This window comes from Telopea speciosissima, chromosome 3 (assembly GCF_018873765.1).
Source record: "Telopea speciosissima isolate NSW1024214 ecotype Mountain lineage chromosome 3, Tspe_v1, whole genome shotgun sequence".
Lineage (NCBI taxonomy): Eukaryota > Viridiplantae > Streptophyta > Magnoliopsida > Proteales > Proteaceae > Telopea > Telopea speciosissima.
In genome coordinates, this window is record NC_057918.1 from 7,739,647 (window position 1) to 8,007,899 (window position 268,253).

The following is a 268,253-nucleotide window of genomic DNA, read 5'->3' on the forward strand; positions in this document are numbered from 1 at the left end:
GTGAAATGACAGGATTTATCCTCGTTGAAAAAAATTGTGTAATACTAAGCGGACAAAAAAGTAAAGTTGCGACTTTTTTTTTTCACCAACTTTGGTTACAACAAGATTTTTCCTAGTTTATTTTTGTTGATACTCACTTCTATATTGGTTTTACAGTACCCTCTGTTATATCAAGAAGGTTTACAGAACATCCTCTTCAGCTGGGCTCGTATACTTGGTTGGATGTTTAATGGGGTTATCAGTTCTGGTATCATCTACTTCTTCATCACTAGTTCGGTCATTCACCAGGCCTTTCGGAGAGATGGACGAGTGGCAGAGTATGAAGTCCTCGGGGTCACATTGTATACTTGTGTTGTGTGGACTGTAAACTGCCAGATGGCTCTGACCATCAACTACTTCACATGGATCCAACACTTCTTCATCTGGGGCTGCATCATCTTCTGGTACATATTCTTGGTTATTTATGGGTTGCTTCCACCAACATTATCTACAACAGCATACCAGGTTCTTGTGGAAGCATGTGCATCAAGTCCTCTTTACTGGTTGTCCACCTTCTTTGTTGTTATATCTGCATTAATACCTTATTTTTCCTATAAGGCTTTTCAAATCCGATTCTGTCCTATGTACCATAACAAAATTCAGATAGCACGATTAAAAGGCTGACGCTCAAAATTCTGTTGGGTTCTATGCCCGGAATTGAGGACATTGTTCAACATTTGAAGGAGACACTTTGGCAGAGAACTTGTGAAACATGGTCAGTGTCAGAATTTTGAGTTCAACCCTGGGAATGGTTTCCAGGATCTCAATAGTATCTTCAGAATGTATATTGTCAATTGCAAGTGGAAATGAAGCTTTGATATGTAGTGAACTGTATATAACTATATATTCTCTTCTGTATGTTCAGCATTTAAATTGCAAGCTGCAATTGCAATGAAGCTTGATAGGTAGTGCATTGTATACATTCTCTTCAGCTTCTTGTGATGCTGATAGGGGGATTGGGTCCCTGTCCTAGTGGGGGGCCTGGAGATGTGGACTTCCCTCAGCTATGGATTAGAAGTTTTCACTGCATCCAATGCACACCCCGCTTGAGATGGAAGAATTCCCAAATGCTGAATGCTGTTTTCGACATTCCTTAATCCACATTGATTTGGGATATTTTCAGGGTTGGAGTGTTACCATCACGGTGTTGATCTGAAACAGTGATCCAGGTCCCTTTCCTACAGGAGAAAGTGTTTTTGTTCTCTCTGAATTTTAAGCGATATACTAATGGGCCTTGGCGGCTAGGCCCAATACAGCGGAGGGCTATTGGTTGCCCATGGTATTCACTGCTGCACTGCATGTGAACTTTTACCCCCAAAATAGTGATGCAGGTTGATTGATCAGTGAAGAAATCTCCCATGTGAATCGGGCATCCGAGCGATAATTTGAATTGGCTCCCAATTATGCTGCATATTATCCGATCGAGCGATAATCGAGCAAATGCAAGTATTTATGTTTCTTCATAACAACTCCGTGCTACACATTTGTTTCTTCATAATACAACTCCATGATACAAATTTGTTTGATAACAGTGATAGAAAACTAACCAATAGAAGATTGTTCCAAAATATTTCGAAAATTTTGTTGAGATTTCAATTACTGATTTGAACTAAAAAAGTTGCACAAGAAACACATTAATATATTAATTTTTTTTGGGGATAACTTACACGGACCTCCCCTTACCGCATGGTTTAAGTACATTTATCCCTCTTTATTTATAAAAAATACAAAGACGTCCCCTACATCTCAAATTATTTTACACTTAAACTTAAGGGTGTCAACTGGTTCGGTTTCGGGTATTCGGTTCGGTTCCATGCATTGTAGGTGTGACCCGAAACAGAACCGATACCCGACTCGGTTTTGGTAGTTACAACCGAATCCGAACCCCCTCGGTTCGGTTCGGTCTCGGTTCTAAATCGGTTTCACAAAATGGTTATAATTCGGGTCTAATTCGATTTTTAATGTAATATAATTCGGTTCTTGAATACGGTTCCATTTTTTTATAGGAGAAAATGGAGGTTGCACGTTTGAATTTGAAAGAATTGTAAGACTTCAAAATAAAAGAATAAGATTAAAAATCTAAAATTAAAATAAAAACAATAAAATAGAAAAGGGAATATAAATAGCCATTCGGTTAGAGAATTAGAGTTATAGTGTTAAACAATTACCAAAAAAACAAAGAAGATAAATATGGTTTTTGATTTGGGTGTATACGGTTTTGGTTACTTTAATTACTTAATTACTTTATTAAATATCATTTTCCCAATTAAAAGATATAGGGTTTGGGAATTAAATGGGTATTCGGTTCGATTTCAGTTCGAACCGACGGGTTTGGACATGAAATCGAAACTGAATCGAACCGAATTAACTTATCCTATATTTGAATCGAAACCAAACCGAATTAATTTGGTTCGACTCGGTTCGATTAATTCGGCTAGATTTTGAGTTCGATTTTCGATTTCGATTTGGTTTTGATACCCTTACTTAAACTTAGCCATTACTGAATTCTGTTAGTTGCTAACGGTAAGAGTTTTGAATGATTTTTATGATCATTCTACTCCTTGAGAGAGTAGAAATACATATTTGTCATATGAGAACGAATTCAGAAAAAATATTTCGTTTCAGTTGTTTGTGATATTAGTCAATGACCAAAAAAAATAATAATAATAAAAACAACAAAATGAGATAAAGTTGCTAACTTCTCGCCGTGGAAGTTGGTTTTTGGTAGAAGAAGCCCTCAACCACCGTATGACCCGTCTGTCCAGGATAATTATCGTGGACATATTTCTCTCTCCTGTTTCCTGTCTTTGTTATCAAACCAATTAAAACCCTACTAATTCTTTAATTAATTCTCTCCTGTTTTACATACTTTTCAGTTCCCCTATCATTCTAGTAGCATTATGGGTTTCAGAAGGGCTTTACGTATAGTTTTACGCTGAAAAATAGGTGGTGTGTGTGGAATTGTCAGAATCTTAGGGGTGCATGAGGAATATTGGGTCCATTTAAGGGAATGCGTATTTAACCCTAATAAATATGGGCTTTGTTAAGTGGGTTTGGGTTATGTAAAGATATAAATATGGGCTTTGTTAAGTGGGCTTGGGCTATGTTAATATATAAATATGGGTTTTGTTAAGTGGGCTGTGATGGGCTGCTCATTATTCAGGGCCAATCAGGACTGGGCCAGACTTGGGAAAACCCTGCCAGAGTCGGTCTGGGTTTGGGTTTAGGTTAAGGCTGTCAGGATTGGGCTAGGGTTAAAGCCAAGTCCAGCCCAGGGTCGGACACCCCTACATTTTATACTTGTTTTCTTATCTTCCCCCAAATCCGAAAGTGTTTCGTTAATTTGATCCTCACGGGACATACTTGCGTGCGGGAATTGGGGATGCAATTGATTATTCACAATTTCAAACAGAATCAGATCGGAATCATCGGAGCTCAAAAACTGTAGAATCGATCCTCAATCACATCCAGAAATAAGGAACTAATCTGCAGGTAAAAACTAATAATAGGAAATTTGAATTTAAAAAAAACAGAAGATGAAGTGAAGGGTGTAAATAAAGAGGAAAAGCTATCAGATCCCATATACAGTCGAATCGCCAAGAACCCTAAAAATAGGGAATTTCTAGGGTTTTTTTTGGGTGTTGAATCAGTCATGTCCGATCGTTGGAAAGTTGGATAGTCATGTAATTATTTATTATCAAACATACAATACACGGACCCATATTGGAAATTTCATCGACGGGTCGGATCGATCGTAATCAGAATCGGTCATGGCAGACCGATCCTCTCAACTAAGTCACCTGGAAACCCAAGAATTGGTCCACAGTTAAATTAGGACAAAAGAAAATGGGGGAGAGAGGGTCAAGGGGCCAGTTTAGTTTTCTCCAGTATCTCAAACTTAAATATGTTCCTAGAGCTACTTGACATGAAATCAAAAGCATTGGCAGCTCCAACGGAATATATTATTCAAAGGTTCTCATTAGCATGGATCTTATAGTGGATGAAATGCCTTTTATATGCGATGGAGATCGCTTCTAATGTTTTTCCTACTAATTAGATCTTTCTCTCTCCTAATGTCTCTTCATGTCTTCACAAATCTCTTGCCTCCAACTCTCGAAGGTGTGCTCATCATGAGACTTGTTAGGTATAATTAAGAGTGTTAATTCAGTATGGTATCGAAGTCTAACATCTCATAACGATATCGTACCGTACCAAGTATAGTATCATTTTTTCATATCGATATTGTATCTCGAATACGATTCCATTTTTCCATATCAATACCGCATCGAATTGACACCCTTAGTATATATCTAAATTATATACCCAAACCCATCTTGTTAAGACAAAAAATTTTGGCAAATAATTTCTGATCTAGAGTATGATTTAAGATTGTGGAATGTTATATTCCATAAGTGAAAAAATAGTATTTATTCTAGAAACAATTGATGAATTAGTAGTCAACATTGATTATCGTTATGATGATCCGGAACTTTCTAAAGACATGTTCAGGCACTGTAAAGAATATGAGTTACTACTTATTTTCTTTTTCTCTCTCAATGGTTATAATTTTATTATTAATATTTATCACTTATTAATATATTTTATTTGACCCTGAGTCGTTGGATGTTTCATTGGGCACTCATGGGCATTCTCTTCACCAGAGAAAATCCCGAGAGGGTTCCAAAGAATAAAAGCATCGATATACGTGAAGCACTGATTAATTGGAATGTGTTGGAATGCCACATCAGCCTTATGCTAATAGAAATTGATATTTCAATCTAGGGAAAAAGAACTCTGTCCGGGAGTGTGGCTTACACCAGTATAATCATGAGTCTATCTCTCTCCTTCCCATATGAAAAGATACCTCTGCCCCCGGACATCCATTTCATTAGCGGTATAATAAAAAACCCGACCATCTTGACCTGGTCCTAATCCGTCCTCAGCCTGGCCTGTATGCACTTAATAACCCACTAGTTTTTTTTTTTTTTTTTGAAAATAACCCACTGGCAAATGCACTTAATAAATAAGGGCTTTATTAAGTGGGTTTGGGCTATCTGAATACATAAATTTGGGTTTTTTTTAATATATATATATATTAAGTGGGCTCACTCTTTATTTCTCGGATTTTAATCTCCCTTCTTCCCCATGTAAATGACAAAAATAGGATAGGTGGTTGACTCTCACAGTCTCACATGTACGTTTACTTGTTGGTATGTGCAGATGAATCGAACTCAAATTTTTTTCCTGTCAAGTTTCCTGCTCGGTATGGTTTTCTGGTTCCTCTCATAAGGGCAAAAATAACGACTTAACCATACCCAGAAAGTGTATTCGAAAAATGGGTTAGATCGTCATTTTCACCCCCTATGAGAGAAACCGGACAACGTACTGTACTGGACAGGGAACCTAAGAGGATAATGATCCACCGAACTCTGACTTTCTTGTGGGGGCATAAGCGCAACTAAAGTAAACAAGGGTTAAATATTTAACCTAACTTCCTTTTCCCACATGAATCCATAACCATAAGCACCTCAACCTCGATTTATACGGATCTTTATCCCTTCAATTTCTTCCATTCCATCTAATAGGGAGGTGGAAATGACCACCCTATCCCCTGCCCAAACACACTACTCGAGTGGGGTCCACCTCCCTCTATTAGAGGGAATTGAGGAAATTGACGTACAGTCAAATTAAGATGATAATTTTTCCGATATATATACCATACCTTTAACCTAGCTAACTTCCTTTCCCCACATCGATCCGTAACCGTAAGCACCTCAACCTCGATTTATACGGATATTTATCCCCTCAATTTCCTCCAATATTCCATCTAATAGGGAGGTGGAAATGAGCACCCTATCCTATACTCAAACACACTACTCGGGTGGGGTCCACCTCCCTCTCTCTATCAGAGGAAATTGAGGAAATTGACGGACGGTTAAATTAAGGTGATAATTTTTCCGATATATACCATACCTAACTTCCTTTCCCCACATGGCCACATGGATCCGTAACCGTAAGCAGCTCAACCTTTTCTGAAATGTTGCTGGCAGTGGCTATATATGGTGGTTTGGGAAAGGCGAGAGAGAATTGAACGATATATAGAGATAGACCTCCTTAGGAGTGAGGAACTACTCACGTGTTCTGTTATAAAGGTCTTCAGTCAGTTATGCCATGTGGCATTGTATGTATGCTGTGCTCTCTCTCTCTCTCTATATATATATGTAATTGGTTACATTTGGTTAATTAATGAAAACCATTCTTATCATCAAGAGCGACGACGTGCAGAGGCAAATGCAAGTATTTATGTTTCTTCATAACACAACTCCATGATACACATTTGTTTGATAGAATGATTTTTTATGATCATTAATTAATCTACTCCTTGAGAGAGAGAGTAGAAATACATATTTGTCATATGAGGACGAATTTTATGTCTGAATGAAGAGATATTTATGAATAATTAATATACTATATATTAGTTCTTCTATCATCTTGACTTATATATATTATTCCATCACTTTGCCCACATGCAGCTGGTTGATTGATCATCAGCAAACAAATCTTCCATGTACGTGAATCGACATCCCGGCCAGCAATAATTTGGAATTCCAATTTCGGCAAAATTTTTGTTGAGATTTCAATTACTGAAGAAGGAAGAGTAAGAGATCGATGTAAGTAAATCCAATTTCTCTGTTAATAAAAAAAAGAAGAGTAATTTAGGTATTTTAAAATACTAGGTTAGACTTGAGAGGAGTAATATAATTCATTTTTAGATACCATAATAATTTTCATTTTTCTTTCCCAACCTTTACTTTTTTCATACAATCCCAATTTCTCTTCGATCATGACCTAAAAAAACAGTGGTGGAATGTGATGATCGATGTCAAAACTGACATCCAACCACCACCGGTTGAACTAGGGTTGCAATAGGGTTGGGTTTTATAGAACCCTAGCCCAACCCTATATATGGGAAACTGTTCTCGATCTGTATCGGGGCATAGGCTGCGCTAGACACATGGGGGTGGACTGATCTTTTTGTAAGGCTTAACCATATATACCAGTAGGCTTAACAATTAATGGAAACCTGCAGCTTATTTCATTCCCTGCATGACCTAGCTTTATTCTACCTGTATCCATCTTTCCTCATATGTATATATTTTGTCGTTGTTTCCTTTCCAGTGATATATATATCTACCAGCCCAGTGTCATCATAGCTCTAGCAACAGGAGAGGACATATCTGAAGTTATGGGATACCCACTTGATCCATTCGAAGAAAGATCGCTACTTTGGTTACTTCCAGCAGGTATTTTACATCAGTATTTCTTCTGTCTTTTTTTTTTAAATATGTTTACGGGAAAAGGAACGCTAACCGCGCATGAAATGACCGGTACACCTTTGATCCTTTCCGCTTTTCTAAGGGGTGTGTCAGTCATTTCGCACGTGCCGCTGTGCTGAATGATTCACTAATTAAATTATTTTTGGTGTGAAAGATATTCATGCAGAAATATGGCAACCAGCTGATATAGAGTTGTTCTCGGACATGCAGAAAACTTCATCTTGTAAACAGGTATGGTTTGGCTTTATTTTCACAAAATTCAATTCTAATAATATTTGGTAATAACCTGATAATTTTATTTTTAAATTTTTATTTTTGATGTTTAAAAGAAAAGTATAATTTTATTATATTTTAATTTTTACAGTTCTTGGCGATGGAAAATAATGATGAAGCTGTGAATATTGATTATCATTATGATGATCCAGAACTTGCTGAAGACATTTACAAGCACTGGAAAGAATATGAGGTACCATTTATTTATTTATTTTTCTCATTCAATGGTTAGTGAGAAACCCTTTCACATACACGGTTTATACGACCGTAATTGAAAACTTTCCTCTAATTTTATTAATTAATACTTCTCATTGAATATTTTATTTGGCTAAATAGGGCAATAATTTACCTAATATGGAGAGGGTTCAAAAGAATATAAACACTGATATGCGAGAAGTGCTAATCGATTGGATCGTGGTGGTATGCGATATCAGCCTTTATATATACTAAGATCGATATTGTTGTTTCAATCTATTAAAATGTTTTTTAGTCTAATTAATTTTACTTCTTCATAATATTTAGGCTTGTGAAATATGTAATCTGTCACCGGAGACCTTCTATTTAACTATCAATTGTATTGATCGCTACATTTCCAACACTGTGATACAAATGAGTCAGTTACAATTAGTTGGAATTGGTTGCTTAATGATAGCAATGTGAGTTCATGTTCTATATATTATTTTTTATTAAAACAAAATTATGTCTCAGAGATATGAATAATAATAGTTCTTCAATTCCTTTGTTTTTTTTTTCTTCTAGTAAGTATGAGGAGGAATGTCATGGGTCAGCAATGGAATTGGTTCTCTATCTAACCAAGTATACATACTCCAAAGAACAGGTACAGGTTTCTCTCACATTTTCACTAAACCTTACAAATTTTAATTTTGTAGATCATGTGATATATCTTTCAAAATGTTATTTGCAGATAATAAAAATGGAAGAAACTATTCTTAGTTGCTTGCAATTTGAACTAGCAGCCCCAACAGCTCAATGTTTTCTAAGGTGACAATGAATTACTTTTATATATTTTTTCCTTAATGTTATACTAGGCTTTAATTTATAATCCCAAATTATATAATAATTTGTTTTAATAAAATGAATAGGCGATTCTTGTTTGCTGCTCAAGTAACTGAGGAGGTATGCATTCTTTATACAACTCTTAGTGGTTTTGTATTTATTCTCTCTCTCTCTCTCTCTCTCTCTCTCGCTCTCTCCATCTATATTATTAAAAAAAATATTGATTTCACCTATTGTTTTTCTTCAGATGCTATCTTGGGGAGTGCTTTTTGAGTACTTAGCTAGCTTTCTTATGGAGCTATCCCTTTATGACTGCAACATGCTCTTTTATCCACCATCAGTGATAGCTGCTTCTGCAATCTTCTTGGCAAAATATATACTATATCCCAACACACCTCCATGGGTAAGTAACATATGTTAATTACATTTTGAAATGTGAATTATCTATCAACATTTTCATTCCTATCACACATTGAATTAGAGGAGCTAAACTAAGGACATCGGTTTTAAGATGGAGAGATTAATTCATCCAAAAAAAAAAAAGGACATCGGTTTTGGATTGATGGTTAAGATCGACCACTGGTCGTAGCGGTGTTTGGGGTATGTTGGTCACATGTTTGAGATCCCTCCTCCCCTATCACTTGCAATAAGTCATGTCTTTTCTGGAATAAGTGTTGGTCCTTCGTGGCCCCTCCTAGCCCCTTGTGGGTTGTTGTTCTGGACCCTTCATGGGTCTGTCCCTAGTGGCCCCCTTGTGGGTCACCCCTAGTTGGTTAAAATCTAGAGAAAAAAAAAAAAAAAATAGAAGGGCTAACCAAAGATGATTTTTGTTTGTTACAGACGACCACTTTGAAATATTATACAGAGTATGAATCATTTGAGCTACAACATTGTGTTGGGCATCTCTTTTGTCTCTTCAACTGGAACAAATTTGACATAATCGCACCTGCAGTCAAGGAGAAGTATAGTCAAAGAAATGTAATTAATGACCTCTCTCTCTTTCTCAAATTGGAGAAACATATATAGTTGAATTGTGTGTAAACTCTATACTAACATGTTTTCATTTTTTTTCCACTTGTAGTATGATTTCGTAGCCATGATGGACTTCCCCCCACCGATACCGATCGAGTATTTTTCATGATTGAAGCATCATTTACTGGATTTTCAAGTGCTGAAGACCGACGATTTGTTAGCGAGATATCAAGTGCTTTGATTCATTCTTCAGTTTCTAGCTCTTGCACCACACTAGCTCACGTTTAACTCTTTGGATTTTGATATTCTGTTTTTATTTTTTTTCCTCAGATTTTTTATTTTTACTTGAACATTGATTTGTATTATATTTTTATAATTAATAAAATTTCGGTGGTACCGTCCACCTTTTCCAGTTCTATATTTCCATCGCAGATGAATTCCTTCTCTACTCTAAAAACCAATCTTAGCTTGTATTTAGTTCACTCTTAGTGACAAGCCATAGTCTCACAAACTGTTTGGTATATATCAATGTCGGAATAAATTATGGGTTTAGTACGTTTCCTTATAAAGTGAGAAAATAAAGAAGAATCGTACCATTCAAATAGTTCCACAAAAAATTTGACTGTTCAAACAAATTTTACATCGATTCTGTTGATCATGAGGTCCAAAATTTTACATAGATTTTGAGTGCTTTCAAAGTTGTCATGTGATAATTGTTGGTGGTTGTATTGGGTGGATGGGAAATGGTTCCTACAATGAGCGTGCAGGGATCAAGGTTTTAGTACACGGTATTGGAACGGGTATTGATAATTTGTAAAATCGATATAATACCATTACGGTATCGGTTTGTATCGGCTGTATCAGACAAAATTACCTCTGAATCTCCTTAAAAATGAGTTTTCTGACCATTTTACTCCTTGTCTGTAATGTGCTACCAATAAGGTATCGGCACGGTTTTGATATTGATGACTAACAAAACCGGTATGTATCGCCCGATACGGGTGATACAATACCGATAGTTAGAACCATGGCAGGAACTTTACCCAAAATAGGATATGTTGAAAATTTCAATGTATTAGATGAGGGTGCATCTTGTTGTCACCAAATAAGTGAACCAAGAAGTTGTCAATAAGTAACCCATTCACCGAGGGGCGAGAGAGGGTGGGAATCGGTCTAAGAAAGGTACTTTGGAACAGACTAAAACCTTAAAAGGGGTTTATGAACCCTATGATGGTGGGTGAAGTGTCCTCTATGGGTGGAGGAAAGTTTTATCCTTTTGTAAAAGAGTGTACCTTTTTTTTAACTTATATAATTATCCAAAAATTATTTAATGCAAGGGTAATCTTGTCATTTCACATGGACAGTGACAATTTCACAAAATAATATAACATAATCATAAATCACTTTCAACTTATTTTCAAAATCATTTTTCTCCTATGATTAAAATCACTTTTGAGAATAAGACAAGCAAAAAAAATTGTTACAATCTTGTTATTAGTACAAGAAGATTGTACCTTGGTTACAATTAGATTGTAACTTTTTTTTTTGGGGTCTTATTAGCAAAAATTATTTTAATATTAGTTACAACAAGATTATAATCTTTTTATTTATTTATTTATTTTTACTTGTCTTATTCTCAAAAAGTCATTTAGTCATGTTAGTTATAACAAGAGTTTTTTTTTTAAATAATCATTAGATGATATGGTAAAGGTATGCAAGTGATATTATCCATCCTAAATAAGTTTAACAAGCAAAAATATATATATAAAAAAAAAATGTTACAATTAGATTGTAACTTTCTTTTTTTTTTGGCCTTATTATAAAAAATTATTTTAATATTAATTACAACAAGATTATAACCTTTCGATTTTTTATTTTTTTTTTCTTGTCTTATTCTCAAAAATTATTTTAGTCATATTAAATTTTTTTTTATTTTTATGAAATTTTAATCATATTAGTTAAACAAGATTTTTTCCATTAGATAATCATCCGGATAATATGGCAAAGGTATCAAAGTGATACTATCCATCGTAAATAAGTTTGTTGTTGAAAAAAAAAAATGCAAAATATCTTCAATTTTAATAACGAAAAGTTTGACATGTTTGTTAGTTCTCAAATTTTTGTGACCATATTGACACATCACCCATGACCCATGTGGCATGTTTCGGCCCAAAGGACATGCATAATGTGGCACAATCAATAGAGATGAATCTTGACCAAAATTTTAGCCAATCCACGTGTTTCACTGTCAATAATGAGTAGAATTGTCACACATCAGTCATTTTCTTAAGCCTTATAACTCGAGGACCTTAGATACCTTATCAAATTTTATTAATTAAAAAATAAATCATTTCAAATCGTATGGAATGAACCATAAACAAAAGGTAATTCCCTACCCCAAATATAAATATAAATTAGGGAAAATGATGTACACACCAATGGAGTGTAATCGAATCTTATATGTTAATATCATATTGATCATTGGATGAAATGAAATACATTGCAAATTTTCGTAATTATTATCGATACAACATTCATGATTTTTCCATCATTACTATGAGGACAAATGGCTGTCAGACCCATTACGAAAAGAGGTTTAAAGTCTTAATGACAATGAATCGCCACCTAGAAGCATGCTCCAATTCATGTCATTTCACCAATACCCCAATGTACCCTCAATATACGTTGGAATAGGCTAGGCTCAGGTTTAGAGGGCCTAAAGTCTAAATGACCGCAAGGGACTTGCAAAAAAGATGAGACTCATTCTCTATCTTTCTTAGGGACTTTTAGTAGGGACTAGAGATATTCGAAGAACCTCTACAACCCCCAAGGGGTTTCTTATTTACAACTTAGAAGGTTACCCATGTCTAAGGCAGTGAGGTGCAGTCGGGGTGGCCAGCGGAGGCAGGGATGGCTGGCATGGAGGGAGGGGCAGGGCAAAGGCAAGGAGGGGCTGGGTAGGGGCAAGGGATGGGGTGGCTTGGGATCATGGGAGACAGAAATTATTTAGTGCTATTGGTTGCAATGGAGAATGGGAGAAAGAGGGGGAAATGTAATGGCACTAGTTGCAATGGTGGTAGAGGGAGAGAAATACATCAAGCAGATGGATTGAACGATTGAAATGTTTCCCATCCCATCCAATGATCAATAAAGATGGTAATGTGTTAAAATTCCATTATACACCCGGCTAATGTTTAAATCCCTCTCTCTATAAATCATTTCAAATTGATATAGTGTAAACTTAATCTGTCAGATGAACAAAGCATGCTTCACCTTAAGGGGAATGAGGTTCTTATGGACATACAAATTGAAAATCAAAGAAGAAGGTGGGAATGGGTATCGGAAAGGTATTTTAGAACATACTAAAACCTTAGGAGGGATTTGTGAACCCTAGGATGGTGGGTGAAGTGCCCGCTATGGGTGAAGGAAAACTTTATCCTTTCGTAAAAGATTGTACCAGCCTTTTTTTTAACTTATATAATTATTCAAAAGTTATTAATGCAAGGGTAATTTTATCGTTTCATATGGACAATGACAATTTTACAAAATAACATAATCATCGGTCACTTTCCACTTATTTTCAAAATCTTTTTTCACCTATGATTAAAATCATTTTGAGAATAAGACAAGCTAAAAAAAAAAAAAGAAAAAGATGTTACAATCTTGTTGTAACTAAGGGTTCTTAGTACAACAAGATTGTACCTTGGTTACAATTAGATTGTAACTTTGTATTTTTTGGGGGGTTCTTATTATAAAAAATTATTTTAATATTAGTTGCAATAAGATTATAACATTTTTATTTGTCTTATTCTTAAAAGTTATTTTAGACATATTAGTCATAACAAGATTTTTTTTTTCCATTAGATAATCTCATAATCATCAGATAATATGGCAAAGGTATGCAAGTGATATTATATTATTATCTATCGTAAATAAGTTTGTTGTTAGAAAAAAAAAATGCAAAATATCTTCAATTTTAATAACGAAAAATTTACTAAGACTTTAAATATTCCCCATTTGAGATGTTAGGTGGTTCTCAAATTTTTGTGGCCATATTGGCACATCACGCTTGACCCATGTGGCATGTTTCGGCCCAAAAGACATACATAATGTGCCACAATCAATAGAGATCAATCTTGATCAAAATTTTAGCCAATCCATGTGTTCACTGGTAATAATGAGTAGAATTGTCACACATTAGTCATTTTCTTAAACCTTATAACTCGAGGACCTTAGATACCTTATCAAATCTTATTCATTAAAAAATAAATCATGAACCATAAACCAAAGGTAACTCTACCCCAAAAAAAAAATCCAAATATAAATATAAATTAGGGAAAATGATATACATACCAACGGAGTGTAATCGAATCTTATATGTTAGTATCATATTGACTATTGGATGAAATGGAATACATTGCAAACTTTCGTAATTATTGTCGATACAACATTCATGATTTTTCCACCACTACTATGAGGATAAACGACGGTTAGACCCATTACGAAAAGAGGTTTAAGATCTTAATGACAAAGAATCGCCACCTAGAAACATGTCTCAATTCACGTCACATCGCCACTACCCCTTTAATGGGTAAGAACAATGTACCCTCAATATACGTTGGGATAGGCTAGGCTCAGGTTTAGAGAGCCTAAAGTCTAAATGATTGCAAGGGACTTGCAAAAAAGATGAGACTCATTATCTATCTTTCTTAGGCGAAGAGCCTCTACAACGCTCAAGGGGTTTCTTATTTACAACTTAGAAGGTTACCCATGTCCAAGGCAATGAGGTGCAGTTGGGGTGGCCAGCGGAGGCAGGGATGGCTGGCATGGAGGGAGGGGCAAGGGGTGGGGTGGCTTGGGATCATGGGAGAGAGAAATTTAGTGCGATTGGTTGCAATGGAGAATGGGAGAAAGAGGGGGAAATGTAATGGCACTAGGTGCAATGGTGGTAGAGGGAGAGAGATACATCGGCGGATGGATTGAACGTTTGAGATGTTTCCCATCCCATCCAACGATCAATAAAGATGGTAATATGTTAAAATTCCAATACAGCTGATCTATGTCAATACCATATCAATATCATATCGATTTGAAAATGACCAATATTCGATCCAATACCGTACACTAAACTCATGGATGAAACAAAACAATACAATCTATAGTGGATCCCACAACAACCCACGAACCCTGCTTTTATGTATATCAATGATATCTCTACAGTGACAGGAGTGGTCGTGGACCATACCGCGGATCTGAAAGGTTGACTTATGTCAATAATTAAGTCTTTCTATGGCCCTTAAAATTAAATTAATGTAATATAATTGGTACTTGCGAAATAAGGGAATATGATTAGGAGTATGGAATGGAGATGATTACATTAATACATAATTACATGATTCAGGGCAAGCCAAGGGGTTAATCATCATTAAGTCATATATCTTACGCTTCCTAACGTCCGCTTACGTGGTTTCTCTTTGAGAGAGAAAACACAAAAAAGAAAAAAAAGAAAAAAAAGAAAAAGGCCCAAAGCTGTCCAGTGTCAACGCTTGAAGTGAGGGAGGTGGGTTGCTTCCGTTTTCGGAGGTTAATAGGCAAATAGGGGCTTTAGGTGAACAACGTAACGTCACGTCGTGTCAGGCATGTACACAAAATTCCCCTTTCTTCTCCAACTAAGAAGCCCCATTGTCCCTCGCCCGTCGGACTCGGAACTCTTAACTCGGGTTTTTACTTCTCAACAACAAGATTCATGAAATATTCCCTACTTTTAATACGAAATAGAATCTACAACGGACAATCCCTCCTACCTAACCGAATGATTTTTAAATCTTCACTTTAATCTCAGCCGTCCGCCTTAAATTATTGTAGGCAGGGTTGATTCTTATGGAGTCCTGCAAGAAGGATGCTTATTTGGATCCGGTGGAAAAAGATCCTCTCCATCCAACTTCAACTCTTTTTCAACTACCCATCTAATAGTGGGAGGATTTAGACATGCATCCCTAGGTATTGATAGATGTTGAGTTGTGTGTTCAATCCTTATAACCGTTGGATGGGTGGTTGGAGAGGAGTTGGACGACCAAGTAGTTGAAGATGATCCAAATCTGGCTCCTCTTCAGGAGCATCATTGAGATGTATGCAGCATAGCACAATTGTTGGATGCCCCCTAGGAACTCCTTGGGTGCTGAGCTTCTTGGAGAGGAATTCAATTATCAACTCAGGTGGCAAAAGGGATTGGACTCCTCTCCTACGCGACACGGTATGTAACGCACATCGTGTGATTGGAGAGGCCTCTATCCACACGCCAGCACGTCAAGATGTTTGGAAACGAGCCGGATCCAAACAAAAGACAGTTAAATTTAGGGATGTAAAAAATTGGCCCGCATTGATAGATCGGATCTGAACCAACCCGTTAGTAAAGATGAGGAATGATTAAATTCTATGAAAACCGACCAAGACCAACCGGTTAATGGAATGGAACCTTCTTGCAATTAGGTTGGCCGAAACATCTTCACATTCACAATTCACAAATCACAATGCACACGCACGTGTTTTGTTTTTTAAAGTAAACACGCGTGTTAGAATGTCTCACGTGAGAATACAATTACCAACCTTCCACCCCGCGTATCTAGGACTCGTTCTTGACTTGTCTCGTGTACTGTAAGATGTTTCGGCCAACCTAATTGCATCCAACGTTCCGTATTCTCAAAAAATAATAATAATAAATAAATGAGATTTAACCCTATATATACGATTAGAATATTAATATCGTCAACGGCCATGATTCGCTTTCAAATTTCAGATAAATTAACTTAAATACAAAAAAGAAAATGAAAAATGGGCCTCCACGGTTACAGACTTACAGTGCTGGCCCACCACTTACCCCTCGTACCAAACTTTCTCTCTCGTCTTCCTACGGCCCTTCCTGAACTTGAGATTGTCTTTGTCCATTTGTATTCTTTAAACGCGCGAGGGGGACATACCCCTCTGTGTCTCTCTCTCATAGTCTCATGTGTTGATATAAATAAAGGAAAGTTCTCATTCCAGTTCCTCTCTCTCTCTCACACTCGACCGTGAAAAAGCAGGAAACAACAAAAATCAAATCGAAGAAGAAGAAGAGAGAAGGCTTTAGAGATTCTGTGCGAGAAGAACATAGGGAGGTGTCGAGAAGAAATTAAATTTGACTAAAAATGCAGGCTATGGTGGAGACTTCGCTTCCCTTCGATTCTCCGAGCTTCAACAGCTACTCTAATAACAGGCTTGCAGAGATCGCAGCCAAAGTCACCGAAGAGTTCATCCATGAGTCCTCCCAAGAAGACGAAGAAGATTATGAAGTAGAAGAGGAAGGATACGAAGAGGAAGATGAAGATGAAGAAGAAGAGCTTCACCCTACTCCTACGCTCTCGCAGAGCTTAATCGATGAACTTCCTCTTCCTCCTCAAGAGCAGAAACAAGAAGAGAACGAGGACGATGGCGATGACTTCGAATTCCCTGTTTTCGGCAGAGATCCTGATTTGTCACCGAAAACTGCCGATGAGATTTTCTATAACGGCCAGATTCGGCCGATCTTCCCTATTTTCAACCGGAAACCTCTCATCGCCGACGGTCACGACTATGATTCCAAGCCTCCGAAAAATCGCTCGTCTCATCGTCACCCTCTCAGAAAACTCATGATCGAGGAGCGCAACAACGATGACCCTCCGTCTTCCTCTTCCTCTGAAGCCGACGAACTCGAAAGTGTTCCTGACGGAACTTACTGCGTTTGGACTCCGAAACCTGTCGAACCATCTCCAGAGACATGTAAGAAGAGCAACTCCACCGGATTCTCAAAGCGAACCTGGAAGATCAGAGATCTCCTCTACCGTAGCAACAGCGAGGGTATGGATACCTACGTTTTCCTGTCTCCTTCAAAGACTTTGATGATGAAGAGGAATGACAAAACTGAAAAAGCGGCTGACAGGGTGGAGAACGACAAATCTTCTCACCACCACCACCACCACCAACAACAACAACAACCAAAGGAGAGGAGCAACTCTGTTCCCGGCCAAGTTAAAGTCGCCGCTGCGAAGGGGAAAGTGAAGAGCAAGGGAGGATCCAGCGAAGCAGTATCGGCTCACGAGATTCATTACGTTCGTTACAGAGCTCTAAAGGTGGAAGATCGTCGACGGTCATATCTTCCTTACAGACAAGAACTGGTTGGTTTATTCGCGAACGGGAATGGTGCGAGCAGCAGGAGTCTCCATCCATTTTAGAGCATACGGGTGTGTCTTAATTTGTTCTTTCATATTTTTTTTGTAAGCAATTTATTATTTACGATTTTCACAGGAGTTGGGTGTGGAAACTCCGATCAATCATCACTGATCAAAACTGTTCTTTTCATTATAAGAGTCTTGATATCCATGGATTCCAGAAATTCAAGTCGGTTCTTGGATTTAATAAAAATTTGGGGAGGGGTGATTGGTTTGGAAGAGATTTTCTCTGTATCGGTACAAAAAACACAAAATTTGAAATACCAAATTACTATTTGTTGTAATTGCAGAATTCATATTATGAATGAAGAATTTAAGTTGAAAATTATATGCAGAGTGTATGATTTGTGTATAGTTATTAGTTAGTGGAAAACACAATGAGGATTCAGATTGAGATTGATATTCTTTCCCTTTCTCAAATTAATTTTTTCTTCTTTAAGGGAAGAAGGGTGGCATGGTTCTCTCCGTTTACATTTGTTTTGCTTTTGGGGATGGATTTCCTTTCTTTCTCATTTGTTTCTTCTGGATTGTAGGACCTTGGGATTGGATAATTTGGGGGTTAGAAACTTTTAGAAGGTGGCAAGAAAAACTCAGGGTTAGAGTTGTGAGGTGTGAAAATGAAAATATGGGGAGCATCAGCACAGATGATGAAGGATTACATCCAAAGGCCTAATAGTTTAATAATTTTCTTCTGTAATTTGATGAGAAACTTGGAATCTGGGATTCCCCTGTTATTCTTATTCTTATATGCGGTATACATCATGGATTAAAATTATTTTAAACAATTGAGTTTGTCTCTAATCTAGTTGAATTTGACAGTTAATTAAGGTTGAGATTTTTTTTTTTTCTTTATTGAAAAAATAAATGAATATCCGTCATGTTATGTGGAGTTGATAAGATTAAGGTGACAATTTGGGACCGAAATTGGAAACTGTCTAACCCATTTGTTAAAACTCGGAACCCTTTTGGACTTGATAAGATTAAGGGTGTCAATTTGGCAGCATGCGGTGTGCGGAAGCCCATTGCTACTAGGAGGTATTGGGTTCAAGTGTCTTAGTTCACATCTCCCATCTCCCATAGAATAGGATAAAGTAGAAACCATCAAAAAATTGATGAAATGATTACCCTACCCCCGTTGAATACCCATCCCATGTGTCTGGGCACAAGCTGCGTTGTGGCACAAAGAACATCAGCCCGAAATTCAAACTAACTTTTCTCATTGTTGAATGGGAAGTTTATGAGAGTGGTTCCAATGGTTCAAGTATCAAAAGCCTAATAAAGAACTAGTTAAAATTGGAACCACCAAGACCCTTTAAGATACATATTTAATTTTAGGTAATACTTAATTATTGTAATGGGAGAAAGAACGCTAACTAATTGTGTGTGGCGCATGGCCCGTGTGCCTAGACACTAGGCCACATGAAAATTATTGTCGCGCCCTATGAAAAGGTTGAAAAGCCTAAGGGTGCGACGATCATTTCACGTGGCCCTGTGTCTAGGTGCAGGGGTGTGCGACCTAATAGTGTTTTTTTTTTCACTTATGATTTGTAAGGGTTATCTGGTAATTATTAAGAAAAAGTAAGTTGTTGATGTTTGATTATTTGTATAGTTGGGAAGTTATTTGTATATTTAGGAATTGTGAATTTATTTGAGTGTTTAAGCATGGTTTGAAGTATCGGTATTGGATCAGCCACATCAGATGATCTATACCTGTATCGGCTTAGGTCGATCTCAATACTTGGTTGATCTCGTTTGGAGGAACAATATGGATTGGGGGGGGTTTAAAACTATCAAAAAACCTAGTTTTTAGGAAAACCAAGGGCAAAACTGTTTGGTAATTTGTATCGATAACGTATCAGTTTCTGAGATGGTTAATACAAAATCTGATATCATGCACTAAATCCATGTGTTTAAATGCCCATAACCGTCAAGGAACCGAAATTAGACTGTCTAATTATTAAACATGATTAGATCCTAGTTTGGAATTGGGACGATTCTCGGATTGGCCCTTTGGAACTCGAGACTTTCTAAATGACACTTCTATATGTGTATTTAAAATTTGACACTTCTTTAAATTAAAATTTTTAAATAAAAAATGTAAAAGTATTTTTTTTAAAATAATTTAAAAATAACATATTATGTCATTATAAAAAGTTATCATTGCCATACATATTTTTTAAGTATATATGTGAAATGACAATATATATCCCATTGAAAAAAATTATGTGTTACTTTTAAAAAAATAAAAAAAAAAAAATTATAAATTATTTTTTTAGTAAACAAGATTTTAAATTATTTGACACTTTGAGATATGTAACTAGAGAGAAAATCTCATCACAATATGATGTCATTGAACTAAAAGGCAATTATGTCTCATTGTAACCAGCCGTGGTTACACAGCAAAACCTTTCCAATAAAAAACAAATAAAAAGAGTTTACTTTTCTTGTTATGTGGCCTTTACTGCTGCAGAGAGTCATCATAGAAGGTAACCTAAATCTGTAAGTATGTAATAGCCAAATTAAAAAAGTTAAATCATTCTTGAAGGCTAAACATCAATCCTTCTGTGGTTAGTGTGAAGTGTAAATCAAGAAGAGATTTGTCATTTTATGGGTTAGCTTTAGCTAAGGTGTCACGTAATTATCATTATCTTTGGATTTTAATTAATAATAAGCATAAAATGGATTGACTTAGGTGGGTGGAGTGTTTGACTTCTGGAATGAAATTGGTATTTTATTTTTGATATTAATGAATAATTTAGGTTTAAAAACTTAAAAAAAAAAAAAACTCATCAACTGGCCAACCTAAGGAGAAGACTTATCCAATAATTTAATTTAATTCAATTCTTACTAGAAACTTCTATAGAAAAAGAGTTGTATTGGCTTGAAAGTTCTTTTTCTCAAAAGTTCAGATTGTATGCGGGGCCTACAATTACCCAATTAGACTTGGGATTGTGCGCCCTTTTTCTCTTTGGTTCAACTGGTCTGAGCCAGTCAACTTAGGTTGGGAGTTGGGACCACCCAACTTTCTAGACACTTTTAATGGGTTTTAGGTCACCTAGTATTTGGAAGATCTGACCTTTAAAACAAGTAAGAGAACCTGGTTTGGGTCTCATTCAACTTATTCGGCAGGCAAAGTTATCGTCAAGGCCCTATTGAGAGAAGCTTATATTAAAGTTTTCCACATCATCCTCTCTCTAAGGGACACTCAAATTTTAAGGTCAATTATTCATTATTGATCTAATAAAATTTCATTTCAATCCAATATGAAGATATTAAAAGTTCTAATTTTTTTTAAAAAAATTAAATTATACAAGTGTAATTTGACCATTGAAAATATAGGTGAGATGGAATCCTAAACTGGACACATGGCTAATCCATGTGTAAACTAGCCCTCTATATGGCACTATGAATTCTTTTCCTCTGTCTTTCTACGTGTACAGGGATGGCATAGTCATCACATGGGTTATTCAAGTTCTTAATGCCTTCATATATATGAAGAATTCTCTTCACAAAATGCCTTTTAAGGTTTTGGGTTGAACCCTCCAACATTGTGAAATGATTTTATGATATTTAATATGGGAAAAAGAATGCTACCTGATCGCGTGGATCTTGTACCACAAGAATATGCGAAAGTACCACCCTCCTCCCCATGAAATAAAAAACTACATGTAAGTTGGTGCTCCTATGTGGGTTCTCATTGGCCCATGTTGGTGCAGGCACTACACAACCAAACAACGACCTCTTGCCTTTAATATATTATTTGTTAGAGTAACATTTGAAGCAATTGGACCAGTTTTTCATCTATTCAATATTTGTTCCTGCCGATTGAACCCAGGTCGTTCATGATGAAGTAACAAGAGATTGATCAATAATATAGAGCTTTAAAGTGGAAAAAAAATCCTCTCCAATTCCTCAATAGTGCACTGCGGTGCAGTTTGGGGCGGAGAGATCAACACTTGTTAGGCACGACATCTAATGATGCTGAGTTTGTAAAAAAAACTGGAACAATAAGCTCACCAAGGGTCAACCTCATTGCACCATTGAGGAATTGAAGAAGATAATAATTAGTTTCAAACTGTGGTTAAAAGTCCAAAATTTTTATTTTTGAGGAGGAGGGTAAAATAATTATCTTGTCGTATGCGGTACGGTGCGCAAGAGTCCATGATGAAGAATAGGATTTATAGCAAGAAGCATGAAGAGCGCAATCATTAATCATGTGAAAGAGAGAAAAAAGTGATTTTAACCAAAAAAAAAAAATAGGGATGAGCATCTATTTCAGTGGTCAGTGCTTAGGAGTCAGATAACTCTTGCCTCATAGCCCTTCCGAATGACTCCTCTCTGCACCCCCCCCCCTAGCAGCGGCAAACATAATGCTGGATATTTGGCCATTTGGGACCTTATTCCCCGTGTTGGGGCTATTTCCTTTAAGTGGGTTTTTAGAAAAACGAACCATGTCGCTGACGTCCTAATTAGAAAGGCTCTATCTTTGATAAGTAAAATAGATTGGTCTATTTTCACCTTTTGGCTCTTGGATTTGTGTAATAGGTGTCCTTGTAATTGCTTGTCTAGTTCTTTAATAAAATTTTTCTTTATCAAAAAAAAATAAACAATTGCTTTGATAGTTGGGTCTAGAGTAAACTTAAGGAAAGTGAAGAGCTTGACCCACTTACCCCACCTTAGGTTATGTTTGGCCGACAAAAAATGGATAGAAAAAAATGAACATGACTAATATAAGGAAGATTCCTCCCATAAGGCAAAAATCACACAATTGATTTATTATTAATTTTTTTTATGAAAAGCAAAATATTATAACTGGGAAGAAGAAACAAACAATGATTTGATTGATTTATGTATTTCTCTACCCTTCGAATTATTTCTCTACCCTTCGAATTAAAATTTTTTGATTTTTTTTTTTTTCAATTCATTTCTTGCAAACAGAAATCAGTGTCCGGTGGGTCCTTGTCAGCCCCCGGACCTAGCACCCCAAAAAAAGGGATTTAAATCATTTGATCTGCTGGTGGATTTTCAAGTACAAAATCCGAGTACAAGTTACAAAATAAGCCTTGGAAAATGTGTAAAATGAAACTGACTCGAGTTTTGAGCATGGTTTGAGATAAGGGTGTTAAAATCAAATCGAAATCGAATTTAACTTTTAAGTTAAAACATGAAATTGTTTAATAAATGGTTTGATTACGAATTTTTAAATTGAGATTATCTAGTTAAATGATTTAAATTAAACTATCTAATCGAATAAACTGTTTAACACTCTTAAATGTACATAAATGTGCAAAAACCAAATAAAAGCCATTTAAAACCAAAATCGTGAAACAATTTAACAAATGGTTCGGTTATGATTGCAAATCTGAGATCGTTTAATTAAATGGTTTGAACCAAACCAAATCGATTACACCGAAAATCGAATCGATTAATACCCTTAGTTTGAGGTATCGTGTTGGATTTCAAATACGAATATCGCTAGCCATTGATCTCGAAACCATGCCAATATTGTATCAATAAAATAATATAGATCAAGGGTAAAACAGTCAAAATATTTGATTTTTCAGAACATTTGGGGAGAGCAAACTTGTCTAATACGGGCCAATCTATACCGATTCATATTGATATCGTATTAGTTTTGAAGATGACCGATACCTGATTCAATACTATGCACTAAAATCATGCTCCTTTGAGTCTTGAGAGTCTCATTGTGTTGTCATGAGAGTGCATCCCTATTTAAGTATGAGATCATTATCATGTTTTAGGTATTGGATATCAGCGGATGAGTAGCGATATATGGGGATGGTATTAGTTGATATCGGTCGTATCAAACAGTTTTGCCTTCAATGATACCATTATCATGGGGTATTTTGAGAATTATACCTCCATGTCCATACCGTACATCGATCCAGTATCAGCTTAGGTATTAGTATCAGTATTGGGAATCCGATACATAAGAACATGATTGTTATCAATATCCAATATAAGGATCAGTTGTATCGGCCAAAGGATAGTCGATCGCTTGATATGGCTTAATCAATCCCCACCACTTTAAGACCTAGGACTGTGACCTTGTTTAACTAATCGATCCTTATAGACATGACAAACGCCATGAAAATCCCAAAAATTACAGATTTCTTTGATGCAAAGGCCAAAAAGTCTCCGAAAGAGACTGATATTCTTAGTTACAAAATCAAATCAACATTGGGGCCATTGGGGATTTCTCGGCCTCAGATTTCACCCTTATTCTTGTCATGTCACTTTTAGAAGTCAACCGTTAAGGAGAGAGTGTCCAAGTTCTTATATGTATTAAGACTGTTCAATAATTTTGCACCAATTGAGGGAGAATTCTTCCTTCTCTAACTGTGAAGGAAAACTTTGGCCAGTAATAAATATCGGCTTGGGAGAGATGGGTGCACACTCTTCAATTTGATAGATTTATTTCTAATGTGTGACACAAAAACTCTCATGACTATAGCTGTCTCCAAGACTCTGATGGGTATACCATAATCCAATAATGTAGATGACTATTGGGAAACGTTTCACTCATGGTCTGAGGAATTGGAATCGGATTGTGTGAATTGACGACACCAATCCCGGTTTTTGTCAATTCTGTGAACCCTTTTTTGAATCTATTGGTTTCATATGGTTTCAACCAATTCCACTGACTTCTTGACCGATTCCAATCAGTTAAGAATCAGAATCGATGGAAATCGATCCCATCCCTGATTCTGTTATCTTAAACCTTAGCTTCACTTCAGCAGGAATTAGTTTAGGTGATATGTAACACCGTTTCTATGCACTTAAACTTAGCCAACATAAAGGAGAATCCAATAAAAACTGAAAAGAAGAGGAAAGAGATGTGCTTCCTGAAAATAAATGCACCATTTTTTTTCCCTCTTTCAATTTCCCTTATTCTATTGCCATAAAATGGCTGTTCTGTTTGCAAACAAGAAATTATATGCATGCAATCATACATTTACAGACGCTCTTCTGGTCATGTAGAGTTCACTGTAAATCATGCAGGGACAGGGCTTAACTTAGATGATGGTTGTACACTTGCAGCAAAGTTCCGAGCCCACAGATCATAGTGTATGATCTCCTCAAGAGATGGGTTCGTCACTAACTCTGACTGGTGCTTATTGCAGGTTAGCTCCACAACTTTGAAAATATCCAGGTAGCTGATTCTGAAAAGTTCATGGCACATGCTTATCAGGAGATGAATCCAATAGTCTTAAGAAAATCAGCAGCATAGCTCATTGTGTTATTTTAGTTATTCCAGCATATCTGATCCAAGAATTAGTAATGTTGGAAAAGCAACAAGCTATAACAAATCAAACTGAGGGTCAATGATATGAACAATCACCCTACAGAATATAGAGTGGACATAGAGGTTTCAGAAAACATAATCTGTTTTATTCTTTCAAGAGGCATTCACACCCCTCTTGAGATCATGTTAGGTTAATCAACACTCTTTTCCTCTGTGTTGATCTTCTTTTCTTCTTTTTAACAAAATAATATAACATTGCATATAGCACCTAATGCAAAACCAAAAACTTTTACTGGCACCATTAACACTATCCAAACTAGAACGAAATAATGGAGACTACTTGATTAAATAAATAACTTCAGTGACAACACTCGCTTTTTCAACAGCATTGTTCTTTTCAATCAGATAGTTAATGGAAACTTTCGGCCAAGAAGGAACCATTAGTTTCTACTATTATTAAGTACAGCATAGCTTCACCTACGAGAACATAATTTTTTTTTTCAACGAATCATGCTTCTAAGAAACTTTATCATAGGATATTATGATCCTCTGATATAGTTTGACCTTGTCATTTGAAGTCAAAGAAAACTAACCAGGAAAGAAGCTAGCAGTTTTGCAGTTAATTTCACACTCTTTAAAGCATTTGTTCGAAAATTTAATTTTCAGTAACAGGCTGCTAGATTATTTCCATGGCAAAAAGAGAAACAGTTCCATACATTCTTAGTACATAAATGTGACTTCAAATTCTATAGATCCTCTGTAGAAGATGTAAGCCTCTTGACAAGGAGGAGTACCAAAAAAGAAAATACTTGATAAGAATGGACAAGCAACAAAAGAAAATAAGTCACTTAACTGTATAAGGGTTAAAAAAATAAGAAACAAAAGTACTTACTTCTCATCAATAAACATCTCCACAGCTTTCTCATTTGCTGCACTCAAAACTCCAGTCATTGTGCCTCCAGCCCGTCCAGCAGCATAGGCAAGATTCATGGATGGGTATTTCTCATTGTCAGGCGCTTTAAATGTTAGGGAACCAAGCCTGCATAATATCATGAAAATTAGATAAAAATTGTCCTTTCTCACTATATTCTAGAATTATCGGCACATGCCTGTACTTTGATTGACAGATGCACCGTTAATGTTTTCAAGTTATGAATAACACCAGAAATACCAGAAAAACCACCTCAAATAATAAATTTGAAGAAGTAAACAGAATGGATGACCAAACTAATGGGTGAGAACATAATAGGAAGGTAGTGCCAAAGAATTAGAGAAGTTTCACCATACTTTTGTGATTTAATCTATATTCTTACCTTTCTTTTTTCTTTGCATTGAGAAGTAATATAACCCATTAAACAATAATGTACTTACTGCACTGCTATATTGAGAGTAAGAGTATAGTGCTATGAAAAAGAAAAGAGGTCCCTACTTGCAAAGATCAAGACGAGGCCAAGTTATCTCAGAGCAGTAAACTCTGTCTGGCCATGACAGTGTGTAAAGAATTGGCAGACGCATGTCAGGCCATCCTAACTGGGCCAATACAGATGAATCCTGGGAAAAACAGGAAAAAGAAATCCCGAACTATCAGTGCATATAATCTGGTGTAACATCAAATTTTCAGTTTCTTGTAACTTCAATCCAATGCTCCACAGAATACCTCCCCCCCCCGCCCCCCTTAAAAAAAAAGAGACTGACTAAAAATTAAGGTTATCCTTTTAGAATTCTATAACACAAGGAAAACCACAGAGAAATAAATTATCAAAGAAATAACTGTGATGGTGGAAAAAGGCAAGAAATGAACCTGGGTCTCAACCATTGAGTGTATAATTGACTGTGGATGAATCACAATCTCAATATCATCATATTCAGCCCCAAATAGATAGTGAGCTTCAATGACTTCTAGGCCCTGTTAAGAGGGGGAAAGTTGGAGTGCAGGAAGGAAAAGGAAGCTGGGTTTTAGCATTTTAGGTTCTCAGATGATGCATGATTTAGCAGATAACATAATAAAACATGAAAAGAAAAAGAGGGGGACAAAAACTAAAAAGCAATTAGACAACTACGAAAAAAGCAAACCTTGTTGAAAAGGGTAGCAGAATCCACTGTTATCTTCTTTCCCATAGTCCAGTTAGGGTGTTTTAAAGCATCAGCAACTTTCACTTCTTTCAATTTTTCAACAGGCCAATCCCTGTCAGGGAACCACAAGTACCTGGTTAACCCTAGGTTCCAAATGCTGGATCTATAATTAAAGGAAGAGTGTAAAAGATATGAGCTTTTTAAATCTATGTGAAATAACTAAATAATCTATCATGAATAGATTGACATCTGATTTTTTTACTCATTTCACTTTCCTCTAATCAAGAGAAGAGGTCATATTGAGAACGATAAATACCAGATTTCACGTACGGATTTAGGTCACATGCAATGGTGGAATTATTGAGTGCTTAGAACTATAATCTTAATTCATAAATAGAATAAACATGTGCACATCTTACTTTTGCAGAGGCAATTGAGTGCAGCAGTAAGGATGAGTGATATGATACCAATTAGAGTCAGAACACTGAGTGGTAGACAAAAAGTGGGGGGAAAAATTAGTGAAAAAGGATATGAAGAGCCTATGCTTGACAACTAAACCTTAAACATAGTCAAATGATGAAGCAGAGTCCATGTAGCTGACATCAGTTAGTTAGGAAAAGGGCTTACTTAAGTGTACATTTAATTATAATTCAAGTAATATCACTTTTCAAAGAGAAATAACCAGAAATCATCTTCCATGCTTCTTGTTTCCCTCTAATAGTGGCATGCCTTGTGGGGTTTGAAACACTTGAGTGGAGTTACAAGTCGTATGAATTCACACCTGAAAGCTCCTCCTGAAGCAGTCAAAATTATGCGTCTAAGTGCACCCTCCGGCAAACCCTGGATACACTGGAGACAAGAAGATCTCTCTCAGCTTCTCTAATCAGCATTGATAAAAGATGGAATCAAAAGGATGCATCTAACATGAACATGAAATCGTTAAACAAGTAAATACCAAAACACATGTTTTTCGTGTTATTGCAAACAATTAAGTCCACAATAAGATGGAAGAATCTCAAACATATATCCATAATTTATAGGGCGGATAGATACTCGAGGAGGGGGAGAAGGGAGATACCAGTAAGATAACATGTTCAGAGTTCAGACCTGAAAAATTGCAGAATGTTCAGAATCAGCAGGAAGTATTTTCACTTTATGCTTTTGAGCAAGTGGAAGCACAAAAGGACCCCCAGCAATCAAAGTCTCTTTATTTGCCAATGCTATATCTTTTCCTGCTTCTATTGCAGCCACTGTGGGCTACAAAAACAATAAAGAAAGAGCAACGATCAGCCTAATGTCTTATTGGTTCCCTTTTTAACTCATTGTAGTTATGATTGCTTATAAGTAATGCATAATTTATTCAGGACATTGTTTCTTCTCCTTTTGTTAATCACAAAGGAAAGATAATTAAAAAAGCATTGCAAGATAAATCATGGTTATCGATGCGATCAAAGTTATTTTTCAGATAGCAAGTACCTAGGTTTTCACAAGTACAGTGTAAAATCAATCATGCAGTGAAGTAGAAGTACTGAGGCTTTTACCTGTACCACCAGGCCAAAAAGGAGCCAGATTGCACATGATTATGCCAACAGTTTTTTTTTTGTTAGCAACAGCAAAATAATTTTGTAGGAAAAAGAAGGAAAAAACAAAGGAACAGGGCATAAAAGCATCAAATTAATCCCACAACCTTACAAACTATGATCACTTTTAGAAGAACTCTTTTCCTTCCATAACAAATCTGGGTCTACCACCATCTTCCTCCTACCATCTTCTGGAGCTGCTACATCAGAACCCTCTAGGTGGTTCAGCGAACTCCCACCATCAACTTGGCAGTCACATACCAACCCAGATAGCACTATAGCAGTGTTGTTGGTTTTGGCCTCAAAACACTCAGATCGGTGAGGCCCTATCACTCCCCAGATTCCATATGCATGTTTTAAGGACCAAGACCAGCCACTAAATGAAATCCTAGCATTGAAAATATCCACATGTTCAAGGTGTGCCCAAATTATCTTTTGGGACCTACCTTTTCCAATCACTCTAATGAATACAACAAAAATTACATGGACGAGAGTCTAATCGATTAGGAAAAGTAAAACAACAACAACTCAGCCTAATCCCAACTAAATGGGTTGGCTGATTAGGAAAAGTAAAATTTGAGATATATTTTTGTCATTATGAAATTTTGTTTAGACACTAGATAATCCTAAAGAACATTTTAAAACAAAATGGGAATTGATTTAAATATTCATTTTCTGTGAGCTTAGTTAGCCAACTCCTCACAAGTGAGGTACATATTGTCAGAATCAAAGGATGGCTTCTCTACTTGTTAGGGCATAAAGCATACATTTTACCATATTGGACAGAGTTACTCGGTGCTTTCTTATGCTTTTCAGGTTTTAGGTGAATTCTTGAGAAAATGGAGGAGATGATGCTAAGGAAGTGTTTTTAAGGTGTTTAAAGGTGTTAATGGCTTGGATGCGTAGCCCATCGAGTCAGCTTCAGAATGGTTTAAACGGCACATGATTCCGAGTTGAAACGAAGAAGTTACGGCCGTTTCCGTAACGAAGCACGAAAATGGTCTATAGGGGTTTATTTGTAATTATTGACAGTCGGCTGGGGACAAAGTGAAGCAAAAGTTCAGATTGCAGGGGCCTTAACAGAATTATTAGAAGTTACATTTCTTGTACCCGAAAGATTCCATTTGGAGGGCTCTGGACAGTCCAACTTCAACTTGAGATATCTTGGGCTCCCGATCTCCAAATTGGACGAAATTTGGGTCTATTTTGGGTGATTTTTCGCAAGGAACACAATGGTGAGGCCTATATAAGCACCCCATGCTCCACGTTTCCTGAAGAACAGAATGGGTATTTTATTTATTTTTGAAAGAATCCTAGTCATCACCCTTACTCTCTCTCTCCTCCAACTTCTCAAGGGCACTTCTGGAATTCTACTTGGGATAGACTTATTTTGAAAGATATTCTCACCTATGGAAAGTTGAAAAATCAAAGATGCTTTGATTTTATTGCTTGGAAACGATATCTACAAAGAAAAGGAAGCACTTGTTAGAATTGGAAGTTTACTTTTCTAGAAATAGAAGGTCTATGTAAACAATCTTCTCTTCTTCTTCTTTCTATTTTTTTTCTTTTTTCTTAGGATTCAAGGCATTGTAAAAGAGGAAGGAGAAGAGAATATTCTCTTTTCTTAGGGAATATTTCTCCTACACTTCCCTCTTCTCCCTTCTCTTCTCTTCCCCCTATAAATACCCCTTGCCCTTTGGGTTGTAAGAAGTTAGTTTTTAGTTAGTTTCTAGTTAATTTTAATTCAGTTTTTTAGTGTAATTTTTACTTCATTCACTTAGTGAAATTTTTCTCTTTCTTTTCTAGTTCTAGTTTTGGCTTAAGTTCTTAGTTTTGATTTCATAAGTCTAGTTTAATGGTTGTAATAGTTTTAGTTTAAAGCTTCTTAGTCTAAGTTCCTATGTTGATGACAAGACATGGAGATTTAGAAGAGGAAGCCATGGTGAGTTTATTCAAGTATTCAAGCACATCAAGGTATCTCATTCTCTAAACCCTTAATCTCATTCTCCCTTTCCTCTATCTCTCTCTATCTTCTTCTTCTTCTCCCTCTATTTCTTTTATTTTTTTTATATGGTTGTGGTATGTGGATGCACTTTTATTCCCTTATTTCTTTTTATGTGATTATGAAGTGTGACTGCGTTTTTATTATTCCTTTCAATTCGCTTTAGTTTGATAGGTTAGATGCTCATGCGTTATGACGCCAATTTAATCCCTTAATTTTGTTAGATGCTTATGAGTTAGGATGCATTAATTTTCATTATTTTAATTTAACACTTTAATTTGGTCCACTTTGCATTACTTTTAAGTTAATTAAATAGAGTGGCGTATATCTCCTTGTGTTCGACCCGTAGCTACGATTGACCCATACGCTTGCGGTTTTATTTTAACTCAAACAAGCTTAGTTAGCCAACTCCTCACAAGTGAGGTACATATTGTCAGAATCAAAGGATGGCTTCTCTACTTGTTGGGAATGTCATGGGCCGTAAGTGTAAAACCTATCCTTTATTTAATTAGTTGGATATTATTGATTTTTTTTTCTATTTTTTATCATCAATACATTGTTATTTTACCGAAGTTAAATGTATTTAAAAATAATGTGAACTCATGTGAGCATTGAAGGGCTCTTTTGTCCAGCTTATTCTAGTATCTAAACATCCAATTTTAATATGTTAGATCAGTTGTAATGAATCATTCTGTTTTTAAGAAGGGTAGGGAGGTGGGAAGGCAACTTGCATTGGTCATTTTTTAACCTTCTGGAATACAATTTGATAAAATTTATGAAAAAAAATTCAGAAGATTCCCAGCTCTTGTTAGCTTAGACCTCCCTTCCATTTAGTAAGGGATGGGACAGCCCACAAGCAATCCTGACAAAAATTTAAGAGGAGGGGTCCATGTAATGCATGCCAACAATAAAAAACTCATGATGATCAAACTAAAGGATTTCAGTCTTTACCTTCAAACCCGCACAACCTACTATTCCCGTTACTACAGTAACAGCATCCAGGTGACGAGCAACCTGAGGATGAATGAAAACAATGCACTTTAATGGATGATTTTGTCTACCATCCAAGAAGCAAGAGAAGTGTAACATAGCAGCCAACCTCTACAACACCTTGCTCTCCAGGAATGATCTCAGGCTTGTGCTCAGCATCAGCCAAAGCCTCCTTGAGTTCATCGAGTAATGATTCGTTTCTAACAGCAACCAACTGAGGCTTGCATCTCTTCACCTGTTATGGTTTTTATTTTTAATGCAGAAAAGAGGAAAAGGAAACTATTCAGCATCCAAAAGAAACTTGATTTAGGGGCTTCTAAGAATTTAAATACCCCAAACTTCACCAGAAATTTAACATTAGACATGTGATCACCTGATCAGCAAGAAGAGTCACATTGGAACCAGCTGCCAGTGCCACAACCCTGAACTTATCAGGGTTCTCAGCAACAATGTCCAAAGTCTGAAAGCAGCAAATTACAGGAATGCAAATGGTATACATTTAGGCAACTAATACCCAAAATTATTAATATAGGAAAAAAAACTTAAGTCAACTACAAGGAAGACCAAACAAAATTAAGTCAAACACGGACTGAAAAAAAAAAAACTAATGTAGTAAAGGAGGAATAGCTCATCAAATTGCATGGAAGACCCAGATGTAAACTTAGTAAGTTCTAAAGGAAGGCGCATATAAGTGCGAAAGAAAATAAGAAAATTGTTAACTTATTTATTTATGGCAAAATATTAATGTCACAAGGGTATGTTACTTTGCAAAACCTCACAAGGCATCTATTTTGCCACATGGGCAGATGATGTATCCATTCTGACTGTTGGACAGCTCAGATCTGACTTGTAACTTCCGGGAACGTCACAAAGGTTGTCACACACTCACACCAACCCTTAATTTATTCATTTGGAGATATAGTACCTGAGTTCCAATAGAACCAGTGGACCCAACAATGGAAATAGGCTTTGGACCATCTGAAACCTTACATCTCAGCTCTGGAACAGCTCGCCCTGGCCAGGCTGGAGGAGGTGGCTGTGCTGAACAACAAACTCTTCCACCAAATATTGTTCCTTTTTCGTTTCTCTTCAAAGAAAATCCTCCTGTAAAGTGTAAACCTCAAATAAGACCAAAATTTCAAGTCCGTCGCCTGACAACTAAACAAAATGATATAGCAAACAGATCAATTCTCCCAACCTGCCAATAAGAAGCAAAAATGCATGCGACAATAAATTGTTGAAACATGAAAAAACTATATTGCTTCTGAGCCCATAATCGGTTGAGTACTGCATCACAACTGCAAGATCATGCATTTGAGTCCAGCCTACAATCTCTCTACGAAAAAACAGCAAGGGGAGAAACATACACAAACATCTCTCTCTCTCTCTCTCTCTCTCTCTCTCTCTAAAGCCATAAAATAAAGTAGTAATTCAATATGTTCATGAATTCATATCCCAACCCAAACAACAAGATCTATACTGTTACACTTCAAAACTCCCCAAATTCATGAATTCTCAATTTATTTTTCAAAGAGCAAAATCCATTGTTTTTGGACATAAGTAGAAGCCATGGAAAAGAGAAATCGAATAACCAAACACAATGCAAGCAGCTAAGAAAAGAGAAATCGAATTACCAAACCCAATGCAAGCAGCTAAGTGTTCTTCTGATCAAATTTACATAATTAAAAAAAAAAAATCAACAACCCAGCAGAGTAATGTACTCAACTACCCGAAAGATCCCATATAACACTGAAACACTGAAATACGCTGAAACAAATCTTTGCAGAAGCCAGTCAACAAAGTCCAGATAAGGGCAACAAACCGAAACAAGCTCAACTCATGATCTGAGTCAATTAATTAAAATCACACATGTAAGCAGCTAAGCAGCTAAGAAAGAGCGATAGAGAGACAGAACAAGCCCTTTGATACTAAAGAAGAAGCGAAAGAGAGAGAAGAACAAGGAGTAAAGATCATACCAGTAAGCTTGAGAAGGTTGGTTTACTAGAATCCAGGAAGGAAACACCCCTTATTTCCGGAGGAGAAGAGAATTTCAGAGCCATCACCACTGGAAGAACGAAGATCAGAATTTGTAAACGAACAAGACTAATAGCAATCCAATATATATTTGATTAAATATTCATACAAAATCAAATTAAGCTCGTGGGGACTCACTGTGTGTCTCCATGTTTTATAACTCTCGGGACGGGCATTACAGGTGGCCCCCATTACCCATTATCGTTACAGTTACAGTTGGCCCCTCTCATTACGAAAGGTCCAAAAGTAAATAAATACCGCCCACCATGGGCAGAAGATCTCTGCCACGCTGCGCGGCCCCTGCAAAACCGCGGGGCCGGAGCCAATACGAGAGGGTAGGCCGGCGAGGGATTGGCCCCGTTGTAGACGTGCCTTGGTATCTACATGCGCCACTTGTTGGGGGGCATGAGAGAGTTCGTCAAATAAGGGGTGGAGTTTATCAAAAAAAACAAAAAAAAATAAGGGGTGGAGAGAACAAGTGAGGAGTGTGTGAAAGAGGGAAGGGAAGGAGAGAAACTCTCAGAAGGTTGAACACCTTGACAGAGTCTACAATCTTTTCCCTGATATTAAATATAAAAGGGGTTTAGTTATAAGAGAAGAAAATAAAAGAAAAAGCATAAAGACATAAAAATCATGATGATGTAATGATTGATTTATGTATCTATTGAATCTATCTTGGCGGTCACCTCCACCAGGTTTCGTTAAGCTGAATACTGATGCCTCCTTTCCAATAGCTGCATCTAAGGGGGGTATTGGTTTTTGACAAAAGATGACTGGGGTATTCCGCTATTGGCAGCATTCGGTAGTGTTTATTTTAATACTTCTTATATCGGGGAGGCAATTGGTATCCGTACAGACTTGTCCCAAGCCTTATCAGCAGATTACAGAAGAATTCAAGTTGAATCAGATAGTGTGAAGGTTATAAAATGCATTCAAGATCCTGCTCATCTCACACCATTGCTTGCGGTGCCAATTATAGAAGATACCAAAAAGATCATCGGTCTCTTTTTTGATGAATGTAATCTTGTATTCCAAGGCATATCATCTCTATAGCTGATACCTTGGCCAGAAAGACTCTGTCAATTACATGTCTTACTATATAGTATATGTCCACTCCATGGTTGCTTCTCCTTTGTGAGGGAGAAGCACTAGATGGCTCATGCTCCTATCCTCAATAAATTAATTATTCACCAAAAAAAAAAAATTTTAATCTTTTCTTGGCATCCATTTTTATTTATCATTATTATCTTATTAATATAAAAGCAAAATTTGGATAGATGCATGGTAACAACATGGACATATTGCCAAGCTAAACAACACTTCTCAATTGATATTTGTCACGTCGTATTCCATGTAACCATAAAATTTGATATATTAATAGTCATTATCATTCTTAATCTATCTATAAAATTACATCTTAATCTTAATTTGTAAATAATAAAAATACATATCCATCGAATGGAAGCATGGGAAGGATGTTGCATGATTCATACATGAATCAGCACGTACAAGTCACATGTTAATGGAATCCTTTAAAAAAAAACATTAAAAAAAATAAAATAAAATATGTGAGCAGACGGACCAGGATCCTCAGTAATACTGTCGGGTGTACGATGCACATCCTACGACACAGCAAAAGATTTTTATCCTGGGCGGACCATGCAAACTGGCGGTGTATACAACTCCTTTTTTGGGTTTTCCCCCACTTCAAATTTTACTATCGGAACTGTCCACATCGGTGCCAAGGTGCAAGTCATTTAGTGCTTTCGTGAATGATTCACAGTCTTCTGTTTTTATTGTCTGGCAATTGACGAATATGCCTAGGAAAGATGTCTTTTCCATCAATGGCTGATGCATGAGTGTCACGTTTTTCTCTCTCTCTCTCTCTCTCTCTTTTAGGGCATAAGTGGTGAAATGTGTGTCACGTTTATGTACAATAGGTAAGAAAATGTGTGTCACGATAAGTGCAATAACTGGAAAATTATTCACCTTCCAGTTTGCTGGCCGGTCCAGTTCCACAGTTCCTCAAAAATAGGGATTGGTGGACCCCACCGGGCAAAGGGCTTGGGCATGAGTAGAGAGGTCATTTAAATTTCTTTGTTACCACCGCCCAGTGCGCAATAACTCCATCCATTTTCCTCTCTCATAGCTAGGTGTGGCCACCTTGTTGAATTTCGAAATCAATCTTACCAAATAAAAAGGTCATCTATCCTGGATCATTCCAAAAATTTCAGTTTAAAATGGGAAAAAGTTTTCATGTTGCCATAGTGCAATTTCATTTTCACTGCCTAATCACGTGGCCCTTTACCAGTGCGGGGCCAATGAGAACGCATATAAGGGCATTAACATGGATGTAACTTTTTATGATTTTAAAATATATATATATATATATATATATATATATGAAAACTGTCATATACATAAACTTATAATCACTTAATTCATATCATATACATACACGTCAGATATGTATTTGATATATATTTATTCCTCTAATTTTCCCATACATAAACGAGGTATGTATGGGTTCTTATTGAGGGGTGTCAATAATAATACCTAATTTATGTTTGAGATTTTTAATTTGTAATATTACTTTTTTTTCCCCTTTTAGTATAATCGACAATTTTTTTTTCTTTCTATTGGGAGTAACAGTGACATTTTACACGCATATTCGAAAAATGTGCATGACAATGACGTTTTTTGATAATGACATAAATAATAGGGGAAGGGTTACTGTTCTGCTCGGTCACGTGGCTACTACACCAGTGTAGGGTCAATGAGAGAACACACAAGAGCGTCCAATAGGAGGATAAGGGGGTCATTTCACCCCTTTGTTAGTGGGCACAAAGGAACACGATCAAGTACTGTTATTTTTTCCTATTAATGATATGTCACTTTTAAATTATTTTTGAAAACCTTTTTAAACTATTTATTTTAAAGAACTTCGGAGAATAAGAAGAAAGGACAATTAAAAGAAAATGCCGAGTTCTCACCCCCAATAGAGATTGTAAGCTTAATGCATGAATTTCAAATGCCCAATGCACGTTTCCAAAACCCTAAGGCCTCGTTTGTTTAGAGGGGAAGGTGGGGGTGGGATTGTTGGAAAAATGGAACGCACATGTTGTTGGGGGTTTTGTTGAGGTGGGAATGTTGAAGTAAAGCTATTTTTCCCTTAATAGTGGCCAAAGTCCCACCAATTTAATGGTGTTTTGGTGGGACTTTGAATAGATTGCGGGTAGGATTTTGAAGTGACATATCAACAGACAAAGCATTTAATGGTGTTTCCTGAGTTTTGTAAGTTCACCACCCTAGTATAACCAAACAAGATTGGAGTGGGATTTTAAAAGGGATTATTATCATCTCCAATTCCTGAAGCTTGTCAGTGCGACAGTGCTAGGTGGAGATGCTGACACATGGTAGCTCAGACATTCAACGGTCCAAGTTCAACACAATCAATGAGCTTGGACCGTTGGATGTCAGAGCTGGCACATATCGGCATCTCCACCTAGCACTGCTGCATTACCGAACTTTAGGAAATTGGAGAGGATAATTTTCTATTTTGAAATACCAGATCAGCATTTTCTCATCCCAATTCTCCTATCCCATTTTAATCCCCTCTAAAGAAACGGGCCTAAACCTACATGATCCCAAATCACAATAAAGAGTAGACAAACAAAAGAAACGGCTCCAATACAATATCTGAAGGAAGCAGACAAATTACAATTGTCCCCATTTGATTCTCTGATTCGATTCGAATCGAATCGAGCCGAGAAGGCGGATGGTGGCCAACGTAGGCAACCAATAAGAAACTTCCTTTCCTCTGGTTGTAAAGCAAGGAGAAAGGCCCCTGTGGAGCAAACAACAGGTTTTAGAGAGGATTATGCCACGCGGCAGCATCATAGGGGTTTTATCACGTGATCGGTGATTTCTCTTCCCCAACACCCAAGAAGAAGCGCGAACCTCACTCTCAAGTCTCTCTACTCTCTAGTCTCTCTGACTCTATCGCAAATCAAAAAACACATAAAGACCAGTAGACCACAGCAGAACTAGATCCGTACACTTCGTTTTCTTGATTTATCAAAGAAAACCTACTGAATTCTTCTTGAATTCACTCGCCATGTCTTCTCTGCAACTCTCCAGTTGCATGTTTTCCAATGAATCGTCATTTCCCTGCAATTTCTATGACACGGGGAAGATTGCTCAACCTGCATTGGATTCTTCTTTTTGGGGTAGAAATTTGTGTTTGGCTAAGCAAGGTTTTGGAATTACTATGAGAGAGAATCTCCATCTCGGTAGAAGAATCACAAAGGTTTATGCAACGGTGGATCTCCCCCCGTTTAACTTGAATCTTAATGAGTATATGGTCACACTTGAGAAGCCACTGGGAATACGCTTCGCGCTTTCCGTCGACGGGAGGATCTTCGTTCATGCTCTCAAGAAAGGGGTCCGTTCTTTCTACTGCATCTTGATTCTTTGAATCCAGAGTTTCTGGTTTTGTTGAAAATGCCTCTTTCTGGTGTCAATTGAATTGGATTCATTAACTTGTCTTGACGAATAGCTTCCTGTTCAATTGTAATTTTGGATGGCTTATACTGCTCTTGTGTCACTGATTTTTGGCATTCTAAATCCTGTTTCGTAGGGCAATGCCGAGAAATCAAGAATAATTATGGTAGGTGACACCTTGAAACGGGCAAGTAATGCGCCAGATGGCAAGCTCCCTAAGATCAAAGACTTCGGGGATACACTGTATGATTTTAATTGCTATTGATTTCTATTTAGTGCTAAAGCCAAGCTAGCATGAATTCTTATGGATTAAATACTGATTTATCATACCACGTACTTCATAAATGTCTAGTTCCTTGTTAAGGTTTGACATGGAAAGCTATGGAAAAACAATATATATATATATATATATATTCTTATTCTTAATGGATTACTAAATATCTACGGCCTTTGAAGCAAAAATAGGTTGGGAATATCTGATTAGTTCCTTAACTAGGAATGCATACTGCATACAGAACAATGGTGCTAATGTTGACAGTAGCTATGAGAAAGAAGATAATAGATGTTCCAAGATTTGTATGATGGATAATGTAAGTAATCCTGCTTGAAGCCTAATGTGTAGTTGCAATCTTCCACTCATTGTAGCTCCTAGTTTGTATTCCTGCTATTACTATACACATCGAGTCATGTGAAAACTTGTCTTTGAATTTTTCTTTTCTTCATCTCCCATGTGCACTCCTGCATATGCATTCTCTTGAGGATCTGTTTACAGTTCATTTGAAGTGAATCTTGAATTGGAAAACATCTTTTGTATACTCCCCTCCAAGAAAGCTGATACGTTTGGTTGGCAAACTATGTTGTGTATATATGTAATTTTTGTTTTAATGAAATCATCTACGATTTTTCTCCACACTGGCTAGAGTGCCACATTTGTTGACTCATAGCCCTAATAAATGGCTATTCAGGCTGTGTTTGGTAGTGTTCCAGCGAAGTATTTCTGCTGTTCTTTTGTTCAGCGGGAACAATAATAGAACAGAAACACGTTTGCTAATGCCAGATCATTTTTCGCTTTTTCTGTTCTTAACTAACAAACCAGCCAATTGGAACACAAATTTTGAGAAACAGAAACAAAAATGAAATTGTTTCTCTGTTCCAGAATCACTTCGAATGGGGCACACAAACACACACAGAAACCGTCCTTTCCGTCCTCTCTCATCTTGCCCCCTCTCCCCCATCCCTGCCACTGCTACCGCCCTCTGCAATTCGCACTCCCACTCCCATGCCCTCTCTCACTCCCACCCCACGCCCTCTCCCTGCATGAGTTGATGATGGAGTCAAGGACACCCCCTACCGGAATCTGGCTATGACGTCTTCAGGAGAAAGATCCGGTTTGAAGAACCTTTTCTTGATGAAGGAGTGTATCCCCCACTTTTGGGCAGATTAAATGAGGAAATGAAAATTCAGTTATTTTCAATACCTCCAAAACTGTTGGCGTTTGAGCTAACAGACGAGGTGTTTCCACAGCACCGTAAACGTGTTGGTAGCTGGGTCCCTTTAATAGTCCCCAAAGCATGATATAGGACACTGGACGTGATACAATCCAAATAATTTGTACGTTCCATGGTATAAGCAATGGAGGACTGATAGGCAACCTGACATTAGTGATCCGAGATTGAATTCTGAGCTTCTGCAATGTATGAAGATCATAGATCTAGGGTTTTATGAAAACACAGAATCAGAACTGTAAATTGGATCTCACAGATTGACTGGCACCAAGTTTGAGTGAGCTCCCAGGCCCCAGCCCACATTTGATAAGTAACCGATGAGATACCGTTCAAAGCGATTGTCGCACCAGAGATTTAAATGGTGTGAGGAAGAAAGGGGTGAGTATGATTAAGAGTGTAGCAGCTGATAAGAACATCCCATGATGCTGGTCTCTGCCAAGAGGAACTGAAGAAGACAAGAAATGGCTCAGTCAAATGCTGGTCTCTGCCACATTTGTCTTTGGTCCCTCATTGGTGCCCTCACAGGTTCTGGGCCCGACTGGTTTGCCTAGGTTGAATTTGGCAAGAGAGAATGTCTGAGCTTTCTTCTTTTTGGACTTGGGGGTGGTGCGGTAGCGGCTGTGAGGGATGGGAAATTGTGGTTGCCAGAAGGAATCGAAGGTAAGATCAGAGGGCAAAACAGAAATACTTCTTACTCAGTGTTCCCAAAAGTGTTTCTTCCTCACAGAAGTATTCCTTAAGAATAGAGGAAAAAATTCTGTCTCAAAAACATTCCTGTGGAACAGAAACGTTATCATATGGACTCTTATTCATTATGAATAATGCTTGAGGAGACCCTTTGTTTTTAATGAATAACAAAAATTTTATCCTCAGTGTCTGAAAATAGGGTGACAGTGTAAAATGCTTACAGAAAGACATTAAAAAGGATAGGTTACAAACTGACTGCATCCATATCTGCTTACCCAGCTTGAGGAGACATTATTTTATACTGCTCAGACCTATAACAGAATCTTGTTCACGCTTCTCCTGTCCATATGGTCAACTAATTGGTCAATAATATCTTTGATTAGCCACACCCTAAGATCACATTGATGAAGTTATTGTAATTATCAACTACAGCGCTCTTTCCTGGACTGTCCCATCAATGTTCAAAAGATATGTTATTCAAACCATCCATTGGCCTCCATTTTTTATTAGAAGTATCCTTGGTTTGAGACTGGTAACCTGTCTATGCAAGCAGCAAATATATTATATTAGGATACCTAGAATCACCTTGATTTAACTATAACGATCATCCACTACACGGCCTTTTCCTAGGCTGCCAATAAATGTTCAAAAGGTACCTATTTGATGATCAGAACCATCCAATTAACCTACTCTCAGGGTATCAAATATCCTTGAAGTGTCCACAGGTGGGACTTGAAACCTGTTTCTGCAACCACAACTATGCTTGGTTGGCTGGTGAAAATACCCCCATTGCATTTTATTTTGGTACTCTCTAAATTAGTACTATTTTTTTTTGTTTGAAATATCTTAGTTCAGTTGGTTACTTCACAATCGTTGATGTCTCTGCAGGAAGCTGCTGGATGAGAAAGGAGGATCTTTTAGCCTGGTCCTTGAGAGGCCCTTCTCTCCTTTTCCAATTCAACAGCTGCTTCTTATGAGTGACACCGATGTTTTGTTCAATAGAGGTCGTCTTCCTATGGCTACTTGGAATAGAACTATTTTGGCTTCCCATTTGCAGCCATCATCTGAGCACAGTGGCAATTCTGGGTTTATTACATTTTCCTCAAAGTTTCTAAGCTCACAAGGATGGAAGCTTTTAAACGATCAAAAGCAATATCTCGACTTGCAAAAGCAGAATAGCTTTCTTACTGCACCAATTAACCAACTTGTTTGCATTTTCTCTGAGGAAGAGTCTGGTGATGTTGAATGGGCTCACGGGAGTTTCCCTTTGGCAGAATATATTAAAGCACTTGATCGATCTAAAGGAGAGCTTTATTATAATCACTTGCTTGGTATGCAATATGGCAAGGTGCGTGGATCCGCTTGTTTTATGCATTATACTTGCTCCAATAAGAGTTGTACTACTTTTTAATGTGACAAGAAGTTATCATTTCACACCTGTTCATTAGCTCCTCATTCTCTTGAGGAATTCATTGCATTATGTGATTGTTTTTTGGTTCAAATATAGATCACTTGTTGGGATTCAATTGAGGATCCTCTTTTCAAGTGAATTACTTCCCACTGTTGTGCGTGTGTATGATTGTAACTGTCTTATTTCTTAGTGTGTGTGTATGATTGTAATTGTCTTATTTCTTAGTCTTTCTATTGGAAGGGAAGGAAAGAAGTTCTCTGTAAATTCAAAAGTATGTCAAAGGCATCTTTTGCTTGATGGCTGCTAATCAGTGATTGTGTATGTCAGAAATATGCATTTTTGTTGTCTTCAACCCAGAAGTAAGATCTTAGAGGTAGTGATTCCAAATGACTTTTGGATGCTGTGATGGTGTAACTGGAATAGCAATGGAACTTTTAGAAGTGCTGATAAATTAAGAAAAGGTTGGGAGCACTACAAACAGTGAATATGGTAGTGCATACTAAAACAATTGGGAACACCTGGAGAAAAAGAAAATTAGGTAGAGATAAAATAACAGGTAAATTCAGGTTAATTATATTTGTATGTTGGCTTCTTAGTCCATGGCAATTTTTCAAAAGCTGCGCTGAACTGGATGGTTGGACTGCCAAACCATGAACTAGTCTTAACTGTGGGTGTTCTAACAACTTGAACTGCCATTTTGCTGGAAACAGTTTACTTGTTCAAAGTCAGTCCAGTCCTGGTGGTTGAACTGTGAGGCTATCTCATAATAAGAGAATAAAAAACTGAAACTAAGTTACTGACCAAAAGTTGAACTGTAAACTTCTCTGTGCGTCAAATCAACATTACCATTAGCCCACAAACCCACTTGCTTTTAAGAAACATATTTCTAATTATCCGATTTTTATTGTTTTCTGGTCAGACCACCGAACTGGATGGTTGGACTGTTGAAGTGTCCAACTGATGGTCAAGATGGTCTGACTCGCGTTTTGTTTTCCTGAACTGTTCCATGGTATTGATAGCCCCCTTTTGTCTGGTAGCTGTTAATTTTCTTGGCTTCTTATTCCTCACTGATGAAGGAAGGAATATACTTTCTTATTTAGATCATTTCATTGCTTCTGTTGCCTACTTGAATTGGCATAAAACTAATGAAAAGGACAACCGGTTGACAACATCAACGGAAGGGCAAAAGTTATTTATTCCTGAACTAAAAAATATAAGCTTCCGTACTTGATGGTGATCATAGAAAATATGTTAATGATATGAAGTCTCTGCAGCATCTAATGCATCGGCAATGTGGGCCAGGATGGATCCTCTATCGTTGCATTGAATCATTGGGTTTAGACATTACTTCGGCGATTCTTAATCATTTCAAAATTGAAGCAACATACCTTTGGTGATTTCTTTCTATCCAAGAATCAGAGGAACGACTGATTCATGCGTGACATTTTTGGTCAAAAAAAACAACAGCAACAAACTCAGCCTTATCCCAACGTAATGGGGTTGGCTACATGGATCCAAACAAGATTTTTGGTCGAAAAGCTTTTACCAACTTCGACAAATTTTCCTTTTGGATTTTAACTGTGTAAAATGGATGTTATCTGAACATTAAATTTTCAAATTATTCTAATTTATTATTTGAACATGATGCCTTTTATCTTGATGCTGTTAGTATCTCATTTTCTATTGCTTTTGATTTGTCTACAGATTACTGAGCAAATATACATGGGATCATGCATACAAACAAAAGCAGATGTGGAGACTTTGTCTAGCGTTGCGGTATATGCTATGAACCTTTTTGTGTAAAACACATCACTCCTTCCATTCCAATTTTTTCTGTTCAAACCTCTGCTACAGAGTACACACAATAGATTATGCTTTGAATGCTTTGTATCATTTCGCTAGTTTTGACTTCAAAGAGGGAAACTTCTTAGAAGACCTCAGTTTTTGTGAATTTTAGCCAAACAACTCCCATGTCTTTGTCATGAACCATGAATAACATTTGATAATTATGAAATGGTTTCTAATTTTATGTTTATTTATTCCTAAAGCATATTTTAGTTGTTTTAATTGAATTATGTGTTTTCTAGTACTAAATTTTGTGTATACAACATCATACAATGTACCGTGTACACTACCAACATAGTGTCCAAAGGCAAACTACCATTTTGTATGTGTTATTTTACAATATAAGGGTTCCACTTATGTTTAAAGGGCAATATAAGGGTTCCACTATGTTTAAAGGGCCTAAAATAGGGTTTTCTATAAGTTTTGAGAACTAATTTGTCCATTTGGGCCTCAAAATTGAAACCAGCAACCAAAACCTTCCAGGTTTCGACCGAAATTTCGCGAAATATTTCCGTTTCAAGCTTGGTTGAAACAAGGCTTGAAACCGAAACCTTGAACCTTGAACTAGAAGCCACATAAGCAATTGAACCCCCCCCCCCCTCTCTCGCGGCGTGAGATTGCCTATTGTGAATCAGTAATGAGGGATTGGGAGATCACCTTTTTAAAGCAATAGCTGATCTTCTGCTTGCATGAGGTCAGGGAAAAAATTACCATTATTAGAACCTAGGAACATAGTTTCTCTCATGAGTCATGACACGTGGATTTGACATTTGGGTGGTAAAGTGTCTTTGCTACTACCATTGGTTTGCCCCCCCCCCCCAAATCTTTATAGTGTGAAGTGACAAACAATAGCTTCCTCACCTTGTTCCAAGCTTTTGACTCTTCATAGTCCTTTGAGAATTGCACATATCATTGGAGAAACTTATTCTTTTTCTACCAAGATTGAAGATCCTGCTCAATAGTTTCCCACGTTCAGCCAACTCCTTTGCAGGTACTAGCACAGAGGTGTATTATTAAGATGTATGTTGGGGCTTTGAGAATATGTGGCCATTTGCCAGTAGTCAATTCTTTGCCAAGGTCACTTGGATGGAAGATTGCTTTAAAGTTATAAAATCTTGTTTTAGCATCTCTCTCTTTATTTGTGTGTGTGCTGTTGATCTTCTGCGATTGACAAGCTCCGCTGCATACTTTCTTAGTATTATCTTGTCGTCTTTGACTCTTTGTTTTTCCTTGTTTTTCTGCCGTTAGTATATCGCTGCATGTGTTTGTTCACCTTATTTTAGTGATCTTCTCTTTCACTGCTGTTGATCTAGATCTACTGCACTTGATGAGCTCTGCTGCATACTTAGCATTGTGTTGTCTTCTCTGTTTTTCTTTTTTCATTTTTTTCCCTCCCATTGGTACATCGCTGCATGTGTGTGTGCGCATGTGTTTGTTCACCTTGTTAGGTGATCTTTCTCTTTCACTGCTTAAGTTTTAACAGTTACATCACATTGCATCAGGGAGTCACTGCTGTACTGAATTTCCAGAGTGAAATTGAGGCCACAAATTGGGGAATCAATTCTGAATCAATCAATCACGCCTGCCGCCAATTTAATATCCTTATGATCAATTATCCTATAAGGTAATTCATAATTTTTTTTTATAAAGTTTTGTTATGCCACATTTTGATAATTAATTGAAGTAATGCTCACACTAGTGGTGCATGTCTTGTCTCTTGATTGAGATATATGTATTAATAATTCTTCAATTGAGGAAGGAATAATCAATCTAATGGAATATGGAATTGTTGGAAGTCCTATACTTCTTTTATCATCATATGGTTGTCCATGATCAATGGATTTTGTAGTCTTTTTTTGTATTGCAATCTGTTTTCAGCTTCTTACTTGTGATTGACTGACTATATGCCCTTGTGATTCTGTAAAAGAGCCCCCCCCCCCCTTCTTTTGAGTGTGCGATTTTTCCTCTGAAAGGTTTCAATCTTATCTTTGATATTTTCTGTTCATTATAAGTGCTTAAAATTTACTGCTATATTCATGCAGCACTTTTCTTGGTTTGTGCCACAGTTGTTGGTAATAATAGGTTGAAGGTAAAATTCCTTGATTTTATTTCTTTTGCAGGGAGGTGGATTCCTTTGACTTGAGGAAGAAACTTCCATTTTCTGTGGGGCTCCTATTACGGCTGTTGAAAAAGAACCTTCGTGTTTTTGTGACTTGTACGTCTGGGTTTGATAGATCCCCAGCTTGTGTGATTGCATACTTGCACTGGATGACAGACACTTCGCTTCATGCCGCTTACAATTTTGTCACTGGGCTGCACTCCTGCAGGCCTGACAGGTTCTGTCCTCAAACCTGACTCTCTCCCTTAAATGTGATTGTTGTGGAAATGAAATTCTAGTATCGATGCAGAAAACACAAAAAAAACAGAAAGAAGAAACAATCACACAACCACAACGCAAGGATTTACGTGGTCCAGCAAGGTGCCAATCAGGGTCAGCCAGGCCCGACCCTGAGGGCGGGTCAGGGTTGGATTTTTCTGGCCTCAGGTCAGGGCTGGGTCGGGTTTGGGTCCAGCTAAGGGGACTTAGGGTTGGGCTGGGGTTTTAAAAGGCCCGGCCCAACCTGACCCTGTTGCAGCCCTAGTTCCTGAATTACCCCTATCTTTTGGAATCGATTCCCAGCGTATCCACCCTTTCAATTGCTTTACTCTTAAGGGTCTTACTTGCTTTGGAAATTACAGATGTGCCATTATTCTTTATATTTGAATTGTTTTTTAGTGTTTGAGTGGGCCCATAGTGAGCCATCAGTGTGGTTATTGAACCTGAGGTCGCACGATGTGGTCTAGGTCAGCTGTATATGCATGGGATGGTTCATAGTATCCTGATAGAGCTTTGACATGATTCTCCAAATGTAGAAACTGGGAGGGAGCTGTTGCACCATATATCCTATCATTTTGGCAGTTTGTAGATAGGAATATGTTCTTTATTTATAATTTTTTTTTCTTTTAGTGTTGATATGCCAAGCCACTATTTAGGAGAATGCACTTTTTACTCTGATGTATGGGCAAACTCAAATAATATTTAAATAAATGTGTATGGATGATGGAGAAAACAAACTAGGAATAAGATCAAATATAAAGAAAATGGATTATGGTTTCAGGTCACTCTCACTGTGGTATCGGTGTATAGATTTAGAGATTTAAAGGTTGGGAAACTCTTGATATTGCATCTTCAAGGTGAAGGTTTGAAAGGTTTATTGTTACAAGTCTCTCTGGTGTGGGTGCACAACCCCTTTTCTTCTTTACAATGGCTTGCATGTTTCTGATAGAAGGTGTAATCAGATCTGATTAAAGAAACTTTTTGAAGACAGCTGGTAAAAACATTCGCATTTAATACGCGTTTGTCTGTTTAGTTACACAGCCTTATAATGGATTTTTGAATGCAGACCAGCAATTGCCTGGGCAACATGGGATCTTATTGCCATGGTAGAAAATGGAAGGCATGATGGACCTGCAACCCATGCTGTGACCTTTGTTTGGAATGGCCAAGAGGTGGAGCTTCATTTCAACTTTGCTGGAGACTGAACTTGGAGGGGTTAAAGCATGTTGAGCTTCATATAATCTTTCAAAGAATTGTAATACATTTTTCATATCAATTGCTGTATGTGTTGTTATATAGGGGGAGGATGTGCGTTTGGTTGGAGATTTTACTGGAAATTGGAAAGAATCAATTGAAGTAGTCCACAAGGGTGGATCTAAATATGAAGCTGAAGTTAGACTTCCACATGGGAAGTAAGTTTAACCTTACCCTTTTTTCTCCTTTGAAGGAATCTGAAGTTTTAAGCTTCTATAATGATCCATTTCCATTAACTTCCACTAGTTAACAACTTATCCTAGTTCATGCAGTTAAAAGGTTCATTATGTGCTGATATTAGTGATTATGTATAGAAAATGAAGGCTGAATTTTAAATATTATTTTCATCTTTCTTGTGAGTCATTACAGTCCAAAAATTTGTTTTTCCATTTCAAGGTGTGGAGTTTTGCTACATGAAGATTCCAAACTTTTCTCTTTACATATCGATTGTGTGGTGAATTACCGTTAAATGTGATGACAATGCTTGCTGGTAACTTCTTGGTACGCTTTAGATTTTCTTTGTTTTAGCCATGGGAAACCTGAAAGCTCAAGTATCGACATGTCAAACATCAATTTTAGAGAAAAGAAATCCATGTTGCATTTTATTGGGATTGGAGTACCTCAAATTATAATCCATTCTATTCATTTATTGAACTATATCTCACAATAATGGCCTGTGTAGAGTGCATCGAGTTATTACCAGAGTTGTCAAGGCATCGCCTAGACATTGCCTAGGCACCGCCTCGGCGTCCAGGCTCTTTCTTGGGTCCAATATGATGGCACACCTTGTTCACACTTACACGAGTTTACGTTGATTTTGTTTATTGCTTTGTTTTTCAATGAATATGCTTATATTATATCATATACTTTGTTTGTTGATTTTATCATTCGGTCATTACTAGCATAATTATATCATATTGCATTGATGTGGCTTCTATGTGGCGTTTAAGCATAAAAAGGGCGTACCCAGTGCATGAGGCTCTCGCCACTGCGGGGTTTGGGGAGGGTCATAACTCATAATGTAAGCAACCTTACCCTCGCTTCACGGAGAGGCTGTTTCCCGACTTGAACCTGCAATCACTAGGTCCCAATGGAGCAACCTAGGATGCCTTGTTGCCTAGTGCCCCTCCAATGCCTTGGGTTGTCTAGTTGCCTTGACAACTATAGTTATTACTTTAGTCATGCACACAGTGAATGGTTTTATAACCTAGAGTTGGAAACTAGATGCAGATGACGTGCATACAAAATTGGGCATGACATTTGGTGTGTGCCATACAGCATATGTTCAGCAATAATTGACCTGCATTTTAATTCCTTCCCTTGGAGTGGAGATGATGCCAATTTTTACCCTAATAAGATTCAGACCATCACTAAGCGGTTCTATGTGTGGTAAGCATAATCTGATCAATGTTACTGCTGACCTGGCTCTGCTTTAGCTTTGAACTTCAAGTAATTGTAATGGTCTTTAGGGCAAAAGATTGCTGTCTGGTTGTGTAGTGCCTGCACCAGCACGGGGGCCAATAAGAGCGCGTGCAGGAGCATCTGACTGCATGGGATTTTTTGTTCACTGGGGGCAGGCTGAGCTGTAATTTCACGTGGTCCTGTGTCTGGGTGCAGGAAGCACACGACCAGTTAGCGTTCTTTGTCCCTAGACCTTATTAAAGATATTTGATTACGTGAGTGCTCTCCTATGCTAGGGTTCATTGTGATTAAATATATATGATGTGGAATATTGTATTTAACTCAGGCACATTCACACACAAAAGCAAACTAACTGAAAAAGGTTCATTGAGATGTGATTATGTAGGCTACTGTAAATGAGTATATACTTTATGGATGTGTCAGGTCCTTTATTTATCATAAAGGGAAATTCCTGGTGGAAAATGTTTGTAGGTAGATTTAAGCAAGGAAAGTCTAGCTTTAGCTCAAATCTACCATTACCTTTAGCTTGAGGTAATGTTGTGGTAACCTTTTTCTGTTCTAGGCCACAAGCTGTCTTTAAAACATAAAATTATTACTGTATTATAGTTGTCCAGGTTATGTGATATGTAGTGCTTTCTGCCTAATCGCAGTTGAAGTCTAACCACAGTTAAATTTCATTTCATCCTTCTTGGAGGATTCAGTCCCAAATATCGCTTAATATCATTTAGCAATAAATATGTAGGCACCTTAAACTTCAGCACAGCGTTTTATCAATCAGTGCATTATGGAACATTTTGATTCATTGGCTAATTTCTAGAAATAAATTGCGTTCATTACCTTCAGGTACTACTATAAGTTCATTATCAATGGGAATTGGAGGAACTCATCGGATTCACCAACAGAAAGTGATGAACGCGGAAACCTAAACAATGTAATTATAGTGGGGGATATTGCCAGTGTGAGGCCTAAGGTTCTGCAACAGAAGAAGGTAAGTGTTCTTATAATGTAGGATTGCCTGAAATCATGAAAGGGATACTTCAGAAGGGCAAAATAAACCAATCTTTCTGAAAAGAAAACACGAGATTCCCAGGAGGAACATGAATATGCCATTTTTAAACATCCAGTTTCTGCTGCCGATGATGTACTTATTGTGCCTGGTTAATTTGCAGGACGCCATGGTTGTAAAGGTGATCGAGAGACCACTGACAGAAACCGAACGTTTTATGTTGGCAAAAGCAGCTCGATGTATGGCATTCTCTATCTGTCCGATCACGCTAGCTCCCAAATGAGTTCACTATATGTCCATCCACTGAATGAATGAATGTTGTATATGGTAGTGTGTCTCTCCTGTACATATCAAACTCGTAATGGCTGAGGTCACAGCTTTGCATAGCAACCATAGCAGGCTGTCACAATGACAGGGAGCCAATTCTTTCACATAATACCCAGATGGCCTGCTACAGATTCCCAAGGAGGTGCATGTAGTGTCAATCTACAGATTGAGGTCGAAGAACTTGTATAAAAATGATTGCATATTACTATTGAATGCATCTTCCATAAAAGTTGTCATTTTTGAGGTTCTTATTTTGTCTCATTGTTTGCTCTTAATTTTGTGTGTAACCATCAGTACCTCCAAATTTTTTCTGACCCAAAGCAGGTGATAATCATTGACCTGTTCATTTTACTCAAAACCGTTGACATGGTTTCAATGGTTGGCCAGGGAAGTTGGATTGCAATTTGCAATTATAAAGAAGCTCTCTTTGCCATAACAACCAGTGGACTTCTAATAAAAATTGCAATTCACAATCCCAGGTTGTTGCTTCCGCAGTTCAGTGTAGGATAAAACAGAATTTCAACTTCTTTGCAAGCCAATTAAAGTGTGTAAAACTCTAAAGTGAGTGTTTTCGTGCCCAATAGATGAGTACATCACCAATTAAATTTGTAAATTTAGTTGGTTTATCTTGAATTTTTGATTGGGTGGAATATAGAAAAAATAAAAAAAAGTTCATACAATTTCATTCCTTACATATACCTATGTTATTGTAAACAGAGTTGGCTGATACAGATAGTTTGACTATGTGAAGTAACTGAAACTTCTAGCCGAGCCACTCACAAAGCACTTGAAGTCGTATATTAATGCTTTTGAACGACCATAAGCATCTACCAATCAGCAGCGTAAATCAAAGATTTCAAACCTCAAGTTTTGATTTATATAAACATTAGAGCAGTGCTCATAAAGTGAGCTCCCATCAGGTGGTTCCTGGTGAGAGTGAAATCCCCTCTCCTGGCAATCTTTCAGGACAGACATACCACCTTGGTCAGTCAAACGAAATATTCCATAGCTCCTGTTGAAAGAGCAGGATATGAGCTTCAGAAAGTGGTCTGCAATAATAAATTAATAAAACAGTAACAACTTTTTTCTGAGGTTATTGCACAAGATTGTGTCAAGTCATTCATCACAGAATTAACAAAACTGCTCCATTTGAAAGAAGGTGTCAATGTGCGTTTTGACCTAGATATGATATATAAAAACACAAAAGCGAGCACGCACACGGGCACTCGCACACACACACACACACAACATATGATAGGAGTAACAGAAAAAAGAGATGCAGGGGACATTCAGAAATTAAAAAAAGAAACAAACCTAGAAGTCAACCACCAAGCATAGAACAAGTCCAAATTCTATGCAATGAATCAATAATATCGACTGTTGCAGGACATCAAACTCAAACTAACTTTTGTTCACAAGAGATTCCGAGTTTATGGTACACTCGTACTACTACAATTACAATGCCTTATCTGTATAACATTTCTGACTCTACATCTATTCAGTCAGAGAAGAGCGCATGATATTCGATAATAGTTTCTATCACAGTAATTAATTCAGATCAGACATTTCGTGTATTCACTATTAAGGGGCTTCAAGAATCAAAACACTTGATGCATCCAAAAGTTGTGCACTATTCTGGGGCTTCAAGATTCAAAATACTTAAACACATCCAAAGTTGTGATGTTCATGGACCATAATAGTGTTCAACTATCAAGGATCTCTCTTCTCAGGGTCATTAATATAAATCTGAAAAATATGAATAATTCTGTACCCTTCAATCCATTTATATTTGTGAACATACCTGTTGACAGTAAATACAAAGACATCATATCCTGCTAAGTTTCCCAATTAACAATGTCCAAGTCACACACTTATTGGGAAAAAAAAAAGTTGTTTGGTGTCATGCTATCAATCTACAGCATTCAGGTGAAGAGAGTGCACCTTGAGGTATCAGTTGGAGCCATGACAATGGCAAAAGCCTCGGGCAACATTACCTGCAGAGGAGATAAGACTTAACTTTAGATAGCTCTTTGATCTCAAAACAAAAGCTGCAGAATGTTCAAATTCTGACTCTATTTTGAACAATTCACAAAATTGAATTTAGTCTGACGAAATACAGTTGAAAATTAACTTTTACTACATAATAGTAGCAGTGTAAATGAATAAACATTCATCAACTGGTCACAAGTTGTAACTCCAAAACACATTCCGCACATGAATCAAATCAAATAGTCTGTGCTAGGTCCAAAATTTATTGATCTATATAGAGAGCAGTCTGATCAAAGTTGACAATATAGTGTATACTCACAAGAAACACACCTCAAATGATTGCAAGGTCATGAGAGAGAGAGAGAGAGAGAGAGGTAAATACAGTCAAAGGTTACCTGATAAGAGTAATGAGTGTGCAAATCTATGGATGACATGAAACAAGTCTGAGAAGGATGCGTCTGAAAACAAAAATGAAGGAATTGAGTAAAGAGTTTTAACAGAGCCACTAAAGTTTCATTGACAACATTTACCCAATGCTCTATATTACAGGAAGTGGAGAAAAGGTAGTTATTTACAAAAAGGGAAGACATTTAGTCAGTGCAATAAACTATGACAAACATTTTTGGCTTCATAGCAAGAGATACAACGTAGCCTCACAAAGAATGTGGGAAAATTCAGAAACACTAGTACACTGGTTTCTTTTCCTTTATTTCTCTAGGGTGGTGGTGGTTGAGTGGTTCAGATCCTTTTGAATTGTATCAATCTCTTAGGCTTGTTTGAGTTTAACATAAGTATTGCCAGTGAAAAAAGAAGAAAAGGAATCAACCTCCAACCTATATTCCAACAAGACAAATTTTAAGGAGGTTCCAAGACAAAAATAAAAGCCTTAAGACTTGGATTAGTGCTCATAACAGGAGGTTTTTTTTTTATTATTATCAAGACTACATGTCTCCAGTGGTTTTCTTGTTAAACAATTCTTTAAAAAAATTATTTATGACCAAGCTCAGTTTCTTATACTTTTGACAATTACTATATATAATGCATAAGCATGATCAATTACTGGACTTCATCTCAAGAAGTGCATTTTCAAAAATTACAGCTATATGAGAAAATGGGATCTTGATGTAGTAACCACAAAGTTAAATAATTGGTGCCAACATTTTAAATGCATAAAGAGTCCCATGTAATGACATCAATTCATATATGACCCATGCATTGAAGTCCCAAATAGATAAAGTTTGACTTTGAACCACTTACTGTGTGCTAATAGGCATTTGAAACCCTTCTTTATAATCTCCAAAGATCACATTGTTGATCTTGACTAGTCATTCCAATTTTCATTGAAATCAGAAACATTTTTCCCCCGTAGGGAGGCACATCTGAGGTGTACTACTCTTTTTTCAATTCATTTTTCAATAAGTTCTAGACATAGATAAAGTCAATAATTTTTAGTTGATATTGCTCAGAAGATTCCTTCTAGTTTTGGCATGAAATATGTCAGAGTAATAAACTCATAAAGAGGGAGTCAGGCATTCTGCGAAATCAAATTTGTCCAAGTTTTTTCATCTTAAATTTAGTTTTCACAGCCAAATATATGCCCTGTAAATCATATATTTATATCGCATTTGATAGTTCAGATCTGCAAAAATATCTACAAAGAACATAAAAGGAAAATAATAAGATGTGGTTGGGTGTGAATGTTTTCCCTCTATTTTATTTATTTAGCTGTGCCCTTATTGTAATTTAATTTGATAGTTAATAAGGATTGATAATCCTCTGTTTCTAAAGGTGGTGTTACATTTGTTAATGCAAATGCCTAATCAAAAGATGCTAATTGTTCATCTATGACCTCAAATTGCATAATTCTGTAATCTGTATTGATGTCAAAGCCAGAGATGTTTTAGAAGATCCCTTTTCCCCCAAAGCCACAATGATATAACACAAGACACAAGGAAGAAAAAAGTGCCGAACATAGCATCAGGACAAGCATTAAAACAGAACAAGGAAGCGTCAAATCCCAACAAGCAGCAGATAAACTTCACAAATTTGAAAGCATGCTTAAAACTAGAATGGAAAATCCTACAGGGAAAAATAGATATAACAGAAATGACACATACATGGATCCAGCCAATGGGAAAGAGTGACTGCTCATTTTGTACAGCGTAAATCTCCTCCTCATTTAGTGCTTGACACTGCCATCCGCAAGAGAGGTTACTTGGCGTAAATCTATGGCAGCTATGCTGTACCAAATACTGGTCAACTGTGCTATAACCTTTGCACCAAAGCAAGTTAGTAAGGAAGTTCTCAAGGACTTACAGAACTGGAAGTAGATTCCTGATTAGGAACTATCAAAGTGGTTACATAAAAGGTCCCCTCCTTCTGCATACAGGAAACAAGGAAGTAAAGTAGTTTCAGAATGATGATTAATGCCTTTTCACCCAGCCGCAATCCCTACCCCATGGAAAAAGAAAAAGGTGGTAGTAAATTGAAACAATTTTATCATATTCCCATTCATGCTGACAGTGTTGTAGGCTCCAACTAATAGAATAATATACCTGTAAACTAAATGAATGCAATGAGGAGCCTACAAAAATAAATGAGCAATGCTGTCAAAAGAATTGCAGAGTGTGTGGCCCTCGAAAAGAATGAAATGGCCAGATAATAATCATCGCATCTGAGGTGATTTTGGTTGATGTTGATACCTTAAACAGGGCTCATCACTTAGTCAGAACATAGGAATGAGGGGGGAGTAATTAAGAAAATACAAGGTAGAACAACTTGCTTCTATAATAACACAAAACATGTCATTTACAAGTTCCTGGATCTTACAAGAAAAGCACCAAGAATCCCACATGTCTCCAGATCCTTGTCCGTGTTATCTCTAGCAAGTTCAAGAAAATCTTCCATCAACCTCGCTGACTGATTGGTAAAAATTATTGAACGGTTAGTGGTCTGTTTCTTGAGGGAAAAAAGATGGATCTGTACTTTAAATATATATTTTTTGCAATATAGAGTAAAATTATTTTATTTTTATTGGGGTGGGGGTGATGGTGGTTGGCAATTGCACACGCGCGCACACACACACAAGAAAGTATTTGAGCTCTTACAATATGTACATCTTGAAGGACCCTGGATTCTGAGGTCCCATTTGGTGAAGAGTTTGAGTCCCCATATTTTGAATCATCAACAGTGAGATGTGCAACATGGCCAGCGTAAGGCATGCTATGAATGCAAGAAAGACTAGGAGAAGGAGAGGACTTAACTTTATGCAGATTAATATTCCAATCCTTGGCAGTGGTTGTATCCACTTTTAAAACAGATGCCAACCCAGTTTTTTCCTCATAAACTCTGGTGAAACTGTCATATAGAACAGACAATATACGATGAAAAGAAGTCATATGTAAAATCAAAAGACCCAGCCTTGCATGAGAGTCCAGTGTCTGCAATAATGCTCTGTATGCACCTTTTTACCTGTTCACCTAAGTTTCGTGAAGAGAACATTTCCTGAGCAAGAAAGATAGTGTTACCTCATACTCTTTGTTCCTACTGTACAGCAATGTGCAACCTGCAGAACAATTTATAGTTCATAAGAAAGAGTTCCTTCACAAATTAAATGGTTCCATGTAATTATGCCAATTAAGCCCTTAACAAACAAATCCTACCAATAACCATTCAATGCTAAAGTTATAAGTAGATAGTTGAAACTTAAAGAAGACAAAGAAGAGTAAACCATGGGCAACCAGGTAATCACTTGTGATATTTTTATAGTATATGACAAGATCAAAACTTGACATTGCATTTCATTTGTTCAGGCAAAACAATGAATTCCCTGTTTATACCTTCCTCTCAGTAATGCTTGAAAGGGAATTATTCTTTTGAGGCCATGAATCACGGGCAATCACTTGCTTCAAAATTTCTAGCTCTTGGATTGAGTCCTGATATATCTGATCCAACATAACATGAGCAATCACAAAAAGGATTGTGACTCAGAGAAGAACTAATCTTTCGGTCTTATGAATTACTGTATTCGCAGCTTATGTAGTTTAAAATAAATTTATCTGACAAAGAAATGAACATATACCTTGTTGTGATGAAGCTTTTCTTTTGAAGAGTAGGTCATATAACTCTTATGTTGAGGTAATACTTCAGCAAGTCTGTGAACACAGATTAGAATGATTTTAGCTTGTATATGTTCTTAGGAATGGTTGACATGCGTACCACAATGACTTCATTGGTAGTATGTTCTGCTAAAAAAAAAGTACTGTAATTCAAATAAAACTAGACAGCCTTACTTAATGGAAGACATCAATCAATAAATAGCTAATCCCCTTGCTAACCACAGTTTCATGGACAAGATACAAAGCATGCGGCTATTTCAACAATTTATATTACCAAAATTTATCCCCATCGAAAAAAGAAAAAAAAACCACATTCCAGGAGTAGGGTGGCGGAATTCAGGGGTCAGTAAGATAAAAATGTGTGTCCTGCACCAGAATAGAACTCAGCTATCCATAAAAACCCAAATTCAATCTCAGGAATTTATGTTCCATTCATCAAGATAAGGAAATCAAAAGGTTGAGAGAGAGAGATTTTTTTTTTTGGGGGGGGGTTGGGGGGGTGGCTTAGGAGACATGCCTGCAATATCTGCTGAGAGTTGTATAAAGATCATGTGTTCTCTGTTCATCCCTATAGGTCTTTGCCTAAATTGAACAATAAAACAGTGAAAATATCAGTTAGAAGGAGTGAGAGACAAAGAAACTAAGGTTTAAATGAAGAAGAAGAAGAACACCACCTGGTCCACAAGTTGATCAGAAATACTGTAATGGAAAGTTAGTGGCAATCGATCGTCAGGTGATGCTTTCTTTGGTAGAAATGAAAATTCCATCTAAGAAGAAGAACACTTGCTTCTCTCTCTCTCTCTCTCTCTCTCCGATAATTTCTTCTAAGTCTTTTGGGTTCACTTTCCTATGACGTTTCTGGTTCACGAAGAGCGGGAGGCATGACGTTGGTTGCCGCAGAGGAGTTTCTAGCTTTCACGTAACACGATGGTTTTGGGATAGGCCACGTTCTGAAGGGTTTGCACCCTTAGATGAGAATCTTTTGTCTCATTTCAGAATCTTTACATATAGACGGCTGCATTATCCACACTGTTGATCGGTTTTAGTTAATTTCAACCATCAGATTGGTATCACATGAGGTATATTGAAAAATGGATCTTCTCTTGTCTCTGATCCTCTAATGACGAATAATCGTGCTTTTCTGTCACAAAATTTCATGCACAGAAGAAATGTTTCCCACTCACTCTTATTCATGAATCATGCGTTCATCTTTTCTTATGTCCAAAATAAGATAAGGACACAAATTAAGGATTAAAGTTTTCCTTCACCCAACCAACGGTGATGTGACTAGTGGTGTCAACGTTTCGATCGATCCGATTTTGGTCAAACTGAATTGGTTTTGAATTTTTGATGTGAGAATAGATGAATCCAAAAAAAAAATCAATGAGAAAGGTTTGATTTCAGTCTGGTTTGGATTTGATTTATTTTGATTTTCTCTTATCAAGCTGTTATCGAGTTGATCCGACATGGGTTCTCAATTTACCATGCATATATATATATATATATCTCATTCTGGCAAGAGATCTTTACTTGGTCGCATGGTCTTTACATAAGTGTCTGGATCAATGGGTGAGCACAGCTGAGTATCATCCAAGGGCAGAGGCGTCATCTCACAGTGCCCTGTGAGAGGGAGAGGGTGTAAGAAACACCACCAAGTAGAGATCTTTTTTTCCTATTTATAATAGTTTTTGGGTTGATATCAATTGCGCTTGGATTTTAGGTGCGATTTACGATTGGTCTGATGCGATCTTATTTTCAGTCGGTTCCACAATACCACAAACCGAAACCGACCCTATAAAGAATCGGTTTGGTTTGAACACTTCGGTTTAGGGTTTGACAACCCTAGATATGATCAGTGTTTTATAACTCTAGATTAGCTAGATTGGTCAATTTGGATCGTTCGATTTTGGCCGAAATAAATTCTAGATTGGCCTATCAAAATTTAGGATTAGGGCAACTTTTACCTGATTCTACCGATTCCGATCTACATCAGATTCAATTAGAACCGATTTTGGGTTTTTTAAAACATTGGATGTGACCAAATGGTTGGAATTAGGGTTCATCTTTCATTCCAACATCTATTAATCATGGGCTGAAATAACCTTTGCTAGTCCAATCAGATGATCAGAAGGGAATGAAGAGCTTTTCAATTAAAGTAAAGAGAAAACATTTCCATCATCACAGGTCTTTGTTTATAATTATTTATTTTTAAAAAAATTGTTTCAGCATGCATTGCAGGCAATAGGGATTTTCTTATTAACATTCCATCGTCAAATTATTGTTTTTTACTCTATTATTATAATACAATTTTTTTTTCTTTTCCATTTTCCATTTATATTTGAAAAACATGTCAACTTACTTTTAAATAGTTTTGCAAACCTGTTTTATAATTATTTTAAAACTAATTAATATATGGCCTATTAGCTCAGTTGGTTAGAGCGTCGTGCTAATAACGCGAAGGTTGCAGGTTCGAGACCTGCATGGGCCATAATAATATTATAAATTTTTTCCTTTAATCCCTAACTTCATTGTTTTTCACTAAAAAAACTTTTGAGAATAAAATAAAAAATTATTTCGCCCACCTATCTGTTTGGGCATAGAGGCAGCGTACCACACTTGCCCATGTAGTGTTTTCTTTTATTTTAATTTTTTATTCAAATAAATGTAAAAAACAACATTGATTGACTTGGTTATTGTTATATGTTTTCTTATTTTATTTGTAAGGTTATAATTGTTTATATGTTTTAACTTTTTTTATTCAAAAGGTTTTAAATGTCTCCTAATTTTTTAGTGGGATTTGTTTTTTTCTCGCCATAGTTATTTATTTTAACAATGAATTGACTTAAGTCTGATTTGTATGATTTTTATTTCACTTTCAGGGGGTGATAAGGTCGCAGGTTCGAGATCTGCATGGGCCTATATATGTATATATTAATCGATTTTAAATGGTTTACCATTGGATTAAACCGTTTAATTAATCGGTCTTAAATTTGAAATCAAAATCAAACATTTTTTAAAACAGTTCGATTCAATTTCGGTTTGGTTAAGTGTCATTTACACAATCTGCAAACAACAACATTGGCGGTTATTGTTTTCATTTATCAACCGTTGATCTTCTCTTCTATATATCCAATGAGATAGGGCACAGAATTAATGGAAAAGAGAGAATATTTCCATTAGACTGAATTTTTCTTTTTTTTTCTTCTTTTTTTTGGGTGGGGGGTGGAGGAATAATTATCACCTCCAATTCCTCTAATAGGGGGGAGTGGACCCCACCTTAGACACTGTTTTCGGGCAAAGGGTAGGATGATAATTTCTGCCCTCATGTAAGGAATTGGAGGAAGTGGAGGGGCAGCGAATTGGAGGAGATAACCCCCCCCCCCCCCAATGTGTGTAAATGGAAACATTTAGCTTCTTTGCTTAAAGATGGGATTAAATCCCAAGTCTGTTTGTTTTTTGGGTAGGAATCCCAAATCTGTTACCAATCACCATCCCATAAAGAAGCAAGTTTGACGTGTAACACATTAGTCCATTTTAAAATTAGATTAGCCTACAATGTGAGAGGGTGAGGGGGAGGAATGGTAGAATAGGTTAATTAAACATAATGATGCCTATTTGTATATGACTAAAGTCAAAACAGATTTGTAGCACAAGAAAAGAATTCACCCAGACAAAAAAGAGTCAAAACAAAACCAAGGTTGAGACTGCAAAAGATTCGCATAGTTTTACACAAGGTTGGAACCAGGAGTTGCGAGTTTAGTTGACTCCATAACAAAAATAGGAAAAGCGATTGCTGCCTAGGCCCCTAGATCCTGCATGCGGGTTGGCCACGGGAGCACACATGCAAGCATCACCCTAGGCAGGATTGTTGGGGGCAACGCTGTACTTTCAAACACTTCTGTGTCTAGGCACAGGAGTCACACGGGCCACGTGACTAGGTAACATTCTTTTCCCCCTAAAATATATATCCGCACACCAGTCAATCTCTTTATTATAAACATCAACCTGAAGGATAACTGAAGCAATGCCCTTGGAGTGTCAATCCTCTTATTAAACTATTCACAACAGCCATCCCCACCAAGCTTATTTCACAGAGTTCACAAAGACTCATCTCATGCATCCATCGGTGTAAAATCTCTCTCTCTCTCTCTCTTTCTTTCTTGTAGAATCAAAATTATTATGCACCACGGCCATCACTCTGATAAGCATGAAAGTTTCTGCTGATTACTCTCTCTAAATGGGTAATACCAGAGGCTGATTGTAAGTCTGATCCCACATTAGTTTCTTTCATTACTTATTTCCTGCTCCCGTATCTCATTGGATTCCAGGCTTGGACTCTCATTGTTGATTTCCAGTTGACCACCTGATTCCGATACTTTTGTGACCCTCTGCAATTCATCATCAATGTCATCTGAAGGGCCTGCACTTATCTGATCATTGCTAGTTTGTCCTCTTGGAATCAAGGGTTTTGGCTGTCGTATTGCAGCAGCAGCTTCAGGCATGGCAACAGGTGGTGCTCGGGGTGGAACCCACACACGCTGAGGAACCTGCTGATTGGTCACCCCAAATGCACCATTTGAGGTTGTCTGCGGTTCATTCTCAGATTCAATTTCTGTGATCCTCATATTTTTCTGTTGCCACCAAGGTTCTGAACCGTAACCATTCAACTGAGATGTAGGCCAGCTATCTTGTTCCTTGGAGTTTGAGCCTTCATCATTCGTATGGGACTGAAGACCATAGCTGGAGTTATTTTGAGCCTGACTGACCACCTCCCATGGCTGTTCAGAAGGTAATGAAAAAAAAGATGAAATTAATAAAGTAGATGGGTATGAACCACAAATCCCCTAAATTCCTTGGCTACTGATTTTCCTATCAATATTCACATTCCAGAATGTTGCAACGATGAAATCATCCAAATAGTAGATTAAAATTTGTTTTGAGCCTGACTCATTTATCATGATATTTGCCACTGTTGTTTATAGCCAACTCATTCCACCGAGTTGAATATCATAAACATCAGATTCAAATCTCTTGCAGGTTTGAGAAGAGTCAAAACAGAAAAATATGCCCCTATCCTTACTAACTGCAAGAAGAGACCAGATTATCTGATGGTCAGGAATATATATATATTATTTTTTTTTTTTTTTATGGGGGGGGGGAGGGGGTATAGCATATCCAAGAGGTGGGACTCATGGTTGGATGGCTTGAGTCAATAATATGGCCTCCACTACGACAGCAGATAGAATACAGCCCATGCTGCTATGGTTCTTTGGGAATGATGGTACACATCGATGATAATAAATCATCACTATAAACGTGACTTTATCATTTATTCCTTCAGCTACTTATATAACAAGAATAAAGGCACAAAGGCACTCTGTATTTAGTTATATGAAGATAAAATAAAATGGTTAAGCTCTTGAGGCAAACCTTTACTCTAGGTGCTAATGGAGGATTTGACAGTAGCTGATTAGGGTTGGGAGGCAGATCGTTGATCTCCTGAAAACAGAGCAGAATTAGAGAAGAGTAGAATTGAAATCCAATCAAACCAAACAAATTGAATGTAGGGGGGAGGGGGGAAAATTACTCTGATCCCGGGAGGTTTCTCTCCTCGATGAACCCTAGCCGTCATCTGCAAAGAGAGTTTCAGAACTCAAACATTTGCATTGCCAAATTTTGAATTTAAAAACATGGAAGGAAACATATGATGTAGTTGTATTAGACATTAAACCCATATGGAGGCCTATGTGCAATTTTGGGAGGCTCATAAGGTGTTGGTGGCAATGCCTTTGGGTAGTTATATTATAGGTTGGGGGCCTTTTTTCTTTTTTTTTTTGAGTTTCATTGTAATGGGCCTAATTTATAAGCCCATAAAAGTAGGGTAAGTTAGTACACGGGGTTAGTAGTTAAGTGTTTGAGTTAAATAAGAATATTTAATAGTAAAATAGAGTTCTGTTTTGAGTTTATTTGTTTAATTAAGTATGTTAGAGCGATTAGGAGTCCTTTTATGAGTCAATTTACGAATTTTAGGTGGTCTTAATATATATAGTACACCCCCATATAGGATTAATGTCTAAGGCAACTGCATCACCATATATGATAAAACAGATATTACAGGTGTAGAGAATTGCCTATACTATTCATGATTATGCTCACATTGACCACGTGTCAGATCCATAACTACCGACATACCCAACATCATGTTTTGATTGTTAGGTATCACACAAATGGTCACTAGAAGAAGGCTCAACATAGAAATTTTATCTAATCATATGGTATTTACTCTCAAGGCTTCAAAGATCCAATTTCCTTCATAATTAAAATAATATATTTATGCTCCAGAACAGTATCCATCGTGTTATACCCTACTGAATAATGCTGTTGTGGACAGATCTCTGAACCCATATCCATGTTGATTTGCGCTAGTGTCAAAGGTTACCTGAATGGTCCAACATTCTTGACCAGATGAACAAGTCATATTTGGATTGCTTTTGAGCAACCACATCTATACAATTATATGAATTTGAGAAACTGTTATGGGCAAAATGATCTCATCTGTTGATACTTTACTTTTGCTCACTTATGGTTGATTGTCAAATAAAATTAATAAAAATAAAAAGCTTCATTAGTCAACTATTTCAAAAATCATTATTAGATTTCATACGCAATTCCAACCCACTTTATGCAACATCACAAATGTGGATGTGGGATTTATTTTTTTTGGGGGGTGGGGGGATGAATTGGATGTGGGAAAAGTACCCCCAAAAAACAAAAGAGGAAAAAAGAAAAAAAAATGAAATTAATCAATGATATGAAGAAAAGAATCACGCCACTCTTAATAAAAATGGAAACATATACATAAGAAGCCTAGCCGCAAGCACAAAACATGCCTTTTGCTGAGCTATTAAATATTAGATCTAGGCTTTCGAATTACAGAGAAGAATGCTTCCTGTGAAAAGATTAGACAGAACAATATAAAAGGGATCACTCTTCAGATTAGAATAAGCCTACTTGTCTAAGGTGGAAAGACCAGGGAATGTGTTGTTAAATACATGTCTTGTGTTCAAATTCCCTTTGCATCCTGAGTTACTGACCTCATTGGAAACAGGCTTACTTGCTAGAAATACCAAAGTAACTTTATTTTCCACTTTTCATTTATCTTTAATTTTACTTATTTATTTTTAATAATTTTATTCTATAAAAAAGGTATGAGAGGGCGGGCCTTGGTGCAACGGTAAAGGTTGCTCCATTGTGACCAAGTGGTCACGGGTTCGAGTATGGAAACAGCCTCTCTATTAAAGCAGGGCTAAGGCTGTGTACATTATGAACCTCCCCAGACCCCGCAGTGGCGGGAGACTCATGCACTGGGTACGCCCTTTTTTTAATTTATAAAAAAAGTATGAACCCCAAGCATAACATAGCACAGAAGAAACACAACATATTGGAATGATACATTAAGACCAAAAGGAGACACATATCCCAGTATAGATTTGATGTTTCAAGGATCCTCTGTTAATTGTCAAGTTTATCAACTAAATCATTTCCGTATTAAAGGGCATACCCAGTGCAACCAATCCATTCTTACATTAAGATTTCTAAATTCTTTTTCTAAATGGTAGGATATGCTGAAAGTACCACTTCAATCATGTATGAACAAGAAACAGAAAGCTCAGGCATGTTAAATACCTCCATATATGATTTTGGATGAGGTGTGACTGAGGGCTCCATAGATGCAGGTGCTGATGGAGGCCTCACTGCACAAAACACTCCAATCATAAGAATAAAGATACAATATTAGAACAAAATTATATGGAAATGAAAGATTTAAAAGCAAATAATATGGAGGAAACAGGAAAATAGCTTAGCTTACCATTCCATGATAGCGTTTGAGTATGTTCATCTGTCTGCTTGTTTGATGAAAGAGCAATGTCTCTTGTAGCTTCCAATTTCCGAATAGCATTACACATAGACCTCATTTCCTCTACCTGGACATCCAACAAACTCCTAAAAGCCTCAAAGTACTTCTTCTCTGAAAAAGATACACAAATGTCAGGATTCATTTTAATGAAGTCATAAAGAAAGGAGAGTATGCACATATGTATGTATATAATCCCCACCTTCACTTTTGGAGTTCAACATTTCCTGACTGACTTTGGCCACATCTGCTGCTGCAGCGGCAGCTGCCTTTGCAGCTGCTGCAGCTTCTTCATTCAGACTTGGTTTTGAATTACTTTTCTTGTCACCTTCTTCTTCTTCTTCTTCAGAAACCACCTTTCTAATCCAAGACTTCAACCTAGGGACAACAGCATGCTACACAGGAATATGTCATCAGATTGGCAGCCACATGTGAACCAGTTTGAAATGGTAAAACATCTAGGATATCAAGAACCTTCTATACATTCTCCTGGCTGGAAAAACCACAGTAAAATACCTATCAGGTAGCTGGCAATGTAATATAACCATGAATTGTATCATGCTCTCAGTTTTGACATTCTTAAGACTCAACTGCTGATACTTTTGATTAATGTCCAAACTTAAGATTTCAGAAATATGAAAAACAAATATAATATTCCCCAGTAATTTAGTGGTAAAGATCATTTTCGGAGACAAAAACCAACATCAGATGTATGCCCATTCTCATTGGTTTACCTACAGCTGTCACGGCGTCTACGAGACCCAAGGCATTGGAAGGGGCATGGACACAAGGTGACCAACAAGGAGCCTGGCGCCCAGGTGACGCTTTGACAACTATGGGTTACCAACATTAAACTTCTTATATTGCAGCTATAGGTTTGTCGCACAAGATTATAGTAATAAAACTTAGGTTTCTAGATTCCAGATGTCATTTACAATTTATCGCACATATGGTTGTCAACTTTAGGCAAATACACACACCTAATTTCTTGGTTCAACCAATTACCTAATGTAAGAAGGGGAGTCCAAATTAGTAAGTTTCAAATCTCGGAGCGATATTTGTTCCATTACAAATGGAAAGAATGATTCTTTCACAATGCCACTTAAAATAACTTTCTCCCATAATTATTTGAAAAATTACAGTTGGCATGTTCGGAGGATTCCTATTTCAAAGTTTTCATATCTTGAAGGATTTGATGAATTAATCTATTGGAAGTTCAAACTAAATAATTATTTCACATTGTTACTCAAAATAACTGATTTCCCACCTCCACCCCCTTTTTGGTTATCTGTAGCCGTTCCCGTATTTACTATCAAGCTGGGTGAGTGGGAACTTTAGCTAACCTTATAGCTCACTGAGTCAACAGTAGCACCCTACGTAATCAGTTTGATGGTTAAATGGTGTTCTAATACCTTAACAAACAAGGCAGATCCAGCTCCAGAAGCAGCAAGCAACCCTACAGCAAGAAAAGCATGAGACCAATGAAACTGGTACTTCGATAATGTAGCCACTGTAGAAACAACAGCAGTAGGAGCAGCTGCTGCGGGTTGTGGACTTTGCGTTTGTGTGTGCATATTTGCAGATGAATTCAACTGGCCATCTGTGATCAATGACACAACGAGACAATAACATATCAGCTGAAATGTGAAAATTATGATAAAAGAGTCCCAATATACAGTCCAAATGCTGTTCCCTTTTTACCTTGATTTTTCATAGTTGGCTGCGCACTTGTAACAGTTGGAGGCGTGTCCTAGGATTTATATAAAATATTACACATGAAGCATGAGTATAAGAGAATCAGAGGACCATTACAATTTGTCCTCATGAATTTAAAGGGTATATCGAGAATAAGGCACAGACTAAAACAAGGTTTTTGCTTACAGGGACACGGCGGAAGGCTTCATCTATCTCCTCCTTCGTGAGGCCCTTTTTCTCGAGGAAAGAACGCCTGTAGATGACTGGGGAACCACTAACTTTAGGATGTGATAGAAACTTTACAGCATTTTGCACTTGCTCCTCTCTTATTGGTTCAGAGTTCACAAACACTGATTTTGATGAAGTTTCTTTCAGAGTTTCTCCATTGGGATCTTGCCCATTCCCCTCCATTGGTTTCACAAGCTCTGACTCTGACATAAAGAAAATTATCCATTGAAGGGTGCTCATAAAATAGCACAAATGGTGTTTGATCTACAAAGATTGATTAGAGTATCTATATAAGTGCATATTTCTGCATCTTCAGCCATCCTAGATGATCATGAATGCAAACAAGAAAAGCATATTGACCTTGAGAAGAAAGTCCAATGTGTACAAACTTCGATAAAGCTAATTGAAAACTGTAATAAAATAAAACACATGAACTTATTCATCCATCTATTACACTTACGAGATAAAATAACTCAAAGACTAACTTCCCATTTACGTTTTACATGACAGGATGAAAGGGGAAAAGCTCAGTGAAGCTTTTGATGACATGAAAATGAGTAAGCTGTCAACCACAGTCATGAGATGCCAGTGACCTCTAGCAAGTGTCCTGGCATTGTCATCCCTTTGCTGAAATTGGGTGGTAGGAAAATAAAATGGTGTCCACACACACATACACAAACACAGAGGGAGAGAGTGATATTGTCCTCAAGTCAAGGTACTAAACAACTTCAATGGAGGTAGTAGTAGTATAAGATATACAGAATTCCCATTACTGTCAGTGTGGGACTAACATAAGAATGCAGCTGCATGAGCTTTGGCACTCACACTCCTCTGCCATGGGCTAATTGACGGATGGCCGGGAAGTATATAGCTCCCTAAGGGTTACCAGTACCCAAGCAAATGATTTTTTTTTTTTTTTTTGGCAATGCACGAAAATCCAATTACAGCCTTCACCATCTTGAAGATGCTATACTGTCAAAGAAGCTAAAGTGAAGTAAATCGATTGGAATTACTTAAAACTTCTTGGCCACCAAAAGATAAACGATGTCCTAATCGCCTATAGAGTTTGAAACAAAGAGCCCTTGCACAACAACATGGTCCAAGAATCTGAAATGCCACGACCTTAGTATATATTCGACACTAGCTGGTTCATTAAAAAAAGTGAGATGAACCAGCTGAATCATTGACCTCTACGAGAATAAAAGTATCAAAACCATGGGAAACAAAGATAGCAAAGACAGAATGCAATTTACTCCCATACTACCTAAACTAGAAAAAGACGATATAAAAAAAAATGCTAGAGAGGGATTGAAACAGAAAGAAAGAAATTGAATAACAGCTTTTTAACTAATCTGTAAGTTTTCTAGAACAATCATAAGGTTCAGTTTTGCGTCTCATCACGTGTTCCCTCCGACAGCAAGAAGTTGAAAACAAATTCAAACACGCATTAGAATTCGATATCATTCAGAATTGTCATGAGCACTCAATTCTCAGGGACAAATCCTATTAGTAAATTGAAAAACAAGTAAATAGAGACTTTTATGTTGGACTTCTAGAATATAACTATAATTCGTAGTTGCAATTGCAAAAATTGAAAAACCATAGCCTCACACAGAATTCAGCACTGAAACAACAACGAAATTCATTTCAGAAACCAAAGAATCTAACGAAATAAAGGGAAGGAAGGGGAGTGTGAAGAACAGAGAAGAAGCTCGAAGTTAATGATGAAGAGATAAAACTAAAAATATCACCAGGGTTTTGAGGTTTCGCGTCCGAAACAGTCGAGGGAATGGTAGATTCAGAACCCATACTCACTCCCGTAAAAGAACTGATGATCTCGGCCTAAATCAAATCACGCACGAAGTGAATGATCAGGTTAGAAGTTCTGAATCTAATCCACGAGGAATGGAAATTGAAGAAGAAGCAGAAAAACTTGAATTGAAGGAATTGATAAATAAATACTACCTGTGATGACGAATTGGAGTATAGAAGATTGGGGCATGGGACTTCAGAGAAGTTTGCTCATATCGAAGCGTAGCAGAAAGCGCCAAAAACAAACAGAGCAGATGATTCCCTTTTAGGCGTTTTAGCCACTCGTCCGTATCACTATAATCCGGTGGGAGCGGCTAGGCAACGTGGGTTCAGGTGGGACCGGGTTCTACGTATGGATTATTAACCTGCGGCAGTGGTTGGTGGAGATGTTGACACATGATCGCTTGGATATCCAACAAACTCTATAGTCAATGAATTCGGATCATTAGATGTTCGAGCTGCTACATGTCTACATGTCAATATCTCCACCTACCACTGCCGCACTGCCACGTTTTAGAGAATTGAAGAGGATAATTTTTCTCTGGATATTGGTATCTTATATGCCGTATAGGCCGATATGTATCCAATATAATTGATATCGTGGGAGACTGACACCGATATAGTTATCAATACAGAATCGGCTGTGTCAGCCAAAAAGTGGTTGTTGTTTTGGCGAAAAAATCGCCACGACACTTGTCAGAGTGTAGAGGAACACACGCCCTCTAACATCACACTTGTGGATCCCACTCTCTCTCCCTCTGTGTTGGATGATTTTTAATTTCTGGCTCCTTCATTGGTAGGAACTTGTAGAGTTGTACTGCATCGTAGTAGATCCTCTTCCTTATTTTTAATGAAAAAGGGAATTTTCGATTCTCTTTTTTCCTTTGGGGAAAGAACGCCACCTGGTCACATAGGCACACCATCCCTGCGCCCAGCCAGAGGGGTGCTACTAATGATCGCCGCACCCCCTAGAAACATGAAAATGATCAGAGATGCGACAATCATTTTACACACCCTTGTGTCAAGCTGCGTGACTAAGTGGCTTTCTATTTCCCATATATTTTTGTTAATCTCCTATGGAGGGTCCGGCCAATAGGGGTTGGCATCCCAACTCAAAGAAGGCCAACCAAGACGTTGGCCGGTAGGGGATGGGGGTGTGGGAAAAGAGAGAATAACTGGATGTACACATCCCAATTAAGTAAGGTGATAATGGGTTGAAATATAACTGCAATGTATTTGTAATATTGTATATATGACACGAATCATGAGGAAAAGAAACATTGGTAATCTGATGATCACTATAATTAATCTTTTTTTATTTTTTTTGGGTGAAATGATCACTATAATTAATCATGAAACACTGAAATGAGTTCATCTCCTGTCTACATGCAAAAAGGACATTATTAAATGCAAAGGGTGTGTTTCTCTTGCTTTTACAGAGTACAAAATTAACTATTAATTAAATGAATTTACAAATTAGTTGTTATTTAATTATTTTTAAATTTACATCCAACCTGTAAGGCCCCAGGGCATCAACAATCGAAATAATCAGTCTCAGTTGTTGAAACACACAAAGATCAACACAATGCAAGGTCTGTCAAATGTTGCAAATGAAGTTTAATTTTTTAATTCCAGTAGAACAACTTCCAAATCAGGCAAGCACTCCAGGTCAACCAACAGAAACAAGCAAAAATATTCTGATAAAGACATTCCACAGTAATATCATGATGACTTACGAAGTCATGTGCGGTAGCAATACCAAACCAAATACGACGAGTAGTAGGGTCTTGAGCGAAGCCTTGGCTAAACCTTGGAAAACTTAATGCCATAATACCTTCCAAATCCTCCTATTGTCCTACTGCAAATCTCTGGCACCATTTGGCATATAGGACCAAGGATAGTGCAAGATCTCTCGAGGATCAGAAATGCAACAGATACCTGAGGTTAGAACTGAAGTTACATCAATAGTAACCTAACCCGAATGGAAGCCAAAGGGTACTTCTTGTTGGTGAGAAATAAATCCGCAGCAAAGTAGAATGCTTCAGTGTATAATCAGTTGTCGAACTCCAACACTACCTTCCACTGCTGTCTTTTTTGCAGCCTTGGTTGTTGCTGGAACTATATGGTATGGTTCAACAACTACCCCGATTGAATTATTTGTGCTAGGCAATTACTTAGAAATATATTTTGTGCAACAACCCTTTTCCTAATTCCACATTAGATCCTCCAAAATAGTTGAAGTGCTCTCAAGAAGACTGGTTTTAAATCCCAAACTGAGAAGTAATGCCTCCCAAACCCTTGTCCCAGGAGTAGCATCACGACTAACCATTTGTTCCAACAGTTTGAGGGCCTCAGAAACAAGACCTTTCTTACACAGCCCACAGACAATCTCATCAAAAGTCAGAGACTGAGGAATAAAACCCCAACTCCACATCTCCTCCAACAACATCAAAGCTTCCATCACTTGATCTTTAGAAACCAAGCCATCAATCAGAATTGTATATGTATGCAAATTCCCTTGGACGCCCTTCAAACCCATCTCCTTTATCAGATCTTGTGCTCTCCTCACCTGCCCAATCTTACAAACCATCCCTATAAGTGTGTTATAAGTAACCACATCTGGTTTGCACCCAAATTGCTCCATTAAACCAACCATCTTAAATCCAGCTTCTACATTATTCTGCTTACATAAACCATTTATATAGACATTGAAAGAATAAAGGTCAGGAACTAAACCCATCACAAGAATTTCATCAAACAAATCATCTGCCTTCTGAAAATCCCCAGCAGAGATAATCCCATCCAGAACCATGGTATAACAAACGATGTCAGGCTTGATCCCATCCGATTTCATCTGGTCTAACACATCCAAGGCATCCATCCCCCTCCCATCTTTAACCAAAACTTTTATCACATTAACAAAGTCACCCGCATTCAGAGTGAATCCTGTCTTCTGCATTTCACCCAGGAAATCCGTAACCTCGAGTGACGAGAACTCGCCATGTTCACACATTGATGAGAGAATCAAAGAATACAATGTCACATCTGCATTGTACCCACAACGAGGCATATGATTCAATAGCTCAATAGCATTACCAATCCTTTTTATCTTACAAAGAGTAGTAATCAGTATATGAAAGCTTGACTCCTCAAGCCGAATATTTATAGCATGACTCTTTAATAGAATTTGGTGAACCATTTGAAGACCAACGCTTTTCTTACAGAGAACTAAAAGTAAAGCATTCAGGGAGTGAACAGAGAGGGTGCATCTGAATTTTGGAATTCTGAAGAAGATATCAACAGCATCCTGAAACATATTTGCCTTTCCATAGATTCGGATAAGATCAACAAAAAAATTTTCTGGTGGCTCAAAACTTTCAACTTTCTCAAGACGATCCAGGACTGGAGGGAGTTGATCAAACCAGAAATTTTTGGCTAAGGTTTTGATAATGAAAGAGTATGCATAAGGGGTGGGTTCACATCCATAAATGTTGAAGGAGTTGATGAGGGCAGAGAGGAGAAGAGGCTTGTCAGGGTTTTGTTGTTGTTCAAAATTTGCTGCCTCTCTCATAAGGGTTTCCATTGCTCGCTGTTCATCAAACTTTTGCTGCCATTTACCTTTGTAGGGTGAGAGAGGCCACCGTCTTTGTTTTCCACCTCTTTTCACAAGACTACTAAAACTGCTTACAGAAGAAGAATTGAATAGCGCCATGCTGTTGTAGTGATTATGGAAAATGGGAAGTCTACTAATATCTAATTCTTGAAAAAGTACCTACCCATGTCATGTGATGGATGATATTGCAAAAAGGCAGCTCCGTCAGTCCCGGAACCTTGTTAACTGTGATGGATGATGATGAGGTCAATCCCCAATTATTATTCTATCAAACTCCCACCCATTGCTTATGAACTCAAATTATCTGCAACAATTATCAGTTCTAGTATTAAGATACTAGACAAGATCAATCATTAAAACAATTAATTACATGACATATATCTCTCTTTTTACTAAGAAATTCTATTTTACAAGATCAGAAAATTAGGTTCATGTCATATCATCCAACATACGGTCCCACCATAGGAGATCTCCTACCGGATTCAGATGTGGATTAAATGATAGAAATCACCAAGAGATTACAAAGATATTAGAAACTGAGAAACTAAGGGTGTGTTTGGCATGAACTCCAGGATCCCTTATCCCAGAGATTTGGATTGAGATTGTTGTTTGGTTTGCTCTTTAGTAGTTATAAATTCTGAGGACCATAAACTTTATATACTTAATACTATATTAAGTATATAAAGTTTAGGACCAACTTTCCCTCCACCCACAGTGAATGGGGGCGGGAGAGGGCAGGAAACGGTATCGGAAGGGTATTTTGGAACATACTAAAACCCTAGGAGGGGTTTGTGAACTTAGGATGGTGGGTGAACCGTCCTCTATGGGTGGAGGGAAACTTTGACCTAAAGTTTATGGGCGAAGATCTCAAAAGTTCCAACATATTTTCGTTGCCTTCCATTTCATAATACATGGTTCTTCTAACTTCTAAAATCTGTGGGCTAGGCTTCACACCAACTTGGATTACTCCACGGTTTGCAAGGAATCACTCATGCTGCAAAGAATGCAATAAGATCTTAACGGTAATGGTATACCCTAATTAATTTCCAGGGATAACCAAAAACATAAATAACATTAAAAGATAGGGTGGGGGGTGGGGGGGAAAGCAGCAGAACTGATTAAGCAGGCCTGGTCAATCAATATATCTGCTAACAACTAACTAACAGTTTCTTTTTCTCAAGTTGAATTCAAGAATGAAAAAGGGCAAACAACTAACGGTTTCTTTTTCTTAAGTTGAATTCAAGAATGAAAAAGGGTAATCAAGATCATTCCAATTTCCAGCACTCCCAACTTGAGGATATATCATAACAGCAAGTAAAACCAGTGAGAAATGTGAATGCACAATTGCAAATTGCCAATTCACATTTGGCAATACCAGATCCACTCAGCTGTTATGGCCAATCTGAACTGATCCCAATCCCTAAATATGTCTGTATACCATGGAGAGATCTCTCCGAAAAGAAAATTAATTATATAAATTTCCGCCCAATACAGCATCAAACATTATCAAGGTCCAGTCAGACATATTTAGGTCGGTCTTAGGCCAATCGCGAGATCAACCATAGCTGATGCCACCGTGATAAGCTTAAAAGTTATATTCGTAGGCCTACAATTCAAACGTTTGTATGTGCATCACCTGAGCCAATGAGACACAGGGCAGGAGCCTTAGTTTAACCAGTAAGAAAATGCACGGCACAAATAATTGCCAAACCTACTTACCTAGCTTGGCCCTAAATCAGGCAATCCAAAATACGACTCCCCAGTGCCTATCATTGTTTTAACCCACAAAACGATTACTATCAAAACATGAGTGGATCAGTGAAGCTTCTTCAGCTTTCAGAAGAAGTGATGCACTGCGATTCTGGTTTGTCTTTTCAATAAACAAACTGATTCATTGTTTCTCACATGTACTATAATTTTCAAATTGAAAGTCAGATTTTCGGATGTGTGCTTCTATATTTCTATTAATAAGAACAAATTACCAAGATTAATCAAAACAACTAAAGAAGCATTATTCCCAAATATTTCTATTTTAACCAAAAATAAAAAGTAAATATATAAGTACAGCAACAGAGAACAACAATTAACGATGAATCGCATCAATTCGTAACGAATAAACACCCAAACAACAAAAATGCAGAGAGAGACATTGGAGAAAAGGAGACCTACAAATTTATTGGTCCAAAAAGTTTGAAATTGCAAACATAAAAACTAAACAATAGATGTAAGAGAAGGGCAAAACACCCAAAACACAGAGAGAGAGAGAGACTTACAGTAAGGCCGGGGATAGGTGCAGCTATGTCCTCGGTCGGCTTGCGAGGGTCGTTTTCTCGAATGAGAAAGCACTCGTGTCCATTGGTAACAAGGAAGCTTTTCTTGCTTGCAGTGTGAGAAAAAAAGAGGAGGGAGTCCTCTAGCGCGACCCTGCCCTGCTCTGTTTTCTCTCACTGGATCTCTCCAGTGACCAGAGGATAAGTGGGGGGGGGGGGGGCATAGTCCCATTACAATTTAGAAGCATGTGCCTGCTTGATAACTTTACGGGTGTTTCTGTTTTGGTTATGTGCTGAGAAACAGCAGAACAGTTTTTTCATTTTCTGCGCTGAGAAACCACTTTTGACCCGCTTGGTAAACCTGTTCTAGAGAACTGCTCTCCTTTTTTTTTTTTTTTTTTTAACCAAGTACTCTATATATGCTGATTATAACAGGTGGTTCATGAGCTCTGTAAAATTCACTAGAGGTCTTCAATATTACGAGTTCTCATTTGATCCCTTCATCTGCCTCCATTCATTGTCGCTTGGCTATGATCCTTCTGTAAAATCACCTTCTAACCTTCCTTCTCATCTCTTTCATGGCTATGATCCTTCTTGAAATCCTCCGAATTGGCCCAGCTGCTTCTTCTGTTCTCTAAAATTGCTGACCACCTATATATGAAACATTAAAAATCATATTTCCCAAAAGAATCATTGGACAGTCCTCAGACATGAGTTCCCCCCCCCCCCTCTTCTCCCCTTCTTCCCTGTGAAAGTGTGGTAGTGTTTAGAAAGGTTAGTAGATGAAAACGAGTAACTAGCAAGGCTTATGTTATGATCGATCAAAAGAATATTGACTAAACTAGCTAGCATTTTAAAAAGGGTCTCCAGATCGAATAAAATTCTCTTGAAAGGTTCTCATATGTGATGCAATTATCCATTTAAGTGCTTCCCACAGTAGCATTCCAATATAGAATTACAATCTGGAAGGTGGGAGAGAAATGTTTACAATAGAGACAAATCATGCTTCAATCAGAAAATGCTGAGAATACCCAAATGCCTAGCGATTTTAGATTCAATGAAAATCAATGAAATAAATGCATTTACATACACATGCACACAAATACTGAAATACGCAGAGAAAAATGAACCGGAGGTCCAAAAATACAAATCTAACACAGATCATACAATTTTAGGTAACAGTAACTAAAAATCCCTAAATCCATACCTAAGAAACGATTTTGCTCAAGAAATCCCTAAAATCCTTAAAATCCATACCTAAAAATCGATTTTGCTCAAGAAATCCCTAAAATCCAAAACAGAGAAGACCGAGAGGGAGAGAGCAAGAGAGAGTTGTAGAGATTGCGAGAGAGAGAGAGAGAGAGAGAGAGAGAGAGAGTTGCAGAGCCTGCGAGAGAGAGAGGGAGAGAGAGCGAGAGAGGGATTGCTGTTCTTACCTTGCTATCTCAGGAATTGCAGGTAGGGGTCTCCTCCTCTGCTCCTGCTCTTCCGCTTCTCTTCCCCTTCGGTCACAACTCACAAGTGCCTTTCTCAAAAACGAACAAATGCCAACATTTAATCGGGAACAACTGGTCAAGTTTGTGCTGAGAAACGTCAAAAGCCTTCAGGAGCATAAATTTTGATTTATCCACTCAATAACATATTCTTGGGAATACTGTTTATCAAACACTTTTTAGATATTTTTCCGTTTCTTAAAATAAAAGAACATTATATATTGTCTCCAGTAAGATTATCAAGCGGACACATAGTTCTCGACTCGTCCTCCCTTAAACATGATGACTCAGGGTGGTCAAAAGAGTCATGGCCTTTTCTATTCTTTAGGGTTTAAACTTTTGATATGATTTTCTTCTTTAATTTCTACCAAAAAAGATCAAAAAAATAAAAAAAGGCTCTTAATCGCATGGTCTCTACACCAACATCTAGGCCAATGGGAGAGGGTGCTTCGGTATCCACCCAAGTGGCAAGGGTGTCATTTCATGTTGTCTTGAGAGAGCATAGGGGTGCAACCAAGTAGGGATCTTTTTCCCTAAAAAAAAGATATGATTTTCGTTTTTTGATGATATATTGAAGTTAAGTCTTAGTGTCACAACCAGACGGTTTTACATATTGGTATTAGTGGATAACGATACCTGATTGATACAAATCGACTGATATGGTATGGACATTTTTTTTGATAAAAAAACGATGTTTTAACACGTGTCAACCGATATGCGTTTGGTGTTGAATTAAGCTCTTTTTTTATGTCAACTTAGTCATTTGGTGTCGAATGTCAAATGTTACCATTATAGCTGATTCTATTATGAACCATGTTAGCTCCATTTTAAACTAGGTTGCGCCTAATCCACTTAGTGTTGATTTTAAAACTTCAAACACATATATATCTTAGGTTTTGTATGTTTGAATTGAACGATTCAAAAGGCATTTTTCCACATATTTCGTATAACTTTATTTGGTATGAAAATCAAGGACTGTGTTGGTCAATAGGAATTGTCTCTAGTGTGGGTCTCTCAATTGAAATAAAATCTTTTTCCTACTAAGGGGCAAATGAACTAGTTTTTATGTCAATTTTAGTATGATAAAATATACATAGTTTGGACATATGGGCGAATTTCGGGGTCAAATATTCACATTTCACCGTAATTTAACCTACAAGGTTATTTTTGTACTTTTACTTGAACCAATCATTGACGTGTTAAAGATGCAGGAAAAATCTATAAATCCACCAATGTAACATCCCTTGGTTCTCAAAAAATATTCATCTATGGAACCCTTTCCTTCTTAGCAAATATAAGTATTGGGAATAGGTTATTTTAATCTGTCTGCGAAGTCTCTCTCTCTCTCTCTCTCTCTCTCTCTCTCCACATAAAATGACCTCTCTACGCCTTATGTATGAAACTCTCTCTACATAAAATGACCTCTCTACGCCCTATGTATGAAATCATTTGGTCACTCCTCATTGGTCTGCTCCCCTATACCTCTTTCTTAGAGAATTTCTTAGAGAACCTTCTCCATAAAGTATACTATAGAGAGAGATAATAGAATTTTAGTAACAAGTTGACACTAAACTTTAGCCCTAGTTTTTTCCTTTTAGGATTCTTCTTAGAAAAAAAATAGTGTGAAGGTAGGAAGCAGCATAAAGGAATGCACCAATGGATAGCAACAAAATAAAATCAACCCTAGGAGGACAGGGTTATTTCAGGTGAGAAGAAGCGAGATAGATATAGATTTATTAGCATACCCTAACCAAACAACTCAGAAAACCGTTTTTATGACAAACAATGTACTTTAATAAGCTTGCACACAAAAAAAATGTGAATTAATAAGCAACTCTTTTTATGCAACACAACATGATATGAATCCATGAGGAATCATGATCACAATCCATGGGGCAATCCCTAATGTGTTATAGGAACCTAGAATTTAAAGCCTTCGATGATCCCTTCTCCTCCGTCGTCCTCTACCACTTGTGTATGTGTGCGTATAGATTAATGCAGGGGTTCCAAATCTATGCATGCAACAAAGTTATATATCTATCTGGGGGGTGAATGTTCACGTACGTAAACGACTCACAGCCTATCTATCCCTTCCTGCGGTCAACTTCTTTCCACATGAAGGATCTAATAACAATAATTGGAGCTGGAAATACATTCTCTTCAACAAAGTGAGTGTCTAATCTAAATCGTTCTCTTATTCCTAATTAACTCCTTTGGTTATCTATTTCTTTGCAATTCAATCAAGGTTTCAAAATACAGAATCGTGGATCAGAGACCAAATTGGATCGATCGAAATCGGTACCCCCCCTGCCCCCAAAAAAAAACAAAACTAGAATCGATCCTCAAATCTGAATACTCAATGATTCTAGGGTTTCGGACCATGTATCAACCGTATCAAATTGGCCAGAATCGGCCAAAACTTTAACCTTCCACCTCTCTTAGGAGTTACCAACTTACGATTCAGGATCATTTCCTTTCACTAGCAAATAAATTTGTTAATTGGGACTGATGTGTGCCGTTATTGCTTTGCAAGGTTGATATGAGTGGATCAGTTAAGCGCAGAAGTTGGGCTGGATCGGAATTAGATGGCTCAATAATGTCCCATCCAAACCTGGGCTGGATTCTCAATTAGTCTTGGAGGCCCATGAACATTAGTCACATGGAACAGGTAAAGCTGGACCTACCTGAAGAACTATCTATATGGAAACTCCAAGCCATCAGTCTAAGGCTCTATTACGCCTGGGTAGAGATGAGCCCAACCTGAGTCTCTTTCATGGAGTCATGGCCTCATGGGGAACTAGAATCAGTTATGAGGGCCACAATTGGGCTGGACCTGGTGCCCGGCGGTGGCCTGGTTACTGGTGAGCGAGAGACAATGCCACTTGACCCCAAAGAAAAACTTATTCTAACAGAGTGAGAAAGGAAAGGAACAAGTATCCTGAGAGGTCCAACTAATAATCGGTCAAGATCTTTCGCTGTCTAAGTTTGACCACCTGGCAACCATTGACGAAATTAAGTTGACTTTTACCTACCTTATAACGCGGGAGCCGCATTAGATAGGAAAGTAACTGAGTTTGGATTAGGTTCCCATCCAGGGACGCAAGGGGTCAAATTTGGACCCTTCATGGGATGTGAGCCCTACACACCGGAGGTGGGTCCCATACCACATGGAAGGCCCAGATCTATCCCCATCATAACTATGGTTAATTAGTGGGGATTGTCTCAGATTTCGTCAGCTATAAAACAAAGCACTCACACGTCACAAAGGACAACGCTTTCTTTCAGGCAACAGTTCCTAAATTTGGTTTCTGAACTCTGATCCCTAATCCTCTCTCTTTAACTGCAATCAATATTTTTAGGTAAGCGAATATCCTTCGTGGTTGCTTTTTTGGGTTTGATACTCTTCTGATCTCTCTCTCTCATTTCTTGTTTTTCTCTGATTCCAAGTTCCTGACTTTACCGTTCTGGATTTAGATTCGTTTCAGGTGTCGAAGTCTCGGAGAGTTCCATTTTCTGATTTACTTGTTTCAGTTCCAAACTTCCAGGTCAATTCTTTGTACCAGAGTTCTCTTTTCTTTTTCATCTAACGAAATTTCTGATTTCATTCGTATTTTTGAAGAATTCTCAATTGTTCTGGGAATTATTCAAGAAATTTACTGTTTTCTCTGCAACTACTGATCTCTTCTCCAATCTTACGCACAGGGAGAAAATCACACATATACTTCTTTGTTTCTTCTCCTATATCTCTGGAATGAACACCGTACAATAACTTTTTTATCTTTACCAAAAGAAAAAAGAGAAAAAGTTTACTTATCCGTTGGCGAATCTAGAACAGATAAAATTCCTGTATTTCAGGAATTTTGGGAGTGATTCGATCTGGCATGAACTGAATATCCGCCCTTATTTCACTGGCCAATTTAAGCTTTCGAATCTCGTTTTTGGCGAAAGTTTTCTAATTCTTTTTTCCTTGGGAACTGCAGAAGGAAGACATGGGGAACGAATCATACGAGACAGAGTTGGCAGGACTTACGAAGCTTCTCAGGTAATCATCTCTCGCTGTCTAAATGTCTATAGCTAGCCTATGTGAATACAAAAAGGGAGTATCAAAATTGGAAGCTTCCGTATACTCTATATACCATTTGGGTTTCTTCACCTGATGATGACTCAAGTTTTTTGGTTTTTGTTTTTCAGGTTAGATCAGTATTTTAAGAATTATGATTTGATCGGTCCGTCGGATCGACCTATTTGAATCAGAATCAGTATCGGACAAGGTCAATTTCGATTCCAGTCGATTTAAATCGGAAATGACCGAGGCCAATCCTGATTTTAGTCGATTTGTACGAAAGTTATAAGGTTGAGGCATTTTTTGGTCAATTCCCAACCGATCTAGACCGATTCCTTCAAATTTCGATTTCATTTTGTTAAACCTTGGGTTAGATGGTTCTAATACCACTTTCTTAAGTTTAGCATGATGCATTACAAGTTGGATAATTCAACCATTTATATTCTCCTATTATAAAGTGATTCCTTTGTATGTTCATGAACTTTTACTGGTATTCTCTGTAGCTTTTTAATAGTTTTAGATTTTTTCTTGATTTTTTATTTTGTCATTTAGCAAATTTGAACATGACGTATAATCAGAAGACCTTTAATATCTAATTAATGGTTTTAATATCTTTTTTTTTTTTGTTTGTGTGGGTTGGGGGATGGGATGTCTTGCAGCGAGAAAGTAGACCTGGAAACAGTTGCCACTACAAAACTTGACCAAGTAACGGCGGAGTTGCAAGCAGTCGATAACCAAGCGTTTAATCCGATTGAGCGGTTCTCAACCGGATTCATCCGCTTCAAGAAAGAGAAATATGAGTAAGTACTTGTAGCTCTACTTACCGCACATGTAGTTACTAATTAGTACATACTTAAGTAGTTGCTCTTTTTCGTACATACTATAGAAATGAAAATCAAAGACTGTTGAGATGATCTTTCCTTTTGCTGGCGAGTTGGTATCCATTATCTACATGTCAAATATTGTGTGGCCTATCTCAATCATATATGTTGAATCAATAAATCAAAGCTGATTTTTGAACCGTTCCTTAAAGATACACAATCATAAAGTTAAATACATTTAGTTAAAACTTTAAGAAATTACTTGAAACATCATAGATAAAACATTAATTAGCAGGTGAGTGACATGAGCTGGCATTTTGCAGGAAGAATCCTGCGTTGTTTGGCCAACTGGCCAAGGGTCAAAGCCCTAAGGTAATTATTCTAAATCTCCATTTTAGGTGCCAGCTTGGGTTTGTTAAGCAGCTTTAATTATAACGGAAATCTATCTAATTATTAGCACTAAACAATTATGAGTAACACACTAATACTAATAATAGGGATTAAATGGTGGGGTTGTGTGAGGGGTGCAGTTCATGGTGTTTGCGTGCTCGGATTCCCGTGTGTGCCCATCCCATGTTTTAGATTTGCAGCCGGGGGAGGCTTTTATGGTCCGCAACATCGCCAACATGGTTCCGCCATATGACCAGGTAACCATAAATTATTATTTTTTATTTAATCCATGATTCCACTTAATTCACTTTCTACTTATTTAAGTCTCTATAGCATAGTTAATTAAAATGTGTTTTAAACCCTGGTTTTTTTTGTTTTTTTGTTATTTTTAAATTGATCCCAAAAATACGATAAAAATCTTGATTCCCCAAAAGCAATTTTTTTATTGCAAATTAGAAATTTGTTTTCCTCCTAACGAGAGAAGGGTTTTTGTTTTTTGGGTGTTGAAACAGACTAAATACTCTGGTGTTGGAGCGGCCATCGAATATGCTGTCTTGCATCTCAAGGTAAATAATTCTATTCTCTTCTATTTCTTAAAAAAGAAAAGACCTGATAAGTCCAAATTGATAGGCCCATTTTTTATAATGTAATAAAGAGTGTGTGAGGCCCAGAGGCCCACAATCTTCATAAGTGCGATAAGCCCATTTTTGAAATTGTAATAAAGAGTGTGAGGCCCAGCGGCCCACACTATCCCATAAGTGCGCTCGTGCTCTTGTCCAAGGTAGGGTCCACACGCGGCACGGGAGGCTTCTAGATCCCCAAGGCCCAGTCCTCTGAAGTAGACAAGATTCTACATCTTTTGGTTTCTATTCTCTCTCCCTATCCTCTTATATCTTTTGGAATCTTTTCCTTGATCATTTATTTTTCATACCTGATAAAGTAATTGACTAATTGTGATGTCAAGTAGTGGTCAATGGTGGGACTTGGGAGGCAATGCAATAAATATATATATATATATATATAAATTTATTGTTTGATTTGATTAATCCAACAATGACCATAAATGAGTACCAACCAGGTGGAGAACATTGTGGTGATCGGACACAGCTGTTGTGGTGGGATAAAGGGTCTCATGTCTCTCCCTGATGACGGCTCCACCTCTACGTAAGTCTCTTTCTATTATTATTTTGTCCTCTTATGACTTTAGCCTTAACGGATAAGGCTTTTTGTGCACAGCCTTATTTGCTTGGCCATCTCATCTGATTGGAGAGAAAGTTAGGTCAATTCTGCGTCCCTATTGGACAAAAGAGCCACTGTGTCAACTTTATACAAACACAATCATGCATAATTTTATAATGCTTTTTTAGGCTGTGTTTGGTAAGCAGTTTTAGAATACATTCTAGGTTGATAATATATTTTAAAAAAATCATATAAAGTGCAGCCTTTGTCTTCCACCCATGTTCTTAAACATTTGTACCCACTATTAATTTAACATATGGTCATAATCTTATTTTCTCGGCTGGTGGGTTGGCTTCACTTATTGAAAGTGAATGTCTGAGGTACACGTCTCGAGTTTGAGACATCCCTCTTGTGTTGCATGCAGATGCCATGAACTCTCCTCTTAATTCTCCTTGTGGATTTTGTCTTGGTCCCTTCATGGATCCTAGCCCCATGGTGGGAATTTCAATACCCATAAGAAAAAAAAATTTCTCAACCTCAATATTTTGTGGGTCTTGGGTATTCATCCTATAAAGATTTAAATTCTAAATCATAATTAAAGAGAATGAACTACACAACTATACTTTGAAAGCATTTGGAGTCTTGTAGTCTATTTTTTTGAAATTAATGTTGCATTTAGTATGATTTCTTATAATGCATTCCAAGAAAGAATACCAAACGTAGCTTTGTGCCCTACTACCAGATACTTCATGCTTAGATCAGCATTTTTATTTATAAATATTTCTTTGAGGTAAAAGAAATAAAAAGTCTGGTTTCATGTACTTTAAACAACAGCCATAAGAAATATCAAAATAATTATGATACATGGTTATTGAACTTTTTGACTTTTTCAAAAAATGATGGCAAAACCAGATGATTTATAATCATTTTCATAATCTAATAATGAAAATGATATACTATATAATAGAGTAGCAAAATATTATGCTAGCATGCTAAACATCTGAATTAGAATATGGAATTTGTCAATTTGAGATGTGGCTAGGCCTGAATTGACCTTAACACCCCCATCAAATGGCCGATGGAATGAAGTCAATTAGTCATCGACGTCAAAAATCTTTTCAATTCCAAGTGAGCCAGCTTTCAGCCGTGTATAATACTAAAAAATAAATTAATAAACTCCAACGTCGCCAATTATATCGATCATGGTTCTTCTTTGAGTATTTTTCAACTCTAAAGTTGGTAATTAAAACTGTTATTGCCCATTGAGGATTTGCAGTGATTTCATAGACGAATGGGTGAAGATCTGCTTACCGGCCAAAGAAAAGGTTAAGTTAGAGAACGGCAGTTTATCCTTATCTCAGCAATGCTCCGAATGCGAAAAGGTAAGCCCCCCCCCCTCTCAACTTTTCGTTTAGTAGGGGATCATATTTTGTTTGAGGAGAGAGAATATCAAAGTGAATCTCATGGCTCATTATATGAGACGGCAAAAAAGAAAAGAGATTTCACACTTCAGCGTTGCTGACTCTTGTCTGTTAAATGTGAAACGCAGGAAGCTGTGAATGTATCACTAAATAACCTTGTAACTTATCCATTCGTGAAAGAGGGTTTGATGAAGAAAACTTTGGCGTTGAAAGGAGGTTACTATGATTTTGTGAATGGATCTTTTGAGTTGTGGGGGCTTGAATTCGTCCTCACACCCTAGCCTGCCTGCATGCATGCAGTTGCTTGGGTGTACGTATGGCATTATTCTATCGTGTATTTAATGGGTGTAGTTATTGTGTGTAGTTAACATAGTTAAATGTGAGAGAGGGGGGGGGGGTTGTATGTGCAGTTATCTTAGTAGTGATGTATGTGGTTAGTCAGTTAATCATAAAACGTCAAGCTTCGTCTGTAAAGTAATTCTATCAAATTTTCTTATGTTATCTCTTTTCTTCCCTACCTTATTTTCTCTCTCCCTACTGTGCACGGATCAGAGTACATCACTACAGTCAGTGATCTCTCCTTTGCTTTCTAACCTTTTTGTAGTTATGATGTATGTATTTGCCTTTGATGAACAATAATCTAATAGTAGTGTCTCTAAGAATGACTAATGAAGTAAAAAGTAGAGAGCAATTTGTTCGCCATTGCACTTACTCTTCTTCTTGTAAGTAAACTCAGAAAATCTACAAAATACAATCAGTGCAGGGAGATCCAAACCAAAAGCTTAAGATATTAAGTGGAAATAGCCACTGGTATATGAAAACACATCAAAAGTCTTAGATAATTGATGTAATTATAACTTTATTAACTCCGAACATCTCAACATCTTTTTTACTAGGTAAGGGAGGTCACTTCATGGTAATGTGTTGAAAGCTTTAAGTGACATGCTTTATTACCCCATTCAGAGGTGGAAACATCATTAACAACATCCTTAATTACAATAAGGATTTCCTTTTGATTCTCAATGGATAACCTAAAATTTGATTTTGTAGAAAATCATCAAATTCCTTTTCCATTAACCTTGACAAGATAGGTAGGACATATTGTCTTTCTTCCAATAATGTTCTTTCATCATCTGTCAAATAACTTTAGTGATGGAGCTAAGAAGGTAAAGTAGTGCAAAACACGAAAAATGATTGAGGGAGAAATCACCTTTATGAAGTCCAAATTTGAAAAAAAATTTATCGTCCAATTGCAGCAGTAAGTTTGATATATCTATTGCAACGTAGTAGTTGTGGGTTCAATTCTAGAAACAGTCTTTCAACGAAGTAGAGGTAAAGCTACATGCATTATGACTCACCCTAGACCCTGCAGTGACGGGAGCCTTGTGCAACGAATTCGCCCTTTGTCCGCCCACAACTAAATTATATAAACTTTGATGCAATTTTTGTAGTTTCAACATCCTTTATGTGTCTATTCTTTGTTACAAAAGACAGCATCCAGATTCATGACATAGAAAAGAAAGACCCACAAACACTGTACTTTGGTAAAAGATGGGTGATCAAAAAGGTCAAAAAAAGTTAGGTGAGGTGGAACCCAATAAGAGGCAAAGAGGAAAAGAGTTAGGTAAAGTAATGTGAAGTTAGTGTCTTAATTTGATTTTGAAATTGTCACGATTACAAGACTACTAATAAGGAGTTGAAAGTTCCATTTTCAAAGCCCTGAAATATTTTTTGAAGATTAGTGGAGCATCTACCATCTCTCCAAGGTTTTCCCCTTTGATTCAAGAAAAGCTGCATATCGATGCTTAACATAGACCAAGATTTCGTTTTTTTTAGTTTGTTATCTGTGGGTAGATGTATCCACCCCCTACTGATGGTCTTGCCCGTTGGTGGAGAGTAGCCTCATTTTGCTTGCTTTTGGTTTCTTGTGTCTCACTGATCCAGCTTGTACATTCTTTTTTCCCTTTTTTTTCTCTTAATACAAATGATCTTCTAACATAAAAAAATAAAATAAAAAGTAATCTCTTACATTTAAGAGTTAATGAAGTGAAGGTTTAAAATAAAAAAACGAATGAATGTAAAATTCTGAAAGTACATTGAAGATCCATATCAGAGGTAATGGTGATCTAAAGAGTCACTCATGCACAGCATCATCAGTAGATAAAATTGGGGTGGATGAAGAGAGAATCTCTTCATTTTGGGTGGAGATGAGAAACTAGTCTTTAAGATTTCTTTGGTTGGTGCAAGTGTAATGTTAAACCTTTATTTTTCCATAATCATTTCTGTTAAATTGAAACTTGATATACCAATAATGGACTCTAAGGCTATACCTGCCCACAAAGTTTGGGCCCACTTTGTCAGCTGCTCTATGGCCAATAATAAAGCCATACAAAAGTGTTTTACTGTAAGTGACCTGCCAAACAGGAAACTAGAGCTTTTACGGTACAAATAATAGGAAGCATACTGGGTTTAATAAGGGCCAGGCTAAGCCTGATGCCTCAACCCTAAAATGGCCCAACCTGACCTTAGCTGAGGCTATTTGAGATAGGATTCCTTTGGCTAAGTTGTTATGCATCCTGGTTCTCTTTCAGCCGCGGTAGAAGTTGGAGGATCCAATCGAACAAAAATAGGGGTTTTTAAGTCATTTCACAAGCGGACCACCTCCCGCAACGGTTGAAGGAGAGTCGAATACGTTGTTGTGTCTTTCTACTTTAGTTATTTTCTGTGATTGTCAATTTGTAGATCATGTGTTTAATAGTGACATGACATCGATCCTTTTATGGACTCTGGACCTCTAGGGCATTATGGAGGATGTTTTATCCTTGATTTCTCTATTTTCTATTATAAATTTTCCTGTGTATGGTGGATGTGTCCACCTCCTTTTCTTGTAAACTTTATGTGCTAGAATACAACAAAGAAGAAAAATGAAAATAAAATAAAAATTATAATTAATTCCCAATGTCTAGATCTTATATGGTGTGTTCAAATATGCTAGTAAAAGTGTAAAACCCGTGTTTTTCCCACTGGATATCTCTCCTATTATGGCTGATATTAAGTTCCTCTGTGCCCGTCTGGTTGAATGCTATTTCTTGCATGTTTTTAGAGATGTTAATGGCATTGCCGACACTCTAGCCTGAAAATGCCTATCCTTGGTTCAGGACAATTTAACCTCAATCCACTCCTTGGCTTCTTCAATTTATTATGAAGAAGCCTTGGCTTCTAACTGATCCCCTTTTCAATAAATTCCCATTTACCCAAAAAACAGAAGTGTAAAACCCTATTTTTCATGTTTCGACCAAAGAAAAAAAAACCCAAATTTTCATGACCCCTGGCCTCTTCCCACCCGGCCGGCCACCCTCCTTGAGAAAAAGCTAAAACTAATTTTTGATGTGGTCCCTTGAAGATTCCGCGTGCCCCAACTGTAAGGACCATGGATTGTTGTCCACATTAGGGATGTCAAACCCATAAAAAATGACCGAAAAGCTCAAATCAAACCAGGCAAACCCAGCGAAAAATCTAAACTGAACCAAACGGTTCTTTATCGGACTGGTTTTGATTTAAGATATTATGGACCAATTGAAAACCGCACCGGATCAACTGCAAACCACACCAAACATGAAAATTCGGATTGAAGCTAAACCCAAGACAATATAAAACTAATACTAACCCAAAAACAGTAAAATACATTTTTTTTCTTCTCATAATTATGCATATATATATATACATACATCGAAAATCGAACCAACCCCAACCCCAATATGAAACCGATAAAAAACCAAAATAAATTGAAACCAAAGCTTCCCTTAATGGTTTGGTATCGGATTCACGCATCTATTCTCTCACCTACATCAATTCAGCCCGATCAAACCAGATTGAATCGAATGATTGATGCCCCTACCCCCGATATCGAGATCAAAGTCACCTTTACCTTTTCTTTGGATTGTTGTCCAGATCCTGGGATTATTCACCACCACCTTTTCTTTCTAATCTTCCAATCACCCATATCTTAAAATAAATAAATAAAAAAAGAAAAAGAACGCTACTTGATTGTATGATTCTTGTGCCAGACATAGGACCACATGAAATTAACGTTCAATTCCAATTGAGAAAAATATCTCATTCAGAAAGTTCCCTTATATGAACTCTCATTAGTCCCTTGTGTTGGTGTAGGCACTACATGACCAGACAGTGATCTCTTGCCCAAAAAAAAGAGAAAAACCCTACTTGACAATGCCTGGATTAAAAAATCGACTTACATAGACAGGAAATTTGGATTGTTAATGTTGTAAGATATGCATATAAGTCCACACTCCAGCGTCCAAAGTCCAGAGTGGTTCTACCCTAATTTGAACGTTTATCTTGAGATTTTTCATTTTTTTTAGGTAAAACTATCTTGAGAGGTTAAAATTTCATTTTCAGAGAAGGAGAGAGATCATTGCACGGAGCCACGGATGCATGAATCACCCACAAATAATTGACATTCTTTACCCCAAAAAAACAAAAAAAAAAAACAACAAATAATTGACATTTTGGTTGGGAGCGATATGTGATAAGATAATTAAAATTTGTCCTTCCTCTCTATATTGTAAGAAACACGTTATCAACGCTTCACCACCATGTGATAGAAATCAATCACATTGTTACCACGTGTCAACCGTAGAGAGGTCTATTTTTGGGCTGCTTTCACTTAACCATGGTTCAGTAAGTCTAACCATGGTTAGATTTAGAATTGCCTAGTTTACTTGTATGAGCTAAAGTCTCCTATAAATATTGGTGCCTTCCTTCACATGGCTCATTGTATCTCAGCATTTGTGTTTTCTGTGTGGGTGAGCAAAGTCTTGTTTGGTTTTCATTGTTAGTTTGAATGTTTTTTTTTTCTTCTTTCGTTTTTGGAAAAATTATTTTTACGTATATTTTTTCATATCTCTTGCACTGGCACTCTCTATCTTCTTTAATTATATGATTTCTTTTTTTGTTTTTTTCTTCGTATTATGACTTATGATTGGTATAGTGTGAAAGATTACTCCCTACACGAGCAACATGGGAAAATTCTCATTTGCCTATCTAACGACTGAAGTGTTGATCGTAGATATGAAATTGACCAAAATACCCCTTTGATGCCATTTTCTTTCCTTTATTTGAATGTGGCATGCCAAAGAATCTCTATCCAGATTCCATTTTGATGATATTAATTAACCCAGGCCAACAGGATCAAATTTTTCATAAAAAAAACCACTTTGAAGCTTCTTTTTCCATATATACCCTTTTGTATATACATGAAATGATAAGAACACTTAAAACTCATTTCCTTTTGCCATTCTTTTCTATTATTTTATGACAATAGATTATCTTGTCTCAAGAGATCAGACCAAGAGGAACGGAAAAAAAAAAAGAAAAAGAGAGAGAGATGGGAAGGGATTCATACGAAGCAGCCATTGCAGGACTGAAGAAGCTCCTCAGGTAAAGTACTACTGTAATTAATTTAACATAAAAACAATGGATTAATAATTATCTGTTAATGTATTATGTATGGGATTTGATTTCTATAATAATTTACATGTGGGGTTGGGTTGCGTTGGGTTGGATCGGTTGCAGCGAGGAGGAGGGGTTAGAGGAGGCTGCTGCGGCCAAAATCAAGCAGATAACGGCGGAGTTGGGAGGTGAGAAAGGGTGGTCATCACCTTGTGACGCTATCCAACAAATCAAAAAAGGATTCCATTTCTTCAAGACTGAGAAGTTTGAGTACGTAACAAAAACCCAACTCGAAGTGTTTGTTGCAATTAATAGATCCATTAAAAAAAAAAATATGAAAGAATTAAGATTTTTGTTTTTTTGGCAGCAAAGATCCAGAGTTGTACAAGGCACTAGCGGAAAGCCAGCACCCAAAGGTAATCCTCGAACCAAAAATTGACCCAAAAATCTTGAGTCCTCAATGAGAATAATAAAATTTGTAATTAACTTTTAAAGCTGATGATAATGACTGTTAATTAATTTCTTGTTTTGAGCAGTTTATGGTGTTTGCATGCTCCGACTCTCGTGTGAGCCCCTCACATGTCCTTGATTTCCAGCCTGGAGATGCTTTTATGGTCCGAAACATCGCTAACTTGGTTCCTCCTTATGACAAGGTTGGTTCTCTTCCTTTCTCTCAGAACCTTGTGGATTAAAAGATTCCCTCTTTACCGTGGGTGAAAGAAAACTAATTAATATGTGATGTTATTTTTGTTTACGCAGCTTCGATACTCCGGAACTGGGGCAGCCATCGAATATGCAGTTTTGAGTCTCAATGTGAGAGATTACATTAACTACCATCTTTCTTTATTTCTCTTTTTCTATTCTTTTTTTTTTTAAACCTTCTATTAGGAATTTTATAAACCCTAATGTGTTCCTTTGATAATTTCCACAACAAAATAAAATGGAAAATAATCACAGGTGAAGAATATCCTAGTCATTGGGCATAGCAGGTGTGGCGGAATTAGGGGCCTCATGGAACTTCCACCAGGACCCCCACCCCCTACGTGAGTTTTTCTATTCCGATTCTTTCTACTTACTTAATTTTCTCTCATCTCTTAGACTTTGAGGGTTTTAGGAGGGCGGGGGGGTTGAACCCCAGCCCAACCTTGAGTGTCCTTAGCCGGGTCCAAGACCTTGAAAATCCAATCCTGACTGAGTAGGGATGGGGAAGGGAGATGTAGGGGCTGAGCCAGGCCGCAAAGAGGAGGAGTTGGAAGAAGAAGGACAAGGAGAAGAAGACAGGGCCAGATTGAGCCAGGCCAGTCCAGGCTTAGCCCAAGGCCTTAACCTTGACCGAGCCCAACCCTGACTCAGGGTAAAAAATTCCCAGTCCTGACCCGCTCTTAGGGTTAAGGTATCTCAGCCCATACCCTGTTTAGGCTCAGAGCGGGCTCCAACTGATAGGGCCAAACTTACGCCCATATATATAGGCGATGCTATTTGTGCTCCCATTGGTCAGTGCTCGATCATGTGTAGGTTCTAGAGGCCCAGTCAACGATCTCTTTTCCCATTAATTAATATATATATAATTTAACTCTGTATGGTGAAATACTGCACTGTGTAATTAATAACACTATAAATTAAATTACTGCAGTAACTTCGTTGAAGAATGGGTGAGAATTGGTATACCTGCGAAGGAAAAAGTGATAGCAGAGCACGGGCATTTGGATTTGGACACACAGTGTCGGTACTGTGAAAAGGTAAATTAATATCACAATTTCTTTCACTAACTTACTTACTTACTGAAAGCTGCTAGCCCCACTAATTAATTTAAGTGTTGTTGTTGAAATGAAACGCATGCAGGAGGCAGTGAATCTATCACTGAGGAACCTACTGAGCTATCCATTCGTGGTAGATGGGGTGAAGGACAAAACCCTAACGTTGATGGGCGGTTATTATGATTTTGTGCTAGGAAAGTTCGATCTATGGGGTCTGGATCTCACCCTCATCCCCCCCATCTCCATATGACCACCACCACCTGGCCGACGACGACAGTGCCGGTCACCGCCGAGTGTCCATCACCACCACTGGATACTTCTTCATCTGCTACATCTATAGTGCAAAATTCTGTTTCCTTATATATATATTAGTGATCAGTCTCCGGCCACTCTTGAGCAATAATATATGGAGAATTAACGCAATGTGTATTAGCTAGAAATTAAAGAATAAGAAATAATAAAAGGAGATGTGATGGTTAGTGTGCACACCTTACGTTTTAGATGATGTTCCTTTTTGTGTGGATTCTATATTCCATTAGGAAAAAAAAAAAAATCTTATTACCAACAATTCGGCTCTCCTCCAGTAGTGGCGGGAGTTGGAGGATCCAGCCCAGCCAAAACAGGGATGGTTGGGACTAGTTGGCGAAGGGTTTGCTAGTTCTCAGATCTCTACCCGCAAATTGAATGATGTGATTATCGTACTCCCAACCATTAGGGGCCAAATGGCAAACTAGTAAAAAGATAAAAATAAAGAAGGGTGATAATCATCTCTTCGTATGGAAAATTATCTCCTCCAGTTCCCTGTCCTACCTAGTTCCCCAATGCCTGTAATAAGGGGGATGTGGACCCCATCCGAGCAGAGTGTTCGGACAGGGGTAGGGTGGTCATTACATCCCCCTTGTTAGAGGCACTGGTGAATTGGACCAGGTAGGAAACTAGAGGGGATAAAGATCCCTCTCCGCACAGTATATGAAATGTGTGAGTAGATGGCCACCACCTCTCTACTAGGTCATATACATCAGGTAAGGATCATAAGGCGAAGCCATAAGTTGGGTAAAGTCCTTAAGCACTTGCCTCATTTACCTTCTTTTGAACTAAAACGGCACAATTGGTTGTACCAATCCAATACACAAACTAGGGAGTAGGGAGTGAAACTGTGAAAGTGGAATCAAACTAATATCCCATCTAACAAATATATTATGGAAGGCAAACCCCAAATTGGGCCTGATAAATCTGTGCTGAAGGCCCATTACAGAGCCTTAGGGTCAGAGGGTTCAGTGGTTCACATTTCACACACACACACCCGGACAAGGCCTGAGCTGGACTTTTCGACCCACAGGGCGGGCCTGGTCTAGCTCAACCCTGATTTTATATAACTATATATTATTTATTTTATATATATATCAGGTGCTTTTAAGTCTTTAGAATTATTTTTAGGGATAATTGCCCAGATCCCGAGAGGAAAAGGATTGGAGAGAAAATAAAGGTATATATTTATCATATGGTGGATATGGACTATATGGAACAGCCCTTGGAGAGAAAATAAAGGTACATATTTATCATATGGTGGATATGGACTATATGGAACAGCCCTCCCTAGGCCCAGAGCCTTTAGATTTTGGGCTTTGGGGAGTGTAGGTATTGATTGGGTAAAGGATTAAAGGTGGATCCAACGTTTGTTAGGTCCCTATCGATGCCTGAGATGAGACGCTATGCTTTGCTGTTCGCCTTCTTGTACTCTTGTCTCTTACCCACACCACGTTCTTGTATTTTATCTGACACTCACACACCCTTTTCTCATTTCTGGGCCTTCCCCCCCCCCCCCCACACACACACACACAAAAACAAAGAGAGAAGAAGAAGAAGAAGAAGAAGAATTACAAAAAATAAAAAAAAATAAAAAAAATAAAAAAAAATAAAAAATAAAAATAAAATTACTATAAATAAAAAATTGAATAATCTAATTAACCTTAATCTGGTTTAGGTCGGATACTTAAGCTTAAGGGTGTTAAATGGTCCGGTTTCGGTTAAACGGTTTGGTTCAGTTCGGTTTTGACTGCTTGAGGGTAGAAACCGTAACCAGACTATTTAACTAAACAGTCTAATAATCAAAACCTGGACCGTTTAGTAAACGGTTTTTAAATGGTTTTGGTTAAATGGTTCTATACGGTTTTACACGGTTTCGGTTATGCAGTTCTATACACGTTTGCTATTCTATTTACTAATACTAGTTATTAGTTAATAATTATTACATACTACTTACTAAGTTATTAATTTATTTTTTTAGAAAGGAAATCATTTATGGAGACACGTGACTACTTAGTAGTTACTACTTGTTAGGTTTTGATTTTTTGTTTATAAAAAAAAAAAAGTTGTTAGGTTTTTAAACAGTTAGATTGTTTGGTTATAATCGAGTTTAATTGGATTATACGGTTTGAAACCGTTGGATTAATCGATCTAAATCGAATCAAATCGATTAAATAAACGGTGTCATTTCTAAAACCATAACCGGACCATTTAATTAAACGGTCTATCGATTACGGTTTGGTTTTGACATCCTTACTTAAGCTACAATTTCTCAAAACGTTAGCTACCTTTGCCGTCATTTACTTTTTTTTTTTTTAAATAGAAACTGTCTCACCTGATTGTGCCATGTAGATTTTTTTCTTTTTGGTAGAAAATTTTGCCATCTATAGTCTATATGCCAATTGCCAAATTCCATAAGTAAATGAAATATTATACTGTCCTATTTATTGCCATGCACTTTCTTGGTAGTTTTTTGATTTTTTTAAATTTTATTTTAAAACTTGACTAATCTCAATTGAGTTGAAACTTAACATATAAGCAAGAGACCTTAATTTGGGTCGACCTCTCAACAAATGTATTTTTTGGTAAAATCTCCATAAAATTCAGCCCCTGCAAGCCTACTATATGGCACAAATAGGTGGGTTGTCGTACATAGATATTCTTTGCACAGGGCCGTTTGTAAGTTTGGGCTCTTTATGCTTCAACGACCATAATGAATTATAACATAGTAGGAAAATCATGTTTTTCAATTGGATTTGCCCTTTTTAAAATCTAGTGACTCGATCGAGTCAAACCTGATCAAGGTACAACAACAATAACAAACTCAATCTTATCCCAACTTAATGGGATTGGCTACATGGATCCAAACAAAACACAATATGGATGGGAAATGGGATGAGAAATGACAAAATAAAAATTGGAAAATAAAAAGAAAAATAAAGGCTGAAAGATAAAAATAAGAGTAAAGATGCCTAGCCCAACAAATTAGGAGACTGAGACATGTTGTTTCACAAGTGAAAAAAAAAAGTGTTAATATTGAAGACAAAAAAAAAAGAAAAAAGAAGGGTTGCTTCAAATAGTTTAGTTGAACAGGTTTCATGTTTTATTTACTCAACTAAGATGACCCAACTGAGTCAAAACCTGGTTTTCCAACTATGAATTATCCATGAAAATCATACTATCTTTAAGAATTGTATTTGAAATAGGTCACAAATCCCCCTCCCCCCCTCCCCCCCAAGTAGTCTAACTCACTCAAAACCTGATTTTCCAACTATGAATTATCTATGAAAACCGTACTATCTTTAATAAAGATTATCAAGTATTGTATTTGAGATATAGGTCAAATCCCCCGGAACCCCCCCCCCCCCCTCAAGTAATCTAACTCAGTCAAAATCTGAAAAAACCTGGTTTTCCAACTATGAATTATCTATGAAAATCATATCATCTTTATTAAAGATTATCAAGTATTGGATGTGGGATACGTCAATTCCCCCCCCCTCCCTCCCTCCCACCCACATATCGACTGTTTTATTACAATAATCTAACTTTATATTTTTGAAAAAAAATAACGCTAATTAACTTGCTAATGATCAACAGAGGAATAGACTGACAAACCATGAAATGTTGGATTTCTTATTGTTTTATGTTTCTGTATGTGTATAAGTCTACCACCCCTTGTGGGATTTCAGAATTGGACTTTTAGTCAGCCTATCCTTCAAACGGTATCCATCCAACTAGCAAACTCATTGAAAAATAAAGGAATACAATTAATGAAAATTTGAAAAAGGTCCTTCACTGTGAAATTTGTGACTCAATGGAATAATTTTATCATCGTATGTGCTGAATTTATATACAAGATTGGATGGGATTGCATCTCTTGAGAAGAAGAAATAGGTAATAATAAAAAAAGAAAGTGAGATTGATACAATCTCAACCAAAGGAAAGAGAAGAGATTGTAATCAACTCAAAGATGGGAATTGTGGATACGCTAGTTGGCGCAAATCGGGTCTCTCCCAAGTAAGATCACTTAATGGTCATACCTAATTGGCGTAAATCGTATCTCACTATTTTTTCGGACTCCGAGTGGACTGCCTGTTCCTCTACTTGTCGTTCCGTCACGAGGTATATTACTTTTTTTGACAGTAGTTCATTATCATGGAAATCGAAGAAGCAAAGCATGGTTTTGCGATCCTCAGCTGAAGCGGAATACCGATCTATGGTCATTACTACTTGTGAGCTTATTTGGCTTCGAAGCCTTTTACAGGATCTTGGTGTTTCTCAAACTAATCCCATGCGCCTATACTGCTACAACCAGACCACTTTGCATATTACTGCCATTCTCGTTTATCATGAGCAAACAAAGCATATTGAAATTGATTGCCATGTTGTACGAAAGCATCTGCAATCTGGCTGCATCTCCACCGCCCATGTCTCTTCCCAAATGCAACTCGTTGACATTTTTACCAAGCCGTTTGGTCGAGATTCATTTCATAGTCTTCTCTCCAAGTTTGGCGTTTGTGACCTTCGTGCTCCAACTTGAGGGGGAGTATTAAGTGGTCTTACTTAATTGGGAGAGACCCAATTTGCGCCAACTAGCATATCCATAGTTCTCATCTTTGAGTTAATTACAATATGTTTTCTTTCCTTTGGTTGAGATTGTATCAATCTCACTTTCTTTTTTTTTATTTATTTATTATTTTCTCTTTCTTCTTCTCAAGGGGCAATCCCATTCAATCTTGTATATAAATTCAGCACATACGATAATAAAAATATTCCATTGAGTTACAAATTTCACATTCACCCTCCTCAACAGAAAAAATAAAAAATAATAAAAAAAAATCAGATTAGAATTGGTTAAGACTCATTATCAGTGAGGAATCCAACATCGGCCCAAAGTTGCCCTAATCCTCCTAGATATTAGAATGAGATTGGATTTGATTTAGGTTGACTAGGTCATACATGTGATAGGATGTAAAGTTGCACCCGCTATTGTCCTTTGTTTTATTCTTAAAATCTTTTTAAAAAATAAAAGATTTTCAAAAATAAATTAAAAGTAACATATCATCGTATCATTATATTAGTATTAAAAAGAGTTATTCTCATACACATTTTTGAATATGCATATAATATAAAATGACACTATTATTTTTATTAAAAAAATAATTTATATGCCATATCGAAAAGATAGAAAAATTAAATTACAAATTATTAAACACCTTAACGTTTGTCAACTATTATAGAAATTCACTCCATTTTTGGGTGTTTGAGGGATGGAATAAAAAACCTGAGGTGGAACAAAGTGCTTCCCACGTTTGGAGACTAGACTGCCTTCCCTAATACCATATTTCCCTTGGCATTAACCTCCAAACCACTTTCTCCATATAATAATTCAAAAAACAATAATTTTATTCCACTATGGATCGGACGAAAATAAACATTTCTTTTTTTTTTTTTTATCAAAATCGTGTTTAGATGATCTTTTTGGAACAATTTTTTATTGCTACCCTGGTTCGCAGCCAAAGAAATGGAATAATATTTCACTTCCGCTTTGGGTGCACAAATAGCTTCCTAGGTTTTAGTATTTTTTAAAATTCCAGATTCCATTTTTTTTATTGCGAGCCCATATAACAGGAATATTGTTCGAACAACCTAGGTGACAGCAAAATTTCTCAATATTTTATCTTTGTAGCTGAAACTAGTGGGATTAAATTAGTCATTTAAAATACCTTCAGTTAGTTGGAACATATTATCAACAATTCACCACGTGATAGATATCAGTCACTTTTTTCTTTTTTTTTTTTCAATTTTTTTTGGATAAGTAGAAATCAATAACATTGCTACCACGTTAGAAGTAGAATTGTTTAGTTTGGTTGTGGTCTCCTATAAATATTTGGGCAATGAGGCCTCATTGTATCCCTGGGCTGCGTTTGTAGTGTGTTTTTGTGTGGATCTGATTTTTGGTAGGTCTCTTGAAATTTGTCAATTCTATGTTAATATTTTTGCATCCTCTGCCCCCTCAAAGTTCATATCATTCTTTTAAAGAAATTGCTTGGTTATAGCTCAGCTTTTCTCTTCCTTTTCAGGGAAAAATAAGTCATTACTTAGCTCTTTAATTTTTGGGAAAAAAGTTCTCATGCAGGTGGTGTGGGGATGTTTTCTCACACCTTTTTACATTCTGATAATATGTATCTTACACTGACACTCTCTCTTTTCTCTCTAACTATGTGGGCCCTTTGTTGATAAAACAGTTTTCATAATACTATGATTGGTACATGTGGCGTGAAAGATTATCTCTCTCTCTCTTGAAGAATGATCGATCGTTCTTTTTTATTCTTTAGTGATTTGTTGTCTGAGTGTTTTTATGTACATCTGTATTTCCTCTATGGCTATTTTTAGTGGGGATTAGGGTTTCATGTTCATAGTGTGGAATCCTTTTTTATGCATTTCCATGATTTGCTTGAGGATTTAATAATTAATATGCGGTATAATTTTGGTTGGTTAAATTAACTCATATGTCAAATGTGGATCCAAGATCATAGGTCTTCCCATCTCTCTCCCTAGCAAATGGACATATGCACATTTGTATGTGTCTGCTCTGAGTGTGAGAGAGAGAGAGAGAGCACTTTCTTGTCACCAAAGTGGTGAAGTGAAAAGTTGTAACCTTATATTTGATTGCCTAAGTAAAAATATCAGTTGACTTATCAAAGAGAGAGAACACTTTCTTGTCACCAAAGTGGTGAAGTGAGAAGTTGTAACCTTCTTTTTAATTGCCTAAGTAAAAATATCAGATGACTTATCAAAGAGAAAGAACACTTTCTTATCACCAAAGTGGTGAATTGAGAAGTTGTAACCTTCTTTTTGACTGTCTAAGTAAAAAATATCAGTTGACTTATCAAAGAGAGAGAACACTTTCTTGTCACCAAAGTAGTGAGGTTAGAAGTTGCTATCTTCTTTTTGATTGCCTAAGAAAAATGACAATTGACTTATCATTATGTCATTTTCAAGAACTATTGTAGTCCATGTGAAATGACATGATTCACTCTTATAAAAATAAGTGTATTATTCTAAAATGAAAAAAAAAAAAAGTTACAAATTGGTGAAAAAGGAATTATAAACTTTTTTGGCCCTTTTAATATAACATAATTTTTTCTTTTTTTCAATGAAGGTAAATCTTATAATTTCACATATATATTCGAAAAATATATAAGATAATGATATAATGATAAATCACTTTCAAATTAAACTTTTTCATTACCTTAATGGATTTGATTTCTACATATATTGGGTTTGATTGCAGAGGTTTAGAGGAAGTTGTTGCGGCCAAAATGGACGACGCTACTAGACAAATCATGAACGGCTTCAATCACTTCAAGACTGAAAATTATAAGTATGCGATAAAACGTAAATTGGATTCCTTGGTGCTCATGCTTGTACTTATGTTGTTTAGTCCAATCAGAGAGTCAGATCCCATGGTTGAAGAGATTCTCTCTTCACCATAGGTGAATAGAAATTGGGTCTAAGTTGTAACATGCTATCCTCAAATAGGAACTTGAGCAAAGTTGTGAAATTAGCCAAACCCTTATGTGAAAACCCATCTCTAGCTTTTTTCTTTTTTTGGTCTATTAAAGAGGAGGGGGTTGTGCCATGTTAATTCCAATACGAGGATGAAAATTCCTCCTTTCCTCTTCTGAGGTTTTGGGGTTGCCAATGGGCCAGTGGACGGACAGCAGCCCAACTATCTTATGGGCTTAAAAATTGTGGCATAGTATATGGGCTGGGCTCCACTAATATATTGTTCATTTCTTATAATATATATATATTTTTTTTTTATTTTTTTTATTTTTATTTTTTGAGTTTTTAATTTGTTGGTGTTTTTGCAGCAAACATCCTGAGTTGTACAAAGAACTTGCGAAGGGTCAGACCCCAAAGGTAATCCTCAAACCAAAAACTTGAGTCCTCAATGATAATAAAGTTTTTGAATTTGCAATTAACAATTAATATTGTTTAGTATCCCTTCTAATACTGTTTTGATTACTTAAACTGATCATAACTGTTCATTCTTTTGTTTTTCCGAGCAGTTTATGGTGTTTGCATGCTGCGACTCTCGTGTGAGCCCCTCGATTATCCTTAATTTCCAACCGGGAGACGCTTTTGTGGTCCGAAACATCGCCAACTTGATCCCCTCATGTGACAAGGTTCCCTCAAAATTAATCACTCTTGCGTTCATTTCTTCTTTATAGCTTCTATTACGGGTATTTGTTTGACCTTAACGGCCTGAGCCCGTCTTGAGCTCGAATAGGGCCTGGGTTGAAATACCTTGGCCCTAACGACAGGATAGGGTTGGGAATTTCCGGCCCTGAGTCAGGATCGGTCTGGGTCAGGGTTAGGGTCAATCAGGGTCATCCCGGCTCGACCCTGAGGGTGGGTTAGGGTTGGATTTTTCTGGTCCTGCTCAACCTAATCCTGTTGCAGTCCTAGTTTCTATAGAGTAAGCATCATAAGTTGTCAATACATGGACACCAAGAAAGGGTTGCACATTTTGTTATGTGCCTAATTTATGGGAGTTAGATTGGGCCAACTTAGTAATTGATAGAGGTTACAAGGCTTGATTTAACGTGTTCCATTAACTCTGAAGCTTTTGGTGTATCGTTCAAGTACTTAACATTTATGTATGCATGTGTGATGTTATTTTGTTAATGCAGGTTCGATACTCTGGAACTGGGGCAGCCATCCAATATGCAGTTTCGACTCTCGGGGTGAGAGAATATTACATGAGTACCATCTTAATTTCTTTATTTTTCTTTTCTTATTCCTTTATTACGAATTTTATAAACCTTAATTTGTTACCTTGATAATGTCCACATCTAAATAAAATGGAAAATAATCACAGGTGAAGAATATCCTAGTCATTGGCCATAGCAAGTGTGGCGGAATTGAGGGCCTCATGAAACTTCCACCAGGACCCCCACCTCCTAGGTGAGTTTTTCTCTTCCAACTCTCTTTCTACTTAGTTTTCTCTCATCTCTTGATGATATTCACTACTTTGAGGGTTTTAGGAAGAAAAAAAAAAAAAAGGGTTTAATTTCGGAGTAAAAACAGCAAAAGATGCAATATTGGCTCTTAAGCTTGTAACTTTATGGAGGCTTGAACTTGATAAGAGAGTGGAGAATAATTAACATGGGTTTGGTACATCCATTACTCTATAGGGCCACAATAGGATTGGGTTGGGCTGGGCTGGGCTGGGCTGAGCCTTTTAAAACCCCAGCCCAACCTTGAGTATCCTTAGCCGGGCCCAAGGCCTAGAAAATCCAATCTTGACTGACCCGCCCTTAGGGCCGGGTCAAGTTGACTCTGATTGGCCCTGACCATAGGGAGGGGGAAGTGAGATGCATGGGCTGAGTTAGGTCGTGAGGAGGAGGAGGAGGAGGTGGAAGAAGACATGGCCAGATTGAGCTAGGCTGCGCTGGGCTTAGCCCAAGGCCTCAACCCTGGCCCGGCCCAACTCTGACTCAAGACCAGAAATTCCCAACCCTGACACGCTCTCAGGTTCGGATTATCTCAATCCAGGCCCTGTTTAGGCTTAGGGAGGGCTCTGACAGCCATCTCTTTTCCATTAATTATATATAGTTAATAACTACCCGGTTACTATTAATTACTGCAGTAACTTGGTTGAAGAATGGGTGAAAATTGGTATACCTGCGAAAAACAAGGTGCTAGAAGAGCATGGCCATTTAGATTTTGACAAACAGTGTTATCACTGTGAAAAGGTAAATATCACAATTTCTTTCATTAACTAAAAAAGCCACTAATTAAGTGTTCTCTTTATTATTAATTATTAGTTAATTATTTGTTCATACTTTTAACTTTGGGTGTGAACTGTGTAATGAAATGCAGGAGGCAGTGAACCGATCATTGAAGAACTTAATGACTTATCCATTCGTGGCAGATGCGGTGAACCAAAAAACCTTAACTTTGATGGGCGGTTACTATGATTTTGTCCAGGGGACTTTCGAATTATTGAACCCATGACCCCATCTCTATACGACCACCACTTGACCGACGCCGACGCCGGTGCCGGTGCCGGTGCCGGTGCCGTACCCACCCCCCCTTACCTCTCCATCTTCTGTTTGTATGTTGTTTCTTCTGTGTGGATTGTGGAGTTTCCATCATTTCATTTTGTTTCTTATCAAGATGTAACATCACTCAACTACAATTTGCTATCGATAGTCATATCCTATGGATGGTGTGAGATTGACTCTAATGGTTAAACATCATTGGAGAGGATATCGATTCCAAATAAAAAAAAAAAAAAAAAAAAAAAATTAAAAAAAAAAAAACCTTTCCAATTTGGAAAACCATCGGGCTTCCATCGATGGAAGGCACTAGTGAACACCAAAGTGAGGCAGTCATCGGGTGTTGAGAGGGGGGCAGGGGAGAGGGAGGACTTTTCAACTTGCAAAGTGGGTCTGACCTAGTTCAACCTGATTTTATATAAGTATATATTAATTATTACATATCACGTTTATACACATAAATATTCAACTAGGGCTGTAACTTTGGCCCTATGAACCTGAGCCTGCCCTAAGCCCAGACAGGGCCTTGGCTGGATTTTCAACCCGTTGGACGGGTCTAGCCTAGCTCGACCTGATTTTATATAACTATATATTAATTATTACATATCATGTTTAAGGCTTTAAGCCTTTAGGATTAGTTTTACGGGAAATTGCCCAGATCCTAATTGATATTGATGGTGTCTCATTGTTTTTAGTGCATATAGGACACAAATGGCAAAACAAAACAACGTCAGTCCAGCCCTGACAAAATCAGGGTCAATCAGGACCAACCGGCCCAGCCCAGCCTGATAAGGGTCAATCAGGGCCGGCCTGGGCTGGGCTAGGCCTGACAGGATTGGACCTGGGTTGAGATATCTAAGCCCGACCTCAGGGTTACGTTGGATTTGGGCTGAGCTAAGAAGACTCCTGATTGGGTTGGGATTTCAAAAGACCACCTGGCTTTGTTCTACCTCTAGTTTCAATGAGGTCCATATGTATCATATGGTGGATATGGACTTTGGAACAACCTTCCCTGGGCCCATAGGCTTTAGATTTTGGGCTTTGGGGGAGTGTACTAAGTAAAGGTTGGATCACACATTTGTTAAGTTCCTATCGATGCCTGAGTTGAGAGAGGCTATGCTTTGCTGTTGGTTTTCTTGTACTCCTGTCTCTTACCCACCACCGTCTTGTATTTTATCTGACACCTAGATACCCTTTTCTCAATTTTGGGCCTTCTGGAATCTAGCCCATACACACACACAAAGCCATCTCTCTCCCAAAGGAGGAGTAGTGGGCCTGTTTCTTAAGGTCAAAGCCCATGTATTGGTCTTCAATTTGAGTAAAAAGGTTTCTTTGTTCAAACCTTTTCAGATGACCATGAAACATCAATTCCTATTTCATGAAGCCTTGAAGGTGCTTTTAAGCTGTCATCAAAACAATAACTGAAGATGTCCTGGTGTCTCTCCTCTTTATAGTGTATATGTAGGGTACCTAGCTAATAACTTCAGAGCTGAGAAGAGTAGAAGACTCCATACATGAATGTTCAAAAATCAAAAGCAAAACAATTTAATTATAAACAATCTAAATAGAAATTTATATATGTCACTTTAAATAGAAACACATTTACAAGACAAATGGTGCCCACTGCACACCCATCAAGTGATTGAATGCAGCTTATGTTGTACCATCATGTAGATGAAGGATTTGGGTCCTCTATAGCACGACACAACGTGTAGCGCACCATCCGACGGTCAGCAGCGCATGGGCACGCAGCCCAACACATAGGTTGGTTGTTGGGCTGCATATCCATACGCTGCAGATCGTCAGATGTGTGCTACACGCTGTGTCGTGCTACAATGAAGGGAAAAAAAGTCAGGCATTTATTGTTTTAAGGAGGAGGAATCTACACACCACCCACATGTATTGAGTAGAAACTTAAACCTATAATGATGCAGAAAAGAATGAAAATCGCAAAGAAACAATCACACAATCACATACAAGGATTTATGTGATTCGACAAGATTGCTTACTTCTACGGTAAGATAAGATCTACTTTACTATCAAGGGAGAATAGGGTTACAACTCATCCTCACGCTTCTTTTGGTACACTTTACCGAAATGAACTCACTACAATTCATAGCAACATTATATAGGTACACTAAGATAACCTTAAAAAATTTCCTCCTCAAGCCCCTACGACGTCTTAACTGCCCTTTGGAATCAGCCCACAAACATAAGTGATGGAATACAAGATATCGTACCCCCAAACAAAGGATGTATACCAATGACAATAGCAATGTTTAAGTTTTTTGAATACATATATAAAATGACAGTATTTACCCTCATTGAAAAAAGTTGTATTGTAATAAAAGGAAAAAATAATTAAGGTTACAAATTGTTTAACACGTGAGAGATCAGAGGTGTCAATAGAAAATTAGCTTAATGGAATACATCACAAGGCAAGCTAGGGGAGAAATTATGTTACAATTCAGGCCAATCCATACCCAACGGATATCCACCTAGAAGTTCAAAAAAGGTGGAGTCGTTTTGGTTTAAATCATCATTGCACAACCAAAAAGAACCCACAAAACAGTCACTTGACTCGGGTTCCGATGTACCCGACCCACCAACAGTCTCCTGAGAGCCTTCATTGGCTTGGTGCATGATCATATCTCCCTTGCCACTACTGTCACAACTCCGGGTCTTTAAACTCTGATCCGATGGGTGCCCGAGAGTAGTCTCCACTTGCTCTCTACATTCTCCTGAGAGTACTGTTTCTGAACAGTCTCTAACTTTGATGTTTTTCTTCTTAATCCCCAGCTTCTTGCTCAAATAATTGTTCCAATGGTTCTTCACTTGATTGTCTGTTCGACCCGGTACCCGACCCGCAATTAGTGACCACCTTACAAAGATACCATCATCAGAATTGGGACTGGTAGCCTATTCTTATCAGAATTCACAACCAGACAAGAAAATGGACAGGACTTTCACTAAGGACACCAAGAAAATCCATGAAACCTCCAAACAAACACCATTTTTATTTTGGAAACACACTAGCTAAAACTGCAGGAGTTTTGAATCAAAGAAGAGAAGGAAAAGGGAAAATGGATGGTAAAATTACCTGTTTCCAAGCAGATTATGGAGTCTGATGATAAGGTCATCTTCTTCCTCTGAGAAATCTCCTTTTTTCACATTGGGGCTAAGGTAATTCATCCATCTTAACCTGCAACTCTTTCCACTCCTCTTCAAACCTATATATATATATATATATATATCTCAGCAAACAAAATTAAGCATTAGAAACAAAACCCATATTCCCAAAATTCAAAAAATCATTCTCTGGGAACAGAATTAAATTAAAATCTGGTGCCTAACCTGTGACCTTGGCTATACGATTCCACCTCCCTTTCCCATGCACTCCTATGTAATCTATCAGAATCTTGTCTTCCTCCACTGTCCACAGACCCTTCTTGTAGTGATTCCCCTGTTCCATTTGCAGACCTCTGGAAAAAGGATAAATGTTGAGGGAGAGAGAGAGAGAGAGAGAGAGCTTCAATGTAAGATTCATGTGAAGTCCATTGATGTGTTTATATAATCTGAATCTCTAGTTGTACTGTTAGTGTAGGGAAGAGGGTTTTTCCTGTGTGTGGGTAAAAATTTGATTAGATGATGAGAGAGAATGAGAATGGAGAACTATAAGCCAAGCCAAGTGGAGGAAATCAATGCAAGATCAGTATTGTGTGGTAGATTCAAAACATTTGTCTTTATTTTCTTTTACTATTATATTAATATGTGGGTCCAATCCCATTTATCTCCTCTGAAATCTGGTCCCCTCTTCTCTCTTCTCTCTCTTCACTAGCCTTCTTCTTACCCTTGTAGAAGTACTTTTCAACTAAAGCTTGTCACTTGGTTGATTATAGTGAAGATCTATCAGGCCATGCATAACTAACTGCAAATCTATCAAACATCATCTTCTCCATCAAACTATCACACCCATATGCCAATAATGGAGACAAGAGAGGATTTTTTTTCCTTTAAGCTTTCAACTCTTCTTCTCTTGTTTTGTCTAAATCAGTCAATGTCATGAGTCAAATGACTCATCATGATACGAGGGTTTGTCAAATAAATTTTTTTCAATCTTATCGTTCGTGATGACGTGTACGATTGTTTGACCTATTTCCACTTAATGGTTTTTAAAAATTTGTAATTTGAAATCCACGTGTTATATACGTTTTTATCAAGGAAGCTTTGTTTATCAAAAACAAAAATTCATGACATCGTGTCATGTAGATCATATATTAGATATTGGTTTGCCATGGTCTCTCGCCTCTTTGGTTGTCAAGCTTCCTTGGATTCCTCTCATTACTTCTTGTAATATTATAAAGCAGGGGTGTCAAAACTAGGCCGAACTAGGTATACCATCCTGAACCCAACCGTGATCTTATTGGGGCAGATTTGGATTGGGGCATTGCGACTTATACCAAATCGGACACACTGGAAACAAAAGAACCCGAAACCCAAACCAACCCGATCTACTCGATAAGAAACCAATAACAACCTGAAACTCAAGGGAAAAAAAAAACAGATTTGCGTTATAATGTTGTATAAATATGTATATTAAACAAACTCAAATCGAACCGAAACCAACCTGATATACCTCAATAAGAAACTATTAACAGCCCGAAACTAATAAAAGGCCAAATTTGCCTATAATGTTGTATAAATATGTATGTTAAAAGAACCCAACTCGTATAAAAATCGACCCAATAGCAACCGTTACAAATTTGAAATTAAACCGAATAAATTTTTCTTATTGGTTTGGGTTTCAGATTCACCATTCACACAATGAAACCGATCCGATAACAAACCGATATGAACCTGAAATCAAACCGAACTGAATGTTTCTTATTGATTTGGGTTTTGGATTCACGATTCACGCACTGAAATTGACTCAACCCAAACCGAAAACGACATGAATTGATTGATTGACGCCCCTAATTATAAAGCATTGATCCCTACCCTCTCTCCATTATGGCTCTATGTACCATTAATGTTGTCTAGGATATAAAATATGGTAGGTGGTAGTTAAGAAGAATGTTTGTAATGTGATAAATAAATTAGTTTCTACCAAAAAAAAATAAAAAAATGTGACAAATGAAGTATGGTAACCCCATATAAGATGACCATGTAAGCATTTTTTGGGGTAGAAGATGACCATGTAAGCTTTGTGAACCATATATATATATATATATATATATATATAGGGAGAATGTTCTCCACCCAGATACATGGGGGTGGGTGCAATAACCACCCTGCCCCTGAGTGATAGGCCTATGTGTTTGGGCGCAACTTGCGTTGCGACAGAGAGAACATGAGCCCATATATATATATGAGGGGTTAATGAATGCATGAGTCATAGGTAGGTTCCTGACCAATGTAGTATTCCTCTTGCTATTGGTAGTTGTACTCCTCTTGCTATTGGTAGTTGGAGGAACTAAGAAAGGTAGTAATTAAGAGTAGTAGAGAGTGCTGCCATGAAAATGAAATAAAATTAATAAGAAAGAGACTAGAGAGTTCTGCCATGAGAATGAAATAAAAGTAATATATGAGTATAGGAGGAGGAGTACTACTAGTAGTTCTAATTTATGGATCATCCACAAAATATATCAAAAATTTCATCCATTCCTTCCTTCCTATCAGACAAATAAAAAGTTAATAAATTAATAATAATACGTCAGATGTCAAAGAGCTGCTGAGATAAGTGTACAAAATTTTGTCACGGGTAAAGCATCAGACCTTAATGGAGTGGTCGAGAGCTCACCAACTTTCCTTACCTCTCTGAGTTTGAATTAATAGTCCACCAAAGGCCAGTGGTCCAGAGTCTCCAGACCCAGAAAACAAATTTTTTTAGAAAAAAATCAATCAATGATGGCGAAATGAAGGTTGGAGAGTGTGTAATGGTCCAGAATCCAGAGGCTCATATCCAGAAATTTCTATAAGTTCCAGTACTTAGGACAATACTTTTTATTCTTCTTCTGCCCAAGATTACTCCTCTCTTGTCTATTTCAACTAATATTTTCTCCCTTTCTTATATGAAATTTGCCAAAGTCATTTATCTGCTTCAATTGAATCAGTTCACCTTTCACCCAAAAAATAAAAAAATTAAAAAAAAAAAATCAGTTCACCTTACCAAATAAAAAGATTTAAAAAAGAAAAAAGAAAAAAGAACGATACCTGGTCTTGAGGAGTGCATGAAATTACTAGAAAATTATCTTTTCCAGTTCCCTAGCCGGTCCAGTTCCCTAGTCCCTCACTCCCTCTAATAAGGGGGGAGGGTGGATCCCACTCGGGTAGGGGTAGGGTGGTCATTGTGCCCCCTCCTCCTTGTTAGGTGGGCTGGGGAACTGGGCCGGGCAAGGAACTAGAGGGGATGAAGATCCAAACAAAGTAAAAAATCAATCTCATTAATGTTGATGCTCCTATGTGCACTCTCATTGACCCTCACATTGATGTAAGAGCTACACAACTAAGACCACTATGTTTGACCCCAACGAGAAACACCTTGATGTTTTTGTTTTTTGTATGTTTTGTTTAATCTTGGGGTTGAGATCAAACATTAAGGTGGTTTGGTATATAATTAAATTGGACAAGAACGTGGGCCAATCTGTAATAAGAAAAAGGAAAGAAACGGGTTGAAATGTCTCAGCCAGGTTTGCTGCGTGGTCATGTGGCCCTTGCATTAATGCGGGGTCAATGAAGGGCCACACAGGAGCATCTAACAGGAGAGGCATGGAGATCATTTTTCCGTCTTGTATGTGGCCCTGCGAAAACATGACTAGGTACAATCATTTTTTTTTTAAGGTGAGGTTTCTCACAAAGCCATATAGCAAGTTTTCTGTCAATAGGCATCCCAAGAAATAGAATGTGAGAGGGTGTGTGATGGAATCTGCACATTGCCGTCGTGGGGATCCATTTTCCTTAAAAAAAAACAGGGAAAAAGAAATTAAAATATTATGAAAGAAAGATAGATAAAAACAAAAAATTACATTATTGAGATCAAATTAGAATAAAAAAATAAGTCTTAAGAAATTTAGATAAAAATACATGACAGATATAAGGAAGTGTAACAGTTTTACAGAAATATATCTCCATGAAATCAGGATTCCATTAAGAACAAATGTAAGATAAGGCTACAAAAAATAGAACTAGTTAATGAGAGGGGACCTCATGCCTCGACAATACTAGCTCGCATTTTGTGGTGACTGATGACTGAGTGTGAGTCGATGGAATGGAGGGTGATAGAAGTTAGAACTCACATTTAATGCATCGGTGCCATTATTAGTTCATCTCCAGGGAGGCTTACATCTAGGGAGTTGCTGGGGGGCATTCAGCGGTTGAACTGTGTTGCACACATCTCGGTGCATGCCTAGAGATGTCTGTGGCACAATCCAATGGTTGGCAACGCCTTAAGCACTCATTGCTCTCTGAAGACGATCCTGATCCGTTGAGGGGAGGGGGTTCTCACTTGTCACTACAAACCATCAAACAATGGCTCTTTATTTTTTTTTTTTTTTTTGCCCTCTTATAGTGAAGCACTAAATACAATAAACCCATAATTGAAAATCTAATTGTCCTTTTTTTTTTATAATAGGATTTTATTACCGCTGGAACAATGTTCCAGATAAGTCAGAGCACAAGTTATGAAGGATACAATGGACCGCACCTTGTCTGTATCATCATCAATTCTTGTCATCTGAACATGATAATTTTAATTAAATAGGGAGATTTGTCAACCTATGAACTAGAAGGGTAAGGTCAAAACCAATTAAACCCCATCTCAAGGTATCAACCTATCACAACCTGCCACTGATGCCCACTAGCCATTGGGTTAAATAAGGTCTATAATCTAGAATTCTCCACACTTGTCTCAAGCCAGTTGGCTGCTGTAACAGAGGTTTTATGCGATAGTAGGCGCGGTGGCCGTCCTATTGCCGGGAAGGATTAGTTGGGCCAATGTCTATGGATACCCCCTCGTTATCAAAAAAATAAAATAAAAATAGGAGTGGTCTCATTTGGTCAAAGAACCAAACATTTAAGCATTCTAGTGCAATAAAGTTTTCATCCTATCAATCTCTCCAAGTGTTCTCAAGCTCTTTTCCCAAGTTTCTGAGTGGTGAAAGGCTAACTTGGTGTTTAAAGAGTGCTAAATGCTGGCATAGTTGACTTAGAGAAAGACTAAGGCCATGATAAACCACTCCATAAATCTATATCTCTATGATTTGATTGATATCCATTGGACTCAAGCTATTAATTGTTCTATTAATCTATATCCGTATGATTTATATCAACCAGACTATATAATTGAATTGAGTTTCCTTTCACCCATGGTGATGGAGGAATTCATTGACCATGGGCATCAGTACCGTTGGATGTCTAAAGGGAGGGTTATTTTTTATCCCAAACAATAGGGGTTGAGAGTTTGTAATATGACAAAAGTTTCATCGTATGGTTACATCATCAATGGTGAGCGGATAATTCCCCCCCCCCTCCAACTCTAGTGGTGAAGGAAAACTTTTTCCTATTTAATTTGATATGGACTTGATCACACATGATGGGAGAAAAATATGCCCTTTCTTTTCCATGCATTTTTACATAATGAGCCAGGAGGCTCACGCACTTAAAAACACTCACTCTTTCTCTTCAGACAACTCCATCTCCCATCCTCCCATTGATGTGATTTTTCACTTTGGGGACGTTTTGAGAAATCTCTACCATAAATGATTGATTTAAAGCTACTGGTGGTTGTCTTCTAATTTTTACAATTGTTTTTTAGGAATAAGTTTCCCTCCACCCATAGATGACAGTTCACCCACTATCCTAGGGTTCACAAACCCCTCCTAGGGTTTTAATATATTCCAAAATATCCTCCCGATACCCTTTCTCACCTTCTCCCACCCCCAGTGAATGAGATCCCATTCACAGTGGATGGATGGAAATTTAGTCTTTTTTAATTTTTTATGTGGGCTCATAGAAACATCATCAGGCTTGCCCTACTTCTTGCTATTTTGCATTTTCTAAGAGGATCAAGTGTTGATTATGGATGCAATTTGTGAAATCATTTTCCTTCCACATACTTTAAGGGGGGGGGGGGGGGAAACCCTATTCTGTCAATTTACATGACATCTACATTTGTCATTATGGTTCTATTACAGATATGAGTTCCTAACTCTCGTCTTTCAATATTAATTGAAAAGATTAATTCTTTTTGGAATTGTTTAGAAAACAAGAGCAGTTGAAAAGAAAAAAGAAAAAAAAAAAAACCCAATCCATACATTGCTGAAAACTTGACATAGACTATCATCCCACTCAGGGAGACAAAGATCTTTTTCCATATTAATGCTTTAAATTGTCCTAGGCAAAATGCCAAAACGTATTTCGTTTTCCGTGTTTGTCGTTTGGTTCGTCTTTCATTGCAAAAGTCTTCGTTTTTCCGGTTTTTGGATTTTTGCCTTAAGAAGACATCGTTTCATCATTAGTAGTGGAAGCGTGGCCACTTTGTAATCAGGAATATGAGATTAAATGGTATTTTTACTTTCCCCTCTAAGCATAACAGGTGAAGAATGTGAAACTTACCTCTACCGTTCGGACCAAGGTTCAAAATCCAGGTATCGGACTCGGGATCGGTCATGGCTGAAATTTTTCCGAATCAGGATCAGATTGGTCTAAATCGGTCAAAACCCCCCCCAAAATCGCTTATTTATGGATCGGGTCATGTATAGGCAAGAGTTGGTAGGTGTTATGATCTCGGAATCGGATCGGCCGATATTATCTAGATCGGATCGATCAAAATCGATTGGTATCGGTTAGTATCGATCGGTATCGATCAAGATAATATAAAAAACTAAAGAAAAAAACTTAAAATTGAAAAAATTAAAAACATATTCAATTGGATCGGTCAAGGATCGGATCGGATTGGCCAAACCAACCAAATTGAGTGATCCAATCACCGATCCAGTCAAACCTTGTTGTATCGATCAAATCTCAGGATCGGTCTCGACCAATACCGATCCGATCCAGCCAACATCGGCCAATCCAATACCTCAAACCATGGTTCGGACTGAAGTTTGCCATCTCTAACCGACCGTTATAATGCTCGACTTTTTCCGGCGAAGTGATGGCGGCAGCTACAGACGAACACGGGAACAGGTCTTCTAGTTTTTACTCATCTCTCAATCACAATCCACGATGGTAAGATTGTGGTAATTTTTTTTGAAACTAGGGATCCATTCCCCTTATATCTCTCCTATAGACAAAGCCTCCCAATCTATCAAGGTAGTTATCATAGGGAGAGTGTATCCTCATCTTCACTTACTTTTTTGCTGACATGGCAGGTTGTCCACATCAGCTTTCATTTTTCATGTGTTTTTTTTTTTCTAAACGTATCTGGGATTGAGAACTGAGTTTCTCCAAGCATCCTCTTTGTTTTTTCTCTTTAAATCCTTCACCTTGGATCGGTTCATCTCTAAAATTGACAAACTTGCTATCTTGTCTATTTCCGCTATTACTATTTATTTTACATGTGTAGAAATAAGACTGATGCGGATGAACACATAAATCTCCACTTAATGGTTTAGTAAAGATAGAAGATGATCTTGATGACCACCATTTGGAGCCACTTAGAGGTTGGTACCCACAAACCAGACAGTTGGATGGGTTATTCACGCCCCCCCCCAAAAAAAAAAAAAAAAATTGGATGGGCCATGTTTTCTTGGAGATTTTGGGTTACATTTCAACTATAAGGTCCTCCACAAGAAGATTGACTAAAACTGGTAAAGTTGAGTTTCTAACCAGTCTCTGCCCCAAAAAATTTCATGGAAAAGTCAACTTTCTTGAAAATTTTAGGACCATAAAAAAATTACAAGGATAGAGATGAATACTGGTTAACATATGGGCAATACAAAGGATGATCTATCTCAAGAAGTAAACAGAAGGAATTCATGTGATCAATTTTATTTTAGATTTTTTTTTTTTTTTTTTTGGGGGGGGGGGGTTGGGATATGAGTAATAAGCACATATGAACATGAATGAGTGAGAGAATCCAACCAGTGTACTCCATGGGGGTGCCAAGAGTACCAATGATCAAGCTATCATCACCTCAATTTGTATACCTATACATAAAGCATGGGGTTAACACATCCCCCGATACTATGATGAAATTCCCACGCTGAATATTATGACAAATCAGGCTTTGGTTCAAGCATTACAGGTATCTTCTCTTTGTGATCATCACGCAACACCTCCACGATCACCTGAATTTCATGAAAGAAGAATTTGTGAATGTAGTTCAATGGAAAACAGCAGCTAGTATAAAGAATTATTTCATTACAAATTTTTATATATTCTGCTAGGCAATATTCTCAGTGATTTTTAAAATCCCTTTGAGACTGACTTCAAACTCTAAAAGCCAAGAAATCATCTCAACAATGAATAGAATACAAAACAAATATTTCTATTTCTTAGCCCTGGGGGAGTTAAATATGGTAATGATGGAGCAAGCAAAATGCTTCCAAAAACTTTAAATCAATGAATTGAGATTGCTTCATGAAGGGTCAATCTAGTATTGCTTCATACCCCACTTAAGTTGTAACAACAGAGCTCTAACCTCATATAATGCAGGAATCAAGCGCATATGGTAGTATGGTACTGGTCTATATGCTAAAGTTGGAAAGGCAGAAGTGTAATCTCAAATTACATGAAGCGCAGGGTTTTACCACTATACAATGGAGCCAAACTTTTGTAAAATGACTATGCCCTGGCATTGACCAACACTATTTTCTTCGGTTGCGGCATTGATTAAAATTTTTAAGGACATTTAGCAGTACTTCACCCATAAATCACATGTATCTGAAAGACTAATTATTACAGGGACATGTCATTAGAATAACAATCAAGCATGAATATAAACAATTTCCTTCTCTAATTTTGTATAAAGGAAAAAAGAGCATGAAAGACTCGGAGTTGGAGATACGAAACCAGCATCATACCTCATCACCCACTTTACATTGGTCGAGGATTCTGTACAAGTCACTCCCATTCGTCACCTTTTTCCCATTCACAGACGTTATTATGTCACCCAAGATAAGTCTGCCGTAGGCATCTCTTTTGGTTGGTAGTAGACCCTGGAAAATGGAGATGAGGCAATTGCGCTCAAATGAGTTCTGTGCTATTCGGATTCAAAGCTCATAAAGGAAATAAATAAGCAAGTTTCATAGCATCAAAAGACACAGCAATCCAAACATATACAACAAAAGAAAAAAAAACCCTGTGAAAAAAAATTGAATATACCGCTTTCCCAGCTGGACCATTTGCTGGTGCATCTAAAACAAGCACCCCACTAACCCCAAGTTGTTCCACAGACTGATCAGGTGCAAACTTGATTCCTAAAATAGGTCTAGTAACCTTCCCAAACTTCACCAGCTGGTCAACAATGCCACTGACCTGGAGAAAGGAATGAAAGCTCATTTATTATAAGGTATTAGTAAGGAACTTTTTATTTATTTTTTAAATAGTGTGTCTAAGGCTCCAACTTAAAGATTATATGAGAACTATTCCAATATTTTAATATGACAAAATGAAAGTAACAATAAGAAGAAAGAAAACAATTTTTTTTTTGGTAAAAGAAGAAAGAAAACAATAACCCACAGTGTCAACAGGAATTGAAAATCCAACACCAGAAGATGCACCCGATGGAGAATATATGGCAGTATTTATCCCAATTAAGCTGCCAGAACTATCAAGAAGTGGCCCTCCACTGTTACCAGGGTTTATGGCTGCATCAGTCTGTATAACATCCTGGATAGGGCGCCCTGTAGCAGCAGAACTTATTTCCCTACGAAGGCCACTATATAGCACATAAAAAGAAGGTGTCATTGAAACCTCAGACTGGTTAATGTAGTAGTAACCCCAAAAAAATCCATGCATATGAAATGAAGAAAAACAGAATTTTACATTATTAATTTGCTCAGAATCCAGAGAGAGGGGGTGGAGTGGGCTGAGTGGGAATGAGATGATATATGCATAAACTAAACAATGAAATACAAAGCCTCCCCTACCTGATAACACCAGTTGTAAGTGTATGATCAAGCCCAAACTGCAAAGCATACAGAAAGAAGTCAACTCCTCCAGTTATTTGAGATTACATCAGCAATAGAGAAGCTAAAAGATTATGCATTCACAGTATACAATATGCCAAGTGCAGAATAAACAAAAAAGAAGATTAGTCCTTTCTCATCCTCTCCTCTCAACCAAGTGTTGAACCTTGGACCTCAAGGTTACACACATGATAAATATACCCATTCAAGATACCAAGAGGCTGGTAACAACTCACTTGCAGGACCATATTTTCCATCTATGTTCTATGACTATCTTTAATTCTAGATTGTCACTTTTCAAGTATCTTAACACAAACCCAACGGACAGGATCATCTACTGGACATTACATCTTTCAATCTTGCATTTGATTGGAAGACATATTACCAAATCAAGGAAAGAAAAACTAGAGCAGATTAAGCTCATCTAAGATGGAAAATCCTAAGCCAAGGATGATAGCAATATTTCTTTCTCCCAAAAAGACTTTATAAGATAATGAGATCGGATGCACAGAATATGGAGTTTTGACACCATACAAGGTCAATAGGCTCGATATGGAACATCTCAACAAGAACCCAAAGAAGGCGAAGTCATGCTCCCCCAATTAAACTCTATAAGCACAGCCAAAAAGAGCCTCATAGACACCACATCCAATCAAAAGATACAATTAGATTAGATATTCGTAAAGCCCAGAACTTTACCATGTCTTTGGAGGGAGATACCACTCTCTAATCTAGTTTCCCAAATTTGTAAAAAGAACAATTGTTTCTTACAACCAAAATCTCTCCAACAAATGGAAGCAGGACTTGAGCCTCAAAAATTTGCAAGGACAAGCTCCAAAAGCTGACGAATTCCCACAATTACGTTAGCTTACCCAGCATTATCCAGTTCATTCTAAAGCCCCTAGTGATATCAGACCACACCTCATAGGAAAACAGCAGGCAAAAGTCAGCTCATGCAAATGTTGGGAAATGATTGACAAGGATGAATGATCAGCCAAGCAAGGCTTCTAATTGAAATGTCCACAAAAGCAATATCTTTAGCATTTCTCTATCGAGATATTGCACTTTATCTCTCTAAAGCCAGCAGAATCAAATACCAGGAAATTGGAACTAAACACCCACTCCACCACCTTGTACTACTACCTGAATTAAAAGTGCCTCAAAGAGCATGAAACAACAAAGACCGACACTGCCCACATCCAGGCTTTGAAGGGGAAAGAACTTGGGACGGAACCAAAGAAGGAGAGAAACTAGGAGTTCACTGAACATTCCTGACCTATCAAGTGTCCAAATACTTGTGTCTCCGTCCGGGTTATCAGGCTTTCCTCCATCTATTTATTTATTTAGTCATATTGGGCAAACCAAGGCTTTCCTCCAAACTAGCTAGAAATCATGCATTTATGCCCAAATCATTTAAAGCTTTCCGAAGAATATGATTGCCATAAAACTAAGGTTCCTTCATTCCAACAAGTTGATACAAGAGTTCTTTTGTTGTTGGCCAGCCTCATTATGTTCATTAAACAGATCTGCGAGGCTGATTGTTGTATAGAAGAGCATAAAGACCCTTTTCCCCCCTCCCCTCTCACTATTCCTTGTTTCCAGGTTTTTAGAAAAGGTCAACAGAAGAAAAATAAGACTATCAGATATGGCAGCATCTCTTTCACTTGGGGAACCATTCAAACCAGCAAGCACTTGGGCCCCAATTGGGTCAAAACTTAGTTCATCAGTTATTTTGGACATTCGATCATGTCTAAAAAATGCATTGTTTCGGCGAAAATTTCTGTCATTCCAGCTGTTTGCCCCTCAAAATGGCCATCCAAAACTCATAGCAAAAAAAATGCACTGTTTCGACCATTTCAGTAAGGCCAAAACAAGATCGAAACCTGAGTTTTTGAATTATGCACCTGACTCCTATTCTAGGTGGGTCAACACAAGAACCCAGCTTTGATCTTTCACAACAGAAAGATTCTATGGACATGTTTGGGATGGACAGAAACCACTTGATCTGTGACCCAACCTTATTGGGTCAGTGAATGGACTGTTTTTAGAAACATTTGCTATTTTTCTTCAACAGATGGTAACGCAATCGGCCCAAGAAAGAAGGATACAAGCAACAAACATCAAATGCTTTATATAAGCAAGTAGAGCAGAAAACATACAGGATTTCCAATAGCATAAACTTTCTGGCCAACAAGCAAGTCTGCGGAGACACCAACAGGTATGGGCCTTAGTTTATCTTTTGGTGCATCAACACGCAAGACAGCGACGTCCTTGTCTTGGTCAAACCCAATAACTTTTGCCTCATAAGTTGTTTGGTCAGCAAGAGTAACCCTGTACCATTTTGGTTGTAACCAGTTCAGCCATAAATATATAAAACAGGAGTGAAGATTTCTAGGAACTCTCAAATATAAAGATGCATAGTTAAAAGATTAAGTTGGTCAAAATCTGTGAGAACAGAACAGCCGTTGAATCGACATATAGAAACAGATCATAAAACAAGTTAAAAGTTTAAATTTGACCACTAATTCTCAAATAAAAAAGTAAAATGCAAGTACATAAAAAAAATACAAGATGAATAAGCGAAGAAAAAAAATTTGAAGATGAAAACCAAGGTCCTCATAATATATCTGTATTGTATACACTATGAACAGCAAACATTAAAAGAGAAAACTGATATCCAAGTCTCTCATTCTCACAAAAGAGAATAAATATATGGAAGGGTTTTAACTATTCAAATCTCTCCAAATCCTAATCAAGATACAATTAGGCATAACTTTTTCCCTGACATGTAACCCAAGCTATTTGTCTTCAAATACAGTTCAATGGCTAAACAGGATCCATGTAGCTGACCCTATTTACTTGGGATAAGGCTTAGTTGAGTTGTAAGTAGCCTAGCTATTAATGAAATGATTGATACTCATCACTTCCCATCAGATCCAATAAAACCTAGTAAATACAGAAAGGTTTATTCTTGACATCCTCAATAAATTGTGCTTAATGTGATGTCAATCATTCTTTCTAAATGAGGTGATGTGAGATTGTTGACTGCTGGTGCAGGTCTCTCATACCCAAATTGAGGCCATTGAAAGGCCATGATACTTCTTTTGCATTCATGGACCTCATCACATGGAATTCTATGGAATTAAAAACAGTGAGCTACCAAAATAATGGCACAAGATTCTGTTCAAATGCAATTCAAAATGTGAATGCGTAGAGCTTCCAATTTGAAATTTAGATTTAAATTTACATAGCTCAAAGAAGACAAAATCACCTACATGCATGCATACAAAAGCCAATTCTGTAATCTCCCCCCCTCCCTCTTCTGATAGGCAAGGGAAAATATATTTTTTTTTTTAAATAGAGGGAAGAATGTAAAGATATGTAGAGATACACAGAGAATAGCCAAAGTTAAAGTTGCTCCATTGTGACTTGGCGGTCGCGAGTTCGAGTTGGGAAACAGCCTCTCCGCAAAGTGGGGGTAAGTCCACGTACATTTTACCCTCCCCAGACCCCTCAGTGGCATGAGCCTTGTGCACTGGGTACGCCCTATACAAAGAACAGCCAAAGTTTACATAACATGTACTTATAAAGTTTGGGGAAAACAGGGAAAAAAGGTGGGGAAAACTCTCTCCCTGATGACATAGCCAAATTTGTAATCTAAGACCTAACATCAGCATCAGCCTAGCCAATTTCTTGATTTATCAACAATTCTGTTTTTCTGTCCTTTCCAAATCCCCACCAATTTCTTGATTTATCAACAATTCAGTTGTTCTGTCCCTTCCAAATCCACAAGAAACACCTCTATAGAATAAATCTTTAGGTTCACCACTGGCCAGGATGTATAAATCACCTTCAAACAAGGGGAACCCATTCAACACCAAGATAGGATCAGAAAGTAGAAACATACCAATGCAGCAAATTGCAATGCAGAAATACATGCTCTGTCATCTCCATACAGCAGCAAAAAAAAAGTAACATTTCCTATCTAACTTAAAATGTCTGTTCAGCAAAAAATCCAGACAAAGGAGTTTTATCAAAGAAACATCCCAATCACCCATCTGAACTTATAAAATGTCAAAATCTCTCTCTGTCTCTCTCTCTCTCTCTCCAGACCCAGCAACAGATAAGGATTCATAATCTTCTTTAACAAAGAAATGACCTTTAGCACAATTCTTCCTTACTCTGCAATCAGGTGAAGAACATACAAAGAAACTCCTTGAATAGTCTGCAATGAGTTTGAAAATTCTCCAGGGCCTAGTCCATTAAATTCCTTCGAAAGATCAGGTTCCAGAAGATCTTCCCATTACAATTATCCAAATACTTCTGTAACACATCAATTTTATCCAAACCCAGATTGTAGAGGCCAGGAAAAACTGGAGCCAGAGGCCTTTCACCAACCCAAGTATCACTCGAAAACCTCACCAAAGAAGAATCCCCCACCTTATAAGGCCTTTCACCAACCCATGCTTGGACATGGTAGGTATTGTTCATTTTATTCTTCAAAACCCCCAAGCCATGAGGAGCAGAAATTCTTCTGGAACCCATCCTCCTCCTACATGCATATGTAACCCAATAATTGAACATAGAAGGCTGTCGTGATTGCAATCTGTTGTTTGCGGGTTCGAAACTCGGAAACAGCCTCTCCTGCGAGGCAGGGGGTAAGGCTGCATACATTTGCTCCTCCCAAACCCTGCAGTAGCGGGAGCCTCATGCACTGAGATGCTCTTTTTTTATTTTATTTTATTTGAACATAGAACCACTTCTACACTGATTTCCAAATACACACAGCCAAGGGGATTTTTTTGTCAATTTAACGTGTTTTAAACCCAATCCACCAAATTTCTTCAGGCTCAACTACAACATTTCACTAGGGGCACCTTCCTCTTCCTCTTCCTCTCAAAGACTTGTCAATACGAATGTTTCTCAACGTGCTTTGAATAAGGGATAACCTGCCACCAATAGATAAGTATCTTTTTTTCTACCCACCTAATCTTCTTTTCATCCCTCAATAGTAGGATTCTAAATGCTTGATGCTTTCATCCTTGCACCAATGGGAAACCCAAGTTCATAAAAGGGGGTTTCCATCATATTTAAATGATTCTTTACGTACTACCAACTCTTCAAGATATCCTAATTAAACTCTTCTTTGCAGTGTATTTTTTTAGTCCAAATAAGTGAGAACTGATCTAACAATCACTACAGGTTTGCAACCCCTTCAAGATAAACTCAAAAAAAAAAAAGATCTAACACACTCGATTGGGATGGGTAATCACTTTGCACAGTCAAATAACTGTAAGAAGCCCTACCATACTAATACCATATCCTGCATAGATCAATTCGTCAACCCGGATTTCATTGGAGGGCCTACATCCCCAAGCCTGGCCATCTGAAGAAAATGGCTTGATGTCCTCCAAGGAGGTTGATTGCCCAGCTTATAATTGCACGGTATTAGATAAGAAATATCGATTAAAATGATTGAGGATATGCAACGTACTCAGGAGTGTCATATTGATGCACCATCACGCAAAAGAACAAACTCACAAAACAAACTTCCACAATTGGAATCTCAAACAAAACTGACTAAAGCAGATAAAACGAACCTGAGATCAGACGCACCACGAATCACATGATAGTTAGTAACAATATGGCCGTTTTTATCCCAGACAAAGCCAGAACCAGAGCCTTGTGGCACCTCCAATACATCCAAAGTAAAGACATCCTGCCTAAAGAACAATAATATCAAACCCATGAGACTCAATGTCAATATCAGAAGCCAATAATAGTAACTGGAATAATCTTCTGAAATGCAGCGATGGAAAGTGGAAAGGTAGATACCTGACAGCGAGGTTAGTGATGTATACAACGGAGGGAGTGTTCTCCTGGAAGAGCTTAACAGTGGTAAGTTCATCGGTCTGCAACTTCCGAGGAGTGGTGATGACAAAGGCAGATGCCGCATCAACATCGGCAATAAAGAGAGCGGAGGAGAGAGCAAGAGAGGTGCAGAGGACAAGGAAAGAATCTAGGGCAAACGAGAAAGGAAAAAGATTACTTCTGGTAATCGATAGTTTGTGGAAGGAGGAGGGCTTGGAGTTGCTGCTCCTACGACTGTGGTTGAGGAATATAGAGACAACAGGTGAGACCAAACGGTGATTATGAAGGATGAAGATCTTAGTGGGTCTGGGGACGGTGAGATCAGTTTTTTTAGTTGGAGAATTGAAGGTAATAGTTGCAGGAGAAGAAGCGTGGAAGAGAGAGGAGATTAATGAAAAAGCAGCCATTCCTGCAGCGACAGCTGCTCACCACTCTGCCCTTTTAAGTCGCGAGGAGATTATATTACTATTTCATGGATTTCCACAATGCGTAACTGGAGCGTTCCATCCTTCCATTGAAGAGAGTAGAGAGAGAAACAGAGCCGCCAGAGGGAAAATTATCACGTCAAGTGCGCATCGTGCGGTTGGGCACCGCCCATGTGCGCACAGTGGGCCCCACAGTGCACACTTGGACGGTGCCCAGCCGCACGATACATACTGTACTTGACGCGATAACGATCTGTCGCCAGAGTCCTCCAGTGGGCCCCTTTCTTTCACACGTCATATGATTTGCCCCTCCAATCCCAACCGTTGGATGATCATCTATCAGAACCAATTTTCCTGTTGGAAATGTAATTGGGATTCGGACCCAATTCCAATTCCAACGTAGGCGAAATCAGCCAGAATCGACATCTCCACCTAGCACCGCCGCACTGCCACACTTTACAGGATTGGAGAGGATAAGGAAATGCCACACTTTACAGGATTGGAGAGGATAATTTTCCTGTTGAAAATGGAATCGGGATTCGGCCTGCATGGATTGGCCGCTTCAGATCGGCTAGAATCAGGATCAGGCTCTGCTGATTCTGATCCGAATCGGATTCCTGAAATCCTGAACAGAACAGTCCATTGTCCACTATAGAATGCTCTATTACTTTACTTCCAATGGTCCAAAGTTTGATCTATATACTCCAGAAGTGGCTCATTGATTCAAGCAAGTCCAGACTTTCAGTGAATGGGAGTTTTATGGTGCAGGGCATGAATTCATTAGTCTAATCATGTTGGATTGAGTTTCAACTTAGTCTGATTTATCTTAGAAACTAGAAAAGGGGGAACCCAGTTTTTAGAACCCAGTGTATGTGGAACATGTGCTGCTTCTTGTATGTCTGCAAAAATTTGTGTAGTCATAACACCTTGAGCTGATGATCTGAATGGGTAGTTGAATATCTTGGGGCCGAATTGTCCATTATAATCTCCAAGTCTGCTTAAATCAAGGAATTCGAGGGCTATTCATTCCCAGATTTAATGAATCTGAATCCTATCTGTAGAGTCTCATGAGACCACAGTTATGGCCTTGAAGAGACTGTGTCTGAGAAAAGACAGACAAATGTCACACTTTATCAATCCATCCCACCCATCGGATCGGAGACTTCCCCTGGAAACCAATCACATAACATTGACTCATCCCGCAAAAGGAAGATTGCATCCATCAGGTGGTTGGAATTACTGATCTGATTGGTATTGTCTCTGGTAATGTCCATCAGAACTCAGAAGGTAGCTCAGTAGTCAGTACTCAAATGGACAGTCTGAACTCAAAGAATAATGAGATTCGATCTCTTAGCATGAAACCCTGTTATTCAACCATATAAGTGAAAAATAAATAATGGATACAATACATGAAGTGCATATTGGGGACGGCGTCCTACTCTTTATCCCCAACTGCTTGTGGCTGCGTTATGCTTACATTTGACAACTCCATAATCCAAAATTAGCAGAGCATCCGGTCCTTACAAGATTAAGAGGACAACAAATACCACCTAAACCTACTGACTGTTAAAAAAAGTTGCGCTATTTATCATGTCCAGAGACAAAATGAACACTTCTAAGCCAGTGTTTTAGTTTTGACCTGAATTCATCCTCAGACAGCTCTGACCAGCAAGTTAGAAAAGGTGCCAATGCCGTGGACTCAGAATGCCAGCTTGGACAATATGAAAGAACACAAAAAATTACAAAATTCTTCCGATGGGTCTCAGTTCCCTTGGCAAATTGTCAAAATTCCCTGAGTCTACATCTGATTGTAGCATTGGCCTCTTCCCCGTTTTCCAAACAACACCTTGTGCCAAGTGCTCCTTGTTTGGCGTCAACATTACATAATTTGGATCAGCTCTTTGATAGCTACATTAAAATAAAGAAATTATTTGTTAGTAGTAGAGACTCCGTAACTGAAGTAAAAAAGATTGAAGAGATCTTTAGTAGCCTGCATACCACCTTTGTGTTCAACAAAAATCTCAAATTCCATCTTCTACTAAGCAAACAGATAATAATGTTTAAAGGTAACCTTTGGAAAGGATGGATGGAAATGAATAAGAAGAACCATATTAACGAGTCACAAGAAGTCATAAAACAAGACAAAAGGCAAAAAGTTATTTGTGTGAACTGTGAAGGAGGGTTGAATGGAACCTGGCTTCCCGAAGATCCTCAATATGGATTCCAAATCCAACGGCAGTTTTCCCCAGCCTACGATCCCTTACAACTGCATAAAAATGCAGTGTGATAGTTAGTACTTTTTTTTTTCTTTTTTTTTTTGAGAAGGGGGCGGTTTAAAGTGCTTCAAATCTTTAGAGTGAGCTACAGTTTAAGTTGCATGTGTCCACTGCAAGCTATGCTCTTCCATTAAAAGTCAACCCACCTGTGACAATACTCTGGAGAGCAAAGGGTATGTCTAAATCATACATCAAAATATGGGACTGATAAATCAAAAAGAGTCAATCTGGTATGTTGCTTGCAATTCCATTAGTTCTGAACCTCCACATAGAAATAGGTCCACCACACAGATTTTCTGGAACGATCTGTTTTGACCTAGGTATATATAATCTTACTCGATTTTATGCTCTGAACTCACATGATAGAAAGAAGGAATTAAGAAACTGCCGAACATTCAGCAAAGGTTTATAAAGAAAAAAGAACCATCTTAAGCTTAGTAAGTGAAAACAACAAGACAATGCCAGCCCTTTCTCATTATCCAAGAACGAGGAGGTAACATATCAAATCTTCTATGTCTAAACACTGAAGAGTACTTTTCATCGTTTGCATGGAAAAAAATCTACCAATTAAATGTACCTGAAATGTTGTACGTGAAGGAAGGTTTCCACCATGACTTGAATGCTAAAGCTATTGAGGATCTAATAGGACCCAACTTTCCCTGCAAATAACAAATTATATTGGTGGTATTTAATCCACAGAAAGCTCAAGATGCCCAGGCATTCTGGCCTGCTAAAGTGGGTTGTAAAAGAATAAAACAAGTCAGGTGATCAACTTATGAATTCACAGATATCATATCACAAGGCAAATACATCAACTGACTGCATCCAGTTGACAGGTCTTCACCGGACAAGTTGATAAACTAATTAAAATCTAACTAATGTTTTAACTACAACAATGATCAATCATTCAGAGTCAGAAGAATCTGTCAAAAATGTTACCTTAACCAAAAAGTTTTTATTCGCTTGCCAAGACGCAGCCATTTGAAAGGTTGCGTCTTGGGCACTACTTGATGATTCAGCTCCATCAATCCTTCAGAACAATATCAAACTGGACTCAGGAACCATACTTAAATACTATGATTTTCAATTAGGTACTTCACCACACAGTGAGTCAATGTACCTCGTCTCTAACTCGAAGCCAAAGTCGATATAGTTTGTAATTCCAACGACTAGATCTTCTTCAAATGGATTCTTTACCTGTTTGGTTGGATCAATAAACTGGATCTGTCAGGTCTGTTCACTTCAAATTACAAGATGGTGTAAAAGAACAATGGCAAAAATAAGCTGCATTCAATACAGGCCTGAAGTTCAATTCAACCTTATGGTAAAAACAAAAATATGTAATGGTTCCATTCAAAAAATATATAAATGTAATGCAGAAAAGTAACTTAATTTGAGGTTAAAAAAGGGCACAATAAGCTAGAATCTTTGAAGCTTAGCCGTATGAACCCATAAAAAGGTTATTCAAAACAGGAAAGTGACACAAACCTACCATCAGAGACCAAAAGCAAACATCAAAGATACTGTCCAAAAATCATAAACAAGTCTCCTTTATCAGCATCATTTCATCAAAACCCTCTTCTGAAAACAATAAGTCTAGTTTAGGAGCTGCTACACTCTATGCACATACTCACATGGAATGGGTGCCGGTATCAGAATCCAATACAGACACGATGTCTATAGGATTCAGGAATTCAGGAGTATATAAAATTTTAATTTTAGGGAACGGGTTTGCTGCCAGGCTGTGTGGCCCCAGCACCAGTGTGGGGGCAATGGGAGCATGCCAACGGACATCCAAGGGGAGGGGCGAGGTGGTCATTTCACTGCCCCATGGAGGGCATAGGGGGTGCTGCCGAGCAGCAATCTTTTTCCCAAAATTTTATTTTTAGATATATTTAATATAAATTAATATAAATAGTTCTATTAGCTTATTTGATTCTTTCTTTTTATTTTTATTGACGTACTTTGTCTAGCTTAGCATAGTCTAAAATTATGTACAAGTACTATAAAAAGGGATCAGATTACTAACATCCATATAGGTAGGTAGAAGTCATTTTATTTACATTTGTTTGTGTTGCAGCAGTACACTAGTGGTCCTAGGGTAGTGGAGTTGGTACTTGGCATGTCCAAGCAGTGTCAGTGCAAGAATCTTCACCCAAATGTACCAGACATGGAGGCAACTCCTAGTTTGAAGTGTCCATATAACATAGCCTAAAATACTTCACCAGTCTCTACAAGGCCAGAGACGATTCTGATCGTGTCAAATAATTATGTGGAATGTATTTGAAATGCGTTGTGAAAAGGCTGCGTACATTATGACCCTCCCCAAACCCCGCAGTGGAGGGAGCCTCGTGCACTGGTTATGCCCTTTTTTGTATTTGAAATGCGTCAGAAGAACACTTGAAAAGACAAGTACTCTATGAAGTAAAATCCAGTTCTTATTGTTAGTATTTTTATGTAGTTGCCTATAATTGATTATTTTATTTTCTAATTTTTTCTATTTTCTGAGAGAGAAGGGGAGAATAAGGACTACATGAACTCCAGAAGTGTGGGGGCGGGGGGGGGGGGGGGAATCGTTAACCCCAACAAATTCTAGAACTTGTCTGGATCATTACTTTTGAGATGCTTTTGAAATTTTTTTTTTTAATCTCTTTCCTGACAAAGAGGGGAAAAAAATAAGGACTACACAGACCCTGCAAAGTGTTTGAAAAGACAAAAATGATTAACCCTAACAAAGTTGCAGATACAAATATACACAATAGGGATGGGATGAATTGGAGGAATCAACTTGATAGAAGAATTAAAGAGAAGGCTGAGAAGCGTACCCGTCTCTGGACCACAACGTGCTGATAGAACGAAGCAATCACCTGCAGTTCAAAAGTTGTATAAGAAAAAAAGTCGTTAATTAGTGCTTAAAGAAATCATGAATCACCAACATCTTGTGTGAGGTGCTAATTGTTCAATAGTCATGAACATAACCAGTTTTACATTGGTAACACTACAAGGACTGATAAATGCACGTGAAGGAAAAATAGTACAGCACAAACCTGGGAATTTCTAGCATATTCAAAACCAAAATTGAATGATGGGCTCAAAGGACTAGTTGACCCTAATCCATAGCCAATTGCACAGCTCCAATTCTTCAAGTTGTTAAAGCTTGCCCCATCTTTGTTTCCCACTAACAGGAAGAAAAAAAAAAATCATCACAAAGGACAGAAGCATGGTAATCTTCCAGAGAGTTTCAACACTAACAACACCATACAGAATTAAAAAAAGCTATTAGAGCTCAATGGAAGGACAAAAAACTGAAATCAAATGCCATTTGTCTCTGGAAAAGTTGGACTGCATCACTGTGCTCAAACTGTGTTACCTAGATATGCTTATAAAAAAATATGGTACTTGAGTGTCACAAATCAAAAATATAATGCTCAATGCATGCAACTTTTCATATTATATTTCACATGCTTTACCACGAACATTTTATGCACAGAATCTTTAGTTTTGACTTTTGATACATGTGCTTATGAACATGCACAGAGATGCACTTAAGACCAACGTACTGATTTTCATGACTCCGAACAAGTGGAAATTAAGTTAAAGTCATATGGTACTAGCAGGATTTGGAGTTCCATCTTTCTCTTTGATTTGGAATCCCCCACCAAACATTTTTGCTATCCAATAAGGGTTGGAACTTAAAAGCACATAACGAAAAGACAATTAAGGGTATTTGTCAAGGTATTCAAGAAAATTCAGGCAGTCTTAAGAATGATGATAGCTAACTGTTCCAGGCAAACAGCAAAGATATGCAAAATCTTTACTCAGAAGCTCGATATATGGTGATCAAATCAAGTCCGTTCGTGCTGGTCCGGATACAGCAGGAAGGATAAAGTTCATCATTTTGATGTGAAGGTAATATTATATTGTTCTGGACAGATCAATCATAAAGATTGCATGTATTAACTGTTCGGAAGTGTACTACAGCTTTCCTTGATAAATAGATTGCTTAAACAGATAAAATCCCATAAAATAGTAATAACAATTAACAACAACAAAAATTGTGAAAATAAGGGTAAACCAAAATAATGTAGTAAGAGAATAGTCCCAATGCCATTCATCTGAACGGAAATTTCTCAAGAGCAGCATTCCTAGTCTTGCAATTAATGTAGTAAGAGAATATTCCCAATATGATAATGTATGAATGAAACTCACACTGCGGCTTGTATTGAACCCCAGCAGTTAACCTTCCCATTCGGCTTACCAACCAAGCACTTCTCGGAAACTCATCTCCCACTACATACAGAGCAGAATCCCCAAGTCATGCAATTAATCATGAAAATGTATTCTAGAACTTATATATTTAACATCAATTGAATCCAAGAACCAATTCCAGATTGCAGTTTTCCAAAACCTAAATGAAGTCTATTGTAATAAAATTGGAGTATTAAATCTAAACTGCATTTTTTTCATAAGCCAAATAAAGGCAACTGGGCAAAAAAAACCAATGCATGAAAACCCATACCTTATGAAGGGCAAACCTGAAATAAATTTTTAGCTAGATCATAAATACTGAATAGTAGTGGTTCATTCATAGTGTCTGGTCTTTTTCTAGTGTTGTTTGGGTTGTCAGTTCATGTTGGTTTGCTTCAGGAATGGGCTTGATGAGGTGGTATGGGTCCAATGGCCCAAGAGAGCGTAGTTGTTCTTTTTTTTTTATAACCCTTTTGCTTTTCTCAAACCTAATTTTTTAGGTTGGTTTCTCAGTCCAACAACCATAGACCTATCTTCAATCCATTGACTATCATTAAAGTTTATTCACTCTCTCAATCCTATTGAGACTTCTTACTTTCCCCCAATGGTTTTTACAGAAACATCTAGAAATGATTCCTTATAAACTATCTTCTTCAAGATCCTGCCTCAGTTCAATATATTTTCACTTAGAGCTACCATTGTAACCTTAGTTATCCACAATCAACATCAAGTAGTAACAATTTTTAACATAGATATAATCAAGTACCAGCAGCTGTTATTGTAATGTAGACAAATCACCATTGATGCAATTCTAAATCACTAAATTAGTAACTTATAATATGCTAAAGAAAGCCGCAGGCCAGATAGAAAAGAATTTTGAATAAATGAAGATAAAGGAAAAGTGGCAAATCATGCAAGAAACCCAATCTTCTATGACCAACAGAACCTTGGTATACAGCAGACACCAATTTCTTTTGTCAGCCAGTGCTCCCAAAATATGAAACGGATATGCATTGGCTCCTTGGAGAATTGTATAATATGTTGGAACATTGACCCCCCCCCCCTTTCTTTTTCTTCTGGTGATAATTATAAGAGGGCGGGCCTTGGCACAACAGTAAGGTTGCTCCATTGTGACCAAATGGTTGCAGGTTCGAGTCAGGAAACAGCCTTTCTGCGAAGCGGGGTTAAGGCTGCGGATATTATGACCCTCCCTAGACCCCGCAGTGGCAGGAGCCTCGTCCACTAGGACGCCCTTTTTCTGGTGATAATTATAAAACTCGTTTCATATGCTACGAAAGTGATTCATATAAATAGAAAACAACCTACTTTAATCACCTGAAATTAGTATCTCCTGGACCTTCAGTCCAAAATGAGGATTCACTATTTCACAAGGTTCTCAGAAATAAGGTAGGTGTAGGGCAGTACCAATTGATCCTAAAGTGAACGGGATCATGGGATGGATCACCCTATCAACCAAAACAGACTATTTAACTCTGATCTGCATTAAATATTTGATACAAAAGTTTCCGATCCTTAACACCACAGGTTTATGGAATGCACATGACCAAAATCCTTAACCATGCTTTAGCATAGGCAGACACAAAAAAAAAATTCCTGATAGATACAGATGCCAATGAAATTAATGCAAATAATGAGCAGATCAAACTTATCTAAGTTCAATACCAATAACATACAAGAGTAGGGGATCATTGTGGCTCCAAAAGATAAATTTGCTGAGCCGTATCTCAAGCCCATAACACCATAATCTTCAGAAGATACCCTGCATGAGAACTCCACTCTGATAACAAAATGCTTATAGATATACAAGTCAACTCTCAGACTCTCAGAACCATGACATGGTATAGTATCACTGTTCTGCCTCAAAGATAAAGTACAACATACCTTTTATCTATTAATAACGGAAAAATGCCAAATGCACCAAATCCATATTTGGGATAATAAGCACATGACCTCATGCGCAAAATCCTACGTGAGAAGATGAACAGAAAACGCCAAAATGAACACCATGAACAGTACCAAATAGATCTTAACCTTAACATAAAAGAATATAAGACATCTCTACTTCATTAAACTGTTTTCTTACGGTTGGGAAGTTGATACAAAGAAATCCATGAACGTATGAGGATCATCAACGTCCCTGTTTATAGAAGGAAACAACAGACGACCAGCTGAATAACACCCTTGACTGTTATTAAATTGCAGGATAAAAGGAATGTTGATGCAAAAGAAGTTCTATCCTTACCTTTGCCACCGAAACAAAGCATTTCCCATGATTTTCTCTTCAGCCTTATGATCAAGTGGACCTGAAACCTGAACAGGTTAAGAAGTACAGATATGCCCCTTGGTAGAAATTCTTGAGCTTGATTTCTCAAAAATATTAAAGGCAAATAATTATGATACCAGAAAAGCGTCAAAATATTAGTTTCATGTAGAGAGTAAAGCGAAAATATAATTCACTCATAAAGAGGGGAAAAGAAACCTTATGAATTTTCATCAACCACAATGAGAAAGATGGAGATCAATAAGACAGGTCAAGACAAAGTCACACAAAACCTTAAGAATCAACTGAAGGAACTTTACCCTAATAACAATAACAATAACGATAATAACAGATAAACTCAAGGAATTCTTTCACAAGGTATCTACTATTTTTAATTGTAACGTATGTCTCCTGGATGAATGATATTTTGACAACCCTTGTTCTCTATTGATATAAGAGGGAAGGGAAAAGAAAGTAAGAAATGGGAAGGCTTATCCATAAAATCTCCGAACATTGTATAACCTAGTCTTAAATGCAAAAAAAGATCATGCTAATCGCACCCTTTATCAGATAGAGATAATCAACTTGCACTTGAATTTTTTATACCAAGCTCTCAAAAGCCATCTCTTCAACTAGTTTTCAAATGGTTGTCACTGTGCAGAGGTCTTCCCAAGTATTATGGGATGAGGAATAAGAAAAGTACAGGCAACCATTTGAAACAGGAGAGATTGTAGCATGCAGAGACCAACTACTGCATTTTGATTGACCAGAAATTTGACAGAAACATGGAGAAGGGTACTCATCAACAGTAAAGAAATCCAAATGAAAGATGGCTTAATAGAAAGTGAGACAGACAAGATAGATAGATAGATAGATAATTAGAACCAAATACAGAACAATAGTGACTAGTAAGTAAGAAATAACTGTAACATTGATGGATACAGTTGCAACCAGATCTACATTAGGGTCATCCATTGGCTTTAGCATAATTTTCGTGCTAAAATGCCTTGCTTGTTCAAAGTAGTCCTCGAAAAGGCATTTCAATGCGAGCTTTCCAAATAACAAGTCATATGATGATTCCAACATCCTGCATGATTTTACAAATCCTTCAGTCACAATGTAGCTCTATAAAAAAAAAGGAATCCCTAGCAATGAAAGGGATACCATTAGATCTTGGCACCATATTAAGAAGGAATATTAGGAATAAGGATCATGTGTGGATAAGTGGACTGGTTCTCTGCACCATTAATGACTCCAAAAGAATGGAACTGATTGTTGTGTTCCAGAATTTTGTCAATCTAAGGGGTGAAATTTGGATGATCTGAGAGAATAACAAAATCAAAGATTTACTGTTTCCAGCACCACTCCATCACCTATGATGAAATTAAGGGATCTCACGAAGACTGTCTTCTAATCTTCTAACTACAAATTTTAGTCGGTGACCAAACAAAAACTGCCCAATATATGGTTCAAGAAAAGCCCTGTACAGTCAGTTCAGAGGAATAGGTCCATTTGTAAAGCAACAATGCAGAAAATTGCCCTGGTATAGATCTGTTAAACTGTTGTACAGCATTTCCTTTTTATTCTTTTGGATAAAGGTTAGATAGTTAGACTACTCCAGTAACAGAATATGATAACATAATGAAACTAAACATTAGGATAACAATAATTTGATTGGTTCAATACCCAGAGCAGATGAAAAGAAAGGATTACAACTTACAAAACATAGTCTACGGGAGCAAAGAGCACAATTTCGATCCGTTTGTGAAAATTACGAACTTGTATTCAATTAACAGTTTCAGGCAAATTTATCTCTCTCTGTGCTAATCCATTGTAGCATTATGAATAAAGGTAACCAAACACGTGAAACCACCAACTGGGATCGGATTCAATATATGGGACATTTTTATATTTATTTTGCTATTAGGGTAGCTGTATCCCAGGAATAATCTTTGCTCCTGACTTGAAAAACACCCCAAAAAAGAAATCAAAATGACCCACGTCGTTGTTACACTGACATCCAATGCAATCTAAAGAAAATATAAACTTGGGATTAAAAAGAAATGTTAGTTATAAAACTATCAGGTATGATCCTAACTCAGGAAAACAAGTAAACAAACATAGATACATATCGAATATTAATCATTATTGATCTCTGTCGACTAATATTCACTTTTGTTCCTCTGCTGTTCTCTAAAGGAAGTCGACAGGAACACCTTCCAAATGAGATATAAAGAAGCAAATAAAAGAAAGTGAAAAATAGCAAATACGATGAAGCTCTCTGATGCCCACCTGGAACGTGCAGCCAAAGGAGGGAAATCAAATAGAGGCGGAACCAAAACCATAGGCGGTGGTGGTTCTTCCTTGCCCAGATAATTCCCTAGATAATTCCCCAGAAAATTCCCCATCTCAATCTCTGTCACTTTTCCGAGAATTCGAGTCTCCAAAGCAAAGAGAGATGGAGAAGATGGTAAGTGACTGAGAAGGTGACAAGAACCAAATGTTTTTAGCCGTTTCCCCGCGTTTCTCTCTTCCACTCGACGACACATTCAAAAGCCCTGGGAGGCTTTTTATTTTTCATTAAATATTTTAGGGGAAAAGTTTCATGCACGGTCGTGTATAAGAGGAATCTTTTACACTGGTTTTTAATAACTGTCAGATTAAAGTGTTTTAATCTGAACCGTCCAACAATAAAGTAATGGTAGATACTTTCTCCTATACGGTTACCTTTCAGTTACTTTTTCAAATACGTGTAAAAGACTTTTGTATTTATCAACATGCTTACAAAAAAAAAAAAAAAAAAAAAACAACTTCTTTTTGTTTCGTTCTCTATTCCCTCTTGCCCGTATTCTCCCCTCTTCTGCAACTCACAGCTCCACCCAAACCCTGACCTCTGGCCAAGCAACAAGGGTTTCATGTGTGACCTTGACATCCTACTCTACTGAAAATTCTTGCTTTCGTTCTAGTGAACCCATTGCATAGATTTGCTTTGATTTTTTTTGTGGAATTCTGTGCTGAAGTAAAAGAATTCTCCCAGTTGCTACTTTTCTCAGAAATTTTATCAGATCTAGCTGTAGAACCTTGTTTTGTAACTGACTCTACGATTGTGAACTTAATGTGTTCATTCTCTATTTGGTTACGAGAACAAAACCCCTATGCCTCGTCCCACCTGTTTGCAGCGTGATCATAACAAAATTTACCCATTAAGTATGAACTCACAAAGCTAGACTTCTCTAATTTGCTCCTATGATCTTCTAGCTAGGCACATGCCAAAACATGGTTTCCAATCCCAAATCATAATTGGGATGAAGGACCAAATGAATCATAATTGGATCTGGAAATGTGTGAGTATTAGCCATTCCAAATTCCTTAAAAGGAAGCAGGTGTTACTGCATCCTACACATGATTGGTGCATGAGGTTCTAACCATACCAATGAACAGTACCTTTAATCAAACCGCACCTTTGGTCAGGTTAAAGAAGATCAAAAGCTTGTTTATCTTTGATTCTTCGGTTGCAATGGATAGATTTTCGTTTTCATTTTAGGGCACGATAGTACAAGGGTTGTTTAACCTAGAAACTCTTTGCTTGGGTAATTTCTGAGCTTGGAACAAATATGTTCTTTGCCTCTGCTTCACCTAAGGGTCTGCGTAAGTTTGTCTGTTTTTCCTCTGGTGATCTACTACCACCCTTTCTTTGTCGGCCCTTTGTCGGCCCTTTGTCATCAATACAAAAGTAGGAACATGGGAAGATTTCTTAAAGAAAATTAATAGAAAGATGATGTGAAAAAGGGAGTTGCAAGAACGAAACAAAAGGAAGTTGTTTTGTTTTTTTTTTTTTTTTTCAAGTATTGTTTTTTATTAATCATGTTGATAAGTACAAAAGTCTTTTACATGTATTTAAAAAAGTAACTAATTATCCGAAAAAAAAAAATATAGGAGAAACTATCTACCATTACTTTATCCTTTGACAATTTAGATTAAAACACTTTAATCTAACGGTTACTAAAAATCAGTGTAAAAGATTCCTCTTATACACGACCGTATATGAAAACCAAGTCCAATATTTTAATGGCACGTCGGACGCAACTTTTTACCATTCTACTGTAAACATTCAAAGTTTAAACACTTTGATGTAAGTTCCCTCTTATATGTTTTTAATTGTTTGTGAGAACACTCTCCGAAGTTGGCAAAGTTCTATATTAGTATAACTCTCCATTTGGAAAGTTAATTTATTGATCATTCATCCTTTTAAGTGTCACTATGCTTAGTGAAGCATAATACTTCACTATTTGGTCACTTAGAAATATATATGGGTTAATCCATATGATAGATGATCCCACATCCAGCACATTAGTCAAGTATTAGCTCAAAATTAATAAAGTGGTTAAAACTCTAATTTAAAGATTTAGTAATAAAATTATAAAAATACTATAAGATCGAAATGAATATAAAATACAAAATGACATCTTTTAACTTGTAATCTTAACCATTTCCTCTACTCATTTCAAGTTGAAATTGTACAAATGAGATGTTGGCTTTGATCAATGACTTGCCCATGTACTACCCATGTGACAAACTGTGAAACTTTATACTTCACATGGTATAGTGACATTTAGAATTTTCCTTGAGAAAAGCACTTACATTTACGAAATTTTTATGTGAATGAAGCTTGAAGCTTACTTGATCTTGTATTAGTCCAGTGAGAACAAACATTAGCAATATATGCAGCTCCTCTGTTTCATCTGTGAAAGGACAATATGAGAGATGGAAAATTGTCTAAAAAGGAAACCATAGGTCTGGCCTCATATCACATAGTTTGGCAAGTATTTGCATAGACTGCCTATTTCATCAAGTCCAACTGCCATATTTTTTAATCAGATAATTTTTTTCATGGGCAAGAGATTGGTGCTTGGTCATGTAGTCCCTGCGCCATTGCGGGGGCCAATGAGAGCGGGTGTAGGGGCATCAACACAGGATTTTTTATTTCACGAGGGGCTGGGCAATAATTTCGCATGGTCCTGTGTCTGGGCATAGTAGCCATGCAACCAAGCAGCGTTCTTTTTTCCCTTTTTTCATTAAAAAAAATGCAGATTCCTGAATTGGCCACCACATCTACTCTATCATTTATCTCTCTATGGGTGCAGCTCTGCTACAAACACCCAAAATGTAAAAACAATTGCAATATGAGGATTCCATGAATAAGACTCCAATGGAACTCCCTCCACAAAAGAATTTTATTTGACTAAAAGAAGGTTAAAACTTGAAAGAAGATGAGCTTCACAATCTAGAATCTCCCCCCCCCCCCCCAAACTTTTGATCCTATAGGTATGAGACTTTGAGGCAATATTTTTCAGTACATGGAACTTATTCAAAAAATCAATTGAGAACAGAACAAGTAAGAAAAACCTACATGAATTTCTTCTGTATCTGTAAATTTAACAGAATTAGTGAAGAAAACAAGTACACAATGCTTCTTTATCTGTAAATTTGCACCACTTATATCTGAACAGTTGGGTGCATCTGTAAAAGTAAAGGGTGAGTTCTATAGAATTTGTTCAGTTTCCACAGCATTCCAAATGATACTTGATACAATCCTTATGCTCTTGATCAACAGTCAGGTTCCGCTACTGCAGCCCATGTGCAACAGAAAATACTAATAACACTGTCTGATTTCGCCTTGGTGATCTTAGATGCCTCCACTTTCCACAGGACTACTATCAGGGATTTGAAATTGAACTCATCCACCATTCCTAGATTCCGAATGCAAAATGCTCTCTTCAAACATTCACGCTATAGCTTTCCAATTGACTCCATTTGTAGGTATTCAGTAAAAAATCTTCTTTATGCCTCATGAAATTGTTTTGGACAGTTAGCATGATAGTCAATTGAAATCCTAGTATGTTCTGTCCAAGTGGCCATCAAAATTTTTACGGAGGAATCTTCTGAAGAACTTCACTACTACCTGTGATCACACTTCCTGGCACACAAATCTAATAGATCCATTGGAAATGTCGAAGCACAATGGCCAAGAAAGAAACCCCTCCCAAGCAAAAAAGGGTCAGCCCTGAATCTTCTGAGCTCTGGAAACACCCTCTCTGCGAAAGCAGGGCTAAGGCTGCGTAGATTATGATCCTCCCCAGAACCCGCAGTGGCAAGAGCCTCATGCACTAGGTATGCCCTGAATCTTCTGAGCATCCACCAACCATTCAAAATGAATGTAATTCATCATCATTCCCTTCAATGGATGTAAGTTGTTCGTCCTAAGCACACCCATGGAGTCAAAGTTCCTTGTAATTAAAAGCAATGTATTGGTGCTCTCTCTTATAGCCGGTAATACACACAAGGTCACACATTTTTGTGTGCAGAAGGATTTAAACAATGCCTTCCCCACTAGTTTCATCATGTTGGATAATTAGTGGGTATAATTGAGGAATATACCCAGCCCCCGTAATCTCTTCTGTCAAAATTACAATTGTAGCATATATCTGCTCTGATTGATAATGTGACCGGTCATTGGCAACAAAGACATTGAGTTTATGGTCGACTACAATCCAACTGCAACCAGGTTTCTTTTTAAGGCCCATATCTTTGATTTCTGTTCTAATCCTGGTAACATTGTCCCATCTCCCAAAATCTTCATATATATTAGAGAGGAGAATCTGGTACCCCATGCTACTAGAATCAAGTTTAAATAAGTGATTAGCCGCACGCTCTGCCATTTCTTCATTGCAGTGGATTTTGCAAGATGCAAGTAATGATCCCCATATGTGAGCATCAGGCTGACAAGGCATATCCATGATCATATTGAATGCCTCATCTAGATGACCAGCTCGACCCAACAGATCAACCATGCAAGTATAGTGTTCAAGTTCAGGCTTTAAATTGTAATCTTTGACCATGCTTCTAAAATGTCTCCATCCCTCATCAACTCTCCCAGCATGGCTGCAAGCTGAAAGAATAGCAGTAAAAGTCACATGGTCAGGTTTTTTGTCAGCTGCTTTCATCTTATCGAATAAAGCAAGCATACCATCCATGTGGCCATGTATCCCAAGCCCTGCTATCATTGAGTTCCATGATATTTCATTCCTTTCAGAGACTCCATTGAATAGAATCAAGGCACTATTTATGTCTCCGCACCTGGCATATGCAGAAATCAGTGAATTGCTCACAAGCACATTGGCATCAAACCTATTTCGTATGAGGTAACAGTGGATTTGTTTGCACAAGATCAAAGCAGACAGACGGGCACATACTGAGAGAATACTTGCAAACGTTACAGTATTAGGTCTGACAAGTTCGTCTTGCATTTCATGAAATGCCTTTAAAGTTTCATCTGCATAATCATTCTGAGCATATCCAGATAACAGAGCATTCCATGAGACCACATCCCGTGCAGATAGTCCAAGAAAAATTCTTTGAGCAGATTCTATGTCGCCACACTTTGCATACATATCAGTTAATGCACCACCAATGAAAACATCGGAACTAAAACCCATCTTGAGTGCAAGTCCATGAGTTTCCATGCCATTAAGCATAAGAGTCAGAGAAGAACATGCCCGTAGCACAGCCAGAAGAGTGATCGGATCGACTAAACCACCTTCTACTCTAAATTTAGAAAACAATTCCAATGCCTTTGTTGAACGACCATTCTGAGCACAACCTGCAATCACGGCTCCCCACATAACAAAATTCACATTAGAAGACCTTCCAAATATATTTAAACCATCCTGGATTTCTCCACATTTACAGTACATATCTAAAATAGCCGTCTCAATTCTTGCATCTAGCTTCAGTCCAATGCGGACAATGTAGCCATGGATTTGCCTTCCAACCTTCAGATCCAATAAGTGAGAACATAAAACCAAAACAGTCACCATTGTCGAAGAATCTAAATTTATACCCAACATCAACATTTTCTGGAACAAAGTGAAAGCGTCCCAGAAACACCCATTGAAAATGTAACCTGAAATCATTGCGTTCCAAATGAGAGTGTTTTCCCTTAGAGGCTCCCTCTCAAGCACAATCCTAAAAACATGTTCTGCATTCCTTAGCTGCCCGCCTTTCATGTACATGCCAATCAGCTCGTTAACAACAGATGGATCCAGATCCAATCCGTTTTTTATGACAAAAGCATGAATTTCTTTCCCGTGAAGTAAAGAGCCAGAGGAAGAGCAGGATGAAAGAGCAGAAAGACAAGCCACTCTATTTGGGATTGCACCCAATTGCCTCACCATTCTGCGGAACATCGTTAAGGCTTGTAATGGCAACACTGATTGATCAAAACCGGATATCATCGTATTCCAAGATACGGAGTCCCTGTTGAGAATATTGTCGAACAAATGAAGTGCATCCTCAAACGCCCCACATTTCCAATATAAGGCCAGAAGCGAATTGGCGACATAAACATCCGTAAAAAGTCCAAATTTCAAGACATGTCCATGGATCTGCCGACCCGTTCTCAAATCAAGAAGCCCAGCAAAAGCCTTAATCAAAGAAGGGAAAAAGGGAAGTTGTTGTGTAGGGATACCGTAATTAAGCAATTTCAGATAGCACCCAATTGCATCCTCGAAGAATCCATTGGCTGTGTACTCCCTAATCATGTTAGTAACGAAAGAAATATCCGAATCTGATACGTATAGGTCCGTGGAGAAAGCAGGGCTGCCAGCAGGCAATGTCTGAAGAGCCCTAGCCTCGAATACTTGGGAACCGGAATTGTGCAAAGCTGAGGTCGTCGAAGCAGAGAGGGATGATGGTTCCCTGGTTGTGGTAAACATAGTAGTAGAAAAATGAGTTGGGCTGAGAGCGTTGAGGCATACCTTGGACTTGGAGGTTGGACAGAGTTGTTGTTGTAGTTCAGAGGTGACAGACGAAGGTTGAAGTGCCGGAAAAATTGGCGGTGGAATTAAAATTGCCATATTATTTTATATTTTGGAGACGCGGTGATGCCAGTGCTAGCTTCTGAGACTCACTTAACTCAGAAATCATCAGCTCAGCTCAGCTCCGGCGAGACCATGGTTCCGTCCCGTCCATGGAGAAGGTTCTTTGTCATTCTGAGGTTCAAAGTGGAATCGTGGACAGGAGGAACAGTCTAGGAGTGTCCGCCTGTATGGCTGCGCAGGATGGTTTCTCTCATTTCTTAATACCCACCGCCACCCCAACTGAATTTGCGGCCAGCAGTGATTCCAATGGGCTCAATGGCTCATCTTGCCTTGGACTCTCATTTAGGATGTAAACGGATCCGATACGGATCGGATGTGATCAGAGCCGGATATTCCCTGACTGAATTCGGATACCTCTAAACGGATTCATATGCGGATCAGATTCAAATTTTCGACCATCCGTTTACAGCTCTGCCTTGTGTAACCTGGACCTTCCTCCCCCTAGCGAGTACAATTCACTCTCAATCCGTATCTCTTAGATCATGATTCTCTTTTCATCATATTCTAAAACCTATTGAATCTTAAAAAACCCTCAAAATCATTATTTACTTAATTTTTTATTATTACGTATTCAAATTTTTTTTTCAGACGGATTTTAATCGGAGTATTCGGATTATTTCCCGGATATCTCTAAACGAATACGGATGTCCCTAAACGGATGCGGATGCAGATTCGGATTCGGATTTCGGTTCGATTTGGTCGGTCAAAATGGGTACAAGTACAGCATAATGTAAATTGCAAAACTACCTATGGGGTGTAATTAGAGAGAGAGAGGAAAGGAGAAAGTTTTAAGAAGTTTAGGTATTTGGGAAAAAAATCCTCTTCAATTCCCCAATGGTGCAGTTTGGAATGGAGAGGTCGACCCTTGGCAAGCACAACATCCAATGGTGTCATGTTCGAGAGAAAAAACTGGGTCAATGAGCTCGGACTGTTGGATATCGTGCCTGCCAAGTATTGCCCTCTCCACCCTGAACTGCACCATCTGAGAATTGGGAGAAATTGAAAGTTTTCGAAGTATGATAAGCAACACATGAGGCAGGAATGCAGGATTCAATCCCTCCCTGGTCTCAGCTAATAACTGATGGAGACCTTAATTACCATCAAGGCAAGGGTCGCAACTAATGAAACAAAGGTTTATATTGTTGGGAGAATAGTCCTACATTGGTAACACTTGAGACCTTTTGTACCCTCATAAACCTGTGAGTCCCTCTAACCAATAGTTCGAGCTTTTAGGTTAGATATTTACATAGTATCAGGGGTTCCCAATGTACCTATGTAATAAGTGCGTCTCAGGTAGTAGAACACCGGAAAACAATTCATCCACGGCAACCTTGTGAGGGGGGGGGGGGGGGAGAGAGAATTTCCTAGAGTTGTGCCAGGGTTTGTTCATGTTTGACAGGGATCGTGTGCTATGCATTTTCCCTTTTCTTGGTCAACAACTGAACTTGATCAACAAATACACGCAAGTTTTAACTGTTAAAAGACTGGAAATTGAAGTAGAGTTGAAAGGGTTGGGTGTTCATAATCTACATGCAACACATTCAGCTTTCTCAATTAAATATTGTTCAATCTAACTGTACATAGCCCTCCTTTGTCCTTCCAAATCCATCTTTGAGTGAAGTCAAAGAATTTGGAGATACTCATGAACTTAAAATAAAGCCATATGTATTGCCTACCTAATACTCCATGAGGATATTCAGTGTTGTTGAGAGAGTTCACATCAACTTCTTTTCCCTTTATTTTATTGTTCATGAGGGTCATTTTTGAGAAGGAAAAAGTTCATGTTATATCATTTTCAGGGAGTGTTTGGAATCCAAGATAAACAGGTTGTTCAGATCCATTTCAGTACAGTTCTTTACTGATTTTATGTTACATTCAAGAAGTTAGGAAGTTGCCTTCCTGCTGTCTGCTGAAGTTGCTACTTGAGATTTAATTTTAACTTCAAGTCTTCAACTAACATGAAAGGCAGGTTGCTCTCAAGTCTCAACTGATTGTTATAAGATAGCTACAAAACTTAATGTAGTCCTTGTATTGACAAAAATACCCATACACATTGCATAAATATATCAGTTTTGTTTTTGTTTTTTCCTTTTTAAGTATTTCAACATTTTTGCCAAACACACCCAAGTTTTGAAGTAAGATCCATAGCTATAAAAGAGGCTCTTCTGAAAAATAGGGGATCTATCTTAATCAGATTCCCTTGAATTGCAGTGAAGTTCCATAAAGAACCTTAAACTCTCTAGTTTGTGCAGGCTTTCTACTTGATTGATGAATGGTTGTACATACATTAAGGCAGATAGCATGGAGAAAGTATGGTAACTTGTTTTTGGGTAATAATTTCTTGAAAAAATCGAAAGGAATGGAAGAGATAGCTACTGAGAGTATCTTTCTAACTACACCAAACATGGCCCAGAGATCATTAAGAAATCAAATATGATGTGAGTCCTTAGAATTAGGATTGAGAGGCTATACCAAACTCCATTACAGGCAACAACACCTATAGCTTCCATCAAATCAATGAATCGAGTTGATCAAAAGTCCATTCCAAAGCAAAATAGCAATTGTGATTGGGTCCCATCAGCTTCTGGGAATTTAACCATTTTTTTTTCTTGGTTTTAAAGAAAAACAACCACTTTGGTGATATAATTGAGTACACAGTTCCATGGTCGAATGTCTTAGAAGAGACACCATCCAATATATGGTGCCACTGCTGCTGCTGCTTCATATTCTTCCTTTTCTTCTTGTTGGGTCTGAGGCAATAGAACTGGGAGATAGGTTTGAGTGCCTAATAACTTGAGATAGTTTCAATGAACATGGAAATACTGATAATTCTGATCAATTTATACTGGTATTGTCCACTGTACCTCAGTGGTGCCCTCCAATATTCAAGTTTTAAGCATTTCTTGATGCAGTAAGAAATGCAAGTTCCAGTAAAAAAATGAGAACAACTCTCTAAATCTGATATTTTGAACAGTTATCAGAGGGCACTGCTTGACTCTTAGTAGAAACACTGTGCGATACTTACAATCATTTTGTAATATTTTAATAAGCAGCTTCAGTATACAATGAGAAAGGGGATTTCATCTATTCCTTTAAACAATTGAATACAAATGATGAGGTGACCAAGGAATCCTCTCAGTTCCTTGAACAATCTAATACAAAAACAACCACCTTATTTGACACAAAAGAATAGTACAATAAAGAATATGATCAAAAGCCCCTCTCTCCTGTTATTCCGTTCAACCTCTCCAACAGGTACCTATTAACATACCCATGCCTCCCAAACAAGAATCTATCAACAAACCCATCACCTAGTTTTCTTTTTGAATATTCTATTTTTACATAAACGGTTGCATACATAACCAGCATAATCATACCATTATCCCATTTTTGTTTATAGGATGAGAGTTGGTTTCGAGGAGGGTTTCTAGTGATTTGCCTTTTCTACTCCGGACTCTGCCTGCCTCTTTTAATAACTCGGCCAGCCTTCTCTTCTCATCATCTACATCAGGATTTGCTGTCCCAAGCTTCTCCTCCCTCATCCCAACAACATATTCCAGAATCTCAATTGCATCATCCAACCTGCATAAAGTATGATAATAATATATCCAAATTACATACAGCTAGAGTAAATTCAATCTTTGCATAAAGTATGATAATAGCATACGCAAATTACATAAAGCTAGAGTATATTCAATTTTTGTAGATTGACAATAAATATGCTGTTCAAAATAAAAATCTGCATTCTGACTACTGATCTAACTGCTACATCTAGCACGAATTGTTTTGTTGCTTGGGTAATTCTAGTTGTATTCAGCACAGCAGGAGGAGAGATACCGCTGTCCACTAGCCTAGATGAGTGTTCACTTAAACAACTTAGCATTTACTAGAGAGAACAGAAGGAAATGACAGAAGAGATCAGAAAAAGAGCTAAATATGATAAGGCAAAGAAAACCCCATGAAGCATGAAATATAAGTTTTCATGAAAAAGAACATGAGGACCACCAAAGAAAATAGGTTCTTACCTTCCCATCGCATCATAAGTGCCAGCAAGATTGCTATAAACTCCTAGTGTGTCAGGGTGATATGGTCCATATTCTTGTTCCAAAATACTCCTTGCTTCTTCAAACAGATCTGCAGCCTCATTAATTGCATAACGCTGCACACATGCCAGTCCCATTTGGTTGAGGGCAATCCCAAAGAAAGTGGATTTCTTCTCTCCACTTGCCCTGAGCTTTGTAACTGCATTCATGAGAGAGGTGTAAGACTCAGAATAATTCCCCAACATATAGTACAAGACACCCATCTGGGCCTCAATTCCTGCAACCGTGCTTTGCTGACCAGGGGCATCAGCATACATCTTTAAAGCCTTCTGAAGCAACTGGAGAGCTTGCTCAGGCTCATTCAAAGACTCATAGATGGCAGAAATATCAGTAAGACCACTGGCAATCTCCTCTACAGGGATTCCTGGAATGGGTTTTCCATAAATCCGTAGGGCATTTTCACAGTAAGACTTTGATTCTCTTACTTTCCCAATCTTGTTGGACAAATCAGCCAGGCGCACAAAAACTGAAGCAACAGCTGGATGATTTTCTCCTTTGGTGGATTTGAACATTGTGAGTGCTTTTTGATAAGAAAAAATAGCCTCGTCATACCGAGCCAAAGATAAGTAGGTATCTCCAATGCTGCAATCAACAGAAGCCACTTCTGCTTCTTGACCGTTGGCCACCATGGCCATGCTAGCTAAAACAAGATGCTCAAGGGCTGCTTCATGATCTCCCTTTGTTTCACAGATAAGACCCATAAGCCTCCTATCTGCTGCCTCTTCAAGAGAAGCAAGTTGACCATTCTGTCTGTGAATATCAAGAGCCATCTGACACAGCTTCTCAGCCTCGTCAAATTGTAGTGCTTGAACATGTGCTTCAGATAAATACCAACAAGTTTCACCAACCCTTGGATCCAATTCACCGAGGACTTGCTTCTGGATCTCCAAACCTGTTGTGTAGGACATTATGGAATTCTCAAGCTGGCCAACCATTGCATATGTATCACCCAATTGCATTAGCCCAGCAAATTTAGCAAGGGCATGATTGTGACCCTCCTCCATGACTGGAATCTCGATCGAGTGCTCAAGAACAGGAATTGCTCGGTCATATTGACCTAAACTGCAGTGTATTGCTGCTATAACATGCAAGCTCATGACCAAGTCTAAACTAGGTTTTCCATTCGCATATTTCTCAAATGATGTTGCTGCTCGAAGAGCAAAGTCAAGAGCTTTGTGGGGATTATCACCAGAGATCAAATCCCTTGCCTGTTTAAGAAGAAAAGGCCCAAGCTCTAGGTTTTCTGAGCCCGCTTCAGATGGATCCTCAGCTCCCTTCTGTAATTTTGACCCCCCCAACAAAGAGTTCCTCTGTTTCTTTGATGAAACAACTCCACCATTTGGTTTTGGTGAATACCCATTGCCATGTTTGTCAATAGGAGGCCTGCCATTTGATTTTTTGTTCTTACGACTCGATTTAGTTGATACCCCAGATTTCATTTTTGATTTTATTGAAGAAGCAGACTTAGGACTGGTGGACTGAATATTATATATCTTGTCGGACTTTTTTTCCACAGAATCATTTTCCTTCTTAGAAACTGAATCACTTCCAGCGTCCTCTGACTTCTTCTCATCCTGCATTATCTCCACCTCCCTGATCTCTCCCCCAACAAGATGGCACAGCTCTGAGTCAATCCTTGATTCATCACCATCAGATCCATAACTAAACCTTGATGGTGATTGATCAGAGCTCTGCATTTCACAGACATTCTCATACAACTGCTCGATAGAGGTGTTAATAGCATTGTTCAAATGGAGATCAAGAGCCTCACTATGAGGACTTCCTGGACTCAAGGGACTCCTCGGGGACCTATTGGAGGCCAACTTTTCCTTCAAAAGTGAGAAGGAGTCGCCATTCAGTTCAGTTTCCACCCCCTCTCCATTGACGCCAGGCATCTTAACCGTTGTTACAGATCAATGGACACTCTCCTATAGAGTAAATAAGCTGCAAAATAATTTCAATGTATAAAAGCAAAGCACAAATTCGAACACTCCATAAATCACTAATTTTTTTTTCCAATAAATGGGAAAATTGTTACAATAATAATAATTTAAACACAAATCTCTGATGGTGCAAGATTTACACTATTCCGCCATTAATATATTTCTAAGATTACACCCAATTCAGAAAAGGAGAGACAAGTTTGAGTTCCACATAAAAGCGCAATAAAAATCAACTATTTCACCCAGAATAGAAATTTCAGTGAATATCATAATAGATTCAAGATTTTAGGACATAAAAGCGTAAATAACTCAGAAAAAAAAAGGAAATAAAAGATTAACAATCTTTGCAACTGAAACGGAAGAGTTCCCATAAAAAGAATGGATAAAGAGCAGGAAATAACAGACACCCAGAACCAAAAAAAGAGAAAATGAAAAATTGAGAATGTAGTACCTTAACAATCCGCAATGAAGAAAGAGAATGGGAAGGATTCTGTGTTCTTCAGTCTTTATGTAAAAGAAGGGGACAGAGAGTTGAAATCCAACCTTCCTTCTTATATACAAAGAGAGAGAGAAGGTGGGTTGGAAGAAGACAGTATCTTGACAGGTCGCGTGAGGGCAGAATGGAGAACTGGAAATCGAATATTATCAGGAACAAAGATTTGGATAGTTCTTATAGTTAATAAAAAAAAGTTCAAATAGTTTAATAAAATTCGGAGAGAGAGAGAGAGAAGGTATTGTGTTGCAGAGGTGGAATGTCGAAGCAAAGCAGAACTGTAGAAGGCGACTTCTCCCCCACCGCCAGCAACCGCCGATCTGTTTTTTGTTGGTTTTCTCTCAGTGTTACTAACCACGTGGCATAACTTCCAACTCTTATATTAAAAGACTGATACACCCCGGAACCATTCTCTTATTGACAACTGCCACCAACTTGATTTTGGAGGGTAGATATTACAATTGATAAAAGGAATTACGTATCAGGAAGAAGAGAGAATGTCAACAAATAGATTCACTCGTAGATGCATTCAAAAATTTTGATTTAATTTAATTTCAAAGTGTTTAATAAGTTAGCTTAATAGCATCTCTTATAAATCCTTTTTTTTTTTTTTTATAAGATTTTTGGTATAGTTTGAGAGGACATTTTGGGAATTTTAAGTCAAGGAAACAGTTGAAACTTGAAATTAGATATAACAATTAATAATGTGGGGTTTTCAAACAACCCCACTTCTTCTTTTGTCTCATCAAGGAATCTATCAAGGGTGAGATTGATTGGTATCCAATGATAGATAAGGGCTTTAAGATAGAAAAAGAGATTAATAAATGATCACCCCAACTCCCTAAGTGGATATTAAAGTAACACATAATTTTGATTCCTATGTTCAAAGAAAAAACTGCACTACTCTATTGGGATTCACATTAGAGAGATTAGCAAATTTTCTTTGATGTGTAGGCCTGTAAACGGATCGGATTCGGTTCGGGATACGGATCAGATGTAATCGGATTCTGATATTTCCTAGTCGAATACGAATATCTCTAAACGGATTCGGATGCGGGTCGAATTCGAATTTTTGACCACCTATTTACACCTCTGCATTGTGTAACCCGAGCCTTCCTCCCCCTAGCGGATACAATTCACTCTCAATCCATAGTTTTGGATCATGATTCTCTTCTCCTCATATTCTAGAACCTGTTGAATCTTCAAAAACCCTCAAGATCGTTATTTACTTAATTTTTTATAATTAAGTATTGGGATTTGGATTTTTATCGAAGTATTCAGATTTTTTTTTCGAATATCTCTAATCGAATACGGATGCTCCTAAACGGATACGAATGCGGATTGAATTCGGATTTTTGATTATCCATTTACAGCCCTGCTGATGGGTGGTCACAATTGATAAAGTATCTTTCCTTTAATAAAAAAAGATGGCAACCTATTTGACATCCATGCCCCCACCTTAATTTGTTACTAGAGGCTCATCTATCCATGGTGATATTTAATGGTAGAACCTATTTTTTTTGTTTATTACTCTCTTAGAGTCTCTCTCTTCTCTCTTCCTCCTTAAAAATATGAATTCATTTATTATACGTTTCTATTGACTTGACGAATAAGATGTTGAAGACCTCTTTAGCCCTTGAGTTGGGTGATTTAACTAACAAATCTTATTGTACCATATTATCTAAATTTGATTATTTGTCCAATCCAAAATGACTAACATATCCTTCTTTCACTGCAATTGGAACTATGCCATTTGATTTCGATTGAGGACTCAGAGAGAAAATCCATGATAGAAGTAGAACTAATTTTGATATAGTCGGTGCAACAACTCATTTTGATATAATTTGACGGCGTCGCCCGATCTTTAGGCTAAAAGGTCATTTCGAGAATCATAAATCCAATCGCCACACATTATCCGACTGATAGAGGATTTTTTTTTTTTAAATCCTCTGTTCCTCGTCATGGAGCTGCACTCATTGCATCATGTCATATTTATCTCCAACCCAATTGTGCATTTGAGGAGCATAGATTATCAATCTTTGAAATTAATTAATTATATATATATATATTTTTTGGGGTGATGTTCTCTGTGTCGTAGCACAGCCTACGCTCAGACACATGGGGGGTGGGTGCAATTACTACTCTGCCCCCTACACAGGCTGCCCATGTGCCTAGATGTAGACTGCATTGCGGCACAGAGAACATTCTCCCATATATATATATATATATATATATATTTTTGGTGAGAATCTCTCAAAAAATTAAAGTATCCCTTGAGATGAAGGTAAATAAGTAAAAAAATAATGTTTGGGGTGCTTTACAAAAGCGTCTGACCATTTAGAAAGGAGTTTTCTCACTACTTTTTCCTAGGTCATGGAGTACAAAAGGGGAAATTTGTCCCTACCATCCAAAAGGCTTTAAGAAAAAGGGCACCTATTGTCTTCCAAATTTGTTTTTTCCTTGTGCACCGACTGTGGCAGGAGCTGCAGCACCTCTAAACGATAGTAAAAACAGGGGTAAGGTAGTCATCTCATAGGTGGGTCCCACCTAAGCTTCCATGTGAAATGATCACTCTTGTATTTGGGGTGGTTTTCGTGCTGCACATTTGTGCAGCTCCCGTCGCAATTGTACAAGAGCCAAGTTTGACTGTTTCGCATCTCTTCTACATGGTATTATAATGAGCCCAATGAGGGATTCAAATATCACAGTCAGATCGATCGAGATCAATCCTGATTCCGATCGATTCAAATTGGTCAATTCATGTTGAATTTCTAATATCAAAAAAAGATTATGATCAATTAATACGATCGATTCCTAATTGATGAGCCTGATTTTGATAGAATCATATATTGATTGGAATCAACTGAACCAGATTACCAATGACATTGGTGGATCAAAGTGGTAAGATATGGGAGATCGAGCTATGTTGATGATATTCTCATATACAAGGAGTAAAAAAATGTGTACCCAGTGCACAAGGCTCCCGCATTTAGCAAGGTTAGGGCCAGGGTCGATCAAATATACGCAGCCTGACCTTTGTTTCAAATAGGCTATTTCCAAGACTTGAACCGGTGAAATCATGACCAAGCGTTCAACAAGTGAACACTTGACCAACGCGCCAAGCATGACCTTCTTCTCCTATATAAGGAGTAAGGTGGAGTAATGCAATGGTAAAACCATCATTTTATCCCTTGATGAGATTGGGTAGGAGCCTAGGGCCAATAGACTATGAAGAGTTAATTGCATTATCAATGAATTCTTTTGGCTCGTCTTATATATAAATAAATAAGGTTCAAGATATCTGTCCACCACTTTCTAATTATTGGATGTATTGAGTCGGGTCCACACCCACTTTATCGTGGAACTCGAGAGGGATTGCGCGTATCTAATGTCTTTAATTAATTAAAGGTTTTCATAATAGGGCGCCCGTGAGGCCGTGACTATGAAAAAGCAAGGAAAATATATGGATCGAGTTTTCCTTATTCCATGATCTCCATATCTTTCCCTTCATACTCGGAGTAGATATGTCATTTCATAGAAGAGACGAGAGAAATAGACACAAAGTGTTAGTGTATGCCACACAATCAAACAATTTTCTTTTTCCTTTAAAAAAATATAAGCAAAATAAGTCATGGTACCAAATTTGTGGAGCAGGGTTCACCCACCATCCTAATGCTTTAACAATTCCCTCTATAATTCAGGAGGGTTGAAATTTATCACATCAATTTGCCTGCCCATTAATTTCCTCAATGCCCTCTAATAGAAGGAGATGAACCCCACCCGAGCAGAGGATAGGGTGATAATTTCCAACCCCTATTAGATAGAATTGAAAAAATTAACGGGCAGATGAATTGAGGGGATAAAGGTCCAATAGTAACCCTATCATGGCCGATTTAAAAACCCTCATTGTTAAATCCGAGAACCTTCTCTTCTCTCTCAGAAAACCAGTTTGAGAGCAAGAACCAGAAACGGCCATGATCTTTATTTGGCATGTTTTCCCCTCCAAATTCCTTACTTTTCTGTTTTTGTTTTGTTTTTTTTCCCTTGCTCTCATTATTGGCTATGTTTGGAATGCAAGAAAAAGGAAAAAAAAAACTGACGAATTTTTGAAAAAAAAGAAAAAGAGAGAGAGAGCTGATGGCTACCCGATGGACCCCCTACAAATCACAAGAAAAGCAATGGAAGGTTTCATGTCATGGTGAGTGATTGATTGATAAAATCATTCCATTGTAGGAGACAGTAACTCTCATAACACAGAGAAGTGGGCCCTAGTGTGCTTCAACTACCCAAACACCATAAACATCCTCACTCTCATTCTCATATATGTTTCTTAGTGTTAGATATACATAATTTTCATGCCACTGTTTTGGCCTCTTCTACTCAACTAACAATGCGTATTTTAGCTTCAACTACTCTCCAAAGCCCAGCCCACACACACCTAATGGGTTTTATCTTCCTGGAACGGTGCAACTGATGGTGGAAATCTTTGGATCCATGGATCCGTCCATGGATTGATTGATTGATCTGCCATGTCCTAAGGAGAGAAACAAATCCCTTAAGAAATAGTTCAGCACAAATGATGAATATGAAGATAAAGGATCACCTTGATGTAGACCACTGGAAACCCAATGAGGAGAGAAGAGCCTTTCGAAGAAACCCCCATTCTATGCGATCATAAGCCTTACTGAGATTGAGTTTTATAGGCATAAAACCTTTTTGTGAAAAAAAAATGTATCATTTCATGCTCAAGAAGGCTGTATCGGATCAGGTGAAATGATTTTTTTTTTTGCAAGATAACTAGAATTCTAGAAATAATGTTATATGAAAACTTGCAGAGGTTAATGGGGCGGACAGAACATGGATATTCAACTTTAGGGATGAGGGTAATGAAGGTTTTGTTTAAGCTTTTGGAGAAATAACCATTGGTGAAGAAAGACTGTCTTTTTTTTTTACTGTATCTAAAATTTCTTCTTTGGAGACCGGGTGAAGAAGCTACAAGTTATATTAGTAACACGTCCTCTGATTGGATCAAAGTAAGAATCTTTCAACATAGGTCTTGATGAAGTAAAAATATTCTGAAAATACGACTTTGAGGACGCTATTTTAAAAATCGAATTCGGATCGGTTGAAGGGGCTGAGTTCGATTCCAATCCATACTGGGTTTAATATGGTTCAAGCAGAATTTGGCCGATTCCGACCAATTTAGAACGGAATCAAATCAGAATCAGTTGGACCCAAAGTTCTTGACAAACGAACTTCCCAAATCCCAAGGCTAGTTGGTTATCGGTCCAACCACCAACCGGCCCGAAGTTATTGTCATTCTTTTTTAAAAATTAAATTTTCTTTTTTTGAAAAGAAATCCGAGTATAATTTTCACTTTCTAACCGTCGACCCCAATGCAGCACAATTGAATCCATGGCCTGGAAATAATCAAAGTAGGTTATAGATTTTATTGGTTGTTTATCAGAGATTATCTTATGTGAATCAATATATCCGTGATGACAGCTTTGATCCTTTTACAAGAGAGGCAAGATGGGTTTCAGTTTTGTTATTTAGCTCTCAATTTGAATCATTGTCCCCTCCAATTCGCTGCCCCCTCCAATTCATCCAATTGTTCTTCACATGGAGGCGGAAATGATCATCCTACCCCCCTGCCCGAAAACACTGCCCAAGGTGGGATCCACTCCCCCTATTAGAGGAATTGGAGGTACCCTTGGATTGGAGGTGATAATTATTCCTCTAAATTTGTAATAGCATATATGGACTATGATTTTTCAATAAGAGAGATCCTAAAATTAAAAATTTGCTTGAAGACTACATAGAGATATTGACTGTGGAACTAAGGAAGGAAAAATGAAGAGAGTCAAGGCCATTAAAAATACTCTACAATAGCTTAAGCAGTATAAGAGCAAAGTACCACTAAAAATGTGGAGATGCATATTGCATAATTAATTCTACATAAAAAGGCCTTTAAGAAGTGGACTTACGGACAGTGATACATTTCGGGAAGCATCGCAGAAATGTATGATTTTCAGGTGGTTTGTAGGATAAGAAAAAATTTGGATCCTGTTCAAGGGATTCCGTGTAACTCTCAAGAACAGAAACAATCTCAGCAAAGTGAGGACGTTTATCTGGATTACTTGCCCAACATCGACTTATGAGATGGCTGAATGCCACTGGGCATTTGGAGGGCAATGGAGGCCTTGCATTCTGCATCAACCAAGACGAAATTAGGATATAAAATTTTTATGAATTTTGCACAATGTGAACCATGCATAAACTCAAGAGGTTAATTGGGAAAGAGAAATGCTTATAAACTCTCACATGTCACTTAATGAAATCATACAATCAAGACATCAATCAAATTATGCAAGAATACGATATGCACCAGGACACCTTGGGATCAAAACAGATGGAGTAAGCACCAATGTAGTTGATAATGTATTGAACTCTGACAACAAATGCATTAATATGATTGCCAAACCATATTAGCTTTTTTTGATAAACGTCAAGCCATATTAGCCATAAAGCAGACAGTGATCTAGAAGTACATCGTCACATTCAGCAAAACATCAAATTAGAGAATTTCTTGCATTGGTTTTTTTCCCATGTAAGGTGATCGCTGAGTCACGTTCACAAGAACATCTAATGCTTCACTCTAGGGTGCTATAGTAGTAAAAGATAGAATGATACATGCATTTGATGGTACTAGGCCCTCATAACATATAATGAAGGCTATCATGCACTTAGGATTTATGAAGAGAATAACTAATTATCCACTTCATAGTTAGATTTTGACATTTTCTATGTTGTTTGAATAGAGACAAGTAGTCCATTAAAAACCCCAACCCTTATTTTGATTTAAGAGTTTCCAGTCTTGGTGACAAAATATTTTCATGAAAGAGGGAAATAAAACAAGACAAATCTCCTACTCAACCTTTGTGAGAGAGTCCACTTTCTCTCACAAAAGTAGTTTAACTTACTTTCTAGAACTACAAGGAAGTAAATTGTTCTCTACTTTCTGTTTTCAGACCTTTTTTAGTTTATAAATTGAGTATCACTCTTTGATGTGGGTAGAGTCTTCTTTCTCCTATCTTTACTGCCTCCAAAATAGATTACAGAGAAGTAAGAAAAGGCAATGCCAAGTTTCTGCAGATAGTTTTTCAATGCTGGGATAAAAATAGAGAAAAAGAAAGGACATAACCCTGTTGTTGCATGCAAACATTACACAACCCCCCCCCCCCCACCAAAAAAAATGCAACCAGGCCGACAAATGTCTTTCAATCCATTTTCCAGAGGGTAATGCAACTATTGAGAAATCATTTTCTCCTGAAAGTAAGCTTTTCCACAATCCAAACGCGATAAAAGTCTACTCTCTCAGGCTAATTCACAGTGCAGACTTGGTGGGAGCTTAGATTGGGGACAAAAATTCAAACCTTTTAAAAGTTGAACAACCATTCCATAGTTGGCTTTTGGTTTTCATGGGTGGCTGTCTATACTGGCATACTACAGATGTTACCAAAGAAAAATGTTTTATTGTTAAGAAGGCTTAAAATGTTCGGGATAAAAATGAGGGAGAAACAACCCAAGCTGCACAACTGTTATATGGAGTAATAGTAGACCAATATAGATAAGTTCAATGGTCAAGTTTCAGCCTCTGCACATACATTTAGCACATAGGTGTGCTGTGGGGATTTCCAATAACAAAGTTGCTAGGCTATTTATCCATAGAAATCAAATCCCAGTATACTCAGCAAAGATAGGTACAAGAATGGGCAAACTGGTCCAGGAGCAACCACCTCTCAGGTTGGGCAAAAATTGCCATTGTAATGCCAGTGCATGTAACAGTTCTCATTTAACACTAATGACAGGGTGTGAAGGCATCGCCATTGTAATGCACCTGTGCATGCATTAATGAGGAAATGGACAAGGTTCAAAGAACTAAGGTGAGTACCTTCTGGGAGACTGCAAAAGCAGCCTGTTCTGGAGTCATGCCCTCAAAAGGTATCAATGCTGTTAGAAGCTCCCAAAGGACTATGCCGAAACTGTACACATCAACTTTCCTTGTGTGATGTTTTTCCTTTATCATTTCTGGAGCCATCCAGCGGTATGTACTAATGAACCCCTTTCCACTGAGACACTGAGATTCTAAGCATGAGATCCCAAAATCAGCTACCTTCACACACATATCTTCACCGAGTAGTAGATTTTCTGATTTGAGGTCCCTATGGAGTATCCCCTGAGAATGAAGATAATGCATACCATGAGCAATATCAAGGGCAAATTTCAAAACCAGGTCCAGTGGAATGGAATTTGGCTCCTGCTGGTGAAGGTATTTTCTAAGTGAGCCCCCTGCTAGGTACTCAGTGATAATACAGAAAACAGGAGGTCTCTTACATGCTGCAACAAACTGCATGAAGAGGAATAAGTACAATTTAGACACCAAAACAGAAAAAGCATGTGGATGTAATAACAGCAAGTTGTTAAACAAAATGCTTATAAGATTGCATTTTCAGTGCATTTTACAGGAAAATTTGCATTTTGAAGTGCATTTTACATGGAAAAAAACAGGGCCTAAGCTGCAAACTTTAGCTCAAACAGATAAACATGGTAAAATAGGATTAGACCTTTGATATTTAGTAATTTCCTCTAAGACCAAAATGTCGTTTGCAATAAACAGAGTTTGAAAGATGTAGAGAAAACTAATTGCATTTTATCAAGCTTGCAAACCACAACATTTGATCTCCTGTCAATTATCAAAGATGATGGATGCAAATTGAGCAAAAAATGGAGAAAGATGATGAAGAAAAATCACATCAAAATATTTCAACAGCTGAAGTGGAAACGATGAATGAAAAGATGGGAAAAGCTCAGGATGCCAGCATGAAGACACAGGTTCGGATTAGTGGGCTGCCACTTGTAGTAAATGTGTTTGTTAGGACTAATCCTAATCCATGCTCTTGGACCCTGCAAAAGCATGACTTATACCCTGACTAAGGCAACCTTTGTGCTCCACTGTTCCTGATAACCAGTACTTTCTCCAGTCTTATTTTTTGCTATCACCTGGGCTGTTAAGCTACAATCTGAAACTTTTCATCAAGTTTTGGCTCTTTGAATTGAGGTCCACCATTTTGATTACATTCTGCACAAGGGTGCTGTGTGAAAGTGATTTTGATTAAGGTTGAAACAATCTCCAGGTAGTACCTGATTATGTGCGAGTATACTGAGCATAAGCATTGTTTCCTTCTAGGTGGTCTACACACATTATGCAAAGTGAAGGAAATCTGAGAAAACAATATAGTGATTCTTTTAAAGAAGATGGAACACCCAAATTTCTGGTTTTGTCTTTGCAAAGTAGAAGGGGAAACCATCTCTGGAAAATCTTATATCCAAGAATTTTTACAAAGTAGGAATTGAACAATGATCCAGCAAAATTTACATCTTTTAGGAACACAAGTTGGCATTAGTGAAGCTCAAAATGCCTCTTCATGAAAAGCATAGAGAGAAGAAGAGCAGTGTGTATTGCAGTCGGGTAACTTAACAAGAAATGAGAACGCGTAAATTAATATTAGGGTGCCGGAGATGAAGGAGCAACGCAATGCAGGGGAAGAGATTCAAGAACAGAGAACTTACAGAGATGATATTAGGGTGCCGGAGACGAAGGAGCAACGCAACCTCTGAAGTAAATTGCTTCTCTAACAGCACAGCCAACTTCTTATCTTCCTCAGGCTGGCTTATGAGCTTGATGGCCACGTCTCTCTGCCTGTATATCCCACGATAGATACGGCTGTGGCGTCCGGAAGCAAATTTACTCTCGATGAACAGCTGAGACAAATCGGCACTCCAATCTTCTTCATCCTCTCCTTTTATCTCTGCACCAGAGGAGACCAAGTACTTGGACCACGAAACAGCTCGTTTAAACTCTCCAAGTGAGAGCCTCCTTTCAGATCTACCATGGTTTGATTCCCGCTTGAACCACTGAAAAATCTCCATCATCTCTACTTCCCAAAACCATCAAAATCTCCCCTTCACAAACCTGTAAAAACTAAATGTCGAAGAAGAAACGATAGGCACGGACTCTTCTTGTTCGCTCATCCTGCATGTCACAACATTAGAATCTTACATAGAATACCCAAATGCTGTAAAGAATTACAGAGAAGAAGTTGAATAATATCATGTAACAACTACATCTCGGCTGTGCAGAGTGCAGACGCGGATGGATCATCAAGTGCTAAAAAGCAAAATCTGTAAAGAATCTCTCCATATCTAACCACCAAAATAAAAGAAGATGGAATCACAGTTCTGTTCTTTTTCATCGGAAACCCAAAAAACCTTTATGTGATACGTTATCATTCTAGTTGAGAAAATAAAAATATCGCCATTCTCGTGTAGCAAGAGAAGAAATAGAAAACTCCTCCACGTAGAGAGCTGGGAATTGCTCAGGCCATGATGAATCGTCTCTGAGAAACTTTCTCAGAAAAAAAATTGGTGATTTTACTTTTTAGAGTCTTATGGTTGCAGAAGAAGTGAAAGAGAAGAAAGAAAGGGCACAAAGAGAGAGAGACGTAATTTCTGGTGCACTGAAAGCTTCTTTGTTCATTTGATTGTTTCCCTTGGAAGCTGAGCGCTCTCCCTCTCTCTCTTTCTCTCTCTTTCGTACGTCCGGATATTTACGATCGAGACTGCTACAGTACTACGGAACCACTGCGCGGAAAGGCACTTCTCAGACCTCATAATTTCGGGAATACCACTTTGTCTGGTCCTTCGGTTACAACTTTACGAGGGAAAAACAGCTACGGGAGCGTGGTCTACGCCAGAGCTCCCTTATCTCTCTCTCCTTCAATGTAGCATCAATGCGGCGGCTAATGAGAGAGCATACAATGGAATTAAAAGGATTTAGATTTTTTATTTTATAGGGATAGGATGGTACTTTCAAATACTCATGTCAATCCATGTCATACTTCTAAACACAAAACAAACAAATAATAAATGATTAAAATAAATCTACTAACCATATTTCAAGTCCATAGGTAAGAAACTAGCAGTGAAAAATAAAAGACCATGAAAATGCCGTATGCAATATGGATGAAGAACACTGTATTTCTTTTCTCTTTTTTCAAAATGCACTCTTCAATTCAAATTAAGAAAACTGTAATTGTGATGAGTTGAGGGGACCTAGTTCTCTTTATATAAAGGTTTCTTGTAGAATCTCACTCATCATAGTCCTAATAGGAACCAGTCTGACCCACACTAAGTCAGTCCATATCATTCTTTTACAACAACTCAATAACCTTCTTTTATTAGACTAATAATATAATTAATCGGAGTTTAGGAGACTTAATATTAATCCACAATTAGATAGAATATTAATCCTAATTTAAATAGGATTCTAACATATCTAACATAATTTATGTTAGATTTCCATATCATTGGATATTATTCGAAATAAATGCTAACCTCACTCCCGTGCAACCGTCCGATCGAAACACCCTCACTAACCGTCTTATCGTGTTCCGACTTCCGAGGGTAAACAAAATTAAAAGACTAAATGAGAGAAGTGGGAAGGGGTAGTTTCGTCAAACAAGGAAAGAAAAATAACGGCAGGGCAGTAATTGATGCGGTGGCAGTGAGGCAGTAGGTTAATAGTGGGGAGAGAACGGGGGTAATTTAGGAATTTTAGAGGGGGAGATGAAATTGCTGACAGTTGCGGGCGGGGGAGTTGGCAGAGGGAAGTGGGACCCGTGAGTAACATGAGCTATCAGTGGTAGTGTCGGACGGCCGTATGGTGCTTTCCGTATACGGTCCACTCTTCCAAAAGCTGCTTCTCAGAGAATCTCTCTGACTTCATATTCAATTATATAAAATGAGTAAACCTCATCAGAAAATATTCATAATTTATGGTACATTATAAGATTCTTTTGTTGATCACCACCAACGAACTAGTTTTCAGAAAATATTTTCAATCTCATAACAATACCAAAAAAAATGGAGCATTTTTAAAACCAGCCTGTTTGTAACCTCGATGGTGTGTCAATCATACATGTGGAAAATTGTTCAAGAATTGGTATTGCTCATAGTTGAATTGGTATCGGATCGGTTGTATCAGTTAGTATTGGCCAACATAGATACCGATACCTGGTTGAAACCAAATCATTGATATGATATAGATAAAGGGTAAAATGGTTAAAATATGGTACAATATCAATATCTTTGATGGCAAAACCATCCAATTTATGACATAAAAGGGTGTGTGGCAATGCTATGCAAAGCAGAGCTTCAACCAATATTTTTTTTTATTGTGTGAAAATTATCAAGACGTAGATTCTTTTGATTGTACATTTACTTGTGCCATACGACGGGGTGATGTAGCAATTCTAACCATTAGATAGATTAGACATAGTTTGAATAATCGCTTGAAAATTGACATGTGAACAAAGAATCTTGGGGTCTATTTATCTACAAAATCTAAATCACATCGTCCCCATTTGTCATGTCACAAGGCATATTGCCTCCTCCCCCACAATAATGGTGGACCAGCGATTCTGCAAAATTCTATGAAGTAACTTGACCAAAGTGGTTTTTGGTGGATTCTTTCATTCATGTGATTTGTGTTAGCCCGACCCTCACGATTCACCTCTTCCTTCCATTTTTAAGATTTGTCTGCATCTTCTTCACTCTCCAACAAACACCAATGTCAGCTGTGTGGAAGGCAAGCCCTGCCCAGTATACATTTAGTGATTCATTTAGTTGCACTTGCTTGTAAAATGGTTGGTGGTGGTAGTGATGGCTCATTAGATCTGTGTTCAAGGGTTTGCCTTGTTGATGAAGATGAAAACATCATCTTCCATTCTTATGTCAAACCCCAAAATCTGGTCACAAACTATCGGTAACATAGATCAGTCAATATAAATGAGATTTTTAGATTTTTTCTTCCTCATTATACCATCTGAAAAATGCATTTTCAGATATGAAACAACCGGTGTAAGACCAGAATACTTAAGGGATGCAATGCCGAAAAAGCAAGTGCAGAGGAAGATTGAGGATTTCTTGTGGAATGGAGAACCAATATGGACAATCCATTCCAGAAGAGGAAGAGCAAGGATTCCTGTAGGTCATGGTTTGGATCATGACCTAGAATGTTTAGAAATGGAGTATCCAACATATATGATCAGGTATGTTCCTTACAAGAAGGTTACTTACATGAAAAGCTCATGTTAAAGGGGGGAAAAAACACACATCTCAATGTGGTGGATGATCATATGGCCCAGGGACACAGCCAAATACCCTCCCTTGATGAAAACAAGCAAGCTCAGCAATTCATTCACTCAAGTATCTAACACAAGCCTATTTTGGGTAAGTAACATAACTAACCCATATATTTTGCACAATAACTTCAATTCTACATAGCAAGAGCAAGAGAATACTTGATAAAGCTTTTGTTTTTGTTCAAACAGGTATGAGATCCAGATAGGGATACAAGACCCCTATGAGGATTGTGTAGCCACAATGAGGCTTTACATGAGAATGAGGTCTCAAATTCATCCCATGGAGGACTACCCACTGGCTACTGATGCAACGAATCGTAACAACTTTGCACTTTTGAGACAGAATGAACTCGAAAGATTGACACCGGATGCAATGCTGGTGATCTCAAGGTCTGACTACCCTTGCTGGTGCTTAGACTGTGCAGGGAGAGTGCCAGAACCATGAATTCACCTTACTCATATATGGAGACCTACTCTTGCTTATTACATGGCCAATAGGGATATCCATGTCAATAAATCTGTTGTTTGATATTAAGAACAATAAAACATGGAATCCAGTCCATGTTGATTAGATAATAGGGATTTAATACTATCTGTTTGAATAGCTCTATTGTTGCAGTACTATTCTATATATATAAGTGATCAACATGAAACAGCTTCCAACATCACAATCATAAGGATGACAATTATTTCTTCCAACAAGTTTAGAAATAAGAATGGCAAGGAATCCTATCACTTTGAAGATATATACAAAAAACAAGCCAAAAAGGCCAGACTTGGGCACCAGAGAAGAGTATGAAGGCTTTACAACATGAAAACCTAGTGGTCTCATTTTGACTTAATGGTGAACATGAGAACATTATACATGAAGCTAGTTGAATGGGCTGAGTTCTATGCAAAAACAACGATCCCACATCGAATATGAGTAGCCCGATGTAAAAACTTATAAGGACTTGGACAGCCTCTCCTTCACTGGCTTTTAAAAGTGAATTCTACTTGAGTCCCATCAAGTATGATGGAAAAAATTCTTAAGGAAGATCTCAGTTCCCACATGTACTCCTGCGCGCCCGCATGGAGAGGGAATTGGGTTGGGGTCATACTCAAATGTGCCGATTCTACCTTAGCCTAGAAAAGGATGTGGTTCGATAATTAATACTCTTTTTTTTCTTTCCTATCCTAATCAATAACCAAGAACTGTTCAATAATATATTATGTTAGGTAATTATTTAATGACAAAATAATCTAATAATATAGTACCATATACAGTGATACAACTATCAACTGCCTTGATCACAATTGATCTATTATATGATGATACACTATTGATACCATTATTAGTTATTTTGAAATTATCATCATCATATTAATTTAAAATGATAATATTAATTATATTACGATAGGGACTATTTAAGGGACCAAGATGGCGGGAATCCTCTAACCATTACAAATTTTGGATCTTGATTATCAGATTTCTTAAATAGTTTTAAGAACGTTTCCTTGGTTATTCTCCTATGTTGTATACTTTGCTTTCATCAACTGAACATAAATTTAATACCTAAACCAAACAAAAATACAAAAAAAGGTATTTCTGATACAAAATTTCAAGCACTTTACATATACAACAATCCTTAAGCCTCTTGATGTTTTAAGTGGTAGTAGATTCAGGTAGGAAGGATAATATGGTTAATTACATTGCTCAATATGGATTCATTTTGTCATGGAATTGGATGAACAACCACCTTTCCGGTAGCTCTGCCTGTTTCAACATAAGAAAATGCTTCAACAGTCTGGGAGAATGGAAATGGCCCCTTGGGATCAACTACTGGCTTCACCTTCCCACTTTCTAGAAATGGGTTTAGTTTCTTCAACACAGATCCATTGGAGGTGACTACAAATCTGAAACCAGGTGGAGTAACAGCGCCTGTTAGAACCACAACACTCCCCCCTTCTTTCACCACTTTCACTGCTCTATCACATTGCCCTATAAAACAATAATAGTTTACCCACTTCAATAAGATAGTAGCAGGGGAGGGGGGGGGGGGGGGGAAGAGTGCTTCTAAGAACCAAAGTTTGAAAGGGCAAAAAAAAAGTAAAAGGTTAATTCAGCTTGAATACCGCAAAAGGAATTTTCAATGCGATATTGGATCTGAACCAATTAGTGTTTGCATTTCTTAGCTTTTTCTTTCCTAAAGACAGAAGAATTCTAAACATAAATTACTTAATTGGTATACATAAATCTTTAGGCTTCCCACCTGTTACAACAAACACTTAGAAAAGATTATGTCATCCATAAACCATTCACATTTCAGACAGTGGACACAAATATTCCCATGAATGAAACTAATATTCTAACTGAACAAATGAGTATGGGATTCTCTATAACATGGATTCATGTTTGCCAATATATGCCACATGGCATCTTGTGAATTTACAAAGTTCACCAACCTTTGTGTGAATGTTAATCGTTCCATAAGAATAATTATGGAGAACTAAAGCTTCACAAATCTTAGTAGAGAACATTTTCTTCCAAAAGCATTAGTATTGATACTTCATGAAAAAAAAAAGAAAGTGATAAGTTCAAGATCATACCAACTGCATCAAATACCACATCAAATTTCTCCGGTAGGTCTTCGAAGTTCTCCTTGGTGTAGTCAATGGCCAAATCAGCACCTAAGCTCTTCAACAGCTCCAGTTTTCCAGTGCTAGAGGTAGCAGCAACTTTTGATGCACCAAATACCTCCTTTGCTAGCTGCCCCGAACCAAAGCAAGGGCAAAATGAAATAAGTGATGCTGATGCAGAACTAAGTTTTACACATTTAGTTAATTTGTAACTTTTGATGCACCAAATACATCCATTGCTAGCCGCCTCAAACCAAAGCAAGAGGCAAATGAAATAAGCAGTAGGTGACTCGGAACTATTACACGTCTAATTTATTTTCCATTTAAGGGGGGAAAGAAAGGTTGACCAAGCATGGTAAAAAGAACAAGAAGTATGCATCAAGGACGAACCAAAAAAAAAAACAGAATAATATGCAAGATATTGCAAAAGAAATTGGCTGATTGAGAGCTTATAATTGCTGCAGAAAGGATGGTTGGACACCTTCACACCATTCCATTTGAGTTCACGATTCCCATAGGCAAACTATAATTTTGCCAAACCCTTCCAAGTAAATTTAAGACAGTAGTAAGGTTCATTTGGATGCTCGAGTTTGACCATGAAGATTCAGGGAGAGTTCAAAGCAAGAAGGTGGCAAAGAAGACTATTACGAGCTCAATTCTAATAGTTTCACATCAGACAAATAAAATCATAGGCAAAAGTTTTTCTAGACTGGCCAGCTGGAAGAAGTTTTCTATGTGGTCACCTATATCTGCCACGTGGAGGCATAAGTGGAAATTTAGAGAGTGGGATATCTAGAAAAATGGTCTGGATTAGCATTGTGTCAAATTTCAGACCCAAATTCGATCAAATACCTCCTCATATTTGTACATGCATTGATGTATTTGTCAGTCATCCATCCTTTTCTGTGGACCCTCTTCGTAGTCCTTAATTTTTCAACATTTGATCTTGCCACTTGGACAACTTCGATTGGGATAATCTTGACATATGGGCAGGAGACCCTGAGGTCCACTTGTCCACAAAATTACAACCCCATCTGGCCTGCCACATGGCAGAACCAAGGCCTACCTGGAGAACCCTCTAAACAGCAGCCCACATGTTAATACCACGACCAAACTCATTTAATTAGAAGCAAAGATCTAACAAATTGAAAAGTATTTCTGATGATAGGATCAGTCAACCTACAAAGAACAGCTCTGTTTTCCAAAACTTGCAGGCTCAAGCAGAATATGGTAAACTTTTCAACAATATTCAGAACAAAATTGATAATTATATGCAAAGGAAAGAATTAAGTGGTTCCTGCAACTCAAGATGATTGCCTATGTTAACTGAGACTAATATATGAAGTGGAAATGAAATGGAAGAAATATATACCTGAATTACCAAGCTTCCAACTCCACCTGCACCACCCAATACAAGAATAGATTTACCAGCAGAAAATCCAGCTCTTTCCAGACCCTCATGAGCAGTCTCGATGGCAAGAGGAAGGCCAGCGGCCTGAAAAAAATCCAGATTCTTAGGTTTTGGAGCCAACAGTTTCTCCTCAACAGCAGTGTATTCTGCAAACGAGCCAAACTGCTTAGGGTTTTCCAGAGCCTTCTCATTGATGTTCCCATAAACTTCATCCCCTTCTTTTAGGCTCTTCACTTGGCTACCCACCTTTACCACCACACCAGCAACATCATAGCCTGGAACAGTCTACACTAAAACCCACATTCAGGAAACAACTTAAAATTCGCAATGCAACAATTTAAAGTTGAGGATACAGCATCGAGAGTTAAACTTTCAATATTCAAGGCAAATACAATAAAATAAGAACAAGAAAAATAATGTATTTACAGGTGAAGATCCCCTAAATTCTACCCGTCTCCCTATTTTACTTTCTATTGATAATGTAGTCTGATACCAAAATAACCTTTATATCGACGTACAAGGCTCACATTACAGAAAAACCCAATTTTCTCTAAGCTCTCTGGGAAAGATGTTAACAATGCAGTTTTTCCTGCTCACAATGAGACTAGGATTGAACAAATTGTCTGCAAAATCGGCACCAAAATTCCAGCAGTTTTGGGGCAAAATTTCATTTCACTCGTAACAATTTGAAGACACCCGTTTAAAAAATAATGCTTGAATAAAAAGTTTTGGAAATTTTCAAACAACTTACTAATACAGATTCTTAAACGGGGAAATACCAAGACAGGTAATCACAGAACAAGCACGCACTGCAAGTGAAAAAGAAGAAGAAATTAAGAAAACCAACAGGAAGGACTTACAGGCAGAGGAGAGTCAGTAGCCTTGAATTTTCCCTGTCTCCTCTTGGAATCAACAGGGTTAAGCGCCGCAGCGATAACCTTAAGCAGCACCTGTTCCTCCTTCACATCAGGCACCGAAACTTTGGAATCGAATTTGAGAACGTCAACGCTCCCGTACTCTCCATAAAGCCAAGCCTTCATTTCAGAGGGTATGGGAGAAGTTGCAGATGTCTCCAAGGAAGCAGGAGTAGCTTGGGAATTAGCAGAGACTTTGAGTCTGAGAGGAAGAGAAGGAGATGATGATGAACTAATCCTTCGGTTGATAGATTCTTCGAAACAAGAGGAGAAAGAGAAAGCTGATCTGAGAGGAGAGTGTGGTGGTAGTATAGTTGCTGGCTTAGCTTTAGAGGAGGAGAGACAGAGAGTTGTGGTGCTGAGAAGAGCTTCCATTCTCCCAACTGTTTTCCTTCACTCGCTTATCTCGTCCCGCTTTACAGCTCTTATACGAGTACGAGAAAGTGTGACAGTTGGCTACATATCACGGTCAATCTCTGTGCCCATGTTAGTCGATATTGTGTTACACACTTGCACTAATCCGGATTACGTACAGTTACTGCAGACCGTTGATTTGGCCCGAGCTGGACTGGGCAATCGATGAATTATACATAAATTTGATCTCTCCTCCTTCACCATGTGGATCACCAAGATATAAAGAGTATGAGATGCTGTTAATCTACATTCTTAGGGGAAAATTTACCAAAAAAAACTTAGGGGAAAGGTTTTCCACAGTCATTGTACCGTGATAAAGCATTTTTTCACATGGATTTGTTTTTTTCTTTCTCTCTTCTTTCCTGACCATGTAGGTCTCATGTGGATGATATCATTTTCATGTCATCATTAATGTAACATGAGGGGAAACACTAACAATGTGGGAAACCCTCTCCCATATTTTTATGTAACTTTACATATATGATGTATATCAGTATATAAGAAGGTATTTGATGCTGCCAATGTGGGGGAATCTCCCACGCTACGGAGCAGCTACATGGTCAAGGAGGAGAGAGAATCAGGAATGTAAAGGATTCAATGCCAAAGGGATTTTGGGATCCGGCTCCTCTCCTTAAAGTGTGCCTACCCAATAAGCATCTGACAACTGGGCTGGCTGGCACACATCCTTGAGCATGCATTAGGATATGTGCCAAACAGCCCAGCCATCGGATGCCTAATTGGGCACTCATTGGACAGATGCTTCCAAGGAGAGGGGCCCAATGCAATCTTTTGTGCATCGGGCTCCTCTCCAACAAGAGCCTTGACTAATGAATACCCAATGAGGCATCCAACAGATGGGCTGCTGGAAGTACACCGGGATGTGTGCTTCTATTGAGGCCGGGCATGCATCTTGCCAATCCAACCATTAGATGCCTCACTAAACATTCTCTACGCAATGGGCTCGTTGGAGAGGAGACGGATCCATCTTTTGCCCTATGTATATATTTACAAGCAAGACTATTACAATGAGGATGTGAAGAAGTTATGGATTTTAAGCTTCGAAATGTATATAGATCATTTATTTTTTAATTAATTCTCCCGAATCATGGTTGGTTTAAGTAATTGCAATCGATCGGTAACAATACCTAACTGATACCATATCAGTGTGACGATACGGACAAAGGTTAAAGTGGTTCAAAATCAATTTTTCAAAGAAAGATAAAGAGTAAAACAGTTCGATCGCCCGTATCGACATCAACCATTTATTAATAATGTGCTCCGAATCCATGGATTTGCTTTCCCTTAAATTTAAAATGCCTTCTGGTCATTTTGAGGACACTAGACATTCTAATCCTAATTAAATAGTGAATTTGAGGATGAAGTGAGAGATATAGAGATCATAAATGCATGGATTAAGCTAGAAAGGCATGCTCTTGATTAGTCCACCATGAAAAACATGAACAGTAAGGAATGTAAAAAGTTAATAATCCCAAAACCATATAAGAAAATATATATCACTCATTCCTCCCAAGGGGCATTAGAATAAAAGTGTACATCAAATTTGAGGGGAAGCAAAGTATTTACAGACAAACACATTATCATTCATTAAAATTCGAATACCTCTCTTTCTCTGAAAATTCTCTTGTAGCTTCAGCAATTGGGGTTTTCTTCTATTTCAACTTTATTAGATCTATAGAAAAGAGATATATAAAGTTTATAGATAAGGAGGGGAAGAGAAGGAGGAGAGAAGGGTCAGGTAAAATTGCGGGTGCAGAGATGGTATCCAGAGATGAGGGAACTGATGGCAAAAGAGCAAAAGGCAAGGAAGGACATAGCAATGGAAGCACTGGCCATTGTTGTGAACTCGTCCTTCCCCCAGTTTGATACCCAATCGTCCACCCTGGTAGCCGCCGATGACGATGCCGATATCAACAGATAAGTCATCATCTGCATATACATATATATACATTGTTCAAAATCAAAATTCACAGTTAGTCTTTACTCTCTCACACCAACAACATTACTGTGTTAATTGTTTAAGTCATCCATAACTAACTATATATGAGTCAGTCCTAGACAAACATTTGAATGGGCCGGGCCAGGGGCCACAACAGTTTTGTTAGAAATGAGCTCATGATCAAGCCCAGGTATACCATAAGGCCAGGCCTACTTCCCAGCTTAATAGGTGCTCTTAACTTGCTTCTCCCTTCATCAGTTCATCTGGTTGGGAATGTGGGATTAACCCTGTAGCCAGGGTTTCAAGAATCGATTTCGTATCGGATCGGCTCATGTGTTAAGTCATCCATACTTCTACATGTGTTTTTATCTTTTATTTATTTTCAAGAAATAAAAGAAAATAATAATAAATAAAATCAAATGTGTTAAAAGTATTTTGCTACACCTCATATGAATATAGAGATTTTTTTGGGAAAAAGAAAACTGCTTGGTCACGTGGTTCCTATGTTCAATCACAGGAACAGGTGAAATGATTGTTCAATTCCTTATGAAATAAAAAATCCCATCCAAACAGATGCTCCTATAAAGACTCTCATTGGCCCTGTGTTGATGCAAGGGCTACATGACCACCAAGCAGTGATCTATTATTATTATTATTATTAGGATCACAATCAGACAGTGTGGCCCCTACATCAGCATGGGGCCAATGAAAATACACGTTGCGGCTCCGGCAAGGGTTAGATTAATCATTTCATGGGGGGTGGGGAAAATATTTCGCTGCTACCTGGGCTTAAGCCAAATAAATGGAATAATCCACTTCCATTTTGGATAATACCATCTTAGTTTTTTGTATTTTAAAAACTACCCTTTTAGATTCCATTTATTTGGTTCTGAACCGGGTAGAAACTACATCAACACAGATTTTCTACGACACGCTGCCCTGTCCTGCACAGACACAGGGCCGTGCACAATAACCACCTTACCCCCACTCGGGCAAACTGCTCGCGCAGAAATAAGATGGTCAATACGCACTGCCTTGTATCTGCGCAACATGGCAGGACGGGCAGCCGGCGCCATAGAACATCTAGATTCCTGCAACCCGGATAACAGAAAAGCTTCATCCATGGAGTGGGGCCACGTGTTTTGGAGGAGCGCCCACCCAACCTGGCAACCTTCCTTTTTTCCCTAAAATAATTTTGGAAAAAGTTTTCCTTTACTCAAGTAAGAAGAGTGAGTGTCATCGTCACCAAACGCTAGATCCTAAGGACGAAGAGATTCTCTCTTCACGATGGGTCAAGAGAATTCGAACGGTTACCGCACAACCTCTGAATACTTGACACATGTTTTTATTTTGCTTCCAAAAATATCCCTCAAGATACTAAAAATGGCACAAAGAGAAGAACAAGAAGGAGGGAAATCGAAGACGAGAAGAACTTGCCTGATCAAGGGAAAAGTCCAAGTGGAAACGGAGGGGATGATGGATGATATGCTTTGCCGTGATAAGATGATACGCCATATCGTACGCCTGAAATCCAGCGTATACAAACCCTATGATATTCACTGATATACAGTACCTGCCAGATACAAAAAGAGTTCTTCAAAATTAACCAAAAACCGAAACCCTTATTCCAAAATTGGATCTTTTTCTTGAAGAATTGGAAATTTGATAAAAATTGAAGTAGAATAAAACTGATTACTGGACTAAGACTGACTGACTCACCTGTATTCTTTGTAACGATCGAAGGAATCACCGGCCCAGCCCTTCGTCTTATCGGCGCCCATGACGGAAAAGGAAATCAAGCAGAAGACCACCTCACATACCCTAATCGCCAAAGCCGACCGCTTCACTGCCCCTTCTCTTCTCGTCTTCTTCAGAATCGACGATACCGCTTTGGATCTTCGATCTCCTCTCTCCCCTACTCCATCTTCTCCCACATGCCCATGTCCAGTCCCGAAACCGTCTACTCCTCCACCACCACCACCAGGATCCACCTTGGTCACCACCGCCATCTCCTCCCTCATCGACCTATTCACCACCACAACCGGCGATCCCGGCTTCACCCCCACGTTCCGTTGCTGTGGCTGTGGTTGTGGTTGTGGTTGTGGCTGCGATTGGGCCTCCGGCGGCGGTAATTCCTTTGCAGATAGTAAGGGATAGGACCCATGGTCATGGGAATATCGATCGGCGGGCACGATCGCCTTGGATAGAGAAAGAGGGGGAGGAGAAGAAGACTTCTCCCGTTGGTTATTCTGTGCCGGACTCTCATGAACAGAACGGTAGGATAGAGGAGGAGGACGAGAAGGAGACTTCTCCCGTTGATTATTCTCTGCTGGGCTCTCATGAGCAGAAACGTAAGATGGAGGAGGACGAGGAGGACGAAGAGAAGGAGGAGGAGATTTCTCTTGTTGATGATTCTCTACTGGGCTCTCAGGAGCAGAACTGTAGTCCTCTTCTTCTAGATGTGAGCGGAGAGTCGATGAATTCATCTTCGTCTCTATACCTTTTGGATTTGGTTTCGCTGCCATTCCTTCTTTCATTTAAATTCCTCCAGTAAAAGCTTCTCTGTAACCCTTTCTCTCTCTCTCTCTCTCAAGAGTCTTAACTCTTAAGTGTAGTCGAAAAGCTAAGGTCTTCTCTCTTCTTCTTACGAACTCACAAGGAAAAAGAATCCCCTAAAAGCCCTATTGGCTAAGGAGTGGTCCTGTAGAGATGAAAACGCTGAAACTCAGATAGACACGCAGGGTTGCTTACTTGCCTCCCAAAAAGATTCTGTCCTCTTTCTCAGTTTCTCATCTCTGTTTTATGTGTTTTTTGTTTGAGACTAATTAGTGTAGAAAAGTGACACAAGGGTAGGGCCGGCAATCCAACCAAAAGGATTCTGGCCGGCACCCTGCCCGGACTGTGCAGCACGGACACTGTGAGACGTAAAAAGACCATTTCACCCCTATCCGAACAACAAAGTCTTCTTGAAAGGAGGACAGGTCAGAGAGGTTTCTTTTTTATGTAACTGAAGGTGAGTCATGAGGGAAAATTATCACCTCCAGTTTGTTGACCGGCCCAGTTCCCAAGTTCCTCTAATAGGGGAATGGTGGACCCCACCCAGGCAGGGTGTTTGGGCATGGGTAGAGAGGTCATTTCAGCCCCCATTTGTTAGAGGAACTGGAGAACTGGGCCGGTCAGCAAACTGGAGGTGATAAAGATGAGTGGGGCTATCGTTTTTGTAATGTGGAAGAAAGGATGAGTTTTTAATCCATCTCATATGTGTGGTCCATTACAAGTATTAAATTTCTCCTTTTTGTGTTGTTTTCTTTTTTGGATGTTCATGTCCTTTGTATTCAATTATTCATTATTCATACCAAAAAAAAAAGTTATTCATTATTGAGCAACAAGAAAAAAAGTTATTCTTTACTGCAAATCTTTTGTTTTTTTAATGATTAAGGAAAGTAAAATTAGATCAAACATCATAAATTAAAGTTTGCATTAAGGTTCCTTACCTAGCAAGGATTTTAAACTTGGAATCATTCATCCTCAAATCTGAAAACCAATTATCTAGCCTCAAAAAATCCCTAGAATCGGCCATTTCGAAATGTCTAGAATCATGATTGATCATAGTCAATTTCGATCCAAATCAGCCTATTTTATCAATCTGATCCGAATTTTGAAATAGTACAATCAAGGTGATTCATTGTTTCTTGGTTTCAGCGTTCCTAACAAGCTCATGTTTGAACCCTACAAATGCCGTGTCATGTTTTCATAGTTTTATGAGAGAGGGATCTATATGCTACCTTATTATATTATTGGCATTTGATACGCCATTGAGGGAATCATCACTTTCGATGTGTTTCAGAGCATGAGAAGACGTATATATAAGGATCACATAACGATCTTTTTTTCCTCTAATTTTATGTACCTAAATTGTTTCAAAAGAGTACTGGTATCTAATAACAAGGGAGACTAACAAGATAGTTGACTCTCTCACTAGGAAAGCTCTGTCAATTACACGTACGACAGTTTAATAGCATAATTCCATTTTATGGTTCTTAGAGATTTATAACTCTAACATTATGTGTTCTTCACGTTCTGATGAATAAAATTACTTTCTACCAAAAAAAACTCTAATGACAAGGGAAATAGCAAAGGTGCTCTTATTTCACTAGTACAAGCTGGAAAAAAAAAAATTAATACATGTCTAATTTAAAAGGCATACTTAGTGCACGCTGCTCCAGTACTACGGGGTCTATGGAAGGTTATACGGTACACAACCTTACCCTTGCTTTCACGGAGAAGCTATTTCTGCACTCAAACCCGTGATCTATACATGTCTAATTTCTGTAGCAATATTGGACTTTTAGGCATTGAAAATCAATTCTTTTGGGGGCAAGGGAACTTAAAAAATACTTGTGAAAAATAATTCAGTTTTTTTTTTTTTTTTTTTTTTTTTTTTTTTTTTTTTTTGGGGTGGGGGGGTGGTTCAGAATTTTTTGGGAATTCTAGACTCTCATTAAAAGAATTCCAAACAATTTTCAAAGCATTAGTTTATAGATTTTTTTTTTTTTTTTGGGGGGGGGTGGGGTGAGGGGAAAGGGGGGGATGCCATGATCAAAACGAAAAGGTTTCTTTGTACTTGGCTTTGCAATGCAGCGTTGGCAACCTGAAATGCCCAAAACTAACTGATTGTAAAAAATAAACCAGAAACTTGCTAGTAATCCAAAGTGGAAATTCTGAAGAAAAGAATCTGTGTACTTCATATATAATTCTAATGTTTTAGGAATTCTCTTGATGCTCACAACACAAATCAACTGTGCTGCTAAGCTATTATAGCCAAAGTAAACACAAGTCCTTTAGCCATTGTTTCACCATTGCTACATGCCGATCTACAAAGTGAAAAGTGAGCCAAAGTTGAATCCCCTCCATAAAAAAGGGTTTCCAGTGACAAAAGTTGTAGATACCTAGATTCATAAACATCCAACCAGAAAATTTCTTCCAGGTTACTTTGATGATAGCCTTTCTTTCCAAGGGAAAAAGACATATTCCTGTTTATATCTTCGATCCTTCCTTTTTCCCCCGACAGAGAGAAAGTAAGAAGAGACTAAAACAAGAAGGATTTGGGACAAAATTCTCTCTATCTGATTATTTAAAGTTGTGGTATTTTAGGTTATGCACTCTACATCACAGAGTGCCCACCACTTGATAGATGACCCTGCCAACCCGATCAATCGATTTTTCCTGGCTGGATCGGAATCAGCAACTTGACTCACACCAACTGGTTGAACCATCCCTCTGGTTGAAATCACCAGCTGCCAATCACACCCAAGGCATTGGCCTTAACCACCTCTGCTTAATTCCTCAGTACATGCAGTTCTTGATTTAGGCTATGTTTGGAAAAAAAAAGCAGTCTAGTATGTACTTGGACCATCCAAGATGGGAGCACCATCAGATCATCGAGTACCTGCACCTGCAGCCAAGCAGACCTATCCAGTTGTACATCCATTTGAAAGCAGAAGAACAGAAAACAAGCTAATAGGGTGAATACAATTTCGATTCCTTTATATGGCACTGTGGTATACTGTTATGTCAGCCGCAATATGATATACACCTCGAGCAGGGTGGAAAAGCCCAGAAATTATTACATAAGACGGACAATTCCGTACAGATAAAATTTACGAGCTTACATTTTATCAGAAATAAAACTACCTTTTCTCATCAAAACTTGCCTGTAGTATCCCAAACCTATGCTCTGTACGTAATCTGCCCTCATAAGGGAGGAGTTCCATAACATGTTAGCAATGAATGATACATGGTCTCACTCAGGTAGCTTCAGACGGTTGAACAGCACAAGGAAGCTCTGCTCGGAAACAACATAAAGGAACCCAAGGTCTGCGCCTTTAACATATGGACCCAAGCCCTAAAAATCACAAGTTGGATATCATGAGATAATGTGGTATATTGATTTGCAATTTCCAACCAACCTCCTACTGTTCACCCTACCACTCCACCTTGCAGTACTCAATTCATTTATTCTTTAACTTCTCACTTTCTATCCAGAAATTTCAACTCTATGACTAGATAAACAATAAAGGAGACAATTAACAACCTTGCTTTTTTACCCCTAGGGGGTAGCTCAGTTGGCAAGGACCAAAACCTGACAATCAAGAGGTCATGTGTTCAACTCTCCCTGGGGGCCCAACTATATATATAAAAAAAATAAAAAAATAAAAAAAAAAACACTATAAAGACAACAATGATGTTCCAAAGAAGAAAGATATAGGTAAGCATATTCTAATAATCAGCTCACCATAAGTAATCAATGTGCAGTTACTGAGACTGACATCCTCACACCCATCACCAAATCAATGGACTATAACAATCAAATCAATGCTGTTTCATGAATTGGTTGTAACAGGGAAAATCAATATTATCAAATGATCCAAAATACTACATAATTCATGTAGTCAACGGCAACATATTAAGGGTTTTGGTCAACATTGAAGAGGTGAATGGTGAATGGGATGTAGTTTTTGGCAATGGCAATCAGCATGAGAGATAAGACCGGAATGATGCAAATCCAACAAGTTGGAAACTGGATGTGAGGAAGTATGGACCTCGCACAATGTTTAATACGGACATAACTAAATTCCAGTAAATCTCTTTACCTTGCCCTTCAGCTGGAGTAGTTCACCATCAACCCATCGTGGATTTCGGAACCCAAATTCAGCTATTCTTCCTTGACCTTTGTAACTAGCAACCTGAATTTAAAGCTTTAAATCAGTTGCCATATCCAAAGAGACCCATACATAGAGAGGAAAGGTGGGGGGGGATGGAGTAACCTAAGAAAGAGAAAAAAAAAAAACCAGAACCATAGATAACCGATTGTAGTAACCCCACACTATACAGTTATTTGTTTGAGTTACTGAAATGATATGATTTTCTCCTAAAGAAACTAAAAAATTGCTTCATTTGCCCTATTTGAAGATAATTAACCAATGCCCAACAATTTTGAAACTGTAGCATGATGTTATTTTAGAGGTAAATGTAAGGAATAGAAGAGGGAGGTGAGAAAAAAAAGAACCAAAAGTGGCTGTGAATAAATTAAAAAACCACTAAATGAATAGTCAATACCACTCCTAGCTCATCTGGATACATCCCCCGGTTAGGTGTACGACACCCTTTCCCAATTTTAGCACGAAATGTAACCTGGTAGAAGAAAAAATAGTTAATAAATATATATATATGTTTATAAAACATAGACAGCAATGATAAAAAGAAAGTTAAATAGCTATGAACCTGGCCAGCAGGAACATTAAGATCTCCAGTCAGTTTTACGGCCTCAACATATTCAAAAAACTCGACATCTGAATGCTCATCTGTGCCATCCACCCCATGCCAGTGACCAAATTTACGTCTCAGCTGTACGACCTCAGTCCCATAAGGACCAAATGCTCCCACATACAAGCCTGGACTTCAAAAAGGAGTTCACATCCCCAAATATACTATTTAACCATTAAATAGGAAACCAATAACATAGAGAAGCAGAGATACTAAACCTAAGAGGAGTTAAATAATAGCATAGGAAATCAATCAAGGCTTTATAAAACTTACCATCAAAGGGGTCTAAATTATCTTTGGAAGTCATGATTCGACTAAAAGTTGTATGCCCAGAAAGTGAGTTCCACTTTTGGGCCCGAGTAACAGCAAGCTTGACAATCTCACGAACATCTCTAGAAACCTAAAATAAGTTAGCAATTGATCAATGCTTTCACAACAAAGAATCACTTGGACAACGAGAAGACAGGGAAGTTGCAATTTAACCATTATAGAAACCTTAAAATAGTGTCCTGCAGCATGATGAGGAAACATGTATTCCATATATATATAACACAAGAGAAGAGTTGATTACACAAATAAGACAAAGCAAGCCTATTAGCTTGAAGAGTTGATTACACAAAAAGAGTGTTTTTGACATAAATTTTTAGAAACCCAAACAGGTAAAAGTATCAAAATTAGATAGGAGTTTACATCCATTGCCATTTCCGGACCATAATAACCTAAACTGTTGGTTACCAAAGGGAAAGAGAGAATCCCAAGAGGGTAAAAGTATCAAAATTAGATCATTATTGATGCATTGAAAAATCCGCTCCATGGTCAGGGGAGGGGAGTTTAATCCCACACTGATCGGGTAGTGTGCACCAGTTTGGCTTATGGCCTTGGAAGGGCCTCACCACCCTGAAGCTCGGGCTTTTGGGTTGGACGCCATTAAGTGATGTATCAGAGCAGGTTGTCCGTGCACTAGCCATGTGGGGGGCCCATGGCCCAAACTAGGGGAAGTTGATGCAGTGAATGCGCTCCATGACCAAGAATGGGAGGGGAGTTTAGTCCCACATTGCTCGGGTAGTGTGCGCCAATTTGGCTTATGAGCTTGGAAGGGCCTCTCCACCCTAAAGCTCGGGTTTTTGGGTTGGACACCATTAGCTATAAACACCTAACAGTTCATTGTTCTAAACCAAAATAAAAGGTATTAAATCTGTGCTAATCTCACCTTATCTATATTCAAAAATACCTTGGCAACATCAAGAGGCAAGAATCAAAATGAAAAGTATTAAATCTGTGCTAATCTCACCTTATCTACATTCAAAAATGCCTTGGCAACATCAAGAGGCATGAGCTCAGAAACACCCTGAGCTGCAACTGCAGTCACTTTGACCTCAGGCACTTTACTCTCTCCAACATCTGCTTCCTTGCTTCTACTTGGAACATGAAGCACAAAGGAATCCCTTTTCATATCTATTATTTCAGCTGGGTAGCGAACATACTCATCCTTAGAAGGAATATCTTCCTTGTTATGTAACACCCCACCAATAAAAAGCTTCATAGCCATATTTTCTCCCTCTTCCCTTGTGTCCGTATCTTCTCCTACAGCAATCTCATCAGGCTGGATATCATCCACGTTGCCAGCTTCATCTTCAGAATTTTCAGCAGAACTTGTGGTCTCATTACTTTCCTGTATTAACTGCTCCATATTGTCGCTACCCCCTGTTGTCTCCTCAGGAATTTTAATGTTCATGACTTTAAGTTTCAATCCTGGAATTTTATCTTTAAGAAAACTAATTACACTTCTTATGCCTTCTTCATTAGCATCTTTAATATTTACATTCTTCTCTTCATGTCTCCCCACCTTGTCTTCATTCACCGGAATGCCTTCTACAGGTGAGCTCTTGATGCCAACAGTGGATAGTTCATCAGTCAGTCTCGATGCTGACGACGAATTTGTTGAATTTCCTTTGGCCTTCTGCAAGGATACAACCTGTCAAGAGATGCAATGTCAGATGTGATTGGCATAACTGTCAATAGTAAGCACTCTCCACTAGCAAAACTCCAGTACACGGTAAACGAACAGGACCCAATATAAGCCAAGATTGACTCCTACGAAGATTATATTAAATAATTGCAGCCACCCATTCATAAATTGCTCACTGGCCTGTTAAAGAATTCTCTTCTAGCCATCAAAAAGAATGCAATAAGTAAGCTGGCTACCATATTACTACATCATCTTGAAGTAGTGACAGAGGAACCCCACTATGACTCTCCTACATACACCACATGAACCATATATCATTTGTAGACATTCCTCACTGCCCACCAATTGGGGGCATATACAGATTTCCTCAACTTGCATTAAGAGCAACTCAAGTAAAAATCTTTCTGAGCAAATCTTCAAGCCACTTCTCAAAGGCTACCACACACAAGCATATATGATAAAATTGCATGGCATCAACCAAGACAAGGAAGATATCTGAATATCAGCACAGTCGATTCTGTTGGTTCTCCTTGAAAGTTGAAATGCTTAGGCCCAGAAGAGCATACTATATGCAGATTCCTATTAGAATGACAGCCTGTTTACAGGCACAACCTTCACATTGAGCACTAAAAACTTAGATTAGATGCAACAAATAAATTATTTTAGTTATTATAATACAAAAATCCTAATAGTACCTGCGTGGTGTAAGTCTCATCCGCCTCTTTGATGACAAAAATTTCAAACAACGGGGTCCCAGGAGATCCTGTAACTAATTGTCTGGAACAGTGAAACAAACAATTATCAATAGTGCTTTATGGTAGGTCAAAAACGAATCTGAAGCAGAAATATTTCTACCTTGGACTGTAACACCTTGCCACAAATCTGCCAACGCCAGGGGTTATCCGTACCACTCTTCCAAAAGGATCATCAGAGTCCTTGGAACAACCAAACCACCAACCTACCTGCAAATAAATAAAAAAGCATAATTGGCCCACATTAGTAAATCAATAAGTGCAGACTCATATGGTATTCTATGCATCAGAATCAAATGTAATCATTATATTATATTGGTCAAGAAATTTCATTGAGTGCATTGCTGCTACAAAGTACAAATACAGGTGTGAAATGGATGAGGACCTGCAGTACCAAGACCCTTCATTTCACAGAACTCAACTGCATTTAACACACGCAAACACAAAAAAAAACATGGGTGCAAGCGTAGGTTAGGCAAATGCTTTGGATCCAATACATTCATACCTCTTTTTTTGTTCTGAGTTTTGCTGAGATGAGTAGCAAAACCAGAAAAGACAAGATAAAATGAATAGAAAGGGCGGGGGGGTGTATGTGTGATGCAGATAAAAACACAGATGTGGGCTTTTTTTAGTGGAAATAAGCTTTAGGTTGGGTTATGTATGATTGTATGTGTTGGGCCTTTGATCCAATGGGTTTTCTTCGTAATGGCCCACTTTAATGGGCCTATAATATGTCGGTAGAGACTAGGCATACGGGATTAGTTAAGTGTCTTTATTTCTTTATTTTTATGTTATTAAGTGTTTTTTTTTTTTTGGATGAATAAAAATTTAATTACGAAGAAAAGAGAAGGAATACACAAGCCCAAGGGCAAACAAGGCCGAAGCTAGGAGCTAGCTAGGGCGCAAAATGGATAGAGGAAGACCCCAGGAGACAACAATGAGCCTGTTCCTTGGGGAATCCTTCACATCCGAGGGGGGGAGAGATCTAATCTTAAATGAAACATAAAAAAAGATGGCCTTCCAAATCGTGTCAAAAGAGCAGGAGTTGGACGTACATCTTCTAAGGTTACGTTCCATCCAAATGTGGGAGATAGTGGTACAAAAGGCAATCTTGCCAACCTAATCACAAATTGAGTTTCCTCCGAACGTCATATCAATCCAAATCCATTCCCTGCTGAGAGAAAGGGGGGTGCGGCGACCAGGCCAACAGTGGCGAAGAACACGGGTCCAAATGGAAGAAGCAAAAGGGCAAGTGAAGAACAGGTGATCTACATCTTCAGCCCCATTCCAACAAAGACAGCAGCTGGGAGAGACCTGTATATGGCGATAAATGAGGAAAGCTTGAGTGGGGAGGCAATTTGCAAGGGCGCGCCAAGCGGTGAGGCTATGGCGGGGGATGCGTCCTCTAAACCAAATGACTTTGTGCCAAGGACAGGGGGTCCCTCTATGTCTAACCATGTCCCAAGCGGAGTGGGAGCTGAATCTGCCGGCGGGGGAGGGGAGCCACAAGGTGGTGTCACCTCTACCTCGATACCCAGGGGGATGGGGGGGGAGGGAGCTCCACAGATCAGCAAGGGGGGGAGGGGAGAGGGGGGGACCAAGAGCCACTGGTGATGATAGAGGCAACAAGGGCTGATCTGTCCAATCCGGAGGAGTAGATGTCGCGGGGGCTCACAATGGAAGAGAGGACACCAGAAGGGTGCCATTTGTCCAGCCAAAGGAAGGTGTGCGAACCATCATCAATCCTGCAAGAAATGGTGTCCCTGGCTAAATGCGCACCTTCCTTTGGCTGGACAAATGGCACCCTTCTGGTGTCCTCTCTTCCATTGTGAGCCCCCGCGACATCTACTCCTCCGGATTGGACAGATCAGCCCTTGTTGCCTCTATCATCACCAGTGGCTCTTGGTCCCCCCCTCTCCCCTCCCCCCCTCGCTGATCTGTGGAGCTCCCTCGCCCCCATCCCCCCCGGGCATCGAGGTAGAGGTGACACCACCTTGTGGCTACCCTCCCCCTCCGGCAGATTCAGCTCCCACTCCGCTTGGGACATGGTTAGACAATCGTTATTAAGTGTATTAGTTAGGCTGGATTAGGATTCTATAATTCCAGCCCTGTTTTGAGTTGGTTTCCTTCATTATTTTAGTTTCCTAGTCAATTTAGGTTACCTAATTAGTCAACAATTGGTTTAGGCCTTTCCTTTTCAGTGTTTGAATCTGTTTTTGAGTCTTCTACATAAGTTTGTAAAGGGGACCAGCATTGTACACGAATTTGATGAATAGAGTTTGGCTTTTGCTTTTGGATCTGTGGTGATTCAGATGCTCCATATTGTGGTGATTCAACAGGTGGGTTGGTGGTGAATCCAACCGGTACCATGTGGTGACAAGCCCAGGCACCGTTAGAGCTCTAATAGCTCTGCAATCTTGGGGCCAGGTTCTCAACTCCAAACTCTATGGATTCCTAGTGTTATTCAAACGACACAGCAACTAACAAGTCAAAGAAAATTTCAAGAAATTGCAGGTGGCGGTAGGAGGAAACCAGGTTTGTTTGCAGAGTTCCAACTTAAAGCAGGGGTCATATTAGTGCTTAAGGTTCTGGGGTTCAGGTTGCCTTTGAAGGGGCTTCCTTTGCTCCAAATCTTAGAGTGAAAGGGATAGGAAGGAGAGAGATCATAAACTAATACGGAAAACTATCGTACCGCTGGAAGTCTGGAACAGAGATACTGATAGCAGTGGGGAAAGGGATCAACAGGAAAATAAATAAGGAGGGACCAGCAGCAAGGAAGAGGAGAGTGAAACAAGGAGAACAGAAGAAAGGAAGAAGTGAAGAAATAGAAGAGATCTTACCAGAAGGGAGAAGGAACTAAAGAAGATGAACTACAGCCACTAGTAGGCCACTCAACACACCACACTCATAAGGTATAACTCAAACTCTTATTCATTCTATTCCCATCCATCGTAGATTACTTATGTATAAATAAGAAGTGCAAAATTACCATTCTCATCGTATATGTTGACGACATCCTTATCTCAAGAATTTTCTAGGACGAGAGTTTGAAATAAAGGATTTGGGAAAGCTAAGATATTTTCTTGGGATTGAAGTTGTCCGGTCGTCAAAAGGCATATTTCTCTCCCAGAGGAAATACATCCTAGATTTCCTATCTGAAACTGGATTATTGGGCTGTCACCCTAGTGACACACCTTTGGAGGCTAATACCCGGCTTAAGGAATGTGATGGTGAACCAGTTCACAAGAGCCGTTATCAACTGTTAGTAGGAAAGATGATTTATCTCTCTCATAAGCAACCTGACATTGCCTTTGTCGTAAGCTCGGTAAGCCAATTTATGCATAATCCCTATTCTACCCATATAGATGTTGTCCTTCGTATTCTCTGCTACTTGAAGTCAGCACCAGGAAAGGGAATACTTTTATCTCCTCATGATAATTTTCAAGTTGAAGCCTTAACCGATGCTGATTGGGCTGGTTCTCCGGACATAAAGTCTATTACAGGGTATTGCACTTTTGTTGGTGGCAATCTAGTCACGTGGCGCAGCAAGAAGCAAAATGTTGTGGCTAGATTAAGTGCTGAGGCAAAATTCCATGCAATGGCCCAAGGAATTTGTGAGCTGTTATGGCTTCGAAGTTTACTCCAAGACCTTGGTGTTCCTACTCCTCTTCCGATGATGTTATATAGTGATAATAAAGCTGCGATCAGCATTGCCCATAACCCAGTGCAGCATGACCGCACCAAGCACGTGGAGATTGACCGACAATTCATCAAGGAGAAGCTTGAAAGTGGATTGGTTTGTGTACCCTTTGTGAAGTCTGGTGATCAATTGGCTGATGTGTTTACAAAGGGATTGGGAGGGAAAAATTTTCAGCCTTTTTTGTTCAAGTTGGGCATGTGTGATATCTATGCTCCAACTTGAGAGGGGTGTTAAATTGTAAGAGTATGCCGTGGGGGCATATTTGGGTTTTCCCCTCCACCAACTCTAACTAGTAGAGTTGGTTAGTGTGGGGGCACATATATAATTTTTCCTATTGAGATTTTATTATAAATAAAGAGCTTGGCTGGTCACATCGATCATTCAAGTATTACAGCCCTAATCTGTTCTGCTAACAAAAGTCATCTCAAAATAGAAACCTATTCTACTAGGAAATTAAAATAAACTCAAAAAGGAAACACAATATAACATCCTACGTAATCTACCCAAATAAAAGAGTACATATTAACCCAAAAAATCTCAACCAAATCCCTACCAGCCCCCTTTGGACAAAAAGGTTGGGTTGAGGCCAGTTCCATCTTGGCTTGGACTTCCACAGCAGGTCGTGCCGGTCCAACCACGTCAATGCCACTGCATCAAACCCCCCCCCCCCCTCTCAGAAAAAACAATCTTCACGTAATGTAGATCATGCCTAAACATGACTACATGAGATATGCAAAAAATATAAATTCAAACACAACCAAGTAGATTTTGACATGTCTACCTATTTACAGCAATATATAATATTCTATCTATTTTTTGGAGTGTAAACTCTGAAAGATTTGGAAATGAAATATGCACCACATCAAAGTCAAGTGAGTTGCCTTTTGTAACGCCACACACTAAGAATATTCAGGCACTTCATAAGTAACCAAATTGAACTTTGTTGAAGAAATATAAAACTGAAAGTTAAGTAAATATGGAGCATAATCATAGTACTGATGACTAATAAAACTTACCAGTCCACTTCCACCAAGCCTACACAACCTTGATGCATCATGATAACGCTCTTCATCAATCGCATTCTGCCCATAAACAGAAACAGAAATTAAAATTTAAATGTCATGCTTTCACCAACATAACTTCTGATTTATACAACAACCAAACCTTCAGTTGAGACAATATTTCAGCCACAGCATCCTTCGATGTTGCTTCTGCAATAGCGTCTTTCAGTTTTGCAGCTTCCTGGAAGTCCTCTTTCTCAATTGCATCTTCTAGTTGAAACTACAAAAGAAAACTAGAACTTAGAAGATTTATAGAAGCTGCATGATATTGTTTGGTATGGTAGATAATATATTCCTTAAATATCTTATTAGAATCCAGTCATGAATTTTCCATATGAATCCAGCTTTTCCGTAGGGTATAAATCACAAATATTTGATTGCATACTCTGATAACTAAGGGAGAAATAGTTAATTTGCCACTTTGCTAACAGGTTAGCTCTTGCAACTGATATACAGAATCAGGTGGCTTTGGGATAGAAACATCAAAACCAATGATTGTACAATTTAGACTAGGTCCAAGCTACAAAGATAGTTTGATATGCAATAAATTCCTTATCAATAATGTTTCAATGGATAAGCAATATTTAAGGAGGGAACGGAAAAAATTTACAATGTACAATAGTGGATAGTGTATTTCAGGGTTGCAATCAAGAATCCGAAGAATATTTAATAAGATTGTGGTACACGAAAGTAAATCATTAAAAGGGATGTCAATTCCTTGGCAAATGGAAACAATTAATGGGGCAATTTACAAAAAATACACAACCACAAAGGTTTTGATGACAAAGCATCCAATCATAGATCAATAATTTCTTAATATTACTTGCATTGGCAATATGAGAGGATGGGCCTCAGCACAATGGTAAGGTTGCTACATCGCAACCTAGTGGTCGCAGGTTCGATTCGGGAAACATCCTCTCCACAAAGCAGGGTTAAGGCTGCCTATGTTATGACCCCACAGTGCCCAGAGCCTTGTGCACTGAGTACACCCTTTTTTAACTCGTATTGGCAATATGGATTTATAAGTGTCAATGGTCACTCCACAGGAGCGGGGCCTATGAAGCTCAGTAGTGTCATAATGCACAGACTCAAAGTTGGTCAAACTTGGGCAACCTTGCCCATAATCAAGGATTGAGATCTCAGTTTCAGACCTGGTTTCGGTCAGGCCCGAAATTAAGACGTGCTGGATCTCGTTTCGAGGTTTCGACCCTGGACTTCATTTCGGCAAGGCCCAAAACCGAGACAACTCAGAGATTTCGATCAGTTCCGACCGAGATTTAGTTCCATGCCCATACTGATGCACATAAGCAAAATGTCCAAAAGTGTTCGATCACTTTTCTCAAGGAAAATTTTTCAGGAGCCAAAACTTGCTGGCTTGACAGATCATGTCACATTTCGAAAGCTTATTGTTAAGATGTGGTATATGGTACCACCGGGGTATACTTGTCATACCCTGCGGTATATTTGTTTTATTGTTGGGTTTTAGTGTCTACAGCAAGGACTTAAGTATTCTAGTTTAACCTATTATAATATGATAAGAGGACTGCTGCTAGAGACAGTCAGCTCCTTTCTCTGTCAGCAGTCTCTTCCCCTCTTCTTCAACTACATTGCCGGATCTGATCATCTGTTTCTGATATTGTTTCCTGGTATCAGAGTGGGATTGAACAGTACTTGAATATCATCTACTAGTTTTGAGAGTCCATCTCAGATTTTTGGTTCCTTTGGTTTGCAGCAACCAATTCTACCTTATTTCCTATAAACCCTAGTTGAATATAGACTCGCAGTGAAGGGTTTATTATTTCTGCCATGATCTCTGCTTCCTGAGAAGTGAGGCTTTCTGTTGTTTTCTCTGCGCATGAGTCTGTATTCTCATTGGTTGCTGATCTACTATGTTTCTGCTGCTCTACACTAGTGCAGATGCTATCTATGATTGAAGTTATCATATTCCAGCAAGATCTATTAATTTATTTGATCATCAGATTGTATTCTGGATTTTCTTTACAAAACCCTAATCTGAAAAGAGGATTTTCAAGAGCTCACTGCTGAATTCTTGAATATTGGATGATGGATGATCCCAAACCTACTGTGGACAACATTAACGTCCAAATTACATCTATCAAACTCAATGGAGCATCTAATTACTTGTTATGGGCCTAGGCAGTTAAGGTCTATATCAATGCTAAAGGTAATATGAAGTATCTCAAATCCGAACCGCCTTCTTCTGATTTCAAAGACTATGAGGAGTGGATGTGTGAAATTGACACTCTTCTTATATGGTTGTGGAACAGTATGGAACCAGCCATTGCAGTGAATGTTATTTGTTGTAATATGTGTATAAGGGTAGGATTGTCCTTGGGGTTTCTTTAGGGTTTTACCCTAGGGGCACTATTGTACTTGTACCTCATCTTACTCAATTATAAATAAAGCCTGGCTGGTGTCTCATTGACACAAGTCAGATTTCCCCAATCAACATGGTATCAGAATGGGGATCCCAACCCTAAGGTACCGCAAGTCTCTCTTCTCTCTCGCGGTTCACTTTCTCTCCTCTCCTCGATTTTCAAACCTACTGCCTCCTTCTCTCTCTTTCCTTCTTCTCTGACCCATCAACTACTGATCCCATCACCACTAAAGCCCTCGGTGGTGCTTTCCTAGACCACCGAGGGTCCTTGATCCTTGAACTTTAATGTCTCTCTGTTTTTTTTTTACCCCAAACTTTTGATCTCATGGTCTGAGAAACTTCTCAAGATCTTCACAGGGATCAATCCCTGCTTTTTGGTTATCGATTTGCACAGGGCCAACCCTGTATGTCGACTTTACAAGATCAATCTCTGAATGCTTGCTGATCGTACAGAGGGCCAATCCCTGGTTGTCAATCTCACAGGATCAAAATCCTGACTATCGATCTTAAAACCGTATGAGATTGATTTCTTCATGCTCCCTTGTTGCGGCTGCTTCTGCATGTGCTTGTCAGTGGTGACTCACTTCTAAGTGTGCTTGTTGTTGGTGACTCTCTTCCTTACCTGGAGTACTTCTTGGACTAGTAACGATGTTTGATATTACTACTGCATCAACTAGAATTGAAGGGATGAATTGTGGTGATTTTTCTTTATTCCCTATAAGCTCCATCAAACTAGATGGGAGTAATTATTTAATGTGGTCTCGTTCGTGCTACTTATCTATTGATTCCCGTGGTTATTTCGGGCATCTCATGGGAGAGACTGAGAAGCCTACCACTACCGGTTCTACTCAGAAGTAGTGGAGTTCAAATAATTCGTTAGTGATGTCATTTCTCATCAACTCTATACAGCTCCATATTGCTCGAGGGTATATTCTTTTGGTACTGCTGTAAAATTTGGAAAGCTGCTCAGGATACCTAGTCCCAGGTAGGGAATGATGCTCAAGTTTATGAATTGCGCAAGAAAATTCATGAGATGAAGTAGAAGAAACTCACTTTGTCACAGTGTATTATTTTGAATTACGTAGTTTGTGATAGGAGTTAGACTTTTATGAAGAGTTTCAAGATACTTGTTCTACTGATGCAACCAACTTTAAGAAACGTGAGAGTAAGCCCCGAGTTTATGATTTTCTGGCTGGTCTTAACATTGAGTATGATCATATTCGTGCTCAAGTTCTGGTCGTGATCCCTTTCCTTCTTTGGAGCAACCATACTCCCCGATTCAATTGGAGGAAAGCCGTCACACTGGTATGCTACAGCCCCAAAAACCCACTACTCAAGAGCACTCCCTCTATTCTGGTATCGGGTCACAACCCCATGGTGGTCTTACTTGTATAGGTGATCGTTCCTCTTCTTATGAATTCTAATAAGGAACCTGTCAAATGCGACTATTGTGGTAAGGACCACCATACCAATGAATTTTGTTGGAAGCTTCATGGCCCCCCTGCCAACCCTACTAGGCGGGGCCGTGGTAGAGGTTGTTCCAATCAGTCTCATGTGCATCACACGGAGGCATCTAACACTACACCTGCCAGTGCTGGTTCTTCTCTTTCTCAGGACGAATGGCTTACACTTCGACGTCTGATGACCAAGCTGGAACCGTCCCAGCCTTCTGCCAGTTTTGCTTCTACCATTGTTCCTTCTGACTCCAATCTTGCCTGTTCAGGCATCCCATTTGATGGTCATTGTGCGTCAGTCATGTCCCATCCTTGGATCATTGAGTCTAGTTCCACAGTCCACATGACTAGTTCATCAAGTTTATTTTTCAGTATACTCCCTGTTCTGGTAAAGACAGGGTTCAGGTTGCTGATGGTTCCCTTTCCTCTATTTCTAGGAAGGGTTCCATTCGTTGTTCCCCTTCTTTATCTTTATCTTCAGTTTTACATGTCCCTAATTTTTCGAATAATCTTTTATCCATTAGTAGTATCATTGCCAATTTGAATTGTAAAGTCACCTTCTATCCTTCTCATTGTGTTTTTCAGGAACTGGTGATAGGGAGAACGATTGGTTGTGGCAGAGTGCAAAGTGGTCTGTATCTGCTTGAGGATGATCTCTCTTCAGTTTCTACTACTTCTAGTCAAGCTCATCAGACGAATTCATCTTCCCTTGCTTTATCAGAGTTACTACATTGGCATAGGCGTTTAGGTCATCCCCCCCATGGGGACTTTAGCTAGGGTTTTTCCTTCTTTATTTCAACAATGTAATTCGACTGACTTTTTTTGTGCGGCTTGCGTTTTAGCCAAACAAACTCAAAATGTTTACCCCAGTTTAAATAATATAAGTGTCACTCCTTTTACTTTAATTCACTCTAATATACCTGCCCGTTGTGTTTCCATCTCTGGTTACCGTTTGTTTGTAATGATCATTGATTGTCATTCTCGCACAACTTGGATCTATCTGATGAGGAATAAAAGTTAGGTTTTCCACTGCTTTCAACCCTTCCACCGCATGCTTTAGACACAGTTCAATGCTAAGACTCAGGTCCTTGGCAGCGATAATGGCCGGGAATATACGGATGGCTCACTCCAATCATGCCTTGCCACTCACAGTATGATACATCAGACTAATTGTGTTGACACACCTTCTCAAAATGGTGTGGCTGAACGCAAGAACTGTCACCTTTTGGAAGTTGCCCGTTCCTTGTTATTTTAGATGCACTCAAAGAAGTTGATAAAATTAGAGTAATGAAAAAGTTTTGTTGTAGTAGAAATAGTGATGTAGATAGGTTCCTAGGCAAGCAATACAGCTGTAGGAGCCAAAGGAACTAGTCCCACACCACTTAAATGGGCCATGGCTCACTGAAGCCACTTAAATGGCTTAAGTCACTTAATGGGCCATTAGGATGGGTGTTTTCTGGTTCATCCAAAACCAGAATCGTGGAGGATATTTTGTTAAGTTATTTTATTTCGTTGTAACCTTAGGCTATTAGATAGTTTCTATTTAGGTTTAATAGCTAAGATACTATAGTAACTTGCTGTACAAGTCCCATTATTTCTTTGCGAGGAACTTCTTTTATTTCACTCATTTCTTATGTTTGGCAATAGCCATTATAAGTTTAAGGGGCCATAGAGTCCTCCTCATGATTTGAAGATGAATAAGAAATTGGTTTTGTGACATGGTTGTGAGAAACAGTGAGCTTTAGGTGATAAACCTAGGTTTGTGAGAGACTGACCAAGGCCATAGGTGAGAGGCCTCGGTCATATTCCCCCCCCCCAACCTTCTCCCTCCTCTTCTTCTCCATACACCTTCCTGTTAGATGCTATTTCTGCACCTGTAACTAATATTCAGAGGATTTCAAGGCCATCATACCCTATCCTTATTGCTACTGTTGATACACTTGAAGGAGGTTCTATTGATCCATTAACATAGGCTGTGACTGGAGCATAGTTGTCATGGCGCCGCATAGACGTCCAGGCGGATTTTGTGGGGTCTAGGCGGCTGTCGCCTTAGTGGTATTGAACGCCTTGGTCCTTATTTATGCCAAATATCAATTAAGTAAATGTTTTGTTATTTCATTTACTTAAGATATTATTCATAAATAAGAAAATACCCCCCTATTTGAATCCAATAAAAATAGTTAAAAAATAAATTCCAAAAGGATAAAAAGTCAACCAGTTCAAGCACAAAAACTAGACTTTCAACAGTAGGTGAAATTTTTAACTTTCTAATCTTGGGGTTTTTCTCAAATCTAAAAATTCGATAAATCTTAATATGGTAAAACATTGTTAAAACCAAAAGAGCAGTAGAATATTCATTTGTTTTGATATCTAAAACAATAATTTCATTCAAAGCGATTTTGACAGCATTTGCGCACACCAAATAAGGTTTGACCGGTACATGACTCCTTCAATATAAATCAGATTTAAACAATCTTAGATTTGTTGGAAAGCTGGTTTTGTGCTCTACCTAATACAAAAAGTCTCATGTAAAAATAAAATCATTTGACTAGTCCAACTTCTTAGAGAACAAGAACATTTCCCTAAATCGATAGCAGTTTAATTACTTATAGATAAGATCATATTTTCTAAGAACTGTATAAACCAAATGTGAGACTAAGTATACCATGACAATGACCAATTCCAAGAACAGTATAAACCAACTGTATGTTTTGATTGTTTCAAACTGCCAATAGCTTGCTTCTTCAGTTCTGCTATCTTCTAGTTCTATGTTGATTTTTTATAACTTGATGTGGCTTAATATTGATTTTTTTATGACTTGATGTGGCTTAATATTGATTTTTGATGACTTGATATAGCTTAATGTTGATTTTTTATGACTTGATGAGGCTTAATGTTGATTTTTTATGATCTAAGGCATATATTGTAACATACTAAAGAATGTTAGAAAAAGGGGGCATAAAAATAACACTTGGGAGCCTTGTCGCCTAAGCGCTTAGGCACCCCTCCACCGCCTTGGGCTGCCTTGCCACCTTGACAACTATGGGCTGGAGGTTCATAGGTTTCCCTGAGCCACTACCAAATCTGGATTTCTGGACAGCAAATTTCATGGAGGTTTTCTCCTCATCTAACCATTAGATTGAGTCCAGTTTTTGGTATGTTCTTTCCCTAGCCATAGACTACTTTCAGTTAAAGTTTCTTGTTCCTCCACTCGTTTGATCTCCCTGAGGTACTAAGTTTCTAATCCTTAACCTTGTCATTTTTTTAATTCCTAGCATAACTCATGTCTAGCCATGAACAAGGGCTGGAATTTTAGTGTGTTATTCTCTCCTAAGTGCTCCACCTTGGATAGGAAGGGTTCTTCCATCTGAGCCAGTTAGTTACTATTTTATTACATCATCTTTTTTATGGGTTTTTGAATCCTCTCTGTTCTGCTGACAGTAGAGAAAAATTTGCTGTTTTGTTCTCCTGTGATTGAGTGTTATGTTAGAGTTGTGTTCCAGACTTGTGAGTTGTGACTACCCAAAGTATCAAAACTTGCTGTTAGTTTACTGTTTACATAGTTGTCACGGTGTCTAGGCAACCCAAGGCGTTGGAAGAGGTCCAGAAGTAAGGTGACACCAACAAGGCGTCCAAGGCGCCTGGATGCCAAGGCATCTCCCAGGCGATGCTTTGACAACTATGACTGTTTGGGTGGTTTCCCAGTTTCTGTTGCAGGAAACATGCGACATAACCTACTGTTGTCAGTATTGGGTGATTCTATTGTGGGTAAGGTTAACAGTTGTCTATTAGTGAACTAGCCCTACATTAAGTCGACTATGCAAAGTCCACATATTGAGATTACTTGGTAAATCTAGTGTATGAGAATAGCTTAAGCTGGCTTTTTCGGTTAATTAGGAATTTCTCTTGCCTCTATCCAATTGGAACCCCTTAGGCCTGGCGTCAATTGTTAATTTGATCCATGGTCCTTACTGCTGCTAAACAAGTCCCCACTGCTAGTTCTCTAATTTTAGAATTGTTCTTCCTGTTCTCTCATAATAGTTGAGTTCCTAAATTTCCTCTGGTAGATAACAGTTAATATCTTATTTGTGGAGGAAATCTGTTGAAGCTCATCAACTAACATGAAAAATTAAGCTGTTTTAAAATCTTCAAATCAATGAAACCCAGTGGTCAGTCTCAAAAACCACCATGATTGTACCTCTCCAGAATCCTATCCAGGGTCATACAAAATTGATGATACTTTAGTTTTGATACTTCTGAGCATCCCAGTGCACGAGGCTCCCGCTACTGCAGGGTCTGGGAGGGGCAAATGTTTGTAGCCTTACCCCCTGCTTCACAGGAGAGGCCGTTTCCAAGATTCAAACCCGCAGCCAACAGGTTGCAAACCCGCACCCCAACAAATCTCTATCAATGCTTGTTTGACTGGTTTTTGTTATTTTGGGCTTGCTAGAGGGTTCAACCCCAACATATTAGGTATTTTGTTAGGAGCTTAGCATTCAGTCCTCGAACCACTACAAGTTTTGAGTGAGAGAGGGACAGATGCCAATATATAAATTTCATGAGTGAAGAACAGATCGAGTAGTCTTTAGCTTGAACTTTAGGGTTCTCTCTGTTATCTCCCAAGTGTTAATCCCACTCAAGTTTAAAAGGCACTCCCTTAAAACCCAGCAATTCTTAGTTGATTGTGGCGAAAACTAGAAATCCGGAAAGCATTAACATAATCAAGTCACTTTCTGAAAAGTGAGAAGTTTACTTTCTTTCCAGTCTCAATGCCACATTATCCTCACTGCTTACAATATAATTTACAATGATAACCACATGGTAGCAACAAGAAATTTCGCGTCAAGCCTTTAACACGTCGAATATTGATTTAGTGAGCACAACTACATAATAACGACTCAAATGAACTCTCCTACCAGAAACCGGGAACGGAATCAAAAGAAAATTAAGGAATTCAACAGAACTCTTAAATTAGAGAGCACACTTAAAGGGGCAGCACTGAAACTGGTAAAACATATTCCAGAGAGAAAAAACGAAGTGGGCTACCTTGAGCACCGACACGAAGCTCTCAGCCTGTTCAATTTCGGAGAAATTACGGGTCCATTGATTCCAATCCCAACCCGAAGAAGAGCTGCTGCAACGGCAAGAAAGCGTAGAAGTACGCAAGTTCCCCCAAATGGGTTTGCGAAGAACCGAACGCACATAACTCTGATAGCTTCCTTTCTTGACAGAGAAATCAAAACACGAGTGTCTGACCTGGGGCGTCGGAGCTGCGATCCGCACGCCCCATGCCTGAACAACCACCATCTCTATCTCCTTTTTGACCCCTTTCCTTACCCTTCCGAGAATTTAGATCGGATTTATTTGAAACAGGTAAACACCGCGAAGGTCATATAGTGGCATATACCAGACCAGCAGATAAACATTATCCAATATTTATGTTTTGTGCCATTAAGATTGAAGACAAAGGGTCACAGGTAAGGGTGTCAAAACCAAATCGGAACTGTTTATCAAAATCGAACCGAACCGTTTAAATCGAAATCGACAAATCATCTAGTTAAATGGTCCGATTATGGTTTTAGAAATGACACCGTTTATTTAACCAGTTTGTTTCAATTTAGACCGATTAATCCAACGATTTCAAACTGTATGATCCAATTAAAATCGATTATAATCAAACCGTTTAAAAACCTAATAACTATTTTTTTTAAGCAGCAAAAAATCAAAACCTAGCAAGTAGCAACTACTAAGTAGTCACGTTTCTTCATTAATGATTTCCTTTCTCACCCAAAAAAAAAAAACTAATAACTTAGTAAACAATAAGTAATAACTATTAACTAATAACTAGATAACTAGTATTAGTAAATAGAGTAGTAAATGTGTATAGAACCGTCTAACCGAAATCATGTAAAACCGTATAGAACCATTTAATCGAAACTATTTAAAAACCGTTTAACCGAAATCATTTACTAAACGGTCCAGGTTTTGACTAGGAGACCGGTTTGGTTACAGTTTCTACCCTCAAGTAGTCAAAATCGAATTGAACCGAATTAGTTAACTGAAACTGGACCGTGTAACACCCTTAGTCACAGGTAAAGGTGTCAAAACCTAGCCCAAACCATTACAACCGACTAAAAAAACTTGGATCGAACCGAACCGAGCCTTATTGGATTGGTTATAGATTGGGGTATGACGGGACCGGCTTAACACCGGATCGCACCGGACCAACCGATAATAAACCAAAAACCGAACCAAATGAAACCGATAAAAAAAACAATAAGTATAAGATTATGAATATTTGAATTGATTTCAATATTTGTGAGCAAATTTATGGTTGTAAGGGGAATTGTTACAAATCAATGAGTATGAAGTTTTACCCTCAAAAAAAAAAAAAAAAAAGAGTATGAAATTATGAAAATAGGGAAATTGATTTATAACAATGCTTCTTCCATTGATCTCTTTTTGAAGTGTGGGACTAATGAAATATTTTATGTAGTTGAAAAGAAAAAAAAAAAAAAACAAAATAGGCACAAATCGAATCCAACACGTTTAAAAAAACCCGGTCTTGAACCAAATCCGAACCGCTATCAACCCGTTATCACAAATTGAAACGATACGAAGCCAAACCACACTGAAATCGAAAATTCCTTATTAGTTCGGTTTTGGTTTCCCTAAAAGCCACACCAACACCAAAAAATCGGCCTGAACCCGAATCGAACTGATCGATTGACACCCCTAGTCACAAGGCAACAAGAGTACAAGACAAAGGCCAAATGCGAAAAATACGTTTATGCGAAATGTGAGAGCATGGAAGGCCTACATGGCTAATGTGTCTGAGACTACTCTGAGCACAGTTGGATATAAATAGGTATCCATTTATACGAAATGGAGGGCCATATAACCCAATCCATCCATCGTTGTCTCAGCTCGTTTTGACATGATCCCAAGCAATATGGAGAAGTTCTCAATGGGGACACGGGTGACGCCAAGTCATAGTAGGGGAGAAATGATCGCTTCACCCTCATGAAAGATGAAAATCTCACCCTTAAGATGCTAGCATGCATAACCCCTACGTTCACGTTCGATGCTCCCCAATAATATTTAGCATTATTTATAGCACTCGCAATCTGTATTTGTTTTCTTTGTTTTGAAACAAAAAATTCTAACATAAAACAATAAGACTGCATTTGCAAGATAAGAAAAGAAAAAGAAGAAAATGACCACCCCAACCCCCATGAAAAGTGGTAATGACCGTCGTGTACTTGCATTGGCGGCTACACTCCCCTATGAAGAACTTTTGTCCCTTTTTTAATTATTTTCATTTATATAAATCGTGATCAGAAATTTTCTCAAAGAGGCGACACTGGAGTATAAAATTGGCACTAGAGTATAAAATTGGATGCAATGAGAATACTAGAAGTGTTCTTTGGATTTTATGTTTGCCACGCATAAGGGATTTCAATCATTCCTTCTTTTGATTTTTCTTATAGAGGAATTTCAATCATTCCTCAATCCTCTATATAGAGAAAGCTTTGCTTGGAAGCGCAAAATGGTCGTTCCAACTATAACAGAAGCGCCAACACGTTGAGGACTGGTTAAAAGGCAACAATTTTGTGCCTGATGAGGGGGACCGTGGCCTGATTAAGACTGAATCGACCGATCCCAAATGTGATGAGATGCGACTGATCAGTTGACAACGAGGAACCTACTGACTCATAGCCCTCCTGTCCCTGTTTATCATCTAGGCTGGTTCAAAAAGTTCAAACTACCCTTTGTTTTTGTTTTTTTTTTTTTTAAAAAGAACACTAATCAGTCGTATGATTATGTGTCTAGATATAGTAGCACAATACACAAAAAAACCCATTCAACCCTTGCGAAATAAAAAATCACATTCAAACCAATATCTCTATACGCACTTTCATTGGCCCCCCCCTCACTAGTGCAAAGACTACACGAGTGATAACATTCTCTTATTAATGAAAAAATTATTTCTCTTTACTAGTCTAACCAAACAAACCAACGTCAATTTAGAGTTCGTACTACCTTTTTCACTCGTAAGTTAATTCCCTCTCCCCCCCCCCTGCACCCCTTTCTTGGTGGCTTCGACTGGTTAATGGTTAAAGGGAAATAAAATCACTTTCAAGAAAAAAAAATTTATATAATTTTCAGATGTAAAATTTAAGGGGAAAGGTTTCATAGCCGGGGGTGAAAGAAATATTTGCATGTTACACCAATGAGAATTGGAAAAATATATCATAATTATAGGTCTACATTTTTTTTTTTTGGGCAAAAAGAAGCTTCATTAAACATGAAAACGAAGTACAGCAAGCTTCCTATCCCTTTGGAATAGAGAAGCAAGGATCGAATAAAGGCCAAACAATCCTCTCTGAAATGGATTGGACCCTCCTAGCAAGGGTGTCTGCTTTACCATTCGCAGCCCTTGAAATAAAATAGAACACACAAGCATCAAAGTAAGTAGCAATGTGCTTGATATCATCAATAATCGGTCTCACAGTCACAGCCGGTTCTTTTCCCTCATCATGTATCCAAGCCATAATTACAGGTCTACATGATGCTCACATTATCACAATAAAAGAGGATATCCCTGTAGGCCAACTGTTTATCATGCGAGATGGCTATATTGAAATCCGCACCAGGGTTACGACTTACGCATACGTCCTTTTTCCAATAAATATCTTACTCTTCAACTAAGAAGACTTTTATTGTAAAGTAATATAAAATTTAAAGGAAAAAAAACACATGTGATGCGGGATTACAGATTCCAACATGCACCTTCTCACATAATGAAATGTGAGATCCGCAGACTCTCTCTTGTTCAGGACATGGGCCCTATGATGATTTTAATGAGTTTGGATCTGCTACCCACACGGGGATTGGTGGGAACAGATCTGAACCCTCCATGATCTGAAACCTCCATGGGAGTGTGGGACCCACCTCTAGGGTGTAATCCCCACTACCCATGGAAGGGTCAGATCTATCCCTATCCATCCCCATGTGGGTAGCTGATCTAGATTTGATTTTAAGTGTTACCGGTCTCTGCAATACCATTGGTATGGCGTGGAGATTCCTACCCCAATGGCGTTGTAGGGACCCTTCTTACAAAATTAATAACTAGTTTTAAAAGTTGGGAAAAAATCTCGCTGAACATGAGATGTAGACAACATATACTATTACACCTCACGTTCAGAGAAGCCTTTTCGTATAAAGTTTTAGGGTTATTAACCCTAGGAAATGATTACAAAAATTTCCTCGATAATATTGATTTCATTTCACTTCCCATGCTTTTATTTCCCTTACAACCAATCAGAGCCGACAGAAATTTCATTGGATATATTCCGTTCATTCCCAAATGAAGGGGTAAGATGCAACCGTCAACGACTATTCCTTCCTCCATAAAACTCAGTAAAAAGAATGTGCCATGGCACGAGATGAACACCCATTAATTCTCTTTGGAAGTGTGCCTCTGGGAATACTTACTCTCGAGGCATTAGACTATGAATCGGGTACTGTTAATGTTGAAGCTGGGTTGACTGGTCAACAACTATGCATTCCATCACTGGAGCATGAGTAATGCTGGTGGGATTTTGAGTCACTGTCGCCAATCTTCCATCCTCAGCAGCTGCCAACGCACTTTCCACATCATTGCCTGGTACGGCATTCTCCGTTCGGATTGGTCTGAGCAGTCCCTGCAACCTCAACAGATAACTCTGGCCAACAGGCTGAGCTCGCACATAGCTTGTGGTGGTCACAGCACTGGCAGACGTCCGTCCAGAATCAGCATGGAAATTGGAGAGGGCACTGAGGTCAAGGTTAGGGAAGACAGAGCATCGGCAACGTGGACACTTTACATTCAGCCGAAGCCACTCATCAATGCACTCTACATGGAAATTGTGAGCACATGGGAGCCCACGAACCTGCAGAAGTACTAGTTAGAGACTTGAGCTCAAGAGTTCCAAAATTCTTACATAGGAAAAAAAAAATGTAGTACGCTATTCATATCATATCCCTCCCTCCCACACCGCTCTCATGCTTATCACTGGTAAGGACCACCATGGGTGCAACTACTTGGCTGTGATCCTATAATCCAGTAGTAAGTACAAAATATACTGCTTACATAGCAAAGGTCAATCAAGCAGGTCAGATGGATACATAAAAAAGATGGCAGGAGCATTCAAAGTTCCACCATTTGTGGGCTGCAAGAGGCAAAACCAGCCATTAGACCAGACAAGAAACAAACATGTGAACCATGAGTACGATCGACAATATTTAATCACTCTCTGGTAGGAGGATCCACAAGGATTGGTAATTCACCAATCACATTGTTCCCTAATTGTTAAAAAGAAACGGCTGATGACACTTCCAAAATGAACTTAGTACAGTATAAAGTAACTCGTAAATAAGGAAATACCTACCTCATTACCTACACGGAACTCTTCAAGGCAGATAGGGCATTCACTGCAATCAGTTGGAACAGATTTTAGCCTAAACTTCGGAAGTTCCTGTATAAGTGCCTCCACTGCTTCTCTCTGCATGCAATCAACCAACACAAAAAACCATACTCATCAGAATCATGAAAGGAGTAAACACTAGATATGCAACATAACCAAGGGATAACAAATCTGTATCATCCAATATGGGAATTGAACAAGAAACAATTCAGGAGTTCCATTAGTTGTACAGACTGGTATTTTAGGACAAACTATTTTATATTATTTCTTTAACAGAATGGAACTTTATTTAAAAAGACAGAAAATGGAACTTCCCCGAGGCCAGAAGAACAAGTAAACAACCAACAATGAGTAATAGGACAAGGTCCTATGTACAGGGAACAGGATGTCCACCCTAGCTTTAGCTAAGTCATCAGCCAAGCTATAAGCAGATCACTCCATCAGAAGAAAATATTTATAGCAATAAGGATCTTAATAAGGTAGAGAGAACGGCAAAGACAGCCCATCTCTCATCTCCAACCATTTGATGACTAGGGAAGCTCATGTGACTATGATTTAGATATAAAACCAGTAAACCAGTACCAAACAGGACCGGTAATTGAGTATAAAACCAATACCAAACAGATCTGACCATTGGAGGTGGCCTAGGCAACGCCTTGACAACTATGAGTCTACCCCATTGCATATGGATAGAAATCTCCAAATCACAACAAAAGGCCTTCAACTACACAGATAAGGACTCAGGTATGCCAATTAGACTGGAAAATAATAATATATTAGACGCTTTGTTATCGAAAAATGCCTCCCCAACATCTCCAGGACCCAGATTTCCTTGAGAGCTCCCATCAAAATTGAGCTTAATCATCCCAATAGGAGGAGACCCAAAAAATGCTGAAATCAATAGAAAACAGTCTTGAATTGATAACTTAGCTCTAGTGCTCTACTCCCTTTCGGAAGAGTCCAAAGATACACCTGAAAAGCTTAAACCATAGCATCACATCCCAATAAAGAGGATGTCATTATTACTTTTCCCACTTCAGTCTTCATCAAGTCGATTTTATTTCAACACAACATAATATCTAGCAACAAATCAATCAAAATGACAGAAAATTTTTGTGGATCATATCCCTTTAATGAGACATACTTAATGGAAAGATTTAGAAAATGTAAGAAGACTCTCCAAATGGTCTCTCTATTGACTTAGAAAAAGCTTATGATAGAGTCCTTAGAAAGTTTTTGGCAAGCCTTAGAGAAGAATAAGAGTTTCAAGCAAAAATATGCGGACATAGTTAAAAGATATGTACAAGGCTATAGAGACTAGTGTAAGAGATGAGCAGGGGAAGGGTAGAGAATTCCTAATTACAATTAGATTACACAAGGATCAGGTCTAAGCTCATATTTGTTTGTGCTAATCATAGCTGAGTTGACTATAAACATTCAAGATCAGATCCCTTAGTGTATGCTATTTGTTGATGATATTGTTTTGGTGGATGAAACAAAAGCAGAGATAAATGTAAAGTTGGAATTATGAAGATCAACCTTGGAATCAAAAAGTTTTAAGATAAGTAGAAAAAAATAGAGTATATGATGTGTAATAACTTCAGCAACAATATGACTGAAAGTGGGGTAGTGGAAATTGCTGATAGGGAGAAACTGGAAAGTGAAAAATTTAGGTACTTAGGTTCGATCATAAATTAAGGAGAAATAGAGGATGATGTTGCACAAAGAATTAAAATAGGGTGTATGGCGCTGAATGTTGGGCAGTTAAAAAACCACATATGGACAAACTTAGTGTAGCTGAATGGGGGGAAACTGAGATGGATGAGTGGTAAAACTTTTTTTTTAAAAAAAAGAGATAAAATAAGGAACGAACAAACTAGTGGTAAGTTAGGAGTAGCTCCAATACATGATAAGCTGCGAAAGTTGTTTAAGGTGGCATGGACATGTGTAACATATTACTTTGAATGCTCCGGTACCCCCCACAACAAAAGAGTGATTTAAGGAATAGGCCTAAAATGACTCTAGGAGAAGTGGTGAGGAAAGACATGCATAGCTTAGGACTAGCAACAAGTATGGCTTTGATAAAGCTGATTGGAGAAAGAGGATCTTTTTTTAGTTTTTTACTTCTTGCCCCCCCCCCCCCCCTTTTTTATTCCCCCCCCCCCTTTTTTTTTTTTTCTCTTTCCCTTTAAATTTTTTCTCCCTCCCAATATGTCCCCCATCTTATCTAATTCCCTCCTGACCCATTACTTTCTTTTTCCAAAGGTCCTTGCAAATTCTGGTTTACGGAACTGCCAGTCTTTAGCTCCCTTTTGCTCCCAATTCCCTTAAAATTAGTCAAATTCCTTGCATACCATCCTTTCCACCTCTTATGCATTATTCCTACCTCAAAGAACAAACAGGCAAAAGTGATCAGCACGAATAAAAGCTCTCTAGCCTGATCAATGATCATTTTCATGTTATCTATAGTTTCCAATCCCCACAGTTCTTTCTTGCACAGGTCCTGGAGGGATTCTGAAATTGACAAGTGATTCCCCCTGCAATAAGAATCCCTTCCTGAAGAGAGCAAAGAGACTATGATGCAGGAACATCGGATTATCAAGGTAGAACTGTAGAAAAGAATATTCCTGTCAATGAGAGACACGGATGATTGCACTTGTCAAAAGCCCACCCCCCATCCCTTCGAAGAGAGCAAAGAGACTATGATGCAGGAACATCGGATTATCAAGGTAGAACTGTAGAAAAGAATATTCCTGTCAATGAGAGACACGGATGATTGCACTTGTCAAAAGCCCATCCCATGGCATTCCAGTTTATTTTATGTCAATCCTATTGAGCCCACCTTTGGTGTCTAAGAAGATGGAGAGGCTCATCTGTACTTTCTAAGAGTTGAAGTAAAGGAAAAGAAGAGGAGAAGTGAACCAAGGAAGTTTCACCGTGATCTAAATGGGTTTGCAAGCCCATGAAATAGGGGCTTAGAGATGGTCCAAAAAACAAAGTGCTCTTTGGGAAATAGCTTTGTTGGTATAGTATTGAGTTCTCGAACCACTGAGGGAGGTGATCAATTGATCATAGACAAGCATGGAACACAAGATAGATGTTTAGACCCAAAGAGGATAAGTGACACTGGAACAGTAAAACAATATCTTTTTTTTTTTAATGAGTGGTAAAACAGTGATTTTTGTGGAGTTCAAGAGAAAACTTTCCCAAGTGGGAAATAGACAGGTGCAAGTATCATCTTTATTAGTGTGTGGACAATATCTAAGCAAGAGGAGAGAGATGACCATTGCTTAAAAGTTAATCTAGAATTTTGCACATGGGTCCATTCCAGAAATTCTGCATTCACATAATATTTTAATAGAAGTTGCTTTAAATGATTATTGTCATCACTGCACATATATTGCAGGCACATTACGCCCAGGATGGTGTTTCATCCTGCATCAGCTCCACTACTTCTTCGGATGTTAGACAGAGCACAGAAGTAAAACTCCATAAAATCAAATCTAAGCGTAAGTCATATTTGAATTTAGAGCCAAACAAGGTTCTCATATTTACAAAGAGCATGTCAAGCAATAAACCAAGGGCCCCAAAAAACATAACTACAATTAAGGCAGAACACCAGTACAAGCAACTAATAACAATTACCTGGGTTGCTGTCAAGTAAAGTCCTGGATGGTATGCAGCTGTATCTTGGCCCATCCCTCTCATCTCCTGACCAGCAGCTTCAAAAGCCCAATCAGGTACCCGGATCATGTCAACCAAAACCTGAAACAGAAAAAAGTGACCTTTCGACTTAACATGATCTGGTTCAAGGTACAGAAACAAGAAGCCAAACTACAGGAAACTTTCTTAGTGGAAATCAGCAATATAATTTGCTCACTAATAAAAGAACACAAGCAAAGAAATGTAAGTTCCACCACTGCACTCAATCAAGGCCTTGTCTTCTTCTAAACCATAATTCATCAAGTCTTTTCTCACTACCTCAACCCAACTCCATTTTGGCCTTGACCTGGTCCTTTCACTGACTTGTGTTACCCATCATGTAGGCCTGGGTTTAGGGAAGAAATTTATGGGAAGGAAGTAATTCATTGACAAAATATGTGCTGCAGTCTCTTTGTCAGCAATAAAAATTAAGAACTGAAAGCGGATGTCGGAAGAGAAATAACAGTCTGGTTTTAAACTAGCAAGAACATATGGGCCTAGATACAGTGAATTGCCAGAACAAGACTAACAAACAGGTGGGATAAGGAGTTCTTTTTCCAAATAAACTTCTGTAGTGTGCTCCTGCTGGTTCATATAAAATGGCCGAGCATATTTAAGATGAGTTTATCTTTCAATTCTATCATACTTGCTTCAACAATTCCCTCTTCCCGGATATATAAAATTCTTTCTAAATTTCTAGCAAAACCAATAAGAATTATATCCTAAAAGTTTCTGAGAGTGGACTTTATTACTTTATTTAGGAGAAAAGTTTGCTGGCCGGCGGTGCAAAATGGTATCTTTTTGCACGGCAGTGGTACCCCCAGTCATTACTCCACGTAAACCTCCTCCTATTTACAAATGTTCGAAAATACCCTCAAAATCTCGATCTTGGGTCCAAAATGCCCAAAAAGCGAGTCACTGACCATGGCTTTGCCGGTCAGTGATCCCTTGCCCCCTTGGTTTATGGGTAGATCATTATAAAGTCATTTACGTAATGATGTTTAGCATAACTTGTCTGGAATTGTCATGCATCAAATTTCAGAATCAATTTCAATCAAACACACCATGTATTGGCATACACCGTCTCGGTATCCTATAATTTTCATCCTTTATTTTGCCACTTGGTGAGCTGTCTGGACTGAAACTTGACGTGCAAGCAAGGGCCTTCCACTTGTTCAGAAATTTTCAGCGCCTGTCCACAGACATCATCTAGACTACACAGACCAGGAAAACCATTCCATAAAAAAGTATTGTCTGTAAATGTCAGCAGCTGTAGTACTTTATTGTGAAATACTCTAGGATTTATTCACTTCTAGGTCCCCTTTCTCCTCTTTCTAAAGTCCAAACTACAGACTGCAATAGCAGAATTTTAAGTGCAGAATATTTTCCATACAAGTGATAGGTATAGCATGCAGTATAGAGTAAAGCATTCAAACCCTCCACAACATAGTAATACTAGTTTAAACTTATTAATGCAATATCTGAAAATTTCAAAGGTTGTTTACTTACACCATGTTCTGAAATCGGAATCCCTTGTTGAGCACGTAGCAGATGCGCTTGCCTTCGTACCAACCACTAACCAGGGAAAAAATTATAAATTAGAGTTAATAGATCTAAGGTAACGAAACTGTTTTAGAACACAAGCACGATGATGAAATCAAATCAAATCAACTGGAATAACAAAGTAGATGGGAATCAACCAATTACAGCCATCCTACAGGATTGTTATTCAATCATGGGGAAAGGTATCAATGGGCAGAGCTGTTGGGTGTGGACTGAGTGTGAAGGATGGGTTTGGAGGGGAGAATGGTGACAGTATGGAAGATGCTTCCTTTTGCAAGCTTTTGGTGCATTTGGAAGGAGAATAAATGGCTATACTTTTGATGCAAAGGACGAGTCAAAAATATGTGTAAGATATTAAAAATAGGCAGCACCAAAAAAAACAGGTCAAAAAAACAATTTTTGGGCCTCGAAACCTTGGTTTTGAATTTGACAGGAAAATATACCAGGTTTCTACCTAGTTTTGGTCTAAATCTGTGAAATTTCGGTTTCGGCCAGGGTCGAAACCAGCCTCGAAACCGAGATTTCAAACCTTGCTTTTTGGGACTTGATCAAACTCTCCTTCAAACCTGAATTTCCCTATTATCTTTTATTTCCTTTCAGGATTTTCAGGCCTCAACTAAAATTCTCATCGATTAGAAGAGACAAATCCAGCAACTTTAGTTCAAGCAAGCCTTCCACGAACTCAGGAAAATCGCATGCAATTGTAGTGAGCACATGAATGTTGGGATACTTTGATTTAGTCACCATATGACAGCCAAGTTTGTTGGTCTTGAGCCAGAGAACCAAATAGATGATTTCGGGCCTTTGAAAAATGAAACTCAAAAATCTCATGTTTAGAAAATCAGATCCCACCATTGGGATAGTGTCCTAGCTATTAGATTGCTCATGGAAAAAATAATAATGAGAACAAGGAGTTGTCGTATGAATTTGTAACTATAATCTGTAAATTCCTTAGAAAAGCTACTGGATTTCTTTTCCTTTTTTTTGGAGGGGGGGGGGGGGGGGGCAGTCAAATGAATATGTGCCCCAGACCATAGGTCTTGTAACCATATAATTGTGTCTCTTGCTATTTTCTCTGGAGCTATAATGCAATATCCAGTCCAGTATTCCCCCAATCTACTCCCAACTAACCAAATAAAAATGTGCTGAGCATGTGCTTTTCCTCTTCCAGCAATGAATTGTCATAATCAAAGGATAATTTGGAACATCCAAAAAAAAATTGGTCTATGACGTCCAATCAACCTGAGTATTCACTCATTAATAATGATGAGAAATCATAGGATTGATGAGAAAGCAACCAACCTTTCCTGTGGAGATGCAGGCAATGCAAATGAGACCACAATAGCTGAAAAGCAACCAAATAAGGAAACCCCATTTCTGACTTTCCTCAGGCAACTGCAAGTAACAAATAATAACGCATACATTAATGAACCTTAGTTTCCAAACCATGTTCTCTACCTGTAGAAAAAGTATTCAGAAACTTACACAGCTTCTTGCACTTGTAAACCAAAGGGTCCCAATTACAGTCCAAGCCCAAAGGAACGGATAAAGTAGCAGTGAAAGAATTGAAAGAACCACAATTCTTCCACAGAAGCGAGCATATCTTTGCTGCCACCCAAGATCCCTGATAACATGTAAGAGGAACCAGCCCGGGGGGGGGGGGGCAATCGTATTATTCACAATCCATGCATGAAACACAAGAACGTCAAGATAATTTCCTCCAAAGCAAATGAACATAAAAACAATTTTTACAAGTAAGAAAGGGTTCATGAAAAGGAGATCAAGCATGATATAAAAACCCATACAACAAATCTAAAAGGACTATAAAATTTCAAAAATTTTAACTCTTATCAATTGATAATCAAAAAGATATAGATTTATAGGAACCAGAGGTTATTAGGAGTACAGCAGAGTAAAGAGTAAGACTCAGTTTTCATGTTGGATATTCTGGTAGACTTGGGCCACTGGGTAACTAACTGTATAGGAGTTTGATGGAGTTAGCAGCCATGTAGATACAGAGCTGGTGGAGTCCTTAAGATAGACTTCTGCAGATCAATACGTTTTCTCAAACCAGAACTTTTTGTATTTTTTCACAGAGCACAATGTATATTTATAAAGACTTCCCTTGTATGTTATTAACTCTACTGCTCTGACTCTCTGAGAGAGAGAGACTGAACTAAAAAATTTCAAGCGGAAAATTGAGGATTGTGCAATAATAGAGATAACTTTCTAAAAGACTTACATTTTTCCAGTTAACATTTATGAAGATCTTTTAATTCACTCCCATCAGACAAAATGAACTGAAATTATTTTCTTTCTCCCACCTAGCCTTGATCATAAACTTGGGAAGACCTCAACAAGGAAATGTTAGTCTACCTGCCAATAGACTGGAATAAGTTCCCAACCATCACCCCACATTGTAATGTCTCTTCTAGAAAATAGTATGCATAAATAAAACCTTCAGAATTCCATGAAGTAAACCCTTTTGTTCAGTGTATGAGCACTCTGGACATCAGAATTTTGCCTCCCCCCCCAAAAAAAAAATGGCAAAGAATTCTCACTATCACTACTCTCTTTCTTTCTCTTAATTGAAGATATAATTGGAAAATAAATCGGCAAGTACAAAAATGACTAACAAGTAATAACCCCAGTGGAGACTGGTACAAATGTACAATTTAATTCCACAATTAACCACTCGGTTTGATTGTGTTGTAGCCCTATACTCAGATTCGGTTTATCATTGGAAGGGTGCCTCTCTTTAAGGAAGTAAATCATTCACATTCACTGGCCCAAGAAAAAAATACATTCACACACACACACAGAAGGGGGAAAGCAATCTCTCCTGACACAAAAGGTTTGAGGCTACAAACAAAAGCCTCAAAAGTCAAGGGGTCTTCCTGCAAATGTCCTATATGAAGAACTCAAAGGAAGCACTCCAAGGGAGGATCATGAATCATTCAAGCCCTACGAGGCCCTGATTTGAGAAGAATCAAATAGTTCACCAAAATATGAAGTCTCATCATTCAACTCAGATCAGGTATGAATCCTGGATTTGACAAAGGCGTCTCCTTCGTCAAAATCGATCATTAATCAGAGGTCTTCACCCATGCATGTGCGTAAGAATTCAAAGAGTCGTATTCATTAAATGTAATGTAAAAGACTAACTTACAGTTTATCATCCTTTATTCAAATAGGCAGTCATTCATTACATAATATACAAGACTACCGTATTGTTTATCATCCTGTTTTGTCTTATTTCCATATGCACAATTCATATTGACAAGCACGAACGTGACTGAAAGGGAAAGAAAGAAAACTACTTCAGCTGGAACAAAAATCTGGTAATCACTGAATTGAGGAACCAAGTGATACACAGGGTTAACCAACAAGCATTAACTCCTTTAATGGACAATACTCAAGTGGAGAAAGCAACAGACCACCTTTGCGCCTCCCAGAACGGTAGTGGAGGCCCAAAAAGAGAAGGGAAGACACCTGAGACGAAACTCAGAATTGCAGGGAGAAAGAGTCACGGAAAAACTCAATATGAACATTCTGTTTTCATCAAGTCTGTCTCTTTCATTGGGTACATGCAATAATATAAAGAGAAAAAAACAAGGACTCCTATCATATCCTAACATTGAAATAAAATGGAATTCTACCACTAATATACCCAAAGTAAAACATGATAAAATAGAAGACAAAGACTAACTAAACTACTACCAGCCTTATTAGACCAAAAACCTGGGTTGGAACGGTTCCATCTAGGCTTGGGTTTCCAAACTCGATCATGCTAGTCCAACCAGTCGAATGTTGCTGCATCAATTCTCCACCTCTGAAAAGAACTCAACTCCGTCGAGTTTGGATAAGGACCAAGGAGGTCATCTAAGTCAACATGCTAGAGGAGAAATGATCTTGCTACCTTCTTGAGCTTAATGTTAGGGAGATATTTAGCGGGAAGAAACTTCATTTTTTTGTTGTAGTGCTTAAAAGAGTAAGTATTCACATACCCGCAATGTTGTGCCACCTTATCAAATAGCCACAGTTGACCAAGAAGAATATGACACACCTTCAGAGGGAGGACGTCACATTGTACTGGAAGTCTGTATCCATAAATCCACCAATAGAGTCTGTGAGCAAACACCTATTAGTAATCTTGAGATTAGTGTTGTTCACCCATGCAACTTTGTCGGGATTTGAATGTAGCTCTGCCTGCAATCTCAGCTTACAATGTCTTCAGAGACAACATTAGCACAACTACCTCCATCAATCACATGCCACATAATTGGTCATTGCACTTCACGCGGGTCTAGAAGATATTGTTGTAGCACCAATCTTCACCCTCAGAGACCTTGTGAGTGGTCAAACAAGACGAAGAACATAACAAAGGTATCGCTCCTCATCATTGGCATTGCCATTGACTTCACTTGGCTCATGCTCTCCCTCCAAATTAATTGTCCCAAGATTCAGTTGCTTTTCTGGGACAAAAGTACAAACGAACCCTTACCAATATAAGCTACCAAATGGTTGGGACACTAGAGCACTAATATGTTTGTACCCTTTGCACGTAAAACAGTGAATGGCAGCCTTTGGCATCATAGGTCTGTCGGAACCACGCCGAAGAGGAGAATATGGTCGATTAGGTCGAGAAGATGCCATAGACAAACCACTAGCTTGTGGTTATTTGAATTGACTTTCCTAGGGAGAAGACTGCTGCTAACTGGAACTATCACCCCTAGGAAAAGTATCTTTAAAAGTCTTTTGAGTGTATGGACGCTTCAAACTTTCTTCTACCTGCTATGCCACCTGTACAGCATCCTCCATTATAGGCAGTCGACTGGAAGCTAGTGCAGCAATTCGTTGCGGAATGTGCCACCAATATCTCCTCATCCCACTCAAATCAGATCGAGTGGCTAAATAGTAAAATCTGGCCAGATACTCCTCAACTGCCATGTTTTCCTATCTCAATTTTGCAAACCTGATGATGCAAGTTTACCACCAAATTGGGCTTCTTTCCCTAGAAATAAGTCTAGGGTTGGGTTATGGACATGTTGGGCCTTTGATCCCATGGGTTTTCTATGTAATAGGCCACTTTAATGGGCCTAAAATATAGGTACATAGGTTGCATACGGGATTAGCCCTATACTTAGTTTATTTTCATGTTTTAGTGTTTTAATTGAACCAGTTGAACCATTGGTCCAATTTAAGTGATTTTAGAATATTCTCTTATGATAGAATCTTTTTAACTTGAGTCATATTTTAGAGTCCACACCTCTACACAGATTTAGAGGGAGTGTTTTGTATTTAGACTCAGCCTAGGATTTATTATTCCTAGGCTGCATAGGAATTTAGGCCTTTGGCCATTATAAATAAAGGCAAACCGTGGGGCTCCTCTTTACCTCACTGTTTATGAAATCTCTCTTGCAAACTGCTGCAACTTCTCTCCTCTTGAAGATAAGCTTTGTGTGTGATCAAAGTAAGGTGGGATTGGTGTGTGATCCAATCGACACCTTGCGGTGTGAAGCCCGGGTGGTTCGTTGGTGGGATTGGAGTCTAATCCAATCGACACTCTGCAGTGTGAAGCCCAAGTGGTTTTCTTCAAGTTCTCCTCCAAGTTTTCTGTCCAAGATTCAATTCTTATTCAAGTTTCTCCATCAACAAGCTGCTGCCGATTACATTCTGCCATTACAAGTAAGTATAAAATATTCCTCATCCCCCAATTCTGTTTCTAATCCTCTACAGTGCCTAACCCTAAGTTTTCCCCCTTTTGTTTTTCAATTTTTCATAACCCTAAGTTACCCACAGACCTAACCAACCACCCAAATCTGCTCAAACTTTGACCATAACATCTCCATCATACCCCCTACACTCGATCCTAGCTTCTGCCCCATCTCATCATCGAAACCCTAATTCCCCTCATCCCCATTAATTACCCAAAACCCTAAAATCCTACCCAGCCACTTCCAGCCATCATTAACCCACCATACCTTGGCCGAGTGACTCTCCCAACCCCTGGAGAACTCGATCTTAACCCCCTGCCCTAAATCCATCTCTATACCCTAGATCCCCTCACTCTCATCTTTTCAAAAACCCGAAACCCTAATTTGCTGTAACTTGAATTATCCTACTTCCATTCATTAATTTATCATTAGACCATCACTGTTAGCTTCTCCCATACATGCCTATCAAAACCAACCATCAAAACCCTAACCCTAATTTTGACCTAAAACCTAATTCTGCCCCAATCGGACTGCCTGTTCATAGCAGATCCTGAAGCCTTGGCTCCTAGCTGCTCCTCTTGCCACCTAGGACTACATTACCTGAGGTGCACATGATGCTTGTAATCAGTGGGCAAGAATCTACGGTTACCTCAAGTCTGATTATGTTGTTGGTGTTTGATCCACCAGACTTGAGTCGTGCCCTTCAGCTTAGCCTCTATCAAATAAGATCTTTCTGGCCTCAGTCAACCCGTACCATCTAAATATATCTCAAAACTATGAAACCAATCAAGACACTACTCTGGGTTGTTATCCTCATACAAATCGAGGACGTCTAGCTTTGCTCCTCTTTCAGCGTCATAAGAAGGATCTTCATATCGACCAACTACATATGGTGGTGGTGGTGGTGGTGTAACATTAGACAGACCCCGTGGGATGGAGTTGGGAGAATTCCATGACTGAAGTCACAATCGGTCCAAAAAGCTTGCATGGATGCCATCATTTTGTTTAGATGGAATCTAATCGGTCAAAAAAAGCTTGCATGATGCCAATTGATGAATTGACAATTTGTTGAGGGTGTCAATTTTTGTATCGGTTTCACCTTTATAGGAGTTGAATTGCTGGAGAACCTCACTATTGGCCACCATGGTTAGGATCTAGAAAGAATCTCCAAATTGGTGGCAATCCTGGGGTTTGAAAACCCTATTTGGAATCACTAGGGATCCACACGGGCAAGCGAACACTCAAATCCAAATATCAATGGCAAAATAGTAATTGCAGGTTAGTGGGGAATGGCACAACTGTAAATATAAGGAATACATAAAGAAGGGGTATAGATGGAAATAGACCTTTAAATGCCCTAATATGGGTAATATAGGAAGGGGGTAATTCTGGAAATACAAAGAAATGTCTTAAAGGAAATAAAACTTAAAGGGATGGGGTAATATTGGGAATTGGGTTTTTTTTGGCTTTGATACTAAATTGGTGGAGACCCAAAGAAGAAGGGAAGACACCTGAGTTGGAACTCAGAGTTGCAGGGAGAAAGAGAGTCATGCCACACTCACCTTGAGCAAAAGTCCAATATCATCTTTCTATTTCAGCAAATCTACCTCTTTCGTTGGTACATGCAATTATGTAAAGAGAAAAAACAAAGACTCCTAATCATATCCTAACACTAAAATAAAATGGAATTCTATCACTAGTAGCCTTCCCAAAGTAAAACATGATAAAATAAGACATATAGACTAACTAAACTACTACCAGCCCTTACTAGACCAAAAACCCTGGTTGAGCCGGTTCCATCTGGGCTTGGGTTTCCAAACCCAGTCATGCTGGTCCAACCAATCGAGTGCTACTGCAGTACAGACCATCAGATGGAAGAGAAGAGCAGATCATAGTATAGTTTATTGGGAGTTCCAGTATCTGCTTTGAACTCCACATATTTAATGCATTTTTTACTTAATGTAAGCCACACCAATAATTAGGTAATTTTAGTTTCTTCCTGACAGTTTTAAGTTATGCAGGTTGAGTTTTAGTAGGTTAAACATGTTTGGCTACAGAAATATTTCTTGTTTTGACTTTTCAACTGCAAGATGAAATAGAAGTCCAATTAAAAGAGGAAGGGACCTAGACGTCCCATGCTCTGTTTAAGCCATGCATTCTTTTCCCTTTAAAAAACTTTATCTTTTAAGATTTTTTTACTATTTTCTGTAGGATAATTTTCTCAACACTTCTTAATGGATTGTGATGATTCAGTGGTACCTAGCAGACTCAAGATGCATTAGATAACTATACTAAGTATGGTTTGAGACCATTTTTGGTTCTTTTTCTTCTCCCTTTCTTTCATGGTTTACTGTTGATGTTTCCTTCATAAAAATAAGTACTGTTGATGTTTCCTTCACAAAGATAAGTCTCAACAAAGAGACCTGTTCTTATAGTCTAATTCCTTTATTCTCAAACCCTAATACCATAGCCGTCAATTCTTAATTTCCCTATCAAATCCTAGCCTAAACCTAGCTAGTTTCAGCCCAGTAACCTGAAAACTCAGTTTTCCGAATCAACAAGAAATTGAACTCCTCCATGCACATGGCGATGTTTCTTTGCACCAATGATAACCGGAGACCTTAGACAGCATAAATATAAGGAATGTTACACTTTAAATTGGCTGCTACAAACAATGTAAGAAAGAGGGGGAAAATTTCTCAATCTTATCGAGTACATAATTTTTTGTTGGTATAAACAGAGCAGAGCTTGCTAAGTAAACTATGGTGGACATCAATTACAAAAACATTAGCAGCATGAAGTGGGAACACTTACAAACCCATCCCCGCAGCAAGGCCATTATCGAGAAACATTAATAGCCGGAAAACAAAGACAGTGGTATAGTCAACCTGTAACAACAACAACCAGGAGAAGAAAGTACAAATGTAACCAATCAAAACTTATGTATCTTCAGAAAAAACCAATAAGAAAATCTTCGATGCCTGCAGAAATCAATGGTGTATCTTTAAAAGCCGAAAACTCACCACAATCCATAAATGCAAAGGATATGTACAGAGATGATAACGCTTCCAATTGATCGAAACAATGATTCTATTAAACAAATAGTCAAAGAATAAAACACAAGCTAAAAGAGAGACAGATCAAGTTCAAGTTGCCAAAGGGAGAAATTACTAAATTATTTTCTTAACATGGCAATTGGCAAGTGCTTAGCTAAGAATAGTGTGTACATAAAAATGAAGTAAGTTACAGTGACAAGAAAAACGATAACATCAAGATCAATAAGGAGGATACACACTTGTCGCGAGCATGGACATGAAGAATCCATCATACCTGCAAAAGAAAACTCAAAATGACTCACAATAAAACCCTACTACGACATGAAGAATAAAGAAAATAAAAATGAAGAGGAACATGCACTGAAATTTCTTTAACTGAACAGCTTTCACATTTCAACAAAAGATTCAAACTCACCACTTGAAATCGACGCCTCTGATGGCCATTCCGTCGAACTACATCAAACACCCGAAGCGCTTAGAAGATTCAATCCTCGGCTCAACTCTTGCATCCATGAAGCGGAGGAAAAGAAAAGGCTCACGAGTCGGTTTCCTCCAAGTTGATTCACAAGATGCAACATGAACTGGCGAATGTAGAAGAAATTTTCACTGAAGATGAACAGTATAACTGAAGTTATGAAATTGAAATCCAGGAACTATTGGGGTATGCGGGAAAAAATGATAAAAAGAGAGGAAAACGGTACCGAGAAAACGGGACTCAGGGGAGGGTGGTCATTTCACATGTGGATTCAGGTGGAACCCACCTGTGAAATGACTATCTTACCCCTGTTTTTTCTGTCGTTTAACGGTGCTGCACAGGCGCAGCTCCCGCCACGGCCTGATAAGATCAAATTCCGAGAAAACGACGTTGGAAGTAGGCAGACTGAGCAAAGCAGCGAGTCTATTCACGAGTGTGGATCGGAAAGTAGAGACCTCAATTCTCGCTCTCTCAGGCCCAGTTTCGCCGTTAACGGCGTTATGATATGAGTGATGAAAAACACCTAGGCTTCTTTATGAGTGGTGGTGCCTGAGGCCCTGAGAGGGGTTAAGACGTTAAGTACGAAATTAAGTGTATTTTAATCGCTGACTTGAAGAGTATTAAGGCTCGTGTTAAGTGGGACTCATTGTTCTACCAAAAAAAAAGTGGGACTCATTTGACTGATGACAGGTATCCGTTGTGACTGGGTACACGATGGAAAAATGACTGTGACCAATCATGTGAAAAGTAAAAGCATCTTCTCTCCTTACCTGAATTAGTCCGTCTGATGAACCTCGTAACGGATCAGGCTCTAATGGCTGAAATAAGGTGTAAAAATAAAAAAAAACAAATTTCCGAAATAGAAATAACCCCATAAAATTGAAATATAAATCATACCAAATCAGTCCTAATAAAGGTGTCAAAGTGTCAAACAGGTTTGATCCAGTTTTTTCAATTTAAAGGGTTGATTGGATTATACCAAAAACGGACCGATGATTGGTCAATACATAAATCCAAACTAAAGCTGATACCAATCGAGATCAGACTGGTATCGATTTTTTCATATGTCAAACAGGAAGAATGTTTTCTGATTTTTTAATCAAATTTTTTTCAGTTTCAGTCGATCTTATTGATCCTATTGATATAGATTGAAATCAAACCAAAAGTCTATAAAAACTTGAAACTGAAACCAAATCGATGAGGAGTTTAAACCGGTTCATTTCAATTTTTTGATCAGTTGAACTAGTTTGGACTAATTTTGAACATTCCCAGTTGTGCAGTTGTACCATATCTTGAGGCCTGAGGATCCATTCAACACAACTATACACCATTGCATTCAGCTCCTATCCTACGAGCCCAACACTCAAGGAGTGCCCAGTGAGGCATCCAATGGCTGCGCTATTGGGTGTGCATGGGGATGTGTGCTTGCATGGGACCTGATGCGTATCCAACAGCCCAGTCGTTGGATGCTTCACTGGGCTCGCTGGAGAGGAGTCTGATCCATACACCATCTTTTGCCCCAATATAGGAAGAAAATGAATGACTGCTTGACCTAAAAAATACATTAGTGACCGTATAAATTTTGAGTTTCAAGATTCGTTTGGCCATAAAGTGAGTAGTGCAAACAACAAGACTTCTCTCAGACAATATTGTCTTTAGAGTATTTCAAGCATTGTTTCAAAAAAAAGTTACCAAACCAGGCAGATCGATCCATCCATATTGTTATCTACCATGCCCGATATTGATTCCTACCTGATCTTGTATCAACGGAATGGTGGTTCTAATTGAATCAATGGAACGGTTCTTGTTTATGCCTGTTACGGTTTATTCGGATCAATATCGGTATCATTTTCTAAAACCATGATTCCAAACGGAACCATCAAGATTTCTCCATTTTCCATATTAAATAATCTATTGGTCTCCTTTGTCTAGTTCAAGCCATAATGCCATATCAATGGGTAATGGCAAAAATAGTTGCCTAAAATCATGGTGGCGGGACTTCAATATAATTGAGGTGGAGTGGACTACATTACTTGATATTGGCTAACTCTTTTCCTATTTCAATCTTTTTTTGGTAAATAATTCTATGTAATCGATGAAAGCTCATTTAGATGAAAAAATATGAATGATCCTTATAGAAGGCCACTCTTCCTTTAGATGCACCCAAGAATCTAAATGATTTGTGATACTTCAACTTCAAGTGTTTCTTCCTCCCTTTTATCACGATGTGTAGAGGTGGACCAGGCGGGTTTGGGTCGAGTTGAAGCAAGATGTGCAATTATTAGGGTTTTTCTTACTTTTTGGGTGGGAAGGGAAAGGTTTTTAATTGAAGTCATTTATGGAAATCGGACCAAACCAATAAACAATTAATAATTGATTTGTTTGTAGTTTTAAAATTGAAACCGAATTCTCTAAGTGGGCGTTGTGCTACCCTTATTTGGGTTTGTGAAAATCTTCATTTCCAGAAGACCTCCTCAATATTGTATTTTTCCTTTTGTCCTTCGTAGCCTAATATATCGCCCTTCTGGCGGGGGTTTCATGTCCAACCAAAAATAAAATAAATTGAAACTGAATAATAATCGGTTTAATTTGTTTTGAACCGACAAATCAATGGTATAATAACTGAAATACATCGGAACTTTGAAAAGCCTAGAAATGTTAATAAATAATTAACTATGTATGCTCAGATGTATTTTGTAATTTTACAGCTTATAGACAATTTTGTAACCTTACAATCATTCTTTTCTTAAAACCATTATATGTATAATTTTGATCTTAGTTATACCATAGTATTGGATGACATAGACGGAATGAGATATTTAAGAATTAAAGAATGCTTTAGTTCTTTTATTTTATTTAGATTAATTTGTGGATTTAATAAACAATTGAATCACTACTTTGGTTGGTTGTGATTCTAGTTGTGAATACTGAAAGTCGGAATTCTTTAGTAAACTTGGAAGTACAAATTACAGACTAATTAGGATATTAAGTCTTAAAGGGGCGGGGGGATAATATATATATATATATATATATATAGAGAGAGAGAGAGAGAGAGAGAAATCTGAGAGGAGAAAAGCAAAATCGAACATATATTTTTTTGCAACATGGCATGGCACTCATTTGTGTGCTAGGGGTGAGATGAGATTGATGTACTTTACATTTTTATATTTCTAATGCTTATTTTAGTTGTTTTATATTAATTGTATGTCTTCTACTACTAAATTATGTGTAGAATATGGCCTACTATAGATGGTGTACGTCGTAGTTTATCAACCTAAGGTTCGAAGTCAAACTCCGATTTGGATTTTGATTTTTCAAAATTTGATAGTGTCATTGTATTTAAATGGCCCAAAATAAGTATTATACTAATTTTCATGACCAAATTATGTCAAAAACCCACCAAAACCAAACACTAAGATCAACCCAAAAAAATATGCATCAACTTGCCAAGATCTTAGCCCAACTCAGTTTTCTGCCTGGCTAAAACCATGTCTGAGAATGAGATCTTGAACCATGGTCATGTCTAGGGGTGCTTTTCACACAATGAGCGTCATGCCGGGAGAGGGCTTTAATACATTAAATATGTTTTTTTATCTGAATCATACTTGTTTCATGTTTATTTTTTACCAATGTTAGGTATAATTTTTCTGACATTGGTGGCATCCTATTTGGTGTCGTTTGAGTTATACCTGACGTTGGCGTGCTCTTATGCCATCAACATTTGACTGAGAACATTTAGTGTCGGAGTCCATTATGGACCATTCCATAGTAACTTTATATGTTGTCTAGCTTTGAGCTCAGTTTTGTCAGATGTGCATTGTTCGACGCATCATCGATGCTGGCCCTCATAATTGGATGCCGAAGCAATTGTCAGAACCCATACTGGCCATTTCCATTTCAAAACTGTCCAACACTCTTCGAGTGCGAGTAATGACTAGTTTCATTGAAAGTCACCTGTTTTTAAAGGGTGCTTCCAGGGGGCTCCTTTGGTCTATAAATAGAGATCATCTATGGCTTTTAATGGATGTTCTCAAGTGATATTTTCTCACTAATCGTCTCCCTATCTGTCTTGGCTTTTTTCATACAACTACACATTCGTTCCCTTAGTTCAATACCTCATTTTTTTTTTCTTTGCGAGTTTGAACACAACCCTGTAAAAACCAAAAGGGTTTGCAGTAAGAGAATGTATTATCTTTGCTATAAACCATCAGACTGTTGTATCTTGGAGGCCAACACACATACACCTGTTTGCATCAATAGGGGGCGTTTATGGTCTTAAGGAAAGTGCTCATTGGTACGCCTTAGCCTTCAACACCTTGTTTGTTTTGTTCTGCTTCACATAGGGGTGGCAATTTTGGACTGAAATCGGTAACCGGACCAAAACCGTCCCGCTAGGAACCGGAACCGATCCACCCAATAGCTTATTGGTCCAGATCTGGTCTTAGTAATAGGTTATTGGTCAGGATCCGGCCTGATCCTCATAACCGTTAAGAAACCGAAAGAAATACATACACTTGAACTTGTCATGCACCATTTTTTATGTTTTAAAATGTTAAAAGTTGATCCTTGCTATTTAAACATACAATCAAAATGACTGTTATTATACAATTGTTGTCTAGTTGCTATTAGACCATAACCCAAGACTAAGCAAGACACTTGGCCCCTCAAACTCTAGTAGTCTACCCCTCTCATATCTGTTGCACATAGAGGATACACACCAGTAGTTAATGAATTGCTTTTGAAATATTCTAGCTTGCTTGAGATTTCTCATTCCAATGGGAAAAATGCTTTACATTTGGCTACTCAACAAGGGCATGTTTGGACCAGATTAGGAACCAAAACCAGACCACCCTTTAGTTAATGGTCCTGGATCTCAGATTTGGAATCGGTGAGCTTATTGATCCGGATCTAGTATTGACACTTTAGAGCCAGAATCGTTAGAGAACCGGACCAATAGCCCAAAATCGGACCAGCTGACATCCCTAGCTTCACATGAGGTCACTTACTTCAAATAGATAAGTTTCACTTCTCTCGTAATAGTCTTTACATTGTATTGTTGAGAGATTGAGAGTGAGAGAGAGGTGGGTGGTGGTATGACCAAATTGAAAATATAAAAAAATATCCCAAGCATAACTTTTGAAATGCGAGGTACCTTGGTTTCTCTAAATGTTAGGTACCCTAGGGTAATTTACTTGATAGCATTCCTCATTTATTCTTTTTTATCTTTTTTTATCGATCGATCGTTCTACTTCTACTAGAGTTACCTGTGTTGGGAGTGGGGAGAGGGAGGGATTTTTTTTGGAGACAAGAGGGGTATTCGACTTTAGGCCGACTAAATCCCCCCTGGGCTCGTACATGACCCCCGCACCATGCACAAACCGGGAGCTTCTGGGCCATAGTGAGCCTCAGGCGGGTGGCCCCAAGAAATTATGCAGCGGCAAAGGTTTGATCACGAGACCTCGCTTCCTGAGGCGGAATCTCATGTCCCCTCCAAGCCAACTGCGCTAACCCCTTGGGGTTGACAAGTTCTAATCTTGGATTAGCCTCATGTCACCTTTCATATCCCATATATGTTATATGATCCACTGCATTAGGTCTTTTACCTTTGTCTCTCAATGGCGAAGCTAAGGCTTTTCCAAATTTACAAACTCTAGTACCCAAAAAACATGAAATGGAAAAAATCCCCATGACGCTAGAGTGGGGGATTCCTTCCCACATCCTCTCACATATGAGCCTGGCCTCCATACTAACATTCCTATCCGAGACAAATTATGGGCCTTCTATTAAATGAATCCATCTCCACCCTCTCATCGGTATAGTTCCCCACTCTAGCATTGTGGGAAACCTCAATCCAAACAAAAAATGAGAAAGAAAATGTTGCCCGGCAGTGCTCCCCACACCCTCTTACATGGGGCAATGAAATGGCCACCCCACCCCCTCCCCTTGGATGCCATTTGCACGTGCTTCCATTGGCCCCATGCTAGCATAGGATCAAACCTAAATATATATGGGAAAAGATTCTCTAAACATTCTCTCTATCCTCTTTGTTTATGATGAAATGACCTTATTGCCCTCCTATGTATGAAACCGCTCCATCATGTTAGCTATACATCTTTTTAATATTTTCATTCCTTGTATAGCCTTTTGTTTCCATATATGTATCTTACCATGTATCTATCTTCCCTTGCATGGGTACCACACTCTTGTACTTATGCCCATTTTCTAGTGAATACATGTAGGCTTTTACCAATTCACACATCACACCTCATTGATGTGCTCCTCTATAACGCTGATAGGTGAACTCTTTCAAAAAGTATAAACCAACCCAGAAAGTGGATCGTCAAGGTTTTAGCAACCTTATCATTGTTCACCTCACAAGTTAATGGCCAGGGACCATTTTGAGTTTGAAGGGGGGGGGGTGTTAGCTGTATACTCTGTTGGTATTAGCTGTCTATTTTGTGAATATTTTCATTCCTTGTATAACTTTTTTGTTTTCCTATATTATTTCTTACCATGCATCTCTCTTCCCTTATATGGGTATCATGCCCTTGTACTTGTACCTTTACCGGTGAAAACACATTGTAGGCTTTTACCAATTCATAAATCACACCTCATTGATGAGTTCTTCTATGCTGCTTGTTGGGTGAATCCTTTCAAGCCAACCCGAGAAGAGGATTGTTAGGAATTTATCGACCTTACCATTGTTTAAAAGGAATACATTACCTCGCAGGGTAACGAGTGGGGACCATCTTGAGTTTGAAGGGGGTGTTAGCTGTATATTATGTGGATATTAGTTGTCTATTCAATTAATATTTTTAGTCCTTGTATAACCTTTTTGTTTCCATGTATTTCTCGTATCATTTATCTCTCTTCCCTTATATAGGCTCTCACATTCACACATCACACCTTGTGTGCTCCTCTACGCCCGCTTTCTAGATTAACCCTTTCGAACAGACCCGGAAAGAGGATTGTTAGGGTTTTCTGCCCTTGCCATTTGTTTAAAAGTGATACTTTACCTCGCAGGGTAACGGTCGGGGACCGGGGCTTTAACCCCCCTTTGTCTATCTGAAGGTACGGTAACGTAAAATTCTCTACTCTTGGAGTATTTTCATTTTTCACTTTAAAAATAATTTTTTATTGAAAGGAACAATAAAAAAAACCTTATTTCTTTGGACACTCGGGCGAAGAACTTGCAAGCTGATACTCTTCAAAACCCTCTCTCCCTGTCCACAGTTTTTTACATTTACGGGTTGATTCCATTGCTTTCGATTGCCGAAGTTTATATCGATCCACAAATCACATTGAGCTCGTTCAAATGTGTTTGTGGTCGTTAGTCTATCATGATTTGGTGCTATTCGATTCGATGGAACTGGCTTATTGACAGGGACTTGCGGTCATTTTTCCAGCCATGGTAGATTACGGAGGAAACCTTAAGAACGGATTAGCTTACAGTCGAGATACTCGATCTCAGTGGAACCCTCCGATGGAGACCGGGATTTCAAATTTAGTCGGCAGGTTTTCTGGATTGGATGTCAATGATTCTTCCAACGATAGTTTATTTCAGGTCATGAAGGCAGTTGAAGCCGCTGAGAGAACCATCAAGCAACAGGTTAGCGTTTCAATGATTGAGATGGTCTTTTTTTTTTTCCCCTTTCTTTCCTTCAATGTATATGCTGTCTCTCTAATTGAAGTTCAATATTAGCTTTCGTGTCTCTAAATTTAGTCATTCTTAGAAGTGAACCTAAAATGAACTCTTCTTGCATGTTCGGCTTTCTATATATCACTTTTTTTGCATATCCATTTTCATTACGAACAGCTAAAATTCGGCAAATTATCTGAAGTTGGGCGTAATGCTCATACTTGCACCTGCACAAGTTTGCGCAGGGTAACGGGCACATCGTTCATTGTAGACTTTGCTTTGGAGGACTCGTGGGCCAAGTTTGTTAGGATGATCATTTTTTGATTAGCTTGTTTATAAGTGATCCTTCTGCAGTTCACCAGCGTTTTACACTTATTTTTGACTCATCAAAGCGTGCTGGGTCATGGGTTCAACAGACAGGCATATGGATGCGGGATTGAATCTTCTCTGTGATCTTAGTGACCTCAGGGATGGACTATTGGGATCTATTGATTCTATCATGACTATCGCGCATGTGAGTGCAAACACATTTACATCCGTGCACTCATGTTCACATTTGCTACATGCTAAAATGGGTATGACTTATCAGCTTTGGTGGAACCTTGTATGAGGTTCATAGTTAGTGTTATGCTCTTTACACGGTAATTATCTATAGGCTTGAGTAGCCTGGTGGTCTATTGAGATTATGATTGTTGGTTGCGAAGGAACACTAAGGCTGGCTCCAGTCGTATGTAAAGTATTGGGGTCAGGTAAATATTTTTAAGAAGTAAAGATTGATAGCAGAACAGAAGATAACATTTAGATAGTACTTGAAAAGTTAACTAAATATTTCCTTTGCCATATTTTTCTAAAATCTAAGTACTTCAGGGTAAAATTTTACTTGCTAGAAATGGTAAGTTTTTGAGTTACACAATCATTGTTGGTTAAGGAAAAAGAACCATTGCATTACTTCGCATCATGTTACATGCAACCAGATAGAGCCCAAGTGAATTCATTATTTGTTTTCTTAAGTTTTGATGATTGAATTTATTAATGTAATTTTTAGTTTCAGTGTCTACTGTCTAGGGCTTGAGTAATAGTAAGATTTCCTACCATTAATGGTATTTATTTAATCATTGATAATCTTTTCATGGCTCTATCTTTCATGTATCTTTTGATTGCTGGAGATGGGTGACTAACTACAAGCTTGCTTTGATTATTTCTAGGCGGAAGAAAATAATTATTTGAGGAATCAACTTAAACAACAAACAGAGGAACTAGAAAGACGTGTAAGTACTTTTATTTCCATCTTCCTTGTAGGGATATAATTTATATGCTATTTTTTGCTTGAAGGTGGAGTCTAAATCCAACTTTTCACACCCTCCATGATAACTGTGAAGCAATCACGCAAACTCATTAAACTTCCAATTGTATTAGACTATTAGTTTTTTTTTTTGTTTTTTCTGGACTACAATAATCTGTGATGCCTTAACATTTTGAGTAGGATAATCTCTAAATTACCATCTGCAACACCTGCTCTGCCACAACTCTTTGTGGTTGGAATTTCATAAGGTATAGTTAACAAATCTGGAAATGGTGTGTCACTAAAAAATGATGGCCACAAATCTAGGATTTGATTGCTGTGGTAAAAAATATCTTCTTGAGACCGTTACTATATTAGTCTATCTGTGATCTTTCTTGTCTTCTGGGATGAGGATTTGCTTACTGCTTCGATGCACTTTCTCTAAGGGAGGCATACCTGGCCCTGCCATTCTGCAGGCTCTCAAAGCAATGGCTGGTTCCCAAACTTCAACCTAAGAAAATATTGGTTGTCATTTTTTTTAACCTGCATTGTCAGACCCATCTTCTATCCAGAATATACAATTTTGTCAGTTATAAGAAAGTTTCCTGTCCCTCTTTGTCATATGGAGAAAAAGGTTTTTAATGAGGAGCACCTCTATGAATTCAAACCCTTTCTCTGCATTGACCACTTCCATTCCCATGGTAGAGGACATGACAGGGTGACGGCGAATTCACATGCTGATGAACACACACACACACAAAAAACTCACACACTCACAACTAGTCATGCAATTGAGCTTATGCTGTTGGAAAAAGATTACACAGGAGGTTCTGTTTGGTGGTTTCTCCTTTACTTTTGCGATTGTTATGTATGAAAAATACCTTACTATAGGTCTACAGGCAATGCGATTGTCATTCCAAGGTTGATCCATCTTAGTTCCTGGGTAAACCCATAGCTGAAATTAAATTGGTGGGAAGAAGAAATGTTTAATTAACATAGAATGCAATGCAATGCTTAGAAACTTTGTTAAAACCGTCCTTAAATCACAGTTTTGATGAACTCACTGCAGGAAGAGCTGACCAATGGAAAGCAAATCATAGATCAGCCCCTAAACATCACAATATTCTTAGCTTGAATACGAGTCTCTACCTTTAAGTTATAGTCTTGCCCCCCTTAATGTTTTTTTTTTCCCCGTTGGAGACACTTGTGGATCCAAGGTTCAAGAACTCGGTTTCGGTACAGGTTTCGCCCAGCCAAAAAACCGAGTTGGGCTGAGATCTCAGCGAGTTGGTGTAAATTTTTTTTTTGAACTCGAAGGCTGGTTTCGGTGGGGTTTAGACCTAGTTTGGGTCTGAAACTTGGTACTCAGCCTATTTTAGGCCATTTAAACACAATGACACTATCAAATTTTGCAAAAATAAAGTCCAAATAGGAGTTTCACTTCGGACCCAAGGTTGGTAGGCGACGACGTTCTAATAGGCCCTATTCTACACATAATTTAGTAATTGAAAGCAATCAAATCATACAATTAATATAAAAAAACTTAAATAAACATTACAAATGTAAAAGTATACAATACATCAATCTTAACATATTACATTATCATAAACCACCGTCGAAAATCCTCAAAAATCAAGTCAAATGCACACTTCTCTGTCGAGTTCACCGAGACAGTCGAAATCTGGAGAGATCTTGTCTGTCTCGGTCGAGATATGTACATAATAAAGGTAAGTTTGGTCCAAATCTCGGTCGAACCAAGATCTCGACCAAGTTGGGGTAATATTTCATTTCGCCTTAAGTCTCCGTCTCGCTTTTTTCAAAAAGATAGATATTACCGAGATCTCGGTGAGTTCTTGAACTATGTGTGGATCTTTGGTTGCACAGGTTGAACTATCATTTGCTTTCATTTTTTTGAATAAAATCATTATTTAATAAACTAAAAAATAGAGACCATCCTTTGGCAGAAATCAGATGATTCTACTTCTCTAAGACCTCATCCAGATAGTTTAAATGGGCATGTCCAGGGACCCTACAAACCACATCAATCTGTTTCATCTGTAGGGAACCAAGAAGATAGGGTCAGATGGATGGATAATACTACCTCTCTTGATCCTCTTGGTACACTGGTTATCCACCAAAATACAGTGCCAAAAAATACTGATCCTGCCATGCAGACTCGATCAGAAAGCCAACACAACTCTGACAGAAACAAGGTGAATGGAAATTCAAAGGTGCTTTCTAGTGCACAGGGAGCTGGAGATAGTGCTGGCTTTTCCCAGTTGTCATCACCATCTTCAAAATCATATTCTCCCACCAGGTACTTCAAATCATATACAAAGCGATATTACATGAATATTTTGGTTTCCAGTGTCATATTTTTTCACAAATGGTCTGTCAAAAGAAGAGCAGAAGTTCATAAAACACCTTTTCCCCCTAAGGAAAACTTTAATTGTGCCTTTTAGGTACCAAAGGGAAGGGGAATATGGTCCGAAGTTCAATTTATCTGGACAAGGGTTGATGCCAGTGTCTGAAGCCAATAACTCAAGCAGCCTTTGGAAGCAGGTATGACGAATTCTGCAGATTTGGCTGAAGAATTTTACCTAATTATTTGATGGGAGAATACTATATCTGTTGCAGGATCTTGTTCTTAAGGTTCGGGAGCATGAAGAAGAAATATTGCAGTTGAGGAAACGTCTTGCTGAATATTCTTCTAAGGTAAGGATTAGATGTCTGGTTTGTCACTATTGCTCATATATATATATATATCTGTGTGTGTGTGTGTTTTGAATCTCATGCTTGGTTCCATATTAACCCAAAGCACTGGTTCGTGTTGTTGATAGGAAGAGCAAATACGCAATGAGAAATATGTCCTGGAAAAACGCATTGCCTATATGCGTTTGGTAGGCACAAATTTTGTTTGAACCTGCCTTTCCCTGTTTAATACATGAGCAATTTTTTGAATTGTTTTTGTTTTTTCTTTTGTAACTTTGTGTTTGCATGTAGGCTTTTGATCAGCAGCAGCAAGATCTGGTTGATGCCGCATCAAAAGCTCTTTCATATAGACAAGATATAATTGAGGAAAACATACGGCTTACATATGCATTACAGGTACTTGCTTATTTAAATTTTTTTATTTGTTGGGATATGTTGGAAGTTCCTCTGTGCTACAAATATATAACAGAAGCATATGTTGATTTCTTTTTTTTTTTTTTTGTTTGAGTAAAAGTTTGATTTCATATTGTTCCCCTGATGAATAGTGGGAGTGAATTTTGCTTAAGTCAAAAAGGTAAATTCAGGTACGGACTTACGGTTGGGAAGAAATGAGAAAGCAACCAAGGTTATTAGAGTCATTCAAGGAACTGTGAAAAATTATTTTTCTTTTCTTATTTTCCCCCCTCTCAAACTGAATATCAGACTGTAAGCCTGTTCTTGCATTAAAATTTCTTTAGTAAGAATTGGTAGTTTGGTAGTCAATTTATTCCTGACATCCTCCTCTGTGATCATCTTCATCATCTTTAAAGACTCTGGGAGATCCACTCCTATGCACTATTATTATTATTATTATCTTTTTAAATTTGTTTTCCAATACATAAAAAATTTATTCGATTGAAAGCTGTGGAATACTACCCCAACAAGGGTACATACTAGTACACTACTATTACAAGTGAAACAAGAGAGAAATTTGAGAGCATATGCTATAGAATTGGAATAAAGATGTTCTCTATCAGCACCATCTCTAGCTAGTTCATCTCCTAAAATGGAATTTTGCTTCTGCATTCCATGTGTTTTATCTTTACCATGATGAGATTTACTGCACTACTTTGAGATTTTCTCTCTCTTTTTTTTTTTTTATTGCTGACAAAGAAAAAAAAGTTGAGGGTTTTTTGAATGTCCAGTTGCATATTAGTTTGAGTGAGACTCTTACAGATCTAGTATTTTGGCAATATGATTCTCATATAATAGTGCAGATTTGAACAAGGCATGGGTTTAGGATTCAGTTCTTAGCCATTCTTCAGGCTTGATGAAACTATAATATAATTTGAGATTCACTTTTGTCTCTATCAGGCTGCACAACAAGAAAGATCAACATTTGTCTCGACTTTGCTTCCTCTCCTGACAGAGTATTCTCTGCAGCCACCAGTGCCTGATGCCCAATCCATAGTTAGTAATCTCAAGGTCTGCAAAATAATCATATGATGTCCTTACTTTATTGATTATTGTTATAATTTCATGTCAATACTAATTACTCCCTGATCTGGTATGTTTTTTCTTTGTGGTTTTGAATTTGCTCTAAAGTTGATCATACAAAACTAACCTTATGATACTAACTGGCTTTAAGTTGCATAGAGTTGTTTTTAACTTTTTATTGATGATTGTTCTTAAAAACCCTGTGCTTACTTCAAAATTGGTCTGATTATATGCATAGTCAAACATTGCATCGTTTTGTTGCCAAATCTAAGTAATCATTGTTTAGTGTGTCTCAGTTTGTGTTGGTTTATTCTGTTATTTGTTTTTTGTTATTAACAATAGTTAGTGGTAGTTAGTGAGGGGTCAGGGTTGTTTTGGGTATTGTCTTCTTAGGTTACTTAATTATACTTTGATTGTGTTTGTGATCAAGAGTAGTTGTGTCAAGATAAAAAAAATGATTGTGCCAAAAAAATGTTATTCATAAATGATAGGGGAACAATTGGGCGTCTCTTTTAAATTACATATTGGTGCTCCACAATATCTGGTAGTCTAATTGATAAGCGATGCAGAATTCTAGCAGAAGAAAGAAGAGGAAGAAAAGCTCCGGTAGTTTGGGTTGGTTCAACCTTGAACCTGTTATCTGGTTCAGAACCTGACCCATGTTTCAGGTTCGGTTCTGGTCCTTCTAGAGACCAGAAATCGTGGGCTAGTTTTTAGAGGTTTGTTTATTTTATTCAGTATTTATGTTGCACTAGGAAACTCTGATCACAGCCAATCGGCTGGAGGAGATAAGATTCAGTTTTTGAGTCAGTTTGGAACTCCTCCAAACTACCTGCATACGGGGAAGAGGGATTTTCTTTTGAGTTAAGATGTCATTTTTCTTAACATTTTATTCAGTTAGGAAATCGCCAACTCAGCCAACCGATTGGCAAGTTTAGAGTCCTATTTTGTTTCAGTTTAGTAATTTTTATAGAAGGATGTAAAGTCTAATTGCCCTGCATGATTTGATGAATAAAGTTTGGCTTAAGCCTTACATTAGTTATATAGAAACTGAAAGTGTACTTACAATAGGAAAGAAAAGTGTACTACTGTACTTGAAATAGGAAATTCTATCCATAGTTGGAATAGATGTTCCTTATAACTAAAACTCTGTCTTAACCAGTTAGAATAGGTGTTTCATATGATTAAAATTCTATCCACTGTAGGAATGTGAGTTCTATTCATACAAGACTCTACCCTATCCATTGAGGGGGTCCAAATGCAAGGCCACAACAACAAGGTGTCTGCTTAGGCGACCAATTGACAACAATGATCCTATCCTTAACAACCAAGAAATGGTGAAATAAATCCAATCAAGCTAACCTCAGCAAGTAAATCCTGTGTTCCTACCTCCTACCCATAATTTAGGCCCATTGAAGTGGTCTAGTACAAAGAAAACCCATCGGATCAAATGCCCAACACATATATAACCCAACCCAAGGCTGATTTCCACTATAATAAGTCCACATATGTGATTTATCTGCATCAATGTGTCTGTAATGTTTCTGTGGTAAATCATTTAAATGGTTTCTTACATGAATAGGCTTTCTTATGCAGGTTCTGTTTAGACATTTGCAGGAAAAGCTCCTTGTTACTGAGGTATATTACATACTTGCGGGATCATACTGCAATGCCAAAACTGTTCAGGGTTTTTTTACCTGTAATTGGGTGTCAGAGGCTCTTCTATTTTTTTTCTTTTTAAAAACCCTACTCCTTGATGACTTGAGATATCTTGCTGTATTAGATCTTAGCTATGCTGGAAATAGGTGGGCTAATTTCAGGGCTTTAATTTTTTTTCTTTCTTCTTTTTATTCATGTGGCAGACTAAATTAAAGGAGTCTCACTTTCAGTTAGCCCCATGGCTTTCTGATACATTTCCTCCACCATCACCACCTCATTTCTTTGGTGCAGCACTGACTACTTCAGTATGATCATATGTCCTCGTATAATTTATCAATTATCTATCTGTTGCATTATGGGTCACTTAAATTCTTATGTTTCTGTTTCAGAACAAAAATGGGCTTGAACTGGTCCCTCAGCAAGCATACCCTCATGGGCAGACACCATTATCTCCTAATGTTCAGACAACGACAGGTTGGGAACCATTGGGGCACCAAATTCATTCCACTGGTTTCAGTGCTGTTGCCACAAAAAATTTAGAGCCGAGTAATTTGGGAATGTCTTCCCCTTCTGCAGGCAGGTAAATGAAGTGTAAAAATGTATGACTAATTTATTTTGTTGTTGAATCCGCTTGGTCTGCCATTTTGTGCATGAATTTGTTCTTGTATTACCTCATATATGAAAAAAAATTTGTGATGGCCTTTTATTGTTTAACAACATAAGAATCCAAATATGTGGGAAATCGTAAAAAAAATTATACTCCTTGCATGCCATTAAAATCCACTGCACCATTCTTGCACTCACCATTGACCTTAGGACCATGATCAATTGGAAAAGGTTTTTGTTTCAGGAGGAAGCATGAGGATGTTGCTCAAACCTCTACTTCAATTAACCAGCTTCCAGTTAATATTAGAGGTTAGAACAACACTCATTGTCAATAAGGTGGCAGCATGTTAGACATCATATTTTGAAACGTTTGGGTTTGGGGGGGGGGGTGTTGTGCATGCCTTGATCTCCATTTCCTATTTATCAATATACTAGTTCCTACCAGAGTGGGTAATTTTACCTTAAGAAAATGTGTTGCTGAACATTACATAGTCTCTCAAGGTGCTTTAATACCTTTGGGGTAATTGTTATAACTTATAAGTAATTGATTTGTTAAATGTTTTGGTTTGTTTGATTGCGTGAAGCAAAAGTTATTTCCCCTTTCAGTTTTGTAACGAGAAAAATTTTAAGCTTCTGTTTGTTTCCAGCTAAAACCATGTCAAAAGGAAAAATTGCGAGTGAATTCTTCCCCCCTCTCTAAAGGGAGCAGGGACTTGTAATCCCTAGATCTGGCACTCTCCCCGCCATGACCTGTTTGTGGTCCTAGATTTGTGGAATCTTCACTCGTATGCTTTGTTGTTGAGCACATATGGGTCTTGCTGAGTGTTTTTGAGAAACCCAGTAGTGGTTCGAATAGAGACAATGAGACCAATGACTACCCCTAATGGCTGATCATCTGTCCTAATTTCGTTGCCACAAGACAGAAGATGAATTGTATATAGCTGCAGCCTTCAATATCCTCCTTGGGTCCTTCATCTTTTTGTAACTGAGTGAAGCAGGCTTCTTGATTTACCATTACACCTTGACATGGTTTTTCAGTTTGCCCATTGAAACCGGCGTTCAAGCCTGAAGGATAATCCTTGCAAGGGGCATGCCATAGTATATCAGCTCCTCATCTGCATTGTACAAGGTTTTGATGCAATTTTGCAAAACCAACCAAAATATTTCAGTTTCTTGGGCTGTAGAAACTAAACGGCCTGTGATATTGAAGAATTGCAATGTTTCGACCGAAATTTCGGTGGTTGTGTTGTTTTGCCGATATTTTGGTCAATACTGTTCAAGGCCTAAGTATAAATTCCATACTTCGAGTGAATGGGTTGAAATTTTGACACATTTCGTCTGGTTTCGGTAGTGAAGGTTGGAAAACCAATTTTTGTGCTTTCTTGGCCAAATAACTGTTGTACAAAGTTGGAACAAGTACTTCGGCAGTAGAGGAACACAATGGGTACACAGCATACACTACCAACCTAGGGTCCGAAGTCAAACTACCATTTTGGGTGTGATTTTTTAAAACCTAACGGTTCCATGATGTTTAGAGGGCCTAAAACAGGGTTTCCTAGAAGTTCCGGGACCTAAGTTGGCATCGAAACTTGCAGAAAAAATGGTAGGTTTTGACCGAAATTTCAGTTTTGGTTGAAATATTTCGATTTCGAGCCTGGTCGAAATCAGGTTTGAAGCCGAAACCTAGTCCGATGCTCATCTTGGGCAAGAGCAGAACTTTCTGGACACAATTGATGATAAAAAGATGATGCAGAGACATCACGATTAGACGACATCACGATTAGACAGTCAATTAGAGATGAGAGGATGTAGGAAAATTAAAAGGGGGTTATGATTACTATCATCTTGCCATACTCAACTTCTAGTTAGGCATTTCCATGGCCATTCCTTAATTTGGCTGAAAAGAAACAAAAAGAGAAAAGAGCAATTGTGTTACTATTTAGATCTAGGAATCCATGAAAAGGCTACTTTTGACAAAAATCTCAAGCAATGGCCTCCGATTTCCAGACGAAAGAGTGCGATTGTAAGTGGCTGCGAAGTACCGGTAATGCATTCTTACATGCCTAAGCTTCCACTTTAGTAGTGAAGAGGACTTTGCTTGCTCTCAAGACATAGACAAACTCACAACTGGCTGGTATTATTTGAAACTGAAGCTGCAGAAGTAGTAATTCAATCTACGAAGCTAGCCCACTGCCAATCAGAGTTGCAGAGGTAAAGCTTCCGTTGGAAGAGACAACTGAGAGACACTTTCTAAATCAGGAGGTTTCTAGCCATTGATGTGGTCTCAATATGTATGGTCCATTGCATTTAGATCAAGATATTCTAATTTTAGAACCCGCTGCCGGTTTTCAGAAACTGCCATATGTTTTGGACGACGGCCCGCCCAGGTTTTGATCTCAAGTATTTCGAGGGCCAGAAACTGGGTGCAGCAAGTAAAATACTGGATCTGGGCCTGGTGTAAAGTATTTGCCTTTTTTTTTTTTTATAGAAAAAAATACTGATTATAGTGGAAATTTCTTTCATGTTGTTTTTTATTGGGAAATAAACAGAATAAAAAAGAAAAAGAGAAGTATCGATAGCTAATCCTGTGGGGGAAAGAGAAACCAACATCTGCTCTATCAAAACATCAAGAGGGGTATGAGATCCAATAAACATAAGTGTTCTATGAACTTCTTGTTTGAAAAGTTCATCGACAATAACAGGGGTTTCATTCTTTATGATGAAATACTTTCCTTTTTCACAGGAAGTCATGGGCACCGTTAATTTTCACAAGGTTGTGGAAATCTTTGTTTTTTTGGTGGTTGCTGGTGCCATATGTTTGTGGGACACTTGGATGCTGTAGGAGTGCAATTTCACTAATCTTAACAAATGTGTTTTTGGCTTAATTTTCTCCTATAATTTCAGGAATTCTGCAGCCCAAGATGTACCTTCACAGTTTGTGGTTTCTAATAGTGATTCTCATGGCACACGTTTTGCTGAAGAGACCACCAACAAACAGCTCTCTTTTAATGATCTTGTTCATGGCAATGAGATGGATGATCCGGATGCAACCAGTCACCAGAATGCAAGAGAACCTTCACCTTCTTCCAATTGGGGGTCTGGAAACTCTCCTTATATGACGCCTACACATGATGATCCAAATTCCGCATTTTCTCCTAATTTACCCCCAGTACTTGAAGAACCTTCTTCTTCATTTTCTGAAGGTAAAATGTCAGTTTGATGTTTGTTTAAGCTGTTTGTAGGATTTCTGTTGATTATTTAGTATACGGAAATTTCAGCTGCAGAAGATGATCCTCTGCCAGCCATAGAAGGCCTTCAAATTTCAGGAGAGGCTTTTCCTGGCCGAGAACTTCTGGCATGTGGCTACTCCATCAATGGAACAACCAGTTGCAACTTTGAGGTAGTGTTTAGGAATCTTCTTGGTTATTGCTTGAAGGCTTCTCATTTTATGAGCAAAACTTAATAATTAATGAAACCAGTTCATGTTTCCAGTCAAATATTCCCCCCCCCCCCCCTTAAAGAAAAAAAAAAGAGCTATAGGACACAGACACTGGTGGGGGTTGTTCCTTAAAGTTCCTGGTTTTGGAAAATATTTTGATTTCTTTCAGTCTTTTAAAATCTTGCTTTACTCTTCATGTTACCAGTGGGTACGCTATTTGGAAGATGGATCTGTGAACTACATTGAGGGTAAGACATTCTTTTCTCCTCCACCACTACCTCTGTAATCTGTATACTCATTTTTGGGGTGTCTCGTTTTCTGAACCTATTTGAAAAATCTGAGTCTTAAAAAGCGTTTTGGCTGCAGGGGCAAAGCAACCCAATTATTTAGTTACAGCTGATGATGTTGACTCTTATCTTGCTATTGAGGTCCAACCTCTGGATAACAGGAAGCGCAAGGTACTCATTGTGGCTTAAATTCCCGCTACTGTGTTGTTATGATGATTGATTTCTTTTAGTTTTTTTTTTTTTTAATTTTTTTATGATGATTGATGTTTATGAGATATTGTAACCCACTAAGTAGAAATAAGAGTAGGCTGGGTATGCAGGTACTTGTTTTTGGTTTACTGTCTAGTTAACTAAATCTATACCCTTTTCCTTTTCAGTCTGAACCTCAATGCCTGAAACCCCTCTGGGGGCCTCTGCCGCTGATCACCCCTCTTGTCTCCCCCATCTCCCCACCCTCCATCCTCCCCTGGTTCCAAACCATGGAACTTCCTTTTTGATCCTGCCCCTACCTTCTCCCGTGAAGGTCATCTCCTCCACTTTGTTCCTCCCTCCATCATCGGCTCCTCAAAGGTTGGCCACTGCCCCTCAGGCCTTCTCTCCGACGAGATTGCCAAATGGCAATGCTACTGATGGTTTGTGTGTTTGAGCAGTTATTAGCACTTGAGTGAAGTTCTCTCCGTTCTTACTGGCATCTACAACTGCTATTCAAGACTCTTGTTGTTTAATTTCTATTCTTGTTGGTCCAAGCTGGAGCTTTCCTTTGATATATGTATACTCCAGCTTGAGGGGGAGTGAAAGTAATCACGATAGGAGAGATTCCTATCATGTGATATGTCTTTAGTTTGACTAGCTGTCCTAGACTATTTTAGTGTGATTTGGTTTCGTTTTTAAGTCTTACTTGTTTACTTATTTGTAGTTGTAATCTAAGTTGGATTCTTGATTGATTTTATAAATACAAAGCAGCCCATGATAGTCAATCTATTTTGGACTATCGTGGTTCAGAAATGTTCCTTCTTCCATCGTCTCTTCTCTCTTTCTCTCCTCCTTGCTGTGTTTATTGGACTATTTTGCTCGATGCTGATTGGATTTGTTCGACATGATGGTTATTATCTATTGATGTTGATGATGATTTGTGTGTTTGAGTTGATATTGCTGCCTGAATGAAGTTCTCTCTGTACTCACTGGCGTTTACAAGTGCTATTCAAGACTGGTGTTATGTTTAATTTATGTTCTTGTTGGTCCAAGCTGGAGCTTTCTTTTGATATATGTATACTCCAGCCTGAGGGGAAGTGTTAAGATGTGTTAGGATTTGAGTGTCGCTGTCGTGGAGTAAGTTGAGTCTGATTTACTTTCTATTATATTAGTTTCCTTTTTAGTTTGTAATTAGGTGTTGTATTCCTGCTAGGAATACAAATGATGTTGGACAGACATATATAAATAAAAGGTAGGCCACGGTGAAAACACACACCCATCGTGGGTTTAGATAGCTCTTTTCCATTGTTCTCTCTTCTCAGTTCTCATCTTCTTCCTTTATAGATTCTGGTTTGGTTTCTACTTGGCTTTTGTCCCAACCGTTCCTTCTTCCATCGTCTCTTCTCTCTTTCTCTTCTCCTTGCTGTGTTTATTGGTTAGTTGTTGGGTTATATCATGTCACAAAGTTTGTACTAATACTTGATTTTGAGTAACTATTTTCTTGTTTAACACCAGGGTGAACTTGTAAAGGTCTTAGCAAATGATCAAAGAAAGATCACTTGCGGTAAGAGAACCAATTTGTCATTTATTTTGAGAAAGTGAAATTCATTCTTTTGCATTTGTGTTTTTCTTCCTCTAATTTTGTTCTTGTTTTATGACATTTAATTTGTGAACAGCTTGAGATGTGTTTTTCTTTTTACAGATCCTGAAATGCAAGAACAAATAGAAAAGACCCTCTATAGTGGACATGCTTCATATGAAGTTTCCTTATCGGTATGGCATTGAAGCAAATAACATTGGATTGTCCCTTTTGTTCTACTAATTTTTTTATGTTTGCTGTTTCTTACCAGAAGTCTTGGACAATTTCACTTTTCTGAGGCATCTTACAGTCTAGTGTGCTACTTATTGATTTTATGCGCAGGCTGGATATCTTGATATCTGGGAACCAGCAATTTTAGCCATTAAAAAGGAAGGCTTCAGTATCAAGTGCAACGGACCTCGTGGTGTTGTAGTCACAGAAAAGTTTCAGCCAAGCACAACCGTATGAACCCTTGCCATATTCTTCTAGATGAGAATTTAATTTTAGAAGCACTTAATAAGCATTTGCTCTGTGTTATAAAAGTTTTTGAGTGGGCTGAGGTGATGTGATATACAAAGTATAAACTTCTAGCTTATTCATTTAAGCTGAAGATAAGGTTCAATTCATGTAGACCTCTTATGTGATTGCATTTAAGAGTTGATTCGGTAGATGAGAATGCCCTCAACATCCATCAACAACCAGTTGACAAAATCCTGGGTATGAAGTAAACTAATAAAGCTAACTGCACATCTACATTTTATTGCGCTAAATGATTTTCGTCATCCTTTCCTTTTTGAGCACACTAGTCGAAGAAAGTTTAATTTTCTGATATGCTACTTGTCTTTCACTTTCAGCATTGATGTTCATATTTTTGTCATCACCTTCAAGATTTGGAAATGAGAAAAAAATATGAAGGCTCGGTTTTCGTATGAGTAAGATGGGTAGGATCTTGTGGAAGTATCTTTATATTTCATTGCTAAGGCAAACTTGATCATTCTTTTATTTAAGAGGAGCTGTCTCAATGTCCTTAGTTTGAGGAGCACATAGTTGTCTAGGCGATAAGGCGACCGAAGGCGGTGGAGGGGTGCCTAAGCACTTAGGTGACAAGGCGTTTGCCTAGGCGCCCAAGGCGCCCAAGTGTTATTTTTTATTTCCTCTCTTTTCCAACATTATTTAGTATGCTACAATATATACCTTATATCATAAAAAATCACCATTAAGCCACATCAAGTCATAAAAAATCAACATTAAGTCACATCAAGTCATCAAAATCAACATTAACTCACATCGTCATAAAAAATCAATATTAAACCACACCAAGTCATAAAAAATAAACATAGAACTAGAAGGAAGCAGAACTGAAGAAGCATGCTATTGGAAGTTTGAAACAATCAAAACATACATTTGGTTTATACTATTCTTGGAATTGGTCATTGTCCTGGTATACCTAGTCTCACATTTGGTTTATACTGTTCTTAGAAAATATGATCTTATCTATAAGTAATTAAACTGTTCTTGATTTAGAGAAACGTTCTTGTTCTCTAAAAAGTTTGATTGGTCAAATGATTATTTTTACATGAGACTTTTTGTGTTAGGTAGGGTACAATACCAGTTTTCCAACAAATCCAAGATTGCTTAAATCTGATTTATATTGAAAGAGTTATGTTTCGGTCAAATCTTATTTGGTGCGAATGTTGTCAAAATCGCTTTGAATGATTATTTTAGATATAAAAAATGAATATTTACCGCTCTTTTGCTTTTTAGCAATATTTTACTATATTAAGATTTATGTATTTTTTGATTTTAGAAAAACCCAAGCATTAGAAAGTTGAAAATTTCACCTACTGTCGAAAATCCAGTTTTTTTTCTTGAACTGGGGGGTTGACTTTTTATCATTTTGGAATTTTTTTTTTTAACTATTTTTATTGGATTCAAATAGGGGATGTTTGCTTATTTATGAATAATATCTTAATATAAAAATATTTACTTAAATGATATTTGGCATAAATAAGGGCCAAACTTCGTTTGGTACCATTAAGGCAACAGTCGCCTAGTCCCCACAAAATCCTCCTGGATTCCTAGGCAATGCCTTGGACAACTATGTTTCTCATGCACTACACATGCCTTTGTGCAAGGCGTTTTAACACCGGAGCCAACCAACATCATCTAAGCAAACTTGTCACTGGTTCATGACGTGTGACAAGATCATAACACTGATAACCTTTTTGAGTGCGAGCATAACTAAGGAACACACACTTGGTAACACACAAATTCAATTGGTCAAGACCAGGGCGAAGATTGTGAACAAAATATGTACATCCAAGCACCTGTGGTGGTAGACTAAACAGAGATGATTGAGGGAAAAAACACTGAAAACGGGGACTGATTATCAAGAACAACAAATGTCATTTAATTTATCAAATAACTAGTAGTTAAAACAACGTCACTCCAATAAAACTTTGGAACATGCATATGAAACATTAGAGAGTGAGCAACTTCTAGCAAATACCGGGTTTTCCTTTCAATAACACCATTCTGCTAGGGAGTATAGGTACAACTGGTTTGATGTATCATGCCATGATCAGAATAAAATTCAAATATTTCACGCTGGGTATGCTCCAAGGCATTATCAGAACGAAAAACTGTATTTGTAATATCAAACTGAGTCTTATTTGATTATTAAACAGCTTGAAAATTTTAGATTGATCCTTTAACAGATATAACCATGCCATTCGAGAATGAGTCTGCAAAGGTAACAAAATATAAAAAACCAAACTAACTCTTAATGCAACAAGGACCCCAATAATCAGAATGAACTAAAGAAAACAAGGAAGAACTCTAAGAAGCATCATGAGGAGGGAACGAGGTACAATGATGCTTTTCAACCTCACACGTTGCACACTCAAGTCAAGAGATAGTCTTGCAATTCGGAATCATATGCTGGAGTTTGCAAAGGGAGAGATGTCCCAATCGGTAATGCCATTGAAGAGGAATAATGCCATCAAAATAACAAAAAGCATTCTTCTCATGCCCTCTACCACTTGTCTTCCTTGTCTTGATATCCTGAAAAACATAAGAAGTAGGATAAAAGGTAATTGAACAATCCAATGACGTAGAATAATAGAGATAAGATTTATAGATAAATTGGGAATATAAAGAACATAGTTTAACATAGTAAGAGAGGGTAAGGAAACACAATGAGATGCAGACACTTGAGTAGAGGAGTCATCAGTAAGTATGACTCTAAAAGAGTGACTATTCTTTTGAAATGAGGAGAATACTTGAGACTTACCAGTCATATAAGTGGTGGCACCGGAGTAAATGACCTATAGTGTAGAAGAGGAAGCAAGAAATGTTCCAGTATTTGAATGAACAATTGTAGCAGTGGATGTACATGTCTCAATTGATGAATACATTTAAGTAATTGATTTAGTTCATCTCGTAATGGTGAGACAAGCTGACTTCCTCCAGATGTAGAAGCAAGATTAGAGTCGGAAGATGACACTGTTTAGGACTTTGATCAAATGTAATAGTATTAGTAGACAGTTGTTGAGCCCACTCGGGTTTACCATGATTCGCCAACATGTATCAACAATATGATTAGTCTTTCCGCAATAAGTACATTGACACATGCCTTGGTCAAGTTACTACTGTCCTCGGTCTTTGCCGTCACCACAGCCTCGACCTCACCCTGAACCTCAACCTTTGTCGGAAAAACAAGCACCACGTCCATGGCCACGGCCGCCACTATTTGAACAAAGGCTGAATTATCCTTAGAAGTGTACGGTTCAGATTTTGTGAGGGAGGGGGGCACAATAAATTGAATCCGGCAAAACTTCACATTCATAGAAGGTATCTTCTCGGCTGCAAGAGTTTGGCTTCTAACGAACTACAAGTCAGTATACCCAAATAAAAGTTTAGCCACAAGAAACTCTGCACGCTGATATTTTAGGACTTTTGAGATCAATAAACAAGGGCTAATATACATTAAGTTCCTCCCACATGCCCTTGAGTGCACTGTAGTAATCACATACTGATTCTGATTTACCATTCTATTTGAAAGAGAAAAACTTTTCATGTAGATCATACACTTAGGACATGTTTTTTATCATGAGAGAAACTTTCTTTGAGATTGTTCCAAACACCTTTAACAGTGGTGTGGACATAGTACAAGATCTCACCGAGATCTCGCTTTTTTCTCAGTTTTGTGGCCCATTGAGTTGGGATGCCTTGCGATACATAAAGCATATGAGATCTAGATCGAAATCTTTCTATCTCGCTGAGATTTCGGTCCATATTTTGTTCTCGGTTCATTTCGGTCGAACCAAGCCTAATGACTTAAGTATATATACCATTTTTCGACCCAAAACTCTACATATTTTGCTGGACTCGACAGAACTTACCTCTCTGATGTGAAAACCCCTCAAAACTTGTGCTTTTCACTATATTTTTGTTGGAAATTTCACATAAATTGCTGGAGAATGAAGATTGGAGATTGTTGATTGAAGCTTCAAGAACAAAGGAGGATAGTGCAAGGTAAATAACTCTTCTCAAAAACTATTTTTTGCATAGATTCACCGTAAATATCACTACCTGGAGCCAGAGCCGGAGCCTAAGCCTGAGCTTGAGCTTGTTGAGCCTATGCCTGAGCCAGTGCGCTTTACAAGAGAGATTCAGTACACTAATGCCACACAGGATGAGGACCATGGTAGACTTGCCTACAGGGGAGGCTCACGTCGCCAATTCACACCATCAACTGGGGAGCAATAATATAGCATGGATGACACGATCAGGAGCTTGACTGACACTATTTGAGGCATGAGTATGGTGAGTGGTATTTATGAGGAGCAGTGGCATGCACCATCATCCATATATGGCACGGGAAGCACCGGTTCCGAGTGTTGGGCAGGCCAGCTCTTCATCATCATTACCCTCTGCCTATGAGTATGAGGGTCACTCACACATTGGGTCAGGTTTTGTGGAAAACATCTTTGGGTTCCCGACCCCCCAGCCATACATATCTGTGCCGGTCCCGGTTCCACGGGCACCATCTAGTAGTGGTGGCTCTCAAATTTCAATCGAGTTCCTTATGTTGCGGAGATATATATACCCTAGGGTAGGGTACCTCCAGTACGTTGATAATTCCATTTATAGGGCTGTTGTGGACGACTTCGAGCGTTACTTCCAGCATAATGGTCGTCTTGATGATCCAGCCTGGCACTCGTTTCAGTATTAGCTACTAGGATCCTAGGACTCTAGGATGGTGGATGGGCATAAGCCATAAGGTAAGTCATCCACTTGTATTTGTTTAATATGTCTCTTTCAGTCTTTCTAAGTTTCTAACAATTATTAACAAACCATGTATGATTATGAATATGATGCCTAATGAATTAAATGGTTTATGGTTTGATGTTTTTTAATTCCTAATGCTTAATTAAGTTGTTTTACACCTCTACTTTAATTATGTGTCGTACTAGTACTAAATATTGTGTGGAATAGCCTATGGTAGAGCTCACCTATGCCGTAGACTACCAACCTAGGGTCTGAAGTCAAAGTACCATTTTGGGTTTGAATTTGTAAAAACTAATGTTTCTATTGTGTTTAGAAGGCCTAAAATAAGATGGATGTCAAGTTTCAGGACCTATCTTGGCCATATGGCCACCGAAACCCACCACTAAGTCATGACGGGAAAAAATACACCAACTTGCCGAGATCTCGGCAGAACTCTGTTTCGTGGCTGGTCGAAACCGTGGGCGAAACCGAGTCCTCAAACCTTGGGTGTGGAACATAACGTTGGCTGCAATAGAAGAATCCATGCTATTCCAGAGCCATACAAGGAGAGTGTCATTTTCACTCTTTTAATTTTTATACTCCTGAAGAGTCTGGAAGAAGTGGGTCTTGAATCAAATAGTCCATCTTCTGCTTGGCATTGATGTAACTTTTACTGTTTGTGCTCAAAATAAATAATTGGAGGCACCGCTAAGCTTGATAGATGTAATTTGGACATTGGTAGAGTCCACCGGAGGTTTTGAATCACCCATGATATATTTGAAGAGATAACCAGCAACAAATCATCTATAAAAAGCCACCATGAAAAGTAAACACAACTGCTATAAATATATCAAAAAGACTGTCTAGCAACAATAGAACCAATAAAGAACCAATCCTGGCCAGACATAACAGTCTGCCAGAAGTCAAAGTTGGTGGGTCTCCAAATCTGGTCAGGTATAGCAGCCCAATAGTAGATATAAGCCCCACAATGTCATGATGATCTAATGGCAGAATATGAACTAGCAATCAAAATATCCTATTCTGAAATCAATAAACCAGATTTGGAGAGATTTCCATTAATCAGCACATCAAGATGTTAGATAGACACCAAACCTTGAGCGAAGGACCCTAATAGATAGTCCTTGATTGCCCTAAAACCTTGTGAAATTCCAATGTACAGATTCCCTGTTATAGGGAAAATTGACCTGTCCAAGAGGACCAAAAAACAGGGGTGCCATCTCTTTATAGGGACAGCAAGAAAACCTTCAGAATATGCTTCATTTGTAGAAGAAAGCCAAGAGATCACTGTCACAGGTAATATGCTTCATATACTTGCTGATTTCGATGTAGATTCATTTTCCTCAGTGATCCACACTAGAGACAAAGAAAACCAACAACATTCTTGAGAGAATCCCTAGTTTTTCTTCATGTTATTACCAACTAGGGTTTCATAGAGTAGAACCACAATGGGAAAACCCTAGAGGACTTTCAAACCAGAGAATATAGGAGTAGGAACTGATAGGCAAGACTGATACCATGTGACGATATAAGAACCTGTAAATCAGTACCTACAAGGGAAAAAAGGAAGAAGGAAGGCAGAGAGAATACGATGGAGAAAAAAAGGGAACCCTATAGCCACGATAGGATTCAGAATAATCCTATCGTGGCCTAGGTCCACCTACTTATAATAACAATTGTAAAATTACAAGTAAGGGCACTCTAATGTAATTACAACTAAAGCCATCTAATAATAAAGACGTAACATAAATCCCCCACACTATACTGTTTAACACAGTGGAAAGGTTTTGAGTACCAAGCTCTGTAGGTCTATAATTTCCTTCTCTTTTTATTCAGTTAAGTATATGTTTGGAGGCTGTGTTCAATGCGATGTGTTTTGAGTACCAAGCTCTGTACCCTATTTTTCCTCATCTTTTTATTTAGTTGAGGTTCTCTTTGGATTACATAAAGGAGGGGGAAGAGCGTGAAACTTCGAGAGTCAGGATTTCTTTCGCATATATGTGGATGCAGATAGAATAAGATTGATACTTTCAGCGTGATAGATGGACTGTATGTATATAGTGTATAAGCCCACACTTGAGTTGAAATTATTGTTTTCTGTTATTTGGTCAGTTTCATTTGTTGAAATTTCTCTACTTCTGAAAGTAGGGATTTAATTGATTCTTTGGACTACATTATATGTTAATTGCGTTGCAATTAGTATGTCATACATGCCTTTCTCTTGCAGGTTACAATTCCCTTTGCACATGCGATTGAATTTTCAATACTTAGTTCTGGTGGAGCTGAACACCTTTTGCGAACAGATAACAGCCTGTAAGTGCATATTGGTCACTATACTACTTAATATAGTGCATTTAATGAAGATTCGAATTGAGATTGCTGAGACATGGATAAAGAGAAAGAAGAGAGCACTTCACACATGCAAGCTATAGAAAGACCTGTAACACTCATTTCATCCCTAAAACATTTGTTTTTTTTTTATCAGAACTTCATAGTATTTAGCCCGTCTTTTGATAATGGTCGTTGAGTTTCACTTAGTTCAAAACTTCTGAATCGGCCATGAGTTGCATATTAATCTTTCAAAATGCATGACTGTGACCGCAAGCGTTTGTCGCTAAAATACACTTTAAACCACTAGTCCTTCTAGTAAACTTTAAACTGCCTTAAAATTCGTACAAAGACCTCGAGAAACAATCTTACAAGACCTGGTGCTGGAGTCTGGGCAGGTTGCTATGTTCCTAGAATACACTACCTAAGCTGTATAATTTTCTTTGTGCCACCAGCTTGGTAGTTTTTTCGTTACAATGGCTGCAAATTTTTTTTGAATCAGCGTGTGTCTATTAAAACAGAAGGAATTTTTTAGTAACAACCGGGGAGAGATATAATTCCATTAGTTGTTTCTGTTGTAATTTGGCAGTGCAAACCGTGTTCATTGTTATATGTTGATCTATATGTAATTGTTTCTCTATTTTTATTCATTTTGCAGGTTGAGAGATACTATTGTTCTTACCATGAGATTGTTTATCATGCGGGTATAACTTCACCTTCTAAGTAACTTTCATCGGTATTTATGCATGGTACCCTGCTACTTGCTTTTGCATCTAAGCTTGCCACATACCTATGAAGTATACCTGAATAGGTTCAGTGCAAGCATCTTCAACTTTCTGCTGCAATGGCATGTCATAACTTATTCCTCTACAAGACAACCATATGTTACTTTTTTTTTTTAATATAAAAGAAGAATAAATCGTATATTACTTATTTGAAGTGAAAATTGCCATTTTTCATTATTCTTCTCAATGCTTGCTTGTCTCGCCTGATACATAGGTTCCTAAAAAATATTGATTAGTTGTCATTCTGTTTTTAGTTGTGGTATGAATGAAAATGAGGAAGATGCTGGTAAATTTCTGTTGAAGTTACGCCTGAAATTGGTTTAAGAATAGATGACATATACACTGAATTGGCGGAATGTTGCTCGCTACATTACACAGATATTGCAAAGACAGAATTTTTCTGTATTTGATACAAAATTCACGTCGAAAATAGAAGTATCTGATTTTGTCACGACAGATTTTGAAACGTACGGTAACATAGGTTGCTTGGTTTCTCAGCCTTGAAGACTCCTGCTCTGGGGGCCTTCATTTCACTTTTGTTGCAATCCAGCTGCAAGCTTCCCAATCTGTTGTTGAGTGGGAGCTTTTTACTCAATGCTTTCTGATTCTTATGCCTCAATTTTTCCCCTTGTTATGGACATGGAGTACGAGAAAAAGGAGACTTGGACCTTCTTTTCTAGCGCTGGGGATGAAGGTACCGTGAATCTCATAGAATCAGCTCTAGCAAATTGAGTGAGACAAGGCTGGTAACTTGTCGGAGATGTGATGTTGGCCTGATGTTTAATGGCTGGTTATTATCAGAAAAATGAAAACTGAAATCATGAAACAAAAATGCTGACTTGATTAGTGGAGCCCTTGGTCTGAGAATAGGGATGTAAACGGATGGTCGATAATCCAAATTCAATTATATTTGCATCCGTATCTGTTTAGATGTATCCGTATCCAGTCAGAGGGTATTTGGATCCGAATTCGGATAATCCGAAACATAATCTATCCGATTTGAATGGATATCCAAATGATCTTGAGGGTTCTGGAAGATTTGACGGGTTTTAGAGAATGAGGAAAGGAGCTATAAGACATCTGAGAGACATGGATGGAGAGCGAATCAAATCCACTGGGGTGAGGAAGGTGTCCGGGTTACATGAGTCAGGGATGTAAACAGATAATCGAAAATCCAGATTCGATTCACATCCGTATCCGGTCAGGGGATATCCGGATCTGATCATATCTGATCCGTTGACATCCCTATCTGAGATTCCAATTGTAAGGAGAGTCCATGTGGTTCTTGATTGTGGCACTGAAGCACAACCCATGTTTGACATTGCACAAGTGTGTGAAAACGGTTTTTGTCAATCTGGTTCATGAGCAAAACAAATAAAGAGGTGGTCCCTCTTTACAGCTCAACATGGGGCCACAATTTTTTTAGAAATAAATTTGAACTGTGAGCTTGTTATCTTTAGTAGTATTTACTAGTATGGAGTGGAGGATTAGGCTTTCCTGTGCTGTTTCTTTAAATGTTTGGTGGAAATTGATGTGATCTGGGGTTTCCAAAATTCTGGTTCGGATTGCTTATTGGTTCATCCAATCAATAAGACTCCAAGTTTTAAAAGTGAAAAGCGATTTGGTAAATAACCAGAAATTTAAAGGGCTACTAAGGGGATGAAGAGGAAGGAATTAGAATTGAGGGGCAAGGGCAAACTTGGAACTAAAACAAATAAGGGAAATTTATTAGATCCACTAGATAAGAACGGAAATTACAAGATAAGTAGGTTTCAAATTTGTTTTACGTCCACTATTTTCTATTTTAAAAAGATTTACTTAATCCCCAGAGTTGGTTAGTACTCATGCCACACAAGAATAAAATAAAAGCAAACTTCCAAAATTGCCCCAACCTTATTTAACTATTTTAAAAACCTTGAAATCCGATGAAAGTGCACCTTAATTGTATAGGAGTAGAAATTAAAGCTCCTATTACCCCCTAAAAAATATTGAAAACAAAGCTATAGCATCAAGTCCAAAGGGAAGTACACCTTAATTGTTGGAATAGAAAACAATAGAAACGTATTAAACCCCCACCCAACCCCCCCCCCCCACCAAAAAAAAAAAAAGAAAAGAAAAGAAAAAGAAAAAAAGAGGATGGTTCACCACTTCACCCACCATGCTAGGGTTCTCAAATCCCTCCTAGGGTTTTAGTATGTTTCAAAATACCCTCTCGATTACCTATTCGCACCCTCACGGTGAATGGGGATCCCATTCATCGTGGGTGGAAGGAAACTAGGTCAAAAAAAAAAAAAAAAAAAAACCAAAACAAAACAAAAAACAAGTGAGAGAAACAATAAAAAAACACAGGAAGAGAAAGTTGCGTAGCAATTTTGAAAGTTCACTTTTATTTAATTCTTGCGTGGCATGAGTACTAACCAACTTCGGGGATTGAGTAAATCTTTTCAAAAATGGAAAGTAGTGGATGTAATACAAATTTGAAACCTATTTGGCTATTTATCTTGTAATTTCGGTTATAATTTAGTAGACCTAAGAACTTGTCCCAACAAATAAAGGATATGAGGAATTAACATAAAGGAGAGGGGTAATGATGGAAAGAGGAATAAAAGGGGAGGAGGGAGATTTACTTTATCTGGATGAGGTTGTCTTCAACCTCATGATAGAGGTAGTGAACCAGTGGAGACTTCCCCTCATTTTGAGGTAGAACTCACTCAACCTGATCTGTTCAACCCAAGATTTCAGGCTAAGATTCCCAACTCAAACAAGGAAATCTACTTTAACAAGGAAACCAGAATAAACTCAACAAGTAAACTTTAAAAGTGCTACCTTCCTATGTATCCAACTTTCAACCAAAATAAAAAAGAAGATTACATGTTATCCCTCTAACATAGCAATAAATCCTACCCACCCTTCTTGGACCAAAAAGCAAGGTTCAAGAACTTGGTTTCGGTACAGGTTTCGCCCAGCCAAACAACTGAGTTGGGCCGAGATCTCGGCGCATTGGTGTAATTTTTTTTTTGAACTCGAAGGCTGGTTTCGGTGGGGTTTAGACCTAGTTTGGGCCTGAAACTTGGTACTCAGCCTATTTTAGGCCATTTAAACACAATGACACTATCAGATTTTGCAAAAACAAAATCCAAATAGGAGTTTCACTTCGGACCCAAGGTTGGTAGGTGACGATGTACTAATAGGCCCTATTCTACACATAATTTAGTAATTGAAAGCAATCAAATCGTACAATTAATATAAAACAACTTAAATAAACATTACAAATGTAAAAGTGTACAATACATAAATCTTAACATATTACATATATCTTTATCATAAACCACTGTCGAAAATCCTCAAAAATAAAGTTAAATGCACACTTCTCTGTCGAGTTCACCGAGACGGTCGAAATCTGGAGAGATCTCGACTATCTCGGTCGAGATATGTACATTATAAAGGTAAATTTGGTCCAAATCTCGATCGAACCAAGATCTCGTCCTAGTTGAGGTAATATTTCATTTCGCCTCAACTCTCGTCTCGCTTTTTCAAAAAGAGAGATATTACCGAGATCTCGCCTCAAATGTTACTGGAGCACTTTATAAAGAATCCCCTTTTCATTCTTCAATGAGTAGTGAGATCCCATTCCATCTGCCTTCCTTGCCCCCAGCTCTGTTGTCATAATCTATACCGTCCCTTCACAAGGGAGGATTTTCATGAGGCTCAACGAGTTGTTGAACTATGCCAAAAAGTTATGTTAGGCTGGTTCCATCTCGGCTTAGGCTTCCACTGCCAGTCCATCCACGTCAACGCCATTGCATCAATTCTCTTCTGAAAAGAATTTGACTCCATCGAGTATGGATAGGACCAAGAATACCATCTAACTCAACTCGCTGGAGTAGAAACGTTCTCATTGTCTACTTAAGATTAATGGCCGGGAGCTCGGTAGAGAGAAGAAGCTTCATCTCAAGTCCACCGTGCTTGAAGGGATACGTGTTCTTATAGCCACAATGTTGTACCTTCTTATCAAATAACTATGGTCTCCTGAGGAGGATGTGACAAAACTTCAAAGGTAGGACATCACATTGCACTGAATCAATCAACCCACCAATAGAATACGTGAGCAAGCACCTTTTATTGTTTTTTAAGTTTATATTGTTCACCCAAGCAACTTTGTAGGAGTTAGGATGTAGCTTTGTTTTCAAACTGAGCTCGCGAAAAGACGCCGTTGATACAACTACCACTGTCGATTATCATAGTGCATAGACTATCATTGCATCGTACTTTGGTCTGGAAAATATTGTTATGACGCTTATCAACCTTTTGTGTAGCCAAAAGTGGATGAAGAATGTAACAATGCTGATGCTTGAAGGAATCTGTGTTCTCACAGCCACAATGCTGTACCTTCTTATCAAATAACTATAGTCTCCCGAGAAGGATGTGACAATCCTTCAAAGGTAGGACCTCACATTGCACTGTATCGATCAACCCACCAGTAGCATACGTGAGCATACACCTTTTATTGTTTTTAAGGTTTTTTGTAAACCAAAAGTGCACGAAGAATGTAATAATGCCGATGCACTCCATCATTAGCACTGTTGTTAACTTTACAAGGTTCATGCTCACGCTCTGCCTCCAAAAGTACTCTCTCGTTCCTTCGTTGCTCTTCAGAAAAAGTAGCCATGAGTTCTTCCTTATTAGCAAAGGCAACCATGCAATTAGGACACTAGGTAAAGAAATGTCCAAACCCCTTGCACGTGAAACTTTGTATCTCAGCCCTCGGCTTCAAAGGAGGTTTGTTGGAATCATGACCGCCTAGAAGATGCCATAAATGAACCGTTAGCTTGTGGCTTGTTGAATGATTTTCTCTGGTGAGTAATGTAAGGTCAATTTACAAGTAAACTAACCCCAAATAATCACCACAAAATAGCCACACAAACCCCTTAACCATATGGCAGACTAGGTTGTTAACCAGAAATAGAGGTGTGACAGAATAGCAATATCAAACCAACTGTTGGACCTGCAACTCAGATCGAGTTTAGGTCTGGATGGGATGGAATAGCCCTCCAAATTTGGGTCTGGTCTGATGGACAGTTGGGGAGATATAGGCAGATTACAGAATTGAATGTAAGGACTGAAAATTAGAAGGTAATAAGTATTAGACAAACCAACCAGCAGAATGGTCTCTGAATCTGATCGAAGGCTACTGGAGGGATGCTCAAAATTTGGGCCAAGTCCAATGGCCAGTTGCAGAGATCTGATGTAGTGATAAAAAATCGAAACTGGCTCAGATTTAGAAGGTTATCGGAGAACTTCCTATCCGACCAGCAAGGTATCGCAGGAATCGGATCGAGTGGTGCTTTTGGTGACGTGAAAATAACCACAAAGTTGCATCAGTTGACTCTCCTTGGTTGAGGAGTTATAGCAGCAACAGAGATCCAAGAGAAACCACAACCGCAGGGCCTGTTCTGAATATTCTGATGACCAGCTACAGTAGTAGAAACTTGGATCTTCAATATAAAACGTAGAAGAGGTAACCAGGGGCTCCGATAGATCTTTGACAGGGCTATATCAACTCAGGAAATAGAGAAAATAGAAAGGAGAGAGAAGGGGAATCGATAGGATGAAATGATGGATAGAAAGATAGATAGGAGGGGCCTCTCACCCCTGGTCTCTCACCATACCTACCTATCACAGGAACCGTTTCACACAGCCAAAACCAGGAAGGTTCTCTCTCTCTCTCTCTCTCTCTCTCTCTTTTTTCTACTCAAATCATGGGGTGTTTGTTCCCCTTGTCATTAAATAAAACCAATATTGTTACAGAAATAGAAATAACCAAAATAGAAACTACGCCTTTTGAACTCCCAATCAAATTGGCAATTAAATAACTCCTTGGTAATAGAAACAAGATAAAACTAAAATAGAAACAAAGATAATCTAAGTATGTTGGCTCCATGGGGCCCACAAAGATCTTCCAAAATCTTCTCAAAGAAAAGAGATAACCATCTTAAGATCTCTCAATGCAACAGCTATTTGGGACCCACAAAATCTGTCAAATTTTCCACAGATTAACCTCCTCACAAGTCCATCTTCTTTGGCAGCATCTTCCTTATAACAGCAAGCTGTCATGGCCCCCACCAAGGATCTCTTAGAAGAGGAAATAGATTCCCATGCAAACAACATTCTAGTTTCCCAAAACAACTCCACACAAGACCGGCATGGGCCCACAATATCAATCAAGGATCTCCTCCAAATATTGCTTGTCGATGACCATGTTTGGGCTGGAATATCCTAAACACATATGCATTGTACAAGATCTCGGCGAGATCTCGTCTTTATCTCGGTTTCGTGGCCTACCGAAACAAGATGCACGGCGATATACAAAACATACCATATCTCGACCGAAATCTCACTATCTCGGCAAGATTTTGGTGCTTTTTTCGATTTCGGTTCATCTCGGTCTAACCTGGCCCAGTACTATTGTTAAAAAGACCCATTTTCTACCCAGAACTTGACCAAACTCGCGTAACTAGACATATCTCGCTTCTCTTGTTTGAAAAACTCCTCCAAACTTATGCTTTTCACTATTTTTGTTGGGAACACATAAACTGCTGGGGATTGTTGATTGAAGCTTCAAGAACAAAGGAGGAGTTGTTACACTTGTCTTTGTTTAATCTATGTCTCTTTCTAAGTTTCTTACAATTATTAACGAACCATGTATGATTATAAATAGGATGTCTAATGCATTAAATGGTTTATGGTTTGATGTTTTTTAATTCCTAATGCTTAATTAAGTTGTTTTACACATCTACTTTAATTTTGTGTTCTAAATATCCTGTGGAATAGCCTAAGGGTACCAACCTAAGTGAAAGTACCATTTTGGGTTTGAATTTGTAAAAACTCGTGTTTCCATTGTGTTTAGAAGACCTAAAAAAGGGTGGATGTAAAGTTTCAAGACCTATCTTGGTCATATGGCCACCGAAATCCACCAGTGAGTCTTGATGGAGAAAAATACACCAACTCGCCGAGATCTCGGCAGAACTCGGTTTTGTGGCTGGTCGAAACCATGGGTGAAACCAAGTCCTAAAATCTTGCACATATGCCCAAATATGGACCAGAACTGATGCAGGCCCAAACCGACATCCTAAACCAATCCAACACCTACATCAGTAGCTCGAGTTCAAGGCCATGCACAGCCCAACCAATCCAGTCCAAGGAGCAATCCGGTTCGGCATGTCTAGCAAATCCGGTTCAAGCATGTTCAGCAACTTCCTCATGTGCCAATGAATCAACCATCCTCTTGGTGCATGCCACATCATCAGTGCTATGCTGGGAAACTTCCCCAACGTAAGTTAAGCAAGTCTTGAGGAGCAAGACTTCATTATTTGGTACAAGCTTTATTCCTTGCTCCATTAAGGAAAGGTTATGGGGAATTGAAACCACATATGGCATCCACACATGGATAATATCTTGGCCATGATTTTGGCAATCCTTGTGATTGCATCTAATTGCTTTTATTTAGGTTGCTTCTAGGTTTTAGATTTTTATTACCAATGTAAGCTTAAGTTAGTTTCCTTTTATTTTAATAATATTATGTCAAGGATCCCATCAGTTAAGGGTTACCTTGATTAAGTCTATTGTCTCTACAAAATCTCAGCTGTAGGATCAATAGCAATAGGGCTTGAGATTAAGATTTTTTTATTTTTCTATAAATATGTAATTGGAGCTATGCTCAGAATGTAGTAAAAGTTGAATAAAAATTTGAGACCTTAGTCTCTAGAGCTCAAGAGAGTTTCCCCCCTGCAACTGTGAGTACTTGTTTGATTGATCAACTCCGTGACAATCCCTATTGTTCTCGATTCTCCTGATCCACAACTTCCACTAGGCTGCTCCAGGTGGTATCAGAGCTCTTGGAGGAGAACGAGAGACTGTAATGGCGCCAAGGCAACGAGGTGCTAGTACCATCCCCTTTGAGGATATCAATGCAAGAGACGAACTTTTGCTTGTTCAGCAAGAGATTGCCGAACTTCACCTCGAGAATGAACGTTTGAGTTACAACGTCCGAGTCCGAATGAGGAGACGTGTGCTGCTTACTCTTCGTCTTCAAAGAGTCGAAAATCTGTTCGAGTGAGGAGTACTTGTTCGATTGATCAACTCCGTGACAATCCCTATCGTTCTCGATTCTCTTGATCGGCAGCTTCCATTAGGCTGCTCCAGGTGGTATTAGAGCTCTTGGAGGAGAACGAGAGACTGTAATGGCGCCAAGGCAACGAGGTGCTAGTACCATCCCCGTTGAGGATATCAATGCAAGAGGCGAACTTTTGCTTGTTCAGCAAGAGATTGCCAAATTTCGCCTCGAGAATGAACGTTTGAGGAAAGCTTCACAACGTCCGAGTCCGAATGTGGAGACGTCTGCTGCTTACTCTTCGTCTTCAAATAGTCGAAAATCTGTTCGAGTGAGGAGTACTCATCGATACAAATCCCCCGATTAGACTCCACTAATATGGGATATGAGCTTCAACGACATTGGATTAGAAATTACTAGTTCGGCTTCACAAGTCAACATTGAAGGTGATCGATTCGTCACCCAGGTTGATTTGAGAGAACCTCCCAAGTTCGACGAGTACCAGGATGAGTACGACGACGAACAATTTAGATTCATAATACTTGAACCAGATTTTATTTCATAAGATGTACTTGTCATCGACGGTGTTGTTGAATTTATGTACGAAAAGTGCGAGGAAAACGATGGTAGAATTTTTGGGCATGACTGTGTCACACCACAATCAGAGTTGATCATGTGCAATAAAGAAGAGGGAACTGCCACAAACGAAGTACTTGAATTATTTATTTTGGCTAATGATTCGTTTTCAGATTCTCACATGAAGGAGGAAATGGTGACGACAAAAATCCTTGATCCCTCTTTCATGTTAACAAAGGTGAAAACAGATTTTATATTTTCAGGTTGTGAGATGGTGAATGCGATGAATAAGGTGGGTGTTGTGCGATGCTCACAACCTAGATCACATTGGGAGAACAACGTTCACACGTTTCATGATCCATTTTAGAATTGTTCCCACCATCTTGTAGATCTTTGCTGTTTCGAACTATGAACGACAACTATGAGCCAATATTGTTCATATCTAACAAGATGATCATGATTAACAAATCCGTACCCAAAGTGCAGGAGCAGATTCTTTGTGTAGCCAACAAGACGAATGGAATATACAACTTGTTTTTGTTTGATCCTGGAGGACGCCGAGTATCATTGATTGGATAAGAGTTCGTCAACCTGGAGGGTATGATGCAGGCCCAAACCCACATCCTAAACCAACCCAACACCTACATCAGTAGCTTGAGTTCAAGGCCATGCACAGCCCAACCAATCCAGTCCAGGGAGCAATCCGGTTCAGCATGTCTTGCAAATTCGGTTCAAGGCCATGCACAGCCTAAACAATCCAGTCTAGGGAGCAATCCGGTTCAGCATGTCTAGCAAATTTGGTTGAAGCATGTCCAACAACTTCCTCATGTGCCAATGAATCAACCATCCTCTTAGTGCATGCTACATCATCAATGCTATGCTGGAAACTTCCCCAATGTAAGTTAAGCAAGTCTTGAGGAGCAAGACTTCATTATTTGGCACAAGCTTTATTCCTTGCTCCATTAAGGAAAGGGAATTGAAACCACATATGACAGCCACACATGGATAATATCTTGGCCATGATTTTGGCAATCCTTGTGATTGTATCTAATTGCTATTATTTAGGTTGCTTCTAGATTTTAGATTTTTATTACCAATATAAACTTAGGTTAGTTTCCTTTTATTTTAATAGTATTGTGTCAAGGATCCCATCAGTTAAGGGTTACCTGTCTATTGTCTCTACAAAAATCTCAGCCGTAGGATCAATAGCAATAGGGCTTCAGATTAGGATTTTTTTTTTATTTTTCTATAAATATGTAATTAGAGCTATGCTCAGAAAGTAGTGAAAGTTGAATAAAAATTAAGACTTTAGTCTTTGGATCTCAAGAAGAGTATCCCACTACAACTGTTAATGCTTGTTCGATTGATCAACTTCGTGACGATTCCTATCGTTCTTGATTCTCCCGATCCGCAGCTTTCACTACCACCTGGAGCAGCCTAATGGAAGCGTGAAAGCTACGGATCGGGAGAATCAAGAACGATAGGAATCGTCACTAAGTTGATCAATCGAACAAGCACTAACAGTTGCAGGGGGATACTCTCTTGAGCTCCAGAGACTAAAGTCTTAATTTTTGTTCAACTTTCACTACTTTCTGAGCATAGCTCTAATTACATATTTATAGAAAAATAAAAAATCCTAATCTCAAGCTCTATTGCTATTGATCCTACGGCTGAGATTTGTAGATACAATAGACTTAATCAAGGTAATCCTTGACACTATTATTAAAATAAAAGGAAACTAACCTAAGCTTACATTGGTAATAAAAATTTAAAATCTAGAAGCAACCTAAATAAAAGCAATTAGATGCAATCACAAGGATTGCCAAAATCATGGCCAAGATATTATCCATGTGTGGCTGCCATATGTGGTTTCAATTCCCTTTCCTTAATGGAGCAAGGAATAAAGCTCGTGCCAAATAATGAAGTCTTGCTCCTCAAGACTTGCTTAACTTACGTTGGGGAAGTTTCCCAACATAGCACTAATGATGTGGCATGCACTAAGAGGATGGTTGATTCATTGGCACATGAGGAAGTTGCTGGACAGCCTTGAACCGAATTTGCTAGACATGCTGAACTGGATTGGTTGGGCTGTGCATGGCCTTGAACCGAATTTGCTAGCCATGCTGAACCAGATTGCTCCATGGACTGGATTGGTTTGGGCCTACATCAAGAACAGTGCCATGACCACTGTTCACGTGAACAATGATGTCTATCTTGAACTGCATCAGGGAGAATACTGCTGCTGAATGGAACTATCACCCTTGGGGAAAGTATTTGTAAGAATCTTCCAAGTGTAGTGCATTTTCAGACTCTCTTCTACTTGATATGCCACTTGTACATCATCCTCCATTGTAGGTAGTCGACTGGACGCTAGTGTATCACTGATCTGATGATGCAAGCCATTGCGGAACTGTGCCACCCATACCTCTTCATCCCACTCAAAATTAGATTAAGTAATAAAATCTAGCCACATACTCCTCAACAGTCATGTTGTCCTATCTTACCTATGCAAACTTGTGGTGCATGCACTACTTGTAATCGGTAGGTTGAAATCCCCGGTTCATGGTCTCTTGCATCTCAGCCCAAGTGGTGACTAACTCGATTCCTCGAGTATGATTTCGTTGTTGGTTTTTTATCAACTCGACTCAAGCCATACCCTTCAACTTATCTTCAACAAATAGAAGTTTACGGACCTCAGTCAACCCGTACCATCTAAAAAACTCTCTAAGCTACGAACACAGTCAAGCTATTGTTCCTGACTGCTATCCTCGTAATAATCGAGGATGTCTGACTTCACTCCTCTATTAGCTCCGTAAAGGTCATCATTTGCTCAAATCCATATGGTGGAGGTCGTGGTGGTGAAAAATGAGGGGGTAATGGTGGGGTAAAATATGATGACGGTGGTTGTGGTGGTGGGTATAGTTCAAAATCTTGCCGAGATCTCAGAAAACTCGACAAACTCGAGCTTCTCGAAACGAGTTATTATACGAAACAAAAAAAATGTAAAAACTTGAAAAACTCGACCGAGATTTTGAATATTTTGAGAATCTCAGCGAAATCTCGAATATTTCGAGAATCTCAACCTCCTCAATACTCATAGAGTCATAGTATTGTATTGTTGGGATTTGGGAGTTAAGACGTGGAAGACTAGGGTAGTAAGGTGTCTATGACTTATGTATTATTCATTGTACTTAGGTTAGGTGTCTATGTAATATGCATTGTGAACACTTCATTGTATCTTGTGGTTTGTAGTAGAAACTTTAAGTCTTAACTATTTCTTAAATAATTATTCAATATTATGTGCATAATTTACTTGTTTTACTTGCCAATTATGTCTCATATCATTCAAACAATGTGTAGAATAGGCAATATTACATTAAGGGTTTGGCCTTTATTGCCCACCAAGGGTGCAAATCCAAAACACCAAATTGGGTGTTTTTTTTCTTCCCAATTTGAACCTTTAAATACGTTTATTAAGCTTAAATCATGCTTACCTTAAAGTTTCGGAACCAACTAAGGCCATATGCCTACCGAAACATAATTCCAAAAAAAAAAAAAAAAAAAAAAAAAAAAAGAAAAAACTCTCGCCGAGATCTCGGAAAACTCAACCTGGTCGAGACCAAGTTTTAGTGGTGGGGCAACGTGAGACAGGCCATGTGGGATGGAATTGGAAGAATCCTTAGATTGAATGAGACTCTTTTCTTTATCTGAAGGCTGTCAATTTGTCAATGGAAGCTTGTAGAGACGCATCATGGACTGAAGGGAAGTGACAGTGGAGTTGAGGCTATTATCACTAGTGGCGAGTTTATCAACCTGGTCTGTGAGGCAGGTGATGTCAGCTCTGGTTTTCTCCTCGTGGGAGTTGAGCTGCTGAATAACTTCACTGTTGGCCACCATAATTTAGGGTAGGGAGGAGGAAATTGGACTCTGATTCCAAAGGATGTGATCCGAGGTTCCAAAAACCTGGTTAAGATTGCTTATGGGTGCACCCAATCAATAAGACTCCAAGTTTTAAAAGCGAATAACAATTTGGTAAATGACCAGAAATTTAAAGGACTACTGAGGGAGATGAAGCGGAAGGAATTATAATTAAAGGGCAAGGGCAAACTTGGAACTAAAACAAAGGGTATGATTTGAATTAACATAAAGGGGAGGGGTAATAATGGAAAGAAGATAAAGGGGGGGGGGGAGATTTACTTTATCTAGATGAGATTGTCTTCAACTTCACGATAGAGGTAGTGAACCAGCAGAGATTTCCCCTTGTTTCGAGTGATAAATCTCACTCAATCTAAATCTGTTCAACCTGAGATTTCAGGCTAAGAATCCCAACTCAATTAAGGAAATCTACTACTTTAACTAGGAAAAATAAACTCAAACAAAGAAACTTTAAAAGGTTACCTTCCTACGTATCCAACTTCCTACCAAAATAAAACAAAATAAATAAAAGAGAAGATTACATGTTATCCCCCCTACATAGCAATAAATCTTAATAAATCCTACCAGCCCTTTTTGGACCAAATAGTCGGGTTGAGTTGGTTTTGTCTCGCCTTAGGCTTCCACAGCGGGCCATGCCGGTCCATTCATGTCAACACCTGAATGCCACTGCATCAGAAATGTGTTAGTTTACTTTGCACCAACAGCATTTTGATCACCTGCTCTATTTCGTGTTCTCCTCATGATTCGCTTTCTTCTGCTTCTTGAGTGAAAATAAATAAATAAACAAAGGCTGTTATGGGCTTCTTATTGGGTGAATCTATTGAATGTGAATGTAAAGTTGGTGTCTTTACATATTTACCCTTAGATCTAAACTTATTGGGTGAATCTATTGTATTTGAATGTAAAGTTGGTGTCTTTACATATTTACCCATATATCTAAGGGTTGTGGGTCTGTTTTAGGCATATTGGATATATGGTGGGAAACATCCTTTCATGGATGAAAGGAAATATGATAATTCAGGGTTGAGTGGGCTTCCAGGGTCTTTTTTTCCCCTCCCTTTTTTTTTTCCCATTTTATTTTTCTGGAAAGAGGCAAATGAGGTAATATAGCATATCTGTCATCCTTTGTTCTCCTTTATCCAAAGAGTTGGGTTAATCTTACCGTGGATGAGGTCATAGCTCCTTGACATGGTTGCAGCTCTGCACTTCATTTAAAATTCTAATCTCTAACCTGTCAATTCAACAGGGTATGGATGGGTTTCTGTATAACTAGATGCTAATAATAATTAAGATGATTTTCCATTTTCATAACCTATTAGCTTGTAGACACAACCAATCAACCGACAGTCTTCTTATTTTCTTGTTGAAACTGTCCTGTCAGATATAAATATATGTTTCACTAGGCCCTTGTCATCATTCTGCATTTCCTTGTCTTTATAATGCATCAATACTCTGAGAAGCATATTTATGAACGTCAGTTCTTATTGCAGGCTGGTGAAAAAAGGAAAGGAAGGAAGAAGAAAATATTCTTTTAACAACTAGGGAGCATTTTTTCCCCCAGCTCAACTGGGGAATTGCTGTAAAGAGTGTAATTAAATGGCTGTGTACTTTTAGTATGGGTACATAGTTGTAGATTTCACATTCAATTATAATAGCAAATGATCTGTAATAATGATAAACAATTTTCCTAGAATGTATGTGATCAGGTTGTGTTCGAGTGTGATATTTTCCATGTTCTTCGATCTCTGTACTTGATGGAAATTGTTTTCTCCAAATAGGTTAGGGGGATGAAGGCGGGATTATGTCAATCCGCAAGCTTTACCAGTGGCTGATGCCAGTAAAAATTATCTGTTCTTACTATACTGTATCTTTGTGGTTTCTTAAAAGAAAGTAGAAACATATTTAACAGCAGAGTAAACTAACTTTTTCTTTGCTCTTCATAAGAATCTGGGTTTTAGAAAGAGAGATGCATGCTGGTCCTGGGAAATCAATCTCAACTTCTAGTTACAATTAGGGTTGAACCCCCCCCCCCCGCCCCCCCCCTCTTGTAGCTTTTGTTTGTATTGTATCATATTCTCTGGTAAATGGTGGTATGCATTATTTTATAAATTTCCAAAAAAAAAAAAGAAAGAATTTTTATACAATTGCTTGTACATAGATACTTTTCCCTCTGCTTCCAAACAACCCAGCAAGTGCACCAATGGAAGGATATTACAAAAAATTCTTCAGCCTTTGTAGCTGCCTGCCCTTGGCTGATAGTAAACCATAAAACATCTCTTTTGTAGCTTAGAGACGCTAAAGGTTGTCCCATGCATTTATGATCAAATGTTCTTCATAAAATGAGAACAATGTGGATTTTTTATTCAACTGGGGTTGAATATATGAGTTGGAATCGGGTTATATACTGATGTGTCTAATTATCAATTCGACTAACAAAAGATACAGTCAGTAACCTCTTCTATTTGATTCAGGGTTTTAAAACTACTGTATTTTTAGGGTTAAGGCAGATTTTGGCAAATTCCTGACCAATTCAGGTCGATCTGGATCGGAATCAGATCGAAGCCAGTACCAACCAAATTGGATCGGACTATTCTCCATTATTGATTGATACTGAAGGGCGGCATTTTGGGGGAAAACAACCTTTTTGTTTTGAATCAACTTGGTTTAAGCACCCTGCTTGTGAACCTGTGGCAATCAATGTTTGGTTTTCGTCCTCTTCACATTCTCCTTCTTCTATTTTGCATCAAAAGTTAAATGAGTGTAGGTGTGATTATATTAGGTGGAATAAGGAGGTGTTTGGCCATGTTCAATCACGTATCAAATCTCTAACTATTGATATTGATAGATTGCAACGACAGCCCCTAACTGATGCCATTAATTCTGAACTTTTATCTCTTCAACAATCTCTTGATGATGCTTTTGCAAATGAAGATGAGTTATGGAGGTAGAAGTCAAGGGTTTCCTGGTTGAAGGAGGGAGATCGAAATACAAGTTTCTTTCATGCTTCAATCTTGCAAAGAAGGAACTTCAATCGGATTCTGCATATGAAATTACCAAATGGTCAATGGACTCAATCTGACCATGAGTTATATCAGGATATTATTGGCCATTTTAGTCCGGCTTTCCATTATGAGGGTAGCGATTCTTCTTTATTGTTCTGGATTTAGTTATACCTTGTATTTCACAAGCCACAAATGATATGCTTTGTGCTATTCCCTCATTGGAAGAAATGCGTGATGCATTATTTGCTATGAGTCCCCTCAAATCACCTGGTATTGATGGCTTTCCACCAGCATTTTTTAAAAAATATTAGGATATTATTGGAGATGATCTTTATTTAGTTGTGACAAATTTCTTTGAGACGGGTGTTATGTCTTCAATGTTGAATGAAACTTTGGTTTGTCTTATGCCAAAGGTTTCACAACCAGAATCTCCTGATCAGTTCTGCCCAATAGCTTTATGTACTATTGTACGCAAGGTTGTCACAAAGATTATTGCATCAAGGTTGAAGACTATTTTGGCTGATATTGTATCTCCATTTCAATCAGCCTTTATTCCTTATAGGGCAATCTCTACCAATGTTTTGATTGCTCATGAGTTTTTCAACTATATCAATAAAATGAAGAAAGTAAAGAAAAAATTAGTGGCATCAAAGCTTGATATGAAGAAGACATATGATAGATTGGAGTGACCATTTATTAAAAATATGCTTCTAAAGATGGGTTTTGCAACACATTGGGTGAAAATGATTATGGCTTGCGTATCATCTGTTTCCTACCAGATTCTTATTGATGGAGCATCGAGGGGTACTGTAATTCTTTCACGGGGAATTCGGCAAGGAGACCATTTATCACTGGCATTATTTATTATATGTTCTCATGTCTTGAGTTGTTTACTCCAGAAGGCTGAATTTGATGGTGAAATTAAAGGAATCAAAGTATGTAATCGTGCTCCGCCAATTACACATCTCTTGTTTGTTGATGATAGTCCACTATTTACTGAAAGCAAGTTGCATGAATTATATTTCCTAAAGGCATGTCTATCTACTTATTGTAAGGCATCTGGCCAAGAAATTAGTTTGAAGAAGTCTTGTATGACTTTTTCACCAAATACTCATCCTAGAATCAAAAGATGGTTCTCAAGAATTATAAAGATTCCATATGATTCTGGCCCTAAGAAGTATTTGGGATTTCCTATTGATTTTGGTGTTTCTAAGACTACCTTATTCCAAGATCTCTCCTCTAGGGTGCGTTAAAAGGTCCAAAGTTAGAAGGCTAAGCTTCTTACACATGCTGGAAAGAAAGTCTTATTGAAGTCTGTGGTGTTTTCTATGTCAAACTATGCATGTATGCATTTTAAACTTCCAGCTTCATACCATAAAACATTGCGGCAAATGGCATCCAATTTTTTTATGGGATGATACTGATGGACGGCCTAAATTACATTGGATATCTTGGGAGCGACTATGTTTATCAAAGGAGAATGGTGGTTGGGGTTTTCGTGACCCTACACTTCACAATAGTGCTTTACTATCAAAGACTGCATGGCACTTATGGTCTGATCCCAATAGTCTTTTGTTTCATTTTTTAAAAGCTATTTACTTTCCTCATATTGATTTTTTGAGGGCCTCAACTGGTCATCGTCCTAGTTGGGGATGAAGAAGTTTCGGAGGGGAAGTGGGTCTTGTGTGCTGGTCTATATTGGAGGGTTGGTGATGGTGCCACTATTGATATTTGGCATGATGCTTCGGTGCCAACATTGAAGGATTACAAAGTCTCTACAACTCCAACAGATTTATCATGGCCTTTGAAGGTTTTTGATCTTATTGATCAAACTAATAGAACTTGGCGCTATGATCTGTTGCAAACCTATTTTAATGATGTTGAAATTTGTATGATCATGCAGATTAATCTATCGATCTTTCCTCATACGGACAGATTGGAATGGATGGGGAGTTAGAATGGTGTTTTTTGGGCACGAAGTGCCTATCATCTCCTCTCTAATAAGGAGTGTGAGAATCATTTATTGGGTGCAACTTCTTCCAGATTACATTCTTGGAGTTAGATAGACTCAAGTGTTTGGAAAATCATTTGGAGTTGTAGAACCATGCCTAAGATACAACGGTTTTTATGGAGGGCTTGTGCCTTTGGCCTAGCAACTGGAGATGCTCTTGCAAGACGTAATGTAAATGATGATCCACTGTGTGGTCGATGTGGTGATCGAGAAACTATCTCACATATTCTCTTGGGTTGTCCTTACGCCAGAGTGGTATGATTTGGATGTCCTCTAGGTTCTGTCTCGCCAACCGTTTGTCATCTTTCGATTTCTGATTGGATTTTAGGTTGAAAATCTTTTTCCACAATGGGGAAAAAGGAGTGCAGATCATTGATAACCCTTTCTAGTTTTGTTTGCTGGTTTTTATGGTTATCAAGAATTGATATGGTATTTAGGCGAAAGGTTTGGCATCCCAATGAAGTTATTGTTGCTGCAATGAAGGCGTTCCGTTCAAACTGCTGCTGGTTCATCTAATACTACACCGACACATCTAATGTCACACCAATGGATAGCGCCCCATATTGATTATGTTAAATGTAACTGTGATGCTAATTTATCCTCAGTTACAAACAAATCTAGAATTGGATATATTTGCAAAGATCACTGTGGTATGCTTTTATTTGCCTTCTGAAGTCCAATATCCTTTTCAGATGTGTTGATTGGTGAGGCTATTGCAGTTCAGATGATGATGTTGGAAATGATCTCAAATGATTACACTCATGTCATGGTTGAGACAAATAATCTGAATCTGATTACATATGTTACAAGTGGTTGTGGAACTTCTCCCTTACACATTCGGGTAATTGTTGAAGATCTCATACATTTATCTTCTTTCTTTGTATCTTGTAGCTTTACTTGTATTCTATAGGAGATTAACAATGTGGCTGACATTGTCGTTATCATGCACGACTGATTGACCCATTTCCACTCCATGGTTGCGTGAGATGTATTCATTCTCATTTACCCAAAAACAACAAAAAAGAGTTTGTCAAAGACGTAGCATATACGGCCGGCCTCTAAAATTTTGAAATCACGATGAGAAGGAAATATCCTGTTTGTTTCCATGTAAAAAGGTGGAAAAATTCTCTAGCCTTCCGAACAGACGCGTTGTCCCAGTCTTCACTCTCAACGACGGAAGAAATAACTTTCCGACTCAGCCTGCCAACCCTCTCCCTCATCTCCTTCTCTCTCTCTCTCTCCTCTCTCTCTCTCTCTCAGTCACAGAGTTTCTGGTACAGAGGTAAGAATTGTTTACAGGTAAGAAACTGCTTTGGTGGGGGAGGGGGGGGGGTTCTACTTGCTGGGTTATTTTAGGTTCGTTCTATCCTTGTTTTGAAAAGGCTACCTTGAATTCTCCATTACCGAAATTCCCAAGTTTATATCATTCAAGATGAGATTCTTAACGCAACTGATATGACTATTGACATTCATCACTTTTAACTATAATGAATTCATGCTTTTTACTTTAGCCAAAAAAAGAATTCATGCTTTTTAGGATTCCCAATAATCAAATTATGGTCTGTCTCTTTATTGAAACAATTTACTAGTTTGATTTCCATTTTTCCGGCCTTTGAATAAAATCGATGTAGGAAAAGAATTGTGGGATTTATTAATGGTTACGAAAATCCATAGTTTACCTTTTGAGTTCTTAGTCATTAGTAACTGCAAGTTGTACATACATTTGCTTACAATTGAAAAAAAAAATTAGCTTTTGAGTATCGGTTGTGGGTTTTTGATTTCCTGCTCGCCATGTTCTATCTATATAAAGGTTCTCTTTTGGGAATTTTAAGAAGGTATAAGATGTGTTTGAAACATATATTTGATGTTGGCCGGGTACCAATCCTTCGAAAAAATTATGTTTAATGACTTCTTGATTGTTCCAAACAATTTGCAGCTTTAAACCATGGCTCCAGGTTATAGAAACTCCGGTGAAACAGCTCCTGCGGGTCAAGATCCAAGGCCCTTATTTTCTTCTCCTCTTCCATCAGCTAGAGGAGATGATCCTTTACCAGCTATCGAAGGCCTCCAAGTTTCAGGGGAAGCTTTTCCAGGCCAACTACTGCATGCATGCGGATACTCTACTAATGGAACCACCGTTTGTACCTTTGAGGTAAACTCAATTCATCAGAATCTCTCTCAACATTGAAGGACATGAAGTTGCTTTCAAATGCCAATTTCAGATACCATTTCCATTATGAATCTTATAATGTTTTCTATTCTATTATGTTTTACAATGTGCAGTGGATACGTTATTCAGAAGATGGATCCGCAAACTACATAGAAGGTGCCCTTAACTCCCTCCTCACATTTCCTAATTTTTGAAAATCCTATTTTAGTTATTATTCTGAGAAGTTGGGTCATGAAAATCCTTCTGCAGGAGCAAAGGAATCCACCTATTTAGTTACTGCTCATGATGTGGACTCATACCTCGCAGTTGAAGTCCAACCTAAGGATAACAGGGATCGCAAGGTACTTAACATGATCACTGACTCATAGTACTAACAATGCTGGATTAAATTTCTGTTTGAATTCATTTTATTTGAAGGCTGCAACTTTATAGAGATAACTTAAACGTCAAAAACTCAGTGTTTGTTTGGGTTAAGAGTATGTAATCTGGATTATGGTCCGATATTAGCTCTATAAATTAGTCATTACATGCTTAATTCATGTGAATCTGGGGTTTTCTTTCTTCTCTCTTTCTGATCATTTAAAGTTGGCCATAGGATTTTGTGTCTTTGCCTTCTTTTTGATCTTGGTGTAACCTATTAAATCTGTGACCTCAGGGTGAAACAGTTAGGGCCTTCGCCAATGAACAGAGGAAGATCACTTATGGTGAGCCAACTAATTTGACCGAATTAGTACAGGGCCAGGAGCTTCAATGAAGTATGAACAGAGGAAGATCACTTCTGGTGAGCCAACTAATTTGACCCAAGTGGTGCATCAAAAGAGGATGCTTATTTACTTGAATCTGCAGTACTTATGTTGTATGGATTTTCTTTAATTGATTGTGCATTGTATGTACTTCTGGTTGCATAGAAGCCATTCTATTTTCTGCAAAAAAATGCCAAATGGATTCATATACCTTCCATGTTTTTGAACTTTGAACAATCTGTAAGAAGCTATAATTTTTCTGAATTTCAAGAGGAGCATGATATAATTGAAACGATTCTGGAGTTTGAAAAAAGAGCATTCTAGTAAAGTGTTTGGTCATATAAAGGGTTTCTCTGACTTGTACTTTGAAATATATTTTAGAAACAATAGAAATCTTCTAACTTGGGAAACAGCCTCTCCACGAAGTGGGGGTAAGGCTGTGTACATTATGACCCTTCCCCAGACCCCGCAGGGACAGAAGCCTCGTGCACTGGGTACGCCCTTTTTAGTAATTTTCTAACTGTGATTAGGTTGTCCTGTTATAATATAATTTTCAATACTTTTTTTTTTTTTCATGATCACTTCAGATTTTAAAATGGCTTAACTGTCTTCTTTTTCTCCTTTATGGAGCATATTGGAACACATATGAAAATGCCTTTCTAATGTAGCTCTATATTTTCATTTCGTAGGTTAAAAGGCGGTGAGCATACTAGATGTCATCCATACCAAAAATGAGAAAAATAATTGTTCTATTCCAAGGACACATGATTTCATAGACAATTTGAATATTGTATGAAATGTGGTGTTAATGTATTCTGCGTAAGTGTGATGTTTACTAGAGATCAATATATTTCCTGCTGTAGTTTTTGTTTGGTTCCTTTAATTTGGATCTCCTGGGAGAAGATATTAAAACAGTACATGTGGATGATTTCTGTCTCACATATATTGTAGATAAAAAGCAATCAGCACAATTTTTATCATTACTTAAGGCCTTATTGTATTTTCCAGCATGTTCATTCTATTGCTTGCTCTTTTGTGGTGTTTCTTTTGAATCCTCTGATTCATATATCAAAAATAGACCTGTGTTTCCATATCCATCAGCATACTAAGCACCTTCGGTAGCAACAGCTTACAATTGAATATCTTTCTGAAGTTGCAAACATTCAGTTTGAAGCTTGAAAGATTTTTAGTTTGTCAGATGTTGGTAGAAAGAATGTATTATATATTGAATTAGGTAAAATCGGAACTACGTCCCAATGAGTACATCAATATGTAAGGTGTTCAAGACTTCAGAGTTGGTAAACCATTTATTTAAGCATTTTCAGGCTCTTCTGAGAGTTGGAAGCACTTTTTGAAGTTATTTGGAATGATATATAGAGTGAATTCGGTTCAGAGGGCTTGGGAGAGTGGGGAGCTTCTTTGGAGATGCACTTTATATCAATCTTTTTGGTTCTTTGGATAGGAATCAAGAGGGAGATAATTTCCAGAGATAAACTCTATAGCAAGCAGTATTAGACATGCATGACCAAGATAATGTTTGATGCATTTGGTATCAGAAGAAGAAAACTCCATCAACCGAAAATAAGGGATAGGTTCTTGGTAACTTTCATGCTGTTCTCCTTTGTACAAGCCTCTTGTACTCTTTCTTTTTTTTACTCACAAAATCCATATTTTACAATCAAATTGGATAAAGGTGTTTGTAAAAGATGACTGTAACCATGATGAGAAGTAATTATAATAGCTAATAAAATATACATGAACAAAATCAAATCAGATGAAGGTGTATCAGATAAGTGTGTACCAAGGATCATCCCAAAGGCAGTGAGCTAGCTGTACAGTGGATAAAGACTTCTCCAAATCTGAAATTTAGCATGTGTACAATTAAATGAAGAGATGTTTTTAGTTACAGTTTGGGGGTTTTGAACACTTATATACAGCAGAGGCTGGTTGCTTGTAAGTAGGTATGCTCATGGCATCAACAAATCTAACTTCACCAGGTCCAAAGGACAGATCTCTATGCCTGCAAAACAGCAAAAATGACAAACCATCATAAAATTACTCTATCGTTACCGGACTGGCAACTACAATAACAGTGAAGTATTCAAGAAATCATTATGCCATTTTAGGTTAGAATAGTAGTAGTTATATATCAATAGTTTTACCTGCGAAGATCAAGTCCAACTAATCCAGCTTGCAAGACGGTCAAGTTGTCGGAATCTGGTGAAACAATAATCACTGTATCCCCAGAATATTGGGTTTCCAGAATAGACATGAGCTGTGTTACTCGAACAAACACATCAGAGATACTTTCATTTGGAGTCCCATCATCAATAGGAGGTGGCTTGATGCTTGGTGAAATACCATCTAATGTGTACACCTGAGGAATTATGCCCAAAAAAGGGGGGAAAAATCATATATTGATAACTTCAAAATATGCTTGAAAACATACAACTAGGTCCTCATACATGTGATTTGGACATGAATGTTTTTACATGCCCCCCTCCTCCGGCATAAGGACAATAATGCATACAAGAAATTTCTAACTTCATGCTTCTAATGGTTTTATACTTGAATCCTGTACTTGTTTTGCATCAGTTTTATATATCTATCTAACATCACACTGGTCAACTTCAAGTCTAAAAAACAGCAGAGTAAGTAGCTGAAATTGGGGTTGGGGGGGGATGCCAATTCTTTTTGGTAAATTTGAGAAAATTTGTGCTGGATTTTGAGCGATCTCCTCACTTATTTAGGACTGGAATCGGTCCGATGAGATTGGATTGGTAGTCTTTTGCAGGGTATAACAGTATATACCCTGGATTGTTCTTTGATAGAGTATGTCTGAGATCCCGACCCTTATGTAAAACATTATACACAGCAACACTAGCAGCTCTCTGAAGAAGTATATTGGGAACTGCATGAAGAACCCCCCTCCCCCATCACAAGATAGGCTGATCAGGGCTAGGGCTTTTCACCTATCCAATTAATTGAATTTGACAGATAGAATTCTGTGACTTTGAAAGAATTCCAAGAATTCCAATAATTGAACTTATGTTGCGATTTGCAATTTGGCTACTCTAGTTTGGGTTTCTATCACCATCTTTACTTTCATTACTTGCAGTGGATGAACCAGCCCTTTCACTTTGAAATTTCAAAAAAGCTTCCCTCTTCAATAAAACTAAGAACACTTTGCCTCAGAAGAGTGATAATAGAACATACAACCAGATGGTCAATAGCTATCTTACTTACCTCTGCAAGGGCATTCAGTTTCTTTCCTTCGTAAGCTCCCAAGCCACGAGCATCCAAGAAACTGTACTCTGGAACAATATTACTTCCATTCCTCCCCCCCCGGCCAAACCCCCCAATCAGACAAGAAAATTAAGGAGGGGAAAAAGTTGAAAACTTATAATGCTGATCAACAATCAATTATACAGAATCGTACATGTAGTTCAAGCTTACCTGTGATTAATCCCATTGACGGAGGCAATGATCTCAGCAGCCTGGTAAGCTCTCTGAGTGATGGAAGGCCAAATCCAGCAACTTCCTTCGCAGGCCCTCATCTCTTTCAGCTCCAAAGCGGCCCTAATCATCTGCTTCTTCCCAACTTCTGAGAGACCGCTATCCATAGACGTCTTTGCAACTGGGTTCGTATTAATTATCCCAAGATTCTCAAATTCTGACTCGCCAGCCCGAACCAGATAGTACCTTTTTTTTTTTTTCAGAATCAGAGATGAATAAATTCATGTGAATTAATTAGCCAAAAGATATAACTCCCCTAATTTGAAGTTACTTGCAGAGATTGGGTCTGATCGATGGATTGATAGAGGAAAGAGTCTAGAGAGTGTCTTAGATTACCGATTGTTGAGGCGAACTGGGGGCATTTGGAAAAGGCCTTGGGCATCTGCGACCGGTGGAGATTCGAGCAGAGAACTGGCGAGGAAGAAAGGAGTGGTGGAGAAGGCGAGGGAGATCAGCAGAGAACGACGGTCGATGGGTTTTAGTTTCTTTAAAAGAGAATGGTTTTTTAAGTTTCTAGAATTTGGAAGAGTAGTAGTAGTATTGGGTGACGGAAATGGAGGGATTGCAGTGGACGTTGAGGTGCTTAGCACATTCATACTTCTTTGAATTAACAAACTTTCTTCGCTCCATGGTTCTTAATCCAGAAGATCTTAAAATGATTGGATAGGACTGTGAGATTTTAAGAAGGGTATTTCGGACTTATACGATAATAAAAAAATAAAAAAACAAAAAGGGAAAATTACATCTGTCTCTTGTACTTTGCCCTAATTACACATTCCTCCATTCAACTTTGCCCAATTACAAGGTTGAATTGAGCTCAGCCCAAGGCTTCAACCTTAGCCCGACCCAACCCTGACCCCGGGCCTGAAAATTTCAACTGTAATCTGCCCTCAAGGTTGAAAATTCCAGTTCAGGCTGTGTTCGCGCTCAGGGCAGGCCAAGGTGGGCTTGCACCGACAAGGCTAAATTTGTACCCCTAACCATATGTGAGACGGCATAGGGGGAACGCGGCCAGACAAAGTGCATTTTCTCAGTCGGAAAATTAATTATGGACTGAAAATCAAAATCAAAGTGAAGAACATGGATTGAGGGATCGCCAAGGTTAACTCACGATTGGCATTATATATGGGAAGTTTGAGAGAAGTAATCGTTTGCTTTAGTTGATGGGTGTTTTGCTAGCGCAAAGGGGTCTTATTTGATGAAAAATTCATCAAATAAGGCATCAAACATCACAAAACCATGGCTCATCAAGAACAAAAATTCTTAGAAAATAACATAAAACAACAAAACAAAACATAAACCAAAGAAACATAAAATCATTAAAAAAAATAAAATACAAAACATAAATATTAAAAATAAAAAAACAAAAAAAAAAACAGGAGAGTAAATTTCAGTAAAAAAAATAAAGGATGAAAACTAATTATAAAACCCATCAAAAGCTAATTAAACATCATATCCATCAGTTTATGGTATGTCGTTGTCGCCCTACTGTGGGTGCAGGAACTACCCAAAAACTGGCACCACAGAGTATCTTCCAACATGCAATGAAGGTTAGCTGACGTCAATGATTCATCGGTCAATCAATCGATGGTGTCGGTAGATTCCTTTTATGTGTTAGCCAAGCCAGTCTTACTTAACCATAGTGTCTCGAGAAACCTCGAGAGCTTTAAAAAATGGGTTTCATAACATCTTGGAACATCTTGATCATCATCGTCTTAAAGTTCACTATCAGGAGACAAAATGAGATGCCTACATAGGAAAATAATGATGTTAGGATTCTGGGTGAACCTTTCCCCCATGATGTAGAAAAACTTTATCCACACTTCGATTATAATTCTATTTTGACGATCTAAGATAGATTTGGTACGAATTTAGTCAAAATTTTGCAAAGATGACTATTGCCAGCAAGTATAGATATATATAAAACGAAAGAGAAAATGGTGATTTATTTCGAAAAAAGATGTACTCATGAACATGTCTTAATTGGCAAAGAAGAACATGAAATGAACTCAACGTCATAGATTTCAGGGTTCCTTGGATTGGTGTTCTCTCCCATGCATGGTTTGAGGTATCATATTGGATCGGCTGATTTTGGCTGAATCGGATTGATATAGGCCAAGAACGATCCGATCCAACTGTACAGATAGGAGTAAAATTGTAAAATATATATATATATATATATATATAAATAGGGACAAAAGTGTCATATTTGCTTGAGTTTGGGCAATCCCGATCCATTTCGGTCGATCCAACCAATACCAAGATCACGAAGCGTGATCCCATGTGTTCTTCCCTTTCATGGATTTTGGGGAAGAATTGCATTTAAGCTTCTTCTCCTTCATGAAGTTGGAGACAGTAATGGCTGATCGATGGTGAGAAGAGGAGACAAGAGGAAGGAGATAAAATAGAGAGAAACCTTGGAATCTTTAGTTTCCGTTTGGATTGCAATGGGAATAAAAGGAAGAGAAGTAAAATAAAATTAATCTAAAGTGAAAGTTTTTGTATTAAATTTTATTTTTCTTTTTAATAAAACTTAGTGAAAAGGAATGACACCCAGTCGTGTGTTGTGGCGTGTACCTGTGCCCAGACACAATCGGGTGCAAAATGACCAACACACCCATGTCTTTTCATTAGGGTAGGATGGTCATTTAACATCCAACTGTGTCTGGGTGTAAGTACACACCATAGCACATGACCGCATCATCAACTCTCACCCCTATTGTTTAGGATCGCAATGACATGTCCCTTATTAGTCATCCTTACCAATGCCTATGGTGTGGGGAAACTAATATCAACTTAAAATCGAGTGATTCATCCAATCCAATTTTTAGATCCACAATTAAGATTAAAGCTCATCTTCTTGTCAAAGGAGCTTTTAGGTTCTCTTTATTTTGATTTTGATGGTCTCAATCACCTCCTCTCCTTATAAATTCATCGTTCAACCAGAGTTTCTCTTTTATCGATTTCATCTAATAAAATTTTCTGTTCCTATTAAAAACAATAAGAGAAGACAATAACGATAGGAATTGAGGTGAAGAGAGGGAAAAGAGAGAATTTGTAAAAGACCCATAGGACTAGAAGTGCCATACACTAAGGTACCGTTTGATAACGTTACGCGTGTTTCTGTTCCGTTTTTCATCAAAAACGTATTTTGATATTTTTGTTTGTAGAATAACGCTTTTTGTTTTCCCCATTGTTCTTCTTCTTCCTCCTTTTCTTTCCTAATTTTTTTTCTCTGCAGTTGGACAGAGAGAAACCAAAAGAAGTCCAGTAAAGAGACACTCATTGTGAATCACCTTTCCATTGTCATGCATAGCGACGACATCCTTCGACGCTTGTTCCCTCCGTTTCTTCTCAGGGTTTCTTCAAGCAATAGGTTGAGAGAAGGGCGTTGATGGGTGTTTTCCTTCCTGTGTTATTGGGCAACAGTTTTTCACTTTGGCCACAAAATGATAAAAACAAGTATTTGTTGTTTCTACAAATCTGTTTCTGTTAGCATAAATTGTCATAAATTTTGATTTATAATACCAAAAACATATGAAATAAAACAGATTTATCAAATGGTTTTTCTGTGCTATTTGTGTGCTAAGAACACAAATAGTACAAAAAACACTAGAAACAAAATGTTGTCAAACGATACCTAAGAAGAAAATCTTTAAGAAATAAAGACACTCCCAACAACCCTCTCTAGGGTAATAAGTAGTCCGCTTAGAAATAAAAATTGATGAATTATACGTGCAGGTGGGTTAGGTGTCTCAGGTGGCAACCACGTGTCTCATTTCTATCATTTACAAGGGAGGAGGGGTATTTATGAAAACAAAATAAGATTCGGCTCCTCTCCTTGATTGGTATAGCCTAACGAGACATTCAATGGCTGAACTGTACAACACATATCTTGTTGGTTGATTGGACATGCATTGGAATGTGTGCGGCATAGCTCGGTTTTAAGATGTCTCATTGACATTCATTGGGCGATGCCCTCCAAAGAGAAGAGCCCAATTCAAACAAAATAGACAAAAGGTTGGATTACCCCTCAAATGTACGTTCACCTGCTAGTACATGATCCCTTGAATTAAAAAAGAGAAAGGGTTCAGTCCCCAAGTGTCGCTCTTTTGGGCCACAAAATCTAAACGAACATAAGAACGTAATCTGAATTGCGATGAAATCAGTCCCCACTCCCCACTCCCCACTCCCCACCATATCGTTGGGAAAGATCACGTGCGATGCGTGAACTTTATCCCATGGGGCCATGGGCCAAGTCCAAAGCTTGAGTGGTACTGGTGAGTGGACCCAGCGGCCTAAGTTCAAGACACGCACATGTCATTGACGGTGTGGACTGTGTTCTTAAAGAAAGTGACGATTCGAGAATCGAGCAAATGCCAGACTGGATCGGGTGGTCATATTTCAATACCTTTTCAACCATGGTTCACTTTCACTGACATTTTATCAAAAAAAAAGTTCACTGTCACTGACACGATACGGGTAAAGGAAAAAAAATGTAAAAAAATATGGTACCGGTGTGTTTTTAATGACTGAGGGCAAAATTAGCTGATACAGGCCGATACAATGATCCAAAATCGGAACAATACTATATTGATCCCAAACGCGGACACCTTAAATCGTACTTCCAATTAGGACTGTAAATGGATAACCAAAAATCCGACTTTCGATCCTCATTCGTATCCGTTTAAAGACATCCGTATCCGTTTAAGGGTATCCGTATTCGATTAGAGATATCCGAAAAAAAATCCAAATATTCCGATAAAAATTCGAATCCGAATACTTGATTATAAAAAATTAAGTAAATAACGATTTTGAGGGTTTTTGAAGATTCAACATATTCTGGAATATGAGGAGAAGAGAATCATGATCTAAAACTAAGGATTGAGAGTGAATTGTACTCACTAGGGGGAAGCAGGTTCGGGTTACACAATGCAAATGTGTAAACGGATGGTCGAAAATCCGAATTCGATCAGCATCCGAATCTGTTTAGAGGTATCCGTATTCGATCAGGAAATATCCGAATTCGATTACATCCGATCCATATCCGAGCCGAATCCGATCCGTTTACAAGCCTACTTCCAATGCTTCTTGATGAAAAATTTTGCTTGAATCCACAGATGGTAAATCCGTGGAATCCTAAATCTGAACATTAAAAATCGTTTGGTTGAGCGATGGGGTGTGATCCATGTAAATAATTCCATAGATGCACCTATTCTTCAATAAAACGCTTCCGTCCAGATTTCACCTAAATAGATGGATCTTGATTTGATTCACCTACATCCAATCCTAGTATAAAAACCTTGCATCCAAGTGGATTCAGGATTATTGTGAAAGAGAGGACACACATGTGGTACAACGTTCATAACTCTGTTCGAAAGGACCAAGTAGGGTCCCGTTGCTGCTACTCTTGCCCTAACAATAATAAAGCACAACAAGCCAAAGTAATGTTGGAATGTTAGAAGGGGATCAGGGCGAATAGGTAGTGTTAATGTTTCCATCATAATGAGAATATTATATCCTGTTGAATAGATATCCCTACAAATCTATGTAAGAAGTATTTTTCTGGAATTTGGTTCACATTTTGTTTAAGAAGGGACAGTAATTTTTTTTTTTTCCTTAGAGGTGCATGCCAGTACAAATCCAAACTAAGAATAAAGTGGCCCGAAGGAAAAGCTACTAGAGACTCTTAAATTGAGATGCAAGGTTGAGAGAAGTCATCCATTCTATTTTTGATCTCATCAACAAGAATAATAAATCTACAAATGTTAACAGAATCAAGGTAATTAAACAGTTTTACAGGAAGATTTAAGTCACAGAATTAAGATAACCAAATGGTTTATTTTTTAGAATAATAAATCCACAGATATTAACTTTGTGGATGATCATTCAGAATCAATGCATGTTTCAATTGTTTACGTAACCAAATACACCCTTATGCATGACTATGTATATACATGATCGTACCTTCAATCATTGAATGAGAAAGACTAATTTATACATAGCCAGTTACATACACAACAATAATGAGTTTCGTTTCAATGTTTCATAGTGCAGAGTATATATAACATATGCTGTTTTATAACCTTGGTTGGTTGGTTGGTTGGAATTTTCTATTTTTGACATGTGATTAATTAAAGTCTGGAGCCTCCGAACTCTGGAATGCCAAATCAATAGTCCATGAATCAAATTATCACCAACCAAGC

General features: G+C 38.1%; 23 protein-coding genes, 2 long non-coding RNA genes, 1 other non-coding gene and 1 pseudogene across 39 annotated transcripts in view; 11 read left to right on the top strand and 16 right to left on the bottom strand.

Moving 5' to 3' along the window:
• LOC122656487 (probable phospholipid-transporting ATPase 8) overlaps positions 1-685 on the top strand; it is an 11,642-nt gene extending 10,957 nt beyond the window's left edge. The window contains exon 11 of one of the 2 annotated variants that reach the window (XM_043851027.1): positions 157-685. In XM_043851027.1, the coding sequence (XP_043706962.1) occupies positions 157-663 (507 nt within the window). In that variant the 3' untranslated portion in view covers positions 664-685. The remainder of the gene's footprint in view (positions 1-156) is intronic. The other variant, XM_043851028.1, reaches the window with a different exon arrangement.
• A 6,600-nt stretch (positions 686-7,285) lies between these two features.
• Positions 7,286-18,041, top strand: LOC122654129. The gene is made up of 8 exons (XM_043848106.1): positions 7,286-7,343; positions 7,531-7,607; positions 7,741-7,842; positions 7,986-8,069; positions 8,172-8,305; positions 8,409-8,487; positions 8,575-8,641; positions 17,001-18,041. Exons 1-8 carry the CDS (start codon positions 7,286-7,288, stop codon positions 17,882-17,884), a joined length of 1,485 nt encoding a protein of 494 aa, XP_043704041.1. The 3' UTR covers positions 17,885-18,041.
• Positions 18,042-24,655: 6,614 nt separating this feature from the next.
• Positions 24,656-33,868, bottom strand: LOC122655592 (1-deoxy-D-xylulose 5-phosphate reductoisomerase, chloroplastic-like). The gene is given in 13 exon segments (XM_043849823.1): positions 24,656-25,065; positions 26,041-26,187; positions 26,578-26,699; positions 26,950-27,054; positions 27,222-27,333; positions 28,003-28,070; positions 28,329-28,478; positions 31,755-31,817; positions 31,903-32,028; positions 32,167-32,253; positions 32,719-32,897; positions 33,770-33,790; positions 33,793-33,868. Coding segments are annotated over 13 exon segments (1,410 nt in total). The 5' UTR covers positions 33,854-33,868; the 3' UTR covers positions 24,656-24,896.
• A 3,896-nt stretch (positions 33,869-37,764) lies between these two features.
• On the top strand, positions 37,765-50,171 carry LOC122655591 (phosphoglucan phosphatase LSF1, chloroplastic). Of its 3 annotated transcripts, none has more exons than XM_043849820.1 (10): positions 37,767-38,271; positions 38,467-38,573; positions 41,525-41,870; positions 43,638-43,709; positions 45,281-45,402; positions 45,899-46,114; positions 47,222-47,327; positions 47,455-47,567; positions 49,675-49,819; positions 50,001-50,171. In XM_043849820.1, the coding sequence occupies exons 1-10, from the start codon at positions 37,945-37,947 to the stop codon at positions 50,118-50,120; spliced, it is 1,674 nt and encodes a 557-aa protein (XP_043705755.1). In that variant the 5' UTR covers positions 37,767-37,944; the 3' UTR covers positions 50,121-50,171. The 3 variants fall into 3 exon arrangements, with proteins under 3 accessions (XP_043705757.1, XP_043705755.1, XP_043705754.1); XM_043849819.1 differs by having other exon boundaries at positions 37,768-38,271; positions 41,411-41,870; XM_043849822.1 differs by lacking the exons at positions 49,675-49,819; positions 50,001-50,171 and adding an exon at positions 49,303-49,517 and having other exon boundaries at positions 37,765-38,271; positions 41,411-41,870.
• A 748-nt stretch (positions 50,172-50,919) lies between these two features.
• Positions 50,920-57,038, bottom strand: LOC122654130 (AMSH-like ubiquitin thioesterase 2). Its single transcript, XM_043848107.1, has 12 exons — positions 56,946-57,038; positions 56,789-56,853; positions 56,235-56,307; positions 55,993-56,097; positions 55,681-55,718; positions 55,261-55,510; positions 54,983-55,072; positions 54,470-54,532; positions 54,271-54,345; positions 52,549-52,611; positions 52,106-52,158; positions 50,920-51,176 (listed from the first exon to the last, which is right to left on the bottom strand). The coding sequence occupies exons 1-12, from the start codon at positions 57,036-57,038 to the stop codon at positions 50,999-51,001; spliced, it is 1,146 nt and encodes a 381-aa protein (XP_043704042.1). The 3' UTR covers positions 50,920-50,998.
• Positions 57,039-58,685: 1,647 nt separating this feature from the next.
• TRNAI-AAU lies at positions 58,686-58,759 on the top strand. Its single transcript has one exon. It is a non-coding gene; the product is annotated as a tRNA-Ile (tRNA).
• A 1,646-nt stretch (positions 58,760-60,405) lies between these two features.
• On the bottom strand, positions 60,406-68,094 carry LOC122654768 (peroxisomal membrane protein PEX14-like). 2 transcript variants are annotated; one of them, XM_043849009.1, is made up of 10 exons: positions 67,861-68,094; positions 66,068-66,312; positions 65,888-65,936; positions 65,599-65,786; positions 64,389-64,581; positions 64,142-64,300; positions 63,958-64,025; positions 61,859-61,903; positions 61,698-61,770; positions 60,406-61,060 (listed from the first exon to the last, which is right to left on the bottom strand). In XM_043849009.1, the coding sequence occupies exons 1-10, from the start codon at positions 67,916-67,918 to the stop codon at positions 60,549-60,551; spliced, it is 1,590 nt and encodes a 529-aa protein (XP_043704944.1). In that variant the 5' UTR covers positions 67,919-68,094; the 3' UTR covers positions 60,406-60,548. The 2 variants fall into 2 exon arrangements, with proteins under 2 accessions (XP_043704944.1, XP_043704945.1); XM_043849010.1 differs by having other exon boundaries at positions 60,407-61,049; positions 61,702-61,770; positions 67,861-68,093.
• A 1,690-nt stretch (positions 68,095-69,784) lies between these two features.
• LOC122654769 (pentatricopeptide repeat-containing protein At2g38420, mitochondrial) lies at positions 69,785-72,017 on the bottom strand. Its single transcript, XM_043849011.1, has 2 exons — positions 70,130-72,017; positions 69,785-69,917 (listed from the first exon to the last, which is right to left on the bottom strand). The coding sequence occupies exons 1-2, from the start codon at positions 71,631-71,633 to the stop codon at positions 69,883-69,885; spliced, it is 1,539 nt and encodes a 512-aa protein (XP_043704946.1). The 5' UTR covers positions 71,634-72,017; the 3' UTR covers positions 69,785-69,882.
• Positions 72,018-78,779: 6,762 nt separating this feature from the next.
• LOC122654774 (carbonic anhydrase 2-like) lies at positions 78,780-83,476 on the top strand. Of its 2 annotated transcripts, none has more exons than XM_043849018.1 (9): positions 78,780-78,828; positions 79,272-79,339; positions 80,020-80,160; positions 80,505-80,553; positions 80,712-80,828; positions 81,084-81,137; positions 81,650-81,735; positions 83,027-83,132; positions 83,300-83,476. In XM_043849018.1, the coding sequence occupies exons 2-9, from the start codon at positions 79,287-79,289 to the stop codon at positions 83,450-83,452; spliced, it is 759 nt and encodes a 252-aa protein (XP_043704953.1). In that variant the 5' UTR covers positions 78,780-78,828; positions 79,272-79,286; the 3' UTR covers positions 83,453-83,476. The 2 variants fall into 2 exon arrangements, with proteins under 2 accessions (XP_043704953.1, XP_043704954.1); XM_043849019.1 differs by having other exon boundaries at positions 78,806-78,831; positions 79,275-79,339.
• Positions 83,477-84,517: 1,041 nt separating this feature from the next.
• LOC122654771 (protease Do-like 1, chloroplastic) lies at positions 84,518-120,220 on the bottom strand. 3 transcript variants are annotated; one of them, XM_043849015.1, is made up of 10 exons: positions 119,745-120,220; positions 119,510-119,632; positions 116,069-116,240; positions 113,871-113,908; positions 113,461-113,659; positions 113,104-113,256; positions 112,803-112,937; positions 111,979-112,067; positions 104,106-104,111; positions 84,518-84,530 (listed from the first exon to the last, which is right to left on the bottom strand). In XM_043849015.1, exons 1-8 carry the CDS (start codon positions 120,185-120,187, stop codon positions 111,990-111,992), a joined length of 1,341 nt encoding a protein of 446 aa, XP_043704950.1. In that variant the 5' UTR covers positions 120,188-120,220; the 3' UTR covers positions 84,518-84,530; positions 104,106-104,111; positions 111,979-111,989. The 3 variants fall into 3 exon arrangements, with proteins under 3 accessions (XP_043704950.1, XP_043704951.1, XP_043704949.1); XM_043849016.1 differs by lacking the exon at positions 84,518-84,530 and adding an exon at positions 97,738-97,747; XM_043849014.1 differs by lacking the exons at positions 84,518-84,530; positions 104,106-104,111 and having other exon boundaries at positions 111,816-112,067.
• Positions 88,505-90,685, top strand: LOC122654773 (carbonic anhydrase 2-like). Its single transcript, XM_043849017.1, has 8 exons — positions 88,505-88,631; positions 88,767-88,913; positions 89,011-89,059; positions 89,180-89,296; positions 89,403-89,456; positions 89,601-89,678; positions 90,275-90,382; positions 90,486-90,685. The coding sequence occupies exons 1-8, from the start codon at positions 88,579-88,581 to the stop codon at positions 90,648-90,650; spliced, it is 771 nt and encodes a 256-aa protein (XP_043704952.1). The 5' UTR covers positions 88,505-88,578; the 3' UTR covers positions 90,651-90,685.
• Positions 97,966-100,735, top strand: LOC122654131 (carbonic anhydrase 2-like). Its single transcript, XM_043848108.1, has 7 exons — positions 97,966-98,093; positions 98,587-98,635; positions 98,785-98,901; positions 99,409-99,462; positions 99,597-99,682; positions 100,368-100,473; positions 100,601-100,735. The coding sequence occupies exons 1-7, from the start codon at positions 97,966-97,968 to the stop codon at positions 100,733-100,735; spliced, it is 675 nt and encodes a 224-aa protein (XP_043704043.1).
• Positions 103,215-104,389, bottom strand: LOC122654775 (transcription factor WER-like). Its single transcript, XM_043849020.1, has 3 exons — positions 104,134-104,389; positions 103,880-104,009; positions 103,215-103,660 (listed from the first exon to the last, which is right to left on the bottom strand). Exons 1-3 carry the CDS (start codon positions 104,324-104,326, stop codon positions 103,240-103,242), a joined length of 744 nt encoding a protein of 247 aa, XP_043704955.1. The 5' UTR covers positions 104,327-104,389; the 3' UTR covers positions 103,215-103,239.
• Positions 120,221-121,902: 1,682 nt separating the features above from the next.
• LOC122654770 lies at positions 121,903-131,564 on the bottom strand. 2 transcript variants are annotated; one of them, XM_043849013.1, is made up of 14 exons: positions 131,303-131,564; positions 129,953-130,097; positions 128,993-129,060; positions 128,834-128,887; positions 128,632-128,715; positions 128,424-128,509; positions 126,691-126,771; positions 125,529-125,659; positions 125,307-125,348; positions 123,602-123,678; positions 123,421-123,511; positions 123,059-123,140; positions 122,399-122,471; positions 121,903-122,113 (listed from the first exon to the last, which is right to left on the bottom strand). In XM_043849013.1, exons 1-14 carry the CDS (start codon positions 131,557-131,559, stop codon positions 121,945-121,947), a joined length of 1,440 nt encoding a protein of 479 aa, XP_043704948.1. In that variant the 5' UTR covers positions 131,560-131,564; the 3' UTR covers positions 121,903-121,944. The 2 variants fall into 2 exon arrangements, with proteins under 2 accessions (XP_043704948.1, XP_043704947.1); XM_043849012.1 differs by having other exon boundaries at positions 126,691-126,780.
• A 3,630-nt stretch (positions 131,565-135,194) lies between these two features.
• Positions 135,195-137,915, bottom strand: LOC122653476 (pentatricopeptide repeat-containing protein At4g21300-like). Of its 2 annotated transcripts, XM_043847321.1 has the most exons (2): positions 137,827-137,907; positions 135,195-137,732 (listed from the first exon to the last, which is right to left on the bottom strand). In XM_043847321.1, exon 2 carries the CDS (start codon positions 137,608-137,610, stop codon positions 135,382-135,384), a length of 2,229 nt encoding a protein of 742 aa, XP_043703256.1. In that variant the 5' UTR covers positions 137,611-137,732; positions 137,827-137,907; the 3' UTR covers positions 135,195-135,381. The 2 variants fall into 2 exon arrangements, with proteins under 2 accessions (XP_043703256.1, XP_043703255.1); XM_043847320.1 differs by having other exon boundaries at positions 135,195-137,915.
• A 3,095-nt stretch (positions 137,916-141,010) lies between these two features.
• Positions 141,011-144,578, bottom strand: LOC122655763 (protein KINESIN LIGHT CHAIN-RELATED 3-like). 2 transcript variants are annotated; one of them, XM_043850081.1, is made up of 3 exons: positions 144,447-144,578; positions 141,975-143,996; positions 141,011-141,531 (listed from the first exon to the last, which is right to left on the bottom strand). In XM_043850081.1, the coding sequence occupies exons 2-3, from the start codon at positions 143,945-143,947 to the stop codon at positions 141,321-141,323; spliced, it is 2,184 nt and encodes a 727-aa protein (XP_043706016.1). In that variant the 5' UTR covers positions 143,948-143,996; positions 144,447-144,578; the 3' UTR covers positions 141,011-141,320. The 2 variants fall into 2 exon arrangements, with proteins under 2 accessions (XP_043706016.1, XP_043706017.1); XM_043850082.1 differs by lacking the exon at positions 144,447-144,578 and having other exon boundaries at positions 141,975-144,088.
• A 3,979-nt stretch (positions 144,579-148,557) lies between these two features.
• Positions 148,558-154,538, bottom strand: LOC122653774 (serine/threonine/tyrosine-protein kinase HT1-like). 2 transcript variants are annotated; one of them, XM_043847710.1, is made up of 4 exons: positions 154,122-154,538; positions 152,443-152,898; positions 150,421-150,698; positions 148,558-148,574 (listed from the first exon to the last, which is right to left on the bottom strand). In XM_043847710.1, exons 1-3 carry the CDS (start codon positions 154,482-154,484, stop codon positions 150,459-150,461), a joined length of 1,059 nt encoding a protein of 352 aa, XP_043703645.1. In that variant the 5' UTR covers positions 154,485-154,538; the 3' UTR covers positions 148,558-148,574; positions 150,421-150,458. The 2 variants fall into 2 exon arrangements, with proteins under 2 accessions (XP_043703645.1, XP_043703646.1); XM_043847711.1 differs by lacking the exon at positions 148,558-148,574 and having other exon boundaries at positions 150,337-150,698.
• A 2,693-nt stretch (positions 154,539-157,231) lies between these two features.
• LOC122654133 lies at positions 157,232-158,404 on the top strand (annotated as a pseudogene).
• Positions 158,405-159,365: 961 nt separating this feature from the next.
• On the bottom strand, positions 159,366-163,101 carry LOC122654479 (2-methylene-furan-3-one reductase-like). Its single transcript, XM_043848580.1, has 4 exons — positions 162,644-163,101; positions 161,745-162,068; positions 160,343-160,502; positions 159,366-159,734 (listed from the first exon to the last, which is right to left on the bottom strand). Exons 1-4 carry the CDS (start codon positions 163,070-163,072, stop codon positions 159,469-159,471), a joined length of 1,179 nt encoding a protein of 392 aa, XP_043704515.1. The 5' UTR covers positions 163,073-163,101; the 3' UTR covers positions 159,366-159,468.
• On the bottom strand, positions 160,039-160,286 carry LOC122654480. Its single transcript, XR_006331916.1, has 2 exons — positions 160,166-160,286; positions 160,039-160,127 (listed from the first exon to the last, which is right to left on the bottom strand). It is a non-coding gene; the product is annotated as an uncharacterized LOC122654480 (long non-coding RNA).
• Positions 162,062-162,561, top strand: LOC122654481. Its single transcript, XR_006331917.1, has 2 exons — positions 162,062-162,201; positions 162,269-162,561. It is a non-coding gene; the product is annotated as an uncharacterized LOC122654481 (long non-coding RNA).
• Positions 163,102-164,861: 1,760 nt separating the features above from the next.
• Positions 164,862-167,634, bottom strand: LOC122654720 (CASP-like protein 4A3). The gene is made up of 4 exons (XM_043848943.1): positions 167,044-167,634; positions 166,788-166,992; positions 166,506-166,641; positions 164,862-165,058 (listed from the first exon to the last, which is right to left on the bottom strand). The coding sequence occupies exons 1-4, from the start codon at positions 167,603-167,605 to the stop codon at positions 164,864-164,866; spliced, it is 1,098 nt and encodes a 365-aa protein (XP_043704878.1). The 5' UTR covers positions 167,606-167,634; the 3' UTR covers positions 164,862-164,863.
• A 3,194-nt stretch (positions 167,635-170,828) lies between these two features.
• On the bottom strand, positions 170,829-189,044 carry LOC122654719 (protein EXECUTER 2, chloroplastic). Of its 2 annotated transcripts, XM_043848941.1 has the most exons (12): positions 188,775-189,044; positions 179,980-180,096; positions 179,832-179,897; positions 175,219-175,325; positions 175,059-175,140; positions 173,686-174,369; positions 172,878-172,889; positions 172,668-172,794; positions 172,353-172,522; positions 172,188-172,262; positions 171,722-171,814; positions 170,829-170,973 (listed from the first exon to the last, which is right to left on the bottom strand). In XM_043848941.1, exons 1-12 carry the CDS (start codon positions 189,033-189,035, stop codon positions 170,872-170,874), a joined length of 1,896 nt encoding a protein of 631 aa, XP_043704876.1. In that variant the 5' UTR covers positions 189,036-189,044; the 3' UTR covers positions 170,829-170,871. The 2 variants fall into 2 exon arrangements, with proteins under 2 accessions (XP_043704876.1, XP_043704877.1); XM_043848942.1 differs by lacking the exon at positions 172,878-172,889.
• A 4,193-nt stretch (positions 189,045-193,237) lies between these two features.
• Positions 193,238-208,802, bottom strand: LOC122656455 (E3 ubiquitin-protein ligase SIS3-like). Its single transcript, XM_043850972.1, has 11 exons — positions 208,775-208,802; positions 208,651-208,725; positions 208,471-208,509; positions 208,203-208,269; positions 207,994-208,067; positions 200,948-201,086; positions 200,765-200,857; positions 199,409-199,474; positions 197,843-197,962; positions 194,162-194,275; positions 193,238-193,663 (listed from the first exon to the last, which is right to left on the bottom strand). The coding sequence occupies exons 2-11, from the start codon at positions 208,677-208,679 to the stop codon at positions 193,259-193,261; spliced, it is 1,146 nt and encodes a 381-aa protein (XP_043706907.1). The 5' UTR covers positions 208,680-208,725; positions 208,775-208,802; the 3' UTR covers positions 193,238-193,258.
• A 7,111-nt stretch (positions 208,803-215,913) lies between these two features.
• LOC122655933 lies at positions 215,914-252,326 on the top strand. 2 transcript variants are annotated; one of them, XM_043850324.1, is made up of 21 exons: positions 215,914-216,319; positions 217,555-217,617; positions 219,596-219,948; positions 220,094-220,193; positions 220,269-220,346; positions 220,472-220,531; positions 220,635-220,739; positions 221,697-221,807; positions 223,416-223,457; positions 223,682-223,786; positions 223,868-224,058; positions 226,989-227,287; positions 227,363-227,484; positions 227,729-227,771; positions 227,890-227,981; positions 229,518-229,566; positions 229,705-229,775; positions 229,924-230,043; positions 237,098-237,183; positions 237,857-237,902; positions 252,096-252,326. In XM_043850324.1, the coding sequence occupies exons 1-21, from the start codon at positions 216,119-216,121 to the stop codon at positions 252,138-252,140; spliced, it is 2,382 nt and encodes a 793-aa protein (XP_043706259.1). In that variant the 5' UTR covers positions 215,914-216,118; the 3' UTR covers positions 252,141-252,326. The 2 variants fall into 2 exon arrangements, with proteins under 2 accessions (XP_043706259.1, XP_043706260.1); XM_043850325.1 differs by having other exon boundaries at positions 215,915-216,319; positions 223,682-223,783.
• Positions 252,327-256,863: 4,537 nt separating this feature from the next.
• LOC122654139 lies at positions 256,864-258,542 on the top strand. The gene is made up of 5 exons (XM_043848116.1): positions 256,864-256,917; positions 257,555-257,770; positions 257,902-257,944; positions 258,038-258,129; positions 258,444-258,542. Exons 2-5 carry the CDS (start codon positions 257,564-257,566, stop codon positions 258,540-258,542), a joined length of 441 nt encoding a protein of 146 aa, XP_043704051.1. The 5' UTR covers positions 256,864-256,917; positions 257,555-257,563.
• A 1,702-nt stretch (positions 258,543-260,244) lies between these two features.
• LOC122657049 lies at positions 260,245-262,653 on the bottom strand. The gene is made up of 5 exons (XM_043851801.1): positions 262,384-262,653; positions 261,988-262,233; positions 261,778-261,859; positions 260,694-260,908; positions 260,245-260,551 (listed from the first exon to the last, which is right to left on the bottom strand). Exons 1-5 carry the CDS (start codon positions 262,641-262,643, stop codon positions 260,431-260,433), a joined length of 924 nt encoding a protein of 307 aa, XP_043707736.1. The 5' UTR covers positions 262,644-262,653; the 3' UTR covers positions 260,245-260,430.
• Between the last annotated feature and the right edge of the window lie 5,600 nt (positions 262,654-268,253).

Coding starts and splice junctions, on each gene's coding strand:
- LOC122654719 (XM_043848941.1), bottom strand. CDS start 189,035: ATGGTGGTTGTTCAGGCATGGGGCGTGCGGATCGCAGCTCCGACGCCC. Junction 179,898..179,979: donor AAATATTGTCTCAACTGAAG/GTTTGGTTGTTG, acceptor GTTTATGGGCAG/AATGCGATTGATGAAGAGCG. Junction 172,263..172,352: donor TTAATGTTCCTGCTGGCCAG/GTTCATAGCTAT, acceptor TTCTTCTACCAG/GTTACATTTCGTGCTAAAAT.
- LOC122654131 (XM_043848108.1), top strand. CDS start 97,966: ATGGATTTGATTTCTACATATATTGGGTTTGATTGCAGAGGTTTAGAG. Junction 98,902..99,408: donor TGATCCCCTCATGTGACAAG/GTTCCCTCAAAA, acceptor TTGTTAATGCAG/GTTCGATACTCTGGAACTGG. Junction 99,683..100,367: donor CCAGGACCCCCACCTCCTAG/GTGAGTTTTTCT, acceptor TAATTACTGCAG/TAACTTGGTTGAAGAATGGG.
- LOC122656455 (XM_043850972.1), bottom strand. CDS start 208,679: ATGGCCATCAGAGGCGTCGATTTCAAGTG. Junction 197,963..199,408: donor TTCCGATTTCAGAACATGGT/GTAAGTAAACAA, acceptor TTTCTGTTTCAG/GTTTTGGTTGACATGATCCG. Junction 194,276..197,842: donor TTTACTTGACAGCAACCCAG/GTAATTGTTATT, acceptor GATTGCATGCAG/AGAGAAGCAGTGGAGGCACT.
- LOC122654769 (XM_043849011.1), bottom strand. CDS start 71,633: ATGGCGCTATTCAATTCTTCTTCTGTAAGCAGTTTTAGTAGTCTTGTG. Junction 69,918..70,129: donor GGAGGATCTAATGTGGAATT/AGGAAAAGGGTT, acceptor CAACAAGAAGTA/CCCTTTGGCTTCCATTCGGG.
- LOC122655763 (XM_043850081.1), bottom strand. CDS start 143,947: ATGCCTGGCGTCAATGGAGAGGGGGTGGAAACTGAACTGAATGGCGAC. Junction 141,532..141,974: donor ACTTATGATGCGATGGGAAG/GTAAGAACCTAT, acceptor TACTTTATGCAG/GTTGGATGATGCAATTGAGA.
- LOC122657049 (XM_043851801.1), bottom strand. CDS start 262,643: ATGAATGTGCTAAGCACCTCAACGTCCACTGCAATCCCTCCATTTCCG. Junction 262,234..262,383: donor CCAGTTCGCCTCAACAATCG/GTAATCTAAGAC, acceptor AAAAAAAAAAAG/GTACTATCTGGTTCGGGCTG. Junction 260,909..261,777: donor AACTGAATGCCCTTGCAGAG/GTAAGTAAGATA, acceptor ATAATTCCTCAG/GTGTACACATTAGATGGTAT.
- LOC122655933 (XM_043850324.1), top strand. CDS start 216,119: ATGGTAGATTACGGAGGAAACCTTAAGAACGGATTAGCTTACAGTCGA. Junction 220,194..220,268: donor CAAGCAGCCTTTGGAAGCAG/GTATGACGAATT, acceptor TATCTGTTGCAG/GATCTTGTTCTTAAGGTTCG. Junction 227,288..227,362: donor TTCTTCTTCATTTTCTGAAG/GTAAAATGTCAG, acceptor CGGAAATTTCAG/CTGCAGAAGATGATCCTCTG.
- LOC122654774 (XM_043849018.1), top strand. CDS start 79,287: ATGGGGAACGAATCATACGAGACAGAGTTGGCAGGACTTACGAAGCTT. Junction 79,340..80,019: donor GGACTTACGAAGCTTCTCAG/GTAATCATCTCT, acceptor GATGTCTTGCAG/CGAGAAAGTAGACCTGGAAA. Junction 80,554..80,711: donor CCAAGGGTCAAAGCCCTAAG/GTAATTATTCTA, acceptor TGAGGGGTGCAG/TTCATGGTGTTTGCGTGCTC.
- LOC122654129 (XM_043848106.1), top strand. CDS start 7,286: ATGGGATACCCACTTGATCCATTCGAAGAAAGATCGCTACTTTGGTTA. Junction 7,608..7,740: donor AAACTTCATCTTGTAAACAG/GTATGGTTTGGC, acceptor TAATTTTTACAG/TTCTTGGCGATGGAAAATAA. Junction 8,306..8,408: donor GGTTGCTTAATGATAGCAAT/GTGAGTTCATGT, acceptor TTTTTCTTCTAG/TAAGTATGAGGAGGAATGTC.
- LOC122654139 (XM_043848116.1), top strand. CDS start 257,564: ATGGCTCCAGGTTATAGAAACTCCGGTGAAACAGCTCCTGCGGGTCAA. Junction 257,771..257,901: donor CCACCGTTTGTACCTTTGAG/GTAAACTCAATT, acceptor TACAATGTGCAG/TGGATACGTTATTCAGAAGA. Junction 258,130..258,443: donor AGGATAACAGGGATCGCAAG/GTACTTAACATG, acceptor CTGTGACCTCAG/GGTGAAACAGTTAGGGCCTT.
- LOC122654479 (XM_043848580.1), bottom strand. CDS start 163,072: ATGGAAGCTCTTCTCAGCACCACAACTCTCTGTCTCTCCTCCTCTAAA. Junction 162,069..162,643: donor CTACTGACTCTCCTCTGCCT/GTAAGTCCTTCC, acceptor GTTTTAGTGTAG/ACTGTTCCAGGCTATGATGT. Junction 159,735..160,342: donor TGTGGTATTTGATGCAGTTG/GTATGATCTTGA, acceptor ATTGTTTTATAG/GGCAATGTGATAGAGCAGTG.
- LOC122654720 (XM_043848943.1), bottom strand. CDS start 167,605: ATGAAAGAAGGAATGGCAGCGAAACCAAATCCAAAAGGTATAGAGACG. Junction 166,642..166,787: donor GATCGTTACAAAGAATACAG/GTGAGTCAGTCA, acceptor TGTATCTGGCAG/GTACTGTATATCAGTGAATA. Junction 165,059..166,505: donor TGGACTTTTCCCTTGATCAG/GCAAGTTCTTCT, acceptor ATGTATATGCAG/ATGATGACTTATCTGTTGAT.
- LOC122653774 (XM_043847710.1), bottom strand. CDS start 154,484: ATGATGGAGATTTTTCAGTGGTTCAAGCGGGAATCAAACCATGGTAGA. Junction 152,899..154,121: donor GGCACCCTAATATCATCTCT/GTAAGTTCTCTG, acceptor CTCTTCATGCAG/TTTGTTGCAGCATGTAAGAG. Junction 150,699..152,442: donor CTTTTGCAGTCTCCCAGAAG/GTACTCACCTTA, acceptor TGGTTGATGCAG/AATGCAAGGCCTCCATTGCC.
- LOC122653476 (XM_043847320.1), bottom strand. CDS start 137,784: ATGTTTACCACAACCAGGGAACCATCATCCCTCTCTGCTTCGACGACC.
- LOC122654770 (XM_043849012.1), bottom strand. CDS start 131,559: ATGTGTCGTCGAGTGGAAGAGAGAAACGCGGGGAAACGGCTAAAAACA. Junction 130,098..131,302: donor CCTTTGGCTGCACGTTCCAG/GTGGGCATCAGA, acceptor AAAATCATGCAG/GATGTTGGAATCATCATATG. Junction 122,472..123,058: donor CTTCACGTACAACATTTCAG/GTACATTTAATT, acceptor ATTTTTATGCAG/TTGTAAGGGATCGTAGGCTG.
- LOC122654130 (XM_043848107.1), bottom strand. CDS start 57,038: ATGGAATTTTCATTTCTACCAAAGAAAGCATCACCTGACGATCGATTG. Junction 55,719..55,992: donor CAAGCATTACTGAGAGGAAG/GTATAAACAGGG, acceptor ATTGTTCTGCAG/GTTGCACATTGCTGTACAGT. Junction 54,346..54,469: donor AGGAATCTACTTCCAGTTCT/GTAAGTCCTTGA, acceptor TGCGGATGGCAG/TGTCAAGCACTAAATGAGGA.
- LOC122655591 (XM_043849819.1), top strand. CDS start 37,945: ATGTCTTCTCTGCAACTCTCCAGTTGCATGTTTTCCAATGAATCGTCA. Junction 41,871..43,637: donor TTGGTATGCAATATGGCAAG/GTGCGTGGATCC, acceptor ATTTGTCTACAG/ATTACTGAGCAAATATACAT. Junction 47,328..47,454: donor TTGTTTGGAATGGCCAAGAG/GTGGAGCTTCAT, acceptor GTTGTTATATAG/GGGGAGGATGTGCGTTTGGT.
- LOC122654768 (XM_043849009.1), bottom strand. CDS start 67,918: ATGGGTTCTGAATCTACCATTCCCTCGACTGTTTCGGACGCGAAACCT. Junction 61,904..63,957: donor ATCCAAAATCATATATGGAG/GTATTTAACATG, acceptor CTCTCTTTGCAG/ATGACGGCTAGGGTTCATCG. Junction 61,771..61,858: donor AGAAACCTCCCGGGATCAGA/GTAATTTTCCCC, acceptor CTCTGTTTTCAG/GAGATCAACGATCTGCCTCC.
- LOC122654775 (XM_043849020.1), bottom strand. CDS start 104,326: ATGAATCTTACATTGAAGCTCTCTCTCTCTCTCTCTCTCTCCCTCAAC. Junction 104,010..104,133: donor TCGTATAGCCAAGGTCACAG/GTTAGGCACCAG, acceptor ATATATATATAG/GTTTGAAGAGGAGTGGAAAG. Junction 103,661..103,879: donor CATAATCTGCTTGGAAACAG/GTAATTTTACCA, acceptor TATCTTTGTAAG/GTGGTCACTAATTGCGGGTC.
- LOC122654771 (XM_043849015.1), bottom strand. CDS start 120,187: ATGGCTGCTTTTTCATTAATCTCCTCTCTCTTCCACGCTTCTTCTCCT. Junction 113,660..113,870: donor CTTACAACTGGTGTTATCAG/GTAGGGGAGGCT, acceptor TGTGCTATATAG/TGGCCTTCGTAGGGAAATAA. Junction 113,257..113,460: donor TTTCAATTCCTGTTGACACT/GTGGGTTATTGT, acceptor TCCTTTCTCCAG/GTCAGTGGCATTGTTGACCA.
- LOC122654773 (XM_043849017.1), top strand. CDS start 88,579: ATGGGAAGGGATTCATACGAAGCAGCCATTGCAGGACTGAAGAAGCTC. Junction 88,632..88,766: donor GGACTGAAGAAGCTCCTCAG/GTAAAGTACTAC, acceptor GATCGGTTGCAG/CGAGGAGGAGGGGTTAGAGG. Junction 89,060..89,179: donor CGGAAAGCCAGCACCCAAAG/GTAATCCTCGAA, acceptor TGTTTTGAGCAG/TTTATGGTGTTTGCATGCTC.